At 36.7% G+C, this 281,026-nt stretch overlaps 34 protein-coding genes, 1 long non-coding RNA gene, 1 other non-coding gene and 4 pseudogenes across 55 annotated transcripts in view; 21 read left to right on the top strand and 19 right to left on the bottom strand.

Annotated features, from left to right (window-relative positions):
* LOC103344114 (homeobox-DDT domain protein RLT3-like) overlaps positions 1–2,961 on the bottom strand; it is a 3,150-nt gene extending 189 nt beyond the window's left edge. The window contains exons 1-6 of one of the 3 annotated variants that reach the window (XM_089051413.1): positions 2,605–2,961; positions 1,992–2,262; positions 1,272–1,886; positions 600–704; positions 293–512; positions 1–185 (exon numbers count right to left, since the gene is read on the bottom strand). The exon at positions 1–185 is cut by the window's left edge and continues 189 nt beyond it. In XM_089051413.1, the coding sequence (XP_088907539.1) occupies positions 163–185; positions 293–512; positions 600–704; positions 1,272–1,886; positions 1,992–2,138 (1,110 nt within the window). In that variant the 5' untranslated portion in view covers positions 2,139–2,262; positions 2,605–2,961 and the 3' untranslated portion in view covers positions 1–162. Of the gene's footprint in view, positions 186–292; positions 513–599; positions 705–1,271; positions 1,887–1,991; positions 2,263–2,589 lie in introns of all 3 variants that reach the window. The other 2 variants (XM_016797254.2, XM_016797255.2) reach the window with 2 other exon arrangements.
* Positions 2,962–6,734: 3,773 nt separating this feature from the next.
* Positions 6,735–10,214, bottom strand: LOC148917966 (uncharacterized; annotated as a pseudogene).
* Positions 10,215–10,348: 134 nt separating this feature from the next.
* On the bottom strand, positions 10,349–27,816 carry LOC148917964 (protein disulfide isomerase pTAC5, chloroplastic-like; annotated as a pseudogene).
* On the bottom strand, positions 23,849–26,508 carry LOC148917965 (homeobox-DDT domain protein RLT3-like). Its single transcript, XM_089049796.1, has 7 exons — positions 26,491–26,508; positions 26,184–26,260; positions 26,008–26,113; positions 25,288–25,902; positions 24,615–24,719; positions 24,308–24,527; positions 23,849–24,092 (listed from the first exon to the last, which is right to left on the bottom strand). Exons 1-7 carry the CDS (start codon positions 26,506–26,508, stop codon positions 24,040–24,042), a joined length of 1,194 nt encoding a protein of 397 aa, XP_088905922.1. The 3' UTR covers positions 23,849–24,039.
* Positions 27,817–42,910: 15,094 nt separating the features above from the next.
* LOC148917963 (protein disulfide isomerase pTAC5, chloroplastic-like) lies at positions 42,911–47,036 on the bottom strand (annotated as a pseudogene).
* Positions 47,037–51,438: 4,402 nt separating this feature from the next.
* LOC148917962 (uncharacterized) lies at positions 51,439–51,965 on the bottom strand (annotated as a pseudogene).
* Positions 51,966–62,261: 10,296 nt separating this feature from the next.
* On the bottom strand, positions 62,262–71,082 carry LOC103327533 (Homeodomain-like transcriptional regulator). Of its 2 annotated transcripts, XM_016793820.2 has the most exons (17): positions 70,666–71,082; positions 69,915–70,271; positions 69,417–69,475; positions 69,068–69,307; positions 68,885–68,947; positions 68,591–68,804; positions 68,374–68,474; positions 67,656–67,742; positions 67,440–67,571; positions 66,721–66,861; positions 66,095–66,217; positions 65,520–65,978; positions 64,572–64,985; positions 63,852–64,466; positions 63,181–63,285; positions 62,874–63,093; positions 62,262–62,766 (listed from the first exon to the last, which is right to left on the bottom strand). In XM_016793820.2, exons 1-17 carry the CDS (start codon positions 70,727–70,729, stop codon positions 62,744–62,746), a joined length of 3,417 nt encoding a protein of 1,138 aa, XP_016649306.2. In that variant the 5' UTR covers positions 70,730–71,082; the 3' UTR covers positions 62,262–62,743. The 2 variants fall into 2 exon arrangements, with proteins under 2 accessions (XP_016649306.2, XP_088907508.1); XM_089051382.1 differs by lacking the exon at positions 62,262–62,766 and having other exon boundaries at positions 62,949–63,093; positions 63,210–63,285; positions 70,666–71,075.
* A 2,953-nt stretch (positions 71,083–74,035) lies between these two features.
* PSY1R (Leucine-rich receptor-like protein kinase family protein) lies at positions 74,036–78,382 on the top strand. Its single transcript, XM_008229865.3, has one exon. It carries the CDS (start codon positions 75,000–75,002, stop codon positions 78,213–78,215), a length of 3,216 nt encoding a protein of 1,071 aa, XP_008228087.2. The 5' UTR covers positions 74,036–74,999; the 3' UTR covers positions 78,216–78,382.
* A 1,450-nt stretch (positions 78,383–79,832) lies between these two features.
* On the top strand, positions 79,833–85,754 carry LOC103327536 (Calcineurin-like metallo-phosphoesterase superfamily protein). 4 transcript variants are annotated; one of them, XR_513785.3, is made up of 12 exons: positions 79,833–80,331; positions 80,684–80,819; positions 81,930–82,026; positions 82,691–82,750; positions 82,835–82,935; positions 83,130–83,164; positions 83,263–83,320; positions 83,415–83,489; positions 83,560–83,717; positions 83,809–84,069; positions 84,484–84,815; positions 85,375–85,754. XR_513785.3 is itself a non-coding variant. In XM_089051381.1 (11 exons), the coding sequence occupies exons 1-11, from the start codon at positions 79,967–79,969 to the stop codon at positions 84,722–84,724; spliced, it is 1,587 nt and encodes a 528-aa protein (XP_088907507.1). In that variant the 5' UTR covers positions 79,834–79,966; the 3' UTR covers positions 84,725–84,980. The 4 variants fall into 4 exon arrangements, 2 of the variants coding, with proteins under 2 accessions (XP_088907507.1, XP_008228089.2); XR_016126458.1 differs by having other exon boundaries at positions 79,836–80,331; positions 84,487–84,815; XM_089051381.1 differs by lacking the exon at positions 85,375–85,754 and having other exon boundaries at positions 79,834–80,331; positions 84,484–84,980.
* A 6,861-nt stretch (positions 85,755–92,615) lies between these two features.
* LOC103327538 (ATPase 10, plasma membrane-type) lies at positions 92,616–99,425 on the top strand. 2 transcript variants are annotated; one of them, XM_008229870.3, is made up of 22 exons: positions 92,616–92,879; positions 93,457–93,539; positions 93,621–93,740; positions 93,876–93,974; positions 94,068–94,205; positions 94,293–94,427; positions 94,566–94,745; positions 94,850–95,056; positions 95,259–95,378; positions 95,513–95,632; positions 95,714–95,836; positions 96,051–96,155; positions 96,338–96,482; positions 96,617–96,784; positions 96,982–97,220; positions 97,442–97,474; positions 97,561–97,642; positions 97,730–97,890; positions 98,013–98,183; positions 98,299–98,481; positions 98,599–98,762; positions 98,860–99,425. In XM_008229870.3, exons 2-22 carry the CDS (start codon positions 93,474–93,476, stop codon positions 98,954–98,956), a joined length of 2,856 nt encoding a protein of 951 aa, XP_008228092.2. In that variant the 5' UTR covers positions 92,616–92,879; positions 93,457–93,473; the 3' UTR covers positions 98,957–99,425. The 2 variants fall into 2 exon arrangements, with proteins under 2 accessions (XP_008228092.2, XP_088907506.1); XM_089051380.1 differs by having other exon boundaries at positions 92,641–92,879; positions 94,293–94,431; positions 94,570–94,745.
* Positions 99,426–101,659: 2,234 nt separating this feature from the next.
* On the bottom strand, positions 101,660–104,949 carry LOC103327539 (alpha/beta-Hydrolases superfamily protein). Its single transcript, XM_008229871.2, is given in 6 exon segments — positions 101,660–102,174; positions 102,562–103,229; positions 103,232–103,321; positions 103,417–103,450; positions 103,575–103,795; positions 104,439–104,949. Coding segments are annotated over 6 exon segments (1,626 nt in total). The 5' UTR covers positions 104,794–104,949; the 3' UTR covers positions 101,660–101,916.
* Positions 104,950–111,117: 6,168 nt separating this feature from the next.
* On the top strand, positions 111,118–118,622 carry SRF6 (STRUBBELIG-receptor family 6). The gene is made up of 16 exons (XM_008229872.3): positions 111,118–111,476; positions 113,202–113,334; positions 113,437–113,508; positions 113,603–113,668; positions 113,762–113,833; positions 113,922–113,993; positions 114,347–114,418; positions 114,508–114,573; positions 114,681–114,743; positions 114,827–115,131; positions 115,687–115,970; positions 116,325–116,596; positions 116,804–116,936; positions 117,502–117,638; positions 117,726–117,882; positions 118,049–118,622. Exons 1-16 carry the CDS (start codon positions 111,380–111,382, stop codon positions 118,199–118,201), a joined length of 2,154 nt encoding a protein of 717 aa, XP_008228094.2. The 5' UTR covers positions 111,118–111,379; the 3' UTR covers positions 118,202–118,622.
* A 1,051-nt stretch (positions 118,623–119,673) lies between these two features.
* On the bottom strand, positions 119,674–122,733 carry RPT1A (regulatory particle triple-A 1A). The gene is made up of 10 exons (XM_008229873.3): positions 122,620–122,733; positions 122,359–122,440; positions 122,164–122,255; positions 121,995–122,072; positions 121,795–121,856; positions 121,221–121,365; positions 120,864–121,082; positions 120,577–120,758; positions 120,287–120,462; positions 119,674–120,014 (listed from the first exon to the last, which is right to left on the bottom strand). Exons 1-10 carry the CDS (start codon positions 122,701–122,703, stop codon positions 119,857–119,859), a joined length of 1,278 nt encoding a protein of 425 aa, XP_008228095.1. The 5' UTR covers positions 122,704–122,733; the 3' UTR covers positions 119,674–119,856.
* Positions 122,734–123,573: 840 nt separating this feature from the next.
* LOC103327542 (K+-H+ exchange-like protein) lies at positions 123,574–127,650 on the bottom strand. 5 transcript variants are annotated; one of them, XM_089051376.1, is made up of 9 exons: positions 127,533–127,650; positions 126,815–127,095; positions 126,643–126,707; positions 126,438–126,536; positions 125,840–125,887; positions 125,165–125,234; positions 124,936–125,007; positions 124,609–124,731; positions 123,574–123,867 (listed from the first exon to the last, which is right to left on the bottom strand). In XM_089051376.1, exons 2-9 carry the CDS (start codon positions 127,022–127,024, stop codon positions 123,724–123,726), a joined length of 831 nt encoding a protein of 276 aa, XP_088907502.1. In that variant the 5' UTR covers positions 127,025–127,095; positions 127,533–127,650; the 3' UTR covers positions 123,574–123,723. The 5 variants fall into 5 exon arrangements, with proteins under 5 accessions (XP_088907502.1, XP_008228096.1, XP_088907505.1 ...); XM_008229874.3 differs by having other exon boundaries at positions 126,815–127,647; XM_089051379.1 differs by lacking the exon at positions 126,815–127,095 and having other exon boundaries at positions 127,533–127,623.
* Positions 127,651–128,619: 969 nt separating this feature from the next.
* LOC103327543 (O-fucosyltransferase family protein) lies at positions 128,620–131,284 on the bottom strand. Its single transcript, XM_016794022.2, has 3 exons — positions 129,762–131,284; positions 129,076–129,325; positions 128,620–128,955 (listed from the first exon to the last, which is right to left on the bottom strand). Exons 1-3 carry the CDS (start codon positions 131,063–131,065, stop codon positions 128,779–128,781), a joined length of 1,731 nt encoding a protein of 576 aa, XP_016649508.2. The 5' UTR covers positions 131,066–131,284; the 3' UTR covers positions 128,620–128,778.
* An 829-nt stretch (positions 131,285–132,113) lies between these two features.
* Positions 132,114–132,608, top strand: LOC148917961 (uncharacterized). The gene is made up of 2 exons (XR_016125998.1): positions 132,114–132,244; positions 132,372–132,608. It is a non-coding gene; the product is annotated as an uncharacterized LOC148917961 (long non-coding RNA).
* A 210-nt stretch (positions 132,609–132,818) lies between these two features.
* Positions 132,819–137,584, bottom strand: LOC103327545 (muscle M-line assembly protein). 4 transcript variants are annotated; one of them, XM_089050068.1, is made up of 7 exons: positions 137,322–137,584; positions 136,338–136,772; positions 136,195–136,247; positions 135,484–135,521; positions 134,950–135,268; positions 134,198–134,499; positions 132,819–133,954 (listed from the first exon to the last, which is right to left on the bottom strand). In XM_089050068.1, exons 1-7 carry the CDS (start codon positions 137,332–137,334, stop codon positions 133,153–133,155), a joined length of 1,962 nt encoding a protein of 653 aa, XP_088906194.1. In that variant the 5' UTR covers positions 137,335–137,584; the 3' UTR covers positions 132,819–133,152. The 4 variants fall into 4 exon arrangements, with proteins under 4 accessions (XP_088906194.1, XP_088906193.1, XP_008228097.2 ...); XM_089050067.1 differs by having other exon boundaries at positions 134,935–135,268; positions 136,338–136,769; XM_008229875.3 differs by having other exon boundaries at positions 136,338–136,769.
* Positions 137,585–141,113: 3,529 nt separating this feature from the next.
* On the top strand, positions 141,114–142,941 carry LOC103327546 (RING-H2 finger protein ATL3). The gene has a single exon (XM_008229876.3). The coding sequence runs from the start codon at positions 141,505–141,507 to the stop codon at positions 142,471–142,473; it is 969 nt and encodes a 322-aa protein (XP_008228098.2). The 5' UTR covers positions 141,114–141,504; the 3' UTR covers positions 142,474–142,941.
* An 854-nt stretch (positions 142,942–143,795) lies between these two features.
* On the bottom strand, positions 143,796–145,709 carry LOC103327547 (uncharacterized). The gene is made up of 3 exons (XM_008229877.2): positions 145,403–145,709; positions 145,211–145,297; positions 143,796–144,732 (listed from the first exon to the last, which is right to left on the bottom strand). Exons 2-3 carry the CDS (start codon positions 145,289–145,291, stop codon positions 144,331–144,333), a joined length of 483 nt encoding a protein of 160 aa, XP_008228099.1. The 5' UTR covers positions 145,292–145,297; positions 145,403–145,709; the 3' UTR covers positions 143,796–144,330.
* Positions 145,710–146,807: 1,098 nt separating this feature from the next.
* Positions 146,808–150,780, bottom strand: UBC34 (ubiquitin-conjugating enzyme 34). The gene is made up of 10 exons (XM_008229880.3): positions 150,585–150,780; positions 150,037–150,160; positions 149,468–149,522; positions 148,737–148,775; positions 148,552–148,615; positions 148,347–148,408; positions 148,200–148,239; positions 148,019–148,046; positions 147,569–147,660; positions 146,808–147,341 (listed from the first exon to the last, which is right to left on the bottom strand). The coding sequence occupies exons 2-10, from the start codon at positions 150,091–150,093 to the stop codon at positions 147,065–147,067; spliced, it is 714 nt and encodes a 237-aa protein (XP_008228102.1). The 5' UTR covers positions 150,094–150,160; positions 150,585–150,780; the 3' UTR covers positions 146,808–147,064.
* Positions 150,781–152,189: 1,409 nt separating this feature from the next.
* On the top strand, positions 152,190–152,642 carry LOC103327549 (uncharacterized). Its single transcript, XR_016126041.1, has 2 exons — positions 152,190–152,329; positions 152,425–152,642. It is a non-coding gene; the product is annotated as an uncharacterized LOC103327549 (transcript).
* A 499-nt stretch (positions 152,643–153,141) lies between these two features.
* Positions 153,142–159,028, bottom strand: PUM23 (pumilio 23). The gene is made up of 11 exons (XM_008229882.3): positions 158,924–159,028; positions 158,405–158,683; positions 157,945–158,308; positions 157,334–157,636; positions 156,582–156,749; positions 155,864–156,007; positions 155,503–155,622; positions 155,070–155,255; positions 154,480–154,628; positions 154,162–154,344; positions 153,142–153,875 (listed from the first exon to the last, which is right to left on the bottom strand). Exons 2-11 carry the CDS (start codon positions 158,617–158,619, stop codon positions 153,533–153,535), a joined length of 2,175 nt encoding a protein of 724 aa, XP_008228104.2. The 5' UTR covers positions 158,620–158,683; positions 158,924–159,028; the 3' UTR covers positions 153,142–153,532.
* A 5,956-nt stretch (positions 159,029–164,984) lies between these two features.
* On the top strand, positions 164,985–169,148 carry PME2 (pectin methylesterase 2). Its single transcript, XM_008229883.3, has 3 exons — positions 164,985–165,674; positions 165,776–166,211; positions 168,305–169,148. The coding sequence occupies exons 1-3, from the start codon at positions 165,039–165,041 to the stop codon at positions 168,994–168,996; spliced, it is 1,764 nt and encodes a 587-aa protein (XP_008228105.2). The 5' UTR covers positions 164,985–165,038; the 3' UTR covers positions 168,997–169,148.
* Positions 169,149–172,200: 3,052 nt separating this feature from the next.
* PME1 (pectin methylesterase 1) lies at positions 172,201–175,407 on the top strand. Its single transcript, XM_008229884.2, is given in 3 exon segments — positions 172,201–173,362; positions 173,364–173,427; positions 174,442–175,407. Coding segments are annotated over 3 exon segments (1,764 nt in total). The 5' UTR covers positions 172,201–172,348; the 3' UTR covers positions 175,128–175,407.
* A 461-nt stretch (positions 175,408–175,868) lies between these two features.
* Positions 175,869–180,868, top strand: ALAAT2 (alanine aminotransferase 2). Its single transcript, XM_008229885.2, has 15 exons — positions 175,869–176,294; positions 176,917–176,967; positions 177,064–177,114; positions 177,219–177,284; positions 177,372–177,433; positions 177,683–177,761; positions 177,858–177,962; positions 178,076–178,186; positions 178,432–178,569; positions 178,706–178,780; positions 178,906–179,026; positions 179,127–179,281; positions 179,753–179,827; positions 179,965–180,168; positions 180,569–180,868. Exons 1-15 carry the CDS (start codon positions 176,070–176,072, stop codon positions 180,683–180,685), a joined length of 1,635 nt encoding a protein of 544 aa, XP_008228107.2. The 5' UTR covers positions 175,869–176,069; the 3' UTR covers positions 180,686–180,868.
* Positions 180,869–183,262: 2,394 nt separating this feature from the next.
* Positions 183,263–186,556, bottom strand: LOC103327555 (Remorin family protein). The gene is made up of 5 exons (XM_008229886.2): positions 186,235–186,556; positions 185,530–186,106; positions 184,575–185,067; positions 184,417–184,498; positions 183,263–183,584 (listed from the first exon to the last, which is right to left on the bottom strand). Exons 1-5 carry the CDS (start codon positions 186,289–186,291, stop codon positions 183,366–183,368), a joined length of 1,428 nt encoding a protein of 475 aa, XP_008228108.2. The 5' UTR covers positions 186,292–186,556; the 3' UTR covers positions 183,263–183,365.
* A 13,368-nt stretch (positions 186,557–199,924) lies between these two features.
* On the top strand, positions 199,925–201,030 carry LOC103327556 (LL-diaminopimelate aminotransferase). Of its 2 annotated transcripts, none has more exons than XM_008229888.2 (3): positions 199,925–200,278; positions 200,500–200,627; positions 200,746–201,030. In XM_008229888.2, exons 1-3 carry the CDS (start codon positions 200,123–200,125, stop codon positions 200,819–200,821), a joined length of 360 nt encoding a protein of 119 aa, XP_008228110.2. In that variant the 5' UTR covers positions 199,925–200,122; the 3' UTR covers positions 200,822–201,030. The 2 variants fall into 2 exon arrangements, with proteins under 2 accessions (XP_008228110.2, XP_008228109.2); XM_008229887.2 differs by having other exon boundaries at positions 199,933–200,278; positions 200,751–201,030.
* A 596-nt stretch (positions 201,031–201,626) lies between these two features.
* LOC103327557 (1-phosphatidylinositol-3-phosphate 5-kinase FAB1B) lies at positions 201,627–211,570 on the bottom strand. The gene is given in 13 exon segments (XM_008229889.2): positions 201,627–202,309; positions 202,459–202,725; positions 202,906–204,143; positions 204,146–204,416; positions 204,822–204,992; positions 205,077–205,200; positions 205,521–205,852; positions 205,938–206,822; positions 207,148–207,492; positions 207,619–207,772; positions 208,569–209,306; positions 209,589–210,552; positions 211,058–211,570. Coding segments are annotated over 12 exon segments (5,469 nt in total). The 5' UTR covers positions 210,209–210,552; positions 211,058–211,570; the 3' UTR covers positions 201,627–201,985.
* Positions 211,571–215,113: 3,543 nt separating this feature from the next.
* Positions 215,114–216,306, top strand: LOC103327559 (protein LURP-one-related 11-like). Of its 2 annotated transcripts, XM_016793393.2 has the most exons (4): positions 215,114–215,620; positions 215,722–215,764; positions 215,855–215,952; positions 216,066–216,306. In XM_016793393.2, the coding sequence occupies exons 1-4, from the start codon at positions 215,384–215,386 to the stop codon at positions 216,198–216,200; spliced, it is 513 nt and encodes a 170-aa protein (XP_016648879.2). In that variant the 5' UTR covers positions 215,114–215,383; the 3' UTR covers positions 216,201–216,306. The 2 variants fall into 2 exon arrangements, with proteins under 2 accessions (XP_016648879.2, XP_088906786.1); XM_089050660.1 differs by having other exon boundaries at positions 215,722–215,952.
* A 2,190-nt stretch (positions 216,307–218,496) lies between these two features.
* On the top strand, positions 218,497–221,602 carry LOC103327558 (translation initiation factor eIF-2B subunit alpha). The gene is made up of 5 exons (XM_008229891.3): positions 218,497–219,202; positions 219,848–220,000; positions 220,087–220,228; positions 220,527–220,768; positions 221,140–221,602. The coding sequence occupies exons 1-5, from the start codon at positions 218,735–218,737 to the stop codon at positions 221,344–221,346; spliced, it is 1,212 nt and encodes a 403-aa protein (XP_008228113.1). The 5' UTR covers positions 218,497–218,734; the 3' UTR covers positions 221,347–221,602.
* Positions 221,603–222,000: 398 nt separating this feature from the next.
* LOC107880984 (uncharacterized) lies at positions 222,001–223,015 on the bottom strand. The gene is made up of 2 exons (XM_016793739.2): positions 222,688–223,015; positions 222,001–222,465 (listed from the first exon to the last, which is right to left on the bottom strand). Exons 1-2 carry the CDS (start codon positions 222,723–222,725, stop codon positions 222,213–222,215), a joined length of 291 nt encoding a protein of 96 aa, XP_016649225.2. The 5' UTR covers positions 222,726–223,015; the 3' UTR covers positions 222,001–222,212.
* A 5,766-nt stretch (positions 223,016–228,781) lies between these two features.
* Positions 228,782–229,751, top strand: LOC103327560 (FCS-Like Zinc finger 17-like). The gene is made up of 2 exons (XM_008229893.2): positions 228,782–229,134; positions 229,379–229,751. The coding sequence occupies exons 1-2, from the start codon at positions 228,809–228,811 to the stop codon at positions 229,593–229,595; spliced, it is 543 nt and encodes a 180-aa protein (XP_008228115.2). The 5' UTR covers positions 228,782–228,808; the 3' UTR covers positions 229,596–229,751.
* Positions 229,752–233,437: 3,686 nt separating this feature from the next.
* Positions 233,438–240,857, top strand: LOC103327562 (ARID/BRIGHT DNA-binding domain-containing protein). 3 transcript variants are annotated; one of them, XM_008229894.2, is made up of 15 exons: positions 233,438–234,633; positions 234,792–234,980; positions 235,389–235,442; positions 235,646–235,734; positions 236,030–236,309; positions 236,444–236,500; positions 236,768–236,799; positions 237,119–237,254; positions 237,337–237,510; positions 237,934–238,569; positions 239,136–239,273; positions 239,376–239,474; positions 239,929–240,029; positions 240,129–240,219; positions 240,315–240,857. In XM_008229894.2, the coding sequence occupies exons 1-15, from the start codon at positions 234,484–234,486 to the stop codon at positions 240,438–240,440; spliced, it is 2,352 nt and encodes a 783-aa protein (XP_008228116.2). In that variant the 5' UTR covers positions 233,438–234,483; the 3' UTR covers positions 240,441–240,857. The 3 variants fall into 3 exon arrangements, 2 of the variants coding, with proteins under 2 accessions (XP_008228116.2, XP_088906098.1); XR_016125973.1 differs by having other exon boundaries at positions 233,539–234,633; positions 236,015–236,309; positions 239,904–240,029; XM_089049972.1 differs by having other exon boundaries at positions 233,539–234,633; positions 236,015–236,309.
* A 623-nt stretch (positions 240,858–241,480) lies between these two features.
* On the top strand, positions 241,481–242,829 carry LOC103327738 (RING/U-box superfamily protein). The gene is made up of 2 exons (XM_008230112.2): positions 241,481–242,429; positions 242,630–242,829. The coding sequence occupies exons 1-2, from the start codon at positions 241,624–241,626 to the stop codon at positions 242,709–242,711; spliced, it is 888 nt and encodes a 295-aa protein (XP_008228334.2). The 5' UTR covers positions 241,481–241,623; the 3' UTR covers positions 242,712–242,829.
* Positions 242,830–243,043: 214 nt separating this feature from the next.
* Positions 243,044–244,053, bottom strand: LOC148917960 (agamous-like MADS-box protein AGL61). Its single transcript, XM_089049973.1, has one exon. It carries the CDS (start codon positions 244,001–244,003, stop codon positions 243,170–243,172), a length of 834 nt encoding a protein of 277 aa, XP_088906099.1. The 5' UTR covers positions 244,004–244,053; the 3' UTR covers positions 243,044–243,169.
* A 10,007-nt stretch (positions 244,054–254,060) lies between these two features.
* On the top strand, positions 254,061–256,963 carry LOC103327740 (Subtilase family protein). Its single transcript, XM_089049880.1, has one exon. It carries the CDS (start codon positions 254,344–254,346, stop codon positions 256,702–256,704), a length of 2,361 nt encoding a protein of 786 aa, XP_088906006.1. The 5' UTR covers positions 254,061–254,343; the 3' UTR covers positions 256,705–256,963.
* An 8,978-nt stretch (positions 256,964–265,941) lies between these two features.
* LOC103327563 (ethylene-responsive transcription factor RAP2-12) lies at positions 265,942–268,888 on the top strand. Of its 2 annotated transcripts, none has more exons than XR_513787.2 (3): positions 265,942–266,342; positions 267,593–268,526; positions 268,633–268,888. XR_513787.2 is itself a non-coding variant. In XM_008229895.3 (3 exons), exons 1-2 carry the CDS (start codon positions 266,081–266,083, stop codon positions 268,474–268,476), a joined length of 1,146 nt encoding a protein of 381 aa, XP_008228117.1. In that variant the 5' UTR covers positions 265,942–266,080; the 3' UTR covers positions 268,477–268,522; positions 268,633–268,888. The 2 variants fall into 2 exon arrangements, 1 of the variants encoding a protein (XP_008228117.1); XM_008229895.3 differs by having other exon boundaries at positions 267,593–268,522.
* A 153-nt stretch (positions 268,889–269,041) lies between these two features.
* Positions 269,042–272,287, top strand: LOC103327741 (uncharacterized). Its single transcript, XM_089049498.1, has 4 exons — positions 269,042–271,029; positions 271,337–271,402; positions 271,513–271,578; positions 271,681–272,287. Exons 1-3 carry the CDS (start codon positions 270,475–270,477, stop codon positions 271,573–271,575), a joined length of 684 nt encoding a protein of 227 aa, XP_088905624.1. The 5' UTR covers positions 269,042–270,474; the 3' UTR covers positions 271,576–271,578; positions 271,681–272,287.
* Positions 272,288–274,144: 1,857 nt separating this feature from the next.
* LOC103327564 (GDSL esterase/lipase 5) lies at positions 274,145–277,508 on the top strand. Its single transcript, XM_008229896.2, has 5 exons — positions 274,145–274,932; positions 275,087–275,208; positions 275,729–275,959; positions 276,159–276,414; positions 277,105–277,508. Exons 1-5 carry the CDS (start codon positions 274,671–274,673, stop codon positions 277,353–277,355), a joined length of 1,122 nt encoding a protein of 373 aa, XP_008228118.2. The 5' UTR covers positions 274,145–274,670; the 3' UTR covers positions 277,356–277,508.
* A 1,497-nt stretch (positions 277,509–279,005) lies between these two features.
* The window catches only part of LOC103327566 (GDSL esterase/lipase 2-like), a 2,224-nt gene continuing 203 nt past the window's right edge, over positions 279,006–281,026 (top strand). The window contains 6 exon segments of the mRNA XM_008229897.2: positions 279,006–279,315; positions 279,430–279,551; positions 280,063–280,293; positions 280,411–280,470; positions 280,472–280,667; positions 280,794–281,026. The exon segment at positions 280,794–281,026 is cut by the window's right edge and continues 203 nt beyond it. Coding sequence (XP_008228119.2) covers positions 279,054–279,315; positions 279,430–279,551; positions 280,063–280,293; positions 280,411–280,470; positions 280,472–280,667; positions 280,794–281,026 — 1,104 coding nt within the window. The 5' untranslated portion in view covers positions 279,006–279,053.

Raw genomic sequence — 281,026 nt, 5'->3', positions numbered from 1 at the left:
AACTAAATAGAAAACTTGAAGCATAGCTTCATACAAAGTACCACGGTTTCAAAGCCTGCAACAGTTCCACTGATCTGGCAGTACAATGGACATATAAATGCTCCTCAATCTGTCAAAAAAATGTGGGATTGAATTTGGCTAATCTACAGAAAAAAGGCGGTGCTATTGCTTTGGAGCATGATTCCCTGAAGTAAAAGAAGCTTTTAAGATGGCGAAAATTTGAAAAGCTATGAAAACAATTAAGAAGTCACTCAATTGTCAAGCACCAATCTGCATTATATTCAATCATTACCTCTGACACTAATTTCCAGCCTTTTCTGAGAATGGGCTCTTTCCAAGTATGGAGCAATTAAGGCATCCAATCTCACCAACCAGAGTGCAACTGCAGATGTTGTTTGGGGCATACATGCAAAGGACACAATCAGTTCTTCACTAAAATTACAAGAACCTTGCTCTATATTGCATTCATATAATCGGTCCTCGTTGATGGCACCAACAAAATCACCAAGAACCTGCACGAGTAAACAATAAAGAAACTGATGGTTCCGACTAGAAAATAAACAAAAAATAGATAGTGTGAAAAAAGGAAAATAGAAAACCTGCAAAAGCTCAGCCAAAGATGAGGTACGTCTTAGTCGTTTCACCCATAGCTTATGAGCAGATTTTTTCCAAGCACCCAACAAAGCATCTTCTGGCATGGCTGACTGCACAAAGCAGAGGGAGGTGGAGATCAATATAGCACGGAAAAACATTAAAAAGTTTGGGGCGAATAGAAATGTCTTCGATATATAACCTAGAAAACCTGTTTTAACCATCCGACAATCAAAAGGTTCAGGCCCCAAAATCCAACTAAAATAATCCCACTATTTATGGCCAGCTACCAGAGGCCCGAACAAATCAGATAGGGCAGGTGGATACTAATCAACCATTCTGCTACATTCACAGCAGTATGCCTTTTCATCAATCCCTTCCCCGCCATCCCGCATCCCTTCGCTCTAAAATCTTATTGCACTTCAGGGATTTTCTCTTCTTTTTTTTATTATATAAAAGCTATCAGATTTGATTGCGCATAAATCTCAAAAGTCACATTCAAATTATCCAAACCATGAACACTTAATTCATTCCTAGGTTGATCCTCAACTGAAGTCCTATTCCCCTCCAGTCTATCAAAGATATGTGTAGCTTGAAATCTTTTTAACTGGAGGACATCTTCATTACTATAACAAACAAATATCAGAAAATGCAAAGCTAAAATCCAAATGATGGGTTACCTCAATTGCATGCATCGCAGCTTTTAGTGATTGGATCTGTGATGAGAGGACCTTATGCTTAGGAAAAGTATCACTCGCTTCTTTCTCCTTACATGTGGCTACATGGATGGCATACCTTTCTTCCAGGTCAAAATGAAGCTCAAATGTTGTATGGCAAATCCTGCAGTGCTTCTCATCTCTCCAATACAAATCATGACAACTTTCACATCTAGTAAGTGTATCAAAATATGATCGTTTACCATGTTTGACAGCATTAAGATCTAGGTAAAAGGAATTCCATAACCATGAATCAAATGCTTGGATTCGGCTCCATTTCCATTTCTGTTGTTCTCCTTTCTTTCTAACTTCAAGAACCACAACTCCAGATGAAGGCAGAGAATCATTTGCAATTCCAGATAAGTTGTTGTCTACATCAGATACTGGTGAATAAGTGTCTTCTCTAACACTATCCAGCTCAGATTGATCAGATTGCGCCAAGTTGTCAATTCTATCACTATTTACCATTCTACTTGACATCGCTTGGCACAGAAACGCTATTCGTTTCTCCAGGGATTCAATAAGAAGAGCCTCTCGTTTACCCCTGTCATCCAAAACTGACAACAAAGCACACAGAGCCTGCATTTGGTTTAAGAAAAAGCAAGTAAATATTATAACTTATACAAGGTCAAGCAATATGTACTACAATCACATTGATCGTATAACAAAAATTCAGCAGAATACCTCTTCTGTATCAATCACCTCCCAGTGACCATCTTCTGAAGATTCGAAATAAACCCTTCTATGTCCTGGGTCATATGCATTACAAGGGCCCAGGAAAAGCCAGTATCTATTGTATCTACGATCAGATCCCAAGTCTTGACAGCACATAGTAACATCTAATGATAATTGAAACTTACTTGCCAAGTCTTGACAGCACGTTCGGTCCCGCTTGAGAAGCTGGAAAACTCCATGTCTTCCTCACCCAAGTAAAATCCTAGTTTTGGGATGCTTCCTGTCAAATAACAGGAACATTATATTAGAACAAGTCGAAATCACAAATATTACATCCAAAAACGAAGCAAACACTAGAAAAGGAAATAACCACACAAACCCAGTTACAGGAAAAGAAAAGAAACAAAAGTTAACAACTTTCTATACTAAAGACAAAGTTAATACCCCCTTGTAAGTCCTAAAAAACTGTATGCTGCTCAGTTTTCAATTTGCCAAATTTAAAAGTACCATTTTACAATTCAAAGACAACACTAAATCATAAACAAAACACAAGAAATGAATGATAGACTCCGAAAAATCAAAACTCGCATTTCAAAAGCGAGCAGACCTGCATAGCTCGGACCTCTTCACCTTCCGACCCCTTCCTCAAAGCATTTCTGCTCTTCTTCTTCTCCTTCACTTCCGGAACGGCAGACACCTCCTCAATCTCCTCCTGAATATGGTCCAATTCTACGGCTCTGGAACTCGACCCTGTCTCCGACATCAGAATTTTCTCGGTCAAAATCTGCAACAACCCGACGATGTGGGCTAGGCGGGGCGGCTAGGCGGGGGCTAGGCGGCTGGGCGGCCTCCTAGGAGGGTTAGGTCTTTTTACGATGCCGAACCTGGAGGACGAAGCAGCCGAAACGATCGGAGCTTTGAAGAAAACCAATCGGAGCTTTAGTTTGATAGAAAAGCGAAATGGCTGTCACTGCGAGTGCAAGCTTCGTGTTAATATTTAAAGAGTATCGCCGTTCGGCTATACGCTTAAAATATTCAAATATATTAAAATTTAAAGAGTCTAGCCGTTCGGCTACACCTTTAAGATATTCGAACACATTTAGACAGTCTAGCCGCGCGGCTATACCATTGAAATATACATTTCTGTCATATCGTTTTAAGTTTTTGGGGCTAGAGTTATTTCTGCAATTATTTTCTTTATACAAGCGATATTGGGGAAGGAAAATTTAAATTCTTTCTGATACCTCTCATTCTAACGATTTCTAACAATCTAACTATTAGCCCATTGGGAAAGAATAAAAAAATGAATTTGATTTATAACAAATAATACGGGTTAAACCCATAAATACAACAACAAAAAATAGGGATCCGCCAACATTTTGTGGATCAAAGAAGGTTGAATTTCATAGTATAAAATTGCTTGGGATTGCTTTTTTTGGCCAAAAACCTGATTCACTTTAAAGTTAAGCAGTTTAAGGTGTTTGGTAAAAATAAAATATCCCAATTATTTTAAAAGAAGTGGCCTTGTGACAGCAGCTTTTAAAAGCAGACTCTGGGTTTCTTTTCAAAGCTACTTTCAAAAGAAGCGGAGATGAACCGTTCATGAATTTTTTTAAATTCCAAAAATACCATCATTCATTTTAAAAAATGACACCAACTCTACTTCCACATCCAACTCCACCACTTGCACCACCACATTCACTACCTTCACCGCCATTGCCACCACCTCCTCCAAAGCCTCCACTTCCACCGTCATCTCCACAACCAACACCACCACATGAGAATATATTGGGAGACGCACATAAATGAGATGCCTTTCTAGATTCTAACCTTATGAACTGCACAAGGAGCTAGCTCAACTAAGAAATGGTTTTGGTCATATAAAAAATTTCTTAGTCAACACCTTTTCTGGATCACCCCCACCTTTAAACATGTTATAGGTGTCTCGCATAACAGGTTTCGGATCTTGGCCAATCCGCATTCATCTGGTATGTGGTTAGAAGAATTATATTAAACTTTTCACTCAATACATGGGAGTAAAAGGCACTTAAAAAAGTGTCACCTAGAATTATACATTCACTCATAAATATACTTGGTTATGCTTGCTCCTACATATGGCCAAAAGTCACTAGCTCAAAACCTACTTTAACTTCATCCATAATCTTCCTCAGATAAAAAAATAAAATAAAAACCTTAATTTATACTTTTATTCCAATGACATATCTAAGGCTAAAGTGACACACTTTTTTTTTTTTTTCTACATCAAGTATTATTGTTTTTCAAAATTTAATTATCTAAGTACCTAAAAAAATCATATGGAAATAAGAACCATCAAAGAACTAGTTCCTATCAAGATAAATTCATAGTGGGAAGATTGATCTATTTGTCACATACTCGACCAGATTGATTTACAACATTTTCAACTTCTCAAGCATTCACAAACTAAAGAAAATTAAAGTTACAATTTCAAGCATTCCAATTAAAGTTAAACTTCTCAAGCATTCACAACCTCAACTTCTCAAGCATTCCAATTCCAAATCCTTTAAAGTTACAAACCAAAAGGAAAATGCAATGCAAAATGAATTAGAGTTACAACCCAAAAGAAAAATTCAATTCAAAGTTAATTAATGTTATAAACTAAAAGGAAAATGTAATGCACTAATGTTACAAATTAAAATTACAAACTCAAGTGTTGGTGGTGGTGAGTGGATTTGAAGGACCTCGTTATATTGTTTGAGGACCAATGCAATCTACAAAATGCAATTTTTTTTATTTATTAAATATAATCGCGGTTTGCGGTAATCGCAAGTTTTGAAAATCAAATATCCTAACAACAACCGCAAATGCAGTTCGGTTCTTCATACCGCAAATGCGGTTCGGTTTTTCGCGATTGCGGTTCCATTGTGGTAAATTGTCGTTGGTTTTGCGATTTTTAGATCTAAAATGCCACCCCTACTTTTTTTTATTTAAAAAAAAAAAATCTCTGATTTTCTTTTATCGATAAAAGTAGTTTAGATCATTATCCATTACTATTACTTCATGACCCCAGTCTCCATTGTCCCATTCTGATTTTTTACTTTTCCACAGTTTTACCCATATAAAGAATTTAGCATTTTCCCGTTTAATACTTGTATTATACACGTACGTATATATTTTCAATAATACTTCCATTTTCCATGCACGTTTTAAAGACTCGGTACAATACACGTTTTGTCAAAAGCAAACATACAATGCATTTATTGTACACATACGTACGTATTTTTCATTTTTAATACACGTGGTTTTTACAACATTTTCAATAATATACACAAAATTCACGTATTATACACATAAATTTCACATATTATATCATCAAAATAATATATATTAAAATATTATATAGTGGCCGAACTTTTCAGTTGTAACTTGCCAAAATTATGCCGAATAAAATACGTACAGATTTTCTTCTTATTTTTCCCGTTCCGTATTTTACTAACTATGAAAGAAACTGAGTGGCTGATATTATTTCTTCTTGTGAGAAAAATGCAAGATGGTGATTTTGCAATCCCTTTGCCAACGAGAACAACAATTTCAAACAAGGTTTTATGGGTATAGTAGTAAGAGAAGTGGTAGTTTTCTTCATGTAAAGTGTTGTTTGAAAAGTGAAGCAATTACCAAGACCACTCCAACCCAGCATGGCAATTCTCTACAAAAAATAATGTGTGCGGTAACATTATTTAGTAGCACTCTAGAGACCGATATATATCAAAGGCAAACATTCTCACGAAAAAAAGAAGAAGATAAAATTGAACTCTCAGATTGATTTACTGTGAAATTTCTCTCTTTTCAATATATGCTTTGGATATGTTGAAACTTGGAGCCCCAACTCACTTTGGCCAACTCCGAAATCGGGGGTACTTTTCAAGTGTTTTGACTCATGGCAAACGCCATTCAAGTGTTTTAGACCGCCTAGGCGTTTGGAAAATGCAGCAACAAGCTAGGCGTTAAGAAACCTGACTTTCATAATAAAGCCCAAGATATAAAGAAGCGTAGAAGTAATCACTCTACCGGCCTTTTGAAAATGCAGCAACAAGCTGTGCATTAAGAACAATCACTTAAGTGTGAGGAAATTCTTGGTCTTAACGCAACTTAAAAGAAACAGAAAATTATCGAAGACCATTCTGCACTTAAACTGTACATCGCAAAACATATACATGACTATTAACGCAAGATCAATGGTCTATCGGCTTTTATTGCCTCCTTAGCTAGTTGCTCATCAATCCCAGAAGAGAAGTCTTTACTTTTTGCTAGTTACTTGGCCATACAAACTCTGTTCAACCTCCTATCTCCAACCGTTTTTGCTTCGAAGAGAAATCTTTCACGTGCATCACATAATACATGCCTAGCCAATCAGTATTCTAGTTCTGTTTTTGCATTATTTAGGTGAGTTCACAAAAAATGATCTCTGATCTCTAAGATTACAATGCATCTACTTGCATGTAGGGTTATTTTCTGTATTATAAAGTAGGGTTTTTATTTTTTATGCATAATATAGTAGGGTTAACATGAAAGAGTCGGGTGATTGTAAATGACACATGATCTCCATGTGAAAAGCATAGCGCAAAATGTGGAAGACCCCCACATAACATTGATTGATTGTGACTTGAAACAACTCAGTATGCAAAGGGGTCATTGGAGCATTTCAAAATTTTACAACTTGAATTTACAGTACAAGAGGCGGAAGAGGGTAAAGTAGAAACTTGTTGAGCTTTGTCATCGCTTGGGGCAATACTTTGTATGCAGGTTATCAAGCTTCTCGGCATACTCAATCTGAGTTGCCTCATTGTCCAACACTTCATCCCATATCTTAACAAGATCTGTTTGCAAGGTTATTGGGTTAGTATAGGATATGAAACTAATGGAAAATATGAATCATAAACCCTATAAAAATGGGCAGGATGACTAACAAATCAGAAAATATGGAACGATTCAATCAAGACACAGTGCAAGCATTACGATCGCTGAGACTGATATACCACATTGATATAGGTATACTCTACTTTAAAAAAAACATTTGAAATCCAGGAATTCAACCGTAAGCTTTTGAAAATCTCAAGGAATTTAAAACAGATGCATGCATACCAGCGTTGTCTGAGGATGAAAGAAACATGATGAGTGTGTCAAATCTTGGAACCCTGGTTAAGTTGTCCAAATAATTGACAGCCAAATCCATTTCTTCACTGACAAAGAAATAAATCAAAGGTGGGGCCATAAGCATTTTATCAAGCTCAACAAGAAAACATACATATCAGACATAAACATTACTTTCACGAAAAAGGTTGCCACACACTTGATAATGTCAAGAAGTATGGGAACAGTCAAAGCATTTTTGAATATCTGCGGCAATGCACTTGGAGATATAACTTGTATAGAAATAACACAAAAAATAACATGAAACAAAGTAACAGCATAAATGGAAAGTCAGAATGAGTGATGATTTCTTAAACAAATACCAACTGCATTCACAATCCTTTATGGACATTTGAAATTGTTCAAAAGGGACACAACAAATGGGGAACTTCTTGGATGGCCCCTAGCATGCGAAGCGGATAGGCAGACGGACAATGCAATTACTGGTAATACTCTGGCAACCATCCAAAGAGGACAATAGACGAGACTAGTAGAATCTTTGCGGTGGTCAACCATACGAATGACCACCATGCAAAAAGAACACATTCATGGTCACTTACTTTGGGATAACAACGAACATATGAATCTTGCATTTTGGCAGACTATATTTTTTACAGTAAACCACATGAATACTTTTGCAGACCTTCAACAGGCTAGTCAGCGAGCGTTATCGCGGATAATCCTCACCAAGAAACCTCAAATTGATATGCGAATTTGGTGGTGTGATCTTTTCCTACTGACCTTGACTCGGAAGCGGCTCGAGAAGCAAGCTCTTGTACCGACGCCTTCACCTCTTGCTTCCTAGTTGTGTTATTTCTCTACAAAATTATCATAATAAAGACTAGTTCAAGAGACTAAAAGACACAGATGCCAAAGAAATAAATAAAAGTTTAAAGCAAATAAGAAGATAAAGCCATTGAATCCAGATAACATGGTAGGAGTACACAACATATAAGTCTGATAAGAAGCTATAAAGACAAAAGCAATTAATAAGGTTCATAAACAAGTCTATCTTACTTATTCACCTGTAACTAAGAAGACACTTTTCTTAATAATGACAACAAAACACTTTTCTTGACACCTTAGTGTGATCTTGAACTGCCGTCATTTTTGTTATTTGAGCACTGCTGGAGACAGGCTGGATGCTTTGTCCGTTCACTTGGGTATCCAACTTTCCCACTTTCTGCATTTCTTGTACAAAAATTTTCCGTGCTCCAGATGCTTTCTGCAGAATTGTCTGGGAATTAACAATTCAAATGAGTCAATTTAATATATAAATGAACTGGTAGATGAGCATGATATACACCATCAAACAAAACACAAGAAATGAATGATAGACTCCGAAAAATCAAAACTCGCCTTTCAAAAGCAAAAGCAAGCAGACCTGCGTTGCTCGGACCTCTTCACCTTCCGACCCCTTCCTCAAAGCATTTCTGCTCTTCTTCTGCTCCTTCACTTCCGAAACGGCAAACACCTCATCAATCTCCTCCTGAATATATATGGTTCAATTCTATGGCTTTGGAACTAGGCCCTGTCTCCGCTTATCAGAATTTTCTCGGTCAAAATCTGCAACAAGCCGCGATGTGGGGCTAGGCGGCAAGGCAGGGGCTAGCGGTGCTAGGCGGGCGCTAGCGGAGGCTAAGCGGCTAGCGGTGGCGGGCCTCCTAGGTCGGTTGGGTCATTTTACGATGCCGAATCTGGAGGACGAAACAGTCGAAACCTAAGAAAACCAATCGAAGCTTTGAGTTTGATAGAAAAGCGAAATGGCTGTGATTGCAAGTTCAAGCTTCGTGATAATATTTACAGCGTATAGCCGTGCGGCTATACTATTAAAATATTCGAATATTTAAAGACTCTAGCCGTTCGGCTATACTTTTAAAATATTCATTTACCCTTAAAATATACATTTTTGTCCTATCGTTTTAAGGTCTAGGGCTAAAATAGCACTTTAGCCCATTGGGCCAGATTTATTTCTTCAATTATTTTATTTATACAAGCGATATTGGGGAATTAAAATTTAAATTATTTCCAATACCTCTCATTCTAATGATTTCCAACTATTAGTCTATTGTGCAAGAATTTAAAAAAAAATGGATTTTATTTATAACAAATAATATGGGTTAAAACCATAAATACAACAACAAAAAATAGAGATTCGCCAACATTTTGTGGATCAAAGAATGTTGAATTTCATAGTATAAAATTGCTTGTATAGGAATTTACTTTTTAAAATGTATCCATAGTAATTATGAACTAAACCCAATTACAGCCTTTTTTCTCATTGCACTTGACAACCCTTATCTTTTGCTATGAGATATATCAGTCCGCAATGTATTCTATGCAGATGAAAAATTGGGTACAAAACAGTCTAACGAGACAATGAAGAGAAGTTTGCAGCTCTGTTTTGAAATAAATTGAAGGTAACATAAATCATATGACGTTGATTTACGAACTATTCTCAATGAGAATTCAAACAACATGCGTTACATGAGAATTAGTATCTCATTCTTAGGCCTCGTATAGGAATTTGTTTTCTTCCGCCAAAGACTTGCTTCACTTTAAAGTTAAGCAGTTTAAGGTGTTTGGTAAAAATAAAATATCCCAATTATTTTAAAAGCAGTATCCTTTTGACAAGCTTTTAAAAGCAGACTTTGGGTTGCTTTTCAAAGTTGCTTTTAAAAAAAGCAGAGATGAACCTTTAATGAATTCTTTAAATTCCCAAAATAACATAATTTATTTTAAACAATGACACCACCTCCACTTCCACATCCAACTCCACCACTTGCACCACCACATTCACTGCCTCCACAACCACCACCGCCACCACCACAACAACCACCATCTCCTCCACCACCTCCACCACCACCTCTTCCACCTCCACCTCCACCATCGCCACCACTACCACCACCTCCTCCAAAACCTCAACATCCACCACCACCACCACCACCATGCTGCCATTACCACCACTAACACCTCCACCCCCACCACCACCACCACCACCTCCTCCAAAACCTCCACATCCACCATCTCTGCAACCAGCGCCACCACCACCACCACCACCATGCTGCCACCCCACCACCACCACCACTACCACAACCACCAGCTCCACCTTCATCACCACCTCCTCCACCTCCACCTCCACCACCACCACCACCACAACCACCTCCTCCTCCAAAACCTCCACATCCTCCACCATCTCAACAACCAACACCACCACCACCACCATCTGTCACTGCTGCCGCTGCCACCACCACCACCTCCACAACTGCCATCCCCACCACCACTACAACAACCACCTTCATCACCACCACCACCTTCACTGCATCAACACCACAACCGCCACATGATTAGTATATAACACTTTCAACATCATGTCTATTTCAATCATTATTCACAGTTACAACAATTTTATTTTAAAATTTACCAAACGGTTTTAACACTGCTTTTTGTACTAACAACACTTTAAAAATATTGTTTACCAAACATGGAACTGCTTTACTTTACAGCTAAATATTTTCAAATCACAGCAAAAAACAACTTTTTTTAAAAGTCACAGCAATTCCAAACTGGGCCTTACATAGAACACATTATTTCATTTGTCTACTGGTTGTGCCTGTTGTTAAACTTGTGCAACCAACATTCTTTTTTCTCCAAGAAATTTTTCCTAAACCTCGAAGAAATTTAGCTAGGAAAACCTTTGGTGGGAAAGGAAGGTTAGGATAGAAATTGAGGCATAGGCAAGGCTAAAGAACAATCGCGAGCACATGTGATATTACAGAAAATGTAGCGAAGGAATTTTGAATGACCATTTTCCAAATTAAGCAAACATCTTATAATAAAATCACGACTGGAACTTATAACAAGCCCTCATTGGAGTAACAATGTCCAAAAACACAAGATGAACACCACACCACACTCAGCACACATAATTGCTCAATGGTGTTGTAAATATAAAAAAGATGAGATATCACTTTGTACAATCAAATAGTTCTTCATTCCTCATTGCCCAAATCATTGAACGCATCATGCAAATCATTCAACATTTCATCCGACTTCTCCTCTACATGCAGATGAAATGAGTCTCCATCAACAAGAAGAACCAAATTGTCCATACCACAAAGAAATTCATAAAATTCAAAACCCTCGCACATAAATTTACTAATATGAGATGCATGTGCTTTGACATTTCATCGTCGTTGTCATTGAAACCAGACCAATCTCTGTCGTCCAACATCACCATATCTTTGCATCAGTGCAGCAACGTGACAAGCCCATCCAAATTAACTTTTGCACCCTTCAAATTTAAGTACCCCAACTTCACAATTGACAATGCCCCACATCCATGAACAGAGCCTTTGGACAAATCTAAACCATAAAAATTCTTGCAATGTGTTTGTATAATTGCAAGTATTTTCACCAAATTTAAGCATGAACCCAATGATAACACCTCCAAGTTTTTCCACTTGCCAATCAACTCTAGGTTCGTGTGTTTGCAATGTGTTTGTATAAATCTTGCCATCTTCCGTTTTCCATCTACAAGAGTATGACAAGGAATTTAAAAAAAAAAAAAAAAACATCGAGCACTGAGACAAAAAGATAACTAAATAATAAACAGAAACCTGGGAAAACAATCACCTTAAGTTGAAGAATGCAAGGCTGAATGCATATGGTAATCATTTATAATAAGAACCAACAAGAGAATTAATTGATGGAGCATTGGAAAATTGTTCATTCAACAAGAACTTTCCGCATTCCAATGCAATGCATGCTCTGGATGTTCCAAACGACATCTCGCATTCCAATACAGTGCATGCTTTGTAGATTCAAAAGGACTTTGCACATTTCAATGCAGTGCATTGGTTTTGGAGGCTGATTAGGACTAAGCACGGTTTGATTAACCGGACCAAGTGGTTGGAACTGCCTACCAAATTGAAACCAATTAAGTTGATGAAGGAAATTATGGGACCAACATCGACCGGCCACTCTCATCTACCGACCACAGTCGGTTCATGACTAAGCAAATGGTTCGTTGCAGGTCGGTTTCAACGAAGAGAGAGAGAGAGGTTGAAGTACTAATCATGCATTATTGCAATACTTAACATGTGAAGCAGTAGACGTCCTAAATAATGAGGATGGCATAAAACTGCTCGGATGCTAGTGAGGGGAATTTATTCCACCCATGTAGGAAATGCCGATTAAACTCATTTGTTGAAGACCCAAATAAAAGGTAACAATTATAAACTAGAACCCCGATTAACTAACAATTATTCATGGAAATTATCGAACACTATAAATATGGCAACATATACATGTCTTTCAGGTTGTGTATTAACCATATGCTATTGTTGAATGGAATGGTAATGATATACCAACCACCATCTCCTTCCCCTCTCTCTATATAACCATCTCCCTGTTACTTCATGTGTGCAGCATCAAATGGAAGACGTCTTTTTGCTCTCGGATGGAGGTTCGATTCCCATCTCCCTCTTGTTGCTTAGGCAACTTAAACCCTCAACATAGTGAGGTGTGGAGCTGGGTTTGAATTAGTGCACTAACTAGGTTGTTTTTTCTCCCCTAATGGCTCTATCTTTGAGGTAACCCGGACTAGTAGCAACCGATCCTAGTAAATAAGATATTATTTCATAGAATTGGCTAGATGAATTGAGTCGTTCATTTCGATCTAGCTTCGTTACTATACCCCGGTCTCACTTCTACAACGTACTATCCTAGACCTCTGTCTATCCTGAATTGATATAAATTCATAGTTAGGTTAGCTAGCCCGGTAACCCCGACAAGTGGGAGGGTGTGCACTTTCTCTGTCATATGATTCTGCCAGACAATTCTATTTCATTCATTCTCCATTCAAAATCGCCTACTCCTGGAACCCATAATCTGACAATTCTTTCATATGATTTTTTTTCTTGGAATTCGACATCAGTGATCTACGACCATCCGTTCTTCTTTCCATTCCAAAAAGGAGTGGTTGGTATGTGGTCATCCTTAGAAATACCAGAATCCCCTTTTGTGATTGTTGCAAAGCGTGCTTTCGTTTCTTGTTCTTCGAGCTCAACCGATCATGCTTCTTTCTCAGTTCGTGATTCCTAGCTGCTAGATTCGGATGTAGGTGAGTCTGATTGTTTTGACTTCAATGTTGTAAGTTTCCGGATAGCGAACTGGGGCGAGCCTATATAATGATAATGTAATAAAGCAAATTCTAAAATACCCAACATCGATCATCAGAGGGGTAGTAGCGGACGAGACAAGCTCCTGCGTCTGCAATAGATCCTGCAGTTTCAGCCGACACCAACGTATGTTTCGGATGCGTCTTCTTATGCTCACCAAATCGAAACTTCATTTCTTCTATACTCGGATCTAAGGAATCTAAGGAATCATTCCAAACATTCCCCACTAGCACACTTCCAGAATCATGGGAAAAATAAATATATAAGTTTAGGACCATCATCTATAATAAGGTAACAAATCAATTATGCAACAATAAAATTATTTTTATAAGTAACATTATATACAGTGGTTTTCATGAAGTCTTATCTCCTCAGCAGTCTTTTGCTTGTGAATGTGGTCGTTCTCAAACAAAATTAGTAATGATTCAAGATCCAGGGAATTGTGGTACACAAAGCATCAACCAGTTTTTGTGCACATGTTCTTCTTTTGATCTTGAAGAAAACTTCACTTTCATCCTACAAGTGGAAAGATATAAATCACAACACTAGAAATAGCAAGAAAAAGCATGATGCTATATTGGCCCAAGAGATTTGACATTATTAATGGAATTGCTCGGGGACTCCTTTATCTTCATCATGTAGGTCTTTTAGGTGTGCAGCGTAACCCGGCAGATAGGCCAAGCATGCTAGTTGCAGTTGTAATGTTCAGTGGTTAAAGGTCATTGCCTCAACCTCAAAAACCTAGTTTTTACAGTGAAAGGGATCTCAATGAACTAGAAGTCGATCCTTATCCTAAAACATTTTTAGCTAATGAAGTCACAATCCTTTTATACGTGTACAATACGTTTGCTTTCATTATACCGAGTCTTTAAGACATATACGGAAAACGGAAGTACTATTGACAAATACGTACATACGTGTATAATATGATTATTAAATGGGGAAATGCTAAATTCTTTATACGGGTAATAACTCTGAAAAATTAAAAATTCAAAGGGGGACAATACATATACCTTGGTAATGGCCTAAACGTAATGGATAATGCTCTAGACTAGACTTATCGACAAAGGAAAATCAAGGAGAAAAAGTTTAAAAAAATAAAAAGGAACCCATTAGATATTTAAAGAGTATAGGAGATCGGCTATATTGTTTATTTTTATTTAAAAGGATAGCTCCTATGCGGCCCAATTTATTTATTTCAAAGAGTATCGCCGCGCGACTATATTATACTCTCTAAATAGAACATTTTTAAAAGTACAGCCGCCCAGCTATATTCTACAAATCCCATAATCTGAATTTCTATTTTTTAATTACATTAATTCTTACTTATGTTTTAATTATTGTTTACTTGGTGAATAATTAGTATTTAAGAATTTTATCAAATTCAAAAATTTTAACAACTAAATACTATTTATTAAGTAATATCATTTATGATGTTAATTAAAATATTTAATACTAGTTATTCACTAGAGAAATAATAGTTAGAACATAATTACTAATGAATGTAAATAAATCAGGCTATGATATTATTTAATTATGAAAATGAATTTTTTTTTTTTTATGCCTCTCCCAACGAAATTTCGCGGCAAAGGTCTATGCCGGCAAAATTTGCCGATTAGGTTTCCCCGAAATTTCATCGGGAGAGGTTAAATGTGCACTTGTCTGACAAAATTTCGTCGGGAAAGGTTGTTCCGCCCTTTTTTTCTTTAATTTTTAAAAAAATATTTCAAATTTTTGAATTTGTTTCTTTACTTTTGCATTTGGGCCAACTTCTTCAATTCAATACATGTAATTAGGTAATACCTTAACCCTTTTTTAATTCCATTAATTAGTGATTATGTTTTAATTATTATTTCTTTAGTGAATATTTAAATATTTTACTCAATTTCGTAAATTACTTGGTAAATAGTAATTAGTTGTTTTGAATTAAATAATCATTAAAATACGTGCGTACGTGTACAATACGTTTGCTTTCATTATACCGAGTCTTTAAGGCGTATAAAAAGCGGAAGTACTATTGACAAATACGTACGTACGTGTATAATATGAGTATTAAATGGGGAAATGCTAAATTCATTTTACGGGTAATAACTTTGAAAAATTAAAAAATCAAAGGGGGACAATACCTATACCTTGGTAATGGCCTAAATGTAATGGATAATGTTCTAGACTACACTTATCGACAAAGGAAAATCAAGGAGAAAAAGTTTAAAAAAAGAAAAAGGCACCCATTAGACTTATCGACCAGCTATATTGTTTATTTTTATTTAAAAGGACCCGCATAGCTCCTATGCGGCCCAATTTATTTGTTTATTTATTTCAAAGAGTATAGCCGCACGGCTATACTATACTCCAACCAGAATTTTTTAAAGTACAGCCACCCGGCTATACTCCATAAATACCATAATCTGAATTTCTCTTTTTTAATTACATTAATTCTTACTTATGTTTTAATTATTGTTTACTTGGTGAATAATTAGTATTTAAGAATTTTATCAAATTCAAAAATTTTAACAACTAAATACTATTTATTAAGTAATATCGTTAATGATGTTAATTAAAATATTTAATACTAATTATTGACTAGAGAAATAATAGTTAGAACATAATTACTAATGAATGTAAATAAATCAGGCTAAGATATTATTTAATTATGAAAAGAATTTTTTTTTTTTTATAAAAACATCTCCCAAAGAAATTTTGTCGGCAAAGTTCTATGCCGGCAAACTTTCTTTGGATAGGTTTACCCGACAAAATTTAAATCGGTAAAGGTTGTTCCGCCCTTTTTTTCTTCTTTTTTTTTTGTTTTTTTATGAAATTTTTTTTAATTTTTAAAAATTTTTAAATTAGTTTCTTTGCTTTTGCTTTTGGGCCAACTTCTTCAATTCAATACATGTAATTAGGTAGTACCTTAGCCCTTTTTTAATTACTTTAATTAGTGATTATGTTTTAATTATTATTTCTTTAGTGAATATTTAAATATTTTACTCAATTTCTTGAATTACTTGGTAAATAGTAATTAATTGTTTTGAATTAAATAATCATTAAAATACATGCGTACGTGTACAATACGTTTGCTTTCATTATACCGAGTCTTTAAGACGTATACGGAAAATGAAAGTACTATTGACAAATACGTATATACGTGTATAATATGAGTATTAAATTGGGAAATGCTCAATTCTTTATACAGGTAATAACTTTGAAAAATTAAAAAATCAAAGGGGCACAATACTTATACCTTGGTAATTGCCTAAATGTAATGGATAATGCTCTAGACTAGACTTATCGACAAAGGAAAATCAAGGAGAAAAAGTCTCAAGCTCAAATTTGCAGCAAAATTTTTTCGACTTTCAGTCAATCGCAGTGTTCCAAAAATCGGCCTAGGTGGGCTAAAACAGAGCATGTCTAAGAATTTCAGTTACAACAAGAACAAAGTTCACAGGAATGAAATGATGAAAGAGTTCCCACGAAGGCTCAAGATTTGGCACGATCCGGCTCACTACGAGGCTCGTCAACTGGTTGGAGGCGCAAAGCAGAAAATTGTGAGTGGACAAAAATAACGTTCAGTTCAGTGTAAACCAACATAATATAACCCCCACTGTTTAGAAAATCAAGCCATAAATCCAAATGCATCCGAAAACCATCGTAATCAAGCATATATATATATATATATATATATATATCAAAACAAAACAATACTGGATACCAAGTCCGAAATCCATGAAGAAAACTTTACAAACCCACCATCCAAAATCTTACAAATCCCCCGGTTGGATTGTTTCCCCGGTACAACTAGGTGTTGGATTATATTATATGATATATATATATAAGCGGACAATATCGTGCTACGGCGGAGCCGATCCTAGGATGTGACAATTTGATATCGAGCCATTGTACCGTGTGGTGCGAGTGTGCCGACGAGGACGTCGAGTCCCTAAGGGGGGTGGTGTAACATCCCACATCGACCAGCGGAGAGGGGGTGATGTACCTTATATGTATATGCCCGCCTCCATCTAGCACGAGGCCTTTTGGGAGTTCACTGGCTTCGAAGTCATGAGAACTTTGAAGTTAAGCGAGTTGGGGCTAGAGCAATCCCAGGATGGATGACCCAATGGGAAGTTGCTCGTGAGCTCCCGGAAACAAAACTGTGAGGGCAAAGAAGGGGCCCAAAGCGGACAATATCGTGCTACGGCGGAGCCGATCCCGGGATATGACAATTAGTATTTAAGAATTTTATCAAATTCAAAAATTTTAACAACTAAATACTATTTATTAAGTAATATCATTTATGATGTTAATTAAAATATTTAATACTAATTATTCACTAGAGAAATAATAGTTAGAACATAATTACTAATGAATGTAAATAAATCAGGCTAAGATACTATTTAATTATGAAAATGATTTTTTTTTTTATGCCTCTCCCAACGAAATTTCGTTGGCAAAGGTCTATGCCGGCAAAATTTGCCCGATTAGGTTTCCCCCGACGAAATTTCATCGGGAAAGGTTTTTGCACTTGTGCCGACAAAATTTCGTCGGGAAAGGTTGTTCCGCCCTTTTTAAAAATTTTTTTTTTGTTTAAATTTTTTTAAATTTTTGAATTTGTTTCTTTACTTTTGCTTTTGAGCCAACTTCATCAATTCAATACATGTAATTAGGTAATACCTTAACCCTTTTTTAATTACTTTAATTAGTGATTATGTTTTAATTATTATTTCTTTAGTGAATATTTAAATATTTTACTCAATTTCATAAATTACTTGGTAAATAGTAATTAGAATTAAATAATCATTAAAATATGTGCGTACGTGTACAATACGTTTGCTTTCATTATACCGAATCTTTAAGATGTATACGGAAAACGGAAGTACTATTGACAAATACGTACGTACGTGTATAATATGAGTATTAAATGGGGAAATTCTAAATTCATTTTACGGGTAATAACTTTGAAAAATTAAAAAATCAAAGGGGGACAATACCTATACCTCGGTAATGGCCTAAATATAATGGATAATGTTCTAGACTAGACTTATCGACAAAGGAAAATCAAGGAGAAAAAGTTTAAAAAAAATAAAAAGGCACCCATTAGACTTATCGACCAGCTATATTGTTTATTTTTATTTAAAAGGATCCGCATACCTCCTATGCGGCCCAATTTACTAATTTATTTATTTCAAAAAGTATAGCCGCACGGCTATACTATACTCTCCAAATAGAATTTTTTTACAGTACAGCCGACCGGCTATACTCTATAAATACCATAATCTGAATTTCTCTTTTTTAATTACATTAATTCTTACTTATGTTTTAATTATTGTTTACTTGGTGAATAATTAGTATTTAAGAATTTTATCAAATTCAAAAATTTTAACAACTAAATACTATTTATTAAGTAATATCGTTTATGATGTTAATTAAAATATTTAATACTAATTATTGACTAGAGAAATAATAGTTAGAACATAATTACTAATGAATGTAAATAAATCGGGCTAAGATATTATTTAATTATGAAAAGGAATTTAAAGGTTGTTCCGCCTTTTTTTTCTTTTCTTTTTTTATAAAAAAAAAATTTTAAATTTTTAAAATTTTTAAATTAGTTTCTTTACTTTTGCTTTTGGGCCAACTTCTTCAATTCAATACATGTAATTAGGTAAGACCTTAGCCCTTTTTTAATTACTTGAATTAGTGATTATGTTTTAATTATTATTTCTTTAGTGAATATTTAAATATTTTACTCAATTTCTTGAATTACTTGGTAAATAGTAATTAATTGTTTTGAATTAAATAATCATTAAAATACATGCGTATGTGTACAATACGTTTGCTTTCATTATACCGAGTCTTTAAGACGTATACGGAAAACGGAAGTACTATTGACAAATACGTATGTACGTGTATAATATGAGTATTAAATGGGGAAATGCTAAATTCTTTATACAGGTAATAACTTTGAAAAATTAAAAAATCAAAGGGGGACATTACTTATACCTTGGTAATTGCCTAAATGTAATGGATAATGCTCTAGACTAGACTTATCGACAAAGGAAAATCAAGGAGAAAAAGTCTCAAGCTCAAATTTGCAGCTAAATTTTTTCAGACTTTGAGTCAATCGCAGTGTTCCAAAAATCGGCCTAGGTGGGCTAAAATACCATTTTACCCAACTGGGCTAGAGTTATTTCTTCTAGCGATATTAGTGCTCAAAATGCTCAAATAGATTAATTTCTTCTTTATATAATTTTTTAAGAATTCCTAGAATACCATATAAAGAAATGACAATATCTATTTATACATATACATACATACATACATATATATATATATATAAAACTTCATCCTGGATGGATAATGCTCGAAAATGAGAATATTAATATCTGTGTTTGAAACCTCTAACCTGTTCTTCAATGTTTGGCTCGCCTTTGTTCCATCACATTCTCCAACAAAGAAATACAGATAAGCTACCAAGGGGACTGAGGATAGTTGAAAGAAAATATGCAAAAGTACAAAAATAAAACTAATGCATATCATCATCAAAGCCATTGGTGTTCAACATTATATTTAAAAATCAGATCAAACAAAATAAATATACAAATTCATAGTATGGGTGGATTTAGAGTACTTCTGCAAAAGTTTAGCGTAGCATGGCAATGATTTATAAACTTGAATATAGTGACTAAGACGGGAGACAGACAGGAGGTACTGCGCACAATAAGCGACCCTCCCCTCGACAAGTAAGACACCTTGTTGTGGTATTCATTGTCTTGCTTTCACCTACTTTTTTATGGTTCCTGCTAAGTCTAGACGAATCTTTCCAGCAGTTCTCTCCAAGGAGAAAAACACGATGCTTAGATACCTTTACTTTTGTAACGCCTTCTTTCACAAGTGTTTGCTGGACCTCTGAAATTTCTGTTCCAGAAGTAACTGCAGCTCCATTTGTATCTTCCCAAACAACATAACCCACACAACCATTTAAAGAATTACGATGTTTCAGCCTATGTAGTAGTTCGCTATAGCTTAGACGAACATGATCAGATTGCTAGCTCAAGGCCAACCAGGAGAAGAAAATCAGTTTACCAATATAATCAGCTTCATTTATTAGTATCCAAAATAAGTTACTGTGTGTTACCAGTTACCACAGCACATTACGTCACTATCATGTCATATCGTATTTATTTGCATGTTAAGTGATTGTCTCATGAACTGGAACCAAGAAACCTGATGTCCGAGTTCTGAAAATAGAGTCGGAGCTTCAAGTCCGTTTCTCAATTAAATGTAACAGAGCTTCTTGGTTGGTACTTAGTACTGTTTGCTACAATTCTTTACAATCTGGGTGAAGAAAATGAAGGCTTAGTTCACTTCAAATTGAACCATCAAATGAGTTTTTGGCTCCTCTTGAGGAATGCAAGTAATGACTTACCAAACCATTATGTTCAGTTCCAAGCGAGGAATGATATATTGGTACTGAAACTTAAAACATCAACGGCTTCCACTTAATAAAGGCTAATGGTATGTCGTCAGAAGGCTATACCTTTTGTGTAGCAGTCAGAGTACTCCCTTTGTTATCCAGACCCTCAATTTGTGCCACCGTATATAATTGTTCAAGAAGTTCTGCGATCACTGTGCCATCTTGAGGGGCGTCTAAGGAGGCCTGTCAGACAAGATATTACAAGTTGACTAACATATATATTTTGCGTTGTGAAATTTTTGTTCAACTTGATGATTCTGAAATTTTACTCTTCATGCATTATACATAGTAACATCTAATGATAATTGAAACTTACTTGCCAAGTCTTGACAGCAAGTTCGGTCCCGCTTGAGAAGCTGGAAAACTCCATGTCTTCCTCACCCAAGTAAAATCCTAGTTTTTGCGATGCTTCCTGTCAAATAACAGGAACATTATATTAGAACAAGTTGAAATCACAAATATTACATCCAAAAACGAAGCAAACACTAGAAAAGGAAATAACCACACAAACCCAGATTCTGGGAAAAAGAAAAGAAACAAAGTTAACAACTTTCTATACTAAAGACAAAGTTAATAGCCCCTTGTAAGTCCTTAAAAACTGCGTATGCTTGCTCAGTTTTCAATTTGCCAAATTCAAAAGTACCATTTTATAATTCAAAGACAACACTAAATCAAAAACAAAACACAAGAAATGAATGAAAAATCAAAACTCGCATTTCAAAAGCAAGCAAACCTGCATAGCTCGGACCTCTTCACCTTACCCCTTCCTCAAAGCATTTCTGCTCTTCTTCTTCTCCTTCACTTCCGGAACGCAGCGGACACATCCTCAATCTCCTCCTGAATATAGTACAATTCTACGTCTCGCAACTCGACCACTGTCTCCGATATCAAATTTTCTCGGTCAAAATCTGCAACAAGCCGGTGATGTGGGGCTAGGAGGCGCTAAGCGGCTAGGCGGGTGCTAGTGCTGGCGGAGGCTAAGGCGGCTGGCGGCCTCCTAGGCGGGTTGGGTCTTTACGATGCGAACACGGAGGACGAAGCTGCGAAACAATCGGGCTTTGAAGAAAACCAATCAGACTTTAGTTTGATAAAGAAGCGAAATGGTACATCCTGCGAGTGCAAGCTTCGTGTTAATATTTAAAGAGTATAGCCGGTCGGCTATACTCTTAAAATATTCGAATATATTAATATTTAAAGAGTCTAACCGTGTTCGGCTACACCTTTAAAATATTCGAACGTATTTAGAAAGTATAGCCGTGCGGCCATACCCTTGAAATATTTATATTTTTGTCATATCGTTTTAGGTTTTTGGGGCTACAATACCACTTTAGCCCATTGGGCTAGAGTTATTTCTGCAATTCTTTTATTTATACAAGCGATATTGGGGAATGAAAATTTAAATTCTTTATGATACCTCTCATTCTAATGATTTCTAACAATCTAACTATTAGCCCATTGGGAAAGAATAAAAAAATGAATTTTATTTATAACAAATAATACGGTTAAACCCATATATACAACAACAAAAAATAGGGATCCGCCAACATTTTGTGGATCAAAGAAGGTTGAATTTCATAGTATAAAATTGCTTGGGATTGTTTTTTTTTTGCCAAAAACCTGATTCACTTTAAAGTTAAGCAGTTTAAGGTGTTTGGTAAAAATAAAATAGCCTAATTATTTTAAAAGAAGTGGCCTTTTGACAGCAGCTTTTAAAAGCAGACTCTGAGTTTCTTTTCAAAGCTACTTTCAAAAGAAGCGGAGGTGAACCTTTTATGAATTTTTTAAATTCCCAAAATACCGTCATTCATTTTAAAAAAGGACACCAACTCTACTTCCACAGCTCAAAATATTATACATGCAGACACATACATATTACAGCAATTTCATTTTAAAGTGGAAAATTTGTTCTGTTCTTCCCTCAAACCAACCTTTGCAAAGGGAACAGGCATGATCTCCATTAGTAGTAAAATGATCAGAGAACCCCAGTGCATTTGGGCTTCCTTGTAATTCTATTAGCTCCAGCTCTTCATCATCCACAAGCATTGCGATCTTATCCGAGTGTTCTTGGGAATCTGCTCCTTCCAAAGCAAGTTCACATTTTTCTTTGCTTGGCAGAGTCTTTCTCACATATCTGCAAGCAATACAGACTAAATCACATTTTTGGTGTTGCAATCTTCTGTTTCGAGTTACTGGTTTTCGCAATACACAAGTTAGCAAAACCAATGTCAACAGGAAAATCTCTAACATCAGGATTGGTTGCCCGCCAGACCGTCATCAAACCTTTTCCAACTTGGGTTTTATTTAATAATAAAAAGAGTATAGCCGACCGGCTATACTACAGTATTTTAAGGGATCAGGGAAATTAGTAATTTCTTGTATATATGGCTTCCAACTTCCATTCCACTTATATAAAATCACACTATTTCCCTTGCTTAGTCACAAAGCAGAACAACTTTGTACAACAAAAGTAACTTCAGTATTATAGCTCTCCCTCTCAGTTTCTTCCTTAGTTTCTTCCTTCCTCTTCAACTGATAATTTTAAGTTTAAAATGGCCACGAAAACTGAGGCATATATATAAAGTTTGTTGCTCAAGGCACTGAGAATTGCTACTGAAACCCGGAAGAAGGCTTCGAGGAATGCATGGAGTTTTTCGTGAAATTATGCAGCAACTATTATCTTAAAAAATGCCATAGAAAAAGTACAGCCAAACCCTAAATGTTTTATTTATCTAGTGCTATTCTTGTGTAATATAATTCCAGCATTCTTGGTGAATGTCTATTTTTTTTACCAATCAATAGCTACGAGAACCCCAATGAAGAAATGCAAATTTCAATAAACCAACAAGTCTTTGGCAACAAACTTTGAGGTCGAGGATATTCAACTACAATAAATATTGTTCTATCTACAAAAGATTATCACAAAGATGACTTTCAAATCTTCTATTTAACAACAAAAAAAAAAAAAAAGTATTTTGTTTTCCCTTACAACAATGTACATTTGACAACATTTTATTCCTGCTTTAAAAAACTAGAACAAGCATGCATTAACAAAATCTGAGTTCCTCCATTGACTGAGACAGTAAAGAGGCTGCCATATTCTTCACAAGCGAATATAGGATAAACGTGAGGATATTTCTCTGGAGCAGGTTTCAGTGACATGAAACTCTTGTATCTATTAAACGTCCAACTTTCCTTCATGCTGTACATCTAACGACTCAATGGCCATATATGGCAACTAAATAGAAAACTTGAAGCATAGCTTCATACAAAGTACCACGGTTTCAAAGCCTGCAACAATGGACATATAAATGCTCCTCAATCTGTCAAAAAAATGTGGGATTGAATTTGGCTAATCTACAGAAAAAAGGCGGTGCTATTGCTTTGGAGCATGCTTCCCTGAAGTAAAAGAAGCTTTTAAGATGGCGAAAATTTGAAAAGCTATGAAAACAATTAAGAAGTCACTCAATTGTCAAGCACCAATCTGCATTATATTCAATCATTACCTCTGACACTAATTTCCAGCCTTTTCTGAGAATGGGCTCTTTCCAAGTATGGAGCAATTAAGGCATTCAATCTCACCAACCAGAGTGCAACTGCAGATGTTGTTTGGGGCATACATGCAAAGGACACAATCAGTTCTTCACTAAAATTACAAGAACCTTGCTCTATATTGCATTCATATAATCGGTCCTCGTTGATGGCACCAACAAAATCACCAAGAACCTGCACGAGTAAACAATAAAGAAACTGATGGTTCCGACTAGAAAATAAACAAAAAATAGATAGTGTGAAAAAAGGAAAATAGAAAACCTGCAAAAGCTCAGCCAAAGATGAGGTACGTCTTAGTCGTTTCACCCATAGCTTATGAGCAGATTTTTTCCAAGCACCCAACAAAGCATCTTCTGGCATGGCTGACTGCACAAAGCAGAGGGAGGTGGAGATCAATATAGCACGGAAAAACATTAAAAAGTTTGGGGCGAATAGAAATGTCTTCGATATATAACCTAGAAAACCTGTTTTAACCATCCGACAATCAAAAGGTTCAGGCCCCAAAATCCAACTAAAATAATCCCACTATTTATGGCCAGCTACCAGAGGCCCGAACAAATCAGATAGGGCAGGTGGATACTAATCAACCATTCTGCTACATTCACAGCAGTATGCCTTTTCATCAATCCCTTCCCCGCCATCCTGCATCCCTTCCTCTAAAATCTTATTGCACTTCAGGGATTTTCTCTTCCTTTTTTTTTATTATATAAAAGCTATCAGATTTGATTGCGCATTAATCTCAAAAGTCACATTCAAATTATCCAAACCATTAACACTTAATTCATTCCTAGGTTGATCCTCAACTGAAGTCCTATTCTCCTCCAGTCTATCAAAGATATGTGTAGCTTGAAATCTTTTTAACTGGAGGACATCTTCATTACTATAACAGACAAATATCAGAAAATGCAAAGCTAAAATCCAAATGATGGGTTACCTCAATTGCATGCATCGCAGCTTTTAGTGATTGGATCTGTGATGAGAGGACCTTATGCTTAGGAAAAGTATCACTCGCTTCTTTCTCCTTACATGTGGCTACATGGATGGCATACCTTTCTTCCAGATCAAAATGAAGCTCAAATGTTGTATGGCAAATCCTGCAGTGCTTCTCATCTCTCCAATACAAATCATGACAACTTTCACATCTAGTAAGTGTATCAAAATATGATCGTTTACCATGTTTGACAGCATTAAGTTCTAGGTAAAAGGAATTCCATAACCATGAATCAAATGCTTGGATTCGGCTCCATTTCTGTTTCTGTTGTTCTCCTTTCTTTCTAACTTCAAGAACCACAACTCCAGATGAAGGCAGAGAATCATTTGCAATTCCAGATAAGTTGTTGTCTACATCAGATACTGGTGAATAAGTGTCTTCTCTAACACTATCCAGCTCAGATTGATCAGATTGCGCCAAGTTGTCAATTCTATCACTATTTACCATTCTACTTGACATCGCTTGGCACAGAAACGCTATTCGTTTCTCCAGGGATTCAATAAGAAGAGCCTCTCGTTTACCCCTGTCATCCAAAACTGACAACAAAGCACACAGAGCCTGCATTTGGTTTAAGAAAGAGCAAGTAAATATTATAACTTATACAAGGTCAAGCAATATGTACTACAATCATATTGATCGCATAACAAAAATTCAGCAGAATACCTCTTCTGTATCAATCACCTCCCAGTGACCATCTTCTGAAGATTCGAAATAAACCCTTCTATGTCCTGGGTCATATGCATTACAAGGGCCCAAGAAAAGCCAGTATCTATTGTATCTACGATCAGATCCCAAGTCTTGACAGCACATAGTAACATCTAATGATAATTGAAACTTACTTGCCAAGTCTTGACAGCACGTTCGGTCCCGCTTGAGAAGCTGGAAAACTCCATGTCTTCCTCACCCAAGTAAAATCCTAGTTTTGGGATCCTTCCTGTCAAATAACAGGAACATTATATTAGAACAAGTCGAAATCACAAATATTACATCCAAAAACGAAGCAAACACTAGAAAAGGAAATAACCACACAAACCCTGTTACAGGAAAAGAAAAGAAACAAAAGTTAACAACTTTCTATACTAAAGACAAAGTTAATACCCCCTTGAAAGTCCTAAAAAACTGTATGCTGCTCAGTTTTCAATTTGCCAAATTTAAAAGTACCATTTTACAATTCAAAGACAACACTAAATCATAAACAAAACACAAGAAATGAATGATAGACTCCGAAAAATCAAAACTCGCATTTCAAAAGCAAGCAGACCTGCATAGCTCGGACCTCTTCACCTTCCGACCCCTTCCTCAAAGCATTTCTGCTCTTCTTCTTCTCCTTCACTTCCGGAACGGCAGACACCTCCTCAATCTCCTCCTGAATATGGTCCAATTCTACGGCTCTGGAACTCGACCCTGTCTCCGATATCAGAATTTTCTCGGTCAAAATCTGCAACAAGCCGATGATGTGGGCTAGGCGGGAGCTAGGCGGCTAGCCAGGGGCTAGGCGGGCGCTAGGCGGCTAGGCGGGCGCTAGGCGGCTAGGCGGGGGCTAGGCGGCTGGGCGGCCTCCTAGGCGGGTTAGGTCTTTTTACGATGCCGAACCTGGAGGACGAAGCAGCCGAAACAATCGGAGCTTTGAAGAAAACCAATCGGAGCTTTAGTTTGATAGAGAAGCGAAATGGCGGTCACTGCGAGTGCAAGCTTCGTGTTAATATTTAAAGAGTATCGCCGTTCGGCTATACTCTTAAAATATTCAAATATATTAAAATTTAAAGAGTCTAGCCGTTCGGCTACACCTTCAAAATATCCGAACGTAGTATAGCCGTGCGGCTATACCCTTGAAATATACATTTTTGTTATATCGTTTTAGGTTTTTGGGGCTAGAGTTATTTCTGCAATTATTTTCTTTATACAAGCGATATTGGGGAATGAAAATTTAAATTCTTTCTGATACCTCTCATTCTAATGATTTCTAACAATCTAACTATTAGCCCATTGGGAAAGAATAAAAAAATGAATTTTATTTATAACAAATAATACGGGTTAAACCCATAAATACAACAACAAAAAATAGGGATCCGCTAACATTTTGTGGATCAAAGAAGGTTGAATTTCATAGTATAAAATTGATTGGGATTGCTTTTTTTGGCCAAAAATCTGATTCACTTTAAAGTTAAGCAGTTTAAGGTGTTTGGTAAAAATAAAATATCCCAATTATTTTAAAAGAAGTGGCCTTTTGAGAGCAGCTTTTAAAAGCAAACTCTGGGTTTCTTTTCAAAACTACTTTCAAAAGAAGCGGAGATGAACCATTCATGAATTTTTTTAAATTCCCAAACTACCATCATTCATTTTAAAAAATGACACCAACTCTACTTCCACATCCAACTCAACCACTTGCACCACCACATTCACTACCTCCACCGCCACTGCCACCACCACCACTACCACCACGTCCTCCAAAGCCTCCACTTCCACCGTCATCTCCACAACCAACACCACCACATGAGAATATATTGGGAGACGCACATAAATGAGATGCCTTTCTAGATTCTAACCTTATGAACTGCACAAGTAGCTAGCTCAACTAAGAAATGGTTTTGGTCATATAAAAAATTTCTTAGTCAACACCTTTTATGGATCACCCCCACCTTTAAACATGTTATAGGTGTCTCGCATGACAGGTTTCGGATCTTGGCCAATCTGCATTCATCTGGTATGTGGTTAGAAGAATTATATTAAACTTTTCACTCAATACATGGGAGTAAAAAGCACTTAAAAAAGAGTCACCTAGAATTATACATTCACTCATAAAATATACTTGGTTATGCTTGCTCCTACATATGGCCAAAAGTCACTAGCTCAAAACCTACTTTAACTTCATCCATAATCTTCCTCAGATAAAAAAATAAAATAAAAACCTTAATTTTAACTTTTATTCCAATGACATATCTAAGGCTAAAGTGACACACTTTTTTTTTTTTTCTACATCAAGTATTATTGTTTTTCAAAATTTAATTATCTAAGTACCTAAAAAAATCATATGGAAATAAGAACCATCAAAGAACTAGTTCCTATCAAGATAGTAAAGTGACAGGCCCCTTTCCCAAAGATCTGATAACAACCTTAGCCAACACCATGTAACTTAATTCAGCAATTCATATCCGTAGCCAACACACTTTTTTTCAACAATAATGTTCAAAGAATATAGCCTGCTATACCAGGATATAATTTTTTTTTTCAATAAATAGTATAGCCGGGCGGCTACATTCGGGACTTTTTTATTTTTATTTTTTTATTAATGCTATAATGGGTCCTTTTTTTTAGGAATGGTTGTGGTTTGGTAACCGCGAATTTTTGCCCAAACCGCAAACCGACCGACTATTTATGTATGGTAATTTTTGAAGCAAAGCATAACCGCAAAGCGGTCGATTACCGTGAAATAGCGGTTTAAAACTGCAAATTCTTTTTGTGTCGTAAAAATCCAATCTTCCACATTTTATGCCTAATTTTGATGCTTCTTTTGAAGCTTTTTGCTTTCAAGCATACTTTAACCCAAAAATATAAATTCACAACCTTAACTTTTCAAGCATATATAAATTTACAACATCTTCAACTTCTTAAGCATTCACAACCTAAAGAAAATTAAAGTTACAATTTCAAGCATTCCAATTAAAGTTAAACTTCTCAAGCATTCACAACCTCAACTTCTCAAGCATTCCAATTCCAAATCCTTTAAAGTTACAAACCAAAAGGAAAATGCAATGCAAAATGAATTAAAGTTACAACCCAAAGGAAAAATTCAATTCAAAGTTAATTAAAATTACAAACTAAAAGGAAAATGTAATGCACTAATGTTACAAATTAAAATTACAAACTCAAGTGTTGGTAGTGGTGAGTGGATTTGAAGGACCCCGTTGTGTTGTTTGAGGACCAAAGCAATCTACAAAATGCAATTTTTTTATTTATTAAATATAATCGCGGTTTGCGGTAGTCGCAAGTTTTGAAAATCAAATACCGTAACCGCAACCGCAAATGCGGTTCGATTCTTCATACCGCAAATGCGGTTCGGTTTTCCGCGATTGCGGTTCCATTGTGGTAAAATGTCAGTTGATTTTTGCGGTTTTTAGATCTAAAATGCCCCCTACTTTTTTTTATTTAAAAAAAAAAGAATCTCTGATTTTTTTTATCGATAAAAGTAGTTTAGATCATTATCCATTACTATTACTTTATTACCCCAGTCTCCATTGTCCCATTCTGATTTTTTACTTTTCCACAGTTTTACCCATATAAAGAATTTAGCATTTTCCCGTTTAATACTTGTATTATACACGTACGTATATATTTTCAATAATACTTCCATTTTCCATACACGTTTTAAAGACTCGGTACAATACACGTTTTGTCAAAAGCAAACATACAATACACTTATTGTACACATACGTACGTATTTTTCATTTTTAATACACGTGGTTTTTACAACATTTTCAATAATATACACAAAATTCACGTATTATACACATAAATTTCACATATTATATCATCAAAATAATATATATTAAAATATTATATAGTGGCCGAACTTTTCAGTTGTAACTTGCCAAAATTATGCCGAATAAAATACGTACAGATTTTCTTCTTATTTTTCCCGTTCCGTATTTTACTAACTATGAAAGAAACTGAGTGGCTGATATTATTTCTTACTTCTTGTGAGAAAAATGCAAGATGGTGATTTTGCAATCCCTTTGCCAACGAGAACAACAATTTCAAACAAGGTTTTATGGGTATAGTAGTAAGAGAGGTGGTAGTTTTCTTTATGTAAAATGTTGTTTGAAAAGTAAAGCAATTACCAAGACCACTCCAACCCAGCGTGCAATTCTCTACAAAAAACTAATGTGTGCGGTAACATTATTTAGTAGCACTCTAGAGACCGATGTATATCAAAAGCAAACATTCTCACGAAAAAAAGAAGAAGATAAAATTGAACTCTCAGATTGATTTACTGTGAAATTTCTCTCTTTTCAATATATGCTTTGGATATGTTGAAACTTGGAGCCCCAACTCACTTTGGCCAACTCCGAAATCGGGGGTACTTTTCAAGTGTTTTGACTCATGGCAAACGCCATTCAAGTGTTTTAGACCGCCTAGGCGTTTGGAAAATGCAGCAACAAGCTAGGCGTTAAGAAACCTGACTTTCATAATAAAGCCCAGCATATAAAGAAGCGTAGAAGTAATCACTCTATCGGCCTTTTGAAAATGCAGCAACAAGCTATGCATTAAGAACAATCACTTAAGTGTGAGGAAATTCTTGGTCTTAACGCAACTTAAAAGAAACAGAAAATTATCTGAAGACCATTCTGCACTGTAAAATGTACATCGCAAAACATATACATGACTATTAACGCAAGATCAATGGTCTACCGGCTTTTATTGCCTTCTTAGCTAGTTGCTCATCAATCCCAGAAGAGAAGTCTTTACTTTTTGCTAGTTACTTGGCCATACAAACTCTGTTCAACCTCCTATCTCCAACCGTTTTTGCTTCGAAGAGAAATCTTTCACGTGCAGCACATAATACATGCCTACCCAATCAGTATTCTAGTTCAGTTTTTGCATTATTTAGGTGAGTTCACAAAAAATGATCTCTGATCTCTAAGATTACAATGCATCTACTTGCATGTAGGGTTATTTTCTGTATTATAAAGTAGGGTTTTTATTTTTTATGCATAATATAGTAGGGTTAACATGAAAGAGTCGGGTGATTGTACATGACACATGATCTCCATGTGAAAAGCATAGCACAAAATGTGGAAGACCCCCACATAACATTGATTGATTGCGACTTGAAACAACTCAGTATGCAAAGATATACATATGTTGTCTGAAAAATAAGGTAGTAAATGAAAGGTAGGGCATGAAGAAACAAGTTATCGCCACCATAACCCCTGGACCTCAATGAATATGACTGAAAAAGAGTAGGCTATGTCCACCCGACCAAAACATGGACGCTCACAAGCACATTCTTACCAACAGTTCCAAGTTCAAAGTATTCAAGTCCAACAGGAGTGAAGTAAAAGTTGCAATGTACTTTTAACATCTCGATAATTGGATAGAATAGTTGTCCACGATATAATTTGATATTCAAAGGGGTCATTGGAGCATTTCAAAATTTCAAAGTTCAAGAGACTAAAAGACATATGAATCTTGCATTTTGGCAGACTATATTTTTTACAGTAAACCACATGAATACTTTTGCAGACCTTCAACAGGCTAGTCTGCGAGCATTATCGCCAGATAATCCTCACCAAGAAACCTCAAATTGATATGCCGAATTTGGTGGTGTGATCTTTTCCGCAGCTACTGACCTTGACTTGGGAAGCAGAAGCAAGCTCCAGATGCTTTCTGCAGAATTGTCTGGGAATTAACAATTCAAATGAGTCAATTTAATATATAAATGAACTGGTAGATGGGCATGATATACAAGAAATAAATGATAGACTCCGAAAAATCAAAACTCGCCTTTCAAAAGCAAAAGCAAGCAGACCTGCGTTGCTCGGACCTCTTCACCTTCCGACCCCTTCCTCAAAGCATTTCTGCTCTTCTTCTGCTCCTTCACTTCCGAAACGGCAAGCACCTCCTCAATCTCCTCCTGAATATATATGGTCCAATTCTATGGCTCTGGAACTCGACCCTGTCTCCGCTATCATAATTTTCTCGGTCAAAATCTGCAACAAGCCGCGATGTGGGGCTAGGTGGCGCTAAGCGGCAAGGCGAGGGCTAGCGGGCGCTAAGCGGCTAGGTGGGGCGGGGCGGGCCTCCTAGGTGGGTTGGGTCTTTTACGATGCGAATCTGGAGGACGAAGCGAAACCAAGAAAACCAATCGAAGCTTTGAGTTTGATAGAAAGCGAAATGGTGTATCGCAAGTTCAAGCCGTGATAATATTCACAGTATAGCCGTACGGCTATACTCTTTAACATATTTGAATATGTTAATATTTAAAGACTCTAGCCGTTCGGCTATACTTTTAAAATATTCTACTGTATTTACCCTTTAAATAAACATTTTTGTCCTATCGTTTTAAGGTCTAGGGTTAAAATAGCACTTTAGCCCATTGGGCTAGATTTATTTCTTCAATTATTTTATTTATACAAGCGATATTGGGGAATTAAAATTTAAATTATTTCGAATACCTCTCATTCTAATGATTTCCAACTATTAGCCCATTTTGCAAGAATTTAAAAACAAAATGGATTTTATTTATAACAAATAATATGGGTTAAACCCATAAATACAACAACAAAAAATAGAGATTCGCCAACATTTTGTGGATCAAAGAATGTTGAATTTCATAGTATAAAATTGCTTGTATAGGAATTTACTTTTTAAAATGTATCCATAGAAATTATGAACTAAACCCAATTACAGCCTTTTTTCTCATTGCACTTGACAACCCTCATCTTCTGTTATGAGATATATCAGTCCGCAATGTATTCTATGCAGATGAAAAATTGGATACAAAACAGTCTAACGAGACAATGAAGAGAAGTTTGCAGCTCTGTTTTGAAATAAATTGAAGGTAACATAAATCATATGACATTGATTTACGAACTATTCTCAATGAGAATTCAAACAACATGCGTTACATGAGAATTAGTATCTCATTCTTAGGCCTCGTATAGGAATTTGTTTTTTTCCGCCAAAGACTTGCTTCACTTTAAAGTTAAGCATTTTAAGGTGTTTGATAAAAATAAAATATCCCAATTATTTTAAAAGCAGTGTCCTTTTGACAGCAGCTTTTAAAAGCAACTCTGGGTTGCTTTTCCAAGTTGCTTTTAAAAGAAACAGAGATGAACCTTTAATGAATTTTTTAAATTCCCAAAATACCATAATTCATTTTAAACAATGACACCACCTCCACTTCCACATCCAACTCCACCACTTGCAACAAAACATTCATTGCCTCCACAACCACATGCCACCACCACCACCACCACCACAGCAATCACCATCTCCTCCACCACCTCCACCACCACCTCCTCCACCTCCACCTCCACCATCGCCACCACTACCACCACCTCCTCCAAAACCTCCACATCCACCACCATCTCCACAACCAACCACCACCACCACTACCATGCTGCCATTACCACCACTACCACCCCCACCACCACCACCCCACCACCACCATCTCTACAACCAGCGCCACCACCACCACCACCTCCATAACCGCCATCCCCACCACCACCACTACCACAACCACTAACTCCACCTTCATCACCACCTCCTCCACCTCCACCTCCACCACCACCACCACCACCACCACAACCACCTCCTTCTCCAAAACCTCCACATCCTCCACCATCTCCACAACCAACACCACCACCACCACCATGCTGTCACTGCTGCCGCTGCCACCACCACCACCTCCACAACCGCCATCCCCACCACCACTACAACAACCACCTTCATCACCACCACCACCTTCACTCCATCAACACCACAACCACCACATGATTACTATATAACACTTTCAACATCATGTCTATTTCAGTCATTATTCACAGATTACAGCAATTTTATTTTAAAATTTACCAAACGGTTTTAACACTGCTTTTTGTACTAACAACACTTTAAAAATATTGTTTACCAAACATGGAGCTGCTTTACTTTACAGCTAAATATTTTCAAATCACGGCAAAAAGCAACTTTTTTTAAAAGTCACAGCAATTCCAAATTGGGCCTTACATATAACACATTATTTCATTTGTCTACTGGTTGTAGCGAATCGCGAGCACATGTGATATTACAGAAAATCTAGCGAAGGAATTTTGAACGACCATTTTCCAAATTAAGCAAACATCTTATAATGAAATCATGAGTGGAACTTATAACAAGCCCTCATTGGAGTAACAATGTCCAAAAACACAAGATGAACACCGCACCACACTAGCACACATAATTGCTCAATGGTGTTGTAAATATAAAAAAGATGAGATATCACTTTGTACAATCAAATAGTTCTTCATTCCTCATTGTCCTAATCATTGAACGCATCATGCAAAACATTGAGCATTTCATCTGATGTCTCCTCTACATGCAGATGAAATGAGCCTCCATCAACAGGAAGAACCAAATTGTCCATACCACAAAGAAATTCATAAAATTCAAAAACTTCGCACATAAATTTACTAATATGAGATGCATGTGCTTTGACATTTCATCGTCGTTGTCATTGAAACCAGACCAATCTCTGGCGTCCAACATCGCCAAATCTTTGCATTAGTGCAGCAACGTGACAAGACCATCCCGATTAACTTTTGCACCCTTCAAATTTAAGTACCCCAACTTCACAATTGACAATGCCCCACATCCATGAACAGAGCCTTTGGACAAATCTAAACCATAAAAATTCTTGTAATGTGTTTGTATAATTGCAAGTATTTTGGCCCAATTTAAGCATGAACCCAATGATAACACCTCCAAGTTTTTCCACTTGCCAATCAACTCTAGGTTCGTGTGTTTGCAATTTGTTTGTATAAATCCTGCCATCTTCCGTTGTCCATCTGCAAGAGTATGACAAGGAATTTAAAAATAATAATAAAAAAAAAGATAACTAAATAATAAACAGAAACCTGGGAAAACAATCACCTTAAGTTGAAGAATGCAAGGCTGAATGCATATGGTAATCATTTATAATAAGAACCAACAAGAGAATTAATTGATGGAGCGTTGGAAAATTGTTCATTCAACAAGGACTTTCCGCATTCCAATGCAATGCATGCTCTGGATGTTCCAAATGACATCTCGCATTCCAATGCAGTGCATGCTTTGTAGATTCAAAAGGACTTTGCACATTTCAATGCAGTGCATTGGTTTTGGAGGCTGATTAGGGCTAAGCACAGTTTGATTAACCGGACCAAGTGGTTGGAACTGCCTACCAAATTGAAACCAATTAAGTTGATGAAGGAAATTATGGGACCAACATCGACTGGCCACTCTCATCTACGACCACAGTCGGTTCATGACCAAGCAAATGGTTCATTGCAGGTCAGTTGCAACGAAGAGAGAGAGCGAGAAGAGAGAGGGAGAGAGGTTGAAGTACTAATCATGCATTATTGCAATACTTAACATGTGAAGCAGTATACGTCCTGAATAATGAGGATGGCATAAAACTGCTCGGATGCTAGTGAGGGGAATTTATTCCACCCACTTAGGAAATGCCGATTAAACTCATTGTTTGAAGACCCAAATAAAAGGTAACAATTATAAACTAGAACCCCAATTAACTAACAATTATTCATGGAAATTATCGAACACTATAAATATGGCAACATATGCATGTCCTGCATGTTGTGTATTAACCATACGCTATTGTTGAATGGAATGGTAATGATATACCAAGGTCATAAACTCATACTTGCATAGGAAAGAGAATAAGTCAACTCTAAATTAGATCATGATAATCTTTTTTAAAGTAGTTTAGTCTGCAATGTATAGAACCATTAATTTAGCCAATCACATATTCGTAGCATAAAGTTTTCCATACCTTCAACCACCATCTCCTTCCCCTCTCTCTATATAACCATCTCCATGTTACTTCATGTGTGCAGCATCAAATGGAAGACGTCTTTTTGCTCTCGGATGGAGGTTCGATTCCCATCTCCCTCTTGTTGCTTAGGCAACTTAAACCCTCAACATAGTGAGGTGTGGAGCTGGGTTTGAGTTAGTGCGCTAACTATGTTGTTTTTTCTCCCCTAATGGCTCTATCTTTGAGGTAACCCAGACCAGTAGCAATCGATCCTAGTAAATAAGATATTATTTCATAGAATTGGTTGTTCCCTCTCTCTCCTTTCTTCGAGAGGAATTGAGTCGTTCATTTCGATCTAGCTTCGTTACTATACCTCGGTCTCACTACTACAACGTACTATCCTAGACTCTGTCTATCCCGAATTGATATAAATTCATAGTTAGGTTAGCTAGCCCTATAACCCCGACAAGTGGGAGGGTCTGCACTTTCTCTGTCATATGATTCCGCCAGACAATTCTATTTCATTCATTCTCCATTCAAAACCGCCTACTCCTGGAACCCATAATTTGACGATTCTTTCATATGATTTTTTTCTTGGAATTCGACATCAGTGATCTACGACCATCCTTTCTTCTTTGCATTCCAAAAAGGAATGGTTGGTATGTGGTCCGTCCTTAGAAATACCCCGGGAATCCCCCTTTTGTGATTGTTCCAAAGCGTGCTTCTGTTTCTTGTTCTTCGAGCTCAACCGATCATGCTTCTTTCTCGATTGCGTGATTCCTAGCTGCTAGATTCGGATGTAGGTGAGTCTGATTGTTCGACTTCAACTGTTGTAAGTTTCGGATAGCGAAGCTGGGGCGAGCCTATATAATGATAATGTAATAAAGCAAACTGTAAAATACCCAACATTGATCATCAGAGAGATAGTAGCGGACGAGACAAGCTCCTGCATCTACAATAGATCCTACAGTTTCAGCTTCGACACAGCGTATTCTTCGGATGCGTCTTCTTATGCTCACCAAATCTAAACTTCATTTCTTCTATACTCTGATCTAAGGAATCTAAGGAATCATTCCAAACATTCCCCACTAGCACACTTCCAGAATCATGGGAAACATAAATATATAAGTTTATGGGCATCATCTATAATAAGGTAACAAATCAATTATGCAACAATAAAATTATTTTTATAAGTAACATTATATACAGTGGTTTTCATGAGGTCTTATCTCCTCAGTAGTCTTCTGCTTATGAATGTGGTCGTTCTCAAACAAAATTATTAATGATTCAGGATCCAGGGAATAGTGGTACACAAATCATCAACCAGTTTTTGTACATATGTTCTTCTTTTGATCCTGAAGAAAACTTCACTTTCATCCTACAAGTGGAAAGATATAAATCACAACACTAGAAATAGCAAGAAAAAGCATGATGCTAGATTGGCCCAAGGGATTTGACATTATTAATGGAATTGCTCGGGGACTCCTTTATCTTCATCATGTAGGTCTTTTAGGTGTGCAGCGTAACCTGGCAGATAGGCCAAGCATGCCAGTTGCAGTTGTAATGTTCAGTGGTGAAAGGTCATTGCCTCAACCTCAAAAACCTAGTTTTTATAGTGAAAGGGATCTCAATGAACTAGAAGTCGATCCTTCTCCTAAAACATTTTTAGCTAATGAAGTCACTGTCCTTTTATACGTGTACAATACGTTTGCTTTCATTATACCGAGTCTTTAAGACATATACAGAAAACGGAAGTACTATTAACAAATACATACGTACGTGTATAATATGATTATTAAATGGGGAAATGCTAAATTCTTTATACGGGTAATAACTCTGAAAAATTAAAAATTCAAAGGGGGACAATACATATACCTTGGTAATGGCTTAAACGTAATGGATAATGCTCTAGACTAGACTTATCGACAAAGGAAAATCAAGGAGAAAAAGTTTAAAAAAATAAAAAGGCACCCAATAGATATTTAAAGTACAAATTTATAAATAAACCCAATCCTAGACATGTATTTATAAAAAAAACCCAAGGACTATTTAAACATAGAAACACACCCAAAATCAACCTCAAAGTCAACTTTTTGGGTGTGTTTATAAATGGGTTTTGAGTGTGTGTAATGATGGGTTTTGGGTGTGTTTATATGTTTAAATAGTGCTTGGGTTTTTTTATAATTTCAACTCCCATTTTGGGTGTTTTAGTGAAACTCCATATTTAAAGAGTATAGGCGATCGGCTATATTGTTTATTTTTATTTAAAAGAACCCGCATAGCTCCTATGCGGCCCAATTTATTTATTTCAAAGAGTATCGCCGTGCGACTATATTATACTCTCTAAATAGAACATTTTTAAAAGTACAGCCGCCCAGCTATATTCTACAAATACCATAATCTGAATTTCTCTTTTTTAATTACATTAATTCTTACTTATGTTTTAATTATTGTTTACTTGGTGAATAATTAGTATTTAAGAATTTTATCAAATTCAAAAATTTTAACAACTAAATACTATTTATTAAGTAATATCATTTACGATGTTAATTAAAATATTTAATACTAATTATTCACTAGAGAAATAATAGTTAGAACATAATTACTAATGAATGTAATTAAATCAGGCTAAGATATTATTTAATTATGAAAATGATTTTATTTTTTAATATATAAAAAACCTCTCCCGACGAAATTTAAGTCGGCAATGATCTATGCCGGCAAAATTTGCGGATTAGGTTTCCCCAGACAAAATTTCGTCAGGAGTGGTTTTCTTGTCGGGAGAGGTTTGTGCACTTGTGCCGACAAAATTTCATCGGGAAAGGTTGTTCCCCCTTTTTTTTTAAATAAAAAATAAAAAAATTTAATATTTTTAAATTTTTAAATTAGTTTCGTTACTTTTGCTTTTGGGCCAACTTCTTCAATTCAATACATGTAATTAGGTAATACCTTAGCCCTTTTTTAATTACTTTAATTAGTGATTATGTTTTAATTATTATTTCTTTAGTGAATATTTAAATATTTTACTCAATTTCGTAAATTACTTGGTAAATAGTAATTAATTGTTTTGAATTAAATAATCATTAAAATACGTGCATAAGTGTACAATACGTTTGCTTTCATTATACCGAGTCTTTAAGACATAAACGGAAAACGGAAGTACTATTGACAAATACGTACGTACGTGTATAATATGAGTATTAAATGGGGAAATGCTAAAGTCTTTATACGGGTAATAACTTTGAAAAATTAAAAAATCGAAGGGGGACAATACCTATAGCCTAAACGTAATGGATAATGCTCCAGACTAGACTTATCAACAATGGAAAATCAAGGAGAAAAAGTTTAAAAAAATAAAAAGGCACCCATTAGATATTTAAAGAGTATAGGCGACCTGCTATATTGTTTATTTTTATTTAAAAGGACCCGCATAGCTCCTATCGGCCCCATTTATTTATTTATTTATTTCAAAGAGTATAGCAGCGGCTATACTATACTCTCAAAATAGAATTTTTTAAACGTACAGCCGCCCGGCTATACTCTACAAATACCATTATCTGAATTTCTCTTTTTTAATTACATTAATTCTTACTTATGTTTTAATTATTGTTTACTTGGTGAATAATTAGTGACAGGACCCGCCTCGAATTTCCTCGGAAATTAGGACGGATCCGACCTTAATACCGACATCACCCGATGTTGGGCCCACTTACTAAGAGTCGAAACTTTCTACCAAAAAATTTTGGCAAAGTCTCCTCCGTAAATTGAACATTTCCCAAAATTCACAGTTTAACAATCCCAACTAGCAGCATGCTTTAAAGGAAAAAAAAAAAAGTTTACAACAAAAGCCTCCGGCCTCACAAATCAAACCCTACGCGGGCGATAACAAAGCATGTCTAAGAATTTCAGTTACAACAAGAACAAAGTTCACATGAATGAAATGATGAAAGAATTCCCACGAAGGCTCAAGATTTCGAAAGCACACGATCCGACTCAGCTATGGAGCTCAGTCAACTACGGCTAGAGGGCGCAAAACAGAAAATTTTGAGTGGACAAAAATAACGTTTAGTTTAGTGTAAACCAACATAATATAACCCCCACTGTTTAGAAAATCAAGCCATAAATCCAAATGCATCCGAAAACCATCGTAATCAAGCATATATATATATATCAAAACAAAACAATACTGGATACCAAGTCCGAAATCCATGAAGAAAACTTTACAAACCCACCATCCAAAATCTTACAAATCCCCCGGTTGGATTGTTTCCCCGGTACAACTAGGTGTTGGATTATATTATATTATATATATATATATAAGCCGATCCGAGGATGTGACAATTTGATATCAGAGCCATTCTACCGTGTGATGTGAGTGTGCCAATGAGGACGTCGAGTCCCTAAGAGGGTGGATTGTAACATCCCACATCGACCAACGGAGAGGGGGTGATGTACCTTATATGTATATGCCCGCCTCCATCTAGCACGAGGCCTTTTGGGAGTTCACTGGTTTTGGAGTCATGGGAACTTTGAAGTTAAGCAAGTTGGGGCTAGAGCAATCCCAGGATGGATGACCCACTGGGAAGTTGCTCGTGAACTCCCGGAAACAAAACCGTAAGGGCAAAGAGGGGGCCCAAAGCGGACAATATCGTGCTACGTCGGAGCCGATCTCGGGATGTGACAATTAGTATTTAAGAATTTTATCAAATTCAAAATTTTTAACAAATAAATACTATTTATTAAGTAATATCATTTATGATGTTAATTAAAATATTTAATACTAATTATTGACTAGAGAAATAATAGTTAGAACATGATTACTAATGAATGTAAATAAATCAGGCTAAGATATTATTTAATTATGAAAATGAATTTTTTTTTATGCCTCTCCTAACGAAATTTCATCAGCAAAGGTCTATGCTGGTAAAATTTGCCCGATTAGGTTTCCCTCGACGAAATTTCATCGGGAGAGGTTTATGAACTGTCTTGACAAAATTTCGAAAGGTTGTTCCCCTTTTTTTTTAAATAATTTTTTTTTTAATTTTTAAAAAATTTTAAATTAGTTTCTTTACTTTTGCTTTTGGGCCAACTTCTTCAATTCAATACATGTAATTAGGTAATACCTTAGCCCTTTTTTAATTACTTTAATTAGTGATTATGTTTTAATTATTATTTCTTTAGTGAATATTTAAATATTTTACTCAATTTCGTAAATTACTTGGTAAATAGTAATTAGTTGTTTTGAATTAAATAATCATTAAAATACATGCGTACATGTACAATACGTTTGCTTTCATTATACCGAGTCTTTAAGACGTATACGGAAAACGGAAGTACTATTGGCAAATACGTACGTACGTGTATAATATGAGTATTAAATGGGGAAATGCTAAATTCATTATACGGGTAATAACTTTGAAAAATTAAAAAAAAATCAAAGGGGGACAATACCTATACCTTGGTAATGGCCTAAAAGTAATGGATAATGCTCTAGACTAGACTTATCGACAAAGGAAAATTAGGGAGAAAAAGTTTAAAAAAATAAAAAGGCACCCATTAGACATATCGACAAGCTATATTGTTTATTTTTATTCAAAAGGACCCACATAGCTCCTATGCGGCCCAATTTATTTATTTATTTATTTCAAAAAGTATAGCCGCACGGCTATACTATACTCTCCAAAAAGATTTTTTTACAGTACAGCCGCCCGGCTATACTCTATAAATACCATAATCTGAATTTCTCTTTTTTAATTACATTAATTCTTACTTATGTTTTAATTATTGTTTACTTGGTGAATAATTAGTATTTAAGAATTTTATCAAATTCAAAAATTTTAACTACTAAATACTATTTATTAAGTAATATCGTTTATGATGTTAACTAAAATATTTAATACTAATTATTGACTAGAGAAATAATAGTTAGAACATAATTACTAATGAATGTAAATAAAACATCTCCCGACGAAATTTCTTCGGCAAAGTTCTATGCCGGCAAACTTTGCCGGATAGGTTTACCTCGACGAAATTTCGGAGGTTTTTTTGTCGGGAGAGGTTTGTGCACTTGGGCCAACAAAATTTCATCGGTAAAGGTTGTTCCGCCCTTTTTTTCTTTTTCTTTTTTGTTTTTTTATTAAAAAAAATTTAAATTTTTTAAATTAGTTTCTTTACTTTTGCTTTTGGGCTAACTTCTTCAATTCAATACATGTAATTAGGTAATACCTTGGCCCTTTTTTAATTACTTTAATTAGTGATTATGTTTTAATTATTATTCCTTTAGTGAATATTTAAATATTTTACTCAATTTCTTGAATTACTTGGTAAATAGTAATTAATTGTTTTGAATTAAATAATCATTAGAATACATGCGTACGTGTACAATACGTTTGCTTTCATTATACCGAGTCTTTAAGACGTATACGGAAAACGGAAGTACTATTGACAAATACGTACGTACGTGTATAATATGAGTATTAAATGGGGAAATGCTAAATTCTTTATACAGGTAATAACTTTGAAAAATTAAAAAATCAAAAGGGGACAATAGTTATACCTTGGTAATTGCCTAAATATAATGGATAATGCTCTAGACCAGATTATCGACAAAGGAAAATCAAGGAGAAAAAGTCTCAAACTCAAATTTGCAGCTAAATTTTTTCAGACTTTTAGTCAATCGCAGTGTTCCAAAAATCGGCCTAGGTGGGCTAAAATACCATTTTACCCAGATGGGCTAGAGTTATTTCTTCTAGCGATATTAGTGCTCAAAATGCTCAAATAGATTAATTTCTTCTTTATATAATTTTTTAAGAATTCCTAGAATACCATATAAAGAAATGACAATATCTATTTATACATATACATACATATATATATATATATAACTGTTAAATCTCGGTTTATTATTTGCATTAACACGTCCTATTGAGTAATGGTTAAATTAACTTACTTCATACTGGATTTGGTTTTCATCTTATTAAGGTAAAAATTGTTACCCCAGCCAACAATCACAGAGAAATGGGAAAAACACAGTATGGGAAGATATTTTGATACCTAAGCTACTGTTGCCCCTTCACATACATCGCAAATTGTAAACCCATGACCTTCACAATATGGACATTTTGCTCCTTCTTCCACCCAATCCAAGAACTACTGTCATTTAATAAAATAATTAAAACTTCATCCTGGATGGATAATGCTCGAAAATGAGAATGTTAATATCTGTGTTTGAAACCTCTAACCTGTTCTTCAATGTTTGGCTCTCCTGTTCCATCACATTCTGCAACAAAGAAATACAGATAAGCTACCAAGGGGACTGAGGATAGTTGAAACAAAATATGCAAAAGTACAAAAATAAAACTAATGCATATCATCATCAAAGCCATTGGTGTTCAACATTATATTTAAAAATCAGATCAAACAAAATAAAGAAACAAATTCATAGTATGGGTGGATTTAGAGTACTTCTGCAAAAGTTTAGCGTAGCATGGCAATGATTTATAAACTTGAATATAGTAACTAAGACGGGAGACAGACAGGAGGTACCTGCGCACAATAAGCGACCCTCCCCTCGACAAGTAAGACACCTTGTTGTGGTATTCATTGTCTTGCTTTCACCTACTTTTTTTTTTCCAACGACTTGGAGCATAGTATATTTCTATTTCCTGTTAAGGTACTTGGCATCAAATGTTTAAGAATTTTTGTGTATATGTGCACCTTTATATGGAGGGATATCAAATAAGGTCCTGAACTAAAATCTTAAAATATTCAAATATGTTAAAATTTAAAGTATCTAGCCGTTCGGCTACACCTTTAAAATATGCAAACGTATTTAGACAGTATAGCCGTGCGGCTATACCCTTGAAATATATTTTTGTCACATCGTTTTAGGTTTTTGGGGCTAGAATACCACTTTAGCCCATTGGGCTAGAGTTATTTCTGCAATTATTTTATTCATACAAACGATATTGGGGAAAGAAAATTTCAATTCTTTCTGATACCTCTCATTCTAATGATTTCTAACAACCTAACTATTAGCCCATTGGGAAAGAATAAAAAAATGAATTTTATTTATAACAAATAATACGAGTTAAACCCATAAATACAACAACAAAAAATAGGGATCCGCCAACATTTTGTGGATCAAAGAAGGTTGAATTTCATAGTATAAAATTGCTTGGGATTGCTTTTTTTGGCCAAAAACCTGCTTCACTTTAAAGTTAAGCAGTTTAAGGTGTTTGGTAAAAATAAAATATCTCAATTATTTTAAAAGAAGTGGCCTTTTGACAGCAACTTTTAAAAGCAGACTCTGGGTTTCTTTTCAAAGCTACTTTCAAAAGAAGCGAGATGAACCGTTCATGAATTTTTTAAATTCCCAAAATACAATCATTCTTTTTAAAAAATGACACCAACTCTACTTCCACAGCTCAAAATATTATACATGCAGACACATACATATTACAAGATTTCATTTTAGAGTGGAAAATTTGTTCTATTCTTCCCTCAAACCAACCTTTGCAAAGTGAACAGGCATGATCTCCATTAGTAGTAAAATGATCAGAGAACCCCAGTGCATTTGGGCTTCCTTGTAATTCTCTCACTCCAGGTTCCTCATCATCCACAAGCATTGCGATCTTATCCGAGTGTTCTTGGGAATCTGTTCCTTCCAAAGCGAGTACACATTTTTCTTTGCTTGACAGAGTCTTTCTCACATATCTGCAAGCAATACAGACTAAATCATATTTTTGGTGTTGCAATCTTCATGTTCTGAGTTCTGGTTTTCGCGATACACAAGTTAGCAAAACCAATGTCAATAGGAAAATCTCTAGCATCAGGATTGGTTGCCCGCCAGACCGTCATCAAATCTTTTCCAACTCGGGGTTTATTTTAATAATAAACAGAGTATGGCCGACCGGCTACACTACGGTATTTATTATTAAAAAAATTAGTATAGTGTACAGCTATACTATTTTTGACACGTGGCGAAATGGGCGCTAGGCCTGCAGTCTTTTTTTTATAAATACTATAGCCGTCTAGCTATACCCTTTACATAATTTTGAGTTGACCAGTAGTTTTTGGAAGAGTTCGATTAAAATGATTTTCAGAAATGCTTGTGTCTTCTAGGAATGATGATTTCCCCAATGACACTGGAATTGGACCTGATATTGAATTACTCGAAAGAGCAAGGAGGCGTAAATGTCTGAAATTTCCTAGCTGATCGGGTAGTGGACTTGAAAAATCATTTGTTGACAGCTTCAGTGACTCCATTTGACTGAACTACACCTGACAAGCTTCGCAATTTTTCTGATACGCTTCCATTGAAATAGTTCCTTGACAGATCAAGAACCGTCAACTTACAAAGATTTCCCAATGAGTTTGACATTTTCCCTTCAATTTGATTAGCAGACAAGTCAAGATTGACAATGGCTGTCAAGTTTCCAATGGAACTTGAAATTTCATCTCGCAAGAGATTCAAATAAAGGGATAGGGACTCAAGATTGCTACAAGTGCACAACCATTGAGGTATGGTACCCCGGATGATGTTCCACCTGAGATTAACAACTTTAAGCCTTGTCATGTTTGCAACACCAACTAGTAATAAGTTACGGGTTTATCCAGAGAAAGAAGACAGAAAAAAATAGAAAAGAAAGTGTGGGATGACTTGATAAAATAAAAAACAAAAGCAAAATAAAAGATTAGCATAACCTCTTCGGCTGGCAGGGACTGAATTCAGACTTTGTAAGAACACATAACATGAACAAAACGAAACAAATAAACAAATAATTCAGATGGAATCACAAATTCCATATTACGATTAGGATCAAAATGGTTTGCATCTGGTCATTGGTTAGGGAAAGGTAGATACAGTTAAAATAATAACATTAAATAGATCTAACTATGATCACAATTATGTATCCCAAACCAAACTATAAGCACACATAGCAAGAACATCCTCTCAGACAAAGTTATATGGCCACAACTGACAAAAGGGATCAGGGAAGTTAGTAATTGCTTGTATGTATGGCTTCCACCTCCCATTCCACTTATATAAAATCACACTATTTCCCTTATTTAGTCACAAAGCAGAACAACTTTGAACAACAAAAATAACTTCAGTATTATAGCTCTCCCTCTCAGTTTCTTCCTTAGTTTCTTCCTTCCTCTTCAACTGATAATTTTAAGTCTTCTCTAACACTATCCAGCTCAGATTGATCAGATTGCGCCAAGTTGTCAATTCTATCACTATTTACCATTCTACTTGACATTGCTTGGCACAGAAACGCTATTCGTTTCTCCAGGGATTCAATAAGAAGAGCCTCTCGTTTACCCTGTCATCCAAAACTGACAACAAAGCACACAGAGCCTGCATTTGGTTTAAGAAAAAGCAAGTAAACTTATACAAGGTCAAGCAATATGTACTACAATCAAATTGATCGTATAACAAAAATTCAGCAGAATACCTCTTCTGTATCAATCACCTCCCAGTGACCATCTTCTGAAGATTCGAAATAAACCCTTCTATGTCCTAGGTCATATGCATTACAAGGGCCCAAGAAAAGCCAGTATCTATCGTAGTCTTGACAGCACATAGTAACATCTAATGATAATTGAAACTTACTTGACAAGTCTTGACAGCACGTTCGGTCCTGCTTGAGAAGCTGGAAAACTCCATGTCTTCCTTACCCAAGTAAAATCCTAGTTTTGCGATGCTTCCTGTCAAATAACAGGAACATTATATTAGAACAAGTCGAAATCACAAATATTACATCCAAAAACGAAGCAAACACTAGAAAAGGAAATAACCACACAAACCCATTCTGGAAAAGAAAAGAAACAAAAGTTAACAACTTTCTATACTAAAGACAAAGTTAATACCCCCTTGTAAGTCCTAAAAAGCTGTATCTGCTCAGTTTTAAATTTGCCAAATTTAAAAGTACCATTTTACAATTCAAAGACAACACTAAATCATAAACAAAACACAAGAAATGAATGATAGACTCAAAAATCAATACTCGCATTTCAAAAGCAAGCATACCTGCATAGCTCGGACCTCTTCACCTTCCGACCCCTTCCTCAAAGCATTTCTGCTCTTCTTCTTCTCCTTCACTTCGAACGCAGACACCTCCTCAATCTCCTCCGAATATGGTCCAATTCCCCACGGCTCGGAACTCGACCACATCTCGATATCAGAATTTTCTCGGTCAAAATCTGCAACAAGCCGCGATGTGGGGCTAGGCGGGCGCTAAGCGGCTAGGCGGGGATAGGCTGGCGCTAGCTAGGCGGGGCTAGGCGGCTGGGCGGCCTCTTAGGCGGGTTGGTTCTTTTACGATGCCAACACGGAGCACGGCAGCCAAACAATCGGAGCTTTGAAGAAAACCAATCGGAGCTTTAGTTTGATAGAGAAGCAAAATGGTTGTCACTGCAAGTGCAAGCTTCGTGTTAATATTTAAAGAGTATCGCCATTCGGCTATACTCTTAAAATATTAAATATATTAAACTTTAAAGAGTCTAGCCGGTCGGCTACACCTTTAAAATATTCGAACGTATTTAGACAGTATAGCCGTTCGGCTACACCTTAAAGAGTCTAGCCGTTCGGCTACACCTTTAAAATATTCGGCTATACATTTTTGTCATATCGTTTTAGGTTTTTGTGCCTATAGTTATTTCTGCAATTATTTTCTTTATACAAGCGATATTGGGGAATGGAAATTTAAATTCTTTCTGATACCTCTCATTCTAATGATTTCTAACAATCTAACTATTAGCCCATTGGGAAAGAATAAAAAAATGAATTTTATTTATAACAAATAATACGGGTTAAACTCATAAATACAACAACAAAAAATAGGGATCCGCCAACATTTTGTGGATCAAAGAAGGTTGAATTTCATAGTATAAAATTGCTTGGGATTGCTTTTTTTGGCTAAAAACCTGATTCACTTTAAAGTTAAGAAGTTTAAGGTGTTTGGTAAAAATAAAATATCCCAATTATTTTAAAAAAAATGGCCTTTTGACAGCAGCTTTTACAAGAAGACTCTGGTTTTTTTTCAAAGCTACTTTCAAAAGAAGCGGAGATGAACTGTTCATGAATTTTTTTAAATTCCCAAAATACCATCATTCATTTTAAAAAATGACACCAACTCTACTTCCACATCCAACTCCACCACTTGCACCACCACATTCACTACCTCCACCGCCACTGCCACCACCACCACTACCACCACCTCCTCCAAAGCCTCCGCTTCCACCGCCATCTCCACAACCAACACCACCACATGAGAATATATTGGGAGACGCACATAAATGAGATGCCTTTCTAGATTCTAACCTTATGAACTGCACAAGTAGCTAGCTCAACTAAGAAATGGTTTTGGTCATATAAAAAATTTCTTAGTCAACACCTTTTCTGGATCACCCCCACCTTTAAACATGTTATAGGTGTCTCGCATAACAGGTTTCGGATCTTGGCCAATTTGCATTCATCTGGTATGTGGTTAGAAGAATTATATTAAACTTTTCACTCAATACATGGGAGTAAAAAGCACTTAAAAAAGTGTCACCTGGAATTATACATTCACTCATAAATATACTTGGTTATGCTTGCTCCTACATATGGCCAAAAGTCACTAGCTCAAAACCTACTTTAACTTCATCCATAATCTTCCTCAGATAAAAATAAAAACCTTAATTTTTACTTTTATTCCAATGACATATCTAAGGCTAAAGTGACACACTTTTTTATTTTTTCCACATCAAGTATTATTGTTTTTCAAAATTTAATTATCTCAGTACCTAAAAAAATCATATGGAAATAAGAACCATCAAAGAACTAGTTCCTATCAAGATAGTAAAGTGACAGGCCCCTTTCCCAAAGATCTGATAACAACCTTAGCCAACACCATGTAACTTAATTCAGCAATTCATATCCGTAGCCAACACACTTTTTTTCAACAATAATGTTCAAAGAATATAGCCTGCTATAACTGGATATAATTTTTTTTTTCGATAAATAGTATAGCCGAGGGGCTATATTCGGGACTTTTTTATTTTTATTTTTTTATTAATGCTATAATGGGTCCTTTTTTTAGGGGTGGTTGCGGTTCGGTAACCGCGAATTTTTGCCCAAACCGCAAACCGACACTTTAGCCCATTGGGCTAGATTTATTTCTTCAATTATTTTATTTATACAAGCGATATTGGGGAATTAAAATTTAAATTATTTCCAATACCTCTCATTCTAATGATTTCCAACTATTAGCCCATTGTGCAAGAATTCAAAAAAAAAAAGGATTTTATTTATAACAAATAATATGGGTTAAACCCACAAATACAACAACAAAAAATAGAGATTCGCCAACATTTTGTGGATCAACGAATGTTGAATTTCATAGTATAAAATTGCTTGTATAGGAATTTACTTTTTAAAATGTATCCATCGTAATTTACTTTTTTTCGGCCAAAGACTTGCTTCACTTTAAAGTTAAGCAGTTTAAGATGTTTAGTAAAAATAAAATATCACAATTATTTTAAAAGCAGTGTCCTTTTGACTTTTTAAAAGCAGACTCTGGGTTGCTTTTCAAAGTTGCTTTTAAAAGAAGCAGAGATGAACCTTTAATGAATTCTTTAAATTCCCAAAATACCATAATTCATTTTAAGCAATGACACCACCTCCACTTCCACATCCAACTCCACCACTTGCACCACCACATTCACTGCCTCCATAACCACCACCGCCACCACCACCACCACCACCACCACAACAACCACCATCTCCTCCACCACATCCACCACCACCTCCTCCAACCCTACCTCTACCATCGCCACCATTACCACCACCTCCTCCAAAACCTCCACATCCACCACCATCTCCACCACCATGCTGCCATTACCACCACTACCACCTCCACCACCACCACCCCCACCACCACCACTACCACCACAACCATCACCTCTACATCCACCATCTCTACAACCAATGCCACCACCACCACCATGCTGCCACTGCCCCCACCACCACCCTCCATAACCGTCATCCCCACCACCACCACCACCACAACCACCAACTCCACCTACATCACCACCTTTAATGAATTCTTTAAATTCCCAAAATACCATAATTCATTATAAGCAATGACACCACCTCCACTTCCACATCCAACTCCACCACTTGCACCACCACATTCACTGCATCCACAACCACCGCTACCACCACCACACCAACCACAACAACCACCATCTCCTCCACCATCGCCACCACTACCACCACCTCCTCCAAAACCTCCACATCCACAACCATCTCCACAACCAACCACCACCACCACCACCATGCTGCCATTACCACCACTACCACATCCACCACTACCACCCCACCACCACCATTACCACCACAACCACCACCTCCTCCAAAACCTCCACATCCACCATCTCTACAACCAACGCCACCACCACCACCATGCTGCCACCGCCCCACCACCACCACCTCCATAACCACCATCCCCACCACCACCACCACCACAACCACCAACTCCACATTAATCACCACCACCCCACCACCACCACTACCACCACAACCACCACCTCCTCCAAAACCTCCACATCCACCATCTCTACAACCAACGCCACCACCACCACCACCTCCACCTCCATAACCGCCATCCCCACCACCACCACCACCACAACCACCAACTCCACCTTCATCACCACCTCCTCCACCTCCACCTCCACCACCACCACCACCACAACCACCTCCTCCTCCAAAACCTCCACATCCTCCACCATCTCCACAACCAACACCACCACCACCACCATGCTGTCACTGTTGCCGCTGCCACCACCACCACCTCCATAACTGTCATCCCCACCACCACCACCACCACAACAACCACCTTCATCACCAACACCACCTTCACTCCATCAACACCACTACCACCACATGATTAGTATATAACACTTTCAACACCATGTCTATTTCAGTCATTATTCACAGTTACAACAATTTTATTTTAAAATTTACCAAATGGTTTTAACGCTGCTTTTTGTACTAACAGCACTTTAAAAATATTGTTTACCAAACATGGAGCTGCTTTACTTTACAGCTAAATATTTTCAAATCACAACAAAAAGCAACTTTTTTTAAAAGTCACAACAATTCCAAACTGGGCCTTACATATAACACATTATTTCATTTGTCTACTAGTTGTGCATGTTGTTAAACTTGTGCAACCAACATTCTTTTTTCACCAAGAAATTTTTCCTAAACCTCAAAGAAATTTAGCTAGGAAAACCTTTGGTGGGAAAGGAAGGTTAGGATGGAAATTCAGGCAGAGGCAAGGCTAAAAAACAATCGCGAGCACATGTGATATTACAAAAAATGTAGCAAAGGAATTTTGAACGACCATTTTCCAAATTAAGCAAACATCTTATAATGAAATCACGACTGGAACTTATAACAAGCCCTCATTGGAGTAACAATGTCCAAAAACACAAGATGAACACCGCACCACACTCAGCACACATAATTGCTCAATGGTGTTGTAAATATAAAAAAGATGAGATATCACTTTGTACAATCAAATAGTTCTTCATTCCTCGTTGCCCAAATCATTGAACGCATCACGCAAATCATTGAGCATTTCATCCGACGTCTCCTGTACATGCAGATGAAATGAGTCTCCATTAACAGGAAGAACCAAATTGTCCATGCCACAAAGAAATTCATAAAATTCAAAACCCTCGCACATAAATTTACTAATATGAGATGCAAGTGCTTTGACATTTCATCATCGTTGTCATTGAAACCAGACCAATCTCTGGCGTCCAACATCACCATATCTTTGCATCAGTGCAGCAACGTGACAAGACCATCCCGATTAACTTTTGCACCCTTCAAATTTAAGTACCCAAACTTCACAATTGACAATGCCCCACATCCATGAACAGAGCCTTTGGACAAATCTAAACCATAAAAATTCTTGCAATGTGTTTGTATAATTGCAAGTATTTTCGCCAAATTTAAGCAGGGACCCAATGATAACACCTCCAAGTTTTTCCACTAGCCAATCAACTCTAGGTTCGTGTGTTTGCAATGTGTTTGTACAAATCCTGCCATCTTCCGTTGTCCATTTGCAAGAGTATGACAAGGAATTTAAAAATAATAATAAATAAAAAAGATCGAGCACTGAGACAAAAAGATAACTAAATAATAAACAGAAACATGGGAAAACAATCACCTTAAGTTGAAGAATGCAAGGCTGAATGCATATGGTAATCATTTATAATAAGAACCAATAAGAGAATTAATTGATGGAGCGTTGGAAAATTGTTCATTCAACAAGGACTTTCCGCATTCCAATGCAATGCATGCTCTGGATGTTCCAAACGACATCTCGCATTCCAATGCAGTGCATGCTTTGTAGATTCAAAACGACTTTGCACATTTCAATGCAATGCATTGGTTTTGGAGGCTGATTAGGGCTAAGCACAGTTTGATTAACCGGACCAAGTGGTTGGAACTGCCTACCAAATTGAAACCAATTAAGTTGATGAAGGAAATTATGGGACCAACATCGACTGGCCACTCTCATCTACCGACCACAATCGTTCATGACCAAGCAAATGGTTCGTTGCAGGTCGGTTTCAACGTAGAGAGAGAGCGAGAAGAGAGAGAGAGAGAGAGAGGTTGAAGTACTAATCATGCATTATTGCAATACTTAACATGTGAAGCAGTAGACGTCCTGAATAATGAGGATGGCATAAAACTGCTCGGATGCTAGTGAGCGGAATTTATTCCACCCATTTAGGAAATGCCAATTAAACTCATTTGTTGAAGACCCAAATAAAAGGTAACAATTATAAACTAGAACCCCGATTAACTAACAATTATTCATGGTAATTATCGAACACTATAAATATGGCAACATATGCATGTCCTGCATGTTGTGTATTAACCATATGCTATTGTTGAATGGAATGGTAATGATATACCAAGGTCATAAACTCATACTTGCATAGGAAAGAGAATAAGTCAACTCTAAATTAGATCATGATAATCTTTTTTAAAGTAGTTTAGTCTGCAATGTGTAGAACCATTAATTTAGCCAATCACATATTCATAGCATAAAGTTTTCCATACCTTCAACCACCATCTCCTTCCCCTCTCTCTATATAACCATCTCCCTGGTACTTCATGTGTGCAGCATCAAATGGAAGACGTCCCATCTCCCTCTTGTTGCTTAGGCAACTTAAACCCTCAACATAGTGAGGTGTGGAGCTGGGTTTGAGTTAGTGCGCTAACTAGTTTGTTTTTTCTCCCCTAATGGCTCTATCTTTGAGGTAACCCGGACTAGTAGTAACCGATCCTAGTAAATAAGATATTATTTCATAGAATTGGTTGTTCCCTCTCTCTCCTTTCTTCTAGAGGAATTGAGTCGTTCATTTCGATCTGGCTTCGTTACTATACCCCGGTCTCACTTCTACAACGTACTATCCTAGACCTCTGTCTATCCCGAATTGATATAAATTCATAGTTAGGTTAGCTAGCCCGGTAACCCCGACAAGTGGGAGGGTCTGCACTTTCTCTGTCATATGATTCTGCCAGACAATTCTATTTCATTCATTCTTCATTCAAAACCGCCTACTCCTGGAACCCATAATCTGACGATTCTTTCATATGATTTTTTTCTTGGAATTCGACATCAGTGATCTACAACCATCCTTTCTTCTTTCCATTCCAAAAAGGAATGGTTGGTATGTGGTCCGTCTTTAGAAATACCCCGGGAATCCCCCTTTTGTGATTGTTCCAAAGCGTGCTTCCGTTTCTTGTTCTTCGAGCTCAACCGATCATGCTTCTTTCTCAGTTGTGTGATTCCTAGCTACTAGATTCGGATGTAGGTGAGTCTGATTGTTCTGACTTCAACTGTTGTAAGTTTCCTGATAGCGAACTGGGGCAAGCCTATATAATGATAATGTAATAAAGCAAACTATAAAATACCCAACATCGATCATCAGAGGGACAGTAGCGGACGAGACAAGCTCCTGCGTCTACAATAGATCCTACAGATTTCAACTTCGACACCCGTGTATGTTTCGGATTCATCCTTTTCGGATGCGTCTTCTTATGCTCACCAAATCGAAACTTCATTTCTTCTATACTCGAATCTAAGGAATCTAAGGAATCATTCCAAACATTCCCCACTAGCACACTTCCAGAATCATGGGAAACATAAATATATAAGTTTAGGGGCATCATCTATAATAAAGTAACAAATCAATTATGCAACAATAAAATTATTTTTATAAGTAACATTATATACAGTGGTTTTCATGAAGTCTTATCTCCTCAGCAGTCTTCTGCTTGTGAATGTGGTCGTTCTCAAACAAAATTATTAATGATTCAGGATCCAGGGAATTGTGGTACACAAAGCATCAACCAGTTTTTGTACATATGTTCTTCTTTTGATCCTGAAGAAAACTTCACTTTCATCCTACAAGTGGAAAGATATAAATCACAACACTAGAAATAGCAAGAAAAAACATGATGCTAGATTGGCCCAAGAGATTTGACATTATTAATGGAATTGATCGGGGACTCCTTTATCTTCATCATGTAGGTCTTTTAGGTGTGCAGCGTAACCCGATAAATAGGCCAAGCATGCCAGCTGCAGTTGTAATGTTCAGTGGTGAAGGGTCATTGCCTCAACCTCAAAAACCTAGTTTTTATAGTGAAAGGGATCTCAATGAACTAGAAGTCGATCCTTCTCCTAAAACATTTTTAGCTAATGAAGTCACAGTCCTTTTATACGTGTACAATACGTTTGCTTTCATTATACCGAGTCTTTAAGACATATACGGAAAACGGAAGTACTATTGACAAATACGTATGTACGTGTATAATATGATTATTAAATGGGGAAATGCTAAATTCTTTATACGAGTAATAACTCTGAAAAATTAAAAATTCAAAGGGGGACAATACATATACCTTGGTAATGGCCTAAACGTAATGGATAATGCTCTAGACTAGACTTATCGACAAAGAAAAATCAAGGAGAAAAAGTTTTAAAAAATAAAAAGGCACCCATTAGATATACAAAGAGTATAGGCGACCGGCTATATTGTTCATTTTTATTTAAAACGACCCGCATAGCTCCTATGCAGCCCAATTTATTTATTTCAAAGAGTATCGCCGCGCGACTATATTATACTCTCTAAATAGAACATTTTTAAAAGTACAGCCGCCCAGCTATACTCTACAAATACCATAATCTGAATTTCTCTTTTTTAATTTGTTAATTCTTACTTATGTTTTAATTATTGTTTACTTGGTGAATAATTAGTATTTAAGAATTTTATCAAATTCAAAAATTTTAACAACTAAATACTATTTATTAAGTAATATCATTTATGATGTTAATTAAAATATTTAATACTGATTATTCACTAGAGAAATAATAGTTAGAACATAATTACTAATGAATGTAATTAAATCAGGCTAAGATATTATTTAATTATGAAAATGATTTTTTTTTAATATATAAAAAACCTCTCCCAACGAAATTTCGTCGGCAAAGGTCTATGCCAACAAAACTTGCCGGATTAGGTTTTCCCGGACGAAATTTCATCAGGAGTGGTTTTTTGTCGAGAGAGGTTTGTGCACTTGTGCCGACAAAATTTCGTCGGGAAAGGTTGTTCCGCCCTTTTTTTTTTTCTTTTTTTTTAAAAAATTTTAAATTTTTAAAATTTTTAAATTAGTTTCTTTACTTTTGCTTTTGGGCCAACTTCTTCAATTCAATACATGTAATTAGGTAATACCTTAGCCCTTTTTTAATTACTTTAATTAGTGATTATGTTTTAATTATTATTTCTTTAGTGAATATTTAAATATTTTACTCAATTTCATAAATTATTTGGTAAATAGTAATTAATTGTTTTGAATTAAATAATCATTAAAATACGTGCGTAAGTGTACAATATGTTTGCTTTCATTATACCGATTCTTTAAGACATATACGGAAAACGGAAGTACTATTGACAAATACGTACGTACGTGTATAATATGAGTATTAAATGGGGAAATGCTAAATTCTTTATACGGGTAATAACTTTGAAAATTTAAAAATCGAAGGGGGACAATACCTATACCTTGGTAATGGCCTAAACACGTAATGGATAATGCTCCAGACTATACTCATCGATAAAGGAAAATCAACGAGAAAAAGTTTTAAAAAATAAAAAGGCACCCATTAGATATTTAAAGAGTATAGGCGACCGGCTATATTATTTATTTTTATTTAAAAGGACCCGCATAGCTTCTATGCGGCCCCATTTATTTATTTATTTATTTATTTCAAAAAGTATAGCCGTGCGGCTATACTATACTCTCCAAGTAGAATTTTTTAAACGTACAGCCGCCCGGCTATACTCTACCAATACCATAATCTGAATTTCTCTTTTTTAATTTCATTAATTCTTACTTATGTTTTAATTATTGTTTACTTGGTGAATAATTAGTGACAGGACTCGCCTCGAATTTCCTCGAAATCGAGACGGACCATATATCTGACATCACCCGATGTCGGGCCCACTTAATAAGAGTCGAGACTTTCTACCAAAAAATTTTGGGCAGAGTCTCCTCTGTAAATTGAACATTTCCCAAAATTCAACCTGCTCAAAATTCACAGTTTAACAATCCCAACCAGCAGCATGCTTTAAAGCAAAAAAAAAGTTTACAACAAAGGCCTCCGGCCTCACAAATCAAACCCTACGCGGGCGATAATAGAGCATGTCTAAGAATTTCAGTTCCAACAAGAACAAAGTTCACAGGAATGAAATGATGAAAGAGTTCCCACGAAGGCTCAAGATTTCGGAAGCACACGATCCGACTTCACGGAGCTCGGTCAACTCTTGGTGAAGGGCGCAAAACAGAAAATTATGAGTGGACAAAAATAACGTTCAGTTCAGTGTAAACCATCATAATATAACCCCACCATTTAGAAAATCAAGCCATAAATCCAAATGCATCCCAAAACCATCGTAATCAAGCATATATATATATATATCAAAACAAAACAATACCGGATACCAAGTCCGAAATCCATGAAGAAAACTTTACAAACCCACCATCCAAAATCTTACAAATCCCCCGGTTGGATTGTTTCCCCGGTACAACTAGCTGTTGGATTATATTATATGATATATATATATATAAGCGGACAATATCGTGCTACGGCGGAGCCGATACCAGGATGTGACAATTTGGTATCAGAGCCATTCTATCGTGTGGTACGAGTGTGCCGACGAGGACGTCGAGTCCCTAAGAGGGGTGGATTGTAACATCCCACATCGACCAACGGAGAAGGAGTGATGTTTCTTATATGTATATAGCTGCCTCCATCTAGCACGAGGCCTTTTGGGAGTTCACTGGCTTTGGAGTCATGGGAACTTTGAAGTTAAGCGAATTGGAGTAGAGCAATCCCAGGATGGGTGACCCACTAGGAAGTTGCTCGTGAGCTCCCAAAAACAAAACCGTGAGGGCAAAGAGGGGGCCCAAAGCGGACAATATCGTACTACGGCGGAGCCGATCCCGGGATGTGACAATTAGTATTTAAGAATTTTATCAAATTCAAAAAATTTAACAACTAAATACCACTTATTAAGTAATATCATTTATGATGTTAATTAAAATATTTAATACTAATTATTCACTAGAGAAATAATAGTTAGAACATAATTACTAATGAATGCAAATAAATCAGGCTAAGATATTATTTAATTATGAAAATGAATTTTTTTTTATGCCTCTCCCAACGAAATTTCGTCGGCAAAGGTCTATGCCGGCAAAATTTGCCCCATTAGGTTTCCCACGAAATTTCGTCGGGAGAGGTTTGTGCACTTGTGCCGACAAAATTTCGTGGGGAAAGGTTGTTCCGCCCCTTTTTTTTTATATAAAAAATTTTTAAAATTTTTTTAAAATTTTAAATTAGTTTCTTTACGTTTGCTTTTGGGCCAACTTCTTCAATTCAATACATGTAATTAGGTAATACCTTAGCCCTTTTTTAATTACTTTAATTAGTGATTATGTTTTAATTATTATTTCTTTAGTGAATATTTAAATATTTTACTCAATTTCTTGAATTACTTGGTAAATAGTAATTAATTGTTTTGAATTAAATAATTATTAAAATACATGCGTACGTGTACAATACGTTTGCTTTCATTATATCGAGTCTTTAAGACGTATACGGAAAACGGAAGTACTATTGACAAATACGTATGTACGTGTATAATATGAGTATTAAATGGGGAAATGCTAAATTCTTTATACAGGTAATAACTTTGAAAAATTAAAAAATCAAAGGGGGACAATACTTATACCTTGGTAATTGCCTAAATGTAATGGATAATGCTCTAGACTAGACTTATCGACAAAGGAAAATCAAGGAGAAAAATTCTCAAGCTCAAATTTGCAGCTAAATTTTTTCAGACTTTCAGTCAATTGCAGTGTTCCAAAAATCGGCCTAGGTGGGCTAAAATACCATTTTACCCAACTGTGCTAGAGTTATTTCTTCTAGCGATATTAGTGCTCAAAATGCTCAAATAGATTAATTTATTCTTTATATAATTTTTTAAGAATTCCTAGAATACCATATAAAGAAATGACAATATCTATTTATACATATACATACACACACACACACACATATATATATATATATATAACAATTAAATGTTAAATCTCGGTTTATTATTTGCATTAACACGTCCTATTGAGTAATGGTTAAATTAACTTACTTCATACTGGATTTGGTTTTCATCTTATTAAGGTAAAAATTGTTACCCCAGCCAACAATCACAGAGAAATGGGAAAAACACAGTAACTCCATGCCAAAAATTGTTAACCCTTGGCCTTGCTTTGCCTTCCATTACACGAGGAGATAGTGTGTATTCATACCAATTGGTCTGTTGAATTATTGATCAAGTATTAAATTTGCCGACTGGCAACTTCCCTTTTTATTTTCCTTTTTAATTTCCAAGTATAACGTGAACTTGTTTTTTTTTTTTTTTAATTATTATTATTATTATTATTTATAGTCAAAACTCGCATTTCAAAAGCAAGCAGACCTGCATAGCTCGGACCTCTTCACCTTCCGACCCCTTCCTCAAAGCATTTCTGCTCTTCTTCTTCTCCTTCACTTCCGGAACGGCAGACACCTCCTCAATCTCCTCCTGAATATGGTCCAATTCTACGGCTCTGGAACTCGACCCTGCTCCGATATCGAATTTTCTCGGTCAAAATTTGCAACAAGCCGGCGATGTGGGGCTAGGCGGGCGCTAGGCGGGGGCTAGGCGGCTGGGCGGCCTCCTTGGCGGGTTGGGTATTTTTACGATGCCGAACCTGGAGGACGGCAGCCGAAACAATCGGAGCTTTGAAGAAAACCAATCGGAGCTTTAGTTTGATAGGGAAGCGAAATGGCTGTCACTACGAGTGCAAGCTTTGTGTTAATATTTAAAGAGTATCGCCGTTCGGCTATACTTTTAAAATATTCAAATATGTTAAAATTTAAAGAATCTAGCCGTTTGGCTACACCTTTAGAATATTCGAACGTATTTAGACAGTATAGCCGTGCGGCTATACCCTTGAAATATACATTTTTGTCATATCGTTTTAGGTTTTTGGGGCTAGAATACCACTTTAGCCCATTGGGCTAGAGTTATTTCTGCAATTATTTTATTTATACAAGCGATATTGAGGAATGAAAGTTTAAATTCTTTCTGATACCTCTCATTCTAATGATTTCTAACAATCTATTAGCCCACTGGGAAAGAATAAAAAAATGAATTTTATTTATAACAAACAATACGGGTTAAACCCATAAATACAACTACAAAAAATAGGGATCCGCCAATATTTTATGGATCAAAGAAGGTTGAATTTCATAGTATAAAATTGCTTGGGATTGCTTTTTTTGGCCAAAAACCTGCTTCACTTTAAAGTTAAGTAGTTTAAGGTGTTTGGTAAAAATAAAATATCTCAATTATTTTAAAAGAAGTGGCCTTTTGACAGCAGCTTTTAAAAGCAGACTCTGGGTTTCTTTTCAAAGCTACTTTCAAAAGAAGCGGAGATGAACCTTTTATGAATTTTTAAAATTCCCAAAATACAATCATTCTTTTTTTAAAATGACACCAACTCTACTTCCACAGCTCAAAATATTATACATGCAGACACATACATATTACAGCATTTCATTTTAGAGTGGAAAATTTGTTCTGTCCTTCCCTCAAACCAACCTTTGCAAAGTGAACAGGCATGATCTCCATTAGTAGTAAAATGATCAGAGAACCCCAGTGCATTTGGGCTTCCTTGTAATTCTCTCAGCTCCAGCTCTTCATCATCCACAAGCATTGCGATCTTATCCGAGTGTTCTTGGGAATCTGCTCCTTCCAAAGCAAGTTCACATTTTTCTTTGCTTGGCAGAGTCTTTCTCACATATCTGCAAGCAATACAGACTAAATCACATTTTTGGTGTTGCAATCTTCTGTTCCGAGTTACTGGTTTTCACGATACACAAGTTAGCAAAACCAATGTCAACAGGAAAATCTCTAGCATCAGGATTGGTTGCCCGCCAGACCGTCATCAAACCTTTTCCAACTCGGGGTTTATTTTAATAATAAACAGAGTATAGCCGACCGGCTATACTACGGTATTTATTATTAAAAAAATTAGTATAGTGTACAGCTATACTATTATTAAAAATTAGCATTGCATTTACTTCTTGTTTTTTTTTTTTTTTTTTTTTGTTAATCTTTTATTTATATATAGATATGCATATTTGAGGGTAAGGCTCATTACGTCCCCCTTGATTAGATGTATCTTTTTATTTTTATCAATAAAATTCACTCGTACCGTTGAGTTTTTAAGATAAGTTTCGCCTACCTGACTTTTGAATCCTAGATCCGCCACTGATTAAAATGATTTTCAGAAATGCTTGCGTCTTCTAGGAATGACAGATTTCCCCAAGGACACTGGAATTGGACCTGATATTGAATTACTCGAAAGAGCAAGGAGGTGTAAATGTCTGAAATTTCCTAGCTGATCGGATAGTGGACTTGAAAAATCATTTGTTGACAACTTCAGTGACTCCATTTGACCTGAACTACACCCTGTCAAGCTTCTCAATTTTTCTGATACGCTTCCATTGAAATAGTTCCTTGACAGATCAAGAACCGTCAACTTCCAAAGATTTCCCAATGAGTTTGACATTTTCCCTTCAATTTGATTAGCAGACAAGTCAAGATTGACAATGGCTGTCAAGTTTCCAATGGAACTTGAAATTTCATCTCGCAAGAGATTCAAATAAAGGGATAGGGACTCAAGATTGCTACAAGTGTACAACCATTGAGGTATGGTACCCCGGATGATGTTCCACCTGAGATTAACAACTTTAAGCCTTGTCATGTTTGCAACACCAACTAGTAATAAGTTACGGGTTTATCCAGAGAAAGAAGACAGAAAAAAATAGAAAAGAAAGTGTGGGATGACTTGATAAAATAAAAAACAAAAGCAAAATAAAAGATTAGCATAACCTCTTCGGCTGGCAGGGACTGAATTCAGACTTTGTAAGAACACATAACATGAACAAAACAAAACAAATAATTCAGATGGAATCACAAATTCCATATTACTATTAGGATCAAAATGGTTTGCTTCTGGTCATTGGTTAGGGAAAGGTAGATACAGTTAAAATAATAATATTAAATAGATCTAACTATGATCACAATTATGTATCCCAAACCAAACTATAAGCACACATAGCAAGAACATCCTCTCAGACAAAGTTATATGGCCACAACTAACAAAAGGGATCAGGGAAATTAGTAATTGCTTGTATGTATGGCTTCCACCTTCCATTCCACTTATATAAAATCACACTATTTCCCTTGCTTAGTCACAAAGCAGAACAACTTTGTACAACAAAAATAACTTCAGTATTATAGCTCTCCCTCTCAGTTTCTTCCTTCCCAACTGATAATTTTAAGTTTAAAATGGCCACAAAAACTGAGGCATATGTATAAAGTTCGTTGCTCAAGGCACTGAGAATTGCTACTGAAACCCGGAAGAAGGCTTCGAGGAATGCATGGAGTTTTTCGTGAAATTATGCAGCAACTATTATCTTAAAAAACGCCGTAGAAAAAGTACAGCCAAACCCTAAATGTTTTATTTATCTAGTGCTATTCTTGTGTAATATAATTCGAGCATTCTTGGTGAATGTCTATGTTTTTTACCAATCAATAGCTACGAGAACCCCAATGAAGAAATGCAAATTTCAATAAACCAACAAGTCTTTGGCAACAAACTGTGAGGCCGAGGATATTCAACTACAATAAACATTGTTCTAGCTACAAAAGATTATCACAAAGATGACTTTCAAATCTTCTATTTTAAAAAATAAAATAAAAAAACAGTATTTTGTTTTTCTTTACAACAATGTACATTTGACAACATTTTATTCCTGCTTTAAAAAACTAGAACAAGCATGCATTAACAAAATCTGAGTTCCTCCATTGACTGAGACAGTAAAGAGGCTGCCATATTCTTCACAAGCGAATATAGGATAAACGTGAGGATATTTCTCTGGAGCAGGTTTCAGTGACATGAAACTCTTGTATCTATTAAACGTCCAACTTTCCTTCATGCTGTACATCTAACGACTCAATGGCCATATATGGCAACTAAATAGAAAACTTGAAGCATAGCTTCATACAAAGTACCACGGTTTCAAAGCCTGCAACAGTTCCACTGATCTGGCAGTACAATGGACATATAAATGCTCCTCAATCTGTCAAAAAAATGTGGGATTGAATTTGGCTAATCTACGAAAAAAGGCGGCGCTATTGCTTTGGAGCATGCTTCCCTGAAGTAAAAGAAGCTTTTAAGATGGCGAAAATTTGAAAAGCTATGAAAACAATTAAGAAGTCACTCAATTGTCAAGCACCAATCTGCATTATATTCAATCATTACCTCTGACACTAATTTCCAGCCTTTTCTGAGAATGGGCTCTTTCCAAGTATGGAGCAATTAAGGCATCCAATCTCACCAACCAGAGTGCAACTGCAGATGTTGTCTGGGGCATACATGCAAAGGACGCAATCAGTTCTTCACTAAAATTACAAGAACCTTGCTCTATATTGCATTCATATAATCGGTCCTCGTTGATGGCACCAACAAAATCACCAAGAACCTGCACGAGTAAACAATAAAGAAACTGATGGTTCCGACTAGAAAATAAACAAAAAATAGATAGTGTGAAAAAAGGAAAATAGAAAACCTGCAAAAGCTCAGCCAAAGATGAGGTACGTCTTAGTCGTTTCACCCATAGCTTATGAGCAGATTTTTTCCAAGCACCCAACAAAGCATCTTCTGGCATGGCTGACTGCACAAAGCAGAGGGAGGTGGAGATCAATATAGCACGGAAAAACATTAAAAACTTTGGGGCGAATAGAAATGTCTTCCATATATAACCTAGAAAACCTGTTTTAACCATCAGACAATCAAAAGGTTCAGGCCCCAAAATCCAACTAAAATAATCCCACTATTTAGGGCCAGCTACCAGAGGCCCGAACTAATCAGATAGGGCAGGTGGATACTAATCAACCATTCTGCTACATTCACAGCAGTATGCCTTTTCATCAATCCCTTCCCCGCCATCCCGCATCCCTTCATCTAAAATCTTATTGCACTTCAGAGATTTTCTCTCTTTTTTTTTATTATATAAAAGCTATCAGATTTGATTACGCATAAATCTCAAAAGTCACATTCAAATTATCCAAACCATGAACACTTCATTCATTCCTAGGTTGATCCTCAACTGAAGTCCTATTCTCCTCCAGTCTATCAAAGATATGTGTAGCTTGAAATCTTTTTAACTGGAGGACATCTTCATTACTATAACAAACAAATATCAGAAAATGCAAAGCTAAAATCCAAATGATGGGTTACCTCAATTGCATGCATCGCAGCTTTTAGTGATTGGATCTGTGATGAGAGGACCTTATGCTTAGGAAAAGTATCACTCGCTTCTTTCTCCTTACATGTGGCTACATGGATGGCATACCTTTCTTCCAGATCAAAATGAAGCTCAAATGTTGTATGGCAAATCCTGCAGTGCTTCTCATCTCTCCAATACAAATCATGACAACTTTCACATCTAGTAAGTGTATCAAAATATGATCGTTTACCATGTTTGACAGCATTAAGATCTAGGTAAAAGGAATTCCATAACCATGAATCAAATGCTTGGATTCGGCTCCATTTCTGTTTCTGTTGTTCTCCTTTCTTTCTAACTTCAAGAACCACAACTCCAGATGAAGGCAGAGAATCATTTGCAATTCCAGATAAGTTGTTGTCTACATCAGATACTGGTGAATAAGTGTCTTCTCTAACACTATCCAGCTCAGATTGATCAGATTGCGCCAAGTTGTCAATTCTATCACTATTTACCATTCTACTTGACATCGCTTGGCACAGAAACGCTATTCGTTTCTCCAGGGATTCAATAAGAAGAGCCTCTCGTTTACCCCTGTCATCCAAAACTGACAACAAAGCACACAGAGCCTGCATTTGGTTTAAGAAAAAGCAAGTAAATATTATAACTTATACAAGGTCAAGCAATATGTACTACAATCAAATTGATCGTATAACAAAAATTCAGCACAATACCTCTTCTGTATCAATCACCTCCCAGTGACCATCTTCTGAAGATTCGAAATAAACCCTTCTATGTCCTGGGTCATATGCATTACAAGGGCCCAAGAAAAGCCAGTATCTATTGTATCTACGATCAGAACCCAAAAACACAGATTGCATTGGGTGTATGTCAAACCGCACTTCTCTTTCTTTTCCATTTTTCTCTTTTGTAGAGAATCTCTCGTCAGAGAACTTTGAGATTGACCCTGAAGAATCTATAGGGTGAAACTTTAATGTATAATCTTCTTTTGCACCACTCGTATGTCCTGCATGGACCCAGGTTGGCCTGGGCATGCCACGTTGTTTAGTTGATAACCTCTTAATTTTCGCCCCTGAACCAGAATGAAGACTGCTAGGAACGCATTCAGCAATAGCATTTATAGGATCCTATAAAGGAATAAGAAGAAAAAGAGAGACATGTTTAATCTGCTGAAAATTACTTAAATACCATGCATGTTTAAATTCTGTTGAAAACTATAGTTACAATTGAAGAACATTTAATAACTCAGTGGGGAAATACATGATACATAACAATAGACAAAGACAACAAGAAGCTATCAGTTTCTGTTTTTTTGTTTTTGTTTAGAGAAGCCAAAGAAGGTAGCCATAATGAACCCGTCAGGACTTCAGTCAGGTCACATATGTGGAACCCAAAGGGTAGATCCAATTTTAAGGAAAACAATAATACAAACCAATATTAAACTTATAAACCACCATAATAATTACGGATACTTGAATCTCATTGAATATTCAAATAATATTTACTGTCAAAGTATTTTATATATAATGCAGTTTTCACCATTCAGATGATATTATCTTAAGGGACTGAACACGTTCCATTTAATAGGGCAACCTCACAGTAGGGGGATAGATAAAAACAAAGAGAAGGTTTCAAAGTCCATGCAAAGATTCTAATGTTACCTCCATTCTGAAACCAGAACCTGCATGAAGAAGATCAATTAGAGCCACTATTGCGCTCAACTTTTCTTCAATGCTTAAATCTGAATATTCGCCTTCCATTAGTCCTAACAACCATACTTCTCCTGGATGGCTCTCATCAATTTCGGTGTATACTGTCACCATGTTATCTTTGCTTTTCCCATGGTTCATATAAGTCAGCTTTTTAATTTGGGAATTTCCTGAATTGCATCCAGAATCATCATCACTGCTACATGTACCACTGTCACCGAGGTCATCATCAACTGCTCCAGAGTCTTCGGTATCTGATTGGGATTCCTCCACTTCTTTTTCAGAAGAATTAATACGCACACGATATGTGGATGATGAAATCTTTTCAAATAATGTAATATCACTTGAAAGAGTTGAACCAATTAAAGACTCTAGGTCCTCAATTCCACTGGAAAGGTTCAATTCAGAAATCTGCAAAACGAAAACAAAGTCCATCACTAATTCAAGTGGAATGCTGTGCTTGGCTGGTATCAACTTAACGATTAAAACATGAGAGATTATGATAACAACATTTTCAAGAAAATTACCTGCAATGACTTCGCCAACTCAGAAACTTTCAACCCATGAATTCCTTGCTCTAGCAGAACTCTAAACAATTCACCCTTCAAAGTACCAGGGCGTAAACCATACTTCACCATAAGGCTCATTTCCTAGATAACAGAAGATTCAATTTGAAAAACCAAATTTTACATTTATAGATAGGTTTATGCAACAACAGATAAAGCTTATTAATTGTAGATCATAAATAAAACCACCATAAGAAAGTAAATAAAGGCTCCTGCACATGTCTGGTCATTAAAGCAAATAATTCCAGAGACAACTGGAGACAAATAAACATATGCTCAACAGATTTTATTTAGGAATGCACAATAATGCTAAACATATGCTCAACAGATGGTATGGAAAATGAATCTATCCAATTGGGGCTCTGCCTTAAGGTAGAAACAGATTATTCAGGGTAATGACAGATCTTAAATGACAATTGCCAATAAGGCTTTGAATGCTCAAGGTTTTGAGTGATGAACACATATTATTAGGCATCTATAGCACTTAACTTGCAGAATACAGATGTATTGATAATTAAATACATTTACTAGAGAGGAAATGGAGCTTGGAAAAACCAATTGCAACTACGGTAGTTAAATTAGAAGACCTTGCTAAGGGCATCCCTTCGCATTGCACCTTGCTTTGAACCAAAACCAGCGGCAACCAGTACTTGACGCAGTATTTCTGTCCATGTTAAAGGGTTTAGCGATCTCTTCCAGAATTCCAGAGTGGATTCTTGATTTTCAACCTGCCAAATCATTTGACAAAGATGCTTAGTTATTGAGTACTTCCATTCAATTTTGTCATAATAATATGAAATAACAATTGATTTAAGAGATGAGCAAAAAAGTCTTAAGAGTTTGACAAAAATAAGTATCTCTGATCAACCATACCAAAAAGCAAGTGGATCTTCTAAAAGTGCATATGGATGGACTACTAATAGTCTGATTATGATTTTGTTCAGAAAATTTCTTGTCGCCTAAGCATATCTATCAGACATTCTGGAGTGTACTCCTTTTCTGTAGTCACACCAAACTTTTGATTATTAGATGATATCCTCTTTCCTATATTCTTTAAATTTTTCTGATATCATATTTGCTACTTTCAGCGGTATTTAACTTCCCTGTAAAGAAACATGTCAACAGTCTTATAGATTGCACTCTCTTTTTGTTACCAACAAAGTTCCAAACATATGAGCCTTTAGAAAACTGCTGTGACATATATGTACCCAAATGAAATGGTCAATATGACTAACATTATCATAAGTTAAATGAACTGTAAATGTCTGTGAGCTGCACGATTAGATGCTGTTTGTTCATAACTCACCGAGTGAATAAATGCAAGAAAATTGCATGATTTGCTCAAATGAGGTATAGATCCACAGCCAAGCTCGGCTTCAACATTAGATAGAAGAAGCTTCAGAAGTGCCACATGAATTTTTCCAAGCAGCAAGGAATCCTAAAAGGCATTTTACAAAACAAAGATGTTGAGGCAAGTAGAAGACACAATAAATCCAATGTTGGATCAAAGATAAGATATAACCTTGTCCTGAAATGCTTGGGCAAACTCATCAATAGTGAAGGAGCTTATATCTACCATAACGGCATAAGTACAAAGGAAATGGAAAACCTGCCCAAGAAAGTCAACCCAGAATATATTTGAGTACGATAACTAAACAAAATGTAGCAATCTGAATTGATGACCCCCAGACACATTTGTTAATAAACCCCCCTCAAAAAAAAAAAACAAAAAAAAAAAATTGCAGCAATCTAGAGTGGTGCTTTAACACAGCACATCTTCACTCACCAATTTCCATAAGGAATCAAAAAGTTGACAAGATAATAATAAATTCCTACACTCGGTACGAACTACACAAAAGAGAATTACAAGTAGATTCCAATATCAAATTTAGACCACATTCCATATATCTCTAGTACTTGATATATGTTTTTCTTGAGTATATCTTAGTTTGCATAACCTCTCTGCAAGAACAACCTATGACTTCAATCTATGCAATGAGAGCGTCAATGAAAAAGATTGGTAAGAGTAATGAGAGACCATTAGGCAGTATTAGCGAGCACAAAATAATTATTCCAAGCTTTTATAGGTCGTATAATCATGAATAAGAAAACAGACCTCATAAATAAGAAAAAGCAAATGCAAGCATAGATGGAGTGTATGACATCTTTCACGAACGATGTCCTATATTTGCAAAAGAACCTAACAAAATCAGGCCACAAACAGTTTGCAATTCACATACCTTGAACAGTTTCTTGACAATCTCTGGAGAAGAATCCCAAGGTTGCATACAGAATGGCTGCTTCATCTTCACAGAATTTGGAGGAAACTTGGCCAGCAAATCTGAAATCCCAAAAATTCCTTATCCACAGCTCAAAATACTATACATGTAGACACATACATATTACAGCATTTCATTTTAGATTGGAAAATTTGTTCCATTCTTCCTTCAAACCAACCTTTGCAAAGTGAACAGGCATGATCTCCATTAGTAGTAAAATGATCAGAGCACCCCAGTGCATTTGGCCTTCCTTGTAATTCTCTCAGCTCCAGCTCTTCATCATCCACAAGCATAGCAATCTTATCCGAGTGTTCTTGGGAACTTGCTCCTTCCAAAGCAAGTTCACATTTTTCTTTGCTTGGCAGAGTCTGATTCTCATTGTTAGATTCCACCTTGCATCCAAAAGCAAAATGAATGTTGCTAAATCTGCTAACTTAAACCACATATTTGCAAGAACAAATTTTTCACTTACTTCTCTTCTTTTGACGAAATGTTTCCTCTTTTCTTGTACCTTATTTCGTACCCGTCCCTGTTTCTGTAAAGGCAACAAATGTCAGACAACTTTCTAAAGGTAACCACCCAGATCGACCTTTAAGATGATCATCCCAAAAAAATTTCTCACACATCTGCAAGCAATACAGACTAAATCACTTACAGGAACACTTTTTTTAGGTTGCAATCTTCTGTTCCGAGTTACTGGTTTTCGCGATACAGAAGTTGGAATTAATGATACACTAGTGACTCCACCGTTAGCAAAACCCATGTCAACAGGAAAATCTCTGGCATCAGGATTGGTTGCCCGCCAGACCGTCATCAAACCTTTTCCAACACCATGTTTTTTCACTGGAGCACTCTCGTTGCAATTCTGATGACCAATGACAGCATGCTCGGTAACCTAATAAAAGTTAAAAGGGTAAGAATATTTGTGGGACCAGTTAAGGACACTTAAGGTAGAAACAAGAGAATCATGAAAGCTGGTGCCAACAAAAGAATTTATCCATTACCTTCCTCCTTTTAGTTTCTCTTTGGTTCTCTTTGCAAGGGGGATGTAAATCTTCGGGATCTAAATGGAAATAACAATGTGAGTGAAACCTTATTAAAATATGTAGTGCAACAACAAAAAAATCTACAAATAGCATCAAAAAGAACAAAGAGATAAAATTTTCCGAACAGCTACTGCAACACCAATACAAATTAACTCTGTCAAGAAGTTTAGACGCAAACTACCAAAAACATCTAATTCTGAATGGCATTAAACATTACGAAACAACAAAATCTCAGAGAATCAAGTCCTCTCCCTTCACAACTCATATAAAAATCAACAAAGAGAATGTTCTCATCAACACACCAAACCACTCTGAGTGAAAATTCTACAACTGATGTGTAGTTTACTTTTTAAACAAACGGAAAAGGAGAATTGATCTCAGATAGACAAAAATGTAGAATAGAAATTATTCATTTTGCCTATGATTTCTCAGACCTGAAAGTTTCTCAGTTCTTACCTGTAGAATGGAAAAGTGCCCGAGAGGGGAGAGAGTCAAATTCCACACCAAGGGGGGGACCATCTTTGCGGAACACCTTCTTGAGAATGTAGTCTGGAGTTAACAATTCCTGAATATGATTCCCATTCATTTTTGTTTGCTTGTATCTCAACAACGAAGGAGCTTTTGAGGGGCAGTGTTTAACTACCCTTGGAGCACCAGCTCCCGATCCATTTCTTCCACCCAACTCCTCGGTGGTTTTATTTTCTCGCTTCTCTCTCCTCCTCTTCTCAACAAACCAACCCCGAACCTGATTGTAAGTCAATCTGAAGGCAGCAGCATGGCATTCCATTGCCGTTCGTGAAGGATACCTATCCTCTGTGAAGAGACCAAAAAAAAAGTTGTAAATATTGGGTTTCGCTCTCTTGTGATTAACATGAAAAGTCCTTTACCATTATATAAAATCTATAGCAACAGATGCACGACCAATCCTAGGTGCTTGTATAATTGTATTCTGCAACTATTTCCTTATTGCTTTCTAAAATCAAAACAAACAACGGAACGATTGCAGCTGTCTGTTCCAAGTTTGAGCCAATAATTGCACGTATAAAATGCTGATTTCAATTAAACTGTAAATTGGGTAGCTTAATTCTGAACCCAATAGAGAAACAGAGCAATAATAACAAAAGCTACGTATATCAAACACACACACGCAGGGAGAGAGAGAGAGAGAGAGAGAGAGAGAGAGGTTACAATTAGCGAAGAAGCGTACCTGAGTAGAAGCTCTCAAGGGCTTCAAGCTGTGATTGAGTTTTCCTCTTTATCTTTTCCATCATCTTCTTCTTCCACAAGTACCCAAAATCACAGAAATTTCAAAACCATTTCCAGAAGGAGTTGAAGAACAGAACCCAAAGCAGAAATGGTTGGGGCGGTTGAGAACGTAGAAGCAAGCTATACAAATTAGCAGAGCGAGACTGTGGGTGGCGATATCAGAGTGAGAGTGGCAGCGTCGAACCCGCAGGGAAATGGAGGTGGGAGAGTGAGCTCTGTAATCTGCATGCTTGTCCTTAGACACCGTCTAATTGTGATGCCAAAGGGGACGAAAAGCAGCAGATAATGAAATGGGAAACTAACCAAGTAGGGTTTTGGGTTTTACCAAAAAAATATCTTCATCGAATTCTCGACGAAAAAAATTAATTAGCGTCAATATTTATATCATCATCTTTTCTTTTTTTGTTTTTGGGTTCACTTTTTGGCTTACAACGAGAAGAGGAAATATTCTGCTTGGATACGTGTAGGGTTTTACATTCGAGTTTTGTGTCACTGGCCCAGAACTTTTTTTTTAGGAAGGCCCAATGGTTCCCTATAGTTTATTCGGATTTTCACTTTCGTCCTTGTATTTTTTATTTTTTCAGTGTCATCCTTATAGTTTTTTTGTTGTTGTTGAGTGCCTTGGCAAATATGGGCTTAAAATTGAGTTTGGGGACAACTATCCTCCTGTTAGCCCATTTACCATATCATCTTGGATACCTTGTTTGTTCAAGTAGCTTGGCCCAAAGTCGAAGGATTTGGTTTGGTTTGGACTGCTTCTTTGGGAAGCATTTTTGTTGTGGAGTAGTATCTTGATCAATGTTCAGTGAATTTGCTTATTTAGGTAGCATTTTCGTTTGAACTAGTATCTTGATTGATCTATGTTCAGTGAATTTAACAGACTTGGTTTAGGTAATTTAGTTAATGTAGTGTGCCGGCTTTGCACCCGAGTTTGATCCCCCTCCCATTATATGAGTAGTTTAAAATATTTCTTTGTCACCCAAAAAAATTAAATATATTGTTTTGTGAATTTAATGTTGGAACTAACAACATGCCATTATATTGTGGTTTACGTGTATGTCTAGTCTCAACCACTGAATGAGCAGTTATTTTTTATTTTATTTTTTTACAAGCGATAATCTAAATTATTATGATATAATCTAATTTACGGGAAATGATACTCGAACTTGGATGCACTGTCCTAGTCAACTAAACGCACATTTGTAGTAAAAAAAAACACAATCTCATGGGAAAATTTTCACAACTATATTTGAATAGAACGTTTTAAAACTACAAAAACAATAACAAAAAACAAAAGGTTGCAAGTGAGAAAATCGAATGTAAACATGTATTTATTTATTTATATTGTAAAGAGAAAGGAGGACAAAGTTCATATTAAAATTTAAACCGAAACAGATCATTTTGTTATGAGATATCACAATTCACAAGGGAGGATGACAAAATCTCATAACCCTTGACTTGCCCTGAGGTTTACCAGTCCTCTCTCTAACCCTCCCTTTCAAGTTTCAAATCTTGCCACTTTCCCATTCAAGCCGTTTTTGCTGTCCAAGTCAGGTTTATATGGTGGTGGGCATAAAGAAAGAACCAAACCCAATCCATCAGAGATTCATATCTCAATATTTTATTCAAGAACAAGGGTTGTTTCACATTATCATCTATGTAATAATAATATTCAATACTTGGATCACATTCATATGTATGTAGTTAAGTTTGACAAATGCATTCTTTTATGTTCCACTAGGCACTAGATTCTTATTTTTATTTTTTTATATATTATATTGACTTTATGCCTCCTACCTGGTAATTTCCTGTCTAGAAAAAGTTTGTCTCCCAACATTTTTTTAATTAATATATTAGGACAACTCTGCTGGTCATAACAAGTGGACTTTGCACGTAAAAACAATGAAGTAGTGCGCACAAATCATCATGATAAATGTGAAAAATGGATGAACAAATTAGAATCGGACAATGGTAACTCCCTTAATATTTCATGGCCACCAAGTCTCCTCCCTGCTCTAAAGTCACGCTAATGGGAAAATTATCAAGGTGAATCTAAAATGGACCCACTTATCTTATCAATGTTCCATGGCCACAAACTTTTATTATAAATAATAATAATAATAATCTATTTCGTGGGTACAATTTTTTTATTTTCACACCCTTCATTCATATGTAAAATCAGTTGCTTTGCAAACCTAGACTTAGTTAGTTTGGTTACAGCGAATATGCTCTCAACTCTGCACTCGAGTTCGAATCATCGTCTCCCCGTAATTTAGATTAGTTTAAAGTAGATTATCGCTTGTTTAAACAAATCATTTGGTTTGCTCAAAATAAATACCAAAAATACCCTTAATAAAACCAACCTCTCTTCTTTTTTCGACGACCATTGTCATGCAATATTAGCTTGATAATAGGAACGGCAATGAGATGGATCGATGCCAAATATGTCATTACCATCTCCATCTCCACGAAGAAAAGTGAGAATCATTATCCTAAAAATAAAAATGTATTTAAACTAAAAGGGAAGTAGAGACCTTAAGTGAGATAAACAATCCTAAACCTAAATGTATTACGTCGCTATACTACCTTAGTATGAGTTCAATTTTTCTGTTACCATTTTTCATGCGCCCACCCTATTACTATCTAACTTTTTGACACATGTCCTTCCACTTAAACCCAAGTTAATAATGTTAGCTTTTAATTAAATTAAAAAATTAAAAACTAATAATTGAAGGGGGAAAACCCAACAGCGAAGCGCCTCTCCTTCTCCGTCAACAACCCCACCCTATCGGTGCAGCCCCTTCCCTTCTTGCCGTCAAAAAAAGCACCTTCTCTCTCTTCTCCCCCTTTATTTTGGATCTAGATCTATCTTCTTCCCCTGCTCTTCTGGTTTATTCTTTGAAAGAGAGACGTGGATTGAGGACAACGATATGAAAAAGAAGATAGAGAAAAGAGAAAAGGAGGCTTTGTCAGCGGCGAGAATGAGAGGGAGTTGCCGCTGACCGGGTAGGGTGGGTGGGAGTTTTGGTGGCTAGTTTGGGGTTGCGCAAATTCGATTTCTAAACGCTAACGCACTTACTGAGTCATCAACGTGGTTGCTGCCTCCGTCTCAAGGCTCAGGACGTTCCGGCTGAACCTTCAATTATTAGTGTTTTTAATTAAAAGTTAACATTGTTAACTTGGGATTAAGTGGAAATACATGTGTCAAAAAGTTAGATAGGTAACAAGGGCACATGAAAAAGTTAGTATTCTATATTTTATCCTCTCAAAATATTGGTTAGTTGATGAGTGTGCTAATTAATCTGCTAAAGTGTAAATATCCTCAAATAACTCCAACTTGCGTGGGTTCCGAAAAAGAAAATAAATACGCGGTGTGCATTTTGCCCCAATTCTTTTTCCAAATCCCTAGTTTCTTAACTACTTGACTGCCTCTCTCTCTCGAACAATCTGAAAGATTCCAAACCCCATCATTTACCAAATTGACTTACCACGCAACCCCAAATCTCTTCTCTGTCACTTGCCGGACTCAAAACCCATTTGCTGCGTTAGCTTATCGGTGTCCTCCTCAGTCTCTCTGTCGGGGGCTTAAGCAGCAAGCTAAGCAAAGCCAAGCAACCGAAGAAGACGTCGAGAAAGAGAGAAGAGAAAAAAGAAAAAAGAAAAAGAAGAAGAAGAAGAAAATAAATAATGGGCAAGTGCTGAAACGAATATTTGAAAAAGAAAAAAAAAAAGAAAAAGAAGAAGAAAGCTTTTGCCTTTGATATGTGAATATCCTAATCCTACTATACACGCTAAGCTCTTGTGGTGACGGATCATCATCATCATCGCCATCATCATGATTACAAGATTAGAAAATGTCCAACAGCACCAACAACACCAACAGCCACTACCAGCCGCCCACAAAGTAAACGCTTCATCCTGTGATTTATTATTATTATCGTCTCTTCCATGTCAACGTCAGTTGTCTTCACATAGGCACAGCAGCTCCCCCAACTCAACCTCTCTCTGTCTTTGTTTCTCCGGGTCAATTGCTCAATTGGGTTTTTGCTGCAATCCCCAAAAACCCAATCTTTCTGTACCAGGGTAGTTTGGCTAGCTAGCTAGCTCTCTCACGCATTTATTCAAACACCAGTACGATTTTGGTAGATTGGTGCTGCTTCTACCAATTGATATGGTTCCAATAGATTGTGATGATGCTGATGGTGATATGTGTTACAGCATGTTGTTGTGTATGATTGAGTGAGAGAGTTAGAGAAAGAGAAAGAGAGAGTCTTCATGTCTTCTTCTCTTGTTCCGATGAAACACGACAAGAAGAAGCAGAAGGTCCCAACAATAATACCAACCTTCCTTCCTCATCTCTTTTTGGGTCAGTGGGTTTTCATTCTTCTTCTTCTTCCTTGCTCTGCTTCTGCTGCTTGTAACCAGCTCGATCAGGACGCTCTATTGTCCTTGGCTCTCCAGGCACCATTGAATTTGAATTGGTCTTCTTCCACTGACTGTTGCCTTTGGGAAGGAATAACCTGCGGCCCAGATGATCAAGGACGTGTCGTCCGGCTATGGCTGCCTAGGAGAGGCTTAACTGGTGTCATCAATCCATCAATCACAAACCTCACCCATCTCACCCACCTCAATCTTTCCCACAATTCTTTCCTGGGTTCTCTTCCTGAAGATTTGTTTTCATCTCTCTCTAGTCTCCAAGTCATTGACTTGAGCTTCAATCGTCTCATTGGCCGTCTACCACCTTCAAATAAAATCAGTCAGCTTCAGGTTCTGAACTTGTCTAGCAATTTCTTCAATGGAACAATCCCATCTTCGATCCTTGTCCCATCGGTGTCCATTTTCAATGTCAGCAACAACAGCTTTTCCGGGTCGATACCCATCGACAATGGTAGCAACCACACATCCCTTATCTTCTTGGACTTGTCCTACAATAAACTCAATGACACAATTCCCCCTGGAATCGGATTATGTTCCAAGCTCCAAGTTTTCCGTGCAGGCTTCAATAGCCTCTCTGGTTCTCTCCCTGATGAAATTTTCAACCTTGCTGATCTCCGACAGCTCTCTCTGCCTGTCAATAGTCTTACAGGACCCATCAACGATGGTATCATGAACCTCACCAATCTCCAGACCCTGGAGCTCTTTTCAAACCAGTTCTCTGGGCCAATCCCAAGCCAAATTGGTAACCTTTCCAGGTTGGAAAATCTGCTGCTCCACGTCAACAACCTCACAGGCCCCTTACCTCTATCTCTCGCCAACAGTACAAAGCTGTCTGCTTTGAATTTGAGGGTCAACAACTTGACTGGAGACCTCTCTTCCTTCAACTTCTCCCCTCTCCAACGCCTCACCACTCTGGACCTTGGCAACAACAACTTCACTGGTGAGTTCCCCAAAAGCCTCTACTCTTGCAAGTCACTAACAGCTATTAGATTGACCGGGAATCAGCTCACAGGACAGATATCACCTGAAATAGTTGCATTAGAATCCTTGGCTTTCCTCTCCATCTCTACCAACAACATGACAAATGCCACTGGGGCTCTTAGGATTCTAAAGGGTTGCAAGAACCTGACCACTCTGATATTGTCCAATAATTTTCTGTTTGAGCCTGTGCCAGATGATAAAAGCCTAGGAGACCTAGATGGATTCCAAAGCCTTCGGGTTTTTTCTCTTGGGGGTTGCCAATTCACAGGTCAAGTACCCACCTGGCTAGCCAAGCTTAAAAACCTTCAAGCCTTGGACCTGTCATTTAATCTTATAACTGGGTCTCTTCCCGGTTGGTTGGCTAGTCTGCCCAACCTTTTCTACATTGATTTGTCCAATAACCTCCTTCAAGGCGGATTTCCTAATGATCTCTGTGGGATGCCAGTTTTGACATCGAAAGAGGCCAGTGATAAGGTGGACAGAAGTTATTTAGAGTTGCCAGTATTTGTGAAGCCCAATAATGCTACTGATCAGCAGTACAACCAACTGTCCAATCTCCCCCCAGCCATATATTTGAGTAACAACAGCCTTAATGGCAGTATCCCCATTGAGATTGGCCGATTGAAGTTTATTCATGTGTTGGACCTTAGTCATAACAAATTCTCTGGCAGCATCCCAGATCAGATTTCTAACCTCACTAACTTAGAGAAATTGGATCTTTCCTATAACAATCTATCTGGTGAAATCCCTGTTTCTCTCAAAGGTCTGCATTTCTTGTCTTCCTTCAGTGTGGCAAACAATGATCTTCAGGGACTTGTACCATCTGGAGGTCAGTTTGATACTTTTACCATCTCCAGCTTTGAAGGGAATCCGGGCTTATGTGGTCCTCCAACTGTGCATCGCACATGTCCTCAACCATTATCACCGGCTGCTTCTCGAAGGTCTAACAAAAATCTTCTTATTGGACTCACCTCTGGGATCTGTTTTGGCATTGTATTTATTGTTGTTATGCTAGTAGTGTGGATGTTGTCTAAGAGAAGGATCATTCCAGGAGGAGATACTGACAAGATGGATTTTGACACAATGTCTAGCCATTCAGCCACTGCTGTTACTCCTGAGCTTGACAAGGATACCAGCCTAGTCATAGTGTTCCCAACCAATACCAATGAAATCAAGGATCTTACCATAACTGAAATCTTAAAGGCAACTGACAATTTCAATCAAGCAAACATCATTGGCTGTGGAGGTTTTGGTCTGGTTTACAGAGCAATATTCGCAAATGGGACCAGGCTAGCTGTTAAGAAACTCTCAGGAGACTTGGGTCTGATGGAAAGGGAATTCAAAGCAGAAGTTGAGGCTTTGTCCACTGCCCAACATGAGAATCTGGTTTCCCTGCAAGGCTATTGTGTGCATGATGGTGTTCGCCTGTTAATATATTCCTATATGGAGAATGGAAGTCTGGATTACTGGTTGCATGAGAAAGCTGATGGTGCTTCCCAGTTAGATTGGCCAACTCGACTGAAGATAGCACAGGGAGCAGGCTGCGGGTTGGCTTACATGCACCAAATATGCGAGCCACACATTGTGCATCGTGATATCAAGTCCAGCAACATCCTCCTGGATGATAAATTTCAAGCACATGTTGCTGATTTTGGGTTGTCCCGGTTGATTCTTCCGTACCAGACTCATGTTACAACTGAGCTTGTTGGTACCCTTGGTTACATTCCTCCAGAGTATGGACAAGCATGGGTGGCCACATTGAGAGGAGATATGTACAGTTTTGGGGTTGTCATGCTTGAGCTGCTAACCGGAAAAAGGCCTTTCGAGGTATGCAAGCCAAGGGCATCGAGAGAGTTGGTTGGCTGGGTGCAGCAAATGAGGAGAGAGGGCAAACCAGAGGAAGTTTTTGATCCTCTCCTGAGAGGGAAGGGCTTTGACGAAGAGATGCTGCAGGTGCTTGATGTGGCTTGCATGTGTGTCAACCAGAACCCTCTTAAGAGACCAACCATCAAGGAAGTTGTCGATTGGCTGAAAAATGTAGGGACATCCCACCAACACCAAAATAAAGACTAGTGAGGAAAAACAAATTTCTTTGACACTTCCTAAGAAAGTATTTATATGTATACTTGCACATAAATATTTGGGTTTATTATTGCAGACTTTCACAAAATCACTTGTGTAAATGATATTTTGCTCTACAGATCTATGAGGCAGCTATAGTCAAGCGGTTTGCTTGTTAATTTTGAGCCTCCCAGTACATAAGTATACATATATATATATATATATATATATAGATTACAGCTCTGATGATGTTGCAAATCGAGGTGGTGTAATGAGAAAGTGGTCACACATGCATTTGTAAATCAGCAATTTTATAATTTCTAATGCTCAATATTTTTGATAATTATCTTACTTCAGATTCTGTGAAAATCTCTAATGACACCTGCTGCTGCTGCGTAGTTTCAAAAGGGCTTTTGTGAGACCTGTGAATTGAAACTATTCAGTTCTCCTGCTCAAATAAAGGAAAATCTAGAGGGGGTTCATCTATGCATAACACCAATTGTCTGAATCTGGACTACAAACTACAAATTATATGATTTTCCCGCGATGCATATGCTGATTATGTCTGTCATTTATGATTCAAAGTTCAAACCGAAATTTTCAACATGAATCTTTAATTGGTCTGGCAAGTTACTCTGTTCTTTTCCTTGTCTAGATAATCCAGTGAACTGCAATGTTTGCTGAGCTGTTTTTTATCCCTCTTTCATAATATATATGGATTAAATTAGAGCCTCAGTTTGGGGGAAAAACTCTAGGTCAAATATCACACATGCATTGCATGAAGATCACATGCACAAGGAACAGCAAGCTGCTTAGTGCTTAAGACTGATTTATTTATGGCACAATTGTCAACCTCATGAGGCAGACATCATGAAGAGTGTGGGGGAGGCAAAATATCAATCTGTTTAAACACTGACCTCTGGAGGTGTGAAAACACCACTCCAGCATAACCTGTGGCAAATGCTTGGTGAGTCATTAATTTTGGACAAAAAAATAAAAATAAAATCCTGATTTTGAAAGCATAATGTGATAAACCAGTTAATGCTTTACATTATTTAGATTCAATTTTTTTCTTGAACAGCACGGTAAGTTAAATTCATTCCCACCCAACTCACTTTTTTTTTTGCCAAAGTTAGAAAAGGTAGGAGGGTTTTCTCGTATCAAATCAATGTCATTAGAAAAGGTAGGAGTATTTTTCTCGTATCAAGTCAATGTCATTTTCCATTCAACTACACCCCCCGTTAGTCCCCACCCAACTCAATTAGCGAGATGCCATTTAAAAACATGGGACATTTTGGAAAAAGCAAAAGGAGTGAGAAAAATTTTAAAAGAAGCAAAAATGGACAAAAATGCCCTTATTTATTTTTAGATTTCTAAGAATCCAATACATTTGCATGCTTTGATTTGAAAATTGAGTGGTTTTTTTGTCTTTTTGAAATTTTTTGGCTTTTTCCAAAAGTGAAAAAAAATTTATGTTTAAAACCTAAAAAACCTTAAAAAGAAAAAAACGGTTAGTCAAACTATCTCGCTTTACCGTCAGGGTAGGGTAAATTAGAAAAAAGAAAAAAAAAAAAAACAATTTATTTTTATTTTTTGGGGTTGAACATAGATCGGAATCTCAGACAGAAAAAAAACACATAGATCGGAATCTAAAAATAGGAAACTGAAGGACCGACATCTGAAAAAGGAAAGAAGAAACAGGACAGAAAATGAGTCCACCATAAACAGTGGACAGAGAGAGAGAGAGAGAGAGAGAGAGAGAGATGAAGCAGGCGGAGCTCACAGGGCTGCTCTGCGTGATATGGGCGGTGACTCTCCTCTATGGTGAGATGGTGGCCTTCTGGAGGCCCTCTCTCGGGTCTTGTTCATGGCCTCATCAGAGCAACAACGCTTCTTCTTCCATGGCTGACCGCGATTATGTCAAAGTGGCCGTCCTCACAGACCCACAGCTCATGGACAGAACCTCGCTTCCTCTTCCCCCAAAATCACTTGCTCTCGAATTGGCTCAGTTCTTCGCCGACTTGTTCATGCGCAGAGCCTTTCATCAATCTGTGCTTCCTCTGCAGCCCGATGTTATTTTCTTTTTAGGTGATTATTTCGATGGCGGTCCTTATCTTTCGGATGAAGAGTAAGTAAGGCACTGCAAATTTGTCTTCTTTTGTTTTTTCTTTTCAATTTCAAATAAAGTGGGGGTTTTTGCTGCTTCTATGCAATGCACTTGGTTTTTTTCAGTGTTTTAGTGTATTTTCTAGCTTCATCATGTGATTTAACGTGGAAATGAGCTCAGAATTGTTGGGTGTCCTATAGAAATTGTTACTTGGTTTGCTTTAGTTAGCCTCTTCTTCTTCTTCTTCTTTTTTTTTTTTTTTTTTTTTTTAATTAAGTAAGGGGCTCTTCTTCTAATCTTAGATTGGTAGTAAACAAATGCAATGTATTTGCTATCTGCTGTAGAATGGCATTGACGTTTGTTGCTTGATTAGGTGGAAGGAATCTTTAAGTCGTCTCAAACATATTTTTTCCCTGAGTGCGCATGAAAGATATTCAAATATCCCAGTTTACTACCTTCCTGGAAACCATGACATTGGCTATGGAATTCTCCACTCTCGTAGGGCAGAGGTACTTTTGTTATGTTGCCATTAAATGATACCCTAAGTTTTTGGTCTAGAGCTATTCTAGTTATTTTGTTGTCTTGTGCACTTGTGTGCATGGATAAAAACATCTCCGTGTGTGTGTGTTTCTGTGTGCATGAGCAAATAAGTATTGAACACATACTGTTGAAAAGAAGATTTAGAAAGGGAGAAGAATATCACATATCCCTGATTGAACTGAGTAATGTGCATAGTTTTATAGAGAAACCATACATGAAAAGATCAACAACTATTCCTAGAAATTAGCCCTCAAGTTTCGTATTGGCTCAATCAGTGCCCCTAGAAATCTGCTCAATCAGTCCTAGAGATCACCCCGAAAGATAAGCTAAGAAGGATGTTTGCAGTTTATACTAATGACACTCCCCTCAAGCTGGAGAGAAGATATGAGCAAAAAGATTTTAACCATGCTTTGGAAGGTCTTAGTAAAGATATTAGCTAACTGATTTTCACGTGGCATTGAGTCATGTAAACTATTTCACTTAGAACGGCGAGATCATGTGTCTGAGTGAATTCCTAAAAGTAAGATAAGGTTTTTGCAATCTACAGTCATGACACATGTATAGAAATGCATGTATATTTCAATGTATGTGTGTGTGAGTATGTTAAAGGAAATTCCATATGAAATGAGGAAACAGGTATGTTGAAATTTGACGAATGAGAAGGGAACCCTTGGAAATATTAGAACTGGATGAGTATGCTTGTGATTGAGTCGCATTTAGTAAGAGGTGGTCTTAGCATGTTATGAAAATGAAACTGTGTGCAATAATAACTTCACCTCTATCAAATCGTATCCTGCAAGTATATCCTGAATGTTCCATATTTGTTTTTATGCATGGTTTTCTGTTTCTGGCTCTGAGGAAGGTCTCATTTGTCAAGTATGTATGGAATTTAAGCTGTATTTTGGCTATCTGCATGTTTTTACGAAGTCTGGTTTATGACTTTTTGAGTTGTGCTTATTATGGTGTAATAAAATCTTGTCATCGACTAGACTTTTATTGACGCCCTTTCAGCAATTTTATCATCTTTTAATCATATTTACTGCTTTTTAATTAAATAGTTTCTTATATGGTTGTACCAGGCAATCAAACGATATGAAAAGGAATTTGGTAGCAGAAACTATCGATTTGCAGTTGGAAAAGTGGAGTTTATTGCCATTGACGCTCAAACTATTGATGGTATGCATGCAAACAACATTCTGTAAATCTCTGTGTGTGTATATATATATTTGCATTACCTTTCCTCTTTCCTGCATCAAATTGTCACGATTTACCTGCTTAAAGTGTAATCTAGTGAAGCAAGATTGCTTGATATGGTAAGAGAAGCTGAGAAGGTAGCTTATGTGGGATGAGAGTGGATTGGTTGGAACTTGGAAGAAGAAAATGAGAGTAAAATAGGGAACCAATTAGAAGAACACACATACGATCTTTAGTTTTTAAGTTTTTATTTCTTTATTTTTTTAGAAGAAACGAAATTTATTAAGCAAAAGAACACGGATAGTAGGGGCATATTTTAAATTTCCTATGTGCATAGGGTATATCAGGAGGTACTCTTGAAGAAGTTTTCTTGTTATACAGGCACAATAATTTTGGTCCTCTTATCTGTGTAAAAATGTAGTTTGTGCATACATCTGCGTCTGTCATTATGCTCTTAGAAACAACAAGTCAAATCATGCTTGATTTAGTTGAAATTTAAATCTCTAATAGGGAATTGGACTGAACAACTGCAGCTTATTTTCTGCATGGTGGCCACTGTAATTGCAATTGCATTTAGATGGGTGCATATTGAGTTTTACTACTGTCCATTTAAAACAATTAAATCTTGTGTATGTATCATCTGCAGGAAATCCTCAAGGAATTCTGACTTCCTCTACTCATGATTTTATCAAGAATGTCTCCATGGGTATATGATATATGCTCATTGTATGTTGTTAACTTTGCACATCATTTATTGAACTAATTCATCTAATTATTTACATCGTTGTAGATGTTCAAGCATATCCAAGGGTTTTGTTGACCCATATTCCATTGTACAGACAAGATTGGACAGACTGTGGCCCCAATCGTAATTCAGAAATCATCAACCAGGTACTGATTTGTTGCATTTTATTGGGGCAAGACTTAAGCAAAGTATATCTTTGTACGTATATTATTGGCATTATACTTTCTAGTGCATTTCACCATATTGTAATGGGTTTGTGGCTGTTGAATTTTCTCTCAGTATATAAACTCACGAGGTTCTTTTAATTTGATTTTTTTAATTCCTTATTTGAAATGTTTAGCGGATTCTGCGCTCTGCTGATGGTCAAGAAGTAGTGTAAGCTTCTTCTTCTCTTGTTTTTTTTAAATTGATGTCATAAAACTAAATTTACTTGCAAGTTTGGTTGGTGTTTGACAATTATTACCATTGTACAGGTATCAGAATTACATTACAGAGGAATCATCAAAATACTTATTGGATTCAATTCAGCCGGTAATTTCTCTTTTCTCTCTGTGATGCATCTTGTCCATGAGATGGTACTTGTTTGTCCATTGTCCATTGCACCTTGGTTGTTCATTGTTTACAGGTACTTGTTTTATCTGGTCATGATCATGATCAGTGCCATGTGATCCATGAGTCAAAATATGGGCCTGTAGGGGAGGTAAGCACCCAATGTGTTCGCATTTATAACTCTTACCAGGGCTTGATATATTATTGATAATACCTTTCAGTACACTGTAGGGACAGTAAGTTGGCAGCAGGGAAACTTGTATCCGTCTTTCATGTTAGTGTCTACCAGTAATTATGTACCTTCAACTGCATCCAATGCTGAAGAGGCAATCTTAACTCAGCCGTGCTTTCTTCCTATGCAAACACACATTTACATATGGTAACTCTCCATATTGTTGTGTGTAAATGTATGCTAAGCTTTTCAGTTCGTTTTTGTTCCTACTTCTTATTGTCTTTTCTCAAATTTCCAGGTACCTCTCTCTATTTGCTTTGACCCTCCTTGCCCTCCTGCTTTGGCCATCCAGTGGTGTTAGTGTTGGGCATAATTTTAGTGATTTAATGGGGCTTGGAAAACAACTGATAAGTAGCATCAGAAGTAGAACAAAAGAGAAAAATGAAGATCTAAATTGTGAGTATGAGATGATTTGGGATGCAGAAGGATCAATGCATCTTGTCAAGAAAGCCTTGAGCACTCCTATTGCACGTACAAGCGAGAAAAATTTAGTAGAAAGGTTTGTTTCTGTGCTACATTTGCATGCCCTGTTTCTATTTGAATGCGGCTGTGTAATTATAGATATTGAGTCCCACATCAGTTGGGTGTTGATTCAGTGCGAGCTACATAAGCTATTATGGGTAGCCCCACAGTAGTCTTTTTGGAGTATAGTGTCCATGTAACAAGTGCGTTCTTAGGATGGTGACAAATGGTATTAGTGGGTCTTGAAAAGGACACAATGGTTGTGTGGTGGGTTGACATAGACTACATAAGTTATTATAGGAAGCTCCATTAGTTGCTTTACAATGTGCACTTCAATTCATTTTACAAGGGATCTATTTTACCCTCAATTAGACTTGGTAGTTATTTATATTACTGTTCTGTCCATTGATTTATTATTACATTTGCTTTACATTCTTTCATTATTTTGTAGCAGAGGCACTGCTGTGATGCGGCCCACTGCTAGAAAGAATAGTTCCCAGGAGATAGAGGTCACTGTGAATGCAGACACCGACACCGATGCTATGGCAAAATTACTGCCTAGAGCAAGCAGATCATGGACAAAGAGAGTGATCAAAAGATTGGTGCGGACATTTAGAATGGTCATAATCATCGCTGCTGTAAATGTACCTCTCTATGTGATGTTACTTTTCAAGGACTGGATTGACAAATGACATCCAATTTGCACATTCAGTGGGCTCTGCATAATACAAAAAAGGAATACCATGCATGTCAAAGTATCGCTCCCATCTGGAAGTTAATCAGGTGAATCTTTATCGCTTTGATCTGATGTCCATGATCTGATCCCATCATGCTTTTGTACTTTTGAGTGGTAAATGGAAGTGTTTCATTTATTGAGTGAAAGGGATGTAAACTAGATCAGGATCTTAGTTCACTTTATGTTATATAAAGAAACCTCATTCACTTTTACCAGCATGTCCTTTTGAAATTTGAACAGCTTTAGCAAATTTTGGCTTAGACAAAGTTCAAACAGAAATGTAATAACAACAGAACCTCAATTGTACTGGTAGAAAGGAAAATAAGTAAATTACCAGATGCTAGTTATTGGAGAAAATAATATGATTATTGTTATTTTTCCTCTAAATCCAATTGATGGGGTCCGAGGAATTTTAAAACCGGAATCTGAACAAATAAGGGCAAGATTATTTACACTGGGGGTTAGTTTAAATAGGATTACTGATCAAGTCCAATTACATAATCGAGGAAGCCTGCATTATCTTGAAAACATGATTGGTAGTTGAAGATTCAGATAGTATGGCAGAACAGGAAAATCATTGTTTAGACTCGCTACATATATTGTCAGGCATTATAAAGAGCACACTCATTGCAAATGCGGGTTAGGCCAATTGACCAAGGCAATGTGCCCGTCCTCTTACACCTGCATTGCCATATTTTGGCTTCTAGAGTGGAAGTGGAAGGACATACTCATGTATTGATTGACTCTACATACTTTCCTCAACTTGACGGCATATCTAATTGTATCTTATGGCGAGTGGGGTCACAAGCATGGAATGAATGTGGAACTTGCTGTTTCTAGTGGATTTTCATACCTTGTGTGTTAAGAGTGGGGTGCAAGAATGGATGTAGAACTTACTGCTTATAGTAGTGGATTTCATACCTTGTGTTTAGAGTCACAGAATCTCTCCTAATGCAGACAATTATAAAGTTGTAATTGAGAGTGTTGAGTCAACTTATCTAATTAAGGTCACATTTTAATTTTAAACACAACCATTGCTCAACCCACAACTACGAATTCTTTTCTTTTCTGGCCAATGCATCATTTCAAGCTTGGCAACTATAAATTATTGCATACTACATAGCAAGTGGTCTATCAGCAGCATCCCCTGCAAACCCATGATATTACAAGCTTTATATATCCCCCCACATTGAGAAGAAGGGTGAAAACATTTTCTCCCACTCAAAAGAAATGAGGGGAAAAGGAAAAACGGAGAAGAAGAAAAAAAAAAGGCATAGAGAAAAAGCATACACCAGTGGTAGTAGTTATAATATTATTGACTCTTGAAGCAACATGAGCCAATCAAACAGCCTTTGAGATACAGAGACTCCTCCATGTCAGCTTACATCAGTGTCCATGCTTGAAAGATCCAGCTAGTTAAAAAGCAAGAGTGTGGGCATAAACCTCTGCTGTGCTCCAAAAACCTAATTGGGTTGGTCCCAAATCAGGTAAAAAAATAGAGTTGGCACTCTAGAGCAAGTAGAAGATAACCCACACAACAGTTAAAACCAACCAGACCAGCAGAAACGGGCATCCTTTCATGGAGTAGGGTAGTGTAGGTATAAGGAAAAAAGTTAAAAGCAAGAGACCAGGTGGTGAGGTTGAGTGAGTAATTCTTGTATGAACCCGTCATATATATGATATTCCTCTCACAATATATGTATGCGAGTGTCATCTCGTACGCATATTGTTCTGAGAAGAAAGTCGTATATGACAAACTCAGACAATTAGTTTCGTGGAATATGAAGGTAAGTAGAGAAGGTTGCTAGCTAGTCATCTCCTTGAATGTACCAGCAAAGGAGCATGGTGGCGCAGCGGCGCAAGATGTAAATACGAGCACGTTGCTCCTTCACCAAGGCAGCACATTTCTGGCTAAACCCATGCCGGCTTCGCTTTGCATGAGCCTTGGCTGTGACTGATGATGATCCACCCTTGTTGCATTGCACTTGAACCATATTCATGGCTGATGGCTGGTAGCTGATGATGTTGAAAAAGAAAAAGAAAAAGAAAAGAAAAAAAAAAGATCAAAAAAAGAAGACAGCTCAGGAGAGCTAAGAGGGAGTTGTGTAGGTTAAGGAGGGTTGAAGTATATATACAATTTGAAAATGCATGGGGTTGGCTGAAGTTTGAAGGAAGGGAGTGAACATGGTCAGGCTCGGAAACTGAGGGATATGCAGCCTCAGCAGCGTAGTTTTCTATGCAAGAAGGGGGAGTGAACGTGGGGTTCAAAGTAATATAAAATTAGGGAAGGGACTTGTTTATAAATTTCAGCAGAGTAACGTAGGTTGCTTGGAGTGTGGAGTGGAAGTGAGAGGTTGATTAGAAAAGTGGCAAAGGTGTGGCATGAAAACTTGAAAACAGGAGGGCTGCTTAATCAAGACAAGGCAAGGGGATGTGGTATTGGGAACCAGAGACCGGCAATCTGACCTCAATTCTGAGGTACGTTGGTTTGGTTGGATTCTAGCATTCTCATCTACCGTATTAGTCGTCACACATCCCAATATCCCAATAAACTATGAACATATGACTAACGATAAGATATTTACACATGTTTTTAAAAGATAAAAATACATCTGCAACATGACTTATCACAATTAGATATCGAACTCATTAGAAATATACATTGTCTTCGCATTCATGTTCGTCGAATATGAAACATTATCGAACCAAGTGGAGACAACTACTAGCAAAGCCTGATTGGTTGATTAATTTAGCTCAATTGAAATGAGATTAGGAACTAATTATATAATCTTAGGTGAAACAAGCTTAATTAATAGCTAGCTGTATAGGCTGAAGCTAGCTGTACATGATCCTATTCAGTCATGTGTTTACAGTGCTGCCAATTGCATATCTACCTATATAACAAATCTTAGAGGATGTGATATGTGGGCTGCTGGCTAGTAAATATATATGGAGGCTTCATGGACTTTTCAATTAAATAAGGGGTCAACTAATTTTCGAATCGAATATTTTACAATCATTTAATTCACTTGAAGTGGCAAATCTTACCTTAGGTGAATTTCAGATTTGGTGTCCAGATCCATATTCTCTCCAAATATCACATTGGGGTTAGCTGGCCAATGCAGACAACCCCAATCTCAATAGATATGTAAGGCTGTTCAACGATCTAGTAAATATATGATGCTAATTAGCATGATTTAAGTCTAAATTTCTTTTTAATGGTTCAAAACGATATGTATATAGAGTCATTCTTTATTGTCATATAGACTGTTAGTTAAGTATGCAATGCTTGAATTTGCAATATTCATATGATCTGATCAACATTACATGTCATACTTTTAATTAGCCTAAAGCACAACTGACCATCAACATAACATATCATACTTTTAGCGAGACCAAACCAAAGCCGGCCCTTTATATTTGGCTCGAAGGGTTAGTTTCAAAACTAGAGAAGGAACCATGTGACTGGTTTCATAATCTAACTTCATTTGAATCAAATCTAAAGGGCTTCAAGTTGGTTCGTATATTTGTGGAAAATCGAACTTCGATTTTATAGAGTTCTGGCAAATATGGAGGGGGAACTGAATAGTGCTTGCTCTTTTACTGATAGCTTGAGTACTAAATTCGATGGAACATGAAGAAGATCCAAAGAGGGTTTGATTCTTCCTTCGAGGAACATGCCTTCTTAACTTGTGAAGGGCCGTGGAAAATATTATATCCTCATTCAATGTATATCTTTAAGTAGTAGAGTACATTACAAGTAGCCATCATCCCCAGCCTGTAAACTTAATCTTGTACCAGGACAAAAATAGTATGATTAACTAATTAGATTTGTTACTTAAGCACCGTTGTTAATGAGATTGGTTTTTCGTATTCTACTAGTACAAAGTTGTGTACTCTTCAAACAAAATAATCATTGACCTGATTTGTAGCACCTTGTATTTGCTACAAGGTGGATGTCTTAATAGGCTAGATTTGTTCCTACTAGAGTAGATGGTTAGACAATCTAAAATGTAAGGTAATTTTATCGTAAGAAATGCTATGGACAATCTAAAATGCATGTATTCTGATACCCTAAATACTACTGTTCATCGTTTACGTGCACATGAGTGATTATCAATTGTTTTTAAATGTGAATCTCATTGGTTAAATAGAGTCTCACACTAACTAATAGTTTGGATGCGGATGACTCTCTCTTAATTTGCAAATCTTTTCTGTCATTTGTAAAACAAACGTAAGATAAGCACCATTGTTGAAAATGCGAAAATCAACGGAGTGACAGAATTCGCCTTAATTGAGCTCAATTTCGACGAAAGATTTGACAGCAAACCTGGTTCGTAGGATCAATGTGCCCAATATGCTAAGCCCAAAAAATAGCAAAAGTGTAGATCCCGTAGTCCTCTCAGCTAAAGCCCATTAGCCCAAAGTAAGACTGCTAATGGCCAATGGGTTTGGTTTTATGTTGAATTCTCACCTTTTTTTTTTTTTTTTTTGGGGTGGAATCTATCATGATCATTGTTGATTATATCACACAATCCGTACCCTAATAAGGAAAAACAAACCTGTTAAGATGCGAGGGTTAAAAATGTGTCCGAAAATCATACGGAGTTTTTATCATAGATTTTTTCATATTTCACTTGATGCATTAAACGATCGTGATTAGATATACGTAAACAGAACTACTAATCATCTTGCAAATTTACAGTAGTTTCATGGACAATTCGTGTCATCTTCATCCGAGAAGAGGGCATGTGCATATTTAATCTGAACCTACATTATTAGATAAAATCCTGAATAACCACATGTTATGTCATTTTTTTTGAAGTTAGTAAAGAGGAGAATAAGAAAAGAGGAGAAGTTTTTGTGTATGATAGAGAAAGTGAATCTGGTCACGTGTGTTCGTAACACTCTGGTTTTTATTTATTTTTTTAGGTGAAGATGAAATGGTCACATGCAAGTTTTAAATGCTCTTTTCAGGTGGAACAAAAGAATATTATGCATATGCAGCATAGGTATAGAATACATTAATTATTGGCTAAAAACAATATGTGAATGGAAATGATTAACAACAAATACATCAGATGGTCGGGGGAAGGCATTCAATTGGGTTTTTTCTTTTGTGCATGCCAGTGCCACACAGAAGAGAACGACAAATAGTGTGTTTGCTTGTTGATGATAGATTGGATAATGTCTGAACCTAACAAAACATGAAAGCCTCCATCAATGGCATGATAAAACAGAGTCCAAAAACAAATTGGAAGTTGGAACACACCTAATAACACAGGTGGTCAATGATCATGCATAACCCTAATGCAATAATTTATTACTTTAGAGTTTAGACTAACAATCAATACTAGGTGTCATCAAGATGAGAGATGGTAGGTGAGGAAAAAGTCCTCCCAACTGTCCTCTTTTCCTGTATGAAGGTGGGTTTCTTATTTTAGGAATTAATGATAGCTAAGCATGGTTGGAAAGTCTATGCAGGGCCTTCAAAAGTATATTTCCTTTTGCACAACGGAGGCTGGTGTCTAACTGTCCATTTTTGCCCCATCCAATAATATTTTGGTGAATAGTTGTTTCAAAGTTGCAGTAAAAAGTTAACAAGGTTTAGTCCAATAAAAATAGTTTTAATTTACGGGTTAATCATTTTATTAGTTCTTGAACTTAGACCCGATTTGTATTTGAGTCTCTTAATTTTCAAAATAGTTCCCGTGGTCCTTTAACTTCACTTTCATTAGGACAAATGGTCATGTCGTCAATTCTGTTAACTTTTTATGCTTAATGTAGGGGCAAAATTGTATTTTTATATTTTTAAAAAAAAGAAAAAAAAATCATATCTTTAAAATAACAATAAAAGAAAATCATATAAAAAACCAACAACAAAAAAAATCAAGTTTGGGAGGAGTAGAAATCGGGATAGAGGGGGGAGAGAGAGAGTTTAATTTTAGTTTTTTAGTTTTTTTTAATTTTTTATTCATATTTTAATCAATTTTGATACAAAAATATCATTTTGCCCCTCCATTTAACAGAAAAGTTAACAAAATTGACGGCTTGACTATTTGTCCTAACGAAACTAAAGTTACCATGGGAACCATTTGGAAATTGAGGGACTCAAATGCAAATCGGGTCTAAGCTCAGGAACTAATAAAACGATTAACCCTTAATTTGCATACCAGTGGTCTCAGGTTCTAATTCTCCATTCTTTGACAAATTGTGAGAAAATTACTATACAAATAAAATTAAAGACCACTTAACTATCTAATTTTAATAATAAAAAACTTAGGATGCTACTAAACGAACTCTAAAATTAACTGAGTACAGTCTATGATCTAAGTACACCATAATATTTAAATCAAGAATAATGTTATTCTTACCACATTTGTATACCACTTCTTTATACCATCTTATGTGGCAGCTGAGGTGGACAACCACATTAATTAAAATGATTTAATATTTTCTTTTCTTTTATGATTTATTCCCGTATTTGTTTTTCTAATTGCCTTAATTAAAATACACTTCTTTGATTTAATTGATGTGGCATATAATATGGACGTGCCACATCATGTGGTATAGAATTGTGGGATACAAATGTGGTAAATGTAGCATTACTCTTAAATCAAAATATAAAATTAACTAAGTTTACCCTATTTAACTACCAAAAATACCCCCATTACATCCTAATACACCATTATAAAAACCTAGAACAGCTTTGTTTGTGTGTGTGTATATATATATATACACACTCAAATTTGCTTTTTGCATGCATTGGTGCAGAATGATGGAGTCCTGAAGATGAGGAAATTGGAAAAACAACTTGTTCTAAAGGCTATTGAAGAATCGGACATAACAGATGATGAAGCCAAAATCAGTGATACAGTGATGTGCTTGATCACAAGATTTGCCTATCCAATGTTTATTTAGTACCTTCAATTAAATGGTATCTATTGATCTTGGCTCCACCTTTACATTATTATTTTTAATCATATTACTTGTATGGTTGTCTCATAGTACAAGATCCATTCTTTAACTTACCCATCTCTAGACACATTTGTTAATCCAGCTTGGCTTGATGGTTGGTCCTTCCCTAATCATTCATTTATTATTATTATTATTATTGAGGTTAACAAACAAACTCAAAAAAAAAAGTTCAATTTGGTTGAATATGGTGAGTAGAGTGTACCTTTTATTTTTTTAGAATAGGGTGTACTTGTTAAAATTACATTTGTTTCATAATTCAATATATTTTTTTTGGTCATTTTATATTATGGTAAATTAGTAATTCAATAAATAGTTTGGTACTATGGTGTACTCAGTTAATTTTAAAGTTCGTTTAGCAGCACTTAAAACTTATTTGCGAGAATTTATAGCTCTTGACTCGAGTAGTTAAAAACATTTATTCTACATCATCTACTCGATGGCCCAAAATTCAAACCACACGTTGCTCAATCCTTACTGTTTGACAGAAACACATTTTTCTGGCGGATCTAGTATTTGCTATGTCATGTCGCTATCTCGCGCAAGACCAATTCGCGCAGGCCACATATGTTGCAAGCTGTAACTGGTCAGCACGTTACCGGTGGCTGCAAAAGACCCAACAAAGTATTTGTGTTTTTTTTTTTCCATATTTCTTTTTATGGGCTTCAGAATTTGGAGGGAGAGACCGTTAGGTTGGAAGGGTAAGTTTTGAAAGGTAGTTAAAGCCAACGGCTCTTCCTACCCAGTTCTTGAGTTTCGTCTCTCGCTCTCTCTCTCTCTCTCTCTCACAGACACACACACACACACACCCTCCTTTGTTTCGTCAACCAAATCGCAATCAATATTCAATCGAGAAGGACAAGAACATGTATAAAATGGCAAGACCCAAATTAAGACAAGATGCTAATCGCAGATCATCATCTGCTTTTCGCTCAACCAACGGTCAGCTACCAAATCAATTAGATACAAGTGGGAACACTAATCACTCTTTATACATCCTACTACTTGTTCACTCCTCTGCAGTCTTCACCAAAGCCAGAGGAGGAGAGCTAAACCTCATCCTTCTTCTGCTGCCAATCCCAACTCTCCCAAGTTCTTGGGCACTTCCCAAACTTCCAAGTTTGATTCAATCTTCAGTAAGTGCAATTCTCAAGTTCAAATTCTATTCTGGGTTGCATTTATATTTTTGATTCTTTATGTTGGTTGTGTGCATGATGCTAATTGATGATTTGGGCAGATGGGATTAGTTCTTATTGGTAATGTTTGGTCTTAATTAGAGCCAATTGTTATGCAATGAAGTTAATGTGGAATTCTTTTAAGTTTGTGGAGGTGATGCAGAAGTTGAATATAGATTCAGTTCTGTGCTCAAACTGTTGACATAATGATCTACTCAAATGGCATTGATCTCAGGGAATTTTAGACATAACAAAGACATTGAGCTTTCTTTTATTCTGTTACTAATGTTAAGATTAAGACTAGTTTGAATTGGTTCTGATTCTGATGCATACCTTTAGGGAATGCAGTGATTGCTTTTCCTTTTTGTTCTTGGTGAGATTTGACCCTAAGGCCTATCCTTCACCATAATTCAAAAAATCAAGGACACTATGTTTGCCGATTTTCTCTTTCCAAATCATGCTGTCAGTTCTGCCTACTTACTTGTGGCACTGATGCCTGCCTAATGTTGCAATGCACGTTTGATTCTCTTAATCACAGGATTTGAAGCTTGAATCATGGCTGAAGATCTAGATAAACCACTGTTGGATCCTGAGAATTTCAATAGAGAAGGTGTCGATTTGGTAGGTTTAGTTGCATTACGACAACCACATTTTGGAATTCATTCCCTACAATAGCATTTTAAGACACTTCGAATATAACAGGAACGCTTACCATTGGAAGAAGTTTTCGAACAACTGAGAACGTCACCGCAAGGACTTACATCCGAAGATGCTGAAGCCAGATTGAAGATTTTTGGCTTTAACAAGCTTGAAGAGAAGACGGTAAGCACCATGGTTCCTAAATATGTTTATAAGTTCAGTTTTAGTGTTTAAGGCAAGTAGAATAGTCAATATCAGCTTAAGGCTAGATTGACAGAGTAATTGCTATTAAAAGCCCCCTCATTAATTTCAATGCAGGAGAACAAATTTTTGAAGTTTCTTAGTTTCATGTGGAACCCCTTGTCATGGGTTATGGAAGCTGCAGCAGTGATGGCACTTGTCCTTGCTAATGGTGGAGTAAGTAGAGTCTTACACTAAGTATTCATTTACATTTCAGGGCAATGTAAATTCTGGTTTATAACTTTATTCTGTGATGAAATGATATTTCAGGGCGAGGGTCCTGACTGGCAGGACTTTGTGGGGATTATTATCCTGTTAATAATCAATTCAACAATTAGTTTCATAGAGGAGAACAATGCAGGGAATGCTGCATCGGCTCTTATGGCTCGTTTGGCTCCGAAGACAAGGGTATGCCCCTTTGGTTGATGCATTTGGCACAGAGGATGTCACCTTTATGCCCATAATAGCAGATTAGCTCACATTTCTTTCATGCAGGTTCTCAGAGATGGGCGCTGGCAAGAGCAAGATGCAGCTATTTTGGTACCAGGAGATATAATCAGCATAAAGCTTGGGGATATCATTCCAGCTGATGCTCGCCTACTTGAAGGAGACCCTTTAAAAATTGACCAGGCAAGTGTTTGAAAAGCCAACTTTGTTGTCTAACTATAAGCAGTTATATAGCTGTCACCTTCTCCGGGTGACCTGTTTGTAGGCTTAGTGATAAGATCCACAGAATGAAGTAATGTTTTGTGGAATTTGTTCCTGCAGTCAGCTCTTACAGGAGAGTCTCTACCTGTCACCAAGAGGACAGGAGATGAAGTGTTTTCTGGTTCAACATGTAAGCAGGGAGAGATTGAAGCTGTAGTGATAGCAACTGGGGTTCACTCCTTTTTCGGAAAAGCAGCACATTTAGTTGACTCCACAGAGGTTGTTGGACATTTCCAGCAGGTAATTGAGTGCCTAACATGCTCCTCCTCATGTTAAATTCTCACAGTGACATAGTTCATAAGTTTGAAATCATGAGGTGACATCAGTGACGCGGTTTTCTGCAGGTCCTTACTGCGATTGGGAACTTCTGCATTTGCTCTATAGCTGTGGGAATGATTCTTGAAATCATTGTCATGTTCCCCATACAGCACCGCTCTTACAGGGATGGGATCAACAATCTTCTTGTTCTCTTAATTGGAGGAATACCGATTGCTATGCCAACAGTGTTATCTGTGACACTTGCAATTGGTTCTCATAGACTCTCTCAACAGGTGCATCTCTTTATAGTTTAAGTCACATAACATTTTGGAAGTCAAAAAATATTTATGCTTCCACATATTAAAAGGGGTACTTTGGATATTCAGTGGAAGAAAAAGCCTCCAATTTTGTGCTTTGTTCTGCAAACAATATAGCATCAATCCCACATATTCAGACTGAAAATGTTTGCATACCTTTGTTTTTTCTTTAATTCAGGGTGCCATTACAAAAAGGATGACAGCAATTGAAGAAATGGCGGGAATGGATGTCCTCTGCAGTGACAAAACTGGAACTCTCACCCTTAATCGCCTCACTGTTGATCGAAATCTAGTCGAGGTATGAAAGCTGACTCCATGAGAATTTCTTAATTTCAAGCCATGGAAGCAAAAGTTAATATTAAGTGTCATTGATATATCATGTTTTGGCCATATGGTTTGGCTGAATAACATAAAACATATGCATCTGTGCAGGTTTTCAACAAAGACATAGACAAGGATGCGGTTATCTTGTTTGCAGCCAGAGCAGCAAGACTAGAGAATCAGGATGCTATTGATGCAGCCATTGTCAATATGCTTGCTGATCCGAAGGAGGTAGGGATACAGTCCTGCTGTTTTGTTTTTTTTCTATTCTGTGCTGGTTACTTATGCATAAAAATATTCTTTCATCTATAGGCAAGAGCAAACATCACAGAAGTGCATTTTCTACCTTTCAATCCAGTGGACAAGCGTACTGCAATTACATACATTGATGCTGATGGTAAGTGGTATCGGGCCAGCAAAGGAGCTCCAGAACAGGTACTGATATATTCAGAGGACAAGTACCTTAAAATTCTTTGATCCCCTGCAAACAGAAACGTAGTGAACAACACAATTAAGTTTACACTTTAGAAGCAATAGCTGATCACTTATGAGAACTAACGGTGTATGAGAAATTCTTTTGTTCTTGCAATGCCAAAACCTGAATTATTTTTCTTTTGTTTTTTCTTTTCCATTCTCATCCTGAAATCAGATTCTAGATCTATGCCCCGAGAAAGATGAGATTGCTGGAAGAGTGCATAACATTATTGACAAATTTGCTGAAAGGGGATTGAGGTCTCTTGGAGTTGCTTATCAGGTATGCCATAGCTATGCTCTAATCCTTTTAGTGCTGGTGTGAGAGTTGTAATGAACTTTAAAAAAAGGAAGAGTTTAAATTATCAGTTAGAAGATGGAAATCTAAAATTTAGGTCACAACAGTTTTTCAGCACCAGATGAAATTTCTGACATACTTCAACTCCCATGTTATGGTACTGCCAGGAAGTTCCAGAAAAAACTAAAGAAAGCCCCGGAGGTCCTTGGACGTTTTGTGGGTTGTTGCCCTTGTTTGATCCTCCAAGGCATGATAGTGCTGAGACCATTCGAAGAGCACTTAACCTTGGAGTCTGTGTGAAGATGATTACAGGTACATACATGTATCATCTTGGCCTTACATAAAAAAATGTGAATATCATCTTTGTTTCTTGATTAAAACTGTAAATCGTTTAGCATAAATGTCAAAGATAGACACTTATTCTTGAATGCTTGATCTCACATTAGGTGATCAGTTGGCAATTGCAAAGGAGACAGGGCGACGACTTGGGATGGGAACAAACATGTACCCTTCCTCTTCATTGTTGGGCCGTGACCGTGACAAAGAAGAACACGAAGCTCTTCCAGTGGATGAGTTGATTGAGAAGGCTGATGGCTTTGCTGGAGTCTTCCCTGGTAAATAATCGAACACCTGTTTCACGAAATACGTAAATTCTCTCCCTAAGGCTCCCTAATTCTTGAGAGGCTTGAAAATATGAAAGGTTACTGTTTGGTAGGGTGTGCGTGCATGAAACATTTGTAGCACATATTTGTTTCATACGTATTTCCATCTCTGGATCACTCACCTGCCTTATCACTGCTTTAACTTTCAGAACACAAGTACGAAATCGTAAAAATTTTACAAGAAAAGAAGCATGTGGTTGGAATGACCGGAGATGGTGTTAACGATGCTCCTGCTTTAAAGAAAGCAGACATTGGTATAGCAGTGGCAGATGCCACAGATGCTGCAAGAAGTGCTTCTGACATAGTCTTAACTGAGCCTGGCTTAAGTGTGATTGTCAGTGCTGTTCTGACCAGTAGAGCTATATTCCAAAGAATGAAGAATTATACAGTGAGTAGTAATCTTTTCCCTGCATTCAAATAATGGTACATTTGTATCAGTAGAATACCAGGTAGAGGGCAGTAAAATCGTAAAGCAGTGCTTACTTTGCCTTTTCTGCAATTTCTACTATATAGGATTTTTACTTGCATTTTTTGTTTGTATTTGTAATTTTATTCTACGTTTCTACATTGGTTTGATGGTAAAACTGACTAGCCTACTTGCATACACAGATATATGCTGTCTCTATAACCATAAGGATAGTGGTAAGCTTATATTCTTATCATCTCAATATTCAAGTAATATTATTAGGTTTCAACTTTTCATAATGTTAAACTCAATCGTGTTGCAGCTTGGTTTCGTGCTTCTTGCGTTGATATGGGAATATGACTTCCCACCTTTCATGGTTCTGATTATAGCAATACTCAATGATGGTAATATTTCAACTAGCTCTAGCTTTACTATTTCTTCTTCTTGATTATCGAAAAGGAGTACATGACTGTGCATTATTTTAAATGCAGGAACCATCATGACGATTTCCCAGGATCGTGTAAAACCCTCTCCAAAGCCTGACAGTTGGAAGCTTAATGAGATATTTGCAACTGGCATTGTTATTGGCACATATCTTGCTTTGGTAACTGTATTATTTTACTGGGTTGTAGTCGGCACCGACTTCTTTGAGGTACGAAACACAGAAATGTTGCTTCTTGACTTTGTTTTCTGAGACCCTCTGCAACATGAACAGCAGAAGATACATTAGCTTGGTTTACTTCTACAGTGCTTATTGATTTTATATGGCTGCAGACCACCTTCCATGTAAGAGAATTATCCAGCAGCGAGGAAATTTCTTCTGCTATATATCTGCAAGTTAGCATCATTAGCCAGGCTCTCATATTTGTTACAAGAAGCCAGGGATGGTCATTTCTTGAGAGGCCTGGAACTCTCTTGATGTGCGCATTTGTGCTGGCTCAATTGGTATGACTTATGCAAACCAACTCTTAAATATATGCATTAAACTCGATAACAAAACCAAAGCTGAATTACATTTTCATTTATTTAAAAAAAATAATAATAATTCTCTCTTGTTTAGGTGGCTACTTTGATTGCTGTATATGCAAAGATCAGCTTTGCTTATATCAGTGGCATTGGATGGGGATGGGCTGGTGTCATATGGTTGTACAGTTTGATTTTCTACATTCCCCTGGATATCATCAAATTTGCAATTCGCTACGGCTTGAGTGGAGATGCCTGGAATCTATTGTTTGACAGGAAGGTTTGTGCAATGTTCTAAGTTTCATTAAAATTTGCTGCCATCACTTGTTTCTATGAGGAACAAGCCTTAGCTTGAAATGGCAACTTCTGATTTTTATGTACTTTTTATCTTTAACAGACGGCTTTCACTTCTAAGAAAGATTATGGGAAGGAAGATAGGGCAGCCAAGTGGGTACTTTCTCAGAGAAGTTTACAAGGGTTGGCAGACATGGAGATCAATAAGACCGGCAAGCGATCTTCTTTGATCGCAGAACAGGCCAGGCGGCGTGCTGAAATAGCCAGGTAATACAAACTACCATTTTCTGTTGCATTTTTACAGGTTGGATTTCATCCCATCTTGCTAATATGTACTTGGTTAAATGCCACATTAATTTCACAGGCTGGGAGAGATACACACTCTGAGAGGACATGTAGAATCTGTAGTGAGGCTCAAGAATCTGGACTTGAGTGTTATTCAATCAGCCCATACTGTCTGAAGCCAATACATGGAAATAGTATCATTCAATTTTCCGGTGAAAAGAAACTCATCAGCAGTTGCTCACATGATTGATGTTGGGCATCTGCAAAAGAAATTGACCTTTGGTTACAACTTACAAGAGTTTCTGGGGATGGAAATAGGTGATCTATGTAATGCTTGTCAATTCTTTGGGAGCTAAAAGTAAGGAATGCATTTTCCTAGTATTTATTTCTTGCAATTTTTCATATGTACAAGAGGACCAACTGTTTTTGTGTAATAATTAGGAAACTTCAAACTAATAAACCACCTCAAACAGGGGAATTTTTCTCCCTTTTGGTGTTTTTTTGGTATGACATGTATGGTTTGCTCTTGCATAAGAGAAATACACATTGAATTTTGTAGCCACTCCAGTGAAGATTGTTGGTCCTTTTTTTGGTACCATGTCAAAGATTGAACATGAATGAAAATATTCTAGTATTTTTCTTTAACTTTGGACAATCCACAGACAGCATCTAAATTTATCTGTTGGTGAATCTATTCAAATTCTTCAATGAGTAGATAGATCTGCCTTTCCACATTCTTTTCAACAACAAAATCAGTGTTCAACCAAAACCAATATAAAACACTCTTGGACCACAAATGCAATGCCATATTATCAAATGATGATCCAAGGCTGAAGGCATTCAAATCACTTGACCTCATGACTTAATAACAGAAATCTAGCATTATTTGAAGGAAACATAATTTAGGAAGAGGACATCTGAATGATTAGCGTGTGCCCCTTTCCAAGCTTCACGGAAACACAAGTCCTGTCATCCTTACCAAAATGGAGAGCCATCCCTCTTTAAACTTTGGTTCATATGTGTAGCCTATTGTTAAACTTCTTATCAGCTCCCGAACAGCAGTCAGATATTTTGGCATCAAGTATCTCAATCCAAAGTAATTGTTGTTTGGCTGATCCTCCAATCTCTTCAAGTATGCATATGTCAAAGAAAAGAAGAAGAAAATTCAGTACTTGAAGAAGATGAAATTTTAAAGAAAGATTATGGGACAAGTCCCAAGCCCTCCCTTCTGTGGCCTAAACATAAGGTAGCTGAACTCATCATCATCATCGTCAGAAAGTCCATGGCTTTGGTTCTCTTGGGAGTTAGTGGCCATTGGATTGTTTTGTGAGAATTTTGACGTTAGATTCACGAAGAGAGAAATGAATGGGGTTTTTATACATTTGTAAGGAAAAGGGAAAAAAGAGAGAGAAGAGAAAAGCAAAGATGGCAAAGGCTGTTACATGTGCATCCACCACTAGCATGGCAAAGCTGCAGTTTGCATTTAGCAGCATGCTGCAGGATGCAAGTGTTCTGCTTCTATGTATGTGTGTTTTTCAGGTGGGTTTTGATCATGGTGTCACATTTAGTCTAGATATTAGAGCTTGAAATTACCTTCATGCCCCAAATACCCCTTTTTATAGCTTGGCTTCAATGAAAATTGCGAATTCAAACTTAAGACCTCTAACCTCTTTCGAACTCAAGACCTCTAACCTCTTTCAAGGCTAAGAAGAGAGAGATCAAGAGCTAGTTATTAGGTGCAAGTGTTAGGTGTTTTGCTTCTTGGAGATTGTTGTATCTACTGTCTACATAACGTTATACATTCTTAACCAACCAGAAAAAAAGAAAAAAAAAAAGAAAAAAAAAAGGATAATTACGTTTGTTTTCAAGTTAATGACAGTTGCATACATTGTGATTTTGACTGGAATTATTTCTAAAACACTTGTAATTTATTTAAAGGGATTAATTAGCATGATCCAGAAAGTTAGTTTTATTTGAATAATTATGTTTGGTTTGATGAAAGAACTTTGTTATTTTCCTCACAATCCTCTGCTTATATTCCCAACACATCACATGGGGTTCCTATTCAGTTTTCGAAAAATCGGCCGAGGCGGGAGGACACTGCCGCGATTTCACCCCAATCGTTAGGGGTAGGCGGCAGGGAGTTAGGCAGGTTGGGTGGCTGCTTCTCTACTGTTCTCAACCCAACCAGTGGCAACTACGGCTTCTTCTCTACTCGTCAGAGGTTTTCTTCTTTTCTTTGTAGCTGCTATTGGGCTCATCTTATTTCAAACGCGCGCAAGAGGCGATTATGGAGGCAGAGAAAGAGGAGAGATGATGGGAGGTGATGGAGGCAGAGAGATGAGAGATAAGCGAGGATAGGGTTCGTCCAAAAAAAGATGAAGATAGGGTTAGTGAAACGCTGTGTTTCACTTATGGGCTGGTATTTCAACAAGGTTCTCTTTATGGTATTTCAACCCTTTTATTAATTTTGGTATAAATTTATAATTTATAATTTATAATATAAAATAATTACTAAACAAAGAAACGCTTAGGCCCCGATTACTCATCTAGGGCTAGGCCCTGCATGCCGCCCACTTATTCCTCTAGGGCTAGGCCCCTACATGCCGCCCACTTACCGCCTAGTGATTTTCGAACATAGTCCATATTTTGCCAATACCTATATATACAGGGCAATGATTTCTCCACTCCTATTTTATCCACTTACACTCCTTTTTTAGTTATAAAAAAGGAATATAAGTGGATAAAATAGGAGAAAATGGAGTGGGGAAATCACCACTATATATATATATATATTTACTCTTACGTGGTTATCTTTGCATATAACATAAATAGAAGTTTTTGTACTTATAGTGTTTCAACCTCTTTTTCATGCATGATTAAGAGAGGAAGATAAACTTAGGGTACTTGTTCTTCAAGGCACCTAAAATATATTCATCAATAATCCCTACAGTTTAGGAATGAGAATACACCTAAATTGTGGGTAAGGAATTATTAGGTCCATTTTTTTTATTAGTGACAAGGAATTTGACCGTAAAAAAGAACTTCACAATGTACATTACTTGTACGCTAAAGCCAGAGCTATATTTATCATATGACTAAAAGCCATATTATCATCATCTGCAAGAAAAGCTTCTTAAAAAGAAGACATCTGAACAATGCGCTCCTTTCCCAGCCTCACCGAATCGACGTAATTTGTAGGGCAATGTGCAGAGACACCAGGAGCCACCAGTCCTATAATCCTTAGCAAAATGGAGAACCAACCCTCTCTATACTCTGGCCCATACGTGTAGCCCATTGTTAAACCTCTTATCAGCTCCCAAACAGCATTCAGATATTCTGGTATCAGATATCTTATTCCAAAGTAATTTCTGTTTGGTTCCTCCTCCATTCTCTTGAAAGATGCATATGTCAAACAAGAAAACAATAATTCAGTAAAAGAAGAAGATGAAACTTGAAGAAAGTTAGCTAAAGGGTTCATTTCAGGCCTTGAAAGACATCAGCCCCACAATGAACGTACATTCCCTCATACCAATATGTCCCCAATGAACCAATTTAAATCAAACAGTAACTTTCTATTGCGCCATTAATCTTAATAACCATGTTGCATGTGTCCGTAGTGACATTTCATATCAACAAGGAAATGCAGGATAGAATGCTGCAAATTTCTTATTATTCGGGCGACTAGTTTACAGAGCATTCGGTGGACAGGATTGAATATGAGGACAATCAATAGTACTAAAATTAAACAAACTGTATAAGCAAAGGCTTGAATACATACTTGTTCATTGAATTGGCTGTCATAGTAAAGGCACACCCCAAAATGCTTATACAAGAAGGTTTTGTCGTCGTAAGGCAACCTGGGCACAAGATCATTGCAGTAGACAACCCTGAAGTACTTTGGGACCGGAGAATTCAAATGGGCTTCCATGTACCTCCCCAGTTTCCTATTACCTACCCGGGGCTGCCCAAATGTGTACACACCCAGCAACCTTTGCATCAGCTCCATCTCCTCATGCAACACCAGCACTGATGGGAACAGTACGGCAAGTGCCCCACCTAGGCTATGCCCGGTAACTACGAATTTTGCATTTTTGTGCTCCTCAAGTAAGCTCTTCAGCTTTCTTCTCACAGCATAGTATGCAGACTTCTCCCCCATGTCTGGTGGAACTATCTTCTTGCTAAACCGATCACCTCCACCTTGTTTCATGTGAGAATCAATGTTTGAGGATGATGCTTTGGAACCTTCTGAAGATCTTTGGCTAACATCAACACAATTTGCAGAGGTGAATTCTTTCTGCATCTCTATGAGTTGATTGTAGAAGGTTACAGCATTAGTTCTATTCCCCAAGCCTAAGGCTTCTAAGAATCCCATGTGTACTTTCCCCAATTTGGGAACTTCATACCAAGAGTAGTCAAAATCGGCACTCCAATCATCGGCATCAAAAGTTCTGTTCCCCTGAAGCTGATCAGTATCAAATTTGCATCTTTAGGCTTGTCACAAAGCATGAACACTTGGGTGGACATCTGCTTTTGGAAATCTATCAAGCACCATACAATAAAGGAGAACAAACATCAATTGGACTCAAAAAGTAAGTTTAATGACCGAAAGTCATGTTTAAAATGCACTTCTTACCATTCCAGCAATTGTAGAATTTCACAAAATGCATCTGCTTTCATTGTCAAAATTAAACTAATTAGTATTTATAATGATCAACTGAAAGTATATTGAACCCCTCATATGGTTAAAACATAGCCAAAAAACAAAGAGAGAAGAGAACAAGAATAGCTTGCCTTCCAATGGTCAACCACGATATATCTAACGACTTGTGCATTCTCATATGCTAACTTGGCAGCCATCATACAGAGATCCATGAGAGCCCTGTTGTTACCCAGTTCAGCTTTTAGGCTTGTTTCTGCTAAGTTTTCACCCTTGTAGAGGTCTATCCGCCCATCAAAATGTCCAATTGTACTTATGAAAGTCTCTGTGCCCCTCTGTGGCACCACGACTTTTCCTGCTTCCCCAATCACCATTACAGTAAGCAATTATACTACTAGGATTAATTGAGAATTAACAGTTTGCAGTACATTCCTTTTATTAAGAAAAACCCAAAAAGGTCATAAATTTGCAAATTTTGTACACAAGACCCTTTGTCCATAGAATGAAGGCATATACAATACAGGTAGGCACAAATTCTAAACAAAAGATATGTGCAAAGAATTTCCAAAAAGCCTTACGTTTTGTGTTTGCCTATATATGTTTTTGTCCCTTAGTAAACAAGAAATTCCATTCACTACGAAGAGAAAGCAAGCAAGTTAAGCAAACACATTAGTTAGTGAAAATGGTTTCCAATGTTTTCATTCTGTAATTTTAATTCTTGTAATTATGCATCTATGAGTTAATCTCCCAAGTAAAAGTTAAATAACAACCCAAAAGAGGCCTAAACACAAACAAATTTACAGGGGCAACATCATGATTTTCTGATACAAGCGCTATTGGGGAGGGGGAATTGAACCTAGGACGTGGGGTGCACTGGCAACAACATAATGATATATACAAATAGAGAATTAAAACTCACAAACATAATACAAAATGAAGAAATTAGCAAATGGGTAGCAATAATAATAATAATAAATGTGATCAGTGTCTGAGTTTACCATAAAGCAGAGTTATGAGCAAGCCAAAGAGGCCTCCATTGAGAGACAAGAGGTTGAGGATGAAGTCAACAAGGTAGCCAGTCCACTCCAGAGGCTTCCCAAAAAGGCCTATGATTTTCCGGGCAATTATGGACACCACTATGACCCATCTGTGATCCCCTGCCACTCTACCCACCACTTCTTCGTCTGAGCCCTCAAGAAACCGAACCCCACTGTCTACATTTTGCAACACCGAGTACCTAAACAAGTCCCTGAGTCCTCCCTTCTCTGGCCGTACGATCAGGTACCTAAACTCATCATCACCGTCAATATCATCACCATCATGATCAACTCCAAAATGGCGGTGGTTATCCATTGCAGTTGAATTGGTTTTTATGGAAAAGTCTGAGACTTTAAATGATTTTGAAGTTGGAAGAGAGAAATAATGAATGGGGTATTTATAATTTCATAAATAAAAGAAAAACAAAAACAAAAGATTTTGTTCTGGAAAGGGGAGGAAAGCAAAAATGGGTAAAGGATGTTACGTATGCATAGGTAGCTGGAGCAGAGTGCAAATGCTTTTGGTTTGGCAGCTTTTAATTTGTTTCTGCAAGTGTCTCTGTTTGTGGATTTGTTTTTTTGGTTTGGAGAGTTGCATATAAACAAATTTGTCGTTAAACTCGAAATAAGGTCGCATTTGTAATCATCATTATGTCTCAAGGTCGCATTTGTAATCATCATTATGTCTCAAATGTTGTACATATAAAGAAGAGCTACATGCCCAATAATACAAAGCAGCAGATATACACGCACGCACCCTTTCTTTTCTCTCGGGAATTTATCAAATGACATATTTTGATCATTCTTTAACTATTGTAACCTTCAATTTTAAAAGCAATATAATTTTGCCAATAAGATCTCGTCTATTGGAAGAAAAAAAAAAAAAAAAAAGGTTTTGATTTGTAATCTAGTGGTCTTAAATTCGAATTCTCATGACATTGTGATAGTGTGTGTGTGTGTGTGAGAAATCTTTCTCATGTACATGACGGCTGTCTAAATACATCATTCTTACTCATTGGATTACAATGGGGAGTTATTGAAAGTAACAAAAAATAAACGAAAAGTCTGTAAATTGATTACAATCTTTAAATGCCTTTTTGGAAGCCCACACAATCTCAGAAGCAAAAACAATGAGTTGGACTTGTGGCGTTGTTTCCTTTTCGGAAAGGTATTATGTGACCTAATCGGAGCTCAAACACCAAATCTGTAAATTCATGTTGCATCCTTTTTCCTTTCTTCGCTCCAATTCTTTTTCAATTCATTCAGCCATTTGTTCTACATCAGTTATGGATTTATAGGCTTTCTCTCTATCTCTCTCATCATCTCTAAGGAGATATATAGCCATTATATGGCCATACCCTTCCCATTGTGGCTTTTAAAACGAAAAAAGCTCTACATAGAAAAGCTATCTATATGAAGATGGTGTGTAAGTGCAACTTGTCTTCTTCTTCTTTCTTGTTAATAGTTGTATGGGCTTCATCCTTTTGTTAATTGTTGTCTCTTCTACGTAACATTCTTATCCCAAAAAAGAATATTATTTTTTCAAAAAAACGTGATGTGCAGGCATTTGGATTGTGACTTGAAATGTTTTCTTTTACTCAATTCTGGATCCATTTGAATCCCATTAGCATCAAAACAAGAACTTGGGTTTTGAGGTGTCAAACGGGATGGGCCGGCCTAGCACGATACAAGCTCAGTCCGTTTAAATAAGGCACGGCACGGCACGGCACGAGCACGAATAGTAATGGGCCGTGTTTAGCACGGTACGAAAACTTGGGTCGGTCGGGATAAAAATGAGGTCCAATGGACCAGACCGGCCCACGGCCCGACATGGGCGGGCTTAAGCCCGCTTCAAGCACGGCATGAGCCCAAGCCCGCTTCAAGCACGGCCCACTTAACTTTTTTTTTTCTTTCTCAAATGTCAAAATGCAAAAATTTGACATCTAATATCATTGTTTATATGGTTTTTTTATTTTTATAATCATAAACATATATTTGATGTCTTTCATTTTAGGGAAATTTCTTGGATCCTTAATTAATTAAACATATCAATTACAAATTAATTTAACAACATTGGACTTGATATCTAATCAGTACATATGACATATATGATTATCTTATAATCAAAGCAAGACATTTCTTCACATATAAAATAATAAATTGTTTAAAGATAAAAAGTTGAAGTGGACTTTGTGGAGTTGTACACTTTTTGCCCTCCATCTTTTATATTGTTTGGATGTTTGATTGATTAATGTTTTCAAATAATTCATCATTTCTTGCCTCTAATTATATTTTTAATGTTTATAATTTGAATTATCAAGTGAAAAAAAATAAATCAAGTGAAAAAACTTCAAATTAAATGGGTTGGTTCTTGGGTTTGAGTATGGCACGAGCATGAACACGGCCCGACCTGTTTCAATGTGGACATGGGCTTTGGGCGGGACCGGGATCAATGATTTTACTAAATGGGCCGACACGGCACAACCCGATAAATTAAATGGGCCGGCCCGACACGGCACAAAAAAGTTAAAAGCACGGGTTTAAATGGGATGGGCCGCCCCGACACGGCCCGTTTGACACCTCTAGTTTTGAATCATATGGGATTACATTGCCATGTACATATTGGAAAGATCGGGGTCCCTGAGAATGCATGCAAGTATTGAGAGAATATAGACAGGGAAAAAAACAAGTTGCCTCCGAAGGATTAGACCACAATCATTGGGTTATAATTTCTCTCTTTCACACGCCACATGTGTTGTGTCTGGTGGTGTGGCCTGCAACATCTATCTTTTGCTGTTTTCTTACCAAACTTCTTATAAAGTTGAATCCAAAGCTCCACTTTTGTTGAAGAAAAAAAGAGATGAAAATTATTGATCTAACCGTAATCACCAGTTCACGTGATGTTTTTGATTCATGTAATATATAACATACCGTAACATAGATGAAATGATAAAAATACATATGTTGTAATGTAGATAAGTTAGTGATCCTATGTGACGGTATGACAATCACATTAAAAAGTTACTCGTAATGATTGATAATACATGTTTCAATATTATCACATTTTACATGAATCTAGTTTTAGCCAATCATACCACGCTCACTCAAATTTGTGAATATGATGTAGTAGTATTTCAAGTAAATATGATGTGGGGAGTCTAAACTTCACTAGTTCTAATAGTTAAGATACTAATATGCATACTTGCCATTATTTAGTGAACAAATTTGATAGAAAATTGTGGTGATTTTCTTTTTCTTTTTCTTTTTGATATAAAGGATAAATCCTCCTCTCCTATTGTGGACTCTTGAACAACTCATAAGTTGGTATACACCAAAGAAGAAATAAGGCAAACCCTTGTCACACAAACGGCCCCACAAGTTGTGTAATGGTTAAATCAAAGACTCACATAGGTGGACATAATCAATCAGCTGATATATGAATTTACAATTCATCCCACAGTCGTCCTACTAATTAACTCCATTAACGTCTTAAGAGCATCTCCAATTGAGCGGTTGTATAATGAGGTGTATGTTAAATATACACAATTTGTGATAGGAATCACCTGCAATGGGGAGGTTTAGATGCACATGTGCATCCTTTTTTACATCCCTTGTAAGTGGGGCATGCATGAGAAAAGGTGGACAAAAGTGAGTAAAATCAATTATACATCTTTAGATTTATATATTCCCCATTGGAGCAAAAACCACATTTACAACCTTCAGAGATGTAATGGGAATGTAAAAGTGGCTTTACACTCTTGAAAATACACCCCTCCATTGTAGATGCTCTAAGAACTGACCCTTTTGGATTTGGGTCGGAATCGAACATGTTACGGACTAGTTAGGTCTATCTCAACGTATCGACCCGATAAAACGAGTACGAACATGAAGCAACCCTACTATCAACGGGCTTGGAACATACTCAAGCCCAATAAACACCAACCAAAAAAGAAAAGAAAACTAGAGCCCAATGAAGCAGTGAGTCTAGTTGCAGAGCTTGTAGGATGCTTCCAAAGGGAGGTGCTGAGTCAACAAAAACGCCACCGACCACCGACAAGACTAAGAACAAGCAGAGGAGGCCACGTCCTCATGGGTCTCCATCTCTCCATGCAAACGTGGAGGTTTCTGATATTACACGGTACAGAGACAAAAGCGTGGTCTCCAACTATTAGCTAGCTAATTGATAGCTGATGGTGATTAAATATTTAGTTAGCAGATGACCCGGCACTTTCAACTTTCAATACAAAAATACTATTTTTCCCCCTTCTTTTATTTATTTATTTTTTAAAAAATTTGTTTATCTTTTTCGTAAAGCATTTTGAAATGAATTTGTTTGCAGTTGTATCAGTAGAATTAAATTTGTATGGCATTGCTCTGTCATTCAACAGAAGAAAATAATTTACACGTGTCCCACCTGTAAACACTTGTCAGCCTATTTCATTCTTTATCCTTGTCCATATTTGTAATAAAATTATGACTCCAAAATGCTTGCCACGATCATAATTGTGAGATTAATTCAAAATCAGAGGCTGGTAGATTATGATTAAGATATTGCAATTTGCAAGCATCCTAAAGAAAACTTCAAATATGTTCAGCTTCGAAATTTTAGGAGCCTAATAATATAATTTGGTATAGCGGTGTTTAGTTTTCACTTTTTAAATAGGATTTTTCAGTTCAAATTCCATGTATAAATTTTTTTAATGATCTTTTATGAATGAAGTCATGTGTATGGAATGAGCGTTCCTTACTTCTGATTGGAAATGCGACAAATGCTCATTAGAATCAAATTCCCAAGTATAAATACATGAAAATGAGTATAAAGACATGATAATTAGTAGTAAATATGGACTTAGTCAAGTTAGCTAGAGCAGATGTACCCCCCATCTGCACATGAGTTCGAATCCCCTTTTTATAGATTAGATTAAATTAAAATAGAATATCATTTGAATAAAAAAATACATGAAAACTAATATGATAAATACGATTATTGTTGATTTAACTTACGATGTAAGATATATGGACCTTGCAAGTGCTTTTATAAGAAGAAAGAAAGTCATATCGCAACAAATATATGGAGTTGAATTTGTTTGAAGGGAAACACATGTTTCTTGCATTAACCATCATCCGTCTGTATTAGGCTGGATCTCGTTCATACGTCTTCTTTATATGCTTATAATAAATTTCATACTTCATTGTCTATGGTTGCCTGCCTCACCAAAAACATAGCTATCGAAAATCAATTTGGTCATTGACCAAAAAAAAAAAAAAATTATTTGTCCAAAGATGTCATGGTCCGTTAGGCAATAGATTATAGGTTGGAATAAGAGCGTCTGCTTTGCATCATCCATAATGATTAAAAATAAATAAAAAAAAGTTGTATCCATAATCATTTGCCTCATTGAAGAATTAAGAAAAGATTCGTTGAGATTTGACTTTGTGTGTTTATTTCACTTTCACCTACCACCGAAATCCAATATATAAGTTAAAAAACAAATCTGAATTTTAAATACTAAAGAACATGGTAGACGGCATGATGCTCTTTCCTTAAAAAAAAAAAAAAGGGAGATAGACGATAGATGCTCTATTACCTATTATAAATAAATACTATTAGCAAATGTGAATCGTGTCAGTTGATTAAGACAGTGTATCTAACGTTTTTAAACTTAAATTCGAATTCTTTTCTCTTTAAATTGCAGAAGTTTCGAATTCTTTTCTCTTTAAATTGCAGAAGTTTGAAATATCAAATTGTCAAATTAAAAATAAAATGACAAACTAAATATGCGAACAATTATATGTACTTCCATGCTTAATTATTGAATTTTTATACAATGGTTTGATAAGATAAAAAAAAGAGGTATACCCAAAAAAGGAGGAACTGTATTAAAATATTAGCAGAGTGTCTTAAATACTTTCCTTATTTTAGTAATGTACTCAAACTCCAAACAACAACCATGTACGTAGATTCAAAGGACAAGAAAAGAAAAGTGAAGTAAAAGAGAAGTGACAGTAAAAACAGAAGCAGGAGGAGCTCTGACGTTGACTACTTCGTACAGTCCAACTCAATACAGTCGAATCCAATATGGCACCATCGCCACTGTTTACTGCCCTGCTTTCGCTGCTGATTGGGTCACTGATTATCTACCAAATCTAATCCAAGACCAAATCTAACTGTTAACTAAAATTGATGCCACTGTCACAGAATGTGAGAGAGAAAAACAGGAAAAAGGAGAAAAAAAAGGAAAAGATTTGATTTTTATGTACGAGAATCTCGTGACTTTCATCTCTCTCCATTGAAAAGGTGACATTTTTAGTGAAAGTAAATCCATCTTGGTGATTTTAATCTTTTTTTCTTTTATGGGTCATGCATTTCAAGTATTGGGTTGCCACCAGTCATGAAATGAAGGCCAGTACTGATGAAAGCGTGTGAAGCTGATGAAAGCTGTGACTTTCTGTATTATAGTTAAATCTAATTTGGAAAATAATTAGGGAGAGAGAGAAAGATAGAGAGAGAATAATGTGAATATGATATAGCAATGAATTATACATAGAGTTGGGTTGGCCTAGCTACACACAGCTAGTGCATACACACCAACCAAGAGTATTGTGTATTTTCCTCCTCATACCTAAAAAGAAAAAGAAAAGACAGAAAATTGCAATAGAACCAAGAAGTAGAGAGATAAAAAAACAAAAGCTTTTCTTTTTCTGTGGCTTTGGATTCTTCTGGCAAATCGTGCCTGCCAGCTTTGCTTGGGCATGGCTACTTAAGAATAAAATACATTACAAATCTGTTTGGGAAAACAAAATCAATTCACCCAAAAAGGGGCAAGCTTTCATTAGCTTTTGAGTTCTGTGGGTAAGTTTAGAATAGGCAGAGAGTGAGTGCTGAGAGAGAAGAGAGAGAGATGTTGGAGACTTGGAGGTGGGTTTTGCTGGTGTTCAGCATCTGCATTTTGGGATGGAGTCCCAGTTCCATCAATGCTGCCACAGATCCAGCAGATGGTCAGTGTCTCACCCAACTCTTCTTCTCTCTTTTTCCTTGTTGCTGTTTCTTTGAATTAATACCAGTTTGTTTGTAGTCTCATGAGCTAATCTTGGGCACATCCGCATTATTTTTGCTGCTTTATTTTTCTTCATTTTTGTTGAATACTAGACCCAGTACATGCATTGTAGATTTGACTTCCTTTAGTATTTTAGAAATGGTCCTTCAACTGCTTATTGGGTTCAGATTTGTGCTTATATTGTTGATTTTGAGTTATTTATTTTTGGTTTGGAGTTCTTTCTGTAAATGAAAGGGCAATATCAGAGGAACTGTTTATATGCAGGGTCTGGTCTGATATTAGTGGTGTTGCTTTACTTTGCCTCACTTAATTTTATTTAAAATAAATAAATTCTGGGATTTTATGTGATTGCTGTTTCGCATTCATGTAATTCGAGCTTCAGAAAAGAGAATGAAATTATTCTCTCTCTTTATCAAAGTGAGAATTAGCTGTCGCTTTATGACTATCATTGCCACTTTGCGTTTTAAAAGCGTTTAATTCCCACTTTGAGATATGATGAAAAGCAATTGCAATTGCTACTTTTCTAACATTTACAATTTGCACTTTGCGTTTAGATCAGGTAATTGAAAGTACCAAGGGATTTCAAAAGAATGGGATTTGAAAAACATGATTCTAAGTTCCAGGATTTGAAGTGTTAGTTTGGCTAACCTATTCAGCATGGCTGAGATTTAATTCTGGATTTTCTAATTTTCCTGTTTAGATGCATAAATTTGTAAGAAAGGGATTTAAGTATACCATTGGTATTTTAATAAGTTAATCAACTAAAACACAAGGGAGCCTACCGTTTGTAAGATTACAAAAACGATGTTGTTTTTAAAAATGTCAAAGTCTTTTTAATGAGCACAATCATTTTACCAATGTTTTCACTATCATACTGTACCACGAAAACAACCATATCAAAGGTTGACATGCCTAAAGACAATGTAGATTCACTTACGAGCAATTGAAATCAAAATAATATCAATGTTGCTTAGAAGACTAGAAGACTTAAAACAAACCAAGGTGATAATTCTTAGTACTCAACCAAAAGAAACCAAGAGAACTTCAAGCTTAACAAGCCCTGTACAGAAACAAAGTTTCTGAAAGAAGATATAGGCAGCAACAAAAAGATCCCAGCAAACCTAATTCGCCAACAAAAAATTTCAGGATAAATTTCTAACCTTGTGATATGAACTTCATGATAAAAGTATTAGTCTTTTCAAGAGGTAGTTTCTTTAACGCTAGAATTTGTTTTCATTGTCTGTGAACCATTCTATAAGCAATCATCTTCATTTAGATTTGGAACTTCAGTCAGTGACCCAAAGTTTACAATCCATCAGCAATTGAACATTATTATAACTTGTTTAGGTGTATGAAATAAAAATAAAATTTATTCGTAATTTTTTATATGATTTTTTAAGTTTCAGTTTCATTTTGAATATTTTGGTAATGTGTTTACAGGTACTTAATATGAACTTCTTTGTTTCTTCTGACACGATTATTAATTTATATCTTGTTAGTGTTCACCCAATTAGTTGAACATTGGTGTCTTAACCTGACATGATCATGGCACCCCTAATTGAAAGCATCTTTTAGATTCTATCAATTAGTTAGCATGCTTGCTCATTCATAGTCCATATCTAGCTTTGCATGTATTGACTTTTCCTGTGGCATGTTATGTGCACAGTTTCTGCTCTAAAGGCCTTGTATAGTAGCTTAAACTCCCCATCTCAGCTAACCCAGTGGAGTGCAAATGGTGATGATCCATGTGGCCAGTCTTGGAAAGGTGTTAAGTGCTCAGGCTCACGAGTAACAGAAATGTGATTCCCTACTTCCTCATTTGTTTCCCTGGATATTTCCACCTTTGTGCTGATTTCTGATACCTATTCTGTCATTGGTATTTTTATGTTATTTTTAATCAGTGATGTATCAAATCTTCAACTTTCGGGATCATTGTGGTCTTCCCTTCAGAGTTTGACATCATTAACCAACCTGTAAGATCAATGGTCATATATGTCAAGTTGATCAATATTTTTTTTTACTGCATTAGTTTGATCTCGTGATTTGAGTATTTGAAAATTTTTGCAGAGACATGAGCCATAATAATCTCGCAGGCAGTATACCTTATTCACTTCCTCCAAACATGACTCGATTGTATGCTTCATAAACACATTAATCTACTGTTTTCTTGTTTATTATTCCACTTCTGATTTTTTTTGATAATATAGACTATTTTTTGGCATGCAGAAACCTTGCTGCTAATAACTTCAATCAAGGCATCCCTTATTCCATCTCTCAGATAACTTCTCTTGAATATCTGTAAGTAAATGTTTCTTTGCAACTTCTTGTCACAACTTATACAAAATGTTTAAAGTAAACCAATTTCATTTTCTTTTGGGAACTGTAGGAACATCAGTCACAATCAGCTTCAGAACCAGGTGGATGACATTTTTGGAAAGCTCTCTTCCCTATCCACATTGTGAGTTCTCCTTCTATCTTTGTTTTACATAAGGAGTAGCTTGCATTGCTGTCTACATTGGCGCAAGTGCATAATTTGCAAATCGGTCATTCCCTTCTTCTAAAAGAAACTGTAATGTTATTCGCAGTATACGATATTTTATAATCTGTGAATAACAATCTTTGAATATCTTTATAATGTATGCCTGGGATATCTCTGAATCTAGTTATGTTTTTCTATGAAATTCTTCAATTGTCAATCACCTTCGTCAATGTGTGTGGTATAATGCTCAGAAATTAAACAAGTCGTTATAATATTTTCAAGTTGGTTTTGCTAAAGGATCAAATGACGATAGTTTCTATTCTTTGCTTCAGGGACCTCTCTTTCAATTCTCTGTCAGGTAACCTCCCTGAGAGTTTAAGCTCCCTCTCAAGTATGACCACAATGTAAGTATTGAAAGTTTTATTATTAATTCATTATGGTATAATTATCTAGTTTTTGTCTTGACTCTTCCCTGGAATTTGTCTTCTTTCAGGAATTTGCAGAATAACCAGCTTACAGGGAACATTAATGTCCTTGCCAATCTCCCCCTTGAAAATCTGTGAGATAGCCATACAACTTAGACGGATATTCATTGCTCCTTCTCCCTCTCTTTCCTCAGTGTCCTGGCCTTCAGCCCATTAAAGCGCTTTTGTTTATGTTTCTTAGGAATATTCAAAATAACCAATTTACCGGCTGGATTCCAGAGCAGTTGAAAAACATTAATCTGGAGTAAGCATTCTATTATTAGCTACTGTTATTTTAAATCTGGAATGAATCTGTTCATTATATGATTCTAAGAAATCTCATGACAGGAAGGATGGAAACACATGGAACTCAGGCCCTGCACCCCCACCTCCACCTGGTACACCTCCAGCCAGCAAGAACAACGGAAATCACAAATCTGGCAGCAATGGCTCATCATCAAAAGGTGGTGCAGGTGAAGGTGGAAAGAAATCAGGAATAGGAGGTGGTGGCATAGCAGGAATAGTGATATCTCTTTTGGTAGTTACGGGGGTTGTCGCATTCTTTATCATAAAGAGAAGATCGAGGAGGTCGTCCTCAGACGTGGAGAAGTTTGATAGTCAGCCCTTTGCTCCCCTTGCAAGTGAAGTAAAAGGTACCTAGCTAGTACCTACAATTTTTCTACATCTTACATTCAGTTGAGCATTATCAGAATATTTTTTCTGCGTCTTACCTATCATTTCTGTTGTGGTTTGCTATTTATGCTGTTGTAACTGGATTTGAATTTCATTATTTTCTGCAAAATACCTGCCGAGTTTATTAGTTCATGTTGCAAATCATTCAAGTGAAAGTAAATGATCGAGATCTGTGGTGTTGTAAATAAAACTACTATTAATGCCAAGGAACTTTTCAAACATGCAGTTTTTTTTTTTGGTTGATTTTCAAACATGCGGTTTACTGAACATGTTTGTTGCCAAAGCCTGTGCCAATGTCTCGATGTCTCTAGATTCAGTTTATTCACAAACCTTTTTTTAATTGAAATTACAGAAAAAGGACCAAGCCTTAAACTTTTGAAATTAGTGATGCATATAAGCTATAGAAACATTTCAATTATGTTTGTTCAGATCTACAAGTTCTTTGTTGAACCATTTTTTACTTTCCATGGTTGTTTTTGAATGTTTACTGCCATGTCTGTGGCACTCCAATGCAGAAATGAAATCTGTACAAACCCCTGCCACGTTGGACATGAAGACCTTCGATACTCCTGCCACAATAAATCTTAGACCCCCACCAGTGGATCGTCATAAATCATTTGATGAAGAAGATTTCTCAAAGAAGCCCATTGTGGTCAAGAAAACCAGCACAGCTCCTTTAAATGTGACCTCATATTCAATAGCAGACCTGCAGATTGCTACTGGCAGTTTTAACGTTGAAAACCTTCTTGGTGAGGGGTCGTTTGGACGTGTTTATCGTGCTCAATTTGATGACGGGAAGGTACACTTTTATCCTAATTAATCTATTTGCCATGCAATTGAGATTGGAAAAATATAATCTCTTTTGATTCATTGTCAAGTTTCCTTTATATCGAGTTCAAAGAGTAGTGCTTTTCCTTCTTTAATATCCTGTGGCTCTCTCTTTTGCCTTGCCCGCTTGGGCACATGGGTTGTGCTTTCATGCACACACACACAGTGAATGCTCCAGAGAGTATAAATGCTGCATGCCTATATGGTTGGTTAAGCATTTGTTGAATATCTTTTTTCTTATTTATCAAATACTCCAATTCCAATTGTTTCTAAAAGACTAAACATAAATGATATTAATTTGTTAATTCTCTTAACAATATTATAGGTTCTTGCTGTGAAGAAAATAGATTCATCTGTCCTTCCTAGTGAGTTGTCAGAAGATTTCACAGAGATTGTTTCGAACATCTCCCTGTTGCATCACCCGAATGTAACGGAGCTGGTGGGTTACTGTTCAGAGCATGGACAGCACCTGCTAGTCTATGAGTTCCATAAAAGTGGTTCGCTGCATGACTTCCTGCATCTATCAGATGACTACAACAAGCCATTGACATGGAACTCTAGGGTCAAGATTGCTCTGGGGACTGCACGGGCACTAGAGTAAGTTGTTAGTGGGTAAATGGTCAAATTGAAAGTTAGACATGAAAGTTTGATATAATTTGATGGTTGCATTTCTTATAAATAGAAGCTTGAACTCATTTTTGAAACCTTGATTTCAGGTCAAATCTCTATGACCGGTACTTTAAATATTTTTTGACAAATGAGAATGAAGTGTTTCTGGTACTCACAATGCTTTTTTTTATAAAGGTACTTGCATGAAGTTTGCTCACCATCAATTATTCACAAAAATATAAAGTCAGCCAACATATTACTGGATGTGGAGCTCAACCCTCATCTTTCAGACACTGGCCTCGCAAGCTTTATCCCCAATGCTGATCAGGTTCAATATGAGATCTTTTATACTTCGTTTAATATATATATATATATATATATATATATATAATTATAATATAATATAATATAATATATCTATACAACTTGAACTGGTGATTCCATTATGTGAAATTGTGTCCCAACAGAATAGCTGTATTGGGACATTGTAGATTATTATAAATTATAATTACTAGGATTTTTAAACATGCACCAATCAGATGTCAGAGATTCTGAGTAGTAAGATTCTATGTCTAACATTTACATAAAATGGACCTAATGAAATAAGGTAGTAGCAGACTTGTCAGATCTCCTGTAGGCTTCCATGAGTTTTATTTGTTAGCAAGGAAAAATTCATGTGGAACTCCTTGGTGAAACACCAACTTTATGCCTTAAATTGTGCTGGGACTTCATAGCTTCACTTCATTGAATGGAGTGATGGCCATTGATGATTGTCTGCAGATGGATATTGTTGACCACTTATTAGCAGAACCCATGTGCATTCTTGTTGAATCAAATGAATTGATCATCGATTTTGTGGGAAAATTCTGATGTTTTAAGTATAACATGAGCAGGCCTTGGAGCACAATGCGGGATCTGGGTACAGTGCACCTGAGGTTGCAATGTCTGGTCAATATACTCTAAAGAGTGATGTCTACGGTTTTGGAGTGGTTATGCTGGAGCTTATTAGTGGACGGAAACCATTTGATAGGTAAGTGTTGACATTAAAATAGTATTAATATTATAATCATTTTTAACGATTAGTGAAGTTAATTGTTGTATGAAAATTCCTTAACAGCTCGAAGCCTAGATCTGAACAATCTCTGGTTCGATGGGCAACACCCCAGCTCCATGATATTGACGCTCTTTCGAAAATGGTAGATCCAGCACTCAAGGGGCTCTATCCAGTTAAATCTCTGTCACGGTTTGCTGATGTGATTGCCCTTTGTGTCCAGGTAATGTTTAATGGAGTTTATACTAAATTGAATAATGTCTAACTCGTTAAGGCATGAATGACAACTGTCAGCTAGCTTCTGGTTAAAATATAAGATATAGGCTTTGGGTTTTGCTTTTCTGCACTGAAGTGAAAATCTGATCCTTAACTACCACATTTTGGTGCAGCCCGAGCCTGAGTTCCGACCTCCTATGTCGGAAGTGGTTGAAGCATTGGTTCGGTTGGTGCAGCGAGCCAACATGAGCAGGAGAACAATTGGAAATGATCAAGGAGGATCCCAGAGAGGCGACAATGCCAATGGACAGGATGACATGTCTTGAGGAAAGCACGAGGTGACAATGCTGATACACATGAGGACATGCCGCAAGAAAAGCATACATTTTGAGTTCATATTCACCTTGGCTACACAATATGTTACTGAGCCTACATGCTTGGTAGCATATGTTTGTTAATATTTTACCTAGTTGAGGTAGTTCTTTCCTTGTTGAATATTTTTCAAACTTGAACTGGTGCTGCCCAAAACGGTTTGGAGCTTGTTTCAAATGATAACGTCTTTTTTTTCATTTTTATTTCACACAGTATGTATACAATAAAATCAAATCATGCGCCATGCAACATCACTATATCAGTTTGCAGAACAGAAGCATATAGGCCTCTTGAATCTTGATGCACCTGATTTCTCTTGTATCTGTACGATATTGAAGTAAATAAAAAATACTTAAATTCATTTTTTCTTTCCAATCAAGTGGTTTGAAGGAAGGAATCATTCTTATCCATCCTCCCTAAATTTGAGAACATATAAAATGTGATTTTGATTTAGAACTAGAGCATTGTATTGTTTTGGTACGTTGCAGTTATGCCTGGAAGCTTCAATTGTTGTAAAAGATTGCAATTACTGCTTCCAAGTTGTAGAATTGTTGGTTGCTCAATGACCCATTTGCATTTCTTCAAAAGAAACCTATTTTCAGTCGTATCATATTCCTCAACAAAATCATATTAGGTGCTGAACCAAAAGATAAACCACAATAGCTAGGTCAAGGTCAAGGTCGCTCTTTTACAGCTCCTTCCTAGCTTATAGACTCATGGTTGTCCCCAAAACTCTCTCACTAATAAGAGGTGCAGTTTTGAGGACAAAACTCGGTTCTTAATCCTCTCAAACACCATGGAATGGACTCAGTGACACCCACATCTTTCAACTTTGGAGGGGGAATCAAACCTAGGACTTCGGATGTAGGGATAAATACTTTGAACTACTTGAGATACAAGCCCCTTGCTCTCTCAACTTGACAGCCCAAAACTGGTCTTAGCAAATGCTGAGAAGACCCTCTTGCCCAAGCTTGAGTTTTTTCGTTATGTTGGCATTTCGAAGTTTAGAGCATCAAAACGAGCATAGAAGACGGAATTTTATAAGTTGGGATGGACTCAAGATGATTTGTTGTTGGCATTGTTGGAATTTTATGATAAGCTTGTCCTAAACTCCAGAGCCGTCTATATGAGAACATTTATTTTATTTATGGTCGTCAGCACAAAAGAACAAATAAGATGAGAAAACCAAGGCGGATGAATGAGCACAAGATAAGATGAGATACTGAGATTGAACCCAAGCAAGGCCGCAAGGGTGATCATTCAGGATTCAACCGTAAGGTTTCCTGTCATTGATTTTCATGGCTGATATTAGTACCAATCAACTCATGAAAATAAAGGATAGCTGCTTCACATTGAACTAAAATAATGTAAACTTTCACCCATCACTAATACTTGGGCAAAAGATGAAATTGTCTAGAAACTGGAGTGGCAAGAAAAACGAGTATATAAAGCAATTGGATTGGTTTTTCGTTGGAGCAGATCCAAGTTCAGAACCACCATCATAAACTGATTTATAAACTGAACAACTAAGTTTAAACACAATAATACAATTCAAACAACAGATATGAAGAAGTTGGTGGCCTCTCGGAACAGAATAGAACATCTAGGCTCAGTTGTAAACCATATACTTCGGTGTTGCACTGAACTTCTGGTACCCCTTAATCACTTTGTTCACAGCATCAAGGAAATCCTTCTCTGTTACCGTCTTCCTTCGTGCACGGATGGCGTACATTCCAGCTTCAGTGCAAACGCTTCTTATATCAGCCCCTGAGAAAGAGACGATCATGTCACAAAACAAAATTGAAGTCCAATAATACATTAAGCCAAGTCAAGATAGGAGGCATGTAGCAGGTCCGATCACAAACAGGAGAACCATATATATTGCACATGGAACATACAAAAGGAATGAATAAGATGCAAATGACCACATCCCCTCGATATTAGATTTATCGTAACCAAAATGTCTCATCATATGAAATTAACAATAAGAATAGATAGAACTATGTAATAATGACAATCTGTTTGTCAAGCATCCTTACCAGTTGAATTTGGGCAGAGCCGAGCCAGTAGTTCGAACCTAATATCTCTTTCACAATTCATTGTTCGTGTATGGATCTTAAATATCTGAGTTCTACTCTCCAAATCAGGGAGGCCAAACTCAACCTTACGATCCAATCGTCCTGGACGTAACAGTGCTGGGTCTAGTGTGTCGGGCCTGAAAAACAGGTCCAATAAAAACCATATTATAAACAGACAGGTGTTAATTAAAAGTCAAAACGAACGCAAATGAAAATCACTTAAAAGTACAAAATGAAATACATAAACAGACCTGTTTGTTGCCATTAAAACTTTGATGTTTCCACGAGCATCAAACCCATCAAGTTGATTCACAATTTCAAGCATTGTACGCTGAACCTCATTGTCTCCACCCACACCATCATCAAAGCGAGCTCCTCCTATGGCATCAACTTCATCGAAAAAGACAATACAGGCCTTTTTTGAGCGTGCCATCTGCCAAATATTACATAATTAGTCATAAAATAAAGTAACATAAATACAGTACTCAAAATAATTCCAAGTTAATTCAATAAGGCTAAACATTCAACTACTTCTCACCTGAAAGAGCTCACGAACCATCCTAGCACCCTCACCAACATATTTTTGAACAAGCTCACTCCCAATAACACGAATGAAGCAAGCATCAGTTCTATTAGCGACAGCCCTAGCTAGAAGTGTTTTACCGGTTCCCGGAGGACCATAACAGAGGACACCCTTTGGAGGATCAATTCCAAGCTTCACAAACTTCTCAGGGTGAAGCATTGGCAGCTCCACAACCTAAGACAGATAATCAAGTATATATGCACACTGTTAAGTTTTTATCCTAAAACCATACATAACAGATGTTTATACATGTCAAACATAAAAAAACAAACAAACAGTGGAAAGAAAGATAGTTAAATAAGCTACACGCACTTCTCGCATCTTTTCAATCTGCTCCTTGCATCCACCAACATCATTATATGTTACATCTGGCTTCTCTTCCACCGTCATCATGGTCACACTTGGATCGATCTTTGGAGGCAAAGGAATCTGAATTTGATACTTGTTCCTGTCAACCCTGCAGTGACAAACTAGTTAACCAAACAACAATATAGTAGCAAACAAACACAAGCCTCCAACATATTCACTACAAACTTGATAAAGATGTGAGCATACATCACTAACTCCAATTCTAAGAAAACTAACATAGTCATCAACAACAAATATAGAATGTTAAAGAACAACATCATAAAATATGGTGATAAGGCAGGAGCTGAGATGTGAGCATGCAGAAAAGGTGCTGTAATAAATAATTTTCCTATTTTTTTAATTAAAAAAACTTCGCTACTGCACAAGTTCTTTAAGCAATTCTTTGGCGTGTCACTTAACAAATACAATCAAGCATAACCTTACGTGATGCATCCTAAACTAGCTATGTTCATGCCAATAATTGAATAAGATTAACAAATCTGTAAAATTATCATAGTTGACGAATAGGTGGGCCTACCCCACACGCATGCCTTCTTCTATATCAGTTGGAGAAACCTTGTCACCCAGCCCAACAACAAACTGCAAATTTTCCAGAAATGATACAGGATATGAGGAATGGAGCAGGAGAACCAAAAAAGTAAAAGACTGAAACATATGGAGAAATTAAAGAAGAAAAAGGGAGCTGTTTTAGGAAAACAAAAAAGAGAGAGGCTAGACCTTTGCAATTTGCTTAACATTTATGACGTATTTAGCATCCTCAGAATTGGGATTGATTATCTTCGTACATCTTGCAACCTGGCCCACAAAATCAATCAATGCTTCATTATCAAATTATAACACAAAACAGTGACTGTATGGTTGAGTGTGCAATCAAACCAAACCAAACCTGAAGAGGCTGCTCCTCCTGCATCATTTGCTTGTCAGAAACAAGATCCCACTGGCTGGGTGCAGCTAAGCCAGTATCAGACTCCTTAATACCTGTAAAGCAATCAACTTTAACTTGGCCCATCTACAAAGCTAAGCACATATACTGAAATTTTTTTAATTGGGCTCAAGATTGAGCAAAGGGGCATGTACATACCACACAAATCATTGACCTTCTTAGCCAAATCCTTGACTTCCTTCTCGGCTTTCTTAATATGTGTTGAATAAGGCCCTAACCCCTGCATATTCCATTAAATCCCTATTATCATTTTTACTAATCATAAAAATAATCTGAGAAACATGACGCGATATATGAAATTGGGGATTTGAGATTAAGCGAAAATGAAAGACAGACGAACAGATCGAAAACTGATAGGGAGAAAAATAGGGTTTGTGAAAAATTGAGCTGAAAACTCACATAGGTCTTGAGGAGGGCGATGTCGTCCTCGTCAAGCGGTCTAGGGTTCTTCTCGTCCTTGATGTCTTCAGGTTCTGGCGCCATTGGAGACTAGAGAGTAGAGATTGGAGTTTGCACTAGATTTTTTGCTCTCAATCGACTTTCTTTTTGTTCAAGCTATGCCCCTAACCTTCTCGCAAGTCCCAATCAACGCCGCTGCTTTGCGTTTTGCTTCTATAATATATAGGGAAAATTAGATCACGTGTTGTGCGCGTGCAAGTATTATGTTGGATTAGGCTCGTTTCATTTATATTTTTAATTATTTATATTTTAATATTTTACATAGGTTTCTTTAAAATGTAGTTATATTTTGAAAAAAAAAATTCCCAAATAAAGGTGATTTTGAGTTACTTAATTTAACCATAAACGTACTTTGCTTTGCATATAGAAATATCCACCTGATTTTAGTGATTTTTTTAAAAGTTATTTGATCTGTAAGCTTAAGGATAAATTAGGGGGTATTTTGAAAAAAAGAAAATGAATGTTAGGTGCATTCATCAAATTACAGGGTGCGCATTTGGAAGTATCATTTTTCCAGATAGGGTAAGGTTGGGACTTGAAGGTACTAAATAATATTTTCGGCTTGGAATTGGGTTCTGATCCAGAAGCTGAAAATAGTTTACCTTTGGATAAAGGATTTGAAAATTGTTTAGAATTTTTAAATAACGGAATTTAAATCACCATCAGTGAATTTGCAGTTAATGTTGCTTGCTGTGTAGTGATTTGCAAAACAAAATAACCAATTGCAAATTGCTTCCTATATGCAGATAATACTATCAGTAAAGATGTAAATTTTCGCAGACTTTTAGTAAACCACGCAGAATCAGAGTCGGAAGCCAAGACAGAAATTCACAGTAGAAGAGGTAAACTTTATAATCTGGTGCATTTTTCCAAGCACCATTAGAAGAGGTAAACTTCACAGTAGAAATTCTCAGTCCTCATAACTCAAAATTTTCCACTGGCATTGCCCAATTATTCCAACAAATAAAGAAAAAAAACTGAAGATGAAATTGCTTTTCGCTAGCGAATGTGATGCTACATTGCATATGGAAAACAAATATGTAACTACATTGAATCTCTGTATTTCAGAACATCATTAGCGTTCAATTCAAAGGTTTTGCAGATATCTAATATAGCAGGTTTTTTCAGACCGTCTTGCTCATCTCCATGATGAAGAAGTTCCTCAAGTTTTTTAGACGGCTGCAAAACCTAAATACATAGAGGAACATAAAAATAAATTAATAAAAAGAGAGAAAATTGAATGATGCTATGTTTGACAGGAGTCAATGTGATAATATTATAAGCATTTGCAGAAAAAAGGTGTTTTTGTGTACTCGTGCACAGGCTTGCATCTGTGTCATGGGGGAAGGAGGGCGGGGCAACCATATAGAGTTAGTCAGATCTCAAGAAAGCAGGGGAAACAACAGTTTTGAACAATTAATGGTTGAGACAGTAAGCAAATGGTGATTAAATTATGAACTATTGGACAGGATGATGACGCAAGTGAAGATTAAAACAACAGTAAAACTTACTAGGCTAAAAACTTAATGGAAAACAGGAAGATATCTTAAGTTGTTATCAACAACACAAATAGCTCGCTTGTGTGTGCACAGTGTCAGCCCAATGCATGAGCATGTTGGCGATGGTAACTGAGCAGGAGGCCAAGAAAGAAGCCCATTGTTGTCGTTGCGGTGCTAGATTTTGTTGTATTCTTGTCATGCCTAGCTTATTGATGACGCAGAAACCCCATAGATCTCCCAATTGTGCATAAGTGACGAAGGTTCTCAGAAATTAGGTTTATCTAACACTAAATACTTCAAGGGATGCAATAGAACCCAGACAACTGCAATAATATCTACCAGTACAAGGTTCTTCTAGGACTCTTGTCACAGGCCATTGAAAATCAAACCCCAGTGAACTCCAATTTCAGGACATCATAAAATAACTTACCCATGGAGAATCATGTATCTTTTTGCGTCCGTGTGATTTAATGTGCTCAGTTTGATTTCCATCGATAGTAGAATTGGGAGTGTCGTGGCTATCTGAGACTAGCTGAAGGAGCTTCACACTTCCCTTAAACATAAAAAAGAACAAAAAACAAGAAAGAATATTGATATATCTACATATTGTAATAGGCAATACATAATTGATCTACCAGGATTGAAACAGGAAAAAAAAAATATTCTGCAGAGTTTTAAACTAATTTTCTAAATTATTTTACAAAAGAAATCAGGCTACTAATAGTTTTTATCTCTAAAAAGAGTGTATGCAATGCACCTGTAGAGCTCGCCAATGAGAGTAAGTACGGAATAAACACCAAAAGAAGGGAATATTAGGCAAAGGCAAAACCTGCATGGAATTAAAAACAACTCATGTAAGAATGGGAATTTAGTTGATCTGGCAAAAGGATATGTAAACTGCGAAGTGCAAAAGCATTTAAGGATCAACAGACTGAACAAATTCACAGTGAAATAAGAGTTGACAACTCAAGTTAACACATACGTACAGTAAATGCAGATGTCAGAGGAAGCAACGTAAACGAACCATATAAGTACTTTTTGTGTATGATAGATCCCCTGATAATCAGATAAAACTTCATATCAATAAATTTTGGTCTCATCATAAGTCAATATAATATATCCAATGGAAATTAATGCCATCTTCAATAGCCCTTCAAGCGACAAACACCAAATGTACCACAGGAGCTTTTGGCAATTAAGTTACAATGGTCATCAATCGACAGAAATTCCATGGGTCTTGGATCTAGATATCATTCTCAATACATAAAGCTTAAGACTCCCTACAATCAATTTCACTCCTACTCTCCACTGTTGATGCATGAAGCTGTCAGAAAAGTACCTTGACCCATGATAAAATAACGCCCAAATTTATTAATACTGTAATTACACATAATCTTCTAAATCTAGGTAAAGTCATAAGAAATTTTGAAAGTAGTCCAGCATTGATATACAATCTAAAGAGTCATAAACGATAAATATTGACTGAAAGAGCCTCGTTGATTTCAATTGGGTCGAGGAGCGGCTCCATTCGTCAGTAAGGTTTATATAGATTTGGTATTTTGGTTTTTGCTCAATACAAAGGAAAAAAGAGAAAATAAGTGATACAATCAATAAATGTGGCTCTAAACCCCTAGTTATCATATGTGAAAGCAAAAGAATACCTCATAGCTATATGTCGTAACCTCCTACGGACAAGCCGTGCATTTAAGCTGCAAAACCCTAATATATGATTAGGACACCAAAACATAAAAAACGAAATATACAAATCACTGAAAAAAAATTGCAAATAAAAATTAGAATATTGAGCATTCTTTTTGCACTAATAAATTCTTTTTCAGAGAGAAATACAAGAAGTAATAATTGTTTTGACTCAAAATTACCAAGTCTTCATTGTTTAGTGTTGTGATTGGGCATAGCTCATAAGTTGATATGCTAATTTTTTTATTTTATATATTCCTATTAGCCCATCTAATAGATAAAGCACCGTATAATTTCTGTGAAGTTCTATCAAATTCGTTGCAGACCGAATCTCACACTACCATGGGCTGTAGCATTTTGCATTGTACAATAAAAGGAGTTATCATCCAAATGGCAAACGAATGAAAAGCGAGCTATTCTATATATGTGACTATCTGTTGTTTTTTCAAAGTAGTTCTTCATACAAACCCAGCAGAAAAATGGTGGAAGAAGTTGAAAAGATAGCGCTTTTAAAAAGAAAAGAAGGAAGCAAATTTGTAAGTGAAAGCAACAGAAAGAAACCTTGAAGGGTATGTAACTTCAACACCCGTTATCTCATTAGAGATTGATTTCAGGAAAATCTCAGAAGGCTTAACGCGAGCTAACAGCTTCAATCCCAACCTACATTATAACTGCTCAAGTTAAAACTCATATCACCAAACTTTAGTGAGGCATATGAAAACTCCAAAATTCACTCAAGGTTCTGTGAGCTTGCAGTTCTACTCACCCATGAAGCTTGTTTTTAAAAGTTCCCTGAGGCGCCTTCTCCAGCCCCATCCAGGCATTGTTCATCTACTCAAAAACAAAATACAAAACCATGATATCCAAATAGATATAAGAAAACCCCAGTGAAAATACAGCAGCAGTGAATGCTAGAAATAACGGGTTTTTCTATGGACCTTGGTAGAGACAAAATCAACGAGGAGCTCAGCGTTGGCAGCAAAAGGGTTGGCATTGGCATTGGTATTGGAAGAGAAAGAGAGCTTTTTCCAGAGGTCTTTGAAAGTTGAAGGAATATGAGAGGCAGAGTCTGAAACCAGAGGCTCAATGGATCTGCTGAAGCACCAGTTCCTCCCTCTAACAGGAAACACTATCACTCTCGCTCTCATCCTTCCCAGTTGTCACCACAACAACTATGAACCTTAGCCCCTTATCAACCCACTTCTTATATAGGTTTTTTCTTCGTGATACACAAAACAAACAAAAAATGAATAGAATAATAAAAAGAAAGAAATTGAATCTTTGTTTTGGGTTTTCGTTTTTAATTTAAAAAAAAAAAAATCAACGAAATTGGTATATTCTAAGTCTGTGACGAAGAAGAAAATGATGATGAAGAATCATTGAATCTCCACTCTCAAACCTTTGAAAAAAAAAACGCTTTCTTTTTTCCTTAAAAAAAATCCTAGACGTCGTCAAAGGAGTGGAGGAACAGAAACAAAATATTAAAAATCAAATCCAACAAATCAAAGGAATATGATGATGCAATGAGAATGTGGGAGTTTTGGGATTGAAGTTTCGATAGAACTGGAGGAGGAAAGCAAAGCATGAAACGAAAAGCCAAAATACAACCAAACCAACCAGCTAAGAAGCGACGAGCATCAAGAAGAAGGAAGGTACCAGTTACAGAAGGGATCGTAGACGGAAGAGGAAGGGGAAGAGGAAGAGGAAGAGGAGAGGCGGCGTCATGTCATGGTGTGTTGTGTTGTGTTTTTTGTGATTGTGAAGGCGAATCGAATGGAGGGTGACTCAGCTCTTCTCTTGTAGAGTCTCCACGTGGCACAATCCTCGCAAGTGGAATGGGATTTAGTTATTTGGCCCATTGCCCTCCCGTTAGTTGAAACTTGATCCTACCCACTAGATGAGAAAATGGTTTAGTCGGAAGGGTATTAATCCACATGTTTTAACATGCAAGCTTTTTATTTTTAACATCAATCCATCGATAACACTATATAACTGTCTTTTTAATACGAATCGATTGGTAACACTACGTAATTGTGCAAAACTTTTTTTTTTTTAAATGAATGAATTGGTAACACTATCGAACTATTATGTTGCACCTTTTCTATTTCTCCACTATCGAACTATTATGTCGCACCTTTTCTATTTCTCCGCTTTGCTTTTACTAGGCTTGGCAAGTGATGTTTTCCTTTCCAATTTGACAACTGATTCTGATTCTGATTCTAATTCTAATTCCGGTGTATTAATTTTGTTTTATCTCAAGTTGATACTTTCATTCTTCTTTGGGGCACTAATCACAGCTTAGTAAATGATGACGACTTAAACTTGTACGTTAATCCAGACCTCTCGAAAGTAATTTTGAGCATCAGGAGGACGAACCAAAAGGAAATCTTTTGAGTTGCCAAAACGGCAGCAGATGGTGCATGCCTTTTCTTAAATATTAGTGATTGAAACGCAAGCATCTTACGTAAACATCGAATAAATGGTGCGGTTTATCGTAGGCATGATCCAATCCAATAAAATTCTGAAAAATATAGAAACCTTTAGCAATTGATCATGTAAGCTTCTCTTTTCAGCACCAAAAGTCTTGTGTGCTTAATAAGACCAAGTCAACACACCATACTTACATGATCCATCCTATGGGAAAAATGCCAAAGAGAACTCATATATATACTCTAGGAATGACACCATAAGCATCACATCTAGTCATTTTATCATTATGCAAAAAAAGAAAAGGAAAAAGAGATACGCAAAACAAATCTCATTTTCGAAATGCAGACGCTATCATACACTATACATGTCAATAAATTTCGGGGTAAACCTACCACTAATTAGAAGGGCATACAACAGAAGCAGGTTCAACCACAAAGAATAGCAATGACCGAATATTGAACATACTATTTCTTCATTCATTCTCCGCTACGAAGTTTGGGTCTTCACCTTGGCAGAGGTACTCATCACACAACGAAGCTGATCCCCAGTCCTTTCGGAGCCTCAAGATATCCTCTGTGAAAGTGGATCCAGATGCTCCAATGAAGACACTTGACATGGCACATATCGTCTTATCCAGCATAGCTTCTACCTACAAGCATAACAAAGGCATATAAATTATATGGATATCATGCAACAACTTTGATGTTCTGTCTACTAACCAACACACCCTCATGCGGTCATAGAATGTTAAAATGGTAGCACAATCTACCTGACCGTCCCCCTCCATTCCATGTCTGTATAACAAAGCATCCCATTTTTCGGCTGAATTTCGTGCAGGTCGTTTAACAAGTGGCACAGCTTTTCCATTCACCACAACTAGTGATTGCAGCAAACCAGTTTCACTCTCAGCCGCATCGGTCGAAAGATATACGACTGGTGCATTGGCCCTTTCAGCCACCCGAGTTATGCAATCCGCAGCTTGGGGAATGGGGTAAAAGCAACTTCGCTGTTTATTATTGCTGTAAGATAAGCAAACATTTTAGAAGTGCTGTAAGATAGATGCAAATTGAAAATGCTAATAGCATACACAGTGCCAGAAGACCCACAATCTAATTTGTAAAAAGCACAGCATAATTGGAGTATATACTGATGCTTTGACATCACACTCTAAATTATCCAGTGACAACCAAAGCCATAATAGATCAATTGTTCCAACATGAAGTCAGGTAAGCAGTGCTGCTACCCAATGTTTCTGCATTTTTTGTTCCCTTGAAATCACAATATTTAGAGTTGGGAGCTTGTTGCTCTGTGCCTTTACAAATGTACTCTAACTCTATCTATATTCTGTCGTAAAGAACAATCAAGTGCAATAGCTAAACATACTTCGAAATTAAATAAGAAAACCCAAATGGGCAAAGTAATAAAAAGGGCAATGCAAGGCAAGAAAAAGTGTACCAGAACTTCAAAAACCCATGTCGCCGAAAATGAAGAGCTATGAAGTTCTTGCCAAGGAATGTCTGAATGAAACGCTGGGCAGTAAGCATTATAAGCCGGCTTGGTTCAATCAGAGTCTTGCATTTGTGCGCAAGAGGACCACGAGGCTGCATCACCCAGTCTTGCTCTAAATCAGCAAAGAAGACATCCCCAATAGCAATAACATCATCAGAAGTCGAAAATTTCGACTGAACATCTTGCACAGTCCTTTTGCTCGGCTTCTTCACATCTTCAACCCAAGCAGGCACAAGCTTACTCAACGAAACCCCGGACCCCTTCAACTTCTTAAGATGCTCCTCATCCACATAACAAGGTGTAGGATGCGAAAAATAGCATATAAACTTATCAATGTGAACGTGGTTCTTCTTCGCCTCGGCCAATTCCTCGAACGTAACCACAACCTTTCTTCCCAAGCACTTGTTAATGTGCTCAATGTCCAATACCCTACTGTACTGGTAATCCACTTTGGCACTGGGAATCACCAGAACCCGGTTCAGCAATGCCGCGAAGAACATGTGCTTCTCCAAGCAGATCAAATGGTTCGACATTTGGCCCGAAACACAAATGGCGAAAAGGTACTTACTTGCATTGGGCTTCCACTCAATTGTTCTTCTTTGTGAGAATTTCTGGTCCAAAATCCCACACCGATAGCCGAGACTCGGGTTTTCGAAATCCCCGAAATCCCGAAAATCCGATTCCGTGTAGTTTCCGGAGCGGTGGGACGATAAGAGGACTTGCTGGATGTCTTTGTTGATTGAAATCTGACGAAGGACCGCGGATTTGAAATCCTCGAGGAGTGGGATTTGGGGGGAATTGGATTGATTGGAAGTGGAGTTGGGATTGGGGAGTGTTTGGTTCCAGAGATTGAAGAGACCAAGCTGCTGCTGTTTGAGCAAGTAGAGAGCGCGAAGCTCGGATTCGCGGAGCTTATCGGAGACGGAACCGAAGGGAGAGGCCGAGACGCTAGTGGAGAAGAGGAGGGCTTTGATGTCGGTGGTGAAGAAGAGGATGAGGACGAATAGAGGGACGAATATGGCGAAGAGGACAAACGATCGCTTGTTGAAGAGGTCGTTTAGCTTGAGGGAGGTGAAACGACGTCGTAATTGCTGATTGTGCCGGTGGTTGAGGTCGTCGATATCGTCGTCGGCGATGTGGAAGGCGGTGGTGGTGGATCGAGGGGTCGGGAGCTTCCTGTCGTTTTGTTCGATTAGGTTTTGGCGATCGTCGTCGTCGTCCGAGGAGGACGACGAAGTTGGCCTCTCCATTTTTCTGGGTTATTTGGATTCTGGCTTTTCAGTTGAGCCCAATTTGGAAATGTTGGTGTCAGGCTGAAGAAGTAGTAGTTGGAAAAAGTGCTTTCTTGTTTTAGCTTCTGCTGTTGTCTGTCTGAGACTCTGAGGGAGGGAGGGAGTGGGGAGGGAGGGAGAGAAAGAGAGGAGATGAGAGAAGGATTTTGGTGGAATGAATGAAATGCAGGAAAGACCAATCAGGAAGGAATGTGGACAGAGCTGCTGTAAATGGAGGTGTCGGTGGTTGAAAATGACAACCTACCAGCCCACCATGCATGGTTGTTGGTTTGGTCTGGTTTTGGTCTCGCAGCCCATTCAACAAGCCCAACGATTTTAGGGAGACAGACAAAATAAAGGTTTGTTGGAGCCACTCATCGAAGTTTTTTTTGAAAGTTTAATCATATGATTGGCATAGTACGAGTTATATTTTCTTATTGGAAAATTTCTCAAATTCGACTCACGCAAACACAAAGTTATGTTTGAAGATATATTTACGGTAATGTTCAAATACACACAATATTATAGTGTCGTGATGATTCAAATTTGATAATACTAATATGTAAGTCAAGATTCTTTTTCACTAAACTAGATCTATTGACATTTTAATTCTGATTAGAAGTCTTGTGTTCTATTTTCTCTTTTTTATATTTCTATATTGCGTTATATAGAAAAATCATACTATAATATCTAGTGGAGGGATTAGGAAGCGTGACAAACACATTATAATCACATAATTCTAGTAGGATCAAGAAGCGGGATAAACATCATTCAGATCATTTCTAGTGGGATCAGGAAAGGAAATATGTTACCTCTAGCATTTTCTTTACTTTTAGAAAACAGAGTGACATGACACATGTCATTGAGAAGACACGTGGCAGTCCATACGGACGAGATGAGTTAGAAGACTTCGTGTCTCTCTTGAACCATCATATTTGGCATTTCTTAGAATTATATTGTCAGTCAAAAACAGACAAGGAAGATTGGCAACGGAAAAGGCAGCGGGACTGATAGAAAATGCAGGGAAGACTACTTGTAGTAGTTAGAAACTTGGCAATAAAGAAGCCAGAGCTGCTGTGGCGTTTTATGACAACAGTCAAATCTCCCAACCGGGCTGCTGTTCACGGACAAAGGCTGCCTATCCCTCGCGTCGTCGACGTAACGCTATATATTTTGTTTCCTTTTTGTTTCATTTCATGCATTTTCTATCGCAGGAAAGAAGCTCTGAATGTTTTGGCAGCCTCCAATCTTTGATCTTTCATGGGGTTTCTTTGCGTTTCTGTAGGAGGAGGAAGTGGAGAAAGTGATAGAGAGAGGGAAAGAGGAGAAAGAGAAGAAGAGGCAAGAGGTGGAGAAGGTTGTGGACTCTCAACTCAAGCGCTCTGATATTGACACCTGTCCTCCTGAAAGTGCTACTTAGTTTACCATCAGAATCACGTTCATTGAGTCATGTCGTATGTTGTATGTCGTATGGATCTAAAGCTGTAATTTAATGTTGCTAAAGAACTTGTTGTCAAAATGATTTCAGCACTGTTACAAATAATGTCAAGATTAGTGCACGTGCATGTTTTGCTTCACAACATGAGCCATTCACAGTTTGGTAAAAGGAGGAGGAGAAATTATCGTATCGTATTACTGTACGGCCGTTCATGTGTTACAATATCGTATCATATCGTATCATAGATTAAGTTATATTGCGTGACCGTATTAAAATGCACCATATTACAGACAGTTTAGTAAAAATGTATAAATTTAATCTACATTCAGTATCAAATAAGATTACAGATGCAATTCTTTGTTGGTACCGAGAGAATGTAGATGGGAGGCCAAAGAAACTCTTAACTCTACTATCAGCATCATATATAACAATCATGGTCGACAAATAAGTATGAACTCTACGTGAGAACAACAATAGCCACCTTGACAAGCCACCTTGACAAATGAAGAGAGCAATTGTTGCTTGGTAGAAGCAGATGTGATCAAGACATGCCTCATTGAGCTCAAAAGTTGAGATTCTTGAAGAAGAAAAGTTGCACCACAGTTTGTGGGTGTTGCCTATACCTGCACTAAGCTTCTTCTCCTACTTCAACGAGCCTTCCCCGAACCCACTTTTTAGCTGCAGTAGCTGATTTAGAAGGCGTTTCCTCTTCTTGGGATTGAACTTTTGTACCATTGAGTTGAAGCTCCATGTTGTTTTCACTGTTCCCATTTGGTGCTAACTGGTCATGATCCGATTGCTTTATTAGATCCGAAAAACTAAATGGAGGCAAACCATAGCCACTGGGGCTCACTGGGGGAAGGTCCCCTTCACTATTTAGCATATCCTGCAATGGGGGAAGGTCCTCTTCACCATTTAGCATGTCCTCCAAGGTGAACTTGCCAAAGCCAGAGTCCTCGTCCTTACTTGATGATAAGATTTTGGTGCCATTTACCTTTACATTCCCCAATTCAGCCGGACTGGCAATCACAGTACGTGGTTCCTTCTCACAGTTAATCGCTTTGTTTGATGCAAATAAAGGGTCTTCATTTGATGCAAGTAAAGGGTCTTCATGTGATGCAAATAACGGGTCTTCATTCTCTTGGGAAGAAAATGTTTGGGTGCCATTTACCCTTCGATTCTCAGCTTCAGTCAGACCCCCAATCCCAGTATATGTTTCCTTCTCATCCTGACTAATCACTTGATTTGATGCAACTAAAGAATCTTCATTCTCATGGGAAGAAATCGGTGCTGTCTCTATAGATTCAATAAATTGAATTGCCTCAGCTATAAGCTGTCGGGTTTCAATGAGAGAAGCTCGAGCAACAGGGCTCTTTGTTGCAGCAACCTCAAGGGCCATGGCTGCCTTCTCAGCTTCAGCAATCAATAACCTGCAGAATGTCACAACAGAGATTAAACGGCAATCAAAACAAGGAGAGATAAGATGCTTTTTACAAGTTCACGACATTCTGCAAAAGTGAGGAGTCTAGGCTTAAATATTACTGGCAAAGGCACTGGGTCATCTAGACAGCAAGAAAAGGCTTGTTCTCAATGACCTGATTTTGAAGGCTAGTGATTTCCATTTTATTAGCTCACAGAATTTTCAAACCAATCAGTACACCAGATAAGCTTACCTAGCTCTTTCTATGGCTTCAGTTTTTTTGTTTTCAGCAGCTGCTCTTTGTGCTCTGATATTTTTTATCATCTCCATCTTATAACTTGTCAGAGGATCCTTAAACATGGGTGCTTTACTTCTCCTCAACCTCAGTCGTTGATTTTGGATTTTAATGTCACCTTCCTCACTAACTTTTTTCTTTGCAGGGCTCCTTCTTGTGGACTGTGTAGTACTACTTGGCTTCTTCCTTGGCTTTCTTTCTGCTCCATATGATGAGTCGTAATATTTAGCCAAGGCAGAGCAAACACGATCCCGATAATCCTGATATAGAAATACAATTTAAAGAAATCAAGGTTCAGGCCCCTGCTATTATAGTACTAAACATGTATTAAAAAAGATCATCTACGCACTCATGTATACCATGAATAGCATTAAAATTGACTCTCTTGATGGGAATGGAAAATTCAGTTGAGTAACCTACACTAGAGTCACCACGATTAATCTTTGACTCCCAATTATTCACAAGGGAACCAAGGGGTGACAGCGAGAAAGAGGTGCTTGTAGGATGGCGGTGTAGTAGCAAAGAAGATATGAACCAAATCGTTTTTGGAATTGACAAGAGTCCGAAATACAGTTGGAAAGGAAGCTTGTAATGGAATAATGGAATGTTCTTGAAAGAAGTTAGATGGCAATAAAACTTTATTGGAACCAAAGAGGACGATGTAATTGATACCAATAAGACCCCTCCAAGATTACCATATTTGCACTTACAGGATCATTCCATTTTGCAGAGATTGCTTGTGAAATCTTCCTCCTTTGCTCAAGAGACTTGGGTGCTCTCTTGCTTCCTTTTGGCCTACGCATTATCTTCCTTTGTTCAACACTCTCTACATACTCCTCTTTAAGCCGTTCATCGAAGATCTTGTAGGAATCCCATTGCAGTTCCTCCTCGCCGTCATAGCCTTGTCTAGAGGCTGCAGCAATTAAGTTCTGCCATTCAAAGCAGCAATTTTCCTGCAATGATAGCTTCTCACGCCGCCTTTGCCACCCGATTCGCACTCCAAGCCCAATTTTAACTCTTGTCTCTTTACTATATGATCAATAAAAGAAAAGATGTTTGTAATGGATACAAGGAAAAGTAACGGAAACTTACAATCTCAGTCTTCTAGTTGAAAATGTAGAAGACTGAAAAAGAAGCCAACTTATGAATAAAGTTGGGACTCTTAAATGCTAGGAAATTGGATGACAAAGATGGTAGTGGTAAACAGTACTTAGTCTATATAAACAGAACAATGCAATACCCACCTTTGAGCATGTCCAAGGTTCACCAACTTCATTTTGACCTGCATAGCCAAATATTGTCAGTAGAGTAAACAACTTTGAAGTTTTTCAAATGAGATTATGTCCCTTGGATTGGCTACAAATTTACTAGTATGTGCATCAAATTAGGTACCAGGACCAGCATTAGCAAGTGATCGTTCAACCAGCAAGACAATTAGTATCTGCATGGGACAACTAAGTAACCTGGCCATTTTGAAAGCAGAAGAGCTGCAAGATATTTATATACTCGGGAAAGAGTTATCAGATTTAACTACTTGACAGTATTATGAGATGCCATCATCCATAAAATAGTAAGATCAGCAGTAAATCGAGAAGAATTAGGAAGAAGCTCAAGAGATGCGCCTTAGCCATAGGTTGTGTGAAAATTCAATAAAACCTACATATGCAAATGGCTAATTTTCCTTGGAACCAACTAGAATGGGAAAGATTTTTGCATATATTGTCTTAATCAACTTTGTAGCTATATTGCACTGGCTGAATTGTATAAAGACAAGGGACCTCTGTACATATCTCAATACTAAGTAGATCATCTAAGTTTATACGCCAAATAAGTTTTATCAGAGAGTGAATTCCAAAGTTTGGAATGTAGCTCTAGCTGCTCTAATATAAATTTTATTCCAAAGGTATTAAAGATCATTCTAAGAGAACATATAAATTATTCTTACATGACATCACCTTAGGATCCTGCATTGCAAGCCTTGTTCTCTCTCTAATCAGCTGAAGGGTTTCTGCAATATTTGTACTAATAATTAGAGTATGGTAATCATAGAAATATAGAAAATTAACACAAAAGGAAGATTGGATGAGCATATCATTACCAGGACTGTGCTTCCTGCCTTTGTTCCATGGCGTGTTCCCTTTATTTGCTTTAGAAATCCTCATTCGCCTTAACCTCTCCCTCTCATCCAATTCTGCAGAATCTTCGCTTGAGGATTCGGGTTCAACTGTCCAGGGACTTGAATCCGTGCCGAGCTGTGAATTGTTGTAACCCATGTGTGCATCCTCATTCTGAACTGAACTTTTGGACTCAAGAGTAGCAACTGCCTTAATGAGAAGACTACCCTTTGGGATGTTGATGTGCCCCAAGTTGAAGTTCAACTTTTTAGGTATGTGAGAAGATTTCCAAGCAGAGGACAGTTTCTTGTCACTTCCAAAGGTGAATGGACTTGAAATTACTTTACCATGAAGAGGGGTTTGAGCCCTCAGTGTACCCAGATGATTTTGGAACGCAGGCTGAGCAATAGCAATCTCTGCTAACAAATACAGGAATATAACAGATACCCTCAATTGCTCAACAAATATCAGCCAGATATCTTTCTTTGTATAAAAATCAGACCTTTGACAATTGAACAATTTACACACACAATCCAAATTCTTTAACAAAGGGTTGTCGAGCAATTCTTGAAACTAACATCCAAACATATCAGGCAAGAATCTTTGCATAAAAATCAATCCTTTGACAACTGAACATTTACACACACACACACACACAGAGATAAAATGTCTCTTGCCAAACAGTAAGGGTTTTTAGGCAGTTCATTCACACACACACACACACACAGAGATAAAATGTCTCTTGCCAAACAGTAAGGGTTTTTAGGCAGTTCATTCAAGTAACATCACAAGTTAACTACAGCACATGCCTTGGAGATGCATTCAGTGACATGGGGAAGTCATTTTTCACCACACATTGATTAAGTTATAAGGAGCTCACTCAATTCAACACAATGGGTTTCTAAAACTATAAGCAAACATATTTAAAAACCAAAAAATAAGCAAAGAAAGAGAGTGAATTTGAGTACCAAGTGAAGGCATGGGAGCTCATTCAGCCAATTCCAAACTCAACAACAGCTCAGTAGAAACAGAGAGCACACGCAGCATTTCAGGACGTTTCACTCAACGAGAAAACCAGAGAGCAAAAGAAGAAAACTCAGAGGTGTGGATTGAGGTTATGGGTATTGGGAAGGAGAGACAGAGACTCTGTAACTGCGAGAGCCACACAGAGAGGCACACAAAGATGTCGGATACTAGTTGCAGGAGATGGATAACGAATGAGCTCAAAATCAACCGCAGCCCATTCGATATTTGATATTTGCGGCGCTGCCTGTGTGGATTGTTGGCCTTCGCTTCTCATATTTTTGTGTGGGCTTGTAGTTTGTAGCCGGTTTGTATCCAAAAGTGGGCTTGTAGTTCTAGCCCATTTGATTGACTGAATTGCTAGAGCCCTATCCTATTTTTGTTCAGCATGGAATTAGATTGTTGTACAGAAAAATAAATAAATAAATAAATTTGGGGTGTGTGACCGTAACACCATGCGGCATGCAAATGTGGTATTATTAACTAATCTACTCAAGTTGGCCATGGGCAAAGACAGCTTTGGAGTCTAGTATTAACAAATGTACATATGTTATAATTTAAGTAAATTAATAACACCACATCGGCATGTTGCATTGTATATCAGATGCAATAAATAATTTTTCGAAGCGCAAGTCCAGTTTAAGGCTCTAAAATCTTAGAACATATACCGAAGGCGCAAAGGCAACATCATCAACCATTATTGTAAAACTTCCAGAGATGAATGAAAGGTTTTGAGATTGTTCTATCATACCTGTTCATCTTTGACTAGTCCTACTACTCCACCAAGATTCTTTGCATCACGGGCTACTAATGGGAAAATTTAGCATCACATGAATGTTTAAGCAACAAGTCACATATTTGAACAGCATACAACAAAAGGATCATTTAGGATTATTGCATGTGTATTGTATTATAAGCGTGGTGAAACAAAGACTTCAAATGTTTGAATGAACGGTTGGTTGGTTGGTTGGTTGGTTGGCCGCCATCACGGTCTCCTCACTTTGGTTACTTGTGTTCTACGAACCCAAGTTTTCTTTCAACAAGTTGAGCTTTTTTTTCTTTTCTTCCCACATATGCATTTTGGATTTTAGTCATATGTTTTCTTATGCTTCAATTCGAGGACTAAGTTGTAATTAACTTTCTGATGGCTACATTCATTTTGAGGATAAACAGACAGATACTATCCACCTCCAAAGAATTATTGACCATCTAACTTATTTCCAACGCAGCCTCTCCTTCTGGAAATCCTCCTCTCTATCCCTCTACCCAAAAAAGTCAAAAGTCAACTTCAGCATTCTTGAGCACAAATGCTATTCCAAACTTCCCCTCAAAAGCAACAGTAAAGAAAGTTAAAAGATTAACCATGCTGGGTGTGGCTCCTTATTTGCCAGTATTCGTAACAGATTTATAGCTTAAGTCGTTAAGAGCATTTATTCTTACACTTGAAGTCATGTATCCGATTCTTCCACTCCTCGTATGTATAAAGTTCCTACAACATTACTCAATTAGTAACTCAATTCGCCGACTGTGTCAAGACTCAAATCTGTACAACTTTTGAGTTCCGTATCTCTGATTCTTTTTCTCTAACAAGACACATAAGTCAACAATGAGATCTGGTTGCTGAATGGGGCAAACAAAATGACATCTCAGGACTATAACTGGATTTACAATATACAAAAGCTAAAAAGAAAAAGTTGTACACTATTTTGTAAAACGATTTTCACGTGCCTGATCCTGAAATTTTTCTCCAAATAGTGTTTTCGTATTTGAGGCTGCTTCTTATATGCTAGCAATAGCTCTTGAAATTTCATCCGTAGGGCCCTCAAGCTTTATTTGAAAGCCTTGCGGCCCGGTGATATGCTGGCATGGCAGTAGAAGCTATGGCTATATATTCCTCACTCGGTATTCTTTTAGGTACTTTGTTAACAGACAAAGTTATCAATCTGGTACTCATTCCTCTGTGTGTTTCTGCTTTAATGGCATGAATGGCTATAATTAATGAGCAAGAAAAATCATTTCAGAATCAATCATTATGTCCAAGTATATTAATTAGTTTCTCACGGAAGTGATGACCATTATTGTATTCCAAATGAAAATTAAAGCCCAAAATTATGGCAAATGGTACGAGCTAGAGTTTAGGGCTTCCATTTTTCATTTTCGGTGGCCAGAGATTGTGCTTATGTATAAAATTATTTTGTTTTGGGGTTTGAAAGATTTTTTTTTTTTTTTTTTTTAAGTTTCGAGTTTATTAGAGGAAATTTTTGTGTCAAGCGATCACACCGAGAAATTCTTGACAACAAAGATCGGAACAATGAGTAAATGATTCGATTAAATATAGGGAACTTCCACTTGGATATTTCACATCACTTTGTGACATGCACGAGTGCAAGATTAATTGACTTATGTGTTGTTATAAACAAAGCACATAAATATATATATATATATATATATATATGAGAGACCTGAAATCATATATTAAGCCACAGCCTGGAAAGCTAAACTGCATCCTGCAAATTGACTTGAAAACAATGTGTGAGTTGCTCTCTTGCCACTAGTACATTTCTGAAAAATGAAAGCCCACCTAGGACGAAAAGATTGAGGATCTTTTTGAAGAGAAAATACAGGAAGAAAGTCAAAAATAAAAATAAAATTTGACTCTAAGATCAAAAGCAGTTGATAATCAGCTAGCTTTTCGGGTTAGGGTTTAGGCTGTGTAAGTTGCTTTGAGATTTGCGTTAAAACAGTGTTTGAACATAATATATTAACATAATCCTGTGGACTGTGGTTTTCCCAATAATCTAATCATATGAAAAATATTTACCTCCCCCTGTTTTAGTTTTGAATCAAATAACTTTCTCTGTGAGCTGAAACAATAAAAAAAGTCACTTTCTCTGTATGCCCCCACCAAGCTGTATGGTCTTATCTTCATCCAATTAGAAAGGGTTGAACAAAGAAATGAACATCGTCCACCAAAGTTGGACATTTTGGTTGAAAAATGCAGGGTTTGGTCGTTAAATTACACCCCACAACACCAACTTACTTAACCACTATTGTAGCATTGACCAATCTTACCCCCAAAATCTGCTTCATCGGATTCAAATCTATATTAAGCCTATAAGCAAGGGGTCATATGAGTTATTAATGCTAGTTTGACGTAGTGTTAATTATGTAAATTTTGATTTGAATGAGGTTTAAGTTACCGAAAGTTGAATACTTGTGATGGTGGTCGAGTTGAGTACTATATCGCTAGAGCTATGAGATTATAGTAACATTAATTATCACTGAAACACAAGTATAAACTATGACATCACTCATATAACATTAATTTGTGATGGTTGTCGAGATAAGTACACTACGGCTGGAGCTACGAGACTATAGCAACATTAACTATTGCTGAAAAACAAGCATGAATTGTGTCATCAATCACTCATATATGTCCTAATAGAGGTGAACATTTTTTATGGAAGTAAAAATTACTTTGAAAATGGGTAGCAGGAATGGTATTTTTAACTAAATTACAATAGAGAAACTCAAGTCAAGTGTCAAAGTGACAAAAAAGCCAGCAATGGTGTCTGTGAGGAAAGCACTGAGAAATGGACATGAGGTGGGGTTTGAAGTCTTTTCCTTCTACCCTCTGCCCTCATATTTGGACCCAAATATGGGTTGTCGTCTTCTTTTTAATTTTTACTTCCTCCACCGAAACAAAAGTCCAAGTCTTCGAGTCCTGAAAGTGGAGGTTCAAGATACAAGTTACAACTCTCTCTCTCTCTCTCTCTCTCTCTCTCTCTCTCTTTTTAGTCTTTACCTTCTTCCGTCCATTGAACCAACACCAACACTCTCCACCGTCTCTTTCTCAAGTTTTGAGTTCAAAGATTTTTCCTTTAGTCTTCTCAAAGAACGAGTCCAACTTTCTTTACCACTTGGCCTCTTCAACTCTCTCTCTCTCTCTCTCTCTCTCCTTACCCATATTTAAGCCTCATTTCCCTTAGCTTCATCTAGAGAATTAATTTTCAAAGCAAAACGCATTTCCCATCTGGGTTCTGCTCATTTCCTCAAAAACCCAAATTCCATTGTTGGAATTTTTTAGGTAAAGCTCCAAGCTTTAGCTGTGAACAACAACGAATATCAATGGGAGAATTATCCCCTTTCGGTCGAACACTAGACGACTCAAACGCCGTACAGCTCACAGGAAAGATCATGATGATCGCCGTTCTGGTTCTCTTCTTAGTAGTTGTCTTCGTACTCTGCCTTCATCTCTACGCCAAATGGTACTGGTGGCGCGAAGATGACGACACCTCCGCTAACCGCCAATCTCGCCGCCGCCGCCGCCGCTTTGTTTTCGCCCCCGGCCAGGACACAGTTGCCACCGTGAGAAAAGGGCTCGACCCTCAGGTCCTCAAGTCCCTGCCAGTGCTGGTGTTTCCTTCAGAGGACTTCAAAGATGGCCTTGAATGTGCAGTTTGTCTCTCTGAGCTTGTTCAGGGCGAGAAGGCCAGGCTGCTTCCGAAATGCAGCCATGGCTTCCATGTTGACTGCATTGACATGTGGTTTCAGTCTCACTCCACGTGTCCGATCTGTCGTAACCCTGTTGCTCCTGAGAGCTCTGCTGATTCTGGTGCTGCTGGTTCTTCATCTGCATTGGCAGAGAGTGATAGTGTTCAAATTCTATCACCAGCTGAGAGTTTGGCATCTGGGTTTTCAATAGAGGCTCCAAATTTCCCAACAAATGTGTTGTTTTGGGGGAACCAGACCCAGGTGAGCTCTGGACCTGGTTCTGGTTTAGAAGAAGGCCCTTCATCACCACCCATGTGCCCATCTTCTTCATCTTCACCTTCATCTTCACCTTCATCTTCATCTGCTATTAGTAGGCCCGACGGGATGTTGGTGATTGATATACCAAGTCAAACCTCATTGCCATCACCTTCGCCTTCCCCTTCGCCTTCCGGCAATAGGTTCGCCGCCGATGAGGACTTGAAGTCTCCGGCTACGACGAGGTTGAGGTCACTCAAGAGGCTCTTGAGCAGAGATAGGAGGATAAGTCCCTGCAGTCCTAGTTCTGTTGATGTTGAACAAGGAGGAGGGAGAGGACAGAGTTAGAAAGCAGAAATGCTCTAGATGCTTGCACATATTTGATAATTATTGATTTGAGATAACTATTTGGGACCAGGGAGATTTGGGAAGGAAATATTTTGGCGATGGGAATTTGCTGTTTGAGAGGGTCTGATAGATGTGCAATCTTGCATCCCTCAGAATTGATTTAGGTTCTTTTGGAGATGAACATCAAGCATGTCTTATGTCAATTTTTTAATTTGCTCATTGTTCCTTTATTCTTGGAGAGAGAATCAAAAAGTGTAGCTTGAGATCTCTAAGCAGTCCTTCTGACCGCCTCTTATGCAACAAAGTTGTAATGTATATCTCTTACTTCAAACCAGAATTCGAACAATTTGTTTGAATTGAATGTATATTGTGTAAGCAAAATGCAGGCGCAGTATGCCTCATTATGAATTTGATACCCTAAACCCTTTGTTTGGTAATGAAAAAGAAAAGTGGAGTTAAATTTCTTAACTTTTGTATTGTTTGGTTGGTAAAAAGTGGAAATTTTCTCTTAATTCAATTGATTTTGTAAATTAAATTAGCAACCAAAATGCAGTACTTGGTAATTCTGATTTGATGTTGTGACATGGCTCAAAATTTTATCAATTTCCTCTTTGGCAACGACCTCATAAAGAAATACAACCACCTGCCTCGTCTATGGTGGTGTTTCTACTGGCTTTCAAACTGATCATTATCTTTCTCAATTCTTTCCTGGTGTGAATTTTAAAAAGATGAATATAATTAAGAGCACCAACAACTGAGGCTTCATTTCTCTGTAAACAAATATCACATGTTTTGTTATTATCTATCAGTTTCTGTTCTGAATGGTAAAAAGGCTTGTGATCTACCATATAGCGAGTTTGTTGATACTAGTTGTATGGTACCTATAAGTCATCTTTAATGGTTTTTTGCATGTGATAAGGATGGGTTTTTGGATGCTGAGGCTCATTCCAGAAGCTTCTAACAAAATAACAGCAGTACATGTATAAAGTAAGCATTTTTTCTTGTCATAGTTAGGAAGGGGGAGGGGTATCCTCACACACACATGGTGCCATGGGCGATCGAACCGCAGACCACTAACCTGTGTGCTGACATCTCTACCATTGGGCTAAGACCCCATTGGCGGATGAAGCATTTGCAGAAATATTAAAAGCTAATTTCTTGGGCAAGTGTAGTTTATCTCTTTCAGCAGAAACATTGTATATGAGGCATTGTTGGGCAAGTATAGCTTCCCTCTTAAAAGCTAATTTATTTTTACTAAAAATAGGCTTCCTGCTGATTGGCGAAAAATTACTTCTTTTCAACTGCTCAACATGACACATGAATAGAGAAATTATGAAGATATAATTGAAGTTTGAATGAAAATAAAACATCAAAAACACTGTCCAGAACAATTTGAATATGCTCTAAGTTTGGTTTGATAGATAATCAAGGGCATATGTAATTTTTGCTACACAGATAACTGCTTCCCTTGATTACTGACAAACCACAAGAAAGGAAATCAATACAAGGCTAAATTGACTTGGCTGCCAAGGATTCGAACTTCTGTTTTAGATGAAACACAATAACATAACACCTAAAGGATCTGCAGCTTTTTCCATATGCTTGGATTATTCAAATTCAACCAAGATGTAGAAAATTCCCAAGTTTCTTCCATTTGATGATCCAACTACATTTCCATGACAACCCATTCATTGTAGAGTCCATAAATTCACTGCACTTCAGCAAAATTGTCATATTAGAGTTTCTTGTTCTTGCCACCAAACTTACCACCATATAGTTTCATGATTTAGTTGAACTTCTTCCATGATGCAGAAAGGTTAAGATTCAATTCTCTATAGCCAACTTCTTCATGACATTCTATGTCACCAGATAAACAGGCCCATAGGTTTTAACAACTTGAGGGCTGCCATTGTTGTCAAGACACACATAGGGTATTGCATTGTCTGATCTCTTTGTGGGGTTGAAAAGACTGGCGATAGGCCCAGATGTCGGACGCCGGAGCCTACCATCCGTAACCTTGCCGGTGCCATACACTGGACCAGAAACATTTGTCCGCCTTGTATTAGAAACATGAGATATGGTTTCTGGTTTTATGCTAGTTTTGTTCATTTTATCTCCTTTCAACCATGGAAATAGAAACTTTTTCCATGATTTCTTCTTCTTCTCTTGGCCCAATCTTCTTTCTCCACCTTCTTCTGGATAGCCTGATGATTTCTGGAAGTCTGCCTCTACTGCATAGTGTTTTGCTTCTTCCAGAAACTGACCATATTTAAAAAGTTCAAACCAGATAATTAGCAAAGAGAATGTGCAATGTGACATTGAATAACAAACTTTCCTTTTCAGGCCAAAAAATGACAAACTCAGATTTGATATCTAACCCTGTACAATACAATAGCTACAAAAATTAAAGTAGAGGCTGAGGAAGTTCTATAATGATGATCACGTCTTGGACATGTAGTTTTGACACGTATTCAATTTTATTTTAATAGTCTAGATTTTTAGTTAGTGGTTTTTTCTCGTTCAACAAAGTAGTTTTTTATTCGTAATGGGGCAGATTGGGGAGAGGCTGAAATGGGAAATCCCCAAATTGAATATTGCAGGTATGAAGGCGGGAATGAGAAAATGCTTAATGGGGATGGGGATGGGAATGGCATACCCACCCCTGATTTGGCCCACTGCCATCCCCATGAGGAACAATAGATATGAAGACAAGTTTACAAACATCAAATCATCTAACCTGATAAAAGTCAGCCTGAGGATCAAATCCATTGCCTTCATGTTCCATGTCATACTTTGGGTGCACAGGAGATTTCTTCATAGTTGCCTAAATAAAAAGAGGAACAAGGATAACAATCTAGGAAACTTTGCAATTGATGACTTATAATTTATAAAGACCATGAAATGAAATGAAATTCTCATTTGGCTCTACCTTCAGTTGAAGAAGACAAAAAAAACCAGAAAGCTCTGAAACTTAAAGTGGTCCATTGTTCTTGCAAGCATTTATCAGAAAGGCAGAGAGCCAACCACCCAAATGAAATTACTACTTAAAGACCATATTGGTGATGGGAAATCAAATCAGAAATGGTAGTTGAAATGGCAGTGTTAAGTTTCTCTCTCTTTCCATAATGCTTAAGAAAGCAGGACAAGATATATACAGCAAGCAAGCAAGCATCAATATGAACCAAAAGCGACACACAACATGAGCAACATACTTAAAGCAGCTCATTTGATACGGCAAACGTATCAGATTCTAATTAAGCACTTGAAAACCAAACGCATTATCACTTAAGGCAAACATTAATTAATATTATTAATTAATCACTGTTTTATGACTTTTACAGTGGATTAAACAACCCCACACGAAAAGAAGAAAGATACCTTTTGTCATGGGGACTGGGTCCTGTTGGATTGCGACAAATGCGGAGCATGTTTCGGGGGCTTTGAGGATTTCTCTGGGAAAAGTTTTTGGAGGGAAAAGCTAAGTAAATCTCCCTCCTCCATTTATGGCGTGCAGCAAGGAGCTGCCTGCTTCAGTGCTATTTGTCCACAAAACAAAACCAAGTATTAAAAAATAGTAAGAAAGAAAGAAAAAGTAAATTGCTTCAGTACACTGCTCCTATGAAACAGACCAGAGGCAAGCAACCTTAGCTTATTTGGATCAAGCCATTTAATTATATTATAAACTAAAAAGGCATTGACAGTCTGCAGCAAATTACAATCAAATGTGACTGTCACTGTTGAATGTGGCTTTGAATGTAGTGTCCTACAATATTTTTCTTCTTTCCTTCTTTCCTCTATTTTATGGTATGTTTACTAATCCATAATCAGGGGAGGAGGGATTGAATTGAGAAGAGTCAAAATCCAACTCCTTATTTTGATTCTGATTATGGATCAGTGAACATGCCATTAATGCAATGATTTTGAAGCCTACCTCAAAGTTTAGGTGTAAAATTGTACTTTTGAATTGATAAATGGTAACATCTTTCATGAAACATGGGAATCAAAGTTAAGGATTTTGTGGGGTTTAGCTTTTTATACAATCAAAGTTACAAACTTTTAACCAAAGTCATCACCTTTGCTCTACGTCATCTCATACATGTTGCAATCATGGAATGGATTGTTCTAATTCCCTTTGTATTACACTTCTCAACCTTATTAGTGAAGAATAGTTTAGTAGCTGAAACAAGGAAAAGATAATCTAGAAAATGAAGGGACAAAAACGAGTTTTCGGTTTACTCTAAACCCTGAAATGAGTTTTCAGATCATTACTTTATATTCATATATGAGAGAGAGAGAGAGAGAGAGAGAGAGAGAGAGAGAACCAACCCAAAGTAGAAACAGAAACTCCACTAAAGTTGAAATAACATCACAAGCATGTCATGTTTGAACATTGACAAACAACGACCAAACATTGACATAGAAGGAAAAACATCAGCCAAGCGATTCAACTGACCTTAGTATCAACCTCCTATACAAAATTATATTAGATACAAGATAAACCTAAAGGAGTATTTGGAACAAGTCCACTCGACTTGCAAAACGTTTTATGTCCCCGGGACCCCAATAAATTTTCTACTAGGGCTGTACGATACTAAAGTTGAAGTAGAGGCAGCGCCATTACAACACCAAAGACGGAAATTAGCAACAACATCATCCAGGTTGGGAATGACTGCTTTTTGTTTTTCCTCGCCTCCTTTAAGGCATCTAGTCTTTTCATACCTCCTGTTGAGTCGTCAACCTTTTCCAACAAGGGCCTGGAATTTTCTTGAGATAGCTCAGATGACACCCGCTCTGTAATAAGCTGCTCAGAAAGCTGCTGCTGGTTATACTTCTCCACATACTCGGGAAAGATTTTCCGGAATGTTGGACTGTTTCCATAGAAAATTGTTAGACAGTACAATACAGATTCAAACTTGTCACATAGAACACCAGAAACAAGCTCAAAAGTGGAGAACCCACACTAGGGTCGGAACAAGAAGCATGGGACGCTCGACCACAACAATGTATGAACATATTTTACTTTTGGCCTTGTGTGGCTTATATCATCAAAAGATAGGGACTATGAAACAAATTGTAGGAGGTCCAACAGACTTACTTTTTAGAGTTAAATGCAAGAGAAGCCTTTGCCAAACGTTGCTTCTCAGCAGTAGTAGTGTTCACACTGCCGGTAGTGGGACTGTTGTCCATCTGCATTAGAAAAGAGAAATTGAAACATTATAGATGCTTCAAAGATAAGCCAACAAAAGGATGTGAAATTCCCAACCAAAGATAACTATTAAATCTAAATAAGAAAGTATCATCTGTTAAAAAATAAGAACAAGTTACAACAGAAAAAGATTGGCTGAACTACTGAAATATGCAGGAGAAGGGACATTAATCATCAAAGTTTGTTTATATTTAAAAATACAGCTACCTATACTTTGAGTACCATCCAAACAGATTAAACTCTACTAGGATCGCATCAGGAAGTTATCACAATTTTTGCTAAGCAAATGGAACTAAGGCAAAATAAAATTAGCATGCGAAAGAGGCACAATCAACTCACCATAAATGAAAGAAGCCCCGTAAGTATGCTGCATTTGTGAAGAACAGATGTTAGTGGAATTACAACTTACCACAACTATAATATAAACAATAGCAACTCGCTAACAAGAGAAAGCACACAAATATAATTAACATAAAAAATAAATAAAAAGCTCCTTCTAAAACCCAGATGTGTCTCTAACCTTGACACAGACCACATTGGATTCCAACTTTCAGGATGGACTGCAAAGAAGCATAGTTAGACATGAAGTTAGTTATTTAAAAACAAAAAAGCACACTCGCACACAAAAAGAAACATTCTATTTCAAAAAGAACTCCATAAAACTTACAATCACTCATAGACAAACAAATTTTCTTCTGAGTCATGAATCTTCCATTGGGAGTAGTCATACTACAGACAGGAAGTAAAGTGTAATTTAGAATCAACAAAGTGAATGTACACATAAAACAATTGCATGCTCAGAAACACAATATTTCTCATAAACATTAAAAAATAAATTTTCTTCATAATTTTGGCATACAAAAAGTACATACCTGATTCCTGGTGGTTTATATGGATATTCTGGAGGAAACTTGATCTTTCCATAGTAAAATCCACCTATAAAGTACCAAAAACAAAAAAGCTAAGCTTTGATATCAAACCAAATGACTAATTTATGTAAAGTACCCAAAATCACACACCAAATACAGAAAAAGGTGGGGTGTAACGTAAGACAAACCTGCAAAAGGTGTTCCTTCACTACCCTCCAACACGTAGTCTGAAGCATGAAATATAAAGAGTAAAGATTAAAATCCCCAAACAAAATGAAATAAATTACAATATGACGTAGATAACTGTACCTACACACTTAGAAATACTATAGAAGAAGGAGTATGAGAAGGATGAATTACACAAAAAACAGATTTATCGTGTATTTGCTTTAGATTCTGCACTTCCAATGTGACTAGAAGTATGGTGGCACATCACTAAAATCCTTAAATTAACATAAACAAACTCTAGAACTGGCATTTAATATTAGTTAATAGGGAAAATACCAAAAATGCTCAAACCCAGCATAAATTATAAGGAAGTTTGACAAATCCTATTTCCACTGTACTGGACTGAAATTTCAAGAAAGCAGGAGATTGAGGAAATTTCAGTTGCACTTCAAGCGTCATAATATTTAACAAAGCTGGTCAATGCTGTAACAATGCCTTAACTGATTTCGCAAACTGTGATTCTTATGCCACATCTTGCTCAAAGTTTTAGGCACATATGAGCAAATGAAATTCACCTTATTTACTCACTAAATATTGGAACCACAACTCTTCGTCTTGCTGATATAAAGAGAGCCAAAATGTCACTCGAAACTCAAATTTTCATATAGCATTTTTTAATTGATACAAATTACAAATACACCAAGAAAAATCCTATTTGAATTTAAAGGAAGTCAGTTGCGAATAAACTTACGCCATTCGAGAATATCATTTGGCGAAGGACGGGCCACAATATGAGAAACTGGTTCCTGTACATCGGCATATAGCACTGTTAGCAACATCCAGAAGGATAAAACGTAATAAAGTTACAGGGTAGTCAAAAGGAGACATCAATTCTTAAACTAATGTACATATATCGGCTATAGTTCCAAACCTATGAGAAAAACAATAGCACCCGCACATATATCAGCTATAGTTCCAGACCAATGAGAAAAATAATAGCAATCAACCTGTTCAACAATACAAAAATTACAAAAAACATGGAGAGGAGCCAAACTCCATAACATGATGCGATCAAGAAACTAACCGAAAGAAAACAAAAGGAGAGATTTAACCATCCAATTTATGAATGTAACAAGACCAAAAGATAACACTAAAAGTATATAACAGAACCATATACTGATATCGCAGTAAAACATCAGAATATATACACTGGTCAAGCAAGCAAATTTAATCACAAAGAACATAATTAGGATCTAAATGATATGAACTGATTATAACAGAGATTTGAAAACAAGTTGAGATGAACAAAAGAAGTCATACTTTGCAGAGGGCTCTATATTCCTTCTGGAGGCGCTTGACACATGCTTTCTCCGCCATTTCACAAAAATTGTAGAGAATAATATAATACTGAACTTCTTTGGTTTCAAATGTTATTCCCAGTTCTCTGATAAACATAGAAGACAATAACACACAAAGTTAGATTCTTATGAAGCAATCAACTTTACAGATCAAAGTGAGAATGTATTAAATTAAACCATTTACTGGACAAAAATACATGTAAATTTAGTATAATCAAGCGTTCAATTAGAATTTAGGGTTTTTGCATAGAAAATCCCAAAATAAAAAATTGCCAACTCCAATTGCAATCTCTACATTTCACCCTCTTCACTTATCTGCTTGATTAAACTATATTAACAACAAACCCAATCATAAATTCCTAATGTCAAGCACCAAACTTTAAGCCTTACGAATTCAACCAAGCAATAAAACTCAAGATTTAAAAACTAAAAATTCACAAAAAATACATATAGAACGGTTATGCAGGAACGTAGATCCGAAACGAGAAAAAATTGAATTTGGAGCAAAACCTGATGAGATCGGCGTTTGGGAGATAAGCAAGAGACCTCGATCGCACATGTATGCGTTTACGAAGACAAATGCAGCTAAAAGCAGAAGGACGACGTCGTATTCAGCGATTTCCAATTTAACAATGTTTTCAAAGGCGTTATTTGTGAAGTCAGTCCCCCTCGGCAGTCTCAGTCCTACCCATCTTTCGTAGGACCACAACTGGTCCGGTCAACTTTAAATGACCGTTATACCCCTGATTCTCCCCTCTGCGAATGAGGTCGGCGGCTTTTTAAGGGTAGTTTAGTCAACCTAGATGAGATGCGCTCCCCTTTTTTTTTTTTCTTTTTTTTTGGGGGCTCTTCTGAAAAAATAGAATTCCTATATATTCAGGAAATAAAATTCCAAGAGAAAAAAGGCAGTAATACATAAATGATAAATCAAGTACAATCATATAATGGGATTTACACATGTGTTCAATACACACACCACAAAAACATTATATCCAATTTTCACTCAATATATCTCAAATTTTCAAATTTATGTTTTATTGGAAAATCTTTCGCGCTACAATGACGGTTGCTAGTCATAATCTAACATGTCGGCAGATTTATATTTTTAATATGACCGGAAGAGATAAAGTAAGGTTGAGAATTAGCTTGAATGAAGTAAAACTTCCATGAAACATATTTTTCACTCATTTCTATCTCCCTCCCACATCAAATGATCATGTGGGCTAAAGTTTTATATAAAAAGTAAAAAGAATTAGGGTGAGATACAGCCCGCCCAATTCTCGATTTGCCATGACGTACATTATGACCACTTTGAGCTTTCTTTCCGGAAGTGGAAGACTTCCTTCTGTTCCTCTCCATCAGGAAATCTCTATCTTCAGTTCTTTTAATCATTGGTAAATGGAAACAATCTCTCTGTTGATCCTTATTATTACTTACTGATCAAGAAAATTATGGAGAAAAAGAAAAGGACAGCACAAACATAAAAATAAAAAGGCAATACCACAAGATCCAAGAGCTTCCTCAAAAGAGTACAAAAAAAGTGCCAAGCCAACTAGTTTCAGTCATCAGCAGCTGTTATCATATTTCTAGATCCAACACTGTCCCAGTAAACAAGTACCACTGCCTAATCACTAATAACATTATAATAAACAGCCTTTTAGCTTCCCAAAAACAACATTACTACTATTAATTTTAAAATCACGTGCCTCATCACATGACCCCAATTGCAGAAAATTGCAAATTAAAAAATAATAATATAAGGTGGATACATCATAAACCATCATTTTCTTCTCCAAAATCTGCAGGTCAGAGTTGCAGCATGTAACAGTCAAAGTTGAGCACATGATCCCACTGATATCAGATCCCAATTGGGATTTTTCCTTCTTCTTTTTTTTTTGGAACATAAATTTTGGTATATAAATCAGAGACTAGACCATCATTTCATTTCATATCTAATCATAGGCTTCAAGTTTATCTATCTTCTTCACACTCACTGAGCAGATGAATATGAAGACTTGGTCTAGAGTTCTAGCTGCTCTGGCTCTTGCTCTTTCCATGGTGCTCTCAACATGGCCTGATATTGCAACAGCACAAGCTCGTCCATTAACTTCTGCTTCTGCATCGAAAAAAGCAGCTTCTGCATCTTCATCACAAGGTCTTGAAGATTTGGAGGCAAAGAAGAAGAACCCGTATAAGCAAGTTGGCTCAAGCTTTAGAAGAATACCACCAAGCACTTCAAATCCCACACAGAACAAGTAAAGTATACTTGCAAGCTCTTTCATGCCTCTCCATCTCCACCACTTGAAGATTTCCCATAATTGACCTCAGTTGCCTTGCTATATTTTTCCAGGTCCAATCCTCCATAAGGTGGCTGAAAGTGGAAGTACAGAACAATAAGGGTATCTAGCTAGCTAGCTTTCTATCTCATTCATTTTTAGACCACTTGTAATGCAACTGCAGTTTTGCTACCTAGCTAAGGTTTTGTTAGCTCTGATTTTGAGTGTAAATTTGTAGTCTTTTTGTGATGTATATATAGAAGAATAACATGTTTCTGTTACAAATACAAAAGGATTGAGAAACAAGAACAAGATCAAATGTTTTCTCCTCGATTTTGGTTTGAAACCACTGCCTAGTCACTGATACGCAAGAATAATATCATACTATTAACATTGTTATCACGTGCCTGATCACGTGATCCTTTATTGAAATATATATCTCACCGTTTCGGCCAAAGCATACAGCTCAGAGTTGCATTATGTAACTGAGAGTTTAGCACATGATTCCGCTGATATCAGATCCAAATTTGGTTTATTTTTTCATCTATTTTCGCACCAGCAATTTAGGTAGAAATCAACAACTAACCCATCTATGATAATTACACAATGGTTTTTACATCATAAACACCTATTTTTTCACCTATTTTTGCACCATTTGTGTAATCACATCATAAACACCACGGCAAGGAAGAACCCTTATAAAAGCAGGTTGGCTCGTCCTTCTAAGGACGCCGCCAAATCCAATTCCTCCTTCATAGATGTCTGAAAGAAAGGAAGTACAAAACCAAACATGGAGAAACTAGACAGCGTTAGTTTTCATTCATTCAAGGCTTTTGAAGGTAAATTTATCTATAATTTTCTTGGTACATACAGAACAGTATCATTCCGTTACAGAAGGCTATACCTTAAAAACCTCAACTTGAAAGACAGGAACAAGAACAAAACAGAACTAAGAACTTGGCTCTCACACATGAAATTCTCCAATTCAGTTAGCCTATGCTACCAATTCAAACATCTCAAGACTAAGAGCAATTAAATAGTTATATCCAACCAGCATTTTTTTTCTTCTTTTTGGGAGCTTCATCCAGGCTGGTATTTCTCTCCCTCTCCAACTGGGTTTATATCCTCTGTGGCGCTGGAGAAGGTTACAAAACATGAGATTGAAGCAGATGATCCACATCCTCATGTATCAGTGACTATATTCTTCGACTTATTCTTCACTTTAGGAACATCATCATCGGCCGAATTTCTTGCAAACTTCTTGCTGCTGTTTTCTGGTTTATTTGGTTTGCGTTTGAAGCCTGTTGTACTCAAAAATGGTGCAGGAGATGTCTGGAGATGTGCGATTTCTTCCCTCATTTGTTTTATTTTATTCGGTTGTGAGGTCTTCTTAGAATCATCAGAAAGAAAGCTGCTGTTCTTTGACGGCTTGGTCTCACTAGAGCCAAATGTAGAATAGAATTCATTGAAAGTTGATTGTTTTGATTCTTGCCTGGACCTCCATTGATCAGGTCTAGCAGCAAACCTGTCATTTACCCAAGGTTAAGTACATAAACTGCAAAGATTCAACTCCTAACAAATAATGCTAGAACAATGTATCCAAAATGATAATTTTATGGTTTCTTCAAAGATGTTTGTGCACAAATGAGCGACAGAAGATAGCCAGCTATGTGCTAATTACTTCGGTGAATTATTTAAGATACAAGAGCAAGCTTTCCTCAACAAAGAAAAAGGATTGACACAGATCCTGACTAACAATGAAGCACATAAAAATCTTGATATTCTGAAATAGAACATGGCCAACAGCTTACCCATCAACATCTAATTTCCTCATGAGATGAGGACCTTGCTTCGTATTCCAAAGCTCACTTTGCACAGTTAACAACTCAGATACTATGGCCTCTCTCAGTGAGATGTTACCCACAGTAAAACACTTTTCAACAGTAAAGGAACCTGATGATTGCAATGAAAGCTCTCCAAAATGTCCACGAAGCCTTCAAAGTAAGCAACAGAAGATCCAATTAAAAAATGTTTTAATTGCCTAGAACCATAAGACAAATATATGGGCATCCTGATAGATACACAGGCTATGTAAGCATACAATCTACCAATTAAGTTACACAGCATACTTCATGATTATTCGGCGCTTCAGTTTTGCAGAAGCATCTGAACTTAGAAAAGCTTCAATAACACGAGCACCACCAGAATCTTTAGCAGCTTCGAGGATATTATCAGCATTGAGGGATGTAATACTTGTAATAAAAGGCTGTATAAATTCCTGTGAAGTGAAACAGTAAATCAGTATAAACAAATACAAGATTGCAATGCAAGAACCAATTAAGCGAACGAGCTTCAATCCTAATTGCATCATTTTATTTCCTGAATGTCCTAACAAGAATATATGAATTTATAATTGCAGCGACCAAAATCAATAGATTTTCTCTAGAAAGGCAAAACTGAAATTAGATATTCCATCAATGGAAATGGAATATTACATAGAGAGAAAAGATGGCATACAATGGGGGTGGGGGTGGGGGTGGGGGGTGATTTTCTTTTAAATGGAAATGGAGAGAGTGCAACAGTGGAAAAGCTACAAGTCTTTATATGAATATTTTAAGAGGCATCACAATATGATAAAACTATATAACTATATACAGAAACACCTAATATGATAGTTGGGGGCTCTGATTTGAGTACAACTACGAGAAAGGTTCCATACATTTTGAAATCGAAAAACTCCTTGCAGAATCAAAGAACCCATGACGTGCATTTTAGCACCACTTGGCCAATTCCAATTAGACTTATCTTCACAGTAGAAATAGCTGTCAAGAAACAGTATCCGAGGAACAATGCATGTCGAAGACTCATTGCTTGAATGTACAGCCATAGCAAGGGCCTCACAACACTGTCAAACAAGTAATGGAAACATAACTACGATCAGAATCAGTATCTGGACTCACAACCAGAACAAAGTCTTGTTAACAAGTAAATATCCATGATCCATCTAATTTATTCATCAGTAAAACTGTAAATCGAACTGATTTTTTTTTTGGGGGGGGCCACAATTTGGCAGAATATGTTAAATTTAAAATACACAAATACCGAGGTGAAATTAAAGAAATTATGAACAATGACACAAATTCATTTCTGACCTTATGTTCATAAATATGAAGCCTTTGACTTGCAGCAATCAGCGAAGCAATAACTCCTGATTTTCCCATTTTAAGCAGATCCTTAAATTTCGAACCAAGCTCCTCCCAGATCACCTCCATCTAATGGACAAATTGGCAGAAAGGTGTTATGACAGATTGAGGACCACCTTTTGCAAGGAGATATGCCAAAGTAGCTAAAATAGGAGAGCAGTACAGAAAAGTAAATGGAAGAAGCTAATTTGAAGTTAACACTTATATTAACTCTGAATAATGGAAATGCTAATCGAAAAGAATTACAGGGTGCGGTGGAGCATGATGAGGGGTATAAAGTGTCAAAAAGCAGCATTGTCACAAAACATACCTGATCTCGACTCCCTGCATGAGAAATTAGTGCTTGAATGACAAAGTTCCCACAATGATGAGATGAAAGCTCAAATAATGAGTTTCTAAAAACTTTTGTAAACATTTCATTGTACAAGACTTCAGGAGCCACTTCCAAAGCAACCTGCAATGTTCAGAACATATAATTAAAATGAAAATAAACCAAGCTACATTCAAGGAGAAAGGGATAGCAGAAGATAAATAGATGTCTTGTCATCAGTCCTTCACATTCTACACATTTGGCCAGCTATATCTTGTTTTTTGTTTTATTTTTAATTTTGGGGGAGGCAGAAGCTGTGTTACCCATTAGAACTGCATAGTTACAGCTGTAGGTACGAAAAGATTATTTTGATCCCACAATTGACTAAAGGAAGTTTAATTGTTAATGTACCATAACCATCTCACTAACATATAAGCTCAAACAAGTTATGATTGTAGCAAAGGCTATATAAAACTATACAAATTTCGTCATATCGGAATATTGGAATGAAATCAGTTAGTAGTTTTCAGAAAATGATTATTAAGATTGATTTCCGTCATGCCATTTATGACACCAATTTGATATCAAATTGACAATTTATAAAGGCATGCCTGGATTAAGTACACAATTAATAGAAGAACATGGCAACTCGTCCTCTTGTAAAATTTCATGCAGGAATAAGCATTGTTCATCCAAACCTTATGAAGAAAGTGTTTACCTCCATTAAATGGCTAAATGCTGTTTCTTTCATAAGATATAAAATATTTCTCGCTTTAGTCGTTTTAATGGAATCTCCTTCTAAAATTTCTTCCCTGGTACATCCAATAAGAATGGGAATTATTTGCAACAGCTTTTCATCATCTCCTGCTAACAATTTCAAAGCACTCTGCCAGGCAAAATAAAAATGTTATAACACAAATCAACATGGACCCAGACCATGCCCGTATACTGCAAATGAAAAAGAAACACAAAAAATAAGACTATGAAAAGAACTTGATTCTGTAGAAATCCTAGGCATCCAAAAGATCAAGTTTTGGATGATCAAATTATTATACATCACCAATTTCATCCACTAATGCTTAAATGAAAAGAAAATTTGCTCCCTCCCCTTTTCATAGATGAACAAAGGAAGGGTAAATAACCCACCGACCACAAAACAGACTTCCACACTTAGAATTGGGTATATTAAATTTGTCACAAATTTTGAGAAGTATACTCTGGTGGATTGTCTTAAGACTCATCAGATGCTATCACCAATGGAGATCTGGACCATATATGAAAACTGAATTATGGAGTTGTTAACACTATATTACGAATTAAGATGCTATTAATACCATGTTGTCAACACTATATTAACTTTATTTTTATATATTTGGTAATGAATAACTTCTCAGTTCTCAATTGACATTCAAAAAGAAAAGCAACTCCTAGGAGTAGGAAAAAATAGTATGATAGTATATTAGAACTTGCCTGCAGAACCAAACTGCTGTACTGATCAACTTGCATGGTCTTAATGTTGTTCTGGATACACTTTGACATCCCTGAAACAAGAAAGTCAAGTAAACCTGGGAATCCCTGTACGGCCTGTGGTGAAATATCTGTGTCTGCTCGAAATGCCTTGAAATTCAACCGCTCTGCAAGGACTGAAGAAGACTTTCTCCGGTTAAACTCAGAAGAATCCAATGGTACTCCTTTAAAAAGAGAAAGAAGACTTCGTAGAACATGAGATCCATAGCAATCGCACATCAGATCACCAGGATTCTTTACAATCACCTGACAAGAAACAAAATATATTATATTATGAATTGAAGGGAAAAAAATAGATCACAGTTTACATACGCCTACTACCTTTCTGTTTCAACTGTTTTAAATTTTTTTAAATGAAAGAAAAAAAAACTGGAAGTTTTTACATCACTTAATTGAACATTTAACATTCATAACCGCTAGCTTATTATAATCAAATTATCTGGATATCTTCTGGTTTTAAAATTCCAGAGATAGAACAGGCAACAACTAACCAAATGCTGAAGATATTGACCCAAAATCACTTGTTGTGATTAAGAACATAAAACACTCAATACCTTGCATATTGCATTTAGAGTGTCCTCAATAACAGAATAGACATCATTGTCCTGAAGATGCTGAGATAAAGACTTGATTGCAGTCTCAGCTACATGAGAACCAGAACGGTCCATTGCAATAGAAGGGAAGTCCTTTGCGCAGCTTTGAAGGAAAGAACAAAGGGAGTTAACGTCACAGCCCTCAAGAAGAGTCTGCATAGTGTGGCTTAAGTAATAATCAGTAGCAAGTTCAAATTCTTTCCCCCTAGCTTCCTCCAGGGCATTACCACATACAACCGACCGCTCCTCCATATCAACCCCATTACTCTCAATAAGGTTGGCAATTTCCGAAAAGTATTTTGTGGTTTCGGGATCAACCTGTTTCCTACAACAAGTACTCAAAAACATTAAAATGCCAAACAATTCACAAAGTGACCATCTTTCTCAAAACCCGTAATTGAAAAAACTTATCATGTAATACCTAACCACTGATCTTCGTGTTTCCGAATCGCTTTGACGTTGTGAGCCCCGACCGGATCCATTTTTGTTGACATTGGCATCAAAGTAATTACTTTGTTTGTCAGGCTTTCGGCTCATACCCATTTTCTTTCTACTCCGTTTGTGTGAATTATCCTCATCACCCATTATGCCTCCAAGTCGTCTCAATGGCAATGCCTTGGACCCAAAAGAAACCATAAGCAACCCTCCCAGCACCACTCACACACAAATTTCAACAGCTTCCTAGTATAAAACAGTATAACTACCAATAACCCAAACAAACAACAAAGCAATTAAGTCAGAGAACGTAAACAGCCAGCACGCTGAAAATTTATATAAACAAATGAAATCAATAACAAAAGTAGCTAACTTTCTTTCTTCCAATAAACCTAGAAATTAGGAAAACAGAAAGTGCAACTCAAATCAGAAGAACAGAAATATTATCATTATGGAACCAGAAATTTATTTTTATCAATGAAAAATGGGAAAAGATGAAGCTTACTTTTGCTTCTGTGGAGTTGCCGCTACTTTGATAACTCTGTGTTCACAAACCTAACTAGAATTTGCACCAAAACGTTGTTTGCATTTGCCTTCGCTCTAAACGGCTGCGTTTCAATCGTTAAGGGTTTAAGGGTTTTAAACGAAATTTCTCAACCCGACCCGACAGTATTGAGACCACTTAGGTAAATAACCGAACTTCTTTTTTTAATCGGTTGAATTTTTTCACTGGGCCTAGTCTAAAGATCATGACACCACAAGATCGGACCAGACTCATGGATATTGGGCCTCTACAATAAAACTTACTAAAATTGTGGTGGTTTCTCCTTTTCGGTCAAGGGTTTAGGGTGCAACGAGGCGGACATTGGACCAGTCTCATGGATATTGGGCCTCTATGTAAATGAATAATACCGGAATTTATTTTAATCTATGAAGGAGATTTGAACTTGGATGAAAGAAGGCAAGTTCACTGACTTAACTCACGTATGCAATAAATGCCTCCTAAGCAAGGATCAAATACCTTTTAAAAATAATAATAATACATGGTCTAATACATGGAAAAAAAAAAAGTTAAGAGTATCATTAGCTGCCCAACAAAATAATATTATGTGTTCTTTATTGATCAAAAATATGTATTATCGAAATCATAAATGGTTAGCATGAAAGCAGAGAGAATAATAACATGTGTTGGTTTTTTTGTTTCTGTATTCAATAGCATCACATGCATGTGTTCTTTAAGATATAATTAAAAAATAATACTGTGTTGTTATGTTACGGTATTATTCATTTATATATATTCTTAATATTTTTGTTTATAATTCTTTGAAAAGATGCTCTGGTTGTGCTTTGAATAGTGGAACTTTGCACGGGTTTGACAGACTCTCTGACAGACTCTTTGGGTCTTTCTTTTCAACGAAGTTTCTTCTCATCACGTTACAAGTCTTTCGACACAGACAAGATTAAAGCCTCATCTCTTCGGCTCTTGGCCCTTTAGCTAAAAGATTATGCCTTGTACCTTTGTACATGTACAAACTTTTGGTCTCTATGCCACTAACCTCCTTGTCTTTTACATGAAGTTGGGTTTACAAAGTATGTGTGATTTGGATGGAGGATTTTCTTAATCTAGGTCTAGATCTAGGTCCCAATTCATATATACTTCTCAGTTATATATAATTAACTAACCGGAAGAGCAAGGCACTTTTAACTCATATGGTTAAAAGTATTTACATTAACTTCTTAGGCTCAATTCTCGTCTCTGTCAATATCGTTTATATTAAAAATATATATTAAAGTTAGATATGTATGGTTGAGTGAGACGAGATGCATGTAGTACATGAATCTCTGCCATCGCATTTTCTCTTTCTCTCATGCCTCGTGGTCTTTCTTGTCCTCTCTTAAGCAAAGACAAAAATAATTCAACAAAAGAAAGAAACAAGATAATAACTTGCTAGCTAGAAGACTACTTATTGCATTCGTTGGCAAAAAAGAAAAGGAAAAATCCCTTTCAGGAAATTTTTGTTGTTGTTATATGTAGCCTCACACAGGTTAACAAGAATTTTCAGGCTGATGGCTTTCTAAACTTTTGGAAACATATATGTGTTGTTACAAGTCTACACAAATTATATGACTTGAGTAAGGAATTTGTAGCTTATTTGATTAAGAGCATTTATTCGTGTACCCGATTATAGGTTCGATTCTTCTCCCTTATCGCTTGTATTACAAAAAGGTTATGAGTTTAAAAATTAATGATTAATGTATATAAAAATATAATTTAAGTACTGGTCCAATAGATTTTCTCCACTTGTAGGTCAACTTGTGTGCTTTACAGTGTAGTGTATATGATATTTTTATTTATCCATGGAAAGGTGTAGACTTTTCAAACATCCACTGAGAATTAATTTGAAATTGATTTGGCATTCAGTTTCTAGTTGTGAAAATTAAAGACTGAAAAAGAAACAGATCGATTGGGTGCAATAGGGGGACAACCGTCCTTGGAAGCTATTACTATTACATCTCTAACTTAAGACATACAGCTGGAAATGGTCCTCCCAATCTCATTGTTTTTTTTTAATGAGAAATTATATGATTGCATTTATAATTCAGCCAAAAAAGATACTAACCACAAATAGTCAATACAAACTAGCCACAAAAGGGCCATTACATTCTGATAATAGAGCGGTCTAATATCAAAATTAAGGTAATTTGGTGCGTCTCCACTAATGATCAGGCATGATCGAAGAAACTTTGGCATAGACATCCCAACTAATATTGCAAACTTAGAATAATAAAAAGAGATAAAGTTTGAAAAAATCAAGTCATAACAATACAAATAAAACTCTCACAAATGAGAGATGAAAAGCTCTCACAAAGGAGAGATGAAAAACTCTCACAAAAGGAGAGGTGAAAACTACATAGAGAACCCGAAGAGTCTCTACAACTTATTCCAAATATAAAGAAATTGCAAAAAAAATGGTGGTGGAGATCCGATGCCGAAATGTATGTGAAGATCCGACGCTGAGTCGCAGCCGCCTATAATGGTTGGATGATAACAAAACTAAGACAAATAGGGAAAACTCTGTGTCTCTGAAAATGGGGAAAGAGGTGAAAGGAGGAAGCCATTGTTCTTCCCCCCCTCATCGTTTTAATTGTAAAGATGATAATATTTTTTTCACCAATTTTTTTATAGATTGTCAAAGCCTTGGTATGTAGTTAAGGAAATATTTTTTCTCACAGCTTTTAAAGTTAACTATGATTATGTCTATGGATATGTATCAAGTATTAAGAAAGATGGTGGTGAGAATACATATTGGATTAAAGTAGTGAGCAAAAAATGCTCATGTATATGTAAACCCATCCCTTCTTCGTTTCTTTATTTTCTTTTAAGAAGTAGTTGTCTTCTTCAATGGGAAAATTGTCCATCTTATGAGCTTTTATAATAAGGAGTTTAGAGTAAGAAGCTTATTTGAGGAGTTCAATTCCACCATCAAACAATTTAAATTTTTTAAGTCTATTGATTTCCTCACTACTAGTAATACCGATATTGTTCTCAATTTAACCACATATAAAGGCCAGTAGATGTGAGATTTTATCACAAAAAGCTTCGGTGAAATAAGTAATGGAACCACTCATAATATATTGTATTTATTTTGTTAATTTTTCAATGTATGACTTTTTATGCGAGGACTAAGAGCCATTCCAGCAAAGAGCCCAAGCCCGAGCTGGGAGTGAGACCTATGAAGACGAGCTGGCTCAAAGGCCAGTTTCGCCCGAGCTGGAGCCTGAGGGTTGATGACGTTAGACTGTCCTAACCCCCCCTTGCCACCCATTGCCATGACAAGGGTCAAATGAGTGGAGTTGCTCTAAAACACTTAAACCATAAAAGGAGATATAAACGTTCATGATTTATATATTTCACAAATGATGAAGTACAAACAAAAATAAACAATTGTTAATTAACTCGACTTAGAAGCTATCACTCAACTCAAAAATCATTAACCAACTAAATTTTTTAATGATATTATATTAGATTTCTTCCAGCATCTGAATCCCCGAAATGGAAGATATGACACTGTATATGTAACTGTCATATCACATGCATCTATTACATGTATATAATTTGTAGGAAACTAAAACTATTGGTCAAAATTAGGCCTGATTAAAATTGTTATTTTATCAAACTTATTTGTTTCTTATTGCACTACAACTTACAATATTATTATTACATAACAGGAATTTATTTCAATTCCAAAAATTGGTTCCGTTTTATTTTAAAATTAAACATTCACTTATCTTAGAGTTATTATCCGTATAAATAATTTAGTATTTTTTCAATTCGTATATATATTGCCTTTAAATCTATGAAAATTTTTATAAAAAAAAAGTATATTTGTCTTTTTCATATTTACGTAGTTGTCTCAGTTTTTTGGTATAAGATAGTGAAATGTACTCGAACTACAATTTCATATAATAATGCAAAGTTCTCTTTGGTTCCTTGCCGACACACCCCTTGGCAAATTGTTAACTACACTACACTGATCAAGCTTAAACATCATGCGTTTTTTCACACATTAAACAAAGATTATGATCAGGGTGCTTAGCTATCATTAAAAATAAAACACGACGTGATTATGATTTGTGATGATTCGAGTACACAACTTTTAATACTAGGACAACATGGATACTGTGTAACCATGTAGATCGCTGAATTATGGTTTTTCTAAATCTTTTTTGGATGCAATGGAGGGTGTGGCCGTGACAGCACTTCTTCGGGTGGTGATGATAGGGTTCGTTTAGACTCATAGGTTGCTTTAGGATTTAGGTTATGTTGGGTATGTAGCCTAGTAGTTTTAGTACGGCTTTTGTCCGTTTTAACATGTTATTTGTTGCTCTCTAGAGATTGATACTTTTGATGTCTTGTTGATGTGCTTTATTGTAACGTTGAAAGTTTACCTTTGATCAAACATGGATACTGTAGAGGGCTTTTTATTAATCATTTCATAACTTAAGCTAATGGGATCAACAAAATTTAGACGTATTGTCGTTACGCAAGAAGAATATAACAAGTGAAGAAATAAGAAAATTTTCTCAAAATCGGTAGTTCTAAAGGAGGGCTCATGAAAAGCAGCCCGACCTTCATCGAGTTAGATTTTGATACCATGGATAAAATAAAAGTAATAAAATGTTTTGGGTTTTGGGTTTTGGGAAAAAGAAAGAAAAAAAAAAGTTGATGAACAGTCCTTTTCTTCATTCTTGATCATAGTTATCTTTTAGCATATATCACGTGTTAAAGAGCATACAAATAGGGGGCCTGGCTGGCCTAGTCATTGGCATCTCTAATCTCTAATTGCTCTTTAGCATTTGGAGCTTTATACATTGTTTGCCATCAAAAGCTCCATAAAGAAAGAAAGGTCATGGCAAATCATGAAGAGAAAAAAAAGAGCTTAGTTGTCCTCAACTCAAGTATCGCGGAATTTATGCCAATCAAAAGAGGGAAAAAAAGTACATATAAAAAATTCACTGTAGAAAAGGAGAAAGTTTCGTATCTTACCCTACATTACTAAATCAATTTTATTTTTCAGCAACTAAAAAAATATTGCGTGAGAATAACACCATGTCCAATTGTTGCAGTTTAGGCAAGCAGTTTTTCATAATAATTATTGTATCGATTACAAAATGCTACGGTAGTATGATCACGTGGTACATCTTGTACACGTGTTATAATATAATGATATCATTCTCTAAAAAAGGAGAAAATAAACAATACCGTCTATCTATATTATAGCACGTGTACAAAATATACTACTTGACTATACTACCGTAGTATGCTATAATTCTCATTAAGGAATAGTAGCCGAATAAGCACAAGATTTTACATTTCATCATAATCTTTTGTCGTACCACTTTCTACTTCTAGGCAGGGCCTTACCAAACCAAGATGAGCACGAGATAACCATAGTTAATTTTTACTTTTAAATCTTTTTAAAACAAAATAATAAAGTAAAATAATAAATAAATTAAATTAAAAAACTCTCTCCTTCTCTCTCCTTCCTTCCCGACCCATCTCCAACAACCCTAAGCCACCATTCCCCTGTAACAACCCAGCCACCGTTCCCTCCCCCACCCACCTTGTTCACCCTCATCGTCCCAGTTTGCCTTTAAGCGCAAAAAAGTAGGGCCCGAAGACTGACTTACGAGGAAGAAGAGTTGCATAGCTTACAGAAACGAAATTCCCAAAATAAAATTAACTGTGGTTATCTCTATGGACCCAAAATAAAGGGACCCAAAAGAAAATGTATTTTATCCACTTCGTAATAATGATGAATGACAATGAACAAAATATGAAAGAGGAAAGAGTTTGACTGCGAAAAGATTCTCCCCTCAGATCTGCAAGTTGATAGGAGAGGAAAGTTAATACAAGTATTCATTGTAAGTAAGGGGATTTCTAACCCACATAGGAAAATGTGAAAGGTATATCCTACTGGCAAAGGACACATTCTAACACCAGAGCAAGCTACCACTCAAACTTCACTCATTATATATAAAAACAACCCCCCTCCTCCCTTCCCAACTCCATCCAAACCCATCTCTTCCTCTTCCCCAATCATCCCATTCTCTCCAAAATGACCAGAATCAAAGACTTCTTGGCCAAAATGTCTGATTCAGGCAAACAAATATCCATCTCCAAGAAAAACAAGAAGCAACTCTTCATAGCCCTTGTCGCAGCAATCCTACTAGTTGGCGCTCTAATCGGCATTGCCACCGGAGTAAAGTCCCAAAACAAAAACTCCGGCGATGACAGCGAGGCCTCCGCCGCCTCCCACGCTATACTTAAAAGCTCATGCAGCTCCACCCTCTACCCTGACCTCTGCTTCTCCACGCTCGCCGCCCCCGGAGCCGCCAAGAAAGTTTCGAGCCAGAAGGATGTCATAGAATTGTCCTTGAACATCACGACCACAGCCGTGGAGCACAATTTCTTCGCTGTCAAGAAGCTTTTGAAGTTCAGAAAGAAGCTCACGAAGCGCGAGAAGGTTGCTCTCCATGACTGCTTGGAGAACATTGATGAGACCCTCGATGAGCTCCATGCTGCTGTTGCAGATCTCCATGAGTACCCTAATAAGAAGAAGTCTTTGACTCAGTATGCTGATGACCTCAAGACTCTCATCAGCTCCGCCATTACCAACCAGGAGACTTGCCTTGATGGGTTCTCTCATGACGACGCTGACAAAAAAGTTCGCAAAGTTTTGGAGAAGGGGCAGGTACATCATGATCCATCCTTCAATATTATTTCTGTGTTTTTTTTTTTTCGGAAAAAAAAATTGTAGAAGCGATAGTCTAAATTAATCTAATAATGATACAGGTACACGTAGAACAACTATGCAGCAATGCATTGGCTATGATCAGGAACATGACAGATAATGATATTGCAAATGCCAGCAAAATGAATGTGAACCGGAAGCTCAAGGAGGAAGTGGTGGAAGAGAAGGGGTGGCCGGAGTGGCTGTCGGTGGCGGACAGGCGGCTGTTGCAGTCGTCGACTGTGACGCCCAACGTGGTGGTGGCAGCAGACGGCAGCGGGAATTACAAGACGGTGTCAGAAGCGGTGGCTGCTGCCCCTGAGAAGAGCAGCACTAGATATGTGATCAGAATAAAGGCAGGGGTGTACAGAGAAAATGTGGATGTGCCTAAGAAAAAGACCAACATCATGTTTTTGGGAGACGGGAGGACCAGCACTATCATCACTGCAAGTAGAAACGTGGTGGATGGCAGCACAACTTTCAATTCTGCCACAGTTGGTAAGTCAAAATTTTGAATTTTGAATGTTCCTAACTATTTTTATTTATTTTATGTTTTTGATTTCTTCAACATATATTTGCATAGCGTGGGTGACAGGGTGTGGGATAGAGCTCCATAGATGATATGTTATGTCATGTAGGACTTTGCATAAATCATTGCATTTTCTGCCTACCATAAATCAAGCAAGGTGGTTGTTCACTTCAAAATGCATCTATTTCTCAAAATATGACCTACAAATTTTTAGACTTGATATAACATCGGTTTGGGAGCATTAATTTCGAGTTGGATGATCACATTTTGACATCTTATCTAATATCACCCAATGTGTATCGTCCATGCATTTAACTTGAGCGACCTCACATAGTAAGTAGAAGCTTCCAACTTTGCCTTAATAGTATAACCAGGGGTGTATCACAATGGTTACAAGGACGAGTTAGGGCCAACTGTAAACTCAAAGGTCAGCTATTCGAATCCCATTGTTGTTGTGCGAGTTCCTGATTTACTAGCACTCACATTGTGGGGCCGGGGTTCACCCGACAGGGATGGGTCCCTACCTTGAAGGGTACCTCGATATAAAAGATAAAAAAAGTATAGCCAGTCATTAAACCAAAACCAAAACTAATCGTTATTGCAAGGAGAAGCCTTATCTCTTACTAACATTATGGTTACCGTTGCAGATCCTAGACTAACTTGTATTGTAACCTCTCTTTCCTCAAATAAACTTGATAGATATGAACTTGTTAGATGTACTTCTTGAGAATTGTGTGGTGTTAATGAAAATGAGGAAACAGATAGACTGATGTTTTTGTCGTGTCGTCCAGCTAGTTTCCATTCATTCGTTGGTTTTTTTTTTAATAATAATGTTTTTGTTAGGTTCATAAACAAAAAGAACGAAAAAAAGAAAGAAATAATTTCTCCTAAAATAGGTTTCTAAATTTCAGATATATGTCATTTGCTGCAATTTGAAATGTTTCTCTCGTCATGTCTATGTCTGTATTTGATGCATGGTTTGTGTGGTTCACATCTAGGCCCAGGCCCCTTTCTCTTTCAACTTTTTGTGCTTAATATGACTTTTTCATGCCCTTTTAGTCTCTTTTTAATAAATAAATCTAACCCAAGACATTTTGTCTCATTTTTTTGTTCGCATATCCTCCTAGTAGGATCCTTCTCAGATGCTTCCTTCTACTTTGTTTTTTTTAAATGTTGCTTCCATCAATCATGGTGAATTTAAGTCCTAAATTAAGGCTTCAAACTCAAATTAATGTTAGCTAACTCACCGACACTCAATTTTAGGCCATAATCTTTGACTGATCACTTAACCTGTCTCTGTTTCGTGTGGACATCAGCACAAGCCACCATCTGTCACCCAAGTGACCCTTCACCCGAGCCTTTTAATTTCTTTTTTGAAATATAAGCAATTGGGGAGGAGAATTTACACAAATATTCATTGGGTGTCTCGAGATTTCGAACCTCTTCTTATATAAGTGCAGGTGAAAGAACTAAACCAACCGAGTTATACTATTGACACCCTCCTTTTCAATTTTACTACTTAAAAAAAGAGTTATTTTTTAAAAGAAACAATCCTTTTCGAATTTGGAGAAATATAGATAATGTTGGATGTGACACCAGCTGAAAAATTTATTTATTTTCACATGGGGCACATGTGTCATGGTTGTAGAAACTAGTCGTATCATTTTGCATTATCTTGCTTTTTCTCCTTTGTCTATATTATCTTTTTCTTTTTCTTATTTTTGGGGTGCTGAGAGCTGTTTTTGATTGTTTCAACCTTTGAAAACACATGCATGCACGCTCCAGGTCCATGTACTTGTTTTGGCTGTTTGCTTGTTTTCTAGCTGAGTCATTGATGATTGCTGTCCCCATTTACCAGAGCAATTGTCAGCCATTAAATCAGACCACAGATTTTCTTTCTTTTGCACGCCACTCATCCACGTTGCTAGATTATGTTCACAGATTAAATGGAGCACATGGGTTTCATTAATTTGTTTGGAAACCGTTAATCTAATAGTGTGACAACATAACACATCAGATATCTGAATTAGACTCGTTTACGAATAATTCTTTATGTTTGCAGCTGCGGTTGGGGAAAAATTCCTAGCCCGGGACATAACCTTCCAAAACACAGCTGGTCCATCAAAGCACCAAGCTGTTGCCCTGAGAGTCGGGTCTGATCTCTCAGCATTCTACCGCGTTGACATTCTTGCATACCAAGACTCACTCTACGTTCACTCGAATCGCCAATTTTTCGAAGGCTGCTTAGTAGCAGGAACAGTTGATTTCATTTTTGGCAATGCTGCTGTTGTGCTACAAAACTGTGACATCCATGCAAGGAAACCCAATTCGGGCCAGAAAAACATGGTGACAGCCCAGGGCCGAACCGACCCAAACCAAAACACCGGCATTGTGATCCAAAAATCCAGAATTGGAGCCACTTCTGACCTGCAAGCTGTAAAGGGCAGCTTCAAAACATTCTTGGGGAGGCCATGGAAGGAATATTCAAGGACTGTGATCATGCAATCTAGCATAAGTGATATAATCGACCCAGCTGGGTGGCATGAGTGGAGTGGCACATTTGCCCTCGACACATTGTTTTATGGAGAGTATGCTAACACTGGGGCTGGTGCTGGGACTTCAAAAAGGGTGACCTGGAAGGGCTTTAAGGTAATTACAAGTGCCACTGAGGCTCAGACTTTCACACCTGGCAGCTTCATTGCTGGTGGTAGCTGGTTGAGTTCAACTGGTTTCCCATTTTCTCTTGGTTTGTAATTAATTATTAAGCATGTTTTAGTTGGGTGCTGTATTCTTGTAATTGTAGCTAAGCTGGTGTTGGTTGAGTGTGTTGTCCGGCCTTGATTGTAGCATCACTTCAACTCCATATGTTAGTAATTAATAAGAGCATCTTATATGTTGCCAAGAAATTATGAGCAATGTTGTGCAAAGTTCTTGATGTAGATTTATATTGGGGTTGATACAATTTGGATTGGATTGACATTGTCTTCAAAATTATAGTTAGTTATAATAGAACAGTTTGATTCGGTTTGATTTTAAAAAAACCACGTAAGAAATTGATCTAAACTGAAACAATATTGGACGGTTTGGTTTGGGCAATTTAGGCACAAGCCCAATCTTTTTTATACACGTGACCGATAATGCTTAATTTAGGCCCGATTTATATAAGCTCAAAGATCGTAACTGAACCAAATCATTACAATTTAAATTAATTCTGGACTGTTGATTTTTATTGTGGTCAAAGTCGAACCAAATCGGCTAACATGTCGTACATTCCAGTCCAAATAAACCATTTGGGCTATGCAGTCCCATGGTGCCTCATTAGGCAAATTGAGTTGCTCATGGGCTAGACTTTTGGTTATAGTTTAGGGTTTCACATTGTGAATTTGATGGGCGTGCACATGGATTTGGTGCAACAACACAAGGGGAATAAATACTACTGTTTTAAGAATCCCAACCTTTCACATCACATAATATCTGAAGGTTTTTGGGAGGGTCTGTAGAAGCTTGCGTATTCCTCCAGACTCAAGCATTTGCACTGGCCAGCTTGTCCGTTTCATTGTCCAACTTACTACATGGGGAGAAATAATTGCCAAGCATCCAATTTGTCATTTTTGTAAAAGTGTGCACTTATTGGTATTTGGCAAGCATCTTTTGTAATTTTTGTTTGTTCGGATTGATTAATGGTATATCTCTTCTCAACGTTAGAAGAGTTCGCAAGTCGAGTCGTCGTCACATAAGCCGCTGCCAAGTTTCAGCCGTCTTCTAGCACTAGAGCTTTGTTTTGTTTTGGGCCTTTTAGCCGTTTTGGTTTATCTTTTCTTGTACCATCATTTAGAAAAATAAAATTGTCAACGGGAAAACATGTCGTTTGTTTGAAAAGAAAAGGAAAAGGGTCAGATCAGATTACTGGAATTTGAAATGTAGAAACTGGGCCTAGTGGAGCAATTGCCGGCTTCAAGTGTTATGTGTGGCCTTTCACATCAGCACATGGCATTGCCGTATATTAGTAATATGCCACTATCCCCCACCCAAAAAGAAAATAGGGGAAGAAAAAACAACAAAAAGAGGGGAAGAGGAAAGGAAATTGAGAATGAGTCCAATTGAAAAGGAACAAATAAATTGCCAAGTGTTAATGTCTCAAGCTAGCAGTGTTTGTGCTAATATGTGGCAAGCCAAGGCAAGACATGTTCAGATTGTTGTTTCAAAATGTTCTAGAAAACGATGTCTATTCAAAATTTTCCATTTATGAGATTTGAAATCAGGAATCTCTCGTTTGACAAAATAAATGCGTCATTGTAAACTTTTGGTATGTTTGAAATAGAATGGAAATGATCGTTCGATGAATAAAACAGAACAAAAGATGTACTACCATATTGCAACGGCTTCCCAATACCAATTATGAAATGCAGAGCCTCTCATGTTGGTACTAGTTGAAAATGTCTACACCATATAATATATTTCTGAACTTGTGATCAAAATAAAAATAAAAATAAAACCCCTTTCTTTAATTTTTTGCATTAAAAAAAAAATAGTGTATGCATGACATGTTGTGGTACATGGGAATGAACGAAGAATAAGTTCAATGGGGTTCACTCGTTTTGCCTGGTGGTGTTGAGGCAGCAGAAACAGCAGAACCCATTTAACAATTTGATTTGATTTTGATTGGTCCATTTGGCAGCTGGTTGTTGTTTCATAGGTAGGAGATTACGTGAAATTTTGAGCTAATTATATTTGACCAAAAACAAAAAATAAACCAAATTATGTCCAGCTGGATCCATCCTCATCATCTACCTACAGTCTCTCACTAAAACCGTGTATGCCCAGTGCAACATATGCTTATCAATTCAACTCCATCTCCACCGTCCATTCATCCAAAATATTCAAATAATAACTCAAAATTGATTTGCCCTTCTAATTTGGCTCATAATCTTTTTTTTAATGAACCGTGATTACTGGCTTTCAATGTAAACACCTTCTGGAAATGGTAAATCAATTGTGATCATATCAGATTTCCCATCCGATCAAATCATGATCTTCATCCTAAGAAATAATAAAACCATAAAGTTATTCTAACTTTAGCTAACTAATAAACTTAACAATCTCTCGTGGAAATAGACTTCCTTGTCCCGTATTTCTTACTTCTCATTTTGATCTCTCTCATTACGTAAATAGGCAAGTTAATTCCCACAATTGCGAGGAGACAAACAGAAAGAATGAGTTAATAAACGTAGTACATGCAAATTCATTTCCATGCTTTGTGAGGATTCGTGTGTATAATTTTATTATATAAAGCCGACTCTTAGTTTTTGAATTATATTCTTACCGACTCTTTAGTAGTAATTTAATCTAATGATGTTTTTTTTGGAAAAAAGAAGAAAACCTCATACAATTTAGAAAGTAAAAATATACATAATTTAGATAGGTCGAATATTAGATACGTGTATTATATTTGATTCACTCATAAATAATTATGTCCTGGTTGAAAATATAGATAGGTTGTACAGATGGTAACGGATTAGGTGCATAGGTAAAAGGAATTACATTCTCCAATAGCAATGGTCACCCAAGTTCCTATCTATATGTATAGATAGGAATGCCCATCTGTCCAATGGCAATACCAATTGAGTTTAACACAATCAAGTAAACAATGATTAAATATTTTGTTGTCACTTTTGATTTGGATTTTGATAAATTTTTTAGGTAAATTGATAGTCCATTGATGATTAATTTGGCTAAATACTTTTTTTAGGTGACTAAATTAAAATTTCATGTAAAATTCAGTGCTCGAAGATATTTAACCCAATGAACAAATATTGATTGAACTGATTCCAAGGGGCAATTTAAAGCAAAGATTACATTGTTTATTGGAAAAAACATCATGGATCACAATCAAATATATAATTAATTAAAATTCTTAAGCAAGAAGCATCAAGGAAAGGTCTTTTCCATCTCTCTATTTTGCCTCACTTTTATAAAAGGGGGAACCAAAAACATCTCAACACACCCACACTTTGTCCAAAAGCATCCCCAAATCTCAGCTTCCTTGAGCAAAACCCATCAAACCAAACGCAGAGCAAAACACAGAAGAAGAAGAAGGACAGCAAAAATGGACTCTATGAAGTCCTTCAAGGGCTATGGCAAAGTGGACGAGCTCGAAGAACAAGCCTTCCGGCGGAAGGCACGCAAGCGTGTCATCATCCTCACTGTCTCCACCATTGTTCTGTTGGCGGTGATCATCGGCGCCGTCGCCGGAGTATTGATACACAAGCGGAGCAACTCGTCGTCTCCCACTCCCAACTCGGCCCCCACGACTGAGTTGACTCCATCCGCTTCACTCAAGGCCGTTTGCGACGTGACCCAGTACCCGAATTCGTGTTTCTCGAGCATCTCTTCGCTCGAGACCTCGAACACCACCGACCCAGAAGTGATTTTCAAGCTCTCTCTGCACGTCGCCATTAACGCGGCCTCGAAGCTTGCTGGGTTGCCTTCCAAATTCAGACGGCAAGCTGCTAATGACACCCGTCTGAATGGAACTCTGAGCGTATGCGAGAGCCTATTTGAAGATGTAGTTGACCGGCTCAACGACTCGCTGTCCTCCATGGATGTGAACCAGGGCGAGAAGCTACTGTCCGCTGCCAAAATCGACGACCTCAAGACCTGGCTCAGCACTACCTTGACTGACCAAGAGACTTGTTTGGACTCTCTGCAAGATCTCAACTCAACCCTTGTTCAGGAATTCAAGGTCGCGATGCAGAATTCGACTGAATTCTCCAGCAACAGCTTGGCCATTGTGGCTAAAATTCTGGGTCTGCTGACGAATTTGAACATTCCCGTGCACAGGAGGTTGCTCGGTGTTGGAGGATCCGAGATGGGTTTTCCGGGTTGGGTTGGCCCTGGAGATAGGAGGCTGCTGGAGGACAACAACGTGACTGCTGCGCAAGTGATTGTGGCCAAGGATGGGACTGGGCTCTTCAAGACGATTAAAGAGGCTGTGGAGGCTGTGCCCAAGAAGAGCACAACCAGGTTTGTGATTCATGTGAAGGAAGGGGTTTATAATGAGAATGTGTTGATGGACAAGAGCAAGTGGAATGTGATGATGGTTGGAGATGGCAAGGATAAGAACCATTGTTAATGGCAGCTTGAACTTTGTGGATGGCACCCCCACCTTCTCCACAGCCACTTTTGGTAACAATTCTTACTTACCACCTTCAATTTGATCTTCTGTTAATTTGGTTTTTTAATTTGTTCTGTCATTTATTGTTCATTTCAGTTTGATTTCATTCTTGCTGTGATATAGAACAATGACACTAGCAGTGAGGAGAGACAAAGGCATTTTATGCGTATCAGAAACACTAGAACACTAGTTAGCTAGGCTGTCTTCCAAGTATCAAGCCATTTTAACATGGCTGTTGTTGGTTACCAATTCATCTTAGTTTCTTTCCCTGTAGAGAGAACTGAAGGAAATCCCATGTGGGAATGTGCCATGTGAAACCTTCAGGTTGGAGCTAGGAAGGAAACCATAGACATTAGACACCAAGTTGCCTTTCTGAATTTGATGATATTGGTATGATAGGGTTAATTAGTAACCAGCCACATGGTTTATGCATCTTAATGTTAACTCTCACCTAAAAATTAGATATCCTCTTCTTCTACTGCTGTTATTGTTTTGTTCTTTTTATTTTTTATTTCTATGAAAAGATCAATGCTGCTTTGAATACCATTAAAATAGATTGGATATCTGGGTGATGTGTGGACGGTTGATGTCCCCACCATGTGCATGTCTGGATTATGCTTTATATATTGCTTCTTGTTTATATGGTTGACCCATTTGTTCCATATTTAATGTACATTACAAGTTAAGTATAGCAAAGGCCTGCTTGACCCGAAATGCAAGTGTTGTCCTCTATCCTGCATGACGCATGTGGTGGATGAGCTGACTTTTTCTTATTGATTGCCTGATTTTATGTTATGTTGATGAATATTTGCATGTCATGCGCTCATGTTGCATAGCACTTAATTCCTTCCATTGTAGAGAGAAAAAAAGAAGAAGGGAAGTTTGGTACAGAAGTAATTGTGTTAGATTTCAAGTTCTCAGACTCAGAGACTTTTGTTTTGATTCAAACTGTTAGAACTTTTTAACATTCAAGCTTACATATCAAGTATTTGAATTCTTACTGTGACTACCTATTGGATCACCAGCCGTAGCAGGAAAAGGCTTCATTGCAAAAGACATGGGGTTTATCAACTCTGCAGGACCAGCAAAGCACCAAGCAGTAGCATTCCGCTCTGGCTCCGACCTCTCGGTATACTACAAATGCTCCTTTTCTGGTTACCAAGACACCCTCTATGCACATTCCAATCGACAATTCTATCGCGAATGCGACATCATTGGCACCATAGACTTCATTTTTGGCAATGCTGCTGTGGTATTCCAGAACTGTAACATTATGCCGAGGCAGCCTATGTCAAACCAGTTCAACACCATCACAGCTCAAGGCAAAAAGGACCCAAATCAGAACACTGGCATGTCAATCCAAAAGTGCAAAATCTCTGCTCTAGATGCTGCTAATCTCACGGCTCCAACATATCTGGGTAGGCCTTGGAAAGAGTTTTCCACTACAGTCTTCATGCAGTCTGATATTGGGTCATTCTTGAACCCAAAGGGCTGGATAGAATGGGTTTCCAATGTTGAACCGCCCAACACTATATATTATGCAGAGTACCAAAACAGTGGGCCTGGATCAAGTGTGGATCAAAGGGTTAAATGGGCTGGTTATAAGCCTTCTCTGACAGATACGGACGCAGCCAAGTTCACGGTGGAGTCATTGATCCAAGGCGGTGATTGGTTGCCAGCAGCTAATGTGGATTTTGACTCATCCTTGTGATCCAAGAAATCAAAAGACTGGGTTGAGGCATAGCTATAATGAAATTGTTCAGAAATTAAAATCGTCTAGAAAGAATGCTTTAATATTTTCTCTTTGTAACATTTCAGTTGGTAGCCTGCATGACACAAATCTGTGGCACGTTTGTGTGTGTCCCGTTCTCTTTCACCCTTCTTTTCCAATTCCCCCTGGAAAAATCATGTACTTAAATTCTTTTTGTCACACTTAAAAATACGTCAAAAGTTCTGATCATGAATGAGTTGAACATAGTTTGCAGAGTAAATTCTTGTTCTCTCTCATTTCAGCATCTAGAAAATCAGTTGTTTTCAATGAGAAAGTTAGTGCACATGAGGAGTTAGATGAACAACTTAAAAAGATTTGATGCGGGGGTGACAAAAGAGGATAGGTAGGTGGTCATGTGGGAATGGTTACGAATCTCTCTTTTTCCTTGCAGGACTCTGATCTTAAGTTGTTGGGTATATTATTACCTTTTCTTGGTGAATAAGTTTGTGGATATTTACATTGCTTGGTACAAAAGTTAATTTTTATTTTAACCAAAACTAAACTTATCAACCAAAACAAACAAACAAAAGGGGGATCACAAGTCATGTCCTAACCTAATGGCCATACATAGACCCAAAAAAATAAAAAATCATAGAAAATGCAATTTCCCCATAATAACCCTGCTGTAATCTGGATATATCCAGAGCTGCAAAAGGAAAGTAAAAAACCAAAGACAAATAGGCATGGTGAAAATATAATATAAGCAGGTGGTCATGTTCCGTGGGCGAAGTCAAAGCGTGGGCAAGTAAACACCAAACAACAAAGTAGGGGGCATTCGTTGAAGATTGTGCCCAGAAATTACTTGCCCTTTGCATCACATCACATTGTGATATCTTCACACGTATAAAATCTCACTGCTTTGCGTATAAAAACAGTCCCAGAATGCGGAAATTCGCAAGCGGCAGACTCAGAAGCCTTCTCATCCGTTCTTTTCAGCAAAAGCATATTCTTTGTCCACATCACCCAAGCTCCTCGCTTTCTTCTTCTCTCCCACGTTTCTTGTCTTCCTCTACTCCAGTCCTAGATTTCCCTCCTCCTTCTACTTCTTCCATGGCTGACCCCTCTGCTTCCAAACTCCCTGTCACTCTTCAGAACATAAATCCCAAGGTTTGTGCTTTTTCCTGAGTTGGGTTTTTGTTATTTTGTTTATCTTTGCTGTTTTTCTGCTTATTCCTATTTATTATTGCTGTTTTTCTGCTTATTCCTGTTTATTTTTATGTATATTTGATAATCTGTTCACTGTTTGATTGTCCGTGTAGATGGTCAAAGGTGTTTGATTTGATGTTTCTGCATCTGGGCTGCTTTGATTTGTTTGTTGTTTTGTCTCCTGGGATTTAATGCAAAGTAGTTCCTTTCTTTGGCTTTAGTTTTCATGTTTTCCCAAAAGCAAAGGAAAGATTGATGGGTTGTATGGTGTGGTTGATTTTTATTTATTTTTCTATTTTTATTTCAACCCACACAAGTAGCCAGGAATTGTGACATCACTGACTCTTTATTTTTGACCCGAGTTCTTTTTTTGGATAAATTCATCTGACTGATCACTCATATTTGGGTCATTCTGATTGGACTACTTTGATTTTGATTTATTTGTAGAATTTGTAAGTTAATTGGTTCGTTCCTCTAGTTTTTATTTCTCACTGTCAAATACTAGTAATTGTGGACATCTTCTATTCCATTTATCATTCATTGGCCAGCTCACTCCGCACTACTAACTTTCTGTGTCTTACAGATTTTGAAATGTGAATATGCTGTCCGAGGTGAAATTGTCACCCTTGCCCAGGTACATGACTATATCGAAAATTTAATGCCTGAATCTCAGTGAAGTAATTTCTCTTATTTTTATCATAATCTCCTTTGTAATATCCTCCTGTCACAGAGGTTACAAGAAGAATTACTGGCTAATCCAGGCTCTCATCCCTTTGATGAGGTGTGTTTTCTTTCTCCTTTGATGAGTTACTGCTTTCCATATTGACTCTCTAGTTTTTAGGGCATTGTCACTTGGGTACTCACTTTCAATTATATGTTATACAGATACTTTACTGCAACATTGGAAATCCCCAGTCTCTTGGTCAGCATCCAATAACCTTTTTCCGAGAGGTTGGTTTATTGTTGGACTACATGGTAGATATCAAATAATGCTACAGCATCTCATGCAATCCTTAATTGTTATAATCATTGTGTCAGGTTCTTGCATTATGTGACCATCCATCCATCTTGGACAAAAGCGAAACACAGGGTCTATTCAGGTATTGGAAATTTTTATGCAATCTGCTTGGCTGATTCTTAGATGAACTGCGATTAAAATCCATCTGAAGATAATGTGACTGGTTTAATTGGATTGTGAACATAAAAAATTTGCCATTATATCATTTGGCATGTATAACATATAAGGTCAAATATTTTAGGCTGCCTTACAATCCTCTAGGAATCCATAGAAAAGTCTTCCTAGAAGTTAAATCTTATCTTTATGTGGATATCTTTGTTACCTGTTGCAGTGCAGATGCAATAGAGCGGGCATGGCAGATTCTAGATCAAATTCCTGGAAGAGCAACTGGTGCATACAGTCATAGTCAGGTAATGATCCCATACAGAAATTTGTAAAACTTATGCAGAACTCATAAGTGATATGACATATGACTCACTGCCCCTCTTCGCCCACTTTGGCATCAGGGTATCAAGGGTTTACGTGATACAATTGCTGCTGGAATTGAAGCTCGTGACGGATATCCTGCTGATCCAAATGATATTTTCTTAACAGATGGTGCAAGCCCTGCGGTATGTCCTGACTTCCATTCTGTTCAATTTTAGTGACGTCCCAATGTTCCCGAATATGTTAAGTTGCACCTCGCACCACTCATAACACATCATGCCCATTTCTCTCTTGCCAGGTCCATATGATGATGCAATTGCTGATAAGCTCAGAGCAGGATGGGATTCTTTGTCCCATTCCTCAATACCCTTTGTACTCTGCTTCAATTGCCCTCCACGGTGGTACACTGGTATGTCTGGATTTTAAGAGATTTATTCAAATGCTCAATGTCAATAAATATAAAATGTTTGGCATTTATACTCGAGCACTAACTTGTTATTGGATAAAGCTCGAGTTTTTATTGAACTGAATAGTGAATTGCCTGATTATTTAAAAAAAGGACGTTACATGACTGCCAGAAACTAGAAGTTGGAAAATAATTCTCTTTTATATACCATTTAACGTTGTAAGAACATTCAAATCTGATGTATGCAGGTTCCTTACTTCCTTGATGAGGCATCAGGGTGGGGATTGGAAACTTCTGAGTTGAAGAAGCAATTGGAGGACGCAAGGTCCAAGGGTATCAACCCAAGGGCCTTGGTTGTTATAAATCCAGGCAACCCAACAGGGCAGGTGAGTTATGAATTGCTTTTTGACCTTCAAAATCTTTGTCGATAAAAGAGTTTTCTCAAGGGGTTGCTATTGGAAGAGAAGCTTGTGTTTAATCTAGAATAGTCATTGGTTGAGTGTTTTGGTATCTTGTCTGCAGGTGCTTGCTGAGGACAACCAGCGGCAGATTGTGGAATTCTGCAAGCAAGAAGGTCTTGTTTTGCTGGCAGATGAGGTAGACGGATTGTTCTTTGGATAATTAACTTCAATTACTTTGCAACATTGTTGGAGCATTGTAATTGTAATCAGAAACTTCTATAGGTACTTTATGGGCTAATATTTTCAGTGTATTTTATACAGGTTTATCAAGAAAATGTTTATGTACCTGATAAGGAGTTTCATTCATTCAAGAACGTATCCCGGTCTATGGGATATGGCGAAAAGGATATTTCTTTGGTATCATTTCAATCAGTATCTAAAGGTAATTTGTTGGGTTCTTATGCTGTCATGATGGAAAGAGAATAGCTCATGAAAATCAATGAATTTGGGACAATTTATCATTGTTTCTTTTTTGGATGTAGGGTACTACGGGGAGTGTGGAAAAAGAGGCGGTTACATGGAAGTAACTGGTATAAGTCCTGACGTAAGGGAACAAATCTACAAAGTGGCATCTGTGAATCTTTGTTCTAACATCTCTGGTCAAATTCTTGCAAGCCTTGTCATGAGTCCACCAAAGGTCATTTTTCTCTCTTTAAATAATGTTGTATTTACTTTTTTCATAGAAATTTACAATGGGTTTAGAATTGAGGATCAAACATGCTCAAGTATCTTAAAGTAGGACCTAGTAAGCGATTTGACAGTAGGTTAAAATGTTGGAATCTCAGAAGTGGAAACAGGCATCTTCTAGTTTGAAACCAGTCGGCATTCACTTGTGATAGTTTTGAGGCTTTTTTAGCTAGTTGGACTAATAAATTTTCAAACATCTAAGTCAGAATTGATTTGACCATGTTCATTAGTGCTTCCTTTAGTGTACAATTGGGGCTTTGGAGGAGTACATTTTTCTTTGTTATTGCCCTTAACTTCGTTACACAGGGCATAAGGATTTGGAAACTCGGTCTTAAAATTGGTAGATCGAATAAGTTTATATTCTTTGATATTATCATCTGGATCATTTTTCCCACGGAGGAAGTTTCATGGTTGAATGCAGGTTGGAGATGAATCCTATGAATTGTATTGTGCAGAGAAAGATGGAATCCTGTCATCCCTAGCAAGGCGTGCAAAGGTTGGTACTTAGTAGTATGAAATGGTAACACAATAACGTGATATTATTTTCTGTTGATCTTTCTTAATAGCAGAACTGATTATGCTTCATTTCTCCCATATTTTTTTTTATTCTATTAATTGTATTTTTTAAAACAGACTTTAGAAGATGCGTTGAACAACTTAGAGGGTGTGACATGCAACAGAGCAGAAGGGGCAATGTATCTCTTTCCCCGCATAAACCTGCCTCAAAGGGCAATTAAAGCAGCAGAGGCAGCAAATACAGCTCCAGATGCATTCTACTGTCGCCGCCTTCTCAATGCCACAGGAATCGTGGTTGTTCCTGGTTCTGGTTTTGGGCAGGTTAGTTTTATCTAATTCTTTCTGGTACTGTTTCTTAGTGTTGCAGGAAATGGTTGTTGACCTAAATTGGAAATAATTTGCAGCAGATCAAGTGGTCATACAATATTAATTGTTTGGCATCTATAATTCTAATCAGCAATGATAAGTGAACCACATTCATAACAGTGGAATGTTTAAATCTTTAGTGTGCTAAGGGATGAAAAATATGGTCCCCTCAAAGTTGGTGATTGAATAGGATCACATTTAGTTAAACAAAAATATGAAGTGTATACAAATACTTAATTTTGTTGTTTTAGATTCTGTGAACGTCAGTAAGATAGTGTGAGACATACTTTTGGTTTGATTTTTCATAATTTTATTTTAAACTGAAGATTGTTTACATTTCAATCCACTGTGACAGGTTCCTGGCACCTGGCATTTTAGGTGCACAATATTGCCTCAAGAGGATAAAATTCCAGCCATCGTCACCCGTCTGACAGACTTCCACAAGTCATTCATGGACGAGTTTCGCGACTAGAAAATTCCCAGTTTGGTCTTTCAGGATAAGCGATGTAGTAGACATTCATTTAATGGAGACGAACATTTGTGTGAAGCCTTTATGATCCTTTATTTTTGTGGAGGATAAACATGTTTGGGTACAGTCGTAGTACATGTGATGAGAATAACATCTTTTCTTACAAGGCTTTAGGTTTGAACGGCATCAAGTTGTGCAATTGTTTTTGATTTGGATTTAAGCAGCTACACCACCCTCAAAATTGACCCTGTTCTACCAAGCATTGGTTGCAAATGACATCGAGTATATCAACAAATAAAAAGGATTAAACTTTGGTCCTTTTTAGTTTTTGGAATTTGAAATGCTTCAACTTTACATGGTTTAAGCAATTTGGCAGGCCAGGTAACATTTCCTGTTGCCCATGTAGTTGTGGATGGATTCAGAGAGTTTCTCATGGCCACACATTGCTTTCAAAGCCAAGGCCAAGGGTGGTGGTTGGTGACTGGTCTCTTTCATCTTCCATGATTATATTCACTTAGGTCGCAATCTTCAAAAGTAAGGGTTGCTTAGAACATCTCATATTTTATTAAAACATCAAATCTTTGCCACACAGGGAGTGGAAAATGACTTTGAAGTTGCTTGCATTCAAAATAAAAATAAGAACATCACATCCTTAAAGTTGAGTTGTTTTCTGCAATTATTTTTTTGAGAGGCGGGGAGGGGGTGGGATGGGTTTGGTTGCTTATGGCTATGAATGCTATTATTGACTCAGTAGCCTTTATACAAACCAATTAAATGGAACACGTCTCTACCACCATTATACGACTTTTCCAGAGGTTCTGCTCATTGCATTCAAATTATAATGCCCCACTGTTTTCTGGTGTTGATCTTAGTCAGACTCTATTATGGATTCCATGTGGTCCAACAAATACGACCTACAGTCCCATACAAGTTTACCCCCAAAAAACTTCCCTAAGAACTTTAAGAGTCGCTGCCTTTTGCAAGTGTGACACGAGGAGGACCAAGTTTTGCCAACTGTTGGACACATTTTGATGTTCAAAAGTTGATATAATAGTTGGGGGGTGATATATAGACATAAACGGTATTGGCCAAAACAGTGCAGCTTTTATCAAATTATGGACATCTATCTTGCTAAAGTATGCTTTTCTTCTTGTTTAGAGCATGCTGTTGTTGTTTTTAGCTGGTCATGAAGTAAATGAGTCTATTAATTTCACTGCCACATGTAAAGCCCTCATCACTCCTGCATGGACGGATGGGTAGGTCCCGAGTTCCAGTTTCCAAGTTCCAACAACAAGAAGAGGAAAGAAAATGTTGGGTTTCAGATGCTGGGATAAAAAGACAACAGAGAAAGCACGGGACAGATCTGCTTGCACTGTTTTGCAGGCTTCAGACGTTTGCTCTGAAAGAAATCACATGTGATCTTTTTTATACAGGTTTTTATTTATGTTAAATTGCAGAAAGACGGTCTATTAGCAATATTAATGTTGTCTTCAATTTAATCACCTATAAAGTCCAATAAATATGAGATTTTATCACAAAAGGCTTCGGTGATATTAATAGTGGAACCATTCATTTTATGTTATATTTTATGAGATATGATTTTTCCACTCTCCTTTTCTCCACTCACTTTTGCTTTTTAATCAATTTTGTTCTCTCTCTTTCCTATTCTACCCTTATCCTACATTAATTTCTTTTTACTTCACTTTTATATTAGTTCTTTTTCTTTATACTTAATTTTCCAACTTGCACTTCATTTTAATATTTTTTTTCCTTTAATCGAGTAAGAAATTAAGTGTTTTTTCCCCTTTAATATTGAAAATGGAGTGTAAGTTGGAAAATTAAGTATAAAGAAAAAGAAATAATATAAAAGTCAATTAAAAAAAAAATTAATGTAGGGTAAGGATAGAATAGGAAAGAAAAAGAACAAAATTGATTAAAAAGTATTAAAAAATAAAAGGGAGTGTAAGTGGAGAAAAGGGAGTGGGGAAATCAACTCCTTATTTTATTTAGTCAAGTTTCGGATATAAGACTTACATTCTTCAATAATTTAGATCTTATTTTGTTTATACCATATTTGACTAGCCAACCAAAAAATGACATGTGGAATTGGGGACCCACAATGGACCTACTAAATCTAGGCAATCTATTTCGTCACACGAAATACCATCGGCAGGTTGTGAGCCTTCGACAACCTAACCTGCCGATCATGGCTAAAAATCACGCTTCATTAGAGATTTTTCACAAGGACACGTGACGTCTCCTCAGGCGATGCCCACAATCTCACATTAAGGGGCACTAGTCCCCAAAACAAGGTAATTGTGACATTTGATTAATTAGCCATAACTTTGTCCAGATCACTATTTACTTTGTACTTGTTACTAACTTAAGCATTAAAGAACCTTCTTTGTTTCGTAGCCTATCCATCTTGCCAAAAAGTGTTCGACCATTTTTTCGCATCAACATGTTTTAATTTGTATTTTGGATTGAAACTTCATGTCATGTACCTTCTAGTTACATGGATGAGATTGGTGAAAGGTAAATTCCATTTTTTTATTCCCTTGTAACAGAAAGAGAAAAAAATTGCCATAACTGCTGTTTCTTTTTCTGGTTTCATTATGAGGTTAGAAGTACACAGCAAGGAACATTTTCTATGCAATTTTCCTTCTTTGTTTTTCATGATTGGTTAATGGGTATTGCAAGGGAAGCAGCCGCAAGAAATGTGGCCAGAAAAATGTGGGTTATGCCTATTTATCATCTTCTGTGCATTGTTTGTGGCCTTGTTAATTTGTTCAGAGTGTTGCTGCCTTGCTGTTGCTCTCCATTCCTCAGCTTTTCTATGCACAATTGTCATCCTCTTCATCAACTTCTCCTCCAGGTTTGATCTCATCTTCTGTATTTTCACCTAAAACCCCAAAAAAACAAATAAATAAATAAACAAACGTGTATCTGCCAAACTACAAAAGCATGCATGTGGGTAACTCCATTTGGCTTTACAAAAGAAATTTCAAGTGAAAAGAAGAGCGGAAAACACCAAAACAGTGCTCTTATCATCAACCACTAAAGAACAAAAAACCAAGCTTCCAAGCATGACTGGTATCCAACTCAATTAAATACTCCAGTTCCCCATGGATTTCTAAATGCTGCTACTTCACATGGGATTGCTAGTATTAAAATGTGAGGATGAAGACTTATAGCTTTCTCTCTAATTTCTGTGAGAGTTTGGTATGTAAAAAATTATATAATATTAAGCAAGACACTTCAATAGAGGTGGTCCAGTCTAGAAAACAAAAGGAGAATGGTGTCCAAGAGTGACGGGTGGCTCAAGGAGGAAGACAACAATAAGCTCCATCAAGCATTCCAACCAGAACCAATAAAATACAGTTTGCTAGCACGTGCGGTTTGACAATGCAGCCACTTAGTTTCCTGCTCTAAATATTTTAACACAGCAAATAAGATGAGGTGTCTTCAGCAAAATATATCACACTAAAGTGTTTGATGACATAACAGCAAATGTGCAATATGAATTGAAATCAAAAGACTGATAATCTTCTATATTGATTGTTAGGTCATGGCGGTTCAGGCTTATGAATAATGTTTGAATAAAAAAAAGAGTATAAATCTCATGTTTATGTACTTGCATTTCCATTGCCATGCAAAAGCAATAATTGGTTAAAGAACAAAAACCTGCTGGGATAAGAGCCCACCATGGAAAAAAAAAGAGATGACAAAAGTACCTCAAGCTTTCTTGACTGAGCTTCTGCTTTTGCACTTTGGAGGTTGACCCAGGCTTGGATTTTGGCTTCTTCTCTCTGATACCTGCACATTCAAACTGCATTTAAAACCAAATCTATCATTTGAAACAATATGTGGTCAAACTTAGTAATCCAATTACCTAAGGCAGCATTTGTTGTTTTCATCCTCTTCCCAGGCAGCAGCTCTAGATTCAGAAATACTTTCTCGGCATGGATGGCTTGTTTCGAAATGTCTCAAGCTCTTTGATATTTCCACTTCCTCCTCTTCCCTTGAGTTCCAATTCGATGCAGTTGAATCATATTGTGTCCCAAGGCACTCCTGCAACTGGGCAATGTCAATGGTGTTATTAGTGCTGCTAAAGTACCCCAAAGCCAATGGCCCTGACCGATTTGCAGGCGTATTATGGCGCGCGGGCGACGAGCACTTGAATGGTGTGTGGCACCTTGAAGTTGTTGAACTGCCAAGAGGCGTCATCTCTGTCCCAACATCTCGATGTTGTAGATGATGAACCTCTTCTGTGCCTGCGTCTTTCATGGTTTCACAAGCTGAGTTTTTGAATAGAAAGCCTTCTTTGGTTGGCTCTAAGTACCTGGAATTGGGCAAAACTGGTTCTATATCGTCCACAAACTTATCTACACAAAACAAAACTCAAATTTCAGTTGTAGGTATCATGTTATCTTGGAATTGCAAGTCTAGCTCCAACTTGAAAAATATTTTGGGTTATAATTAAAATGATGCAATTCCAATGTAACAGTAAATGTTTCAGCTAAAAGGTCTAAAGACAGGTTTCTTGCATAAAGAGATGCAGACTAAAAAGATAGTGAGCCTTTATTAAACTAGAATCATGGTTGTGTTTCCCAGTGTTTGAAAGATACACAGCAAACGAATACATGCAAAATTGGAAACTAGATTCTACATTGTTTAATACAATCAGGGACCATAATCAGACGGTAGAGGAAAAATTGAAAATATAATCAGTTTTAAAGAAAAAAAGAGAGGGGAAGATGATAGTGGCACAACAAGGGGGCAACGGGATACATAAAGCAAACAGGTCAAGGTTCCACTAAAGATTAAAGTTCAAATAAAGATTGTACCTTTTAGAAGTACATCAGTTGAGGTTGAGACCCTATTGAAAGCTTTGCCAGAGTTATGATTGTTCAAAGAGGCACAGCGTTGAAAGCTTGAGACTGTCTTTGACACTTTTTCCTCTGCGACCCTTGTTTTTTCAGCAAACACCTCCATTTGTTGCTTAAAGTTGTCACCTTGGTTGGCATTAACAATCTTAGTGGAGTCTGCTGATGGCTTTATGGTGTGAGCAGGAGAGTCATGGCAAGAGGTACTGATGAGCCACTTCTCTGCATCATCCCACTTTGAAGGAAAGCTCTTTCTTGCAAAATTCCCAACACTGAAGCTGAAAACAGGTCTTCCAGGTGTAGGAGGAGCTTCCAATCTCCTCTGTGTGACAGAGCTCACTCCCTCCCTCCTCTGAGCTGAAGTGTCAAGAAAACCTCTGTTGCCTTCTGAGCTGGCATTGCTTGGTACTGGGAATGACTTGACAAACTCAGAGGTCTCTTTGAGATTAAGCTTGCACAGAGGATCAGGGAAGGTGTCTGCAAATGGGTTGGTTTTACTTTTCCCGTAGAAGCTTGTACTGCCCTCTAATGGCGGTTCCTGAATCACAAACACCCAAAACAACAGGAAAGACAGAAAACAACAAAGACTAATTAAAACCCATTTGAGCACACAAAAAACAAAACCAAAGAGCAAAAGAACAGAAAAACCAAATGTGTTATCTTTACCCCACTAGATGAGATAAAAGATGGAGCTTGAAAGCATCTGGGGCTTGTGAGATCCATGGAGCCTTGTGGGTATGGATGGTTCTTTTTGTAGAGTCGCTAGCTTTTAGTATCTTGGACAAGTGCTTTGCCTATCTCCGCCATTCGGGTATAAAACTGTTTACTTTTGTCATAAGAAAATGACTGAGAGCAAAAGTTGCAGCAGAGAAGTAGCTTCAGCAGAAGAAAAAGCATTGACTGCTCGCAAGTTGCGAAAATGGTATACTAAAAAGTACTGTTAGAAAAATTGAGTCACATGGGGTTAGCCAGCAAGCAAAGCTTAGCTCTCTCTTCAAAATTTAGACTTACTCTAAACTACTGTGACATTTAGTCGTACTTGTACAGAAGCAGACTAGGAAGCGGACGAAAGAGTACCTCATAAAAAGAAGAGGGAGCTTTGGGAGCAGTGGACAAAGCCACTCATGAGTCCCAAGCGTGAGCAGAGAGAGTTGGCTAATAAATTGATTGTTTATTTCTTTTGCTTTCTTTTTGGGAAGCTTCGTTTGGTTTTTGTTGATCCCCTCTCTCTATTGCAAGTGTATATTACATTTATCTTTTCTTTTCTAGACTTACTCTATTATCTTCATTTGGTTTTCCTAATGGATTTTGGTGTCTCATTCCAGGCAAATAGATCGCACTAGATTTGTCTGTCTTGGCCTATAAGGCAGCTGGGCCTTCAATCCAAGTGTAAGAGGGATGTAAAGTCAAGTCAATAACAATTTGGTGGGTATCAAGAACTTGTATTGGGGACATTGTAAGGACTTTTGGTTTGTTGCAAGAAGTGGAACACCAAGAACACATTATACATTTGGCTAATGTCAAGAAATACACACAATTCATGTTCTCTATAATATGGGAGCATCTAAAACAGAATTGCTATACTCTTATTTTTAGCCATTTTGGCTAAAATGAGGGCAAAATGCAGCTCCAATAAACTTGCTATTTGGCTCACTACTTGGAGAACTCCCTATTTGAGTTTGGAGAGAGAAATTGAGGGCTCCATTTCTTCCTCTTATCTCTCCCCAGGCACACAACCCTTTCTCGCATCTTACTTTTTGATTTTTTTAATGAATTTTTAATTTAGAGAGAAGCACAGAGAAATAATAAAATATTAGAAATTAGCCAAAATAGAGAACATTGCTAAAGAAAATTATTTTTAAGTAGTTTGTTATAATGGCTTTCTAGCTATTTTACCTAAAATTTAGAGACTCTTGTGAAGTGATGCTCGTATCTATCTTAGTGTTAACAATCTCTATTATTGCAATTTGATTTCTTTTTTAGTGTAAGTGGAAAAATAGGAGTGGGGAAATCATTGCCCATTGCAATTTGTCTTAGTGGAACACTTAGTGATTGTAATGTATATGTTGTTAAGTTATCTTTAATACAAATATGGAAAGAAAAAAAATTCATTTCACTATCACTAAATTGATAATATGAGCCTTAATACGAGAGATTGATGTTTGACATCAATGTGAGATTGATAGTTGAGAACTATCAAAATCTGAATTGGTATCAAGTCCAGGTTCTAGGAAAAAGTTTGTCATTAGACTTTTATCTTCTAGAAAAGAAAAGATAAATGTAATATACACTTGCATAGCAAGAGGAACAAAATGATTGCTAAAAGTCAATTGAAGATGCAATTAGGGAACTTCATCATACTCGATCAAGCTTGTAGTGGAACCATATTTTTTTTATACCAACCATATTGGGAGAGTAGGAGAATTTCTCACACACACTACCAAGGTGCCAAATGAGTTTGAACCTAATATCACTTACTTACCAATAAAAATTCTTTTTCACTAAGATAGATCCTGTTAACACAGTGGGACCATGCCTAATTTTTTTCTGTAGTAAATATCTCTTAAAAACACATGTAATTGTGTGCAAGTTAAGTTTTAAAGAATTGTATGATATATGTATTACACTTTGCTAGAGTCGTAGTGGTATACATGCCATAATATAATTAGAGGTTCTTGTTAGTTTTGCTTTATGATTGTAACATACTACTTATATACTAATTCATGATTTGGCCAATTCGTTTAATAAACAGTCATGTTTGCTCCATATGTGTACAGTGTATACATAAGAAATTCAAATTTTAAATCATTTCTCATTGGAGAGTTACAAAATGATTGTAGTTTATATATATATATATATATATATTTTATACATGCAATATTGGGGGAGGGAGAATTTCTCTCTCTCTCTCTCTCTCTCTCTCTCTCTCTCTTTCACACACACACACTACCAATATGTCACATGGGTTTAAACTTGAGATCGTTGATCTGCAAGTTAAGACTCTTTTCTACTAGATTAGACTCTGTTGACCATAATTGTAGCTTTATGTATAGTTGACAGGATATCACACTTCATTTGTTCCACTAAAAACAAAAGAATAACATGAAAAAAAAGGGCCATACATATTTACATACATATGTAGAGTTTTCTTCATAATGACATTTAGAATTTTTAAAAGCATACAAGACTTTATGAAGCATCATCTTTGATTTTTCTCATGTACAATGAGTAAGTAAGGAAATATTTTTTTAATAATTAGATAAGAAATTTATGTTACTTTGAAAGATAAGGCAAGTGTTTAGTGATTTAAGTAAAACATGTGGGAGCGAAGTAAAGAAGAAAGGGGTGCATGGAGTTAAAACACTTTAATCTTATTTATGGCTCTCTAATTTAGTTTAAACACTTCAATCTTATTTAACGAAATGAATGGAAGATGGCGACATTGGAGAGAATGCATTGTCTATTTGGATTTTAGATGTTATATGATGAGAAAGACGACATGAGTATCATTGACTTTTGCATAAAGAAGACCATGTCAGAGAATATGTTAGGGATAAATAAATAAACACACACAAAGTCGGCAAACCTTTTTTATTTTTTATTTTGTTGTAAAAAAAAAGAAAAAAAAGAGATGGATTCACCTAACAACAGATGAAGTAGGCAGAAGTCGAAGTGTGTCATTGTTTCTAAAGAAGTGCTTTTGGTTGGTCCATTATGAAATCGAAGTATGTCTTTTTGTTATGTAAAAAGTCATTAAAAATGCTAATCGAAGTAGGTAATCTGTTTGGGTTCTTATCATGACTAATGTAAACCATGTGTATAAAGGGATAACGAGAGCTTAATTGCCAATTCGATTTATATTGTTAAAAGCTTGTGCCAGTCATTAAGAACGATATGAGAATTACATTGGAAGACCTCCTATTATTTTAATTACCCTAGATTTAAGGCTATGAGTGCTAACTTTTACAAGCCGTAAAAGCCGTAAAATTCAAACATTATGTAACAACTTTTATAAATAGCATGTCCACCTCTCGTTTCATGATTATAATTTTGAAGTTTTCTTATTCTAATGCGAAAACAATTCTTACAATTCATGTATGAAATGTCCCCAGTGCATTCAAGCAAACTAGAAATGCATATCTTCTTTGATAATCTTTTGTTTCCAACAACATACATCTGCTCAGGAGCAATTTTTGACCTTAATTGGTTCAATAATTGATCAAAGCTATTTTGAACCAACATGGAATCATTAACCATTTCAAAATGTTTATATATATTTGGACTCATTCTCAAAAACTGACCATATGCAAGTCACGTCATAGAAATTTGGATGGACATAATAGAAATGCCATAGGTGGATCATCATCAAAACACAAAGTCCATGATTACACATGAATATTGTCATGTTCTCATTGAAGGTAAGTTCTCATTAAGAAGTCACATATTCCGTCTAACAAGAAAAATTTACCTACAGCCGTTCTATGAAACGGATGTTCCACACTTGTTTGATATTTTAATTTTGGTTCAAAACAAGAATGTTGGCTAGTTTTTTCTCCATATGTCATAATATATGAATTGTAAGTAAACCAAACGTTAATTTGATTTGGAGCCATGTGGTTGGACCACGAAAATACACAAACCCTCGTCTTAGAGGAAGTAGTGATTGTAATGTATATGATATTAAGTTTATCTTTTTTTAAAAGAATAAAAAAATTATTAGTCTAAATTAATCTAATTTACAGGAAGAGTGATTCGAACGTGGGTGCAAGGGGATGAACTCACTGCCCTTACCAACTTATCTAACCCAAATATGCAATATTAATTCATTTTTAATTGAAATGTGAAAGACACATTTTCATTTATAATATTACTAAACTGAGTATATGAGAATTAAATAGGGAGCTTTAGTAAGATACCTAAAATAGGGGTTGAAATTATAAATTAAACCCCCCCAACATGGAATGCACTTTAGAAACATACCAAAAAACCATTTACTACATAAGAAATAAGTGTTGAAGTTCCTATAAATTACATGACTGCCACTCATTAACTTAAAACAAGCCCAACACAAAAAACGCAAAACAAGCCCAAAAAGCCCGAAGTACATTGTTAATATCATGTTATAAAGTAAATTATTAATATCATTTCATACAAAAAACTATATATAAAAAACCCAAAGAAGCCCATCAAGACATCTGATATCCTTTGCAAAAATCACCTCCAATTGTCCACAATTTCAACACAACAATCACAAAGACAAATGAAAATACCTTTACAAGGAAAAAAAACAAACACACTGTTAATACTATGTCATAGAACTCTCTTCCAAGTAAAAATCACATTCTGTGTAACATCCCACATCGACCAACGGAGAAGGGGTGATATGCTTTATATGTACATGCCTGCCTCCATCTAGCATGAGGCCTTTTGGGAGCTAATTGGGTTTGGAGTCATGAGAACTCTTCGAAGTTAAATGAGTTGGGGCTAGAGAAATCATAGGATGTGTGAACTCCACTGAGAAGTTGCTCATGAGTTTCCAGAAACAAAACTTGAGGGCAGAGAGGGGCCCAAGGAGGACAATATCGTGCTACGGCGGAGCTGATCCATGGATGTGATAATTTGGTATCAGAGCCACTCTGCCGTGTGGTGCGAGTGTGCTGATGAGGATATCGGGCTCCTAAGAGGGGTGGATTGTAACATCCCACATCGAACCCGGGATGTGACATTATGCATATCATAAACTTCAAGTACATAGCTATATATAGAAGCAAAATATATAGCACGCTTTGTTACTGAAAATATGTATAACAACTGTTCATACCACTTAAGATAACAAATTGTATACCTTACCAACTTTAGTCATTCCAATACCACTATCAATAATAGTTAAGGTATTATTGTTTTTGTTGGGGATGAAGTGGGCGAAGAGCTCTGGCTGACCATCGAGCTTGCTTTTGTCAATCAAACTCTCAAATCTAATCTTATCAAGAGCCTATAAACAGAGCATGACATAATGAGCCAAAGGAAATTTAATTCAAACAGAAACATTATCGAAAAACTTATTCTCTACATAGCTTTTCCACATCAATTTAGCAAGAGACAAGAACACTAAGGACATTTTATAAAGAAATTTAAAAAGCATGCATGATACATAAATATTACAACTAAACCTTCTTATATTCAACTTACAAACGTTTCAATACATTCTTTTAATAGGCAAACAGGGATCGCAAACTTCTGATAGTATGAGAAACTCAAATATCCAATTGACATTCATTATCACATCATTATCATTGAAAATGAAACAAATACCCAATTGACATTCATTATCACTATCATTATCATTGAAAATGAAACAAATACCCACTACCTTCATCAAAAAATGAAACAAATACCCAAAGCACTAATCAAAACCCTAATGTGAAATCAAAACCAAGAAATCCATAAGTAGATGAGCTGTAGTGTTTTTAAGTCATAAGAGCATCTCCACCCATAAGGGCTAAGTCTAAGGTAAGGGCAAGTAAGGGTTGCTGCTATTCACGTGAATAATGTCAGCCTTGCCATTTGTGGTTCCACCCATGAGGGCTAAGTCTAAGGCAAATATAATTCATTGTACTTTATTTCTTATTTTTTTTTATACTTTAAACTATTAATTTTGATAATCTTTTGTAATTAAATTTTTGGATAAGATTTTTGGTTGTCACGTGTCCATTATTTTTCAGAAAAGATTTTCGGATGAGAATCTCAGTTGCCACGTGTCTTATTCCAGATAAAATTTTCGGATATTCATTAAAAAAAATTATAATCTCCGATTTCAGATAAGATTTTCACCATCTAAAATTGTGCCATGTGTCCCATGTCAGATAAGATTTTCAGAATATTTTAAAAAAATTTATAATCTTAGATTTCAGATAAGATTTTCACCTCTAAAATTGTGCCACGTGTCCCATATCAGATAAGATTTTCATATATTTTTAAAAAATTATAATATCAGATTTCATATAAGATTTTCACCCTCTAAAATTGTGTCACTTGTCATCTCTATCTTCTGAATATCTCTATAAAACTACACCATCAACTCATACATCTCACACCATCTCTTATCTATTCCTTCATTTCTCAGATTTTACAAAACATATTCTACTCTCAATGTCAAACTTGAGGAGGGTGTTGGAGAGGCAACAGAAAGAAAGGGAAGAAATCCGGTGTAGACATGCTGAAGAAGATCGGGACACCGATGAAGAAGAGGAACAAATGCTTGCAGTAGCGGTGTGTATGCTTAATCAATCAAGCAACACCGTCGTCGTCGTGCCCCGAATCTGGACAGACGTAGGGAGTCTCGGGGTAAGAATATCTTGGAGGATTACTTTATCCCAAATTCGTTATATCCTATTTCTAAGTCTCGAGAAAGATATAGGATGCAACCACATTTGTTCCAAAAAATCATGCATGATATTTGTAGTTACGACATATACTTCATTCAAAAGCATGATGTTGAGTTTTGGGTCTTATCCAGGAGCAAAAACTCACAGCTGCTTTGCGGATGCTTGCTTATGGGGCATCTGCAGAGCAGGTGGATGAGATTGCAAATATGGGAAAATTTACTATCCTAGAGTGCTTGGTGAGATTCTGTGATGCAGTGGAAAATTTGTACATGAGGGAATACCTTCGCAAACCCACGTCGAGGGACCTACAAAGGCTTCTACAAAAAGGCGAGGCTCGAGGTTTCCCAAGAATGATTGGAAGCATCGATTGCATGCATTGGCAGTGGAAGAATTGTCCTACTGCTTGGCAATGAGAATACGGGAATCGGAATGGCCAAAAAAGTATAATTTTGGAGGCCGTAGCTTTATTTGACTGTTGGGTTTGGCATGCCTTCTTCGGGGTTACCGGATATCAGAGTGACCTCAATGTCCTTGGCCAATACCATATACTCTGGTGTATACTACCTTGCCGACGGAATTTATCCTAGGCGGACGACATTCGTGAAAACAATTCTGAATCCCCAATCCAAGAAGGAAAGATGCTTTGCTTCATTTCAAGAAGGTTACATGAAAGACGTGGAAAGATGTTTCAGTATCTTGCAAGCTCATTGAGCAATTATTAGGGGTGCTGCTCGGATGCTAGATAAGGAGTGCTGCGGAGTATTATGATGACTTGCATCATCCTCCACAACATGATTGTGGAGGATGAGTATGACTACAATGCTCCAGAGGTGTTTGAACTTGATCCCATGAATATAGGCGTTGACAAGAATATATGAAGGGCCGATAATGGACCAAATGGACTACCAATGGAGCCCGAACCGTTAGTTCGGGATGGTCGATTCAACAACCCCATGATTGATCGTTATCAAGAAATGCAATCTTCATATGTTCACGAGAGACGTCAAGTTGACTTGATCGAGCACTTGTGGGAGATGAAAGGCAATCACAATGGATGAAGTCAAGATTAGTGCTTTGTTTGGAATTATGCTTTGTTTTTAATTATGCTTTATTTTGTGTGAGGTGTTTTTTGGAATTTTACTTTTTACTATTATTATGCTTTTATGTATGGTTTGTTTTGTGTGTTGTTTGCAATAAATTAAGGTTTGTTTTTAATTAATCTTTGTTTTGATGCTCAAATGTTTTTAATAAATAGTCATATTATTTAATGCTTTTTTTATTGAATAAAAAGGAAACAATACAACAAATTAAAGGATAATACAACAATACAACAATACAACATATGGCAAATGTGTTTCAATACAACCTAATGGTTTTCATCATTTAACCAATCCGTATTGCTAGGTCCATTGTCATGGAAAAGTTTTCTTCTCATCACATCCCTTCGTCTATGCTTCCAATAGGCCTTTGTTTCAGGAGACATATGGCTCGTATCCATGGTTATGATTTTCATCTCTCTATCATTCATGTCTTTTTCTTGTGCCTGCTGCTATTGAATTACAAATGCTTCCTCTCGTGCCATGTCCACTTCATCTCTTTTCAAGTCTCTCTCAATTCTTAGTGAGGTGTTCTTAGCTATTTGCTCCAATAATTGTACACATTCATTGTTCGATGTGCCCCTTCTATTGTCCTTTGCCGCATTTCTCCCAATTGGTCTCTGCGGACGTGGAGTGGTGACTCCGTTTCCATTGGGGAGTCCAATGGCGAATCGGTTGATGGCAAATCTTGGAGCGGCATCTCATTCAACACAACACGCGGACCGGTGGGAATAATTTTGAATCTCGAACAATCCTTCATAACTTCCCAACATTGGAAATGCACAAAACTTTTTTTGCCTTGCCCCATGGCATCGAACCACATTTGTGCTTGTATGATCTATTAAAAATAAATAATTGGAAGTGCAAGAAAAAAAATTATGCAAGAAAATATAAACTATTTTGAAATGCAAGAATAAAATTGATTATGCAAGAAAATATAGACAAATTGGAAATGCAAAAAAAAAAAAAGATTATGCAAGAAAAAGAAATAGAATATGCAATAAACAAAAGTTACATTAAATTGATTAAAATGGCAATTATAAATATTTTACCTCATCGGTAAGATTTTGACCGCTTCAAATGTTCTCCATTGCTTTTGTCAAAGCATTTCTCCATTTCCCTAACTCTTTATTCAGAAGTTTTCATCTACTAGACAAGGCCATTTCAGTTCGAATGGAACCCAATCTTTGACAAAATTCTCCATGAATTTTTCTCCACATATGATGGAACTTCATCTCATTGCCCGTGATAGTGTCATGACTAACGTTCACCCAAGACTGAATACAATGCAATATCTTCCTGAGTTGTCCACGAGCCTCCTGGCTTCGACAGAAGATGCCATTTGTTTTGTTTTTTTTTTTTATACAAATGGAAAGTAGTAGAAAAATGTGAGTGGAGAGTAAAAAATATTGGAAGGAGAAGAGTTTGTATGGAGAATTGGTGTGGAAAGTGAAAAATGTGAGTGTAGAGTAAAAAATATTGGAAGGAGAAGAGTTTGTATGGAGAATTGGTGTGGAAAATACATGTCTAGAATATATACATGTCTAGAGTTGGGTTTATTTATAAATTTGTAAAAAATATTGGATGGAAGAAGAAATTGTATGAAGATTTAGTGTGGAAAGTAAATAAAATGGTTAGGTATTTATAGGGAAAAAATACAGAATTTTTTGGTATTTTTTAAAAATTCAGAATTTTATTTTTTTTAGCCAAAAACGAGGAGGACCGTCGGATTTTGGAAAAAAACAAATCGGAGAGTCCCGGTTGCGACACGTGGCACATACCCGTTGGATTCATCGGGGTGACGTCACCGACGTCCACGCCCTCGGGCTACCCTTGGGCTTGCCCAGCTAGTAGGACCAGGCTTGCCCGATCTTGTTGTCTCACGCTGGAGCTTGGTCGGGGGGCCTCTTGCCTGAGTTTGATGTAGCGCTAGAGCTGCTCTAAGAGAACAACTAAATCATAAATCCATAATATTCTCAAACTTTTAACTAAAAAACTAACAACGACTAAAGAACAAAAAAATTAGTTTCCTTGCCATACTGAATGAGTTTGGAGGTTGATTTGTTCAAACATCTTCAACTACATTGCTGCCTAGAATTTGACAATATGGTTTCAACTAGCCAATTTAACATTTGAGAGCACAATCAGATTAAGAATGAGTTTGGAGATTGAAGGTTTGTAAGAATCGCCATTGGCTCGGAAGAATCGCCATCGGTGAACAGGAGATCCCGGTTGAAAATCGGGAACACCATATGGATCTGGCCATTTTGGAATATATTGTCAGCGAAATCAGCGATCCGTCAGGATTGGTGTAGGCGAAAGAGAAATCATCTTCATCTTCGTTCTTCTCGGAATCATAGAATCATTAATGAATATAAAACTTTTTCCATAAATCCTTTTGTTAGTGTTAATTTTACCCAAAAAGTCTGAATCCGAGTATTTTAAGAGGCAACCTACCATTCAGATTATTGTTCCTCGATTGAGACGACAACACTCACGAATATTTTCAAGTGCTGCATTGAGACAATTTTTGCATGATGCATATTACGTGCCATCTCTAGTAAAATTCCAACATTGTGCTAACCCATATATGAAAGTATTTTCTTCTGTTGCATATTTTGATGTGCTACCAACGATTGCACTTTGATAGCTTGAATCTGGTGTGTCTTTAGATATTTTTTTTGTCAGTAATGAAATCAAGTTATTCTCATAATTCCCATTAGCTAAAATTCTACATGATTGAAACAACTATGTCCCAAAACATAAGGACCATAAGTTAGATAAGATGAGGTATCTTGGAGAAAAACAAAGAATAGTGAAAGACTCACAAGGATGAATGGTTTTGAGGAAGCATGTTCAATAAATTGAACGAGGATTTAGTTTAATTCCTTAAAACAAACGCATATACACACACATGTATAACAATCAACATCATCTTGGTTCAATTTATATGATATATATTCATTACGCTTTCGTCTAGTCATAGCGGCATACATGTTATAATTTAATTAGACTCTTATTAGTTTTGTGTTATGATTATAAGATACCACTTATAAACTAATTCATGATTCGGCCAATTTGTTTCAAAAAGAACCACGCTTGCTCTATATTAATATTCATAAGAAATAAAATTTTAAATCATTTTTAGAGAGCTACAAAATTAAATGATTGCGACTTTATGTATAGTTGATGGGTGATTGCACTTCATTTGTTCATATATATATATATATATATATTATATATATAGCACGCTTCAGTTGAAAATTTATCAAATAAGCTTATTTAAGGGACATCTTTGTATGACTCACCATTCATTGTATTTCAATGATCCTAACTGTCTAGTTTGTAGATATTACCTAAAAGATCATCTTTACAAAAAATTACTTGAATCCGAAATCATTTGACCACTTAATTAGATGGTTATTATTATAGTATTTTTTTTGAAGCACCGTGTTCGTCTATTTTGTTAGTCACAATTAGATGCCTTAATGATTTTCAATTTGCATGTTTTTTTGCAAGGATGATATCTGAATGAAGACTTGAAAAATAGACAGTTTGGATCGTTGAAAAAAAATCGTAGGGTATTTAAGGGATCCCTAAATATAAGGGGACTATATCCCTCAAATTTAATTGAAGGGTGCCTTTTAGGGTCTTTACAAATTTTTTTTTTTCGACGATCCAAACCGTCTAATTTTTTTAAGTCTTTATTCATAATTCATTCTTGCAAAAAATTAGACAAATTGAAAACAGTTTCAGTAACTAGTTGTGACCAACAAAATAGACAAACACAATTATTCAAGAAAATACTAAAATTACAATTATTAATTGAATGGTCAAATGATGTCAGATTCAAGTGATCTTTTGCAGAGATGATCTTTAAAGGAATGTCTGCAAGATAGACAATTCATATTTTTGAAGTACAATGTGGAGTTATCCCACAAAACGTTTGTGGAGTCCACCATACATTGTCTTTTAATGCTCCGAATTGTCTAATTTTTAGATATTCCCTCAAATATCATTTCTGATAAAAAATCACTTGGATGACTTAAGTGAGGGGTAATGGTTAGAGTTGCATGTTTTTGTATTACATTTCTGTCTGGTTTTATTGATGATGCTTACAATCAGACCAAAAAAATTTGATGATGCTTACAATTGGGATGACCTGAGTGAGGGGTCACGACTCACATATATACAATTGGAGGACCTGACGAACTCTTGTGTTTGGGTATACTCTGTGAAATATAACCATGAAAATGAAAAAATCTCCCTACCTTATCATGCAAGTTGGATTAAATCGATGGTAAAGGTACGTAGTCGGCCTTTACCCAACCTTCAAGTAGGGTAAGATGAAAATATACCATACGTATTTTGTGCTTAATTTCACTTGCATTTCAACTCGGTGCTTTCAATTCAATTTGAATCTCATTATGTGCGTGTTTTTTTAATATATAAAGAATACAAGGGATCATGGTCCATTTAGGAGATGCATAGATTCTGAATAATAAATTGATGAAGAAAGGCTGGCTTTGATGCAAGCAAGCAAGCAAGCACATTGATCAATATGTCTTAAATGCACATGACATGAGGCTAAAATCTTCAAGAATTGAATTTAAAGAGAAGAAAACTTGCACGACAGGGAAACCGCATCACCTCAAAAGGACCTTTTTGATTCGTTTAGTTTGCCTAACATTTGACTCTCCTCCTCTTCCTAGTTCTTAAACCAGACACAAACATTGAAAAACTAGATACTGCACATTTAAATATAGTAACAAGTACTTAGAGCCATGTTGACATTTGATGTCATGATCCTATAATAATAAGACACGACGGGTTACATCCGAAGGAGAAAAATGAAAGGTGATATGTAATAATTACTACTTTTAAATTGCTTATCCCAACCTCTTAAAAATTTGTTTACATTATCTCTGCATCAAGGCTATGTTCTTGTTGCTGTGCACTTCATATAGAAATGCTCATAGTGGAACAACACCAAAACACATGCTCCATGATTACACGATCATCATATAGCCATATTAATGTGGTCATGTTGAAGGTAAGCTCTCATTGAAAAGTCACATTTTCTGTTGAAAGAAAGATACGTGCTTACGTTCGTTTCATGAAACGGATGTCTCACACTTGGTATATCATATGAATGGCACACAGATCATACGGGTGTAGGCAAATTCTTCTCCTGCATAAGATATTCCATTTCTTTTTAAAGCCTTTTACTCCATGGGCGGTGATGCGATGGGCAGGCGTGGTGGTAAGTCTAGTTGGAAAACACTGCCTCGGACAACGGTATAAGAATAAAGAAGAGATTATTATTCTATGAACCCTTGATTTTGATTGATAGATAATTTTTTGTTTCTAAAAAAAATTGCTGGTGTAGAAGAAGTCTGATGCAGAGCCAATAGCTGAGCAAGTTACAAGTAAAAGCAAGGATAATTTATTATATTCAGTCACTAGACATCGCAAATTGAATGATGTTGCAACATCATCACTCCTACAAAAATAGCCAAGGGCTCTCCTTGCGCATCTTCTATTTTATACAACTTTCTCCATCTCATAATATTATTGTTTGTCCATATTTAATTGTCCTTTCTTTTTCTTTCTTCTTTTTTGGTTTTGTCAAAACAAACAGATGAACATAAAAATACCCCAGCAAAAAGAGAAAAAAGAATAAAAGAAAGAATAAATTCTCTGTAAATTCCATGGATGACTTATTAAGAATTTATGAAAAGACCCCACCAACCAATGATCTCAAAACAGGCAGAGCATCAACCAACAAGCTAACTTGGGTTTCACCGGCAACAACAGGTAGAAGATAAGCAAGATGGGCCCAAGAGTTCTATATTTACTAATATAATGCACCATGATAAGACATAACCCATCAATAATTGAATTTTATATCTGTACTTGATCATCCTGCAAAACCAGAAAAATACTTATACGACTAGAGCATCATTCTATTTCTGGTTAAGCCATAGCCCCCACCAACAATACAGTACAACTTCTTCTTCCTCATCCACTGCTTCTTCTTCTTCTTCCTCTTCTTTCTGTCACATAAGATCAATGGCGGCAACATGTTGCTTCTCTCCTTGTATCCCAACCCAAAAATCTGGTCCAGCAATAAGGCCTTTCAGCAGAGTTTTGAGGCTCAAACACTGTCAAGTTTCTGTCAAGATCAAAAGCTCTACACTCAAGATCAGATGCTCCTTGAGAGAAGAGGTCAGTATTTTTTTTTCTCACTAATTTTCCTGTTTCCAGTCACTGAGGCAAGAATTTTAACTGCACAACTACTTTTTTTCACAGAAGACGACCTTGAAAATCAGCATCAGTCACCAACTTTTTTTTTTCTTTTCTAAAACAAAATGGGGTGAAATGGGATTTGTTCAACAAACATTTCTTGTTAATATCTGATTGTATTTTTTTTTCTTTTCTTTTTACAGGTTTTTGAGGATCGGTCCAATGGAATTATTTGCTACAAAGATGACAGAGGTGAAATAATTTGTGAAGGATTTGATGAGGGTCCTAGATATTATCACCAACAGAATCCAAGAACAGGTTGTCAACCCAGGTAGATGATCAATTAATCATAATCTTAATCACAATCTTAACACAATTAAGCATGGATTATGAAATTGATCACCTAGTTTACTTTAGGCTCATCTGATTATTTACTGGTTTTGGTCAAGTTCAGCAGAGACGCTGAGATCTTTGATCTACTTCAACAACAAAGGTGGCTTAATTTTATCACAGACACAGAATTAAACCGTGCTGATAAAGGCAGTGTTCTGCAAGAGGACATCAAAAACTGCAACGGCTCCAACACTCACCGCTAATCAGCTCAACCCAAGTGTCAAGTCTCTCGTCAAATCATATAAAATGGTTCCACAACTTTAATATGCCCCCAATTATAATTATGTAACATATGTATAAAGAAAGGCATATCCTTCAATGAATCATATAATTGAATATCATGCATATGCATAAATGCAATGTCTTTGAAGCACAGTTTTTTTTTTTTTCTTCTTTTTTCCCAGAATGTAGAGGGTCAAATTCCCAATGCTTTCTCCTTCCCCGATATATTTTCAAAGGACCCACAAGTATAGTAGGTTTGGAATAATTGCTCATGAACTCGAGTTTTAACATCCGTGTAACGTATGCGAAAACAAAAGGGTCTATATGAAAACCAGTTCACTAATTCACTCATTTCAATAAGCAATTACATGGATAATAAAAGATAATATAAATTTATATTTTCTTTTCTTTTTGGTGTTCTTTGACCAAGCCCTATGCTTGGGTTTTCTTAACGACATTTGACTAGAACCGTCCTTTATTTATGTCAAGATATGAACAATCCTTTTAGTACTGGAACAGCTGCAGGTCCACTGGCAGATATGCCAGTCCACAAGCTTTTCACTTTTAGACTCGGAAGTCATGGTTCTGGTCACCAGTTTAAAAAACACACAAGGGCACACATGCACATAGAGACTCAGCCGCATGAACCAACAAACCAAACTTTGGAAGAGAGCAAAATTGAATTGCAAATTAACATCAATCTAATGTACAGATATACACGACTAAAAGATTCACTGAATATAGATGTTGTAATGCTAAATACATCAAGAATCATATTCCTATAAGGATTTCAAGGAGAGGTCATCCAATTATACATCCCCGACCAAAATTTCCATGGCTTCGACGGCCTTCTTCTGCATCTTCTAACAAAATAATCATGAATTTCTCTATGACCAAAAAAAAAAATCATGAATTTCTCATGCAAAGATGAAATGCAAATGATACTGCTATACAAAAGAATTGGGATATCAAAAAAGAAAGGAAAGTGAATGAATGACGAAAAAATGTAATCATGTGGCAGGGTCAATTCCTGAATCACATCCTTTAAATGTACACGTGGACTGACTCACAGTGTCATTCAACCGAATTACCACCATGTGCATCTTCACCGAAATCAGAATGGGATGTACTTGGAACAATAGAGGGAGGAGACCACTGATCTGGAACCATCAAAAAGTAGGTTGTCATTGCTTTCCTGAACCTTTTCTTGTATTGCTTTGGTGAAATTACAGTTGGAGATGCGTTCTTTGGTCCACCAAGGATGCCTGAAGCTTTAACCCAAGTTTCAAGGTGCTTATCCCATGTGTATTGCCTCATAAAATCAATGATTCCAAGTACTAACTCATGCTTCTCTTCATCCACCCCAACCAGTAATGAATAATCCATTACATCAATTGACTGCATCAGCACCGGTAAAGACATTAGAATGGGTAAGGGATTAATCTATGTTTAGTACACACTGTACGGGAATACAGGATACCCCAATCAGAACATGCTCATACAAGGCATGCAAGTGCATACAAAAAGAGGAGAGTTTTAAAACTTACAGCAAGAAAAGCAGTGTCATTCCACACAGCTCTCTCCAACAAACGTTTTGCCTTGTTTCCCACAAATATTGGAGATGTCGGCATTGCTTCAATCAAGTTCTGATCCAGCAGAACTTTGTTGCTCCCACTAGAATCAGGATTGTAACGAGACCGTGAAGATCCTTTGAGATCATAGAGCCGCGTCACATTCCTTCCAAATAGAAGATTCTCCATAACCAAAACATCTGTCTTTGATTCTTTCCCTCCCTTAAGATGCTTTGATGTAACCTTTCAATACAAATGCAACCACAGAAAGAGTAAGTATCAAGAAAAATAATGTAGCTGATGCAGCAAGATACGGTATCAATATCTAGTAGTTGCAGTAGTAGTAGAAAATAGTTGTTACTAAAGTTGTCAGGTTAATCTGACTAGAATAGTTGACAGCTTTGGAGGTTAACACTAAAGTACCTGATATATCCCCAGAATCTTTGCTAGGCATGTTGGACTTCCTGTGCCAATTGATTCAGATAGGTACTTGAAATATCCCGGAGCGAATTTTATGAAAGATTCCAGCTCTGTCTTGGTGACTTGTTTGATGATAAACCGGTCATCCGAGGTTTTAGCAAAAAAGACATTGCTCTTCCCACCTTGGGCTCCCCACTTTTTACAACGACTAAGGGATCTTACAAAGTCAAGCTCAGAAGGACAACAAATCCTCCTTAAGGCTTCAAAACGATGTGCATAGTAACATGTCACAGAGTATTTAACCTTACCAAGTGGGCCATCATCTCCAAAGGAAACTCTTGCATGCAAAGCCTTTGTATACGAAAGCGGATCCAAACCCAGGGAGTTACGAGATCCAGATAAAGATAAAATGCTTTCCTCAGTAGACCCGAAGCTTCTATGAGATTCAGAAGCTGTGTCATCATCAGGATGGTGTGACTGCATAGTCAGTGAATCAGAAAAACTAGCATCCCCCTCATCACTTGTTTGCAAATGATAATCTGGTGATACAAGGGCATAAGCTATAAGACTTGTGGGCTCATCATCATATACAGGGACAACAGTATCATTAACACCCACGGGAAGAAGCAGCCTTGCCCCACCTTCCAGTTCCAACTCCCGAAAGGATGAAACATAGACTGGATTGTATTCACCAAGTGTGTCAAGCTTCTGAGCAGCAGATAAAAAATTCTTATTGAACCCACGATAGAAATTTAAAAAGGGCATTTTTAACCAGCTTACAGAGTCTTCCATATTCTCAGACCCCTTGGTTGACAATGCAGGTGAAACAGAATGGGCAACCTTGGGACCATTCTGGTATTCTGCATGGTCTAAATTTAATCCCTCTTTCACTGGAGAGGCATTTGAATCTGCCATTGCTAAAACAGGAACTGCACAGGTATTGTCCTTTGCTATTCCAATTCCACTTTGATTTTCGCCGGTCCATGCTGTGTCAAGGGTATCTGACAAATCCATTATAGGAAACTGGCCATCAGAGAGAGTCCTACGCATACTTGTCCTTGGTTTCAAAGGTTCAGATTGATCACAGATGCTCACTTCACCAGGGAGATTAGCTTGATCTTCTTTTTCATTATTTGAATCTTGACCAATGTCTCTCTCTTTGTAAACCATGTCAGTATCGGCAGTGCTACCAAAGTCTCCTCCATGGTCAAATTCTTTGTTAAGCATTGCATCCACTAAAAGGAATCACAACTATTATAACATTTTCCTGGCTTTATTGCCACATTCACATCAGCAATATTTCCATTATTAACCACAGGTTTCCGCTCATCGGGAACTGAGCTGTTCAAACCGTCCTGGAGGCTGTTGTTATCTAAATTGGCTGCATAAATCAAGCGGTGGTCCCACATATAAGATTGGAAAAGTAACTGCCTTCGCAATCGATTGATCTCCAGAATGTCAATAACAGGTTGTCCCTTTCTAGCTTCCCTGTTCAAAGTTTTTTGGAGTAATTCCTAAAAAAAGCGTCAACAAAAATATGATAAGCCAATTATCAAAAAAACAGAATTATTTCATATATAAAGACTGGTTAGAATACCATCTTCATCGACAAGACTATATTGATGTAAATGAAACTATAAAACCTACAAGATTATACATAAAAGTGACAAGAAAGTTTTGTGACAATCAAAGATACTTCCATCACTCATGTTACATTAAAGGAGCTTGTAGATGAATCAGAATGCATACAAGGAACTTGATTGATAAAGTATTATATCTGGTTCATCCAGATAATGTGCAGTGGAAAAGAAAAGGAAAAGAAAAAGTCTATATATATCAACTAGCCATGCAAAAAGCTTAGATTCTTGACATGAAATTCAGTAACTAAGGCTTGGCACATGAATAATTGAAGGCCTCACCTCAAATTCCACCTTCTCCTTTTGTAACATTCCTTCCAGTTCCACAATTTGGTGTCTAGATTCAGGTGTTACCATGCCACTAGTATATGACCCTGAACCAGATCTTTTCTCCGCAATTTGACGAAGAGCATTAAGTACTTCAGAAAAAAGAAGCTCTGCCCGTTCAACAACCTAATATAACCAGATAAACAAATCAGCTACATAAAGCAATAATGGAATGCAATCATGAAATATCCAAATATATGGCAATTGTACCTCATCTGTTTCTTTTTGTATCCATTCCTGCTTCTCATAATTGAAATCCAGTTTGGCAGGTGGAAGGTAGACAGAATGAACATCAATTGATGCATACCGAAAGCAAGCAACCATTTTCCCAAATCTGAATGAGTGCACATTGACAGTGAGAGAGAGAGAGAGAGAGAGAGAGAGATTTTTAGGAAATTATCATTCAACCCGCATATCAGTTTGGTATGTGCTAGTCGTGTGACTACTTGACTGGCCATGATGAAGTTATTTTTAGCATATACTTGAAATTTAACGAGAGATGATAAAAGTGGGAGGCTAACATCGTCCAACTGAATTATGCATTACCAACAGAGTCAGGTTCAACCCAACACACAGAAGAAAAAACTATCATATCAATCATATTGTAATTTGTATGTTACCACATGTTCAAATTATGGGAGACAGCGAAAGTACCCATAGAAACGAAGACAATCTCTATGTAAAGAATGGCCACAGCTCGCCACCCTGCTTGCAGCCGCATGGTTTGAAAAACTGAGCTCCAAAAACTTCCCAAATGATAAACCCCATGCAGCATCAGACATCACTATTCTGCGAGTAGCCGGAGGGAATCCATTGATCCTTGGACACCTCAAGCATCTGTGCCACATCCAGATCCTTCCTTCCTTCTCACCAGGTAAGAGAATTTCTGGTAGCTTCTTAACAGATATAGTGAGTGTACCCTGTCGATGAGTATAACAATGAACATGTGCTTCTGATGGCATCTCGCAAGAATGGCATTGATAACTCTGACATATAGTTAAGCGTTTTCAGTTTCAAGTTGTATCGCAAAGTTCCAAAAAAGAAAGAACATAAAAGTCAAAAAGAACTCACCAGATCAAATAAATGGTCCCGTAAAAACCGTCCTAAAGGTTTATCAAAACTGCCATAGTATTTTATTCGAAACAGATGAGACCTCTCACAGACAGTCCCCTTCCACACGCACCGGGATGACAAGGAAACCAAAATGCTCTGATGGTCAGAAGGTGACGGAGGAAACTCTTCATTCATAGGTTCTGGGTCCTCAACCTGGGTATTACCATCTTGATGAAGCAATGAATTGTCTGAACTACCTAGTTGATTTCCAATACTTACACTCTGATCATTTTGGGTGTTGGCCAAGATACCTTGTCCCACAGCCTCTAAAGGCCTCATGCTATTGACAATGAGATGATTAGACATCATATCAGAGCCATTTTTTATTGCAGAAGCTTTCACCACCGAAGATTCTTTAGAACCCATTTCATTTTGATCATCAAATATGTGGTAAGGAGAAAGACTATTATGATAAGAATCTGAAACATTCCCAGACGCGGCAGAGTATAAAGCAGTAGAATTGGTGAAACGTGAAGTGGGATGCGTGGGTAGAGAGGTACGACCACTAAGTACACAAGGCTGTATACTGTTAATGGCTGAATTCAAATCTGAAACTGGGACACTGTTGGATCTTCGTGGCTCATTGTGAGGTTGAACTCCCAGAGACTGTCCATTGACAGCAACACTAAAACCAGGTACTGTTGAGATGGACCTCTCAATGCTTGATGCTTTATCTGGAAGTGCCACAGTTATTGGAGAATTTAATGGGAGCTCCGGCAGAGAGGCTCCTTCATCAGCAAGGAATGATGTCTCCAAACCCAAGTGATATGCCGCGAAAATCCCATACTGAACCACATGCTTCACTTTTTTCAACTCATCCCCATTAGCACCTCTAAGTAAAATCTGGAATGGCATAGACAAGATAGATAAATGAATACGTCACAGCATTGCAGAATTGCATGTACAGTATACAAGGATAACAAATTTGTTGAGCGTCATATTAAAAAAATCTTCATAAATAGGTGTAGTTGGGGAGTAGCCTGAGACCACAATTCTGCGGGTCTTGGCAAAATGATCAGGAACCACTACCCGCAAACAACTGATAGCCATCATCTTTGTGGATGGATGCGTGCAACCATGCTATTTATAAGCCTTTTGAACTTTTACCTTATTCAATTTGTTATAAAGTGATCATGGTCCCTATCATATGTTAGTTTTGAGGACTTACAGTACAACCCAATGGCTTCGGGCAGCCTTCAAAATACATCAATGTCTTCACCAGTTTTTTCCCACCCTGACCGGCAGAACCAAGATCTTCCAGGAACCTCTCCACATGAAATAAATCGCAGTAGCCCAACTTTTGTGATGAGAGATGATCAATTGACGGCACTATCTGAGCACCTGTGCAGCGAGCTACGCGCTCTAAAAGTGGCCTCTTGATATTCAGAACAAGTGATATGTCTTTTGCAAGAAGATATTCCTGAGCATATCGAGAAACTGATTTCTCTACAAGAAGGACATCTGGTTGGTGTGCATCGATCTTTGCTACTGCCATCTTTAAGTGGTCCATCTCCTAGAAAAGGATATAAGCGCATAAGAATGATTTTGTTTTTGGTAATTAAGGAAAAAACATAGTTTCCAATGCACTAGAGACCATCAAGTGAAAAACTAAGAGGAGAGAAGATTAGACAATCACAACCTGCTGCAACAGAGTATCAAAACTTGACAAGAGGTTAGACACACGCTGGTACTCAAGAGCGCCACCAAGGATCATAAACCGAGGTTTCTCTATTTTTGATGTCATTCGTCGATGAGCCACATTTTTCTTACACACAACTCCTTTGACCACCATACTAGAAGAAAAGCAATTAAAACCTTAGAAAACAAACAACCTTTTCAAAGCTTCTACAGCAACAATATTCTTTATATTTTGATTCAGAGGACGGGGAGGGCAATAGTCAAATCCATAACACTGGAGCTATAATTCCCCACATATCAACTACAATAAATACACACATTTGAATTAAAGTGCAGGATTTTCTTTCTTTTTTCCATTAAAAAAAAGTTACTCATCAGTACAATCTAAGTAGGCATAAACTCATGGATCACATGACAACGGCACGTGCAATCTTTCTTCAAACTCGTCAGTACAATCTAATGCAGGGCTTCTTTCTTTTTTCCCCTCAAACTCGTCAGTACAATCTAAGTAGGCAGAAGCTCAAAAACAGAAAATATTACAGACCTACAACTATGAACCGGACAGTATCATATCCAAGAACATCCCTGGCAGTTTAATTCATGTTAAATATGCATTGCAATAATTCATAAGAACAAATCCACTTAAAATAGTAGAGAAAACTTAGCTCTATTCATTAAATATGAATTAAGAAGTAGAGATTGAATAGTCTTGCATTCATAGAAAAGAAACACCGGTACCTTTTAGATCTAAATAGAGAATTCTCTTTAAAATGATTATTGAAATATCTCTTCTTTTGTTATTACAAAGTGGATAACTATGCAATAGTAATTTGCGCTCATACAGCTTCACCCATGTTCAATTTATCATTCTTGCATAAAAATAAAGCCATTAAATCAATGATGTGTAGTAGAAGTATAAATGATATATCCAAATCATAATGCACCATTTACCTATCGCATCGAGATCCAGAAGCTATGCATTTAACTTTTACATAACCACCTGGGTCCATCCCTCCACCTTTGCTCATATCTGGCTTTAATAGTGTAGCAGCCTCCCAAGACAGAGATGTAATGATCTCCAGCCAACCTTCACTTTCTCCTTCCTGGCCGATAGGAAGGTTCTCAACCTGCAATAGCTGAGCTACCAAAGCCCTAAAGTGTCCATCAACCACATTCTTCATGGCCCTCTTGTGCTCCTCACCCGACCGGTCCCTATTGCGATACTCCCCACTTCCAAAACTGCTTGATGCACGTAAACGCCCCCACTCTCCTGTAGCATCACCATCATCATCATCATCAACCAAAACTGTTTCCCTTTCATCTTCTTCATCTTCTGGTTCCGGGGGGAGCCAGAGCAGTCCATTGTTCTCAAAATCCACAGGTTCTGCATCAATATCCCCTGGAGAATATAATGAGGAAGATGCCTCACATTCATCACCAGTATCATGCTCATCTTCTTTTTTTCCAAGCTGTGGGATTTCCTCCAAACTCTGTGAGTCAAAACTGTGAAGTAATGAGGAGCTGCTTAAATTCTTTGCATCAATATTCTCACCATCAGGATGCACCTTATTTGATCCATCGTCATTGCTCATCTCATCAAACTCAATGTGACTATAGTAGTCATTGGCATGAGGATAATTCTTCGAATCTGACTGATATACACCATACTCAACATCATCATCATCACTCCTGATGCCAAAGAATAAATAACCAATTAGTAGCTACTAGCTGCTTAACAACACTACTAAGTATATATCAATTTCTAAGCTTAAATAACAGATAAACTTTTTAATTTTATTCGTTGTTATCTTCTTCTAAATTATGCATAGAATCAGGATCATCAATAACTTAAAATGCAGTTCACAATTGGAGTAATAATAACAAGAAGTTTCTGGATGAAAGAATATGTAAACAAGGGCTTTAGACATGTCCTAGTGAGGATCCAACATGAAGCACAAAGGAGATACAAACCGGGTTGTTGAAATTTCATAATGGTTTGTCGATGGATCCCCTATATCTGCTACAAAATCATTGCTTCTCCATGATGTGAATTTGCTTTGCTTTTCTGTGCTAGTACTCATTAGAGATGATTGACACGGGCTAAAACCAGGACTATGTTGGTGTCGTTGACATGGTCCAGCTGAATATGGCATTGAGTTAAGAGTGAAGCTACTACTGCTAGCAGTGCAGCAAGACTTAAAGCTAACAAAACTTGTTTCTGATGGCGATGTACTAAGATCTATGTTGTTAATTGAGATTCCATTATCAGGAATAGCTATGCCTTGCTCCCGTTGCTTGTAACAATAATTGCATACACGAATCTTCTCCCAATCTTCCCGATCTGTCCTTGGGTCACCAGAAGGGGCAGGAATTGAGTTTCCTGTACACTTAGCACAGAAAACTCGTCCACAAAGTCGACAATGATGTTTACGGTTAAATACAGTGAACTGTGCATCACACTCGTAGCATACCCTACAGCTACCATCAGGCATCCAAAAATCCCTCGAAACGTTAGCTGGCTCTGAACGCCAAGGGATCAACGATTTCAGCATGGAAATGAAATAAGAGAATACCTTGTTGGGCGCAGCCATCGACAAACGACTCTGCTGCCCTGCTCATTTGCCACTCTTAACAAGCCAAACTCTAGATGGTTGACCAATTTACCACAATGAAAGGTGGAGTGCCCAAACAATGCCAAAATTAAAACACTAAATATTCTTATCACCGCTCTTAACAATCATGTTCTTGATAGAAACTGGGCAAAATTCACCCCAAATGAAAGAAGCCTACCAAAATCAAAACACTAAAGTTTCTGATTAACACTTGGCGCATTTATTCTTTGCTCGTCAATCACCCATCGGCAGCAACTTCTGAAAGAACTAAGGCAGCTCCTGGCTCTCTATTTCAATTCAAGAGATGACTTCTCTAACAGAACCTGGCAAGAAAGAAAAAACAAGGCATACCTTGAGTTAATCTTAAATTCAAATTTGTACACCAAGATCCTACTTCCCGCACAATTCAACTTCTGATCCCAAAAAAAAAATATTCCTCAGACTACAGCTCAATTTGCCACACAAAACTAACCCGAGTCCCAAAGTTAAAATGAACACAAAGAGGAACACTGGATTGAGAAAACCCAGAAGCTCAAAACCCCAAACACCTTCTTAACCACTACCATTGAGATTAAAGCACGCTTCTTTCTGTGACCCAACTCACACCCATCTGTCTCCAATCACTCCCACGCGTAACCCAATAAGTCCCCCTATGCAAAAACAAACCACACATTCAAAAACAATCCCCAAGTAACACCAACATAAAAAAGAAACGTTATTTGTCTATACACACACAAACTCTGCTACTAAGAAACAAAAAATTCAAAAACCCAAAAAAAAAAAAAAACAAGTCCCTTCTTTTTTGGTACAATTGGGTTAAAATTTTACCTTGTGATTCAAGTAAAACGAAGATGAAACCGCAATCAGATCTTCCTCCAGTGAAAACCGAAAGATTGCCGCCACGTGCCCCCGAGAAACCGAGACAAACCAAAAGCTCCAAGAGAATGACAGAGACGGGTTGGTCGGTAGAGGAAAGCTGCGAAAACCCTCGTACCCAGAAATCGATTCGTCCCCAATTCAATGCCCAAACGCTTCAATTCTCGATCCAAGGCGCCAATTTTTTTTGTACCCAGAAAGTCTCAGAGCAATAATATAACAGCTACCATCTTCGTCGATTTTGCAATATCAATTCTCTGAATCCAGTCCCTCGTGTTTGTTTGTATGCATGCACACCACATTGAATAGCAGCAACAATCCGAAGACAAAAAATCTCGTTATATATGCGAAGAACTCGAATATCAGATTGAGTATTGTTTTTTTATTTTATTTTTTTTGAATTTCTGTTTCGTGCTTTTTCTCCCTTCTCAATATTTTTTTATTTTTTTTTTCCTGTGGCAGAGATACACACGCCCCTATTAACGTGCTTGCTAGCTTACCATTTTAATCAAAATTAATTATTTTCTTCTTTTTTTTCCACTATTTTTTTTTCTCTTTATCCAAAAACGACGTCGCTTTCTTACAAGTCAGAGCCAACTCTGAGCATTAATTAGTTGGCGAAATATCGAAAGTATCCTCGGCGTGTGTTCCTGCAGGAACATAGATTTTGTGTACGTGTTACGTTTTCACTCCGACTGGCACCTGTGTGCACTTTAGTAATTTAAAGTCATTGTCCAAAACCACAAGCAAAATTTCACCCCCAAAAAAAAGAAGCAATTATTTGCTGTCTGTCCAAAACTCCAAATTTCCAAACGGATTTGTATAAATGAAAACGCGTCAGCGGCCCATTGACATTGATACTCAACATGCCAGCCCACATGCTGTTTTCACGGCCAAAGCGATGTTTTCATTAAATACTTTCTATAAATTTTATTTTTCAACAGAATTAATTTCATAATTGTTTTGTTAATGATGCTTATCTTTCTAATTTCTTGATTTGGGGAAAAAATATTATTATTAGTGTATTTAGTCAAGAATTAAGATTACGGCCATGTGGTATAACTTGTTCACATATTATGGAGGAAATTTAAACCGACATATTATAACGTGTATAAGTTATATCACGTGCCCATATTACTATATTATTCTATAATTCCTTCTTTTTTCTTCAGTGTAAGTTTTGTTTTTTAATTTTTTATTTATGTTTGGTCCACACAGATTTGATTTGAGCAGCAGATTCACAGCTCACACACTACTCAGGCCATAAAATGACAAATAATTAGAGATTCTTTATTGTGAATAGTTGTTCCTAAATACAATTAGATTCTCAGTCACTGCCTTACCTGTTTTATATTTATATTGGATATGATTGTTGAGAAATATATTAGCCATCTGTATGAAACCGTGTCACCAGTTGATATAAGATGAATAAGGATTTGCATTCAGGTACATAGAATACACTCATATATTTATGTTCTTTCAATTTTTAACCAACTAGTTTGTAGTCTGATATTATTTTCTTCTTAATGTTAGAAGAGATCGCAAGTTCGAATTCTCTCACAAAAAACACATTCTAAGTAGTTCTAATCCCCAAAAACAGAGTCTAAAAGTTTTTCGCTTGATGTATATCGCTTCATTATTAATTATTTATGTTGAATTTAGTAGAAGTAATCTATTTATTATAGCAACCTAATCCATATCTTTGAACTTGCTTATCTTGATCAACGAAGAAGGATTATATGAACATCATGTATTGCATTTACTATCTGTTTTAGAACCATTTACACTTTTTAGATTGATATTCAAGTTCATCCGAGTCTCTTCTCTTCTTCATTTTAGGGCAGAATAAAGGTCCAACTAGGCTTCCAGTAAACAACGCCCAAAACCAAAACTGACAAACACATGTTCATGGCCCTATTTATATATCAGCGCTAGCTACAATATTTCTTTCCATCTGCATATGCTGAATGAATCCTGCAACTCCAAGACTTTTTAAAGAGATTTACTGCTGGTAATGAGCCCATAGCACAACCTCAACACTTTGATCAAAATGTATCATTTTTTAGGTTATTGATGTTTTTGATTAACCTGGTTTTCTTGAGCTGGGTTAGGCCAACTCCTCAAGAACAAAAGGCCTGCATAAACATATAAAAGAAAGTCGTTCTTAATATGATGTTCCCTTATATTATGACACATGTACAAGATGTACTATGTGGCTGTACTACTGTAGTATTCTATAATCATTCTCACCTATGCTGCTGCCAAGGAATTGAACCCTTCAGTGAATATTCTATTTTTTGAATTATGTCTGTTTGGTTCATAATTTCAAGATTTAGAGGTGATTGTTTTAGCTTGGAAGGAGATGATCATAAATTATAATCATTGATCACAAAAAACCCTGCCTATTGGTCACTTTCCCCCAAAAAAAAATCTTTATTTTCTTTTAAATCAAGCAGACATGAAAGTCAATGGGAATTGGAAATCATGGATTTTTTTTTATTTTTTTTTTTGGTACAAGTGAAAGTCTAAATAACAGGAGATGGGCATTTCTCACACACACACAAAACTATGATGTAGGAATTCAAACTTGAGACCTCTTGTCTGCAAATTAAGGCTCTTTTCCATTAGGCTAGACCCCGTTGGCCTGAAGTCATGGCTTTAGTTCCACAGAATGAAGGCAAAATTAGTGTCTAAGCCAGATCATGTCAGTCTTATGCTAGTCTTAATTAAGCAATCAACATCCCTTCATGCTGCTAAATTTATGCACTTATCTAGTCTTCTGTTGAAGGAACTGAAGTAGAATCAATGGATGAGAATCGAATGGCGGCTTGGAATGTTTTGATATCAACCCAGTTACCAATTAGATAACGGTACCAGGTATTAAAGAAAGTATGCAGATAAACTCAATAAAATAAATCTATTGTATTAATATGTAATTTACAAGGTAAGTCACAGCCAATCAATTATAATTTCTTCCCTAAGTCTCTGACTGGCTGATACTTATCCGATCACAATAAAAGAAACAATTAGTTAAAATAATCAGAAAGAAAACATTCAGGCCTGTCAAAAATACCGGCCAGGATTTTCCTATAGATTCTTGGCCTCATTTTACATCAACAAAGATGCAGATTTTACGTATCCTTTGAATTAAATATACATCAAGATGTAGACCAATTCCAAATTTTTAATTTAATGGGGGCTTTTCTTGGTACATTAACATATTTGTGGAGCATGCTATAAATGTCTCAGGAGGCTCCCAATAGCAGACTCATTTTGCAGACACATTTTTGTCGACTATCTGCAGGCAGCCAAGTGCATACAAAAATGTGAAAATCACTAGGAATGTGTCCAATTAGCCACTTAGCTATGAAATTCTAGTGATCATTTCCAACCTACTCCCGTCAGGAATCTGTCTATATGCTTGTGGTTTTATTTGGCAAAAGTAAAGGTCGTGATCAGACAAAGCAAAACTTTCAGAATTCTTGAAAATAAGCTTGAAGTTGGATTTTCTTTTTCTTTTCCAGTTAGTTTGAAACCAAATCAAAATCATATCTTGGCTTATTTTAGGACATGGTGAGCCATAGAATGAGTCAGAGCATGAATTTATATTGTATTTTCTACTAGTACTCCGTACTTTTCTCTCTGTTTATAATGGCATTCGCACGATAATGACGTGTGGACATCCAGATGAGAGAATAACTATATACATATATATATATATATATATCTTGGTTTGAACCATGTCATATGCATGTATGTAATGTGCATGAAATTCAGGGCAGTTGAGATTTGGGTTGGTGAGCTGATGAGCTGAACTCCATACAGCTACAGTGAAAGCCCAGAATGACATAGCAAAGCACTTTGTGAACTTGTGACTAGTTAGTGATAAGATTCAAATTAATTATGTAATTATATTAAGACAACTGGGTATTAATATTGGATTTTAAACTACCCTTTTTGTGTGTGTTTGAGTAATTCCTAAGAAAAAGTTGAGAAATAAAACAGAATAGGAGAATACAATATTAGAACTTTTCAATTCATTCTGTCATGCACTGTGCACATCTTCAAACTCATGCGCAGCAATGTCATAATCCAAATTATAATCATAATCATACATTTATTAGTTTTTTAAATTGTTGTTTAGTTTCCTTTCACTGTAGCTTCCTAAGTACATGCATGTGCTTTTCAGCATATAAAATCTCCTAGTTGGTGCGCTGAATGAAACATTCAACTTCCATACTTCCATTTCTTTAAAAAAAAATTCCAACTTGTTTGATCATGGCGAAGGTTCACCCTCAGGGCCTATTTTCCTCTTCCCCTACTGAATATTTCACTTCAAAACAAGAAACATTCACCATATGGATGAAGTCTCTCATACTGAGCAGCAATGGTTGCACTGTCTTCGATTCGAACGGTCGAATTGTGTATCGTGTAGATAACTATGATTGCAAATGCAGAGGTAAAGTTTATCTTATGGATTTGAATGGCAAAATCCTATTCACCATACTGAGAAAGGTAAATCCAATAGCAGCTAGTTATAACAGCATAGTTTTGAGGAGTCAGATTATATACTTAAATTTTGCTGATAATAATATGTGGTCTAATTTCTTATCCAGAAATTCAGATTGCTTGGTCTTTGGGAGGGCTACAGATCCACAGGTAAAGAGGCCAACCCAGAAAGGGGTGGTTTTCAAGTTAGACAAAGTTTTAGCTTGTGTAGAGGGAGGTCACAGTGTAGGGTTATTGTAGGGCAAGACAAGAACCAACCACAGCAATACAGAATGGAAAGCTTGAGCAGCAAGTCATCCTACAAGATACTAGACAAGTCTGGAAGACTAGTTGCAGAGGTAAATTTAATTTTTACTTTTGAGTTTTTCATTTATAAATAGAACACGGCTTGATCTATTAAACGCACATCACGGTTAGGCTAATTCACAGTGGTTAATTTTATAATGAACAGGTAAAGAGAAAGCAATCAGCATGTGGAGTGGTTCTTGGAGAAGATGTTTTGACAATGGTGGTAGAGCCCTTCGTAGATCACAGTCTCATCGTGGGGCTTCTTGTTGTGTATGGTCTCATCAACCGTAAAATGTGAAAGTGTGGAAGTAAATCGGCAACAAATATATATATATATATGGCATTGTAAGTTGTAAATTATCCAAATTAGTGAAGAGCAAAGTTCAAACTACAATTACTTTAAACCCTTTGTGTCAAATTTTGGGAAGCTAACTTGATCAAATGATTAATTGGTTCAAATTAAGGAGTTGATTTTTAATCTTGTAAAGAGAGCGGATATAATAATACTACAAACACCAAATCAAATTTCATATGCAAGATTTGATATCGGATGTGTTACTTTTGTACATGTGTTTATCTTTAACATGCATAAGATATTATGTATGTCATCAACCACGTCACCTAGTAATAAAAATATAAAATAAAAGTACCTTTTGATCAATTAAATTTTGGTGCCTCAAGTTTAATTGTTTGAGGATCATTGCAAATCATAAGTTCCATGGATAGTTACACTTCAACCACAATATTCCCTCTATATTGCCATTATAATATTAGGAATGGATCCAAGATTTGAAAATAGGATGAGCTAAATTTACCTTACATACAAATCTATTGAAAGATAGAAAAAATCATGAACAGTATAAGTGAATTAAGTTCCAAATTTCTATTTTTTAAAATTTAAAAAAAATTAAACTTGTCTAAATCTAGCAACATAGAAAAATTGAATATGAATTTTAAGGTCAATTATAGTAATTATACGTTAAACTTCTTCGTGAAAGGAAAAAAATTGAAAGCATTTATCCATTACAAAAGAAGAAAGAAAAAAGAACCATTTTATTCCATCTAGTCATTCAAGCCAACTTGAAAAATAAAAATGAAAAGAAGGTATTCAAACCAAAGTAACCGATTTTCTGTGAGGGAATGAAATGAGTGTTTTCTGAAAAGGAGTATACGTCACTTGTGTGAGGTTAGTTAACTAAAGAAAAGCATATAAAAAATTTTATGGGTGGGATAAGGGTGTGTGTGTCTATGTGGGATGTAAGAAATCAAGTCACCTAGGCTATAACCCAGGTTAATATATGAAATTAATTAAAATACTTCAATACTGATTATTCATTAAATAAAGAACAATTGAAAATAAATAATAATTAATATAATTAACTAAGGCTAAGATATTTCTTAATTGCAAATATTAAATTAAACAAACTAATTTTGTATAAAAATAAATAATAAATAAACTCAACAAAATAATTCATTATAATTTATATATAATTTATTAAGTAATTTATGAAATTAGTAAGATATTTAAATACTAATTATTTATTAAATAAATAATAATTGAAACATAAGTACTAATTAAAGTAATCAAAAAAGGCTAAGATATTACATAATTACAAAAAAGAAAATGGTGTTGTGTAGTCTAGCCAAGCCCGGCTATACTCTTGAAATATATTCCAATATTAAAAGTATAGCCGCACGGCTATACTGCACAACATTTTAAAAGCATTTCCTCATCCATGCGTGTTATCTATGGTAGAGAAACACAAATAAAATGTAAGGTCCATTTCCAATGTAGAGAGTTAAAGAATTAGTTCAGTTTGTGAGAGTCTAGGTACGTAGATGTTTGGTGAATATTAAATTTAGTCTGAGGGATTTCCATGCCCTCATTTATAAATTTTGTCATGGAACTTCTACTTGAAAGAAAAAAAATTGAAAGCCCATTACAAAAGAATTTATATATATATATATATTTTTATTTTTGAAAAAAAAAAACTGAACCATTTTCGTTCATTTAGCCATTCAAGCCAACTTGGAAAATAAAAATGAAAAGAAGGTACTCAAGTCCAATGTACATGATTTTCTCTAAGGGAAATAAATTAGTGTTTTCTAAAAAGAGGTATGTGTCACGTGTCTGAGGTTAGTTTATGTTTTTATTTCTATCAAATTTGTGGGATTAGTTAACTAAAGAAAAAAATATAAGATTTTCTATGGGTGGGACTCGGGTGTGTATGTGTATCCGTGTGGTGTGGGATGTGAAAAATCAAGTCACCTAGGGTGTTTATTAACTTTTGGCTATAAAAATCAAGTCACCTAGGCTATAGTCCAGATAAGTCTAAACGTAGTACCGTCCCTATACAATACCACCAACTCACCACTATTTTTACATGCAAATATTGGAGAAATTTTTATATGCTTCTCACTTCTGGCTGATGCACCAATAAGCCTAAGCAGTGACAAAACATGCACGCACAAAGAGAGAACTTCTCAAGAGGACTATCATCATGAGCCAACTTGTAAACGACAGAAAAATATATATATATTTTTTTTGTTGCCAAAAGAAAAACTTCTTTTAGTATTCCCTTTTTCTTCTTTTATATTCGACATCATTTCTTGTTAGCGCAATACAAAGCCGCCGTCGTTTACTTCTTACCTTTCTCTACACCCTAGCCGACACCGTATTACATGACATTACAAGGCAACAACACCCTAATATGATACTATCGTCACCGGAGAATCTTTTAGCACAACAGTTCCCGGCAAATTCGCCTATTATTTTCTCACCATATTTTCCCGACAAAGTGACGACCCAGCGAACCCACCACGTAGGCATAAATGTGGTGGAGGAGATCAGCCTCGTTCATTCTCGACAAGCAGGACCAAGAACGAAACGACGCTGCATCGGCCTTGAATCCCGACTCCCTCACTCTCTCCCCGCCACCACAGTCCTCATCCATGGCCGACCCCTCGCAAAACCCTAACCCTAAGATCTCGGCCTACTACCAGACCCGGGCGGCCCACCACGGCATCGTCACGAGCGACTGGCTGGCCCAGGCTCAAGCCGCCGTCGGCCAGAACCCCGACGAACAAGGTCCAATCGTCGGCGAGGTTGAAGCCAAGCCCGGTTCTGCTTCCGGCAAGCCCTTCAGCGTCATCGAGGAGTTCAATAACTGGAGAAAGCAGCCCGATTTGGCCGAGGCCGTGGCGGCCATTCGGGCCTTGGCGTCTGTGATTCGGTCCAGTGAGGCCACCACGATGATGGAGCTCGAAATTGAGCTCAAGAAGGCCTCTGACTCTCTTAAAGTGAGTAACTGTGCTTTGTTTGTTTCAGTGGAAAGTAGTTTTCAGAATTTTTTTTAAAAAAATTTGTGAATTGTTTGTTGAAATTAGTTCATGTATGGTCATATTGATTTTGTAATTAATATTGAAAAGATTAGAATTACAGTTATTATAGTTTATCCTTTGGGAAAAGCCTCTGCTTTTCTGAAAAGATTTCAATCAAATTTTATGGAGGCTTAATCATAATGCAATCTTCTGAATAGAATTGTTTATCTTTTGGGCACTTGAAATTGGCGCAGGGAAACCGTATAAGATGGATACATTTTTATTTGGTTCTTTGAAATAAACCATACAAGTATGATAGATTTTATTAAAGAAGCTAACTGTGTAAATGTGAACTTCACGATTTATATTAATTTTGTTTTTCAATTCTTCATTGGTGATTTGTTAAACTTGCTTCTCTGTTGTCTTGATTGTGTTTCCATTATTTGATTGATATCGCCACTTATCACTGTTTATAGTTAATTTGGGGAATAAATCTAGATGGCATGAAGTGTTCTTTTGTTGAATCAAGTTACAGAATGATAAAGAGGTCAAGCTATGATCTCCATTTGGTTTTATAGTAGCATTTTAGATTAATTAACGTGAATTACCCTTCATGTGCTTCAGTCATGGGACACGACCTCCATTTCTTTGACTGCTGGATGTGACCTGTTTATGCGATATGTTACTCGAACTTCGGCTTTAGAGTATGAAGATTTCAACTCAGCCAAGTCTCGTTTGATTGAACGTGCGGAGAAGTTTGGGGAGATATCTACAAAGGTACATGACCTAATAACAACTCTTTGAGCCTTTGAGGTAACGTTAACTACTGTGTCTTATTCAGCCACCCTTGTCTTATGCTGCAGGCCCGCAGAATCATAGCTGTGCTTAGTCAAGACTTTATATTTGATGGCTGCACCATCTTGGTTCATGGTTTCTCCAGAGTTGTTCTAGAAGTACTGAAGAGCGCGGCCAAGAGCAATAAACTCTTTCGAGTTTTCTGCACAGGTTTTCTTCTTTATCATGCTGTCATTTATTTTGCTATATTAACTGGAGTAAGATGGATTTAACAACATAATTTAGAACCTCTATCTTCCTAGAATCTTGTATATGGGATATATTTTGGACGTTTCGTCTGTTTTTCTTTTACATCACCACAAATATCCTCCAAATTGAAAACTAGTAAGTTTGTTATATTGTAGTCTGTGAATTGTGTTCTTGTCATTCAGTTATTTGTAAGTAACAGGTGGGATTAGTATGAAATATTTTCCTTATGTATGATTCAACTTGATGTTGTGAACTGCAGAGGGAAGACCAGACAGAACAGGATTACTTTTATCAAATGAGTTGGCCAAGCTTGATGTTCCTGTGAAGCTCCTAATAGACTCTGCAGTGGCATATACCATGGATGAGGTTGACATGGTATTTGTTGGGGCAGATGGAGTGGTTGAAAGTGGAGGTATTATCAATATGATGGGAACATTTCAAATTGCCTTGGTGGCACACAGCATGAACAAACCGGTTTATGTGGCTGCTGAAAGCTACAAGGTATGCCAAAATAAGTTCTATATCTAATAAGGAAATCATATTGTATCATTGTGTGTACACTACATATAGCCTGGGTCATTAATTTCTTGTATTTAATACTATTTATTGGTAAACATATATTCTGTTAGTGAATAATGCTACACCTACAAAAAGTTTCGCATTATTCTTTTGTTTGCATGACCTGGCACATCATGTGGCTTGTTATTGGCAGTGTGGTTTATACATGTCATATAAGTAGTCCACAGCAGAGTAAAAATTTCTATAAGATTTAAGAATCAGAATTGCAAAATTTCTCTTTTAACCGAGGCAAAAGATCAATATTTGTTCATTATTTCCACAAAACTTTACATACTCGATTTGTTGTTTTCCAGTTTGCTCGCCTCTATCCATTGGACCAGAAAGACATGGCCCCTGCATTACGCCCCATAGATTTTGGGGTACCCATTCCATCCAAGGTTGAGGTTGAAAGGTCTGCTCGTGATTATACCCCTCCACAATATCTTACTCTGCTCTTCACAGATCTGGGCGTACTAACTCCGTCAGTGGTCAGCGATGAGCTTATTCAGCTATACTTGTAACCATTCATGAATGTGGATATTTTCCCAGATAATGCCTCTTCTTAACTCGTTCCCCCCCAACCTAAAATTATGATAGTCTTCATGTGAAGGGGAAGAATTTTGTTTTTAAGGCATGAATGGTGAAGGGTCAATTTTGTTACATTTGTACCATTACATGCGAATATACCTTGACATGCTTGCATGCAATTCTGGTTTTGTTGTTGGCCTTTGTCCTTGGTGTTGTTTATTTCATGGGGTTGGTTTTGTTGGGTTTGAATATAGTGGAACATATCGTATGCCATTTACTTTTGCTCAACATATATTCTGATTTGGATTTGGCCTCTTCTTCAGCATTAGTAAAAAGAAAAACGTAGAAGAATTTACGAAGAAGAATTATTGTCCTTTTAATTGTAGAGATAGAGGAAGGATTAGAGGTGAGAGATGCAAAGAATAATGGGTCTAAACAAAAGGCAATCTTAAATGGTTTTTTAGATTTCATTTTTATCTGTCGAATTGGGAGAAAACAGGAAAAAAGACTAACTCAATCAAAGAGAGACCAAACATGATACGTACATTACCTATGTCGTTGGATTGTTGTATTGCTTGCTGCTTCTTGAAAAGCAAACGCAAAAAAAAAAAAAAAAAAGAGAGAGAGAGAGAGAGAAGGAAATCAGCTAAATCAAAGATCATTAGTCATTTGATTATCCATAATTTCGTTTCAGAAACAACATGGGGGACAGCCCTTGAAGGATGACCTAAATTATAAAAGGTGCCGATAGTTGAAATACCATTGTTTGGTAACCCTAAAAATAAGTGTCCATTTTATTTTATTTTTTTTTCAACAAGGACATTCTTAATATAGAAAAACCCTACACCATATGGTTAATTTAAAGTTTGTGCTTGTTGCTGGGGTTGGGGAGGAGCTTCTCCCTCAGCTCTGCAACATCAATCTCCTCAAAGTGGCTCTCTGGAATCCAGTTCCCTGTCTTCGGGTCTCTCATCCAAAACACTTGATTCATTTGTTGACCATCATGATTATTTGCTACATTATCATTAACACCACTGCCCGATTCGGTTGTCGCAGTCCTCGTCATTGTCGTCGCTGCCTTTTGCACTGATCTTGCAACCTTATATGATCGCCTACTTCAACCAAGAGCAATAACATCAGATATTATAACCTAATTGTATTTTCATCATCATTAATTTCTTACTATCAAGGCTCAAGAATGTTCAAGTAGAAACAGTCCAACAGATGGGAATTTAATTAGTGCGCTTGAGATAATTATAGGTGATTCAATTAAAACTCATACAGAGACACACTTGTGTGAAAGAAACAAAAATAATATGTATAGCTATACCAACCTGAGCAGGAGAAAGGGGTTCACAGGAAACTTGGCCATGATTGTATGAATAAGTAACGCTCAAAAAGATAAAGGATGTAAGTGAAGGGCTTATAGCATAGGATGGGATGGGAGGATTATTGTGGTGTGTGTATATATAGGAGTAGGCTAGGCCTTACGAGAGGGAGCAAAAAAGGAAAGGTTGATTAGAAGTTGAAGAATTATCCTAATTTTATCACTTCTTAGAGATTTTAGAAACAAATTTCAACTCGAGAATTTTATCGGAACCTATATGTTGGGCTCATATGGGATTGTTGACAAGCATTTTTGCTCATAAACGTTTTTACTACAAGCAATTTTATTAGATTCAAATGATTTTTGAAAAGAAAAAAAACTTATATATATATATATATATATATATACCTACAAACACTTTTAAGTTTTTCCCTCAAATGCTTTCAAAAGCGCTCTTAGTTGTAAGAAAGCATTATTCTAGACAGGCCTATATGGAGAGTCACTTCTCCATTTAATCACTTTATGTGGTTTCAAGTGATTTTATAGAGAGTAAATGAGATGTTCTTCTCTCTGGAATCGTTTAAAATCGTTTAAAATAATTATATATGGAGAATCACGTGAGAGGTGCTTCTCTCGATAAGTGGTTTTGACCCTTCCAGCTCTAAAAAGGAGCCCTAAGCAGTCTCAAATGAGTACATCAATCACATGTGATATTTTCATGGAATAAATATTTATAATTTTATCATATTCCTACATGTGTAATGCTACTTTTAATTAGCACAATATTACACCATGAGAAGTTGAGTTGGACCCGAAAGTACTGGAATCACCCCCACTCCTTTAATTGAGGGGCAAGGACTTGTGTCGAATATTGCATCTTCAATTATTCCCTTAATTGGGTGGCATTGGGCATATTATACAGCTAATGCTGTCTTTCTTGCACGACAAGTATTAGTCTTAGGATGACATTACACACATTCATCAGCAAGCTTGCATATACAAGAATGACGATGAAATTCAAGGGGTATGATTTTCACTTTGATTATGTCAAACATTATGATTTTTTTTTTAAGGGTTATAAATATGATTTATTTTCATAGCATTGGTGTGTATCATTCACATTGAGGTAAATGGTGTTGTGCCGGCATGTAGTTTAGTTAAGTTTGCTTTAACTTCCGCAGATTCTTTCGAATGGTTTGAGATGCCCCCTAACATTATTTGAGACGCTTTCTTAATTGATCATTATAGTTTGAGTTAGGTTTTATGTTTCTCTGTTTTTCGAGTTTTAATTATGAATAAAATCTCCTCGTACAGTTGATGGGATCATAAAAAAAATCAATTTAACGATCCATTAACAAGAGAACATTTCTGAATATATAATATTATCTCGAGTTTTTTCATAACTGTATTGTGATTATCTTCTTTGATGGTAGAGATAATGATCTACAAACTCATTAATCACATGGCCGAAAGTTTTTGATTATTCATGAGTAGTACCCTAGAATATTGATCCCCAGATATAGCTTTGGAATTTGCTATAGGGTACCAATGATCTTCAACCTCGTTAATCACATCCTCATAGTTGTGATTATTCAATATGGGATTACTATTTTCACACTAGAATATTGGTCCACATATACATATACATATATATATATATATGTCACATGAATTTGCTATAAAATTTACCCTTTTCAGGCCAATCCCAATAATTATTCTTAATCAAATTGCAAAAGCGATTGATTCCCAATGCGACGCCCCCCAAAAAAAAAAAAAAAAATGGAAATCGAAGATGCGTGGGCAATGGGCATCCTCATCTTCTTTTACAATCTTTGAACTCGGTTTTTCTAAAGAAATAGTACAGCCGGGCGGCTATACCAGATTTTATTTTTTATTTTAAGAAATAGTATAGCCGGGCGGCTATACCTTTTTTATTTTTAAGAAATCGTATAGCCGGGCGGCTATACCCGGTTTTTATTTTTTATTTTAAGAAATCGTATAGCCGGACCGCTATACTCCGGTTTTTAATTTTTTGAGAGGTCATAGCCGCGCGGCTATACTTGGTTTTTTCAAAAGAAGTAGTATAGCCACGCGGCTATACAAGGCTGCTTGCTAATTTTTTTACTTTATAAATAGTATAGCCGGTCGGCTTTTAAAAAATAGTATAGCCGTACGGCGATTCTCAATTTTTTTAATTTTTTAAAGTAATAGTATAGCCGTGAGGCTCGACTCTGTTTTTAATTTTTTTAAAAGATATAGTATAGCCGCTTGGCTATACTGCGGGTTTTCATTATTTTTTTTTTCCTTATAAATCGTATCAAATCCTAATTATATATATATATATATGTGATGAAAATATAATTCAAAGAAATGACGATGCTAATACGTGGTTATGGTTGTGGTTGAAGTATGCGGGAGATGGAAGGGTGTGGTTTTGTTTGAGATTTTGAATGTCTCTTCTTTTCTTAATGCTGTAAATAAAAGGGAGTTTCACTAAAACACCCAAAATGGGGGCTGAAATTATAAAAAAACCCAACACTCAAAACACTTTATAAACACACCCAAAAACCGATCATTACATACACTCAAAACTCATTTATAAATACACCCAAAAAATATACAATTGTTGATTTTGGGATTGATTTTGGGTATATTTCTATGTTTAAATAGTATTTAGGTTTTTTTATAAATACATGTCTAGAATTGGGTTTATTTATAAATTTGTATAAAAGTAAAATTACAAATTCGAACTTGTAGAGGCCACAACTAGTTGAAAACATTAAACAATAACTTCAGCACAATCTTGCAAAAGTATCAATGACGACTATGGACTTTTAAGATGTGATGATGTTGAGGCCTTCCTCAACTTGTTTGGGCTTGGAATTTGCACAAGTTAATCGGGCCAGTTGGTTGGTCTGGATTTTTAATGAATATTTTTAATGAGCATGTCAATTAGGTCTAGTCCAGTAAAACAAATGATATTCACTTGCACATTAGTGGTCTCAACTTCGAACCTCATAACACTTTGACAGTGCCTATGAAAAACCCCCTCCTCTTTCACCCAAAATAAAAATAAAAACGTTTAATGAACATAAAAAGTCCCATTTGATTGAGAAATCGGTGGCCGATGATTTTGGCTTAGTATGTCGATAAATTTGTTTTTGGGTGGACAATCTTCTTTAAAGATTAGGAGATAGAATTAGGAAAAGAGGCAGATTTGGTTGGGATTATTTAGATTTCAAGATAAGTAATATGCAATTGTAAATTGAGATATGAAGAATGTACAGTGAAATGTATTGGTGTTCCATAAGGAACATCACTTAAATTCATGTACCAAAGGATCATAAGAACCCTCAATTAGAATTCTAAGAAGATTTCATATCGAAGTTTCCTCTTACATCCAAGTTTAAATTTCTCTTCTCGTACATTATATTAATTTAGACTATCACTTCTGTCGAAGAAAATAAAATCTTAAAATATTGATAAAGCAGGAAATGCACCTTTGTAAGTACATTACACTATATATACCTTTGGTGCATGATATTTAGAATCTACACACATGGGCTTCTTTCCCCTTCTGATTAACTTCTTTATTTTATGGGAGATGCAAAGGTGTGTGAAGTGGAGGAACTTACAAATTGTTGGATAATGACAGCCTGACAGGCACTAAATCTGTGTAGGATTTATGCATATAAGTTTTCTAGTGTTTGGGACAAAATTAGAGCCAAAGTTGGCTATAGTACTTTCAATTTTATTTTCCATATGCTCTTCCAAACAAACAATTGATGTACTATAAGCCTACAACGATCGATGTGAAACATGTGACTTTCGAGCTGATTATATTTATATACTAGAATTAGTAAATATATATATATATATATGGAGCGACAATGCACGTGAGAGGCCTTTTTATAGAAATTTAAAATATGATATATATTGCTACTTTTTTTCTGAATATTTCACTTTGAACACCATTTTCTCTATAATCTAAAAAAGAAAACAAACACTCAACGGGATCTAACTGAGTGAAAAAATGGCCTTGATTTACAGACTAGTAGTCTCAAGTTCGAATTCTATAACACCTTGGTAGTGTGTGTGAGAAATTCACTCTCCTTATATTTTATACTATCATTTGTATTTAAAAACAAAAACAAATAAAAAAACAAACAAACAAAAATAAAAAGTAAGGTTGGAAAGTATCTTAGAAGATTTTCCTTTCGCACATGAGTTTTGTCCTGAAATTGTCACTATTGAATTTGAATGCACATATATGTATGATGATTAAACGTTATTCATTTTCAATCTCCAAATGATGTATTTGAATCCCAAAAGGTGCCTGTATGTACCCCAATATATTGTTGTCAAATTTTAAACCAATTATGTAAAATACATGTAAAAGTGATTGATTAATAAATAAATAAAAGGCAGCAGTTGATTGATTTTGTCAGGGTTGGTATATAAGCAATAATTTTTTTTTAGTACAAGTAATAATTTTAATTAGAGGAAAAGGGGATTTTTCACACACACAAATGATGTCATGGGGGTTCGTGTTAAGATTTAAGAGGGACGGACCCTTGGCCTACTACTAGCAACATCAATATTGTCCATAACTTAACCACATGTTTAGCAGGTGTGGAGTTTTATAAAAAATACCTCGATTTTGTTGGGAGTGGAGCTATTTATTATATGGGACTTTATATTTTGTTAAGTATATCCGATGTGGAATTGTGTTGTATTCTTTAACAACTTAAACCTAAGACTTTTGGTCTGTAAGTCAATGTCCTTTTGCACTAGGCTATACGCCATTGACTATAAGCAATAGCTTTAAATTCAATATTCCAGACGAATAGAGGTTGTTTTCGAATTTGTAGATGATCTTATCATGTATACAATAGGGATGCAACTATTATATTATATGGTCACAATCCCTTTCATTTAAAGTCACTCTACATAATGCAACTATGTGGGGTAAAAAGTGTCTAATATGGGCGCCACATATTGGAGCTTGTATACATACGGTATGGTGCTCACTAGTCATTTGAGCTTTATTACACAACCTCACAATCCAAACAACTCATTTTCTAGCAAAGTATTAAAAATCATTTCCTTATTAATTGTTGTCAAATAAATAGACGAGCTCAATATTAATTTTTTATAAACTAGTAAAATAATCAAAGATGACAATTCAATGATTAGACGATTTCCGATTTTAAGGAAATTTTATAAAAAGGATCTTTGATTGAGGATCGAAATCTTGGCATCATATTAGGAGTGAGTAAAATATTTAGTAGGGAAAATTATGGGTATAAATAAAGAATAAAGGGATCTCATGAACCATTAGTTTTAAAATGTTTAATCTTTAAGTATCCAATGTCATTGTTTCAACCCTAATTATATATTCCTAGGGAGTGAAAAGAGATAGGCTTTCCTTTCCTCCTTGGTGATTCTTTTTTTATTTTTCTAACACTTTGATGAGTCCTTCTTATACGCCAATACTAATGTTTGTTATAATTTTTGACAATTTTGATTGTTTATAATTTCCAAAAGAAAAATCAATATATATATATTTTTTTTATATAAATGATATTGGGAGATTTGAAAAGTGAATCGAGCTTAGGACCTCGGATGCAAGAATATATATATAAAAGCGATATTAAGATATTAAAAAAGAAGAATGGAACCTAAAACATTATTCAATGCCAACTCCTTAGTGGAATCGACTTCTCTATAGTGGGGGGGACAAGAAAGGTGAAAAGAATTAATAATTAACAAAGAGGATCCACACAATTTATTTCACAATTATCACGTTTCACATGCTGGACAAAAAACAAAACGTTCGCTCGTTTTCTGGTAGGGCCAAACAAAACCAAAGGCCTAGGGTAGGAAAATGGCTTCAACTTCAAAACCCTTTTCCTGTTTTTAACTCGTTTTAAGTTTAACCCTGCAGGAGATTGCAGACATGGTAAAGACATGGAACAAGCAAATTGCAGCACGTGGCTCATGATGTAGCAATAACAAAATAAAAATAACAGAAGCAAAGTCTTCCGTCTATCTTTGTTTAAATATTATTGATCTATTTCTGTGTGTGTGTATGTGGACGGAGAAGCAAAGTTGCCTTTAAATATCTAATGCTCAACCCTTACTTCACAAACCCTCTTAAGTTTTCTGTTTCTTCTTCTTTCTTCTTCTCTCATCTCTTCTCTCCTCTTCTCTCTGGTTCAGCAAAAATGAACTCCAAGTTCAGAAAGGCCTCCAATTTGGTCGACCATAAGCAGAGCTCAGTGGCTGTTGGATTGAAAATCCTTATACAGGTCTCACAAGGGAACAAGTCAAATATCATTGTGAAATCTTCATTAAGATTGAGCCAGCCCAACCCTGAGTTCTCTTGCTTTCTCAAAACATGTCACTTATGCAACAAGGGATTAAGCCTTGAGAAAGAGGTCTACATGTACAGGTAAAACTTGTAAAAATAATTAGACTCTCCACACATATGCATGAATTTCCAAAACTTAATTCTTCATTTTGTTGGTTTTTTCATAATTTTGTTCTGAGAAAATATATATTTTATTTTATTTTGCCAAAATAGGACTTTTTATTTTGTTTACACAAGCGATAGTCTACTTTAAACTAATCTAAACTGCGTAATGGGACTTGGCATAGATTCTGATATAGTTTGCGAATCGAATATGTGAATGCAGAGGTGATCTAGGATTTTGCAGCATACAGTGCAGGAACAGACAGATTGTGATTGATGAAATGAGAGACTTAGAGGCTTCTACCAAGCAAATGCTAGCATCTTACAGGCGTGGCCAAAATCGTTGCAGCAGCAATACTAAGAGTCGGCTTAGTGTCTTGGAAGATGTACATCTACAACAAGACCGAATTCCACAGCACAGAAACATATTTGCACTTTAAATTAAATTAAATATATACTCTTTTTAATTTTTCTAGCTTCTATGAGTTGAAAATTGCTAAGCGGGAAGAAAATTTTAATGAAGTGAGCTGTTGGATTGTTTAATTATTGTTATATAACAAGATTAAAAAAAAAATGTATATATTTTTTTTGAGGCAGTTTCTTGATTTGAATTCCTTTCTATTTTGAGATAAGCATCAATTCACCTTCTTGCACTATCGCTTTCTTTTATTGTTTGTTTATGATAACTGGAAAACTCTCATTGGAGGCAGCAACCTTTGGCCTTAGATATTTTCATAGATATCAACGTTTTGGTATATGTGCAGCTTTGTCCAGTACCAGACTAAATCTGCGACACACTGTTGTACTAGCTAGTCTCTCATGGTTAGATTTGGAAAGATAAACCATCCTATATGTGCGCATATTGTTTGAAGAAGATAATGTTGTTTGTGGTCTCACTTCTCCGTTTGTTGTCAATTCTTTCATGGTCGATTTGTGCCCCACGACACCATATAAATTGTGATAGATTCAATATCTAGTCGTGAGACGTGACTTTGTAAAAATATTTTTCAAAATATCCCATCATTGGTGAAGACTTTCAAATCATGAAAATGAAAGAAGCTCTACGATCCAAAAGAACAGATTTTTTGGACAGATTGAAGAAGAACAAAAGTTGGAAGATCTTATGCATAAACATGAATATTCAACAACAGCAACCTGCAAGGCTGCAATCATAGAGAGGACGTGTCATTACATAAACCACGAGGGTTTTAAATCTCGATTATGAGCTTCAATTAAGTGCTGAATGAAAGCAAATTAATGATAAATAAGCTCATATGCTAATAATTGAGATCAATAAGAAGGCTGCTAAAAAAATGCAGGTCTGCCATAAAAATGCTTCCCAGTTTGATGAAGGGGTGATCAAATCTATCTGCACGCAGAATCCGGGCGTACCTTCGAGCTTAATTCATTGTTTTTCAAATCAAGCTTGAATTTCTGCGTTAGATTAATCAAATATATGTGTTAGGTAAAGTAGCCAATCAGTGTATACTGTGTTTCAGGGTTCATGACATGTTCAAGTAAAAGATTTTCAATGAAGAACGTCACAACTTCTAGAATTAAGTGAACATGGTGATCCTATAAGAATACCACACATAAATAATCATTGATGTTTCAGCTGCAAATGAAAAACTACAGGAAAATGCATTAATCCGGTAATTAATAATTAGGGAAAGACTCAAGACGGCTCTTCAAGAAGGTAAATGCCACCATCCTTTACTTTAACTGGTTGCTCTAATGCGACCCTTAACTGCTTTATGCATGTGGTGGATTTCATCTTTATTAACTGCATAGAATGCTATCTGTTTGTACTTAAAGTCACATTCTTGGCCTATTTCTGGCCAAGATGGTGACATTATGCCATGGGATAGAATATTTAGACGATCACTAGTGGAAAACGTCATGATAATGTATAAGTCACGGATAAACATGTGGCATGTATTCATGTTAGGCACAGACTATCGGTGGTTAAAGGGTGTTGGTCATAAATTGGACACATATCACGTGACTATAATCAAAGCATGTGTTGTCATTCATTTTCTACCACGACAAAGAGTGTCTATGGACTTTAATAGAAACGTATTGCAAATGTTAACTTAGAAGCCAAGCTAACATGGGCAGTCAAGATCGTATAAATATGAAACTGAGACGCAAAACTCCTTTCAAAATTACGAACAGATTTCAATATATTTCAACCTAGATTTCTTGACAGTAATAACTGATTTCAAAGAGATTCATGAGAGATTTCAAGTCTTGCTGAGGCTATTCAAATCATAGATCATACCATTGTTTTACCAAACCAAACTTTGGTAAACCCACATCAGTTTTGGAAATCCTTGAAGAGCTGGATTAATTAGTTTCACCAAATTAGTGAAAAGGTGTGATTTAAATGTTGGAGAGCTTGATTACAAAGACCAGTCTCATGGTTTGCTTCGGCGTGCTTCCCTTCATTTAGCATATATTAAAGATGCTTGTAGAAGTAGTTGTGAGTGGTGTGGCCTGTAGCATAACTTTTAACTTATTTGTGGTCCGAAAGATTTAGTTTTTTAGGCAATTAAAGGGTTGCCAGCAGTCGGTGACTCCCAAGGCTTCATTTTGTATATAGCTAGACTCGTTTCTTTTTCCGATTTGCAAACAAAATGATTCTGGCCTTCTACTAGATATCATGCTATATATTAATATTCATACATATTAAAGACAGGACAACTAACCTTCAGATCATGTAAGCAGAACATTATCATATACCATCCCATCATGTTCAAATAGTACTAGTTGTGGTACTCCGAGTATCTCCAATTAGGTTACATAATATTGTGTTATTGATAAGAATTTGTTGGAGATGCTCTTAAACTCGTATTTACGGTTATAAAATTTGACTATCTTGCTTTTTCTGTACCTTTACTTTGTTGGTGTTAGCCTTTTAATTTCTGACAATTGCAATTGAGATCTATTGTTAACAACTTGATGTGACATTAGGCGGATAAGAAACTTGTTCATTTTCCTGAATTAAAAGAAAACTAAAAAACCACCACTCTCCTTAAATATCAAAAGAGGGAGAAGACAAATTTACATGGGCACGTGCATAGACATTAGTTGTTGTCGCAAGATTAGCATAAAATTCAAATTCGTTAGTCGAAACAAAATAGAAGAGAGAAAATCTGTCAATTCTTACTGTCGCTAAGTTCAAGCTCAACCATGTGTGTGGATAGTAAGACCTAATAACTTCAAGAAATGAGTAGGCTGGATGGCCAATTTGAGACTCTAATTTAGATTCCAAATATAATCGAGTTATATAATAGGTTCAACCCATGAACATTTTTTTAAATCAAATATAAATTTCAACAGTATAATCAAAGACATCAAAAATATAAACTCAACTCATAAGTTCTACAAATATAAGATAAGTCAACTTTCTTTTTTCCTTTTTTGGTTTTGTTGTTGAGGTTATCTTGTAACATGCTACTTTTAAAACTATCAGTCTAGAATTGTGTTTAGCTATTTGATTATCATCACAAATAGTTTAGTGTTCATAAGAAAAAAATATCATGTTCGATTATTGATCTAATCACAATCATAACATACAAAATCGATGGTTTAGATTATGAAATTGCATTTGTCATTGAGTTTGTAATTTTTTTTTCTTTTCATCAAAATGGAGTTGGTAATTAAAAGACTCAAACTTTAACTCCAAAAACCTTTCTAATTTGTCATTAGAGCTCAAATTTCAAGTTTCAAGTTGAGTTGGGAGTTACTTTTGATATGATCACTTGCATTGCATGCTTCATTTGGCGCTTAGGCACCATAGCGTGTACATTTACGCGCGCGCACGTGGGAGCGAGATGTTGATGGAGACTGGGAATTGGATGAGCTTTGATCATTGATCAAGCTCCGAGCGAATAAGATCAGGGCCTCCTCGTGCATCCAATCAACTTGAAGCAATCAAAAGAAAAACGAAAAGAATTATGAATGCCAACCTTAACCCAAAACCCAACAGGAAAATTAAATTAAATGAAATGCATAAGAAAACAAATATAGTAAAGAAATCCTGGGCTTTCTTTGATTATCTTTTGGAGCATATGACCACATCAAAAACATTGTTGTTGTTACTCTACCTCCCACAAGTTCCGAATCTTGAGGGTAATAATAATACAAGAAAAAGATTAACAAATCGAAATGGGACTTGAAAAACTTACTGCTCCTCTGTTTTGGTTTTGGTTCAATTTCTAAGAAAGTTTCGAACTTTTGGCTTTGAGGCTTTGGCTTTGGCTTTGGCTTTGGGTTGAATGTTTGTTACACGCTAAACTCAATTGGGTTCCAATCAAAGTTTGGTACTTTATCAAGTTCGTCAAAAGTCCTTTTAATTAGTCTCTTTTTGTTTCATCAATGTTTTTTTGGTTATGTTTGACCTTTTTGAGGTTGAATGCATTTTTCTGACACACCCACCTATTTAACAAATGCGAATATTAATTACTTTAAATTTATTAAATTTTGGTGACTGTGAGCATTTTGATTTATTTTGGTGCTGAATTAGATACAATAGACAGAAACAGATAAATAAATTAATTCCTATTAGAAGTTGGTTTTTTTTTATGCGAATTTCTTTTTGGGGATTTGGATTTTACGGGCCTAGGGTTCTCTTTTCGTACTTTACTCGTCTATTTTGTGCTTTTTTTGTGATTGTAGAAGCTAAGGACTCTTGGGTCGTCGGTATTTCCTGATTTTCTCTTCTGGGTTGTTCAAGTTCTTCAAATTCCTCATCTGGGTCGGTGAGTTTTTCTGTTTCTGTCGTCTGAGGTGGTGAATTTTCCCTTGTTCCTTGCCAGGTTCGTTGATTTCTCCAGGTTTTCTCATTTGGGTCTCGGTTATTTTTTCAATTTCAACAGTTTTTGGGTTGAAATTTGAGGGCTTTTTTCCAATTTGCATCCGTCAGTAAGCAAAACTTGGTCGAGTTTGCTCATAGTTTCCATTATAGGTTCTTCCTGTGAGATAGGGTTTGGCTTGTTTTGGGTCCTGGATCTTGTTGCTAGGACCTTCTGTTCTTTGAGTCCATGCTGGCTTTCTGGCGAAATTTTGGTTCTGAGAGTGCTTTGTGAGGAGGGATTTGACCCCTCTTAGTAGATTTGGTTATCCCTCCTTGAATGCTAGCTACAAGGTGAATCAAGTTGGAAATTTGATCAGGTTCGTGTGGTTGGTATCCAAGTCAGGGTCGAAGTTGATGCATGCCCTCAGTGTTATAATCTAGGAGATGTGATGGTTTTCGGGTTTTAATTCTTGGGTGAGCAGCCTGGGCTTCTTTGCTTTGCCAACTCTCTGGGCGCCTGCAGGGAAATAATGAATCATTCTCAGGGAGCTTCAAAGCACACTTGTAGTCTGCTTGTGGTCACTTGTGGGAAAATTTCTGAAGATAAACCTAACAAGGACACCCTAGATGAGAAGCTCAAATACCCGTTTCCAGAGTTAGTCTCTTCAGGTCGTTTGGAGGTTAGAATTTGCTATTACCATTCTCTTCTGAATTTTATATATGGAATGTGTTGCGTATACTTTAATTACCAGTATCATCTTGTTTTTAGCTCATTAAGTGAATTCCTTGTTTCAGTTTAGTTTTTAAATTTACCATATTTGTCACTCTTCTAATGCAGGTTCAAACTCTGGCCAAGCCAAGCAAAGAGGAGTTCTGTAAAATGCTTGAATCATATAAGCCAAATCTTGTATACTTGCAAGGAGAACAGCTTGAGAATAATGAAATTGGGTCTCCTGTCTGGGAAGATGTTGATTTGTCGACTGCCGAAGCTATATCTGAGATCTTTGGTGCCACGTTGCCTACAACTGTATGTATTTGATTTCCTGAACTTGCAAAGTCATTTTTTGTGCATGTATGATTTATGCCCTTGTTCCTTCTTTCATTGGAATGAAAATTTTATTATGTAGTTGGTGAATTGCTTCCTTTATTTTTTATTTATCTAATTATGGCGGCATGCAATTCTTTAACTCTGAATTACTCATTTGACAAGATATTGAAAAATCAAGAAGTAGGTAATTGGGAAATGTCTTGTGAGGTGTGAGGAGAGTCTGCATTGCATGATTTCTTGTGGTCTGGAAATCTGTATGCAGTTCATTCCCTGATTTTGGTTTATGTGATTTTTTTTTCTTATGTTCTTTTCAATTGTTCTTTGTAATATCTCGAAAGGTTGTTTTTTCATGTGACCCAACTTCATTTAATATATGTATATATGCAGGTTTATTTGGAGGTTCCAAATGGTGAAAATTTGGCAGCGGCACTTCACTCTAAGGTAATTACAGTAAGGCTTATTAAGTATGCTTTCAGGAGTTCACTACCAGGGCTCAGTGAGAAATGGCTAGTTACAGTGTTGAACTTTTGTTTTAGAACTGCAAGCCTGTTTTGATTTTTTAGTTATTTATTTTTTGGTCCGAGCAAGCCTGTTATTTATTTTTTGTTGAAAATTGTGGTTAACTGTGTATGTTTCATGTGCAGGGAATTCCTTATGTGATATATTGGAAACATGAATTTTCTTCTTATGCTGCTTGCCACTTTCGACATGCATTGCTTTCAGTGGTACAGAGGTACTTATCTTTTATTAATTTTTCTGAGCATGTGGGTAAAGGATCTCTAGATAGCTTGTTGGATTGGTTATAGAGAAAGAAACGCCATTTTGAAAAGGTTGTGGTTAGCACATGTATATATGTGCACTACTGTTGTTTAATGTCTAGTTAGCGTCACTGGAGATAATTCCATTGATTGGATTATAGGAATTGTCTGTGCATTATGCATGGCTGACGTTAATTGACACATCTTTATGCTACTATATTCTGTACAAACACTAAACAGGCTTGACAACTGCAGTTTTTTGGATTGCAGTTCATCAACTCATACATGGGATGCTTTCCAACTTGCATATGCTTCCTTTAGGCTTTACTGTGTAGAAAACAGCCATGCCAGTCCTGCTAACAGACACAAATCTAGTAGTGCTGAGCTGGGGCCATGCCTTCTTGGTGATCGTTTGAAGATCAACGTTGATCCCCCTGAGGCAGATGTGGAGGAAGATGAAGAAGGTTCCTTGGGTACTCTCCCTGCTATAAAGATACATGATGATGATGTGATCTTGAGGTTTCTTGTTTGTGGGGAGCCTTCCACATTGGTAAGCCCGAATATACCTCTTTTTACCAGTGTTTAAATACTAATTCTTCATGTAGGAACACATGCACATGAATGCCAGCAAAAACATACCCATCTCCTCATTCATAGACTTATGATGGGCTGACGTATTTTCAGGATGCAAGTTTATTGGAACCTTTGGAGGATGGTCTCAATGCCCTCTTAAACATCGAAGTAAGTGTGATTTCTCTTAGCCTATTTGCCTTTCATTTTCCTATAGCTTTATTTGGGGGAAGCATTTCTTCATGCCCTGCTGGAGAATGCTTGGTTTGACATATTAAAGTTAGTGAAGAAAAGAGTATTTGTACTGCCTTACTTAACTTGGTTACATTTGTATCTATCCAAAAAATAACTATCTTATTTTTATCTACTACCCTTAATATCATCATGATGTTGAAAAGAGTGATAATTTTTCCTCATTTTGTAATTATGTTGCTCCAGATGCGTGGGAGCAAGCTTCATGGCAAGTTTAGGTATGTTGGGTCCTGTACATAATGGATGCTCTTTTGTTGTTGCTTGATTGGATATTTGTAATTTTTTAATTGCATAGTAGTTTACATCATCTTATTGGTTTAAATAACTGTTCATGTGGAGGCGTCACCATTTTCTTATGTTTTTCTAAAGTAGGTGTTGAATATTAATGCATTTTGGCATTTGAAACATCTTCAATACTACATTGAACTTTCAAACTCCCTGTTACTTTTTTATTATTTTCCCCCAAAGATGAATTGTTGTGCAGTTATGCAGTGTTGTGAATACAATTATTTAATTAATGTTTTTCAATGTGATCAGTGCTCCTCCACCGCCTCTTCAGGCCGGGACATTTTCTCGTGGTGTTGTGACTATGCGATGTGATGTATCAACGTGTAGTTCTGCGCACATCTCACTTCTTGTGTCAGGCAGTGCACAAACTTGCTTTGATGATCAGGTAATCCTGAAGGACTTGTCTGGAAAAATTCTGGTAGTCGGAGCTGTTCAACTTTTACACCTTGTGACCTGTTTATTTTCAGCTTTTGGAGAATCATATAAAGAATGAGGTTATTGAAGAGATTCAACTAGTACGTGCACTGCCCAACAATGAGGGAAACAAAGTACCTCTATCTGAACCACGGAAGTCTGCTTCGATTGCATGTGGGGCTACTGTATTTGAAGTATGCATGAAGGTTCCAGCATGGGCTTCACAGGTTTTTACCTACTTCCTTCCCTGTCTTAAGTCTTTGCCATCATGATATCTGGTAACATTTTAAGAATCTGAAAGAATTGTGTGAATTATGCCCCCTTTTATTAATTTTGACTCTACTAGTCACCACTCACCTGCCCAATCTGCGGTTGTAATCAAATTCATCCCTCTTTTGGTTGGGTATTACAAGGGATTGGGGTGGGCTAACTTGTATAGAAGGCATGAACCTCGTGAAAATGGAGATTCTGCTTTTATGGCTTCCACATCAGTGCTTGGGAAGATCGAAGGAGCATTCTATTAAAAAAGCAAATTTATCTTGTTGGCTTTTAGATCGTCAGTGTTCAGTTTTTATTTAGGTTGAATAAAAAAGAGGCAATTTTTCCAATATTTTATGTAACTGCTGTATTTGCTGCAACTACAATTTCAGGTTTTGAGGCAGCTCGCACCTGATGTTTCCTATCATAGTTTAGTTGCACTTGGGATTGCCAGCATTCAGGGATTACCTGTTGCTTCTTTTGAAAAAGAAGATGCTGAGCGCCTTCTTTTCTTCTGTTCAAGTCTGGGGAAAGATAATAAATCGAATGACTTCATTCTCGGCAGCCCTCCTACTTGGTTGAGACCACCTCCTCCTAGTAGGAAGAGATCTCAACCATGCCAAGAGACGAGCCGGGGTTCTAATTACAGCCAGAGGCTTCCAAGTCTAGCTGCTTCTAAAATAGACGAAGACAACAAAGAAGCTGCAGCCATGAATGGGGTTAGCACGCCTTTATTTCCACCTAGGCAAAGATTGAAAATAGCTGCAATGAGGCCCATTCCTCATGTTCGTCGTCCTAAAATGACACCCTTTTCTGGAATGTCTGAGTTAGATGGGCACGATGGAGGCCAATTTAAGGCTAATCTACCTCCTGCTCCCCCTACAAAGCTCAATATTGTTGGATTAACTCCAACAACACAACGAAAATCGTACTCAAGCTCGTCACATTCTAAGCAGATTATTTCCTTGAATCCTCTGCCTTTAAAGAAACATGGTTGCGGAAGAAGCCCAATACATTCTTGCTTAGAGGTGAGTTATTTTCTTTCAAAATGTTAAATCAGTTTGTAGGTGTTGAACAAGTTCGAGAGGAACAACCAGCTCTGCTTCTATATATTATACACACAGTTAAGTAACCATATATGTCCACAAGTAATCAACATATTAGCCCTTCCATGCACTCTCCGCATGCTGGAGATTGTTTTCCTCATGTAGGCTGTAATCATGTAATTAAAATTAGTATAGATGTAGATCATAAAATAAAATAACTGTCAAGAAAGAAAGTGGGGTAGTGTATGAGAAAATCAAAATAGGGAATAGCTACTTTTAAAATGGTAGTGGGAATTTTTATTATTTTATTATTTCAAAAGATGTAATTTTGCTTGGAAAACAAGAATTGGTACGGTATAAGAGGGGATGTTGTGGAATTAAAAAAAGTGGGGACATGAAAGGAGTTCCCTTATTACAGTATGAAATTCTTTTGCATGCTATCCCTTCCAATATAATACCTAACTATTGGGGTTTTACTTTCCTCCTGTTTTTTATTTTTTTGTTGCAATCACTTGCTTATGATGACTTTTTATTTATCCCTTGAGCAGGAGGAGTTTTTGAAGGATGTAATGCAGTTTCTAATTCTCCGAGGACATAATCGACTCATTCCTCAAGGTGGACTTGCGGAGTTTCCAGATGCCATTCTCAATGGAAAGCGGCTTGACCTCTACAACTTGTATAAAGAGGTGAACTGACCAAATTCCTTGGCCAGGAATTAGGTTTCACTTACTGAAGAAGATATATAGAATTTAGTGAATTTTGTTATTGAAGGATGAGGTGTTTGTCAGGTGGTTACAAGGGGAGGCTTTCATGTTGGCAACGGCATCAACTGGAAAGGACAGATCTTCTCAAAGATGCGCAATTACACAATGACCAATAGAATGACTGTATGTCTATAATCTCCCTTTGGTTTTGTTTTTAACTTTGAAATAATTAATGTTTCAAGATTAACGAAGAGGTAGTAAGGTGACTCTGGGCCTACCTGGGAAGGAAAAAGCATATCCTATTAAAAAAAAATGAATAGGTGGCACCAGAATTGTGAAACAGTTAATTCTGTGTCAAGAGTTGTGCTGACTCTGGGCCTAACTGGGAAGGAAAAAGCATATCCTATAAAATAAAATAAAAATGAACAGGTGGGACCAGAATTGTGAAACAGTTAATTCTGTGGCAGAGTAGTGCTTCTAGAATGTTTGGGGATTCTTTCCAATTATCTTAGCTCAAATACCAAAAAAGTATGTAATCACTACAGGATGAATAGACCAAGTCACTCCTTTATGTGAAGGGTTCAGTAGATTGTAACACATCAATTGATACAGGTGAGTATGGTTCTTGTTTTCACAGGGTGTTGGAAATACACTTAAAAGACATTACGAAACTTACCTCCTAGAATACGAATTGGCTCATGATGATGTAGATGGAGAGTGCTGTTTATTGTGTCACAGGTTAGCATTTATCCCATCCAAATTTTTTTACTTCTCCAGTGTTGAAATTTTTTAACTTTGATAATGTCTGCTTACATGTGATTGGAAACTGTTCTGCAGTAGCGCAGCAGGAGATTGGGTGAACTGTGGAATATGTGGTGAGTGGGCCCACTTTGGCTGCGACAGAAGGCAGGGTCTTGGTGCTTTTAAGGTATCATATCACAATCTCAATCTCCGTGAGCACCTTGTGGTTGTCAAGCTAATCCTTTGGCTTTTATATGTTAATCTTTTGTTTTGACTTTGCAGGATTATGCAAAAACAGATGGACTGGAATACATATGTCCGCATTGCAGCATCAGCAATTTCAAGAAGAAACCACAGAAAATTGCAAATGGTTTTTCCCAAGGCTCAACGGTATCACGGCCACTGTAATTCAGTTTTGGTCTTATAACATCATAGTTATATTCTTTTCCTTCTGGCTCTCTGATTTTGAGTTTGCTTCCTTCCCAATCTGGCGCGGGAAATTGTTAAATTGTCCGGCTGATCAATTGCATTGATGGTAAAATAGGAGACAAAAGATGGGGGGAGGACAAAGTTAGAAAAAAGTGTAGTAGAGCATACTAGTTAGTGTAGGCATTTCATTTTGGGTGGGAAATTTCTGTCCTATTTTTGGCTTTAATTTCTGTTTTTTGTTTTTGTTTTTTTTTCCCTTTGGGGGAGGAGGGGATTGTGGTTGATAGTCAAGAAATCCCATGATTCAGAAGGGTCGTTGTAATATAATTCCGCTATCGATGTGAACATATATGACTTATGTAGCGTTTAATGAAAGATTATGATATACTGACTTAACTCTCTCTCTCTCTCTCTCTCTCCCCCCCCCCCCCAAAAAAAACCGTTTATCAATTCTTCCTCCTTCTCCCCTAGGGAAAAAATTTCAGTAGTGTCCCATAAGGTCACTTTGCTTAGATTTGTGAACCAGTTTGTGTTGTGATGGGCGGGGCAAGGCTAGGCGCGTTTGCCCTCATATCTTTGTCCCCTGCCACCATTTCTTATCTCCGTCTCCATCTCAAAAGGCCCTGGATTAGGAGTTTTCCTGTTCTTCTCCTGCCTCTGTTTTTCGTGGTCATTTTTATTTTTGAACTTCTTGGGATAGAACACAACCCTATTTTCATCACACAATACAAATTGTAGCCACTTTATATCACTGTCAATATACATTGCACACAAAAAGTATAAGTTTCAATTTTTAATTTTATTTTTAAGGAAAAAAGAAAAGGTCTGGTGGTTGAAGTGAGAATGAGGAAGAAGGGGGTGAATCGATGGGAATGAGAGAGATTAAAATTAATAAAGGCTATGCATAATAAATTTATTTTGGAAAAGAAAAAGAAAAACAAAGATTGAATACCGAGAAGCACAGAATACAAAAACACAACGGTAAGGTAAAATTAACCTCTTGGAAGTAAAAGTGCCCATCGTTTGGGAAATTGTCAATAGCCAACACACATTAATTTCTAATACCATGCATCCAAATAAATAAATTGACATAGAAGCCAGAAGGGTAAACTCTAATTGACAGAGTCCCCTGCTCTCAAAAGTCTTATTGAAATTAAAGAAAATGAAGGGAACATCAAGCTCTGGTGAAGCTCTTGATTTGGTGGATGAGTTCTACTTTTCAGCTCTTCATGATGAGGAAGAAGTATTTCCCATCTCAGATGAGAAATATGCACAAGAATTGCAGCTGCAAGAAGCCCTCATGTCCTCTGTAATCTCTTCAATAACTCCCAAAATTTCTACTCAACCCCCCAATAGAGAGGAAGATGTTGAAACCCCCATGAAAAAACAGAAGGGGAAGGAAAAAGAAACCGGCCAATCCTCTGAAACTTTCTGCTTGATCTGCATGGATGTAAAATCAACCCAAGAAATGTTCACAAACAGTGGCTGCAACCACTCATTTTGCACTGATTGCATTGGAACATATGTTGGGACTAAAATTCAGGAAAACATTTCAATGGTGAAGTGTCCTGATGTGAAGTGCAAAGAAGTGCTGGAGCCACAATCATGCCGGTCTATTATTCCCAAGGAAGTGTTTGATAGGTGGGAAAATGCTCTCTGTGAGTCTCTGGTTTTGGGGTCTCAGAAATTTTACTGCCCTTTTAAGGACTGTTCTGCTTTGCTGGTGGATGATGGAGAGGTTGTGACTGTCTCTGAGTGCCCGAATTGTCGGAGACTGTTCTGTGCTCAGTGCAAGGTTGCATGGCATGCTGGGATTGACTGTGGGGAGTTTCAGAACTTGAATGAGAATGAGAGAGAGAAGGAAGATATCATGGTGATGGAGCTTGCAAAGAAGAAGAATTGGAGGAGATGTCCCAGATGCAACTTCTTTGTGGAAAAGACTGATGGCTGCTTACACATTACATGCAGGTTAGCAAGCATTAATTTATATTTTTCTTTTTTCTCAAGTGTTCAATAATCTGATCTTCTTATTGGTTTCATGATTAGATATATATTCTGTCTACTATGAAGAAACACTTCACTACATTGTTTTGCAGATTGAGGAGGCTTTGATTTACTAGTTTCATATATGTGGTACTTAAATTTTCACTCTTATTTTGCTTTTTTAGGTGTGGATTGGAGTTTTGCTACGGCTGTGGATCATATTGGCCTCACAGCCAATTTTCCAGTCATGTATGTTCAACAGCTTGAGAACTTTATAAGCCAAATAATGAATAGGAGCATCCTTTCAGAAAAAGAAATGTAATGAGGGGTTTTGATCCTTGGTTGTATTTTGGGGGTTTTCTATGCCATATTATGTGATAAAAATCTTGACTGTATTACATCATGAGATTTGTTGAAACTATTGCAATATGAGATTTGTGAGGAAGGAATTGTAGTTGCTTATTAAATTGGACAACAGTACAATGTATTGTATCTACATGGGTGAGACTCATTAGAACGGACTTGAACTCAACTCCAATCCAGTCTATGTCCAAACGATACCTAAAGGGCTAACATATGAAATGGACAAAGTTGTTGACAATTAGATCAAGGAGGGAAAAGAAAAACATAATTATCTATCCAAATTGCTTGCATCTGGAGAAAATCTGAATAAAGAGTTATACGTATATTTACATATGCAGTGAATTTATAAAACATAATTTACATTAACAATTGTACCCAACATTCATAACCATTTGATTGGTTCGAACCTCAACATTGTGTTTCAACTGGCGCAAGGCTGCCATGTATTCCTCCAACTCCTCTAAACTAGTCGTCATCTCAATCGGCTTCTCCCACCATTCATAACACCATCCTCCTCTTTCTCCATCAATATTGTTATCAATATCATCAATATTGTCAGTATTATTATTCATCACACGCTTGATCTTCTCTATCTCCATGTGCCTCCTAGCTTCCATATAATCCTCCACTTGTTTATTACCATTGCGCATTATATTCACATGCGAAGAAATATTGTAAGGACAATAGCGAACTTCGCCGTTTACATGATGAATATCTGGCTGACCTGCATGTAATAATGAGGAGGCATTGTGGCCGAGGTAGCGGTGGATGACGGTGTCAGCTGAGGGGCTGCCGAAGCAGAACACCTTGCCGTTGCTAGACACGACGATCCCCGCTGTCTCTGCACCGCACAAAACGCTGAGCTCGGCGGCTTTGTTGAACAGACCCCTTTTGCGCTTGGAGAAGGTCACGTGACGCTTGTTCTTCTCTTCAACTTTCTTGATTTCAACCCTTCTTCGACGTTTGCTTGGCCTTTTTCCATTGATATTGTCATCGTTTGTGATCTCAATCTCAGCAGCACCCCTCTTAGCCATGGTAGGATCAGTTCTCGGCCTTTTCCCATTGATATTGTTATCGTTTGTGATCCCACTCTCAGCAGCACCCATCTTAGCCATGGTAGGATCAGTTATCTGCCTTTTCCCATTGATATTGTCATCGTTTGTGATCTCACTCTCAGCGGCACCCATCTCGGCCATGGTAGGATCAGTTATCTGCCTTTTCCCATTGATATTGTCATCGTTTGTGATCTCACTCTCAGCAGGCACCCATCTCAGCCATGGTAGGATCAGTTATCTGCCTTTTCCCATTGATATTGTCATCGTTTCTGATCTCACTCTCAGCAGCACCCATCTCAGCCATGGTAGGATCAGTTATCTGCCTTTTCCCATTGATATTGTCATCGTTTGTGATCTCACTCTCAGCGGAACCCATCTTGGCCATGGTAGGATCAGTTATCTGCCTTTTCCCATTGGTATTGTCATCGTTTCTGATCTCACTCTCAGCAGCACCCATCTTAGCCATGGTAGGATCAGTTATCTGCCTTTTCCCATTGATATTGTCATCGTTTGTGATCTCACTCTCAGCAGCACCCATCTTTGCCATGGTAGGATCAGTTATCTGCCTTTTCCCATTGATATTGTCATCGTTTGTGATCTCACTCTCAGCAGCACCCATCTTAGCCATGGTAGGATCAGTTATCTGCCTTTTCCCATTGATATTGTCATCGTTTATGATCTCACTCTCAGCAGCACCCATCTTTGCCATGGTAGGATCAGTTCTCTGCCTTTTCCCATTGATATTGTCATCGTTTGTGATCTCACTCTCATCAGCACCCCTCTTAGCCATGGTAGCACTAGTTCTCGTGATATTAATGGCAAACCCTAGAGGGAAGGAAACTAATGGCAAACCCTAGAGGGAAGGAAACTAATGGCGAACCCTAGAGGGAAGGAAATCAATGGTGAACTCTAGAGGGAAGGAAATCAATGGCAAACCCTAAAATATTGTGAAGCAATCTTGGAGATAATATGGTAGGTAGCTCTAGGTTTGGTTATGTTTTGTTATGAAGGAGATCTCGTTATGAAGATGGTAAGTGGTATATATAATGGTAAGTACCAGTGACTTGACTATGAAGCATATAATTAAGGTCTGTTTTTCGGAAGTTAATTTCTAAAGTTTAGGGCTATAATCAATACTGGCAGTCTAAATTATAAGAAAATTACTTACCTAATCTCACTCAAGAGAATACTTACCTTTCTTTTTTTCCTTGAAGTTTAGGGATTCTTTTATTAAAATACGTATTCTTTTGTGTTACTTACTTAGAATGGGAGAACTCATGAACCAAAAAAACAAGAAACAAAAAGAATGAATGGGCACCATCTACACACCGCCTTCTCCACCCCACAGATCGTCCCCCTCCTGAATTCAACCTCCCCAATCGCCCCCTCACGTCTCTTTCCTCCGTCCAATGGCTAATGAGTGTTTCTTTTCCTTTTTAAAAAAAAAATTATTAATCTTATCTTTTGTTTTTAAATTGATTTTATGTATTTTTCTAAAGAGTTTAGTTTGTGATTGGTTTAGTTTTTATGTATTGACCTTTTCCAGTATTTAATCAAATAAATCTCTTTCTTCTATATGGCTCCTACACTCCCATAACACATGTTGTATACCCTCTCATTATTATATGACTAATCATGTAACGATAGAGATAAAGAGAAGTTGTTGAAGAATATAAAGTCCCACGTCTAAATTTTTGCCCTACCCTATTTGACAAGAAGGATATATAAGTTAACATGTGCTAGGTGCAAGGGAAGATTAGGATGTGGCTTGCGAGGTTGGATGGACAGGATAGAAACAGAATTTTTCTTTCATACAATCAATTGTATGCAACCGGTGATACCTAAGAATATAACTCATAAGGGAGACACTTGCAAGTATTATCATGTAATAATATAAGAGTTTTTCTATTTAAACTATGCACTTCTCTTTGTTATTTTATATTCTAAGTTCACCCTAATTTCTAATTCAAATTTTCACAATTTTTAAGAAAACCCCACTATTCTTTCCAAATTATCCATAAATACACACCTACCAGAAAAAAAATAATAATAATAATAACGCATCAATCTCACACCCCACATTCCGCTATCTTATTTTTCACTACTTTAAGTTCATCTCAACCTCACATTACTTAAAAGAGATAAAAACACTTTGGTCAAATGTGTAGCAGCATTATTTTATTATTAATTTTTTTAATTTGTTAAATTTTCTTGTTCAATGAAGCAAACTCATGTGGCAATTTCCAGATTATATATCAATCAAAGGCTTAGGTAGGCATTGTTTCTTCACTTCGCAATCAAGGTCTAGTTTTTTTTTCCCCTCCAGTTTTGTTTCTTTGATTATGATTATTATGATTATTATGATTATTTCTAATTTGTTTGTTTGATTATGATTTACCGTATTTAGGGTTTGTGAAGAGAAGATGAGAGTATAGTAGGTTTCTTGGATTGAAAGAGAAGAGTAATCTGACAATAGGATGTAGAGGAATTTGTGTTTCTAAAACTTAATATGAAGATTAATGGTGGGGTGTATGGGGTGTGTATAGATGTACTAGAGTTAATAATAAACACTTAAGAGCTTAGTAATATAAGTATTGAGGTGAACAAAGAAAAGTACGGAATTTAAATTAAAAAACTCATACATAATTATGTATAACTAGTGAGAATTACCCGTAAAAGAGGCACATGCAAGTAGTTTTGGGAGAGATGCTGGGCTCATTCCTCCTAATTTCCTTACTTCTTTTCTTTCTTTATTTTGTTATAATAAAAAATTTGTCTAAAGGCTTGTGAATTTCAATCATCTTGTACATGATCAGTGCTGTAGCCAAGCCATGAACAAATAAAATGAATAATGGGTGTCCAGAGCAAGTTTTGAAGTCTTCATAGAACTTTACTAATCAGTGATTATGGGCTTATAGAAAAACTGGCAACCCAAACAAGTAAACTACACCACTTCATGAAACCTCAAACCTTTGCTTCTTTCTTTCCCCGACATCCGGAACAAAAACAAGTAGGTCAGGTGGTTGGTGACAAATGGGGTCATCCATACACCTCCAATTTAATTTGCATTGACCACATAATTTGCTCATCTGCGGTGTCCTCTCACATATGGCCCATGTATAATGCTGTAGCTTTGAATTTTCTGTCAACAGATAACGACCAAGCTCATGGTGCTTATGCACCAGTTAATTAAAATTAAATTCACTTTTAAAAAGCAGATATGAGCTTAATCAAGTTGGCTAGAGCGGATGTCTCTCAGTTTGCATCCGACTTCGAATTCCCCTACCATTTGTATAAAAACTAATATAAGGGTGCATATTTCTTGATTTATCAGTGGTTATTTCATTAATTAATGATTCATATTCTCCTTTACCTTAATCACTTCTCTTTCAGAAATAATTCTTTTTCTTTTGTGTCGTTGATTTTGCATCCCTACTTCAGAAAATTTAGGACAGAAGATGCAAGAACCTTCACAAAATCATAAACCCTACTTTGTTTTGAATCGAAACCTAACCTAGAAAGAATGGCCTCTCTTTACTACGACTAATAATTAACTTCTCAATAATTGCATTAAGAAGATCGACCCTACCTTCCTCAGTCATCACCGATCCCTCTGTCTCCCATCTTAATTTAAACCAAAGTATGCATGGTTTCACTGCCTCATGGGGCCTCCATGTCCACCACTTTTGTTTCTTTTATTCCTTTGCTTCACAAAATATCACTTTCAAACTATTTTTTTTCCCCTCTTTCCTCAACAAATGTTGGCTTCTTCTTAGGTTTTTGAAGAACAAATATGTGCTCCTTTTCACTGTATTTATGGCCCCATTGAATTCAAATTCAAAGCCACACCAATACCACAAATGCTAAGCATGTTCATCCAAGTTAACCCCACCTTTGCTTGTTTTGGCTGAGATCTTGAAGATGTGAAACCAAAGAGGACATAAGTCATCATATATATGTAACACTCAAAGAACAAGATGATTGCATCATATATATATATACAGTTCTGATGGTGGTGATTTCTTCTACAAAGCATGGGCCACCCACCACCATATATTCTTCCAAAATGTCAATGATGATAAGAGAAGATCATGATCGACAACTGTCCTGGCCATGCGTGGTTGCACACTTGCAACTTTGATTGGGTTCCACCTTAGACATCGATCTCAATTAATTAGGCCAAATTCATCATCCTTACTTAAGGGCATATTATTAGTGGTGATTTCGTTAATGGTGCATTTTTCTTGAATTATTTTCGCTTGATTGGTTCTTTGTGTTTTTTTTTTTGGGATAAAAAAGTGATAGAAGTTTATTAGATCTAACGGAAAGAGTACACTAGAAACTTTTTGTGAAGGGAGTCATTCTAATAGCAGTACGGCGTACATGAGAAAACTTTCCCTAAAGACCTAAGTCGTCCAAAAAGTTAAAACGATTTAGAGAGAATCACTTCCAAAAAAAAACAAAAAAAACAAAACAAAAAAAAAAAAAAAAACTTTTCTAGACCTCTGTGCCATCATAGGATTGGTTCTTTGTTTTAGTAAAGGAGTCATTTTCCCTTGCCCCATAGAAGCCCACATTATAACATATCAAAATTCGTGTGTATATATATATATATATATATAGTCTCGATCTCTTGAATGAGTCTTTTGGATAAAAAGTGATAAGTTTATTAGATCTAAAGATGATAAAAATATAAATTCATAAATAAATACACAACCTCAATTTTCCAAACATATATAAATTCACAATCTTCTCAACTTCTCAAGCATTCACAACCTAAGAAAATTAAAGTTACAATTTCAAGCATTCCAATTAAATTTAAACTTCTCAAGCATTCCAATTCCAAATCCTTTAAAGTTATAAACCAAAAGGAAAATGCAAAGCAAAATGAATTAAAGTTACAACAAAAAAGAAAAATCTAATTCAAAGTTAATTAAAGTTACAAACTAAAAGGTTGTGTTGTTTGAGCACCAATGTTATTTACAAATAAAACAACATAGTTTAGTACATTTTATTATAAGGAAGCATAAATAACATTAGTATAAATAAACTAATTACTTAGTTGTCATCTAAAAATTCAACTTCATCATCCGATACTTTGTACATTGGAAACTTTTTGTGAAGGGAGTCATTCTAATAGCAGTATGGCGTACATGGGAAAACTTTCCCTAATGACCTAAGTTGTCCAAAAAGTTGAAACGATTTGGAAATAATCACTTTGAAAAAAAATAAATAAATAAAATAAAACTTTTCTAGACCTCTATCTGCCATCATAGGATTGGTTCTTTGTTTTAGTAAAGGAGTCATTATCCCTTGCCCCATAGAAGCCCACATTATAACATATCAAAATTCATGTATCTATATAGTCTCGATCTCTTGGACTACAAAGAGATTTGTGTCATTCATCGTTGAATGTTAATTCAATTTTCACTCTTGCACTAATTTTAAGAAACTTTTGAACCATTGGATTAATATCTAACTGGGTGATCATATCTTGACTACTGTAGTCCAAAAGATCGTCAACTATGTATATATATATATATATATATGTGTGTGTAATGGTTTCTTCTCCGTTCTAAATTTGATGGTCCACTCCAAGGCAAATCAACTTTAATAAAGAGACCATGGAAATGTTGCGGAATTCTTCTTTATTCCCTAATTAAATCCAAAAGCAAGTCAAATCAGACTCCTAAATAAAATATTTCATCTGATTAAACCTCACATGGTCAATTTGAAGTTTGAGAAAGAAATAGTACCCAAGATGAAATTTGTTCAGTAGAATCTACAAGTATTCTTTTACCATACAGTCTACATCTAGACATATTATTTTGCCAAATTCGTATATGGAAAAAAAAAACATAAAATCATTGCAAATTTTGTTTGTAGGGTTGAAGTCAAAGTGCATGTGTGTGTGGTTGACATTTGAGCGTACAAACATATTCTCTCATAATTATTCATAGACGAGAAGAATATGCTAATAATACATCCAAATCGTAATTAAGAAAATTAATTGTGCAACAAATCATGGCGCATTCGTCACGGACAGTGCATACAAGCTAGGTTTTTGGCTTATTGCCTAGGTCGATAAGATTGTTGGCATTATTAAAGCACAGTAAAGTCTTGCAGAGACTCCTTCCTTGGCCATAACTAAAGCAGGTCACATTATCAACAATAATTTGTATATGTTATTAGCATATGCGCCCTAGAGGGTGTGTAAATGGTGCCACCGCACAGAGCTCCCGATATATAAATATTAAAGCACAGCAAAATCTTGCAAAGACACCTTTGTTAGTGAACAATAATTCGTATATGTTGGTAGTGAAAAGAATTATAAAAAAAAGGGGCAAAATTAGTATCTTTCAACTTTACTTAACTTAGTAGGAGTTTATTTACTCCACCAACTCAAGAGTCAATTTGGGAGACCTTGTATTGTGCCCTCCGGAGGCTTCTTGCGGCAACGATTGATTTTTCAAGTCAATGAACTCTTAAATCCTTGGGCCACACATTGCTCAGAGAGAGGACAAGTCACAGAACCGTAAAAATGCAGTGTGTAAGTTCCCAATTTAATGTGGTGTAGATGTGTGCTTCAAATTTTGACGTACATGTCGTTTTGAGAAGAAAAAAAAAACAACGAAATGATTGCGAATTTGGATTAAGAGTAGGTTTAATGAATAACACATATAAAACTTCTTGTTATCAATTGCCCCTAAAGAATTCCATTTGTCCGCAAGGGGCTTTAGTTCAAGTTATTAAGAGTATTTACAGATGTATTGAGTCCTAAGTTTAATTTCCTCTCTCCCAATATCGCTTATATCAAAAGAAAAAAAACAAAAATTTCACTTTTCGTCACAATATTGTGGATCATTCTGTACAAGTGCAACTCTGAACAAAAACTTTGTTTGCATCAACAACACTAACCCTACAATATGTGTTCGAGACTTCACCACGGCATAACTCTATAAGTTCAGACAGAGTACAGTTATAGGCGCAGTATCCATATTATTCATGCGCATGCATGCTCACACCCTGAGCAGTAAATCACAGCAGCAACTAGTCTTTCATTGCAGAGACCCCTTTGCCTTGCCATAACTGGAGCAGTTGGTCACAAGAATAACACAACGACATTATTTGTCTCTTGCAACTTTAATTAGGTAAACGGGACAAAAACAAAATTAACTTTTAGTTAGGTGAACTTTTTTTGTCATGAAAAATATTACCCCGAAGGTCCCAAGGCATCTTAAAGCATTTTGAAGATGAAGAAAGAAATGAAGAAAACAAATGGATTTCAAATGACTCATTGCATATGGTCATTTCAAATTCATTACACTCTTTTAAAATACATACAATCTAATGTTTTCTAGTTATATTTAATAAATTTAGGTCTGTCGTCAGATCCAAATCATTTCTTTCAAATACCTTTATCCAAATGAACGAAGGCTGAGGGTAAGTAATTATGTACACATTTCTGCATCAAGTCATGCAGTAACCCCGATTAGAGAGGATTTGGGGGAAAGGAAGTTGGTGTATAGTTGAAATGGTGATTAATTAGCTGCAATTGGCGATACAAATTAACCCTCGTGTGACATGGCATAGAAGAAGAAACCATGTCTCTGACGTGGCATAGAAGAAGAAACCCTCGTGTGACATGACATAGAAGACATAAACACGTGTGCCCATTCAGCTTTTTATATAATAATAATAATAATAATAATAATATAATACATTTCCGAATTAAATTTCGTGTTCGATTATGACCACACAACTAGTACCCCCACACTGGACTGAACACTCAATTTATTATTATTTTACATTTCTAAATACAAATAAATTTAGTATTTTAGTCTCTGTCAAGTGTCAACCAAAAATGGTTTTTACAAATATATAATATATTTTTAAGAAAAAACATCCCAACTTCCCATACAAAGTCACACGTAAGCGGCAGCAAGCCTAGGCCTTTTTCTACCGTCCAGAATCAGACCACGGATCATTGTCACGGATCCAATTCGATACAAAGCGTCATATATGGATATATATATATATATATATATTACTAATATTAGAAGTAGCATCAAAGAAAGAAATGAGAAGTGAATAATAAGCTTGTGAGACCATTTGCAGAGACCTCTACTTCTAGTATGCAATGTAGATTCGTTGCAAATTACGTTCTATTTATATATATATATATATATATATATTTAGTTGATGATATTTTATTTAATTTAAAATTGGGTGGTGTCTCATTCATAGATTGAAGATTCCATTTTGTCTTGTTGGCATGTTTGATTTCTGGTTTCCTATCTACATAAAAACACCCGATCAAACTAATAAAGGCTCGTTTGTGAGTGATTTTGGGAGGGTTAGAATTACTTAAAGCACTTCCACCGGTGCTCATTTGTCAGGTCAAAAAGAAGCCTATGCTTGGAACAAGCCCCTAGTAATGAAAGGCAGCTCGGGCAAAAATGGACCCCATTTACCCAGGCCAACCCAAAGGCAAGAATTGACTAATTTGCTGTTTGGGTTTGCTAATCTCATACTAACATTAACAATCAATTTAAATTTTAAAAAAAGTTAAAAAAAAACCAAAAATTTCAGATTTTTTATTATTTCTATAAATACCTAGTCATGCTCTTCACTTCCCACAACAAAACCATATAAATTGCTCTCTTCATAACTCATGTGAATAGTGCTTGCCTTTACTTGCCATGACAATGGGTTGAAAAGCAAAATAAAAGGATAGGGGCAATTACTATTCATAAATAGTATTTGCCGTTAACCATGGGTGGAATTGCTCTTAGGGGGAGAAACATCTCCATGTACTTGTCCATATAATCACTTTAAGATTTTAAGCGATTTTGGGGAGAAGCACATGAGAGATGCTTCTTCCATAAAATCAAACCACTTTAAAGTGGTTATATGGAGAAATGATTCTCCATATAAGTGACTATTAGCCTATTTAAAATTACTTTCAAACAAGCCCTAAAGAGAGTATTGCTAAACAAACCCTAAAATTAAATGAGTACACCCTACTACTAAACTATTTATTGAATTACTAATTTATCCTAATATAAAATGACCAAAATGGATATATTGAATTGTAAAACAAATTATTTTAATAAATACACCCTATTCACCATATCAACTCTAATCAAACGCTAGGAATGCCATGAAGTTGTTTGTTTGATACAGATCTTGGTCACTGGTGGTAGATAACACTCTAGCGGATACATGCTCCATGGAGTCTACTCCTACAGGTTCTTTAAGGGGCTTGTGGATGATTCATAGGAGGAGGAAAAATAAATAGATAATTTATTGGATGAAAGTTGAGTCTTTCAAACTTAGAACATTCTCTTGGTTTCTTTTTTCTTTTTTTTATTTATTATTTGGTTCTGGAACTACAAAAAGGAAGAAGGAAGAGTAATTAAAAATAGGGACCTACGGAACAGATTTAGACGACCAGTATGAGCATTGGCTGCCTATGTAGAAATTTCAAAGGGTAGTAGGGTTAATTTTAAATTCATCCAGTAATAACTAGAGATCGGAAAACAAATCCAAAACAACTTACAATGGTTGTAATATCTTCAACAAAATCATCTCCAGCTGCAGAGGAGGCATTAGGTTTGGTGTTGTATGATAAAGTGTATAGGGGTATTTTTGATAATTAAATGGGTTGTGCTTGGTTAATTTTATATTTTAATTTAAATATTAGGGTGTACTTATATTATATGGTGTACTTAGTTAATTTTAAAATTCGTTTAGTAACACTCCTAAAGAAAAGAAAAGAGACTATAATTGCTATATATACGGCAATATGTCACGATGTTTTTTGGAAAGTATTCTCTGGTTAAACAGGTCACTGTTGTATGAATTACTGTTTTTTACAGTCAAATAGTATAGCTTAATTAAGCAGACTGATCCACAAAGTCACTAACCAACAATAAGAAAAAATTACATGGTGCATAAGATTCTCTTAAATTTCCTCAGGTTTTTTTGAAAGGAGTGAAAGGTGTAAGCAAAAAACCACTCAAACATCACATCCAAGAACACAGGAATAAAGACAAAACATTCCACTATTTTGTTAGCAAAAAGGTTACTAAACCCACTAACAAAAAACCATCTCCTCCTCTTCTTTCCTGTGCCAATGAAAACTACACAGTAAAGTTGTACAAGTACATAGACCATATAGTTCCCCCCCTAAACATTGATTGTAATTGTAATTTGTACCCCCTCTCTCTCTCTCTCTCTCTCTCTCTCTCTCCTCACTGCCTGCAATACCACTTACACAATGCATTCAATTTTCAATTGAATTTTGAATCAAACCCAAACCCAAGTGATGAAATCAAGTACCAAATAGAGTGACCACACCACCACCCAATCTCACTCTTCTTTTTTCACTTTTTATTATTAAACTCATTAATGTGTTTCATCCATAAGCAATAAGAAGAAGAAGAAGAAGCAGCTCAAGCTCACTCTCACTCTCTCCAATGGCTCTCTCTCTTCTCTATCTCCTCATAATCTCACTCTCCTTCTCCAACTTACCCTCTTCTTCTTCTTCTGATAATAATAATAATAATAATAATAATGTTAATAATGCTGCAAGGACCTTCATAGTCCAAGTCCAGCCAAGCTCCAAACCCTCCATTTTCCCAACCCACCAAGACTGGTACTCTTCCTCTCTCTCCTCTCTTTCTTCTGATAAAGCCACTGCCCCCACTGTCCTCCACACTTACTCTACTGTCTTCCATGGCTTCTCTGCCAAACTTTCCCCATCCCAAGCCCAGACACTTCAGTCCCTTGACCACGTCACCGCCATTATCCCCGAGCAAGTCCGCCAACTCCACACCACCCGCTCTCCCGAGTTCCTCGGCCTCCGCTCCACCGACGCCGCCGGTACCCTCCTCAGGGAGTCTGATTTCGGGTCCGACCTTGTCATCGGCGTCATCGACACCGGCATCTGGCCTGAACGCAAGTCATTCCACGACCGAGACCTGGGCCCCACCCCCTCCAAGTGGAAGGGCCAGTGCGTCGCCGGCAAAGACTTCCCCGCCACCATCTGCAACCGCAAGCTCATCGGCGCTCGCTTCTTCTCCTCAGGCTTCGAGTCCACCAACGGAAAAATGAACGAGACCACAGAGTACCGCTCCCCCCGCGACTCCGACGGCCACGGGACCCACACTGCCTCCATTGCCGCCGGGAGGTACGTTTTCCCGGCGTCCACTCTCGGCTACGCCAAGGGCGTTGCCGCCGGAATGGCTCCCAAGGCCCGGCTTGCCGCCTACAAGGTCTGCTGGAGCGCCGGCTGCTACGACTCTGACATCCTCGCCGCGTTCGACGCCGCCGTCGCCGACGGCTGCGACGTCGTTTCCCTCAGCGTCGGTGGCGTCGTCGTCCCCTACCACCTCGACGCCATAGCCATCGGCGCGTACGGAGCCTCCGACGCCGGCGTCTTCGTCTCTGCCTCCGCAGGCAACGGCGGTCCCGGAGGGCTCACCGTCACCAATGTGGCACCATGGGTGACAACCGTCGGCGCGGGAACCATCGACAGGGACTTCCCGGCCGATGTGAAGCTCGGGAACGGCAGAACAATCCCGGGCATGAGCATCTATTCCGGGCCGGGTCTCGCTCCGGGTCGGATGTACCCGCTGGTTTACTCGGGCGGCGTAGGCGGCGATGGTTACTCCTCGTCTCTGTGTCTAGAAGGTTCTCTGAGTCAAGTAAAAGGGAAAATCGTCGTCTGCGACAGAGGAATTAATTCAAGAGCCGCGAAAGGTGACGTGGTGAAGAAAGCCGGAGGTGTTGGTATGATACTCGCGAACGGGGTTTTCGACGGCGAAGGACTAGTAGCTGACTGCCACGTGTTACCCGCCACCGCCGTCGCTGCCTCCACGGGCGACGAAATCAGGAGATACATCGCCTCATCAAACTCTAAGTCCCCAGCTACAGCGACAATTGTGTTCAAGGGGACTCGGATCGGGGTCCGGCCCGCGCCAGTCGTGGCGTCGTTTTCAGCCCGTGGACCGAACCCGGAGTCCCCGGAGATATTGAAGCCGGATGTTATCGCGCCCGGCTTGAATATATTGGCGGCTTGGCCCGATAGAGTCGGGCCCTCGGGCGTGGCTTCGGACAAGAGAAACACGGAGTTCAATATCCTCTCGGGAACATCAATGGCTTGCCCACACGTGTCCGGCTTGGCGGCGCTGTTGAAAGCGGCGCATCCAGATTGGAGCCCGGCCGCCATTAGATCCGCCCTGATGACCACGGCATACACCGTGGACAATCGGGGTGAGACCATGCTGGACGAGTCCAGCGGCAACACTTCCAGCGTTATGGACTTTGGGGCGGGTCATGTCCACCCGCAAAAGGCAATGGACCCGGGGTTGGTCTACGACATTCGCTCTTACGATTACGTGGATTTCTTGTGCAATTCCAATTATACCACTAAGAACATCCAGGTGGTGACTAGGAAGTTTGCCAATTGCAATGGGGCTAAGAGGGCAGGGCATTCTGGGAACTTAAATTACCCCTCCTTGTCTGTGGTGTTTCAGCAGTATGGAAAGCATAAGATGTCTACTCATTTTATTCGGACCGTGACGAATGTGGGTACGCCGAATTCGGTTTATCAGGTGACGATTAAGCCAGCTGCAGGGATGACGGTGACGGTGGAGCCAGAGAAGCTTGCGTTTAGGAGGGTGGGGCAGAAGTTGAGTTTTCTTGTGAGGGTGCAAGCCTTGGCAGCGAAGCTATCCCCTGGTAGCACTAGTGTGAAGAGTGGTTCTATTGTTTGGTCTGATGGGAAGCACACTGTGACTAGCCCCTTGGTTGTGACAATGCAACAACCTCTCTAGGTGTTTGTATGTGTGTGTGTTTAGGGTTTCGGGTTTCGGGTTTTAGGAATTTTGCGCTCCTTAGACCTTGTTACAAAAGTCATAACTTATCTCCCTCTCTATATATGAATATGTATGTATAATGAGAATGTGTACTTTCAAGGTTTTCAACTCCAGAAAACTGGTGGGGTTTGGTTGGTTTGTTGTAAGATTAAGAAGCGAAAACGTTTGTAGAATGAAAAAAAAAAAAAAGGGATGGTTTTTGTTTTGTAGTCTTTAATGTATATTTCTTGGATTTCTACGTCGTTCTGATTAGTTTATAAGTAAGATTTGTGAAGCATATGATTTTGGTTCCTGCAATATGATTTTGGTTCCTGCAATATGATTTTGTTTCCTGCAATATGATTTTGTTGTCAAAGTTTCTTTGTGCACGTAAACGTTGAGCTAATGACGATCATTAAGACAAGAAGAAATCATGTGGGGTACTTGAAGCAACGACATGGCGTTTTCTGGACTAAATCTGCAAATCAGACAAACTACTTTCTTGATTGGTCAAATTAGGATATAAAATGGGTATATTATTCATGATTAAAAATCCATAAATTGTGTGGTGTTTTGAAATATGTGCATGCCTAATGAGAAGATCCAACGAACCAGTTGTCTAGGCTTTTTGCAAGATCAATTTGACCTCATGCAATCTAAATAACGAAGGCTTTTTGGAATCCCCTTTTAAGTTTCCACTTGATTTAATTTAAACTTTATTACCTCTCAATCTCAATCCATTGACAATTTGACGTCCTACCCGATGCTTTTAGCTATAAAACACAAGCAATAACATGAGGATCCGTCTGCCTACAAGTTTATGCAAAAGGTTAATTAATCCGTTTGACAAAAGCAACTTATTAGCTGGAAAGTGTTACTTAATTAGGGAGATTCTTTAAATTTATTGACCATTATAACACGGTGTTTAGCAGTTGATATTTTGTTTTACTTTACTCATAAAATCATGATGTCCTGTTCTTTCTTAAATAACAATTTTGCGTATTTTTGAGAAATGTGTATTCATACAATTATCCGTGACAACCATTTAACTAATTCGTTTGTGTGGATCTCCTTACATAGAAGAACAACAACAAAAACCCGAAATATGATCTCAATCTTGGCTATCGCATTTGGAGAGACAGGCCAGGCAGCACACATGTCTTGGCTTGTTCTAAGAAACCAACCACCCTAGGCACCCCTGATGTAGAAATTACGGGCATTGTCTTGGCCAATCAATGCTATCAAGTTTGATTCACAAGGTGCAACTTTGCAAGGGCAAGTTGCAAGCTGACTTTACATATTGGAGGGACCAATGCTTTCCGAAGCCTCTCTCATTATTAGAATTCAAGGATAGCGTAGTCCATAAATAGCAGAGGCATTTTCCTTCCTGCCAGATATGACCTCTGTAATGTGGGGCATGCATCTGTGGTCAGGTTCACATGTCTCACTACACTAGCTAGGTTTTGTGGAAGCTAGTCATTCACGTTTCTCTTCCTTATTCTCAATTTCTTTGTTTTGTTGTTGGATGGGCCATGTGACTTCGTTTGGGATGGCAATTTCCCCGCCAATTCCGCAAAGCCCTTTTCATGGTTACACCTAATGGGGACAGGAATAGTTATGAACACATTATGTGTTTGTGGTTGTAATATTTTTCTACTTCTTTGTTGTGATAATACAAGATGATTATGTGAAGGAAACAAATTCAAAAAACGTACAATGGTTTTATACCTGATTGAGGTCATGTTATCCAGACGAGTAGAGACGAAAATAACAAATCCGGCCCCTGCTGGGCCGTACACGCTACCATCTCTACATGTTGGATTTACTTGTACGGACATGGATTGGGCGTACGTGTTGAATTTTTTAACTTAAAGATTTGAACATTACGACCTATTTTAACTAAATAGAGACAATTACCGCTACGAAAAAGTATTTGGGTTTCAAGTAATGTTGTGGCCCAACTGACTTTGGACAACGAAAAGGCCTGGGTAGAGATAGCCGTCCTACTAAAGCTTTGTGGTTATGAGTTGGTTTGATGTTTTGCCTTATCGAAACTTGCTCCAAGCCCACCTAAAGCCACCGAAAGCCCCTTCATGGAAAATGGGCCTAACATTTGGTATGAGTTTGTAATATTTGAGCAGGCCAAGTAATAAAATAAAAATAAAAGGGTTTCAAGCGTACCCAATTTGACTTGTTACTTAATCTTTGACTGTTGAATGAGAAAATTTAGAAGACATAGATTACGATGGAAAATCAAAAGCATGATTCTCCCAGCCGATGTCAAAATGCAGGCCACTTGATCATCTGAAGTCACACCTAACGTTTGTCCCTTGGGAGATGACAAAATATACTGTGAGTGTGCACGTAGCATCATTTTCTTCACCAGTCACCTCCACCTCTAAAATTTGACATCATCTTTGCCAAACGCCAAAGAAAGTACCTTAATCGGTTGAAGAAAATGACATGAAAGATATATGCATGTTGCTTACTTGGACTACAAGACCTCTTGCATGTGTGTGAGTGTGATGACGATTCAAAGTGGTCCATATAGCTATAATTTCACAGCCGATGTAAAAACTCCATGTCTATCCTTTTTGAAATAGCCAAAAAATCTCACGATCCGTAATTTCGTATGTTGCGATAAACTCTAGATACATGTCATTAGTATATGTAAACAATGCGTATAGTGTTTTATATTCATGTAAGTGTTAGATATATTCAAAGTTCCTTCGTTTGTGTAAGAATGTAATATAAAAATGAAGAAACTGAAAGGGAAAATCTTTTTAAATTGTGGCCGGTGGCCACGATGAATGTTCTAATTTTGGGTTCTCTTTATATGCATGGTATTCCGGGGAAAACAACTTTAAATTGCAGGATTTTTGGATGTGAGGGATCGGCCGACGTAACGATCCTAATAGTGTTCATGGTTGTTACAAACTTTTAAGCTTTACTAGCCACAAAAACTAAATACCAAAAATGGATCATCCTTCCCCTCTGACGGATCTAGTAAGGCGCAAGGAGGTGCAATGCACCTCCTCGGAAAAATCATCAGGTCTTCAAATTGCCCCTTTGCTCAAGTGGTGTACATATTACCTTATTTCCATTTTCAACATTTAAGTAAATGTCTTTGTCCTTTTACTTTTATTTATTTTTATATTACTCCATTTACTTAAGTTTACAATGTAAATAAGGAAGTACCCCCCATTTGGATTCAAATAAAAATACTAGAAAATCAAATTCCCATCAAATCAAAATATGAAAATTCTGTTTTAGTGCAAAATACGATTTAGGCTAAAAATGATGGTTCATTAAGTCAATATATACTTCATACTAAAATCCCATAAAATCAAATTTTCTTATTTGATGTGTAAGGAATAAAAGCCCCCAAAAATTATCTTGAGAAAATAATTATTCCGAAAAACCATTTTTTATACTTAGTCAATATTACACCTCCGCTAAAAAATTTCTAAGTCCACCAGTGCTTCCCCGTGTCTAAATGCGTACAGAGTACTACCGACTCAATAGAAATCATTTTTTTCTATTGATTTCTCTACCTTTATATAAATTTAAGAAAATAAATTTATTATTTATTATTTATTTTTGCCTCAATTTCTAAAAGAATAATTATTACTTTAGAGAGAGAGAGAATCATTTCCCAAATTGGCGTGACATCGATGATATGGTGGCCACTCCAAGTCTTGAAATCGTATACATAATGGATGCATGGAATTCCTTCTTGTCTTTATGGGTAAAGCCAAATAACTTGAATTCACTATTTTATGAGGTATATATTATGCAATGTAATATTTCAACTTGGTCGACAACTTGTCTTCAAGTGGTACCAATTTAAAGAATTTTTTAAAAAAATGTACACAAGATTATTCCCAACTGGGAATAAACTAATCATGTGATTATGTGTTGAGTTTTGTCATTTGTTCAAGGTCGAGACTTTAAATGACTATAAAATATGCATAGCTTTGGTTTTGGTTTTGGTTTCTGGTTTTGATTTTGGCTTTGGTTTTGATTTTGGTTTTTGGTTTTCGGCTTTGGTTTTGGTTTTCGGCTTTGATTTTGGTTTTCGGTTTTCGATTTTGATTTCGGCTTTGGTTTTGGTTTTGATAAAATGGCAATTTTTTATATTTCTTCTAACCTAGTACACCTTTAAGTTTATTTAAACTAATTAAAAGCCCTTAACATCCACCAACTAATCCTTCAATTTATTTCAACTCTACAACGAAATTAAATGACAGATCTAGAGAGAGTTGAGAAATAAGAGATGAGCAAAGTGTAAAATATCAACAATATTGATGAAATATTAAGGATATTATTGTTTTTTTAGGTCAATGCTATTTTAGAACATATTCATACACATATCGTATAATTATCGATATTATCAAAAAATATTGATGTCGATAATTTCTCACGAACTTCAACAATATTTGGCCAAAATATTGCAATAATATCGATAAATATCAAAAATATTGTTATATGTACAACTTCAACAAATCTCGAATCCATATAGATGGCATGTTAATAACTATATGCAAAACTATTTTTGGGATTTGTCATCAATGATGAACTCATAGCAAAAGAAATTTTAGGAAATAAAGGAAATAAATAAACTTAAAATTGGTTTTGCACTTTTTGAATAGAAGACAGCTAGGTTAGGAGTACCAAAGAAAATCCTCCACTTGGCCACTTGGCCACTTGGCCACTTGAGCACTTGATTTAAGATTATTTGTATATAATATGGTAGTACGTACTAATGGTTCTACCTAGTAATTATTATTATATATCCCAAAGAATATTTTATATAAAAAAAATAACCAAATGTCAATAAGTGAATAATGAAAGCGTGTAGAGCACAAGCTCCTCTGCCACCTCATCACCCTCCTCAACCTTCTGGGATCCGTCCCACTAGTATTAGCATATGTTAATATAAAATCATCATAATAATATCTTAATTTGTTTACTCAACGTTGGAGAGGACACTTAAGTCGGCAATTGAATTTTTACAAATTTATAAATAAATCCAATCATAGACATGTATTTATAAAAAAACCTAAGCACTATTTAAACATAGAAACACACCCAAAATCAACCCCAAAGTCAACTTTTTGGGTGTGTTTATAAATGGGTTTTGAGTGTGTGTAATGATGGGTTTTGGGTGTGTTTATAAAGTGTTTTGGGTGTTGGGTTTTTTTATAATTTCAACCTCCATTTTGGGTGTTTTAGTGAAACTCCCTTGAATTTTTAGGCTCACTTGATTAAGAGGAATGGGGGACAAAATGGGACAAACAGCTGCAAATGCGTTTTGTTTAGCAACAAACAAATAAAAATAGTGATAGCATGTGACAAAACTTGATTTACATCAAAAGGTGTGGATAAGATAAGATCATTTGAAGAACATATTTTAAAGTTTAAACTACTTTAAACTCAATTATATCATCAATCTTTTTCGATGTATCTGCTATATTTGTCAAAGATGATAGTCAATCGGTGCATATCTGTTATCTTTTGGTGTTTACGAACAGTGAATTGGCTTTGTAATAACAAGGTTGTAATCCGATTGATTTAGTTTCTTTATTTTTAGAATAAGTCGCAAAAACTCACTTTGGGGAATGTAGTTTTCACTTTTCATTTGTGAGAGTTTTTCATATGTCATTTCTGAGAACTTTTCACTACTTTTTTTGTGAGAGTTCTTATTTGTATTGTTTAGGTTTGGTTTTTTTAAGTCTTATCTTCTTTTGATTTGTAATCTTAGTTGGGATGCATATGTTATAGTTTCTTTGGCTGCATGATCATTAGTGCAAACACATTAGATTGTCTTAATATTAATATTAAATTTCTTCGTAATTATAATTGCACTTTGTAGCTAGTTTATTGTCCCTTCCAATTACCGAACCCAAAAAAAAGAGTTTTAACTTCCTATTAGAAGGTTAAAAATTTGTGCATGAATCAAATAATTAATCAAACTTAATCATAATTACAGCATCCATTGCAAAATCGTGTAGAAGTGTTCCACATCCCACTTGGTAGAAAGGCGTTTACTACTACATATGCAGTAATAGGCACCCAAGCAAGTTGGACCCCGAAAGAATGCTTATAAATTGGCAAAATAATACAACTGCACGTCAACCAAATTATACAAAATGGTTTATCTTATATCATTCACATTCCGTCCCGCATAAATACAATACAAAGTGAGCCTCACAAAAATATCAATCAAATATCTATCATTGTGACATATCACATTCGACCCAAATAAAAAAGTCCCACACCGAATAAGGGTCCCACTCATTTGTTTATTTTAACTTTTTAAGATTTGTCGTTTAGTTTTTTCCTATCTTTTTCGTTCCTCGTTTAATTGCACCATATTCTGATGCATGAACCTCCTTTCCTCCGTTGCTTAAAATATATATTTCCACTTTTTAACCCATTCACATGCCTGAGAGACCTCACCATGTACAGTAACTTCTCAAATTACCGCGGTAAAACAGTAGTATTTTTCCCCTTCCCATTTCACCCCTCTTCGGCGTATGAATTTGATGATTGCCATGTTGCTCTTCTGACTGTTTTTTTTTTTTTTTTTTTACAGTGGTGGGTAACTGGTCAACAACAGATTGATCTACCAATTACGTTACGACAGATCGATGGTGTGAAATTGAGAGAGAAATTCTGCTTGCAACTGTTGTAAACATGACCCGGAGCTATCCAATATATCATGATTGGAGAAATTAATGAAGAACATAAGCATGATTCAAGGTATATTCCATGATATATAAGTTGAACACATGACTAGTATTGAGAGGCTAGTCGTTTAACGATTTTAAAATAATTGTCCGTCTTTAATTGATATAAATATCACAATACACGTTATATTAATTAATGACTGAAAGTCGTCGTACGGAAATTCTAAATAAGATAGAGAATAAAAGAAAAGTTTTTAATGACGTGTTTAAAGTGAGGTAAAGAAATAACATATGTCGCAACTTATAATGAAAGTAATTTTGTTTAGAAGTCAAAAAAGGATTTCTAGCGGCCAAAGCACTTTGCAAAATGTGCACGTTTCTGATTCCCGGGCAAAGAGCATGTGTTGTTTTGTTGACATGGTTTCTTCTGTGTTTTGACCAACACGTACGTACACAGAGGTTTCTTATGTTGAGTCCAGAAAATCATATGATAAATCAGTTGCTTATGCATGCATGGGTTATAATTTCTCTTTAATTAAGATGTCAAAACGACGTCACTGTTTGAAATGAAATGGCAGGGAATTAAAAATGGACTTGATTTTGTGAAACTTGTGAATTCAAGAAAAGTTAGGTGTGGTTCAAACATTTCAATGATTTCCGGTCAAAAGAGGGTAAGGGGTAAACCAGTCCTCCTCATAGAGGTGGACTAACGAAAGTTAGGTAACATGTATATGGCCAAAGAGTTCTAGCTAGCTATCTCAATAAATAAGGCCCACGAAAGGTAATAAATCCTCCAAAATTTTGCTACCTAATCTTGAGAATCCACCTTTTTAAAATAATAATATAGGAGGTTATTAAAGTAATTAACCTCTAATTAAATCCGAATATATAATTGAGAGTCATCGTATTTTTTGAAGACGGTAAAAGTCTCACATAAGAAATTTGACAAAATAAAATACAATATATAATGAATGGTTCCATTAGTGATAGCGTCGAAACATTTTATAATACAATTTCACTCTTAGTAATCTCATTTAATTTTTATTTATTTGAAGCAAATAAGATAAAGTGATGATTTTCCCACTCATTTTTTGTCAACTTACATTCCCTTTTGTTTTTTAATAGTTTTTACTAAAACAAAAAAGGGAGTGTACGTGGACAAAAAGGAGTGAACACATAATTTCTAACCAAGGGAGTGTAAGTGGACAAAAGAAAAGTGGGAAAATCAGCTCCTATAAGATATTGTCGGGTAATTTCTAAGTTGAGAAAAGCTTTGATAGGTGTAAATAATGATGGAATTCTTTTTTATACAAAATTCGTCAGATTTTCTTCCACATTCCACAAAGTGGCTGTGACAATATCTGAGGTTTTTAATGACCTCCGAAGCCAAATTTGCCAATGGAAAACTCCAAAAGGCGAGAAATGCCATAGCTCTATGTTTTTGCCAAGTTCCAACCTATCTCTATCTCTGTATTATGCAATGACTAAACATCATTATTACTTTCTCAAGACTTAATACACACTAACACCGATTAATAAAGGAGACAATTATAGGATGTTCTATACGTAAGAACGACTAACGTTAACAAAAATGTCATTTTCTTTATGTACATAATTACTCATTTTCATACCGAGAAAATTTCCTTAAAAATATAAAGTACTGTAAAAATTCGATGACAATCATAAATACGCAAGTGACTTCAAAACTCATGTTGTCATCATAATTACGCAAGTGCAAGGACTTGTGACTCTTGTAGTTAAGAGTATTTATTGGCACATGATGTAATCATAAATAAAAGTAGGTTCGACATATTCACCTTCCCAAAATCTAAAAGAATATACCGTCGCACACAAAGTTGTATAGGTCTACAAATGCAATACGAAACACGCACAAAAATTTCTATTTTTTGATGAACTCCCTTTCATAGATTTCTTATTTAAAACTAAAACACAATACAAGTTCAACATTAATAGAATAGAACATAGTTTTGGTAAAGAATCGGGAGTAACTTTAATACAAATTTATAAATAAACCCAATCCTAGACATGTATTTATAAAAAAATTCCCAAGCACTATTTAAACATAGAAACACACCCAAAATCAACCCCAAAGTCAACTTTTTGGGTGTGTTTATAAATGAGTTTTGAGTGTGTGTAATGATGGGTTTTGAGTGTGTTTATATGTTTAAATAGTGCTTGGATTTTTTTATAATTTCAGCATCTATTTTGGGTGTTTTAGTGAAACTCCCTAAATTTAAAATGACCATGATCAATAAATAGTCCTTGAAGTAAAATAATAATAATAATAATAATAATCTTGCTACTTTTGCTTTCTATTTTGTATTTTCAGAGGGCAGTAAAAGAGCAGCAGTAAATTTAAAAGCATCACAGAAGGGCGTTCTATAGAACAAAAGCAGCGGCATATGTAAATCTCCGCGTTAACAAGGGCAAGAAAGTAAAAGAATCACCCGCCCCAGTCCTCTGCGCGCAAGAAAATATATATAAACACCTTATTCAGCAGAAAATAACAAAAGCATGTCTCTTTTAACTCGCTTCGTTTCCAAAACACAAAACCAGTCGTATACATTTTAGTCTGAAAATTCCCAGCTTTTCGATTTTCCGACACCTTTTCCAGCTGCAAAGTCCTCTGAGAAACAGCAAAAATGTGCGGAGGTGCTATAATATCCGATTTCATAGCGCCGACTCGGTCCCGGCTCACCGCCGACTACCTCTGGCCCGATCTCAAAAAACCCAGTTCGGGAAAGCGGTTCTCGAAGCCTCTCAGGCCCGAAATCGTTGACTTAGGCGATGACTTCGAGGCTGATTTCCAGGAATTCAAGGACGAGTCTGATGTGGATGAAGATGATGAAATGGTTGAGGCCAAGCCCTCTGCTTTCTCTGCTGGAAAGCCCTCTTCTGCTCGTGGTAAGCCTTACCTCTTATCGTCGTTGTTTCTTGAGCATTTACATCATTTTTTTGTTTGTTATGTGTATTGTGATGCATGTATTGGGTTTTTGGTTTAAGGGGTGGATTGATGTTAGAAATGCTATTTTTGAATATTTTATGTCATAGGTTCTGGAACTCTGGTGATTCAATCTGTTGGATTATTTTGTTTCATACGAAAATTGAGTTGCTGATTTTTCTGCTCACGGGGTAGACAGTAATTTTTTATTTATTTTTTGTTTATAAATATTTTCCGATTTAATTTATGAAATTTTGTGGCTTCGAAGTGACTGAATGTTCTGAGTAAATTTTGTTTTGAATAAAATTTCTATTTAATTTTGTTATTGTTCTATAGCAAACAGCTTTTTTTGCTTGTTAAAAAAATTTATAGATTTGTAATTTTGAGTACGTGTAAGCTGGTCGCTTTAGAAAATAAGTTTTTTTAAATAATTTTTTTTGATGAGGTATTTGGTAGGTGGGTAGGGAAAGATCTTGGTGATCTTGTATGATTTTGATCAATTACTTTTTGTTTATTAATTTTTAGGGAGGGGGAAAATAGAATTTTTATGTAAGGAATCATCACTGTAGATTTTCATTGTTCTTAAAATAATATTTGCAGGAATTCTCAATTTTTGTTAATTATCTCTAGCTAGTAATGGATTAATATTTGGTTTATGGTCGATTTTGCAAATAATCAAATATCAGGCTGGGATCCATAGTGAACTGGAATTTCCAGAGTCAAGTCCGGAATATATTTCTATTGATCCGTAGGGGATGATATCTTCATTTTTTCGGTCGATAATTTTTATTTTTATTTGTAAAAATTACTATTTGCTTGTTATACCTTATGTCCTGTCAAGTTATTCTGTTTTTTATGCCATGTGATGATCATGCTTTGTAGCAATATGAAGAGATCGAAGTTTCTTCTTGTCAGTTTCTTTGTCATATGCGATAATATTAAGCTTTTGTTCTTTTTCATATTGTATCAGATCGCATCTGGTATAACTATGATCCAGGCGTTTGTTTTCATTTTTTTCTTGGGGTCGTAGGTGATGGAGTGAAGGTTTTTCTCTTTGAATCCTTATGGCTGTGTACCTAAACATGTTCTGAATCCTTTTGATCAATACATGAGGTTTTTTTTTTCCATGTGATTTACATCGAAGAAGATTAATGAACTTTCTTAGTGTATTTTATCCTTGTCTTTGATATATTTCTTCTTCCAATTATTGAAGGCTCTACAACGGTGAAATCAGTGGAGTTCAATGGGCAGGCTGAGAAATCTGCAAAGAGAAAGAGGAAGAACCAGTACAGGGGAATTCGCCAGCGCCCATGGGGTAAGTGGGCTGCAGAGATCCGAGATCCAAGGAAAGGGGTCCGGGTTTGGCTTGGAACTTTCAACACTGCAGAAGAAGCTGCAAGGGCTTATGATTCCGAGGCACGTAGAATTCGTGGCAAGAAAGCCAAGGTTAATTTCCCTGATGAAACCCCACGATCTTCTGCAAAGCGTTCTGTCAAGGCAAATCCTCAGAAAATGCAACCCAAGACAAACATGAATGCCATTCAGCCTAATCTGAACCAGAATATCAATTTTGTGAATGACCCAAATCAGGACTACTACAATGCTATGGGTTTTCTGGATGAAAAGCCACCAACTAATAACTTTGGGTTTATGTCCACCTTCCCTGCCAATGATGTTGCGCTGAAATCCTCTAATCCATCCGATGCTGTCCCCCTGTATTTCAGCTCTGATCAGGGAAGCAATTCTTTTGATTGTTCTGACTTTGGCTGGGGAGAACAAGGTTCAAAGACTCCAGAAATATCATCTGTCCTTTCATCTGTTATGGAAGAAAGTGATGACTCACTGTTTCTGGAGGATGCTAACCCAACGAAGAAACTGAGGTCTAACCCAGAGGATCTGGTGCCTGTTCAAGATAATGCAGGAAAGACACTGACTGATGAGCTCTCAGCTTTTGAGATGAAGTACTTTCAGACGCCATATCTTGATGGGAGCTGGGATGCTTCAGTGGACGCCTTCCTCACCGCAGATGCAACTCAGGATGGTGGCAACTCAGTGGACCTTTGGTGCTTCGATGACCTGGTTGGGGGAGGTTTCTGAGCGAACTTTTCCCCATCCATTCTATTTTATGTAAATAAAGCTACATGTTAGTGAGTTCGATTCTGCATCAGCTTCTACATTGTTTAATTTTCTGTTTCATGTTCACTCATTTTATTCAGAAAGAGATCCTGGTTGCTTTTTTACTTGTGGTTGCAGGATGGTTTTCTCTGGGTTTGGAGTGCAAGCTGTTGAACATGCATAAGGCTTGTATGGGGAGTACTTTAAGCCGTAGCAATGGTCTATGGAGAGCATATAGGTATTAGGTTTACTTTCGCCTCCAAAGACTTAGAATTTGGGTTGCTGAACTTGATGTTTGTATTCATGACATTGTGTGAGTGAGCTATGATGGATGATACTGAAACCTGGTAATTGTGAACTTCCGTTAAATTTATTTAGGTCTTTCTTTTTATAAGAGGCCATCAAATTTTGCATATGTTTTACGTTGTTGGTGTTAGGATCTTTGTGGAGAATAAACTCAAACTAGTTTCTTAGCTTAAAGTTTTTTGTATCGACCTCTGGTGGTTGTAGACTTGTAGTGAAGGCAACAAGGAGGTCAGACGGAATTACCAAATGACCCTGGGAGACTTTGGAAAAAGTAAAAGGAGAGATAAATTTTTTAAAAGAAGCCAAAATGGACAAAATTATCCTTATTTACTTTTGGATTTCCTACGAAATCATTTACATTTGCATGTCTTTAATTTGAAAGTTGAGAGGTTTTTCTGTCTTTTTTGAAAATGCTTTGATTTTTTCCAAAAGTAAAAGTTTATTTATGGCTAAAACTAAATTTATTTTTTGGTTAATAATTTAGAGTATGTGGGGTAACTTTTCTCAAATATCCGGAGTATATTAGCTTGTACATGTGGCATGGAATTGGCTGTAGCCTCCAGGTTTTATGGTTTGTCATATGCCTCAGCCATGTGAAGAGTGTGTTTGCATGTCTGCCACATGTAATCTCTCTCATGAATGGTTAAATTTTGGAGTATGCGACCGACACGTGGCGGTAGGCTGACGGATTTTTGTGTCCTCTGCCTTCATATATATATATATATATATGTATGCATCATCAGCCAAGAAATAGGACAAATCAGTATGGGAGGAGGGGGGTAGCAGAAAAGCATAGCAGAAGAGAAGCATCATCATTTTAGCACCACCCTATGTATGCTCCCAACGTGATTTGGATGGCTCTTTCTTTAATCACATGTTTCCGTGCAAAAAGTTTACAACTGGGGCAAATGACCAATTGGGTAGGGGAGGGACCGCGTTGGGTTTTGATTTGGTGGATCTCTAGGTTGATGGGATTGGGCGGCTGTGATTTGACCTTTGAAAAATGTGGGTTTGAATTAGTGAGTCTGTAAAGAGAGGCGGTTAAGTTTCATGGATGATTAACTAATGGTTAAGACTTAGAATACAAGGGAAGTTGTACCTACCACACCAACCTCTTTCGGCTTCTCAAGCTTTCGATGGTAAATGAGAGGCACCTCACCTACCCAAGCGAGTGTTTTAGAAGAATCACAATATAAAAAACCAAATAAACATAGAAATGCCCCCATTTGGATGACCTTTCAGGCTGGTAATAAATCTGTCTAATATTATATGTTCTGATTGCTCTGCCAAAAATTAGAAGAATGTTCCTACTGCCGATTCAGTTTCGAGAAAACTTACACACACCGGGTTGATATAATTTCGCTCATCACGTGACTAAATTGGGTGAAGACCGGTGTAGACTTGGGGGTTACGTCAACCTGTTATAGGAGGGGTTGCAAGAGAGTTAGGAGAGCATAAAATTCCCCTTGAAAAGCAAGTTTGAGAAAGTGCTTCCTTGCTTTACAAGTTTCCTGTGTGAAGGTCCTGGTATAACTTTAGAACGGAATAACACAAACTACAGTCGAAAGAAAGACATCAAATTCCTCCTTCCTGTACAAGTATTTGCATATAACAATCAATAAAACACATAATAGTATAGTCAATTAGCATAAACCCACATGATGATGATCCGCCATGGATGTTTCATTGCACAACTCAAGTTACTTACGTTGGCAAAAACTCTGCCATGCGTATTCTTTCAAAAGATGCAGTTTCTTTCTCCTCTTGTTTGTTGCCCTAGCAATAGTTTTTCTTGGTGTAGCTGCATTGATCGTAATCTTCATCATGAAGCCCCAAAGGCCAGTTTTTTCCCTCGAAACTGTAAGCTTGGATTTGTATACGCTCGAAGCCTATTCGGATTCAACCATGTTTCTTTCATCAGCAATCACATTGACCCTGAATGCTCAAAATCCTAACAAGGTTGGCATCTGGTATAGCTCTTCACATCTTGAAGTTTTGGATGGTGGACTGCCTATAGGAACAATTCGGATTCCCGGCTTTCTTCAGCCTGCTCACAGCAGCAACGTGAGTGTCGAAATAAGGGTTCTGTTTCCATGTTTGAATGTCAGCCAGATTGTGGCAGAGGCTTCATTGCAAGACGATTCAAGGAAAAACATGTTTCAAATGAAAATTGTAGGCGATGTTGGAGCTCACCTCTGGGTGTTTCATATAATTTTGTTGAAGATTAAGGTTTGTAGCATCTCATTATTTGGTCAAAATTAAAGCGTTTCAGCGTGTGTCCAGTATTTCAAGCCTTTCAAGTTATCTAACTCAAAATGAACCATATTTGTTGTCGAATAAATCCCATCCACCAGAATTGGATTGAAAGTCTCATCAAGAAAGAAAGCACTCTTTTCTTGATTTGATTCCCTTATTCCAAGCGTGGTTGGGAGATTATTTTTTGTGCGTCCAGCGCAATGAGAGAGGGGATTCGAACTCTGATTCCGAGTGGAGATCTCAACCTTTTTTCTTCTTTTCACCCTGTTTTTTTTGGTAGGTTGCACTGGAGTGTGACATAAGTATTGATTATAAAGAGCTTACGATGAAAAATGAAGTTCACACTGTATGTTTCACCACCCTTGATCACATGGTTTCTTTCCCTTAATTATGGCAATGATATATGGTTTTTGCGTCACCATTATGATACTACTCTAACAACTAGCTTCTTTTCAGGCATCTTTTCCTACCAACCCCAACACCATCTTCATCAATTGCGCATTGGCTTTGTACATATGAGAGGTGGAAAATATACTTCAATTGTCAGCAAAATATGCATAATAAAGTTTTGAAATTAAACCCAAAACGTAATGGATTCAATCTCTTTCGTTGAAAAAATTGCAGGGATATTTCAATGAGCAAGAAATCAAGAACCAAGTAATAAGCTGTAACAGATGTCCTATCTGAGCTTGACGTTCATTGGTTTAGTGTATATGTTATTTGATGTCTTGTGCTTATGCGGGTTTGGTAAGCATATTCACATGTTCATGGGAAGGCACAATATGACCCCATTCTATGTACTTTGGATGATTTGGTTCATCCCAAATCTAGAGAACACCTAATCAACTATTCTTCAGACCAATCAAGTCCCAGATTAATGCTGTCTGATGGGTTTGTTTACCAATTAGGTAATACTCGTGTTTTTTGTGGTTGGCTTTTTATGGAGTGAGCAAAACTCACTTACCAAATTTACCTTTGTTGTTGTCTCTTTGGGAACATTTATCCCCACTTAATTTTTGTGAGTTTGAATACTTCATATGTAATGCTTATTTCCCAAATTTATGTTGCCATATGAATACTCTTTTATCTTTCCCGACTATTAGCATAAATTACTTGGCAAAAACTCGTTTAATAAATAATCCAGATTCATAGTCTGACAATATAAATATTTTATAGATTTAGATTCATAATTTGATAATATAAACATCTTATGTTGTTAGACAGTCTAACAAGAGAACATTTTCCCGCTTCAATGTATTAAACTTTTTATTTGGGCCACACAAGTATTCAACTATTAATCGTGCATCTTTCACATCAATCACTAATACCCAAAGATAATTAAGTCTCAATCCTTAGGCTAGCTATTTGCCTTTGCCAACACGTTGCCAACACGCAAGGATAATTAGGCACTCCTCCATCCATGTTAATCCACATTTGTAATTAGATGCTATGATAGGGTACATCTTTACATAAACAACAAAATGATAGTTGATAGCTAGCTAGCTTAGCTCTTTAGAACAGAACAGATGGGGAATCGAGATCAAAGTGTACAATTTTAAATTAAACAGACTTTTTAAGCAACTGGTTTGAGGTTTGGGCCATGTGGGAATTCTATATATATGTAGAATATGTATTCTTTATTTGTTAAGATTCTTTTTTAGAAACTTGTAACGATTCTTTTAAATCAAAGTCAAATGTACATGTGCCTGATTCATTAAAATACATATATAGGCAGTCCTATTGTCTTGGTCGTCTTAGACGAACCACCAAAATGTGACCTTCTACCTTTTATGTATATTTATGTGATTCATTTTTGAGTAAGTTGAAAAAAAAATTTATATAAACTCAAAATCATAATTGTAACTTCGGCCCAAAAAAAGTCATAATTGTAACATAAACAGAAAATAACAATTTGTAATTCACATAAAAACTTTACAAAATGCATAAAAAATCACTTGAGCCTAACTTTTTAAAAGTAACATGTGTATGTATATATGGACGTTTACACAAAGTGGAGGGTCCTTCCAATTTGGAGGCCCTGGCCCGCATGTACCCTCGGCCTCCCATATCCTTATGGTACCTTGGTATTATGTGTGTGAAAAAACCTATTCTCCTTGTAGTAAATTAGACTATCGCTTATATATATCAATAAAATAAAGAAAATCAAAGACTTGGTCTCACAAACATCCTGATTTGAGCCACTTCCATTCTCAATCACACGGTTGTTTATTGCAAAGGGGAAATTTATAATAATAATTAAATTAGTCAAATTATGTATGTACTGCGCACTTTTGATTTCTTTCCCCATTTCACATGATGTGCAAGGAAGAAAAATTAGGCTTTTAAGTACTCCATGGACCTGGTGTTCATTTATTCAAACATTAATGATGACATGCAAGACGCTCATTACACATCTCAAAAAGGTAAAGGGGTCACGTTTAACACTTCCCATTTGCCAAAAAATTGTAGAAATTATAGTGCTATCTTTTCTGACACCATAAAAATCATGTATATGCGTTCACGGGTGTAAATTTGATATACATTGTTATTTTTAAAAAAATACATTTTTGAGTATAGTGGTTGTCTTAACATGCATCAGACTATTTTTGATTGGTTTGGCTGCATGTATTTGTTTGTCTCTCTCCTTCTGTACATGTATGCCTTTCCACCTTCACACGTGAATGTGATTGTAAGCTTGATATACATTGGTAACCGAGACTGAAAATTTTGGGCCTTGTTGGAATCTAACAATGCGTCAGTCATGTTTGCAATCCTTAGAATCAAAGTTTGATTGTTTCTAATATTGCCTTGAAGAGCAATTGACTTCTCGAATTTGTAGGGGACATCAGTACAACTCAACACGTTCACACCCACCAATCCGCCAAGAAACAATTTTTTTTTTCTTTATGTCTTATTTTTATTTGCAAATTGCTAGCTGAATTTTTTTTCGTTTAGGGAAAGGAGAGGCTACCCTCACACCCCGGGTTAGACCCAGACCTTAGTCAGGAAGGACTTACGCAAGGGCCCGTATGCCATGAAGTCACCTGTATGGATTTACATAAGAATTTTACAGATTACCTACCAAACAAATACACTATTGCTGGCAGTTGGGACTCGAATATTGATGGAGTGTCATAATATAGGGACCTTACTAACTGAATCAACTTGTGTTGGCTGCTAGCTGAGAACTTTGCAGTGCCTCTGCAATAATATTTTCTTTGGCTATTAGAAAAAGGGAAAAAAATATCTCTTTCAAAGTTCAACGCCAAGTACTAGTTTGAGCGATATTTTTTCTTTTAATAATTTTTTTTTCTTCACAAAATGGATATTTTCAAATTCTCAAATTACTTTGACTTTTGCAATTCATGTAGTTGGAGAAGAAGTCTTTTCTTATTCATGAGCCAGATGTATAATTTCAGATATATGATGATCAAAACTCATATTGAGTAGAGTAGACTAGCCCAAACTTTTGCATTTAGGAAAGATGATTTTATATTACTCATCCAAATTTCAGAGAGATTAAAAAACAAAGTTTTCTGTATATATTTTGTGGCTCAGATATATTTGCTTGACATTGATGTAAAATATATGTGGGGATCAACAAGTCTGCAGCCATGGCAAAGCCAAGCTCTGTCTCTCTCTTTTTCCTTCTTCATGTAGCTTTAGCAATCTCGACTTGCGGCGGAAGCAAATCTTGGCACTCAAAGCAGCAAGCTGCCTTCTTCATATTTGGAGACTCTTACTTAGACTCTGGCAACAACAACTACATCAACACCACAACTCTTGACCAGGCCAACTTCTGGCCTTATGGAGAAACCTACTTTAAGTTCCCAACTGGAAGATTCTCCGACGGACGTTTGATGTCAGATTTTATTGGTGAGATTTGCAAATCTTTTATAATGTGGTCCTTGGTTGTACAAGTCCACTTTTGGTTAGCTGATTCTAACACAGAATTTTGTTTTGTCTGCTTATAGTTAATTAATTATGATCTTATCTAATATTTTTGTATATTATTTTATATAATTTGCAGCTGAGTATGCTCACCTGCCATTTGTTCCTCCCTTTCTTCAACCGGGCTTTCACCAATATTATGATGGGGTGAATTTTGCATCTTCTGGGGCTGGTGCTCTGGTTGAGACGTTTCAAGGGTCGGTATGTAAGTTTTACATTTGAGAGAGAATGATACTGCCATTGCTATTTGGTATGAAGTTGACATTCCATGATGTTTCCCCTTTCTTTTGTCTTAATTGTAAACTTTTGTATTAACTTGATAAGAAGTAAGAAAATCGAGAAAGTCGTAGGTACATGCAATGGTTGTATCACCTCATCATACTGATATGATACAAGAAATTAATAACGAAATGACACGTAATCATTGTTAATGGCCTCTATACTCATATCATTTACATTGGCGTGATCTCAAAAAAGTTTCGAATTTAAATAATGTAAAGGCCCTGTAACAATAATTACTCATCATCTTATTAATTATTAGTTACGTGAGGTCATATTACAATCATTGCATCTAAGAAATTCTCGAAATACTAAATGTTTAAAATGAGCCATTTCGTATATAAGAGTCGAGAAAATAAAAAGTTTTAACTATTGTTGTATCTACTTTAGACTCAGAAAGTGTAGAAAATAGTTATGGAACTTTCATATTCTCCTATTTCAGGTCATTGATCTTAAAACACAGCTGAAGTATTATAAGAAGGTAGAGAAGTGGTTCAGACACAAGTTAGGCGATGTCGAAGCGAAAGTGACACTTTCAAGAGCCGTCTACTTGTTTAGCATTGGAACCAACGATTACATCAGCCCTTTCCTAACCAATTCCCCCATACTGAAGTCCTACTCTAAATCACAATATATTGGAATGGTCATTGGCAACTTGACAAGCGTTATCCAAGTATGAATTAATTAGTAGTTTATTTCTTAAGAAATGTTATATTTTCAAATAATATGATATGTTATATTGTTGGTTGAAACGACACATTTTCACATGATGCTATTTAATCAGTTATGCTGATTCATAGTGTGATAGCATAACATATATAGAGTGTACATGTTTGACTCTTATATATTATGATCGGGCGTGAAATTTGCAGGAAATTTATGCTGGTGGGGGTAGGAAATTTGGGTTCATCAACTTGCCGACCTTAGGTTGTCTTCCGGGCATGAGAATAATCAAGCCAGAAAACAATGGTAGCTGCTTAAAAGAAGTTTCATCACTTGCCAAGTTACACAACGACGATCTCTCCAAACTTCTGATTCAGCTAGGAAACCAGTTGGAGGGTTTCAAATATTCACTCTACGACCTGAGCGGGAATCTTAGGCAGAGAAGCAGACATCCCTCCGAATATGGTACGTACTCAATCCACACCAATCATCATAAAAATTGTCTTATCAATTCATTGATTGGATAAACATATGGGTCCTAAGTCTTCAGTGTAATAATAATCACCAGAGTTTTCAGTACATTATTGAAAATAGGGCCTGGACCATGCTTATTCTTGCCAGTGAGGGAAGTGGGCCAGGCCGATAAGACAATCCCTTGTACTAGTGTTAGGTGTCTGGTGGACCAACAGGTCCAATAATTTGGTGGTGGACCAAATTCTTTTTTGACCTTAAGCGTACCAATAACAAAAGAGTGCTTGAGAAAGTTCTCTACGTTCACCCGGATTACTCTCAACCGTTAATGTAAGTAAAGTTTACAATGCGTTAATGATTTAGAGTCACCAACGTGTTACGTGCATGTGGGAGACTATCCTTAACAATTTTCAAAAAATATTGCTGTCTCCTTTTGTTTTCACTTTTCTTTTTCAATAAAGTAAAGTTGAGCAAATTTTCTAGATCAGTGTACTGATCAAATTGTTGGGTGCATTTAGAAGCCCATGTTCTTGTTCTCTTAATCAGCGTACGGACTCGTTTGGGAATGATTGTATAGGAAGTACTTAAGTGTTTCAACAAAACGCTTCTGTTTATGCAAACTTATTTGCTCATAAATTTGTGCTGCAAGTTAATGTTGAATGTTGTAATTGTTTGTGGTGGAAGGTCTCAAGGAAGGAAAAGCAGCATGCTGTGGGACAGGGCAGTATAGAGGGGTGTTCAGCTGTGGAGGAAAAAGAATAGTGAAGGAGTTTGAATTGTGTGAGAATCCAAATGAACATGTGTTCTGGGATTCTCTCCATCTCACTGAAAAGGTCTACAAGCAATTGGCCTATCAAATGTGGAGTGGTCGGCCATGGGATTCCAATGCCACGGGTCTATACAGTCTCAAGGATCTCTTCCTCCAAGGCTTGTAATTAAATCCTTGCATCAAATCACAAATTGTGACATATTAAATATTAAATTATTAGTCTTTTTTGAAGTGGTACATTTGATGTAACGCGCTCATTCCACCAGAATTATGACATGTGACTTTGAACATTTCAATCTTTGGTAAATTAAAATTAAAATTAGATGGAGCAGCTTAGCTGTAGTTGAAGATTAGACATGTATCTTTTGCTACTTTGGTTGACCACCGCAGCCAAAATAAGTCTTTGCTTCTGGAAGAACTATCATTAAAAGTGTAAATGTCTTGTTGCGAAATTATAAATTATATTTAATTATCTTTTTTCAAGTAAAACTGTCGAGATAAACACCCAAAATTATCAGAATTATTAAATATGTCACGATAGTTTTATACTTTTTTTATACAGAAAGGAAAAAAACTTTATTAGTTTTCAAGGAGTAGTTGTGTGTGTATAAAAAAATAGATGAAGCCGTCCTCAGTGATGTTTGAGGATTTCTCGTCTCTGATTGATTACTCAATTTTTAAGACATGAACAAGGTGCTAAGTATTTATAATTTCAGTCTATTGCCTTTTTTGTATAAATTTAAATTAGTAATGTCCGTCAATTGAAAATTTTAGAAAGAAGAAGAAACAGTTGGAAATATTTAATTTGCACTTTTTCTTTTCTAACTCGTCAAGAGCTTAATGTGTCTCTCTAAAGATTACTTAAAATCCAACTTTAAAAGTTCGATGATTGAGCCTGCATGTGTAGAGGCACTTGCTTAATCTCTTAGGACATAGTTTGGTTTTTGTATTTGGTATTTGATTGGAATAGGGAACAAAAACTATATTTGATTTAAGATTTGAAGTACTCGATCGACTACACTAATGTAAGAGCATCTCCAACCGATGTGTCAAATTGCCACATGGACATAAAATAATAAAAATTGAAGGTTAAAGTTGCTCCAATTGAGTAGTCAAATTCTACAAGAATTTGAAGGCTGAAAGAGATATGTTAAAAATAACATATCAAAAAGCTTCATGTCAAATATTATTTTAATATTTTTTAGTAATGGACCCACTATCATTTACTCTCTTTTAAAACTTTATACATCATATGAGCCCAATATTGTTTTAAAAAATATAATAAAATAATATAATATTTAGCATTTCGGGTGAAGTTAAATTTTTTCCAAAGTGTGAAATTGCCACAAAAGTCATTAAATTCAAATTTAACATTTAACATTTGACATCTTCCTTGAAGATGCTCTAAGTAATGGTCCTCTCCATGCCACGATTGCCTCCCATTTCCAGCCATTTCTACTTAAACTGTTGTTCTAGTAGGTCTTGTTGACGAACTTCACAGAATGGCACTTCTAAAAATAATTTCTATAAAAAAAGACCATATCAAACATATAAAAATGAAAACAATAATATTTTAAAGTCTGAGAAGAAGGTGGCGGAGAAACAAATTTAAATGCGATAGAGTAAAATATTTGTTTGCTTACTTATCTTCCTTCTGGATTGTTTTGATTTGGACTTTTTAAAGAGAATAGGTATGTGCTTGATTTTTATACACAAAAAAAGAAAAAAAAAGAAAAGGTCATTGATTTTTATACGCATGCAGAACTGCCTCCAAATGTCCCTATAAATAGCAATTCACGATAAGTTGAAGATCGAATCCAGCAATTCAGAACAAAGCAAAAAAACAAAAAAGAAGAAAAAAAGTATGGCAAATATAAGCTTCCAAGTCTCTGTCTGCGCTTTTTGTACAAGCATTAGCCTTCTTCTCATGGCAACCCAAAGCCAAGGCCATCTTGGGTTTGACAAACATGTGCCCCTTTTCTTCTTTGGTGATTCATACTTTGATGCCGGGAATAACAACTATATCAACACTACTCTGCGGGCAAATTATTGGCCATACGGTGAAACTTTCTTCAAGTACCCGACGGGTCGATTTTCGGACGGTCGTCTAATTTCAGATTTTATTGGTAAGAGATATACATATATACTTCATGAACTCATAGAAATGGTGTCTTATAGTAAAGAATCTCAAATGTTAACAGTACATAGGTAATTGGAAGTTAAGTATTTTTCTGTTGCAGCTGAGTATGCAGAGTTGCCATTTATTCCACCGTATCTACAACCCGGTAGTCAACAATTTACATATGGAGCAAACTTTGCATCTGCAGGAGCTGGTGCTCTGGTTGAAACTAGCCAAGGTTTGGTATGTGAAATCATTTTGCATGAATTTTTTGTTTATTTTTATTTAATCACTGGGGAAGGAGGGATTCGAAACTTGGATTAGGAATCGAAATACCACTAAATCAAGAGTTGATTTAGTTAGATTGATGCATGCATTTGCTTCGCCGATTAGTTTTTTTATAATGTAAATTACAAATACACTGAACAAGAAAAGTCATAACGCATATATAGGTCACCCATTTCTCACACCACATTTATCATATGATTGGGTTCAATGCACCTTTGATAGAGATGTGGTACACCAACCAATGTAGTAGAAAACATGTGGTACATCTAGCAAGTCAACGCTTCCATAAGACTTGTCTACTCTTGGCATGAGTTTATACTTAGAATAGAGATATACTTGTAAACTACCCAACCACACATTGAATAGTAGGCTCAAACATTTAATTATAACTTTTTTTTTTCTTCTGAAAACTATGACCCTTATGAAAATGGTTACTTAGTTTTCTCAAACCTTAACCCTCTTTCAGGTGATAGACCTTCATTCTCAACTCTCATATTTCAAAAGGGTCAAGAGGTTGCTGAGGCAGAAACTAGGGGATGAAAAAGCCAAGGCTCTGCTCTCAAGAGCCGTTTACTTGTTTAGCGTCGGAGGCAACGATTATATTTTCCCATTCGAGACAAACTCCAGCGTGCTTCGATCCTACTCTCATGAGGATTTTGTAGGCCTGGTGATAGCCAACATCACTGCAGTAATCAAAGTAAATTCCTAGCTAGTACATACTTTAAAAAAAAAAAATGTATTGATTGCATAATATTGTTGTGCATGCATGATGGATATAGTACTAACAAACGAAATATTCATTTTGACGAATTAGGAAATATATAGGGAAGGAGGAAGGAATTTTGGGTTTCTTGGCCTTGATCCTCTTGGCTTGTTTACCATATTCAAGAGCAATTGTACAGGGAGAAAGTGGTGCCTGCTTTGAAGAAATTACACCATACGTAAAACTACACAACAAAGCAATTTCCGAACTCCTGCAGAAGCTAGAGAGTGAGCTCAAGGGATTCAGATACTCACTTTCCCAAATTTACGAGTTTTTAATAGAAAGAATAAATCACCCCTCTAAATATGGTACGTATATATATCTTGAAAAAATCTTCGTATGAACTAAATTGATGTTGTCAAACGGTGAATTTGATGATATTTAATATAGAAACAAGGAATTACTGTTCAATTTTTGTTTTGTGATCGGCGAAGGTTTTGAGGAAGGGAAAGTGGCATGCTGTGGAAGTGGTCCATATGGAGGCATTTATAGCTGTGGAGGGAAGAGAGAGGTGAAAGAGTATGACCTGTGTCATAATGCTAGTGAATATGTCTTCTTTGACTCTGGTCATCCAACTGAAAGGGTCTTTCAGCAGTTTGCCAAGCAATTCTGGAGTGGAACTTCCAATTCCACTACGTCTTACAATCTGAAAGCATTATTTGAAACG

Source organism: Prunus mume, linkage group LG4 (genome assembly GCF_029339155.1).
Source record: "Prunus mume cultivar Tortuosa linkage group LG4, ASM2933915v1, whole genome shotgun sequence".
NCBI lineage: Eukaryota > Viridiplantae > Streptophyta > Magnoliopsida > Rosales > Rosaceae > Prunus > Prunus mume.
The sequence above is the reverse complement of the archived record's forward strand: the minus strand, read 5'-3'. Positions and strand labels throughout refer to the sequence as shown.

Excerpts from the sequence above, each read along its gene's own strand:
- LOC148917965 (XM_089049796.1), bottom strand. Across the intron at positions 25,903-26,007 it reads AGGTGATTGATACAGAAGAG|GCTCTGTGTGCTTTGTTGTC; the intron begins GTATTCTGCTGA and ends AACCAAATGCAG. Across the intron at positions 24,528-24,614 it reads CTTTGGCTGAGCTTTTGCAG|GTTCTTGGTGATTTTGTTGG; the intron begins GTTTTCTATTTT and ends TTACTCGTGCAG.
- LOC103327533 (XM_016793820.2), bottom strand. The coding sequence starts at position 70,729 with ATGATGGAAAAGATAAAGAGGAAAACTCAATCACAGCTTGAAGCCCTT. Across the intron at positions 68,805-68,884 it reads ATTTCGTCAAAAGAAGAGAA|GTGGAATCTAACAATGAGAA; the intron begins GTAAGTGAAAAA and ends TTTGGATGCAAG. Across the intron at positions 64,467-64,571 it reads AGGTGATTGATACAGAAGAG|GCTCTGTGTGCTTTGTTGTC; the intron begins GTATTGTGCTGA and ends AACCAAATGCAG.
- PSY1R (XM_008229865.3), top strand. The coding sequence starts at position 75,000 with ATGTCTTCTTCTCTTGTTCCGATGAAACACGACAAGAAGAAGCAGAAG.
- LOC103327536 (XM_089051381.1), top strand. The coding sequence starts at position 79,967 with ATGAAGCAGGCGGAGCTCACAGGGCTGCTCTGCGTGATATGGGCGGTG. Across the intron at positions 83,165-83,262 it reads GCTGATGGTCAAGAAGTAGT|GTATCAGAATTACATTACAG; the intron begins GTAAGCTTCTTC and ends ACCATTGTACAG. Across the intron at positions 83,718-83,808 it reads CAAACACACATTTACATATG|GTACCTCTCTCTATTTGCTT; the intron begins GTAACTCTCCAT and ends TCAAATTTCCAG.
- LOC103327538 (XM_008229870.3), top strand. The coding sequence starts at position 93,474 with ATGGCTGAAGATCTAGATAAACCACTGTTGGATCCTGAGAATTTCAAT. Across the intron at positions 94,428-94,565 it reads ACCCTTTAAAAATTGACCAG|TCAGCTCTTACAGGAGAGTC; the intron begins GCAAGTGTTTGA and ends TTGTTCCTGCAG. Across the intron at positions 95,633-95,713 it reads TGCTTGCTGATCCGAAGGAG|GCAAGAGCAAACATCACAGA; the intron begins GTAGGGATACAG and ends TTTCATCTATAG.
- SRF6 (XM_008229872.3), top strand. The coding sequence starts at position 111,380 with ATGTTGGAGACTTGGAGGTGGGTTTTGCTGGTGTTCAGCATCTGCATT. Across the intron at positions 111,477-113,201 it reads TGCCACAGATCCAGCAGATG|TTTCTGCTCTAAAGGCCTTG; the intron begins GTCAGTGTCTCA and ends TTATGTGCACAG. Across the intron at positions 113,994-114,346 it reads CTCTCTTCCCTATCCACATT|GGACCTCTCTTTCAATTCTC; the intron begins GTGAGTTCTCCT and ends TCTTTGCTTCAG.
- RPT1A (XM_008229873.3), bottom strand. The coding sequence starts at position 122,703 with ATGGCGCCAGAACCTGAAGACATCAAGGACGAGAAGAACCCTAGACCG. Across the intron at positions 122,441-122,619 it reads TCGCCCTCCTCAAGACCTAT|GGGTTAGGGCCTTATTCAAC; the intron begins GTGAGTTTTCAG and ends TGGAATATGCAG. Across the intron at positions 121,366-121,794 it reads GAAGAAGGCATGCGTGTGGG|GGTTGACAGGAACAAGTATC; the intron begins GTAGGCCCACCT and ends TTGTCACTGCAG.
- LOC103327542 (XM_089051376.1), bottom strand. The coding sequence starts at position 127,024 with ATGAGAGCGAGAGTGATAGTGTTTCCTGTTAGAGGGAGGAACTGGTGC. Across the intron at positions 126,537-126,642 it reads TTTAAAAACAAGCTTCATGG|GTTGGGATTGAAGCTGTTAG; the intron begins GTGAGTAGAACT and ends GTTATAATGTAG. Across the intron at positions 124,732-124,935 it reads CTCATTGGCGAGCTCTACAG|GGAAGTGTGAAGCTCCTTCA; the intron begins GTGCATTGCATA and ends TTTATGTTTAAG.
- LOC103327543 (XM_016794022.2), bottom strand. The coding sequence starts at position 131,065 with ATGGAGAGGCCAACTTCGTCGTCCTCCTCGGACGACGACGACGATCGC. Across the intron at positions 129,326-129,761 it reads CATGGGTTTTTGAAGTTCTG|CAATAATAAACAGCGAAGTT; the intron begins GTACACTTTTTC and ends CTTATCTTACAG. Across the intron at positions 128,956-129,075 it reads GAATGGAGGGGGACGGTCAG|GTAGAAGCTATGCTGGATAA; the intron begins GTAGATTGTGCT and ends TTATGCTTGTAG.
- LOC103327545 (XM_089050066.1), bottom strand. Across the intron at positions 135,269-135,483 it reads AACCTTGGACATGCTCAAAG|TAAAGAGACAAGAGTTAAAA; the intron begins GTGGGTATTGCA and ends TTGATCATATAG. Across the intron at positions 133,955-134,197 it reads GAAGCCATAGAAAGAGCTAG|GTTATTGATTGCTGAAGCTG; the intron begins GTAAGCTTATCT and ends GACATTCTGCAG.
- LOC103327546 (XM_008229876.3), top strand. The coding sequence starts at position 141,505 with ATGGGAGAATTATCCCCTTTCGGTCGAACACTAGACGACTCAAACGCC.
- LOC103327547 (XM_008229877.2), bottom strand. The coding sequence starts at position 145,291 with ATGAAGAAATCTCCTGTGCACCCAAAGTATGACATGGAACATGAAGGC. Across the intron at positions 144,733-145,210 it reads CTCAGGCTGACTTTTATCAG|TTTCTGGAAGAAGCAAAACA; the intron begins GTTAGATGATTT and ends AAATATGGTCAG.
- UBC34 (XM_008229880.3), bottom strand. The coding sequence starts at position 150,093 with ATGGCGGAGAAAGCATGTGTCAAGCGCCTCCAGAAGGAATATAGAGCC. Across the intron at positions 149,523-150,036 it reads AATATAGAGCCCTCTGCAAA|GAACCAGTTTCTCATATTGT; the intron begins GTATGACTTCTT and ends GCCGATGTACAG. Across the intron at positions 148,616-148,736 it reads TGAAGGAACACCTTTTGCAG|GTGGATTTTACTATGGAAAG; the intron begins GTTTGTCTTACG and ends GGTACTTTATAG.
- PUM23 (XM_008229882.3), bottom strand. The coding sequence starts at position 158,619 with ATGGTTTCTTTTGGGTCCAAGGCATTGCCATTGAGACGACTTGGAGGC. Across the intron at positions 155,256-155,502 it reads TTCATATTTATGAACATAAG|TGTTGTGAGGCCCTTGCTAT; the intron begins GTCAGAAATGAA and ends CTTGTTTGACAG. Across the intron at positions 154,629-155,069 it reads GAGTTTTTCGATTTCAAAAT|GAATTTATACAGCCTTTTAT; the intron begins GTATGGAACCTT and ends TTCACTTCACAG.
- PME2 (XM_008229883.3), top strand. The coding sequence starts at position 165,039 with ATGACCAGAATCAAAGACTTCTTGGCCAAAATGTCTGATTCAGGCAAA. Across the intron at positions 165,675-165,775 it reads AAGTTTTGGAGAAGGGGCAG|GTACACGTAGAACAACTATG; the intron begins GTACATCATGAT and ends ATAATGATACAG. Across the intron at positions 166,212-168,304 it reads TTTCAATTCTGCCACAGTTG|CTGCGGTTGGGGAAAAATTC; the intron begins GTAAGTCAAAAT and ends TTATGTTTGCAG.
- ALAAT2 (XM_008229885.2), top strand. The coding sequence starts at position 176,070 with ATGCGGAAATTCGCAAGCGGCAGACTCAGAAGCCTTCTCATCCGTTCT. Across the intron at positions 176,295-176,916 it reads TTCAGAACATAAATCCCAAG|ATTTTGAAATGTGAATATGC; the intron begins GTTTGTGCTTTT and ends TGTGTCTTACAG. Across the intron at positions 176,968-177,063 it reads AAATTGTCACCCTTGCCCAG|AGGTTACAAGAAGAATTACT; the intron begins GTACATGACTAT and ends CTCCTGTCACAG.
- LOC103327555 (XM_008229886.2), bottom strand. The coding sequence starts at position 186,291 with ATGGATCTCACAAGCCCCAGATGCTTTCAAGCTCCATCTTTTATCTCA. Across the intron at positions 185,068-185,529 it reads AACTGATGTACTTCTAAAAG|ATAAGTTTGTGGACGATATA; the intron begins GTACAATCTTTA and ends TGTTTTGTGTAG. Across the intron at positions 184,499-184,574 it reads AACAACAAATGCTGCCTTAG|GTATCAGAGAGAAGAAGCCA; the intron begins GTAATTGGATTA and ends TTGAATGTGCAG.
- LOC103327556 (XM_008229887.2), top strand. The coding sequence starts at position 200,123 with ATGGCGGCAACATGTTGCTTCTCTCCTTGTATCCCAACCCAAAAATCT. Across the intron at positions 200,279-200,499 it reads GATGCTCCTTGAGAGAAGAG|GTTTTTGAGGATCGGTCCAA; the intron begins GTCAGTATTTTT and ends TTCTTTTTACAG. Across the intron at positions 200,628-200,750 it reads AGAACAGGTTGTCAACCCAG|CAGAGACGCTGAGATCTTTG; the intron begins GTAGATGATCAA and ends GGTCAAGTTCAG.
- LOC103327559 (XM_089050660.1), top strand. The coding sequence starts at position 215,384 with ATGGCGAAGGTTCACCCTCAGGGCCTATTTTCCTCTTCCCCTACTGAA. Across the intron at positions 215,621-215,721 it reads TATTCACCATACTGAGAAAG|AAATTCAGATTGCTTGGTCT; the intron begins GTAAATCCAATA and ends TTTCTTATCCAG. Across the intron at positions 215,953-216,065 it reads CTGGAAGACTAGTTGCAGAG|GTAAAGAGAAAGCAATCAGC; the intron begins GTAAATTTAATT and ends TATAATGAACAG.
- LOC103327558 (XM_008229891.3), top strand. The coding sequence starts at position 218,735 with ATGTGGTGGAGGAGATCAGCCTCGTTCATTCTCGACAAGCAGGACCAA. Across the intron at positions 219,203-219,847 it reads AGGCCTCTGACTCTCTTAAA|TCATGGGACACGACCTCCAT; the intron begins GTGAGTAACTGT and ends CATGTGCTTCAG. Across the intron at positions 220,001-220,086 it reads TTGGGGAGATATCTACAAAG|GCCCGCAGAATCATAGCTGT; the intron begins GTACATGACCTA and ends CTTATGCTGCAG.
- LOC107880984 (XM_016793739.2), bottom strand. The coding sequence starts at position 222,725 with ATGGCCAAGTTTCCTGTGAACCCCTTTCTCCTGCTCAG. Across the intron at positions 222,466-222,687 it reads AACCCCTTTCTCCTGCTCAG|GCGATCATATAAGGTTGCAA; the intron begins GTTGGTATAGCT and ends TGGTTGAAGTAG.
- LOC103327560 (XM_008229893.2), top strand. The coding sequence starts at position 228,809 with ATGCTCAACCCTTACTTCACAAACCCTCTTAAGTTTTCTGTTTCTTCT. Across the intron at positions 229,135-229,378 it reads AAAGAGGTCTACATGTACAG|AGGTGATCTAGGATTTTGCA; the intron begins GTAAAACTTGTA and ends ATGTGAATGCAG.
- LOC103327562 (XM_089049972.1), top strand. The coding sequence starts at position 234,484 with ATGAATCATTCTCAGGGAGCTTCAAAGCACACTTGTAGTCTGCTTGTG. Across the intron at positions 235,735-236,014 it reads TTGCTTTCAGTGGTACAGAG|TTTTTTGGATTGCAGTTCAT; the intron begins GTACTTATCTTT and ends TGACAACTGCAG. Across the intron at positions 237,511-237,933 it reads TTCCAGCATGGGCTTCACAG|GTTTTGAGGCAGCTCGCACC; the intron begins GTTTTTACCTAC and ends CTACAATTTCAG.
- LOC103327738 (XM_008230112.2), top strand. The coding sequence starts at position 241,624 with ATGAAGGGAACATCAAGCTCTGGTGAAGCTCTTGATTTGGTGGATGAG. Across the intron at positions 242,430-242,629 it reads TGCTTACACATTACATGCAG|GTGTGGATTGGAGTTTTGCT; the intron begins GTTAGCAAGCAT and ends TTGCTTTTTTAG.
- LOC148917960 (XM_089049973.1), bottom strand. The coding sequence starts at position 244,003 with ATGGCCGAGATGGGTGCCGCTGAGAGTGAGATCACAAACGATGACAAT.
- LOC103327740 (XM_089049880.1), top strand. The coding sequence starts at position 254,344 with ATGGCTCTCTCTCTTCTCTATCTCCTCATAATCTCACTCTCCTTCTCC.
- LOC103327563 (XM_008229895.3), top strand. The coding sequence starts at position 266,081 with ATGTGCGGAGGTGCTATAATATCCGATTTCATAGCGCCGACTCGGTCC. Across the intron at positions 266,343-267,592 it reads AAAGCCCTCTTCTGCTCGTG|GCTCTACAACGGTGAAATCA; the intron begins GTAAGCCTTACC and ends CAATTATTGAAG.
- LOC103327741 (XM_089049498.1), top strand. The coding sequence starts at position 270,475 with ATGGATGTTTCATTGCACAACTCAAGTTACTTACGTTGGCAAAAACTC. Across the intron at positions 271,030-271,336 it reads TAATTTTGTTGAAGATTAAG|GTTGCACTGGAGTGTGACAT; the intron begins GTTTGTAGCATC and ends TTTTTTTGGTAG. Across the intron at positions 271,403-271,512 it reads TGAAAAATGAAGTTCACACT|GCATCTTTTCCTACCAACCC; the intron begins GTATGTTTCACC and ends GCTTCTTTTCAG.
- LOC103327564 (XM_008229896.2), top strand. The coding sequence starts at position 274,671 with ATGGCAAAGCCAAGCTCTGTCTCTCTCTTTTTCCTTCTTCATGTAGCT. Across the intron at positions 275,209-275,728 it reads TTGAGACGTTTCAAGGGTCG|GTCATTGATCTTAAAACACA; the intron begins GTATGTAAGTTT and ends CTCCTATTTCAG. Across the intron at positions 275,960-276,158 it reads ACTTGACAAGCGTTATCCAA|GAAATTTATGCTGGTGGGGG; the intron begins GTATGAATTAAT and ends TGAAATTTGCAG.